Source organism: Bufo bufo, chromosome 4 (genome assembly GCF_905171765.1).
Source record: "Bufo bufo chromosome 4, aBufBuf1.1, whole genome shotgun sequence".
NCBI lineage: Eukaryota > Metazoa > Chordata > Amphibia > Anura > Bufonidae > Bufo > Bufo bufo.
Genome location: NC_053392.1, coordinates 432,413,215 through 432,701,572, shown reverse-complemented (window position 1 = coordinate 432,701,572; position 288,358 = coordinate 432,413,215). Strand labels below are relative to the sequence as shown.

At 43.8% G+C, this 288,358-nt stretch overlaps 1 protein-coding gene and 1 long non-coding RNA gene across 2 annotated transcripts; both read left to right on the top strand.

The window, feature by feature from the left end:
* The first annotated feature begins 24,178 nt into the window (after window positions 1–24,178).
* LOC121000034 lies at window positions 24,179–25,526 on the top strand. The gene is made up of 4 exons (XR_005778731.1): window positions 24,179–24,227; window positions 24,868–24,906; window positions 25,225–25,272; window positions 25,510–25,526. It is a non-coding gene; the product is annotated as an uncharacterized LOC121000034 (long non-coding RNA).
* A 19,778-nt stretch (window positions 25,527–45,304) lies between these two features.
* Window positions 45,305–279,249, top strand: TRIM67 (tripartite motif containing 67). Its single transcript, XM_040430107.1, has 10 exons — window positions 45,305–46,201; window positions 105,300–105,395; window positions 140,758–140,880; window positions 180,268–180,378; window positions 222,369–222,528; window positions 238,172–238,317; window positions 264,373–264,511; window positions 265,602–265,905; window positions 272,736–272,898; window positions 279,181–279,249. Exons 1-10 carry the CDS (start codon window positions 45,305–45,307, stop codon window positions 279,247–279,249), a joined length of 2,208 nt encoding a protein of 735 aa, XP_040286041.1.
* The last annotated feature ends 9,109 nt before the right edge of the window (window positions 279,250–288,358 follow it).

The window sequence follows — 288,358 nt, the reverse complement described above, 5'->3', positions numbered from 1 at the left end:
GATAAGGCTCAGGTCCTGAGGTGTGGGTACAAGTTGAGAATAGAAGCATAGAATGTGTCGGCAGATAAGAACCATTAGGCCCATCTAGTCTGCCCAATATACTGAATACTATGGATAGCCCCTGGCCCTATCTTATATGAAGGATGGCCTTATGCCTATCCCATGCATGCTTAAACTCCTTCACTGTATTTGCAGCTACCACTTCTGCAGGAAGGCTATTCCATGCATCTACTACTCTCTCAGTAAAGTAATACTTCCTGATATTACTTTTAAACCTTTGCCCCTCTAATTTAAAACCATGTCCTCTTGTATCAGTTTTTCTTCTTTTAAATATTCTCTCCTCTTTTACCTTGTTGATTCCCTTTATGTATTTAAAAGTTTCTATCATATCCCCTCTGTCTTGTCTTTCTTCCAAGCTATACATGTTAAGGTCCTTTAATCTTTCCTGGTAAGTTTTATCCTGCAATCCATGTACCAGTTTAGTAGCTCTTCTCTGAACTCTCTCCAAAGTATCAATATCCTTCTGGAGATATGGTCTCCAGTACTGCGCACAATACTCCAAATGAGGTCTCACTAGTACTCTGTAGAGCGGCATGAGCACCTCCCTCTTTCTACTGGTAATGCCTCTCCCTATACACCCAAGCATTCTGCTAGCATTTCCTGCTGCTCTATGACATTGTCTGCCTACCTTTAAGTCTTCTGAAATAATGACCCCTAAATCCCTTTCCTCAGATACTGAGGTTAGGACTGTATCACTGATTTTATATTCTGCTCTTCGGTTTTTACGCCCCAGGTGCATTATCTTGCACTTATCAACATTAAATTTTAGTTGCCAGATTTTTGACCATTCCTCTAGTTTTCCTAAATCCTTTTCCATTTGGTGTATCCCTCCAGGAACATCAACCCTGTTACAAATCTTTGTGTCATCCGCAAAAAGACACACCTTACCAACGAGGCCTTCTGCAATTTCGCTGATAAAGATATTAAACAATACGGGTCCCAGAACAGATCCCTGAGGTACCCCACTGGTAACAAGACCTTGGTCTGAATATACTCCATTGACTACAACCCTCTGTTGCCTGTCCCCCAGCCACTGACTAATCCATTCAACAATATGGGAGTCCAAGCCCAATGACTGCAATTTATTGATAAGCCTTCTATGTGGGACAGTATCAAAAGCCTTACTAAAGTCCAGATAAGCAATGTCTACTGCACCTCCTCCATCTATTATTTTAGTCACCCAATCAAAAAAATCAATAAGATTAGTTTGACATGATCTCCCTGAAGTAAGCCCATGCTGTTTTTCATCTTTCAATCCATGGGATTTTAGATGTTCCACAATCCTCTCCTTAAGTATGGTTTCCATTAATTTCCCCACTATTGATGTCAGGCTTACTGGCCTATAGTTGCCCCCAATTCCTCCCTACTACCTTTTTTGTGAATGGGCACAACATTTTCTAATTTCCAATCTTCTGGGACGACTCCTGTTGCCAGTGATTGGTTAAATAAATCTGTTAATGGTTTTGCTAGTTCACCGCTGTGCTCTTTTAATAGCTTTGGGTGTATCCCATCAGGCCCCTGTGACTTATCTGTATTAATTTTAGACAGCTGACTTAGAACCTCTTCCTCTGTAAAGACACATGCATCAAAAGTCTTCTTTTCTAACTGAGGTCCTTTTCCTTCATTTTCCTTTGTAAAAACTGAACAGAAGTATTCATTGAGGCAGTCAGCTAGTTCTTTATCTTCTTCCATATACCTTCCTTCTTTTGTTTTTAATTTGGTAATTCCTTGTTTTAGTTTCCTTTTTTCATTTATGTATCTGAAGAATGCCTTATCGCCTTTTTTCCCTGACTGAGCTAATTTCTCTTCTGCCTTTGCTTTAGAAGCTCTTATAACTTGTTTGGCCTCTCTCAGCCTAATCTTATAAATTTGCCAGTTTACATCTGGAAGATTGAAGTCTCCCATAATGATAACTTCCCCCTTCAATGTCATTTTAGCTATTTCCTCAACTAGTAGATCATCTAATTCTTTGACTTGGCTAGGTGGTCTATATATCACACCTACACGAGTTACCTTATGATTATCAAGCTGCAAGGTAACCCAAACTGACTCTAAATTGTTCTCGCTAACTTGTATCAAATTAGATTTTATGTTATCTTTCACATACAGGGCCACTCCTCCCCCCTTATTGCTTTCTCTGTCTTTCCTGTATAGAGAGAACCCTGTTATTGATATATCCCAGTCCTTACTCCCCTTGAACCATGTCTCAGTAACAGCCACTACATCTATATTCTCAGATGCCATTATACCCTCTGTTCATTGATCTTATTCCCTAAACTGCGAGCATTTGTAGACAAGAATCTGAGCTTGTTATTTCTTAACCTTTGTGCTACTGGCATCTTCTGGCATTGTTCCGGGGGGCAGTCGGACTGCTGGATTATCACTCTTTTGCCCCCCTTTCATAGTTTAAATGCTCCTTAGCAAATACTTGGAACTGTTCACCGAGGACATTCGTTCCCTTGAGAGAAAGATGCAAACCATCTTTCTTGTACAGTTCTTTTCCATTCCAAAAAGAGCTAACATGAGACACAAAGCCAAACCCTTGGTTCAGAGACCATTCACCAAGCCATACATTGAATTCCTTAATGCGCATCTTCCTGTCATGCTGAACGTTATGCACAGGCAAAACTGCAGAGAATGAAACAGTTAATGCAACCTCCCGTATATCCTTTCCAAGTGTGTGAAAAGCTTCTTTCACCTTTGAAACCTCATTGCAAGCCAGATTGTTTGTCCCAAGATGGACAATAACATCCACTTCCCTTTCCTGCTTTGCTTGCCTAACAATATTAAGGATCCGTCGTCTATCCCTGCTAGCGGTAGCCCCAGGGAGACATCTCACAACACCATTCTCCTCAAACTTCACACCTCTTATGATGGAATCGCCCACCAACAGCTGCTTACTATCAGTCCTCACCTTCTCCTTTTTATCTTTGGCTGCAGTCTTGCATACTTTAGGCATGGGAGATGATTGTTCCTCACCCACTGTGCTAGAGCCATCCTCCATGTTGCTCTTGCACTCTGAAAGTGCTGCAAATGAATTATGGAGAGCCACAGACTGTGGGACATGTCTTCTATCCACAACTCTCAGTCTACCAGAACCTACAGTAACCCATCTTCCATTTCTAGGGGGCCTCTGTGGCAGTGGCATTGCAATGTTCTCAGCCTGAGTTTGTTTAATGGTTAATTTGCAAATCTGGTATATGGGGCTTGTCCATTTACTTAATTCTACACAACTATTCATCATTTCTATATCTGTAGAGCACATAGAGTATGTCTTGGACTCTCACTGTCTTATCTACTCTTAGATTAATGGAAGTCAAGGAGGAGAAAAAGGAGGAGGAGGAGATTAATATTGAGGAGATTGAGAATATTAAGATTGAGGAGATGGAGGAGATTAACATCGATGTGGAGGTGGAGTACGGTAACATCAAGGAGGAGAATGAGAAGATTAACATCTTGGAGGGTATAACCATGGAGGGTGAGATGAAGGAGATTAACATCGAGGAGTTGCAGGAGATTAACAGTGAGGAGGAGTTGGAGCAGATTAACATCAAGGAAATCGTGCTGATAGCATTCTGATAGCATTCTTTAGAAATGTTGGACCATATTGATAGGATAGCATCTTGCAGTTGATGGAGATTTGAGGGATGCACATCCAGGGCACGAAGCTCCCGTTCCACCACATCCCAAAGATGCTCTATTGGGTTGAGATCTGGTGACTGTGGGGGCAATTTTAGTACAGTGAACTCATTGTCATGTTCAAGAAACCAATTTGAAATGATTCGAGCTTTGTGACATGGTGCATTATCCTGATGGAAGTAGCCATCAGAGGATGGATACATGTTCTCATTCTGTTTACGCCAAATTCGGTCTCTACCATTTGAATGTCTCAACAGAAATCGAGACTCATCAGACCAGGCAACATTTTTCCAGTCTTCAACAGTCCAATTTTGGTGAGCTCGTGCAAATTGTAGCCTCTTTTTCCTATTTGTAGTGGAGATGAGTGGTACCCGGTGGGGTCTTCTGCTGTTGTAGCCCATCCGCCTCAAGGTTGTGCATGTTGTGGCTTCACAAATGCTTTGCTGCATACCTCGGTTGTAACGAGTGGTTATTTCAGTCAACGTTGTTTTTCTATCAGCTTGAATCAGTCGGCCCATTCTCCTCTGACCTCTAGCATCCACAAGGCATTTTTGCCCACAGGACTGCCGCATACTGGATGTTTTTCCCTTTTCACACCATTCTTTGTAACCCTTAGAAATGGTTGTGCGTGAAAATCCCAGTAACTGAGCAGATTGTGAAATACTCAGACCGGCCCGTCTGGCACCAACAACCATGCCAGGCTCAAAATTGCTTAAATCACCTTTCTTTCCCATTCTGACATCCAGTTTGGAGTTCAGGAGATTGTCTTGACCAGGACCACACCCCTAAATGCATTGAAGCAACTGCCATGTGATTGGTTGACTAGATAATTGCATTAATAAGAAATAGAACAGGTGTTCCTAATAATTCTTTAGGTGAGTGTATATTGGGCAGTACCAGTAACCAGAGCTGTTTTCTATTATAGGATAAGAACAGTGAAGAAATTGGAGCCACCCTTTAAGATGGACACTATGTAAGTGTATAAATCAGGCAGGGAGGAACTGGCAATGCTGGAGCCTGGGGTGGGGGCACAAACCTTTTGTACCTGAAAACCAGTTCATAGAGCATCACACTGAGGATCATTGAGGCTTATCCCATTCTCTAATTCCCACCCGGTCTCCATCTAATCTCCTCCAATAATGGTGAGAACAAAGTCCTGATATAATGTATGTTCTATTCTAATAGCAAGGAGGAAACAGAACTGGAGGAAGAAGAGGAGAAGAAGAAGGTGGTGGAGGAGGAAAAGGTGGGAGAGGAGGAAGTGGAGAAGAATAAGGTGGGAGCGGAGAAAGTAGAGGAGAAAGAGACTGCAGAGGAGGAACGAGCTGAGAACACAGCAAGGTGAGTCCAGGGTCTATATATAATGAGGTGATAATATTTCTAGATATTATAGATATATATAATGATGTGATGAATGAGTCCTTACATTGTTGTCACAGCTGTGTTTTCCATGATAGACCGTTAGACATAGAGGTAATGCCGGCCCGAGCAACTGAGGAGACCACCCAGTAAGTTTATAGAATAAGTAAGACTGAATTTTAGGGGTCACATACTTTCCTGCTTTGAGCTCCGCCTTATTAAGTGTCCACAGGACATGACACAGGACAGTTTCCGTGTACAGAACTGTGTAGACTGATCCTGTCATCACATTGAGCTGATTTTATCTACTTTTATCTTTATTTTAGGAGAAGATGCAGGTGGTGGACACCAAATTGTCTGAGAAGACAAAACAAGAGCAGCAAGTAAGTGAAAATTTACCTTTAGTCTACCTGTAACTGCTATTTGAAGAAGCTCATTGCATAGGGGTTTATTCAGTGAACTCTATGATACATCAGTATGCAATGAGCTACCACTATTGGCCACAGAAATAATTTATTTAATGCATTAAATGTTTATGAACTAGTCAGAGCAGCAAGGTTGGTTTTGGGGCACTAGGACCCCACTGTGGCACTAGGACCCCACCAAATGCAGAAAATATTTTAGGGTCCCCCCGTCAGCATCCTCTCTATCATCCAGAGCAGAGAGGCATCACAGAGGGCCGCTCTCGCTATAGGGGACATTTCCAACCCTATGGTGAACACTTGGCTTTCCCTGAAGACTTCCCCAAATGTTTTCTCCAGTAATACCAGCTGATTGTGGGGGGACCCAGCAGCAGGACTCCCCGTAGTCAGCTTGTATCTCCAGGACCTACTACCCCTCTCCTCATCAGTCCCCATTGTCACCACCAGACCTGTCCACTCTGAGGATGCCTTCTGGTCTTATCTCCTGCAGATGCATTCATAATGACACCAGCGAATAAGAGGAATATGAGATGTCTGGTCTTCATGGCATCGTCAGTAATAACATAAACTTCACCTGAAGATCTCAGCAAAGAGGAGAGGAATATGAAGATGGCGCTGGTTCAGGAAAAGGAGGAAACTGCTGACGTAATAGGAAATCCCTGCAATAGAGGCGGCAAAAGGGCAGGCAGAGGACACACCAACCATGTCTTCCCGGCTTGTCTGTGTAAAGACCTTATGCAGTGGCGTACCATAGCAGTGGCTATGGGGCCCTACGCCACTAGGGGGCCCGTCCGACCGCATTCAAATTTTTTTTTTATTAACACACACAGACACTACACACAGGCAGCCAGGAGGTGGCGTAACTACCGGGGAAGCAGCTGCTTCGGGGCCCGACAGTTTATTTTCAAGTTAGTTAAATATCGATGTCTTACTGTTCAGGGCCCCTTCACAGCAGCGGTCTTAATGTTCCCTCGCTAATGTGCTCTAATCTTACTGTATATACTAAAGTCTCCTGATGTGTCTGGGATTCGAACCCACAACCTCCAATGTATCAGTGTATCAGAGGCAAAGCATTAACCCTCACAGCCATAAAGAAGGCATTGCAACTGACTGAAAAAATTTGACACTTCTACTGTTATAGCTGGCTAAGTGTACATCTATACACATGACAGCTGCCCCAACACACCCAGCACTGCTATATCTCTATATGACAGCTATCCCAGCACACTCAGCTCTGCTATATCTCTATATATGAGCAGCTATGTGTATAGATGTACACTTAGCCAGCTATAACAGTAGAAGTCTCATAATTTTTCAGTCAGCAGCAAGGCAGCTGTTATGGTCTTGAGGGTAGCTGCTCTGCCTCTGATACAGAAGGTCGTGGGTTCGAATCCCAGCAGAAACCTTTTCTGAAATACAAGCAGTGACTCCATATATGGACATACAGGGCGGGACACAATACAGGGAGGGACACAGGAAGAGGCTGCATCGCATCGCTGACATGGAGGTAAGTAGAAGTGTTTATTTTTTTTTTTTTTAATACCCGACTGTTACTGCCATGGGGGGAGCGGGGGGGGGGGGGGCACTTGATACTGGCACATGGGGGGAGGGGGGTTGGCACCTGACCTGATACTGGCACCTGGGGGGGGGGGGGGGGGGTTTGGCACCTGATACTGGCACATGGGGGGGGGGGGGAGAGAGAGGCACCTGATACTGTGGATGGCACTGTTCAGGGGAGGGGGATCTGTGTATGGCACTATTTAGGGGAGTGTGGATGGCACTATTTAGGGGAGGGGGGATCTGTGGATGGCACTATTTAGGGGAGGGGGGATCTGTGTATGGCACTATTTAGGGGAGGGGGATCTGTTGATGGCACTATTTAGGGGAGGGGGATCTGTGGATGGCACAGAGGGGGGGGGGGGCCCATAATTTTTTTTTGCTATGGGGCCCATGCATTTCTAGCTACGCCCCTGACCTTATGTGATGGCTGCCCTCAGTCCTCTATATATAGGACATACATCCTGCTGCCCAGACACATCCAGGAAGAAAAACATGTAATAAAAGATATCATGCAGAAATCTAATAACTGGAGTAAAATAGAAATATAAAAATAAAGGATAAAAAGTATAACAGTCAGTTATCTCTCGTGTAGAAAGAAGGAGAAAAGATTTGATGAACTACATAACTCCTTCTTACAGGCCCGAGGTCTTATCCCCTTCTACGGAAACACTACAGGCCTACTCCATGGTTGAACATCTTCTGGTCTCTTTTATATATATAGTCTCATTGTCAGGCGCAATTGACATAAAATAAATTCTATTGTTGGCACAATAAGGCCACTTGCAGACGAGCGTTTGTCACTCTGCGAGTCCGCAGCGCAGCTCCCGGCCTGACCTCCAAGCACTGACTGGGTCACATAGCATTATATTGATTTATGATGCTATGTAACCCTTACAGTTCTGGAATGTATTAGATGACACTGACATAATGCTGCCAGTGTTATCCAATACATTCCAGAACTGTAAGGGTTACATGGCATCATAAATCAATATAATGCTATGTGACCCCGTCAGTGCTGGGAGGTCAGGCCGGGAGCTGCGCTGCGGACTCGCAGAGTGACACACTCTCGTCTGCAAGGGGCCTAAGACGGATACATTATTGGCAGCTTTTACTAAATTTAGTCAACTTTATAAACCAGTCGTCCAGTTGCAGAACCCTCTGACTGGCACCGTTATTTCTAATCCTGTAAACAGCACCCTCTTGCTCTCCAGCTGTGGTGAAACTACGACTCTCAGCCTGCACAATTGCTTTTTCATTCGAAGATCTCCCACAGAAGTGAATGGAGCAAGCTGAGAGTTGTAGTTAAACAACAGCTGGGGTGCTGGATGTTGCTGATCCCTGCTGTAGACATTGCTCAAATATTCAGTGATTACAATGTAGACCTCTACAGGGAAGCAATGTACAATGTAGACCTCTCCTTCCCATTATTAAAGAGGTTATCCAAACTTTATCAGACCTCTTCAGAGTGGCCGGATCCGAGATGGGGTTCATACTTACCTCGGACCCGCCGCTGAGTTCTGACTCCATTGTTCCACAGCTGGCTCTGTAGTTCCTGGATCTCTGGGAATTACCATCTTGTTGACGGGGGCTGCACGTGACTCTTGTAGCCAATTAATGGGGGCATCGGTGATGTGTCAGCCATGTGGTAGGTCACTGGTTCATGTGCCGCATAGGTGACAAGTCAAATGCCATAACATCAATAGGATGTTGAGTCCCAGAGACCCAGGACCTGTGGAGGTGGTCGTGGAATGATGGAGCTGGAACCCATTGTTTGGTACAAGGTAAGAATGAATCCCACAGGTCAGGCCATTCTGAAGGAGTCTGATAAAAAAAGTTTAAAGTTGTATAACTCCTTTAGTTCTTTTCTAGACTCAGGTTATTTACCTTCTCTCAATACGAACCAAAGGGAATCATTGGATTCTGCTATCATGGAGGAGAAGGTGCGGCCAGTAATTTCTATAGCACTGAATAGTAAAACACTGGGTCCAGATGATCTTTCGGCAGAGAATTACAAAACATCCCATCCCCTGACAATACCTGTCTTAACTAGGCTATTTATCTTGCTTTTTACTCCTGTGACTCCTATTGACTGTGTCATTGACTCCTGGACAGTTCTTCCTGAACCTGGTAGAGATCCCCTGAAGGCTCAATCATTCCTTGACCACAATAATAAACTCTTGGTGAAAACATAGGCGAATCAGGTTGTCCTCTGCCTTCAATACATACGGTTCTCTCGTCTAATAATACTGACATACAGCGTCAGATAATATAATACCGCACAGTAGCCACTGCATTCATTCACATGGAGCACCACCTAAAGGTATACACTGCGTGCAGAATTATTAGGCAAATTAGTATTTTGACCACATCATCCTCTTTATACATGTCTTACTCCAAGCTGTATAGGCTCGAAAGCCTACTACCAATTAAGCATATTAGGTGATGTGCATCTCTGTAATGAGAAGGGGTGTGGTCTAATGACATCAACACCCTATATCAGGTGTGCATAATTATTAGGCAACTTCCTTTCCTTTGGCAAAATGGGTCAAAAGAAGGACTTGACAGGCTCAGAAAAGTCAAAAATAGTGAGATATCTTGCAGAGGGATGCAGCACTCTTAAAATTGCAAAGCTTCTGAAGCGTGATCATCGAACAATCAAGCGTTTCATTCAAAATAGTCAACAGGGTCGCAAGAAGCGTGTGGAAAAACCAAGGCGCAAAATAACTGCCCATGAACTGAGAAAAGTCAAGCGTGCAGCTGCCAAGATGCCACTTGCCACCAGTTTGGCCATATTTCAGAGCTGCAACATCACTGGAGTGCCCAAAAGCACAAGGTGTGCAATACTCAGAGACATGGCCAAGGTAAGAAAGGCTGAAAGACGACCACCACTGAACAAGACACACAAGCTGAAACGTCAAGACTGGGCCAAGAAAGATTTTTCTAAGGTTTTATGGACTGATGAAATGAGAGTGAGTCTTGATGGGCCAGATGGATGGGCCCGTGGCTGGATTGGTAAAGGGCAGAGAGCTCCAGTCCGACTCAGACGCCAGCAAGGTGGAGGTGGAGTACTGGTTTGGGCTGGTATCATCAAAGATGAGCTTGTGGGGCCTTTTCGGGTTGAGGATGGAGTCAAGCTCAACTCCCAGTCCTACTGCCAGTTTCTGGAAGACACCTTCTTCAAGCAGTGGTACAGGAAGAAGTCTGCATCCTTCAAGAAAAACATGATTTTCATGCAGGACAATGCTCCATCACACGCGTCCAAGTACTCCACAGCGTGGCTGGCAAGAAAGGGTATAAAAGAAGAAAATCTAATGACATGGCCTCCTTGTTCACCTGATCTGAACCCCATTGAGAACCTGTGGTCCATCATCAAATGTGAGATTTACAAGGAGGGAAAACAGTACACCTCTCTGAACAGTGTCTGGGAGGCTGTGGTTGCTGCTGCACGCAATGTTGATGGTGAACAGATCAAAACACTGACAGAATCCATGGATGGCAGGCTTTTGAGTGTCCTTGCAAAGAAAGGTGGCTATATTGGTCACTGATTTGTTTTTGTTTTGTTTTTGAATGTCAGAAATGTATATTTGTGAATGTTGAGATGTTATATTGGTTTCACTGGTAAAAATAAATAATTGAAATGGGTATATATTTGTTTTTTGTTAAGTTGCCTAATAATTATGCACAGTAATAGTCACCTGCACACACAGATATCCCCCTAAAATAGCTAAAACTAAAAACAAACTAAAAACTACTTCCAAAAATATTCAGCTTTGATATATATGAGTTTTTTGGGTTCATTGCGAACATGGTTGTTGTTCAATAATAAAATTAATCCTCAAAAATACAACTTGCCTAATAATTCTGCACTCCCTGTATTATGTATGGAATGCCCCCTGTATAATTACAGAAATATGATTTTTATTGAGCGATGCTTCTTGGTTTCTCTCAAGGAGGAAGAAGTGTTGTTTTCGGGTCGTTGGATATCCCTAAGTGCCCCCTGTATGCACTGTCTATATAATACTGCACCATGGTATATGTCTACACAGACACGGGGGGTACAGGTCATATGAGGGGGACAAATAGAGGCCACACCCCGGTTTTTGCTCTGGTTCCTGTTACCCAGGGTTACCATATGTTGATATACAGGGGTGTTACATCGAGATGATAGTCCCCTGGACCACCAGGGATATTACTGCAATGATTTCCCATGTTATGTGGGGTCTACACCCGAACTGCCCCTTCACCCTGTGGCCCCATCACTGACCCCATAGCAGCTGCATGCATTGTATATTAACCCTTTGTTAACATTACAGGTCTTCAATGTGCAGATGTTGTGGAACTAAAAGTCCCAGCATAGGCTGACAGTCTGCATTTCCCATGGCATGCTGGGAGTTATAGTTACACATTAGCAGGAGAACAGCAGGTTACACATCACTGGTTCAGGTATCAGTGACACAAAATAACGAATCAGGAGAAAATTGTATCATTGTTGAGAGTAATAGATACAATGACAATATATGGAGCGGGGATGGCGCCGACTCAGTGGCGGAAGAATACACTACTGACATCCCCCTGCTGGGGGACAACTCCCATCATGCATGGGGAAGACCCGCTTATGGGACGCTATGGTTATGTGCATATAGGCCCCAGTGTATTGTATCTGTGGAGAAATGAATAAAGTTTATTGGAAAAAAAATGACAAATATAAAAAAGTTTTCGGAGAAATAGCAGCAGGTCCAGAAACAAGCATCTATTATACAGTAGAATTATCTATAATGTCCTGTCTATATACTGCCAATAACATTTAATATATTATATACTGTCATCCATTGTACAGGGCTGAGGTGGGAAATTTACATACATTCCATGTAGATTACCCCTGATTGGCTCCCTCTTTTGGCCTCTTTTTAATGTCACGGAATACTGTGCTGTTGGCTCCTCCCCACACATTCTGATTGGCTGCCTCTTCTGACCTCTTTATGATGTCATCGAATGTTGTGCTGTTAGCGCCTCCTCCACACATTATGACATCACAAACTATATATAAGGGGCTGCAGCGCGGACACTCCCTGAGGGTTGTAGTTGGTGTTGTAGGTAAGTCCGCTGTGTCCTCAGCTCCTGTTGTGTCTGTCATTTTCTTCTATCATGTTTCCTCCTCTTCAGTAATGGACACTTGGTTCCTTTTCCTCTTCTGCAGCTTTGGTTGGTGAATTGCATAGTCAGGTAAGTCCATTTTTCCTGTAAGTGTACAATATGTCTGATTACTCTCAGGAGCTGAGTATAACTGCATGTAAAAGCTTCACAGATGGGCCCAGTAGACAGAATGCGGGTGGCAGTGAGGTACCTACTGCAGAGGGAGACTTGGTGACTGCTATGGGACAGGGGGTGCTGCACTCATTGGCTTTTTCTGCTTACTGTCTTGTTTTTTCCTGCAGTGGTCACTAGGGGGAGCTCACTGTATACAGCTCCCATGCCGTTTGATTGTTGTTATATAAATCCATATGCAGTGAGCTCCCCCTAGTGGTCGCTTTTAGCTGCTGTGTTAGGGAAGCAGGAGATTTGGAGGGGACACTGAGTTTTGCAATGTGGATCAGGGATATAACTGCTGGGTTTGCAGACATTTCAGTTGCTACGGGGTCAAACAGTTGAAGGCCAATTTCCAGTTAGATATAAGGTGCCGTTAATGATAAATATAGAGGATAGAAGGGGGGGTGAAAAATAGAATGTGGCCCCGTCCTCCGTGTTATTATAGAGCCCCATGGTCATCTCTGCAGTGTGCATCATTTCTGTGTTGGGACTTTATTAAATTTTTATCTATACAGAGAGGTCATAGTCTCTGTACATCACTGTGTTTATTATACCTGTGCTATGATATCACTGAATGGTCATGATGGATCACGATCCCATTGTTTTTGGTATGGGGCCCCATGGTTACTTATTACTCCTCTGATACAGTAGCTGCAAATAGTGACAGGTTACCCCAACTTCTGGGGGTCCCCATAAAAGTCAATAGAAACTGTGAGATAGAGGAGAGCATGTTATTCACATATAGGATTCTGCTATAAAATTGATATCATTCTGCTATGGATATCAGTGAGTGGGCCTTGGCTTGTAGGTACAGATGTGGGGGTGCAGATACAGGTTGGGTATTGGTAATAGTAAGTGGATCCTCAGGATTTTGGGTGCTGGGGAGGTCCTCGGTGGCTGCTATAGGTTAGGGTTTTGATGATCAGGTATGGGATAAAATGCAGGGACCAATAAGTGAAGACTCAGGTCCTGAGGTGTGGGTACAAGTTGAGGATAGAAACATAGAATGTGTCGGCAGATAAGAACCATTTGGCCCATCTAGTCTGCCCAATATACTGAATACTATGGATAGCCCCTGGCCCTATCTTATATGAAGGATGGCCTTATGCCTATCCCATGCATGCTTAAACTCCTTCACTGTATTTGCAGCTACCACTTCTGCAGGAAGGCTATTCCATGCATCTACTACTCTCTCAGTAAAGTAATACTTCCTGATATTACTTTTAAACCTTTGCCCCTCTAATTTAAAACTATGTCCTCTTGTATCAGTTTTTCTTCTTTTAAATATTCTCTCCTCTTTTACCTTGTTGATTCCCTTTATGTATTTAAACGTTTCTATCATATCCCCTCTGTCTTGTCTTTCTTCCAAGCTATACGTTAAGGTCCTTTAATCTTTCCTGGTAAGTTTTATCCTGCAATTTATGTACCAGTTTAGTAGCTCTTCTCTGAACTCTCTCCAAAGTATCAATATCCTTCTGGAGATATGGTCTCCAGTACTGCGCACAATACTCCAAATGAGGTCTCACTAGTACTCTGTAGAGCGGCATGAGCACCTCCCTCTTTCTACTGGTAATGCCTCTCCCTATACACCCAAGCATTCTGCTAGCATTTCCTGCTGCTCTATGACATTGTCTGCCTACCTTTAAGTCTTCTGAAATAATGACCCCTAAATCCCTTTCCTCAGATACTGAGGTTAGGACTGTATCACTGATTTTATATTCTGCTCTTGGGTTTTTACGCCCCAGGTGCATTATCTTGCACTTATCAACATTAAATTTTAGTTGCCAGACTTTTGACCATTCCTCTAGTTTTCCTAAATCCTTTTCCATTTGGTGTATCCCTCCAGGAACATCAACCCTGTTACAAATCTTTGTGTCATCCGCAAAAAGACACACCTTACCATCGAGGCCTTCTGCAATTTCGCTGATAAAGATATTAAACAATACGGGTCCCAGAACAGATCCCTGAGGTACCCCACTGGTAACAAAACCTTGGTCTGAATATACTCCATTGACTACAACCCTCTGTTGCCTGTCCCCCAGCCACTGACTAATCCATTCAACAATATGGGAGTCCAAGCCCAATGACTGCAATTTATTGATAAGCCTTCTATGTGGGACAGTATCAAAAGCCTTACTAAAGTCCAGATAAGCAATGTCTACTGCACCTCCTCCATCTATTATTTTAGTCACCCAATCAAAAAAATCAATAAGATTAGTTTGACATGATCTCCCTAAAGTAAACCCATGCTGTTTTTCATCTTTCAATCCATGGGATTTAAGATGTTCCACAATCCTCTCCTTAAGTATGGTTTCCATTAATTTCCCTCACTATTGATGTCAGGCTTACTGGCCTATAGTTGCCCGATTCCTCCCTACTACCTTTTTTGTGAATGGGCACAACATTTGCTAATATCCAATCTTCTGGGACGACTCCTGTTGCCAGTGATTGGTTAAATAAATCTGTTAATGGTTTTGCTAGTTCACCGCTGTGCTCTTTAACCGCTTTACGTCCGCCCATAGGATATAAACGTCCTATGGGTGGACCTCTTTTTCTGAAAGCACGTTTTAAAACGTCCTTTCAGAAATAGCAGCTGCACGCTAATCGTGCAGCTGCTCATCGGGTTGCCCGCTGTCAGTGACAGCAGGGCAACCCTTAGAGAAGGCAGGGACAGTTCCCAGGTGTCCCTGCCTTCTGGATCGCTGCAGACACAGCGCTCACTGTGTCTGCAGCGGATCGGAGCGTGCAGGAGCTGTGTGAGGTCTCTCAGAGACCTCGATCAGCCCTGCTCTGAGGCTGTACAGCGCTGGATTGCTGCTGTACAGCCTCTCTAGGGGTGTATTTGTCCTGTAACTGGGGCTACTATGTCAGCCCCAGTTACAGGAGTAATCAACAGTGAAAACAAAAAAAGAAAAAGTGAAGTAAATGTCCCCCAGAGGTCTTGTATGACCTTATGGGGGACGAAAAGTGTAAAATAAAAAAAATAAAAATAAAAGGTTGAAAATAAAAAAGTAAAAAAAAAGTTTCACATGTAAAAAAAAAAAGTCCCCAAGTAAGGAATGAAAAAAAAAATGTTAAAAATAGAAAAAATAAAATAAAATAGACATATTTGGTATTGCCACGTCCGTAAAAACCAGCTCTATAAAAATATCACATTACCTAACCCCTCGGGTGAACACCGTAAAAAAAAAACAAAAAAAACTGTGTCAAAACAAGCAATTTTTGTCACCTTGCATCACAAAAGGTGCAACATCAAGTTATCAAAAACGCGTATGTCCCACAAAATAGTACCAATAAAACCGTCACCTCATCCCGCAAAAAATGAGCCCCTACATAAGAAAATCTCTGAAAAAATAAAAAAACTATAGCTCTTAGAACATGGAGACACTAAAACATCATTTTTTTGGTTTCAAAAATGCTATTATTGTGTTAAAGTGAAACAAATAAAAAAAAGTATACATATTAGGTATTGCCGCGTCCGTAAAAACCAGCTCTATAAAAAAATAACATGACCTAACCCCTCGGGTGAACACCGTAAAAAAAAAAAACAGCTTTTTCAAAAATGCTATTATTGTGTAAAACTTTAATAAATGAGAAAAAGTATACATATTAGGTATCGCCACGTCCGTAACAATCTGCTCTATAAAAATGTCACTTGACTGAACCCCTCAGGTGAACGCTGTAAAAATAAATAAATAGAAACTGTGCTAAAACAACCAATTTTTTTGTCACCTTGCCCCATAAAGTATTATAATGAATGATCAAAATATCATATGTACCCAAAAATAGTACTAATAAAACTGGCACCTTATCCCCTAGTTTCCAAAATGGGGTCACTTCTTGGGAGTTTCTACTGTAAGGGTGCATCAGGGGGCTTCAAATGGGACATGGCATCTAAAAACCATGTGGAGTTCCTTTTCTTCTGCACCCTGCCGTGTGCCCGTACAGCAGTTTATGACCACATGTGGGGTGTTTCTGTAAACCGCAGAATCTGGGTAATAAATATTGAGTTTTGTTTAGCTGTTAACCATCGATGTGTTAAAGAAAAAAATTGATTAAAATGGAAAATCTGCCAAAAAAGTGAAATTTAAAAATTTGATCTCCATTTTCCTTTAATTCTTGTGAAACGCCTAAAGGGTTAACAAAGTTTGTAAAATCGGTTTTAAATACCTTGAGGTGTGTAGTTTCTACAATGGGGTCATTTATGGGGGTATCCACTATGTAGGCCCCACAAAGTGACTTCAGACCTGAACTGGTCCTTAAAAAGTGGGTTTTGGCAATTTTCTTAAAAATTTGAAGAATTGCTTCTAAACTTCTAAGCCTTCTGACGTCCTAAAAAAATAAAATGACATTTCCAAAATGATGCCAACATAAAGTAGACATATGGGGAATGTTAAATAATAAATATTTTATGAGGTATCACTTTCTGTTTTAAAAGCAGAGAAATTGAAATTTTGAAAATTGCAAATTTTTCTAATTTTTGGGTAAATTTAGGATTTTTTCATAAATAAAGGTGAAATATTTTGACTCAAATTTATGACTATCATGAAGTACAATGTGTCACGAGAAAACAATCTCTGAATGACTTGGATAAATAAAGGCGTTCCAAAGTTATTACCACATAAAGTGAGATATGTCAGTTTTGCAAAATTTGGCCTGGTCAGGAAGGGGGCGAATGGCCCAGATGGCAGGTGGTTAAATAGCTTTGGGTGTATCCCATCAGGCCCCTGTGACTTATTTGTATTAATTTTAGACAGTTGACTTAGAACCTCTTCCTCTGTAAAGACACATGCATCAAAAGATTCATTAGTCTTCTTTTCTAACTGAGGTCCTTTTCCTTAATTTTCCTTTGTAAAAACTGAACAGAAGTATTCATTGAGGCAGTCAGCTAGTTCTTTATCTTCTTCCATATACCTTCCTTCTTTTGTTTTTAATTTGGTAATTCCTTGATTTAGTTTCCTTTTTTCATTTATGTATCTGAAGAATGCCTTATCGCCTTTTTTCCCTGACTGAGCTAATTTCTCTTCTGCCTGTGCTTTAGAAGCTCTTATAACTTGTTTGGCCTCTCTCTGCCTAATCTTATAAATTATCCTCGTTTAGTTTTTTTTTTATAATTCCTAAATGCAATCTTTTTGTTTTTAATGATTTTGGCCACTTCTGCTGAGTACCACAGTGGTCTCTTCCTTTTTTTGCTTTTACTGACAAGCCTAATGCAATTTTCTGTTGCCTATAATAGTGCCACTTTTAAGTAGTCCCATTTCTCCTGGACTCCAATGAAACTGTTCCAATCTGATAGGGACTCGTATACCACTAATCTAATTTTAGAAAAGTCTGTTTTTCTAAAATCTAAAACTTTTGTTTTTGTGTGGTGTGACTCAGTCACTGTACTTATAGTAAACCACCCTGACTGGTGATCACTAGATCCCAAGCTTTCCCCTACAGTAATATCATATACCAAATTCCCATTTGTGAATACTAAATCTAAAATGGCCTCCTTCCGGGTTGGCTCCTCAACTACTTGCTGTAGAGATAATCCCAGTAGGGAATTTAGAATATCTGTACTCCTGGCAGAACTAGCTATTTTTGGTTTTCCAGTTTACATCTGGAAGATTGAAGTCTCCCATAATGATAACTTCCCCCTTCAATGTCATTTTAGCTATTTCCTCAACTAGTAGATCATCTAATTCTTTGACTTGGCTAGGTGGTCTATATATCACACCTACACGAGTTACCTTATGATTATCAAGCTGCAAGGTAACCCAAACTGACTCTAAATTGTTCTCGCTAACTTGTATCAAATTAGATTTTATGTTATCTTTCACATACAGGGCCACCCCTCTCCCCTTCTTGCTTTCTCTGTCTTTCCTGTATAGAGAGAACCCTGGTATTGATATATCCCAGTCATTACTCCCCTTGAACCATGTCTCAGTAACAGCCACTACATCTATATTCTCAGATGCCATTATAGCCTCAAGTTCATTGATCTTATTCCCTAAACTGCCAGCATTTGTAGACAAGAATCTGAGCTTGTCATTTCTTAACCTTTGTGCTACTGGCATCTTCTGGCATTGTTCCGGGGGGCAGTCAGACTGCTGGATTATCACTCTTTTGCCCCCTTTCCTAGTTTAAATGCTCCTAGCGCTCGGCGGAAGGAGATGGGCCTCCCATGAATACCACTCATGTTATTCAATATACTCTAGGGGGGTTAGTGTCTATGTTCATAGACAGGTAGACTATGAGCCGATAGAACAATTAATTGATCAAGAGGGACGGTTTATTTTTCTTCACTGTTACTGGCAAGGGCAAAGGAGAATTATTGCTTTTATATACATTTCACCCCCCTTCACGACAACGGTATTATGCAGACTGATGGATTACATTTCAGCACGAGAGGAGTGCCCGGTGCTGGTGATGGGCGACTTTAACTCGGTCATGGACATTAAAAAAGATAGGATCTCCACAATAACTAATTATGAATTAAACCCTGGTTCAAGCACTTTGCTATCCAGAATGTGTAAAGAAATGGCGTTGGTTGACATATGGCGATCGCTTTATGGAAATAAGCAAGTATACTCATGCTTCAGTAATACACATAGGTCCATGTCGCGAGTTGATCTGGCCCTCGCCAGCCCCGGGCTTATGAATAGGGTTAAAAAAATGAATTACGAACGCCATGGTGTTTCCGACCACAGCCCAGTTATGGTAATACTGGATAGCCACACTAAACCAAACCAAAATAGGATTTTTAAACTCAATCCCCATTGGATGACATTAATAAGGGTTTTGGATAAGATCAATGAGGAAATAAAGCTCTTTTGGAGTGACAATGTTAACTCAACACACATTCATATGGTCTGGGACGCGCTTAATGCATACCTTCGGGGTATATATTCACAACGAATCAGGAAACAGAAAAATGCCTTTGCTCAAACCCAAAAAGAAATAGAAGATTTACTTGGCCAGATAATGAATGAGATCATATATGCAAATACCCCAGAAAAACAACTTCAACTCCAAAAAGTGCAAGATGACTATAAACAATATCTATATAAAAAAGCACAGAATAAAATGTTCTTTTCAGGGTTGAGAACCTTTAGCGAGTCCGGCAAACCAAGTAGACTGTTATCCATGATAGTTAAAAATCAAAGGGGGAGTAATAACATTGCCGGCATTAGGACAGAGGCAGGAAATATTCTACGGGATTCTGGTGATATTTTAAGGGAATTTACCCGATATTTTTCATTACTATACAAAGCGGGGACTAAAAATCAAGGAGGACAAATAGATCAATATTTAGACAATATTAAGATCCCTGAATTTGACCAACAAGACATTGATTGGTTAAATAGACCTATCCAATTGATCGAGTTGCAAAATACGTTAAAATCTATTAAGGGTAATACATCCCCCGGGGTAGACGGTTTCCCATTTGAACTGTATCGGAAACACGAAGGAACTGTACTCCCCCTAATGCTAGAGGTATTAAACCAATCATGGATAACAGGTTCCCTACCCCCTTCATAGATGGAAGCCACCATTACATTAATCCCTAAAAAAGGGCATGACCCGCTGTTAGTTACATCTTACCGCCCCATCTCTCTGTTGAACACAGATTATAAAATTCTTGCTAAACTATTAGCGAATAGATTAAAAACAGTTATCCACAAAGTTGTCCATGCAGATCAAACTGGGTTTATCCCCAAAAGGAATATACAGGACAATGTGAGGAGGGCCTTCTTGAACGTCCAGGTAGGGGAGGGGGAGGACTGCTCCATCCTGTCCCTGGACGCCGCTAAGGCCTTTGACAAGTTGGAGTGGCCTTTCCTTTGGAGAGTAATGTCTCGGGTTAAAATTGGCGAATACTTTTCCAGATGGGTCCGTATTTTGTATCAAGGGCCGGTATCCAGGGTCCGAATTAATGGTGAATACTCAGTTCCCTTCCCCTTGACCCGAGGAACACGCCAGGGAAGCCCCCTCTCCCCCTTGCTCTTCTCGCTGTTTCTGGAGCCAATGGCATGTAAAATTAGAGAGGATAAGGAGATACTAGGCTTTGGGTGCGAGGGAGAGGTGGACAAAATAAGTCTCTATGCGGATGACATGCTACTGTTTTTGGGGAAAGGATACATGAACCTGCCTAGGGTCATGGATAGCCTGGACGAATTTGGATCCCTATCTGGATATGAGATAAACTGGGGAAAATCTAAATTTCTCCCATTAAGACGTCCGGTCCCGCCTGACTATAAATTTCAGGTTAGTATATTGACCCCAGGAGACTCCCTATCATATCTGGGTATCCAGATAGGGACCAAGTTGGAACACTATATGGAATTAAATATACTTCCAATAATAGATAGAGTTAAAGAAAAAATTTGAATATGGCTAAAACTCCCCTTGTCACAAATTAATTGTATAGCACTTATTAAAATGTCGCTACTTCCAATGTTATTATATATAATCAATGCCAGTCCAATAACGATAGAAGATAAGTTTTTCAATAAATTAGAGACTCTCTTCAATGAACTAATATGGGGGCGCAAACGAGTTAGAATCAAGATACAATATTTGTATAAAGATGAGGGTGGAATCTCTATCCCTTTTCTGAAAGGATACTATATAGCTGCCCAACTGAGATGGTGCGTGAGGAATCGAAAGAATAAATGCATTCGGCTTATTTTTGGGCGATGCTGTAGACCTTGGGAGGATCTTTTCCATATCCTTGAAGCCGGCATTATGGAGAAGAGAAGAACACAGAACCCATTCGGTAGAATGCTTGGGTACATTTGGCAACAAATCAGATTGATGGTTGGAGTCTCCCAAGCAGTCCAGTATACCCCACTATGGGGGAATGCACATCTTCCACAAGTTATGCAACTGGGTGATATGGATTATTGGGAAAAGTACGGGATTAATTTAATTGCACAGGTTTTTCATAAAGGACAGATGAAGCCCCTTAATGAAATCCTACCAGATATTACACTAGGATTTATGGATAAATTCCGATACGAACAATTACGACACGCCATACACTACACGGAGAATAAGAATTATTTGAATGTTGTACGGAATACTTTTTTAGATTTTTGTCAGGATATGACTTTTAACACATCTATATCGCACATCTACGCAAAGTTTAAACTTGAATACACTAAAAAAAATCACATTTAGAGGTGAGGTTAAATGGGAAAAGGACTTGCCAAATGGGGAATCTATTCCGTGGAATATTGTCTACAGGAATATTAAAAGATCGACGGTCTCTCCTGCTCATGCATGGATCCTTTTGAAAATCATACACCGTCTCTATTACACTCCGGTATTATTACACACCATTTACAATGACAGAAAACAGAATTGTTATAAATGTAGTAAAGACAGCGGAGACTATAAACATCTGCTGTGGGAATGCCCAGGGATAAAAGATTACTGGATTCAAATATTCCGGAAACTACGGGATAGCTCCCCTATGAAATATGCAGTGTGTATTGAATATGTTATTCTGGGCACTCTCCCAGAGACAGATAAAAACAAAATTGATCAGATACTTTGGCTCCGGGGCATAGCCTTGGCCAAAATAATAATAGTTAAATATTGGGGTTCCACGAAATACCCTAGTTTTCAGGAGTGGAGGGAATGGATGAACAGGGTTAAGCAATATGAATATATCCTTGCCCAAACAGCGGGGAAAAAGGTAGCCTGGTTGCGGACATGGGGCAATTGGGAATGATAATACTAGGTATAATGAAAAGGTAATGACGGTAGCTCCGCGGAAAGAAAAGGGGGTTGGAAGGTGGGACGGGGGGGTTAAAAATAAGAGGGAAATTATATATTATATGAGATGAGCATAAATGTCTTTTTCTATTTGTAATACTGAAATAGAAGACTGTACATCTTTGTATTTTTGAAAATAAAAAGATTTAAAAAAAAAAATACTTGGAACTGTTCACCGAGGACATTCGTTCCCTTGAGAGAAAGATGCAAACCATCTTTCTTGTACAGTTCTTTTCCATTCCAACAAGAGCTAACATGAGACACAAAGCCAAACCCTTGGTTCAGACACCATTCACCAAGCCATACATTGAATTCCTTAATGCTCATCTTTCTGTCATGCTGAACGTTATGCAAAGTCAAAACTGCAGAGAATGAAACAGTTGATGCAACCTCCCGTATATCCTTCCCAAGTGTGTGAAAAGCTTCTTTCTGTCACGACCGCTATCCCAGCAGCAGTCGTGTCGCACCAGACGGAGGGGAAGGGGGACCCTTATCTATGGATGGGAATAGTATGGCCACCCCTGACTAACCCTAAGCTGGCACCTGTCTGCCCTGATACCCTAGATGGGGTGTGAACCCGTGCGGCGAGCAGGATGCCTAAACCCTCAGTCACCCTAACAAGCCTAGAGTGGGGAAAGGCCGATGGGAGCACTAGTCACCATCACTCATGTCTAGGAGAACAGCAGGGGAAGACAGCAACAAACAAACTATAGCAGAGATAGACTTATCCAGTCACGAGCAGAGAAGGCGATCCCAATCACGACAGTCCACGCCGGACAAGAGCTCCACAGCAACACCATCAAACGATCTCCTTCAAAGGTCAGAATAGAACTGGAAGTAAGGACTATATCTGGCAATGACTGCAAGTGAAACTGAAACTAATATAGTAGCTGGGAGTGGCAGACAGGACTCATCTGAGAAGGATGCCTACAAACTCCCAGTCAGGACAAAAAGGTTCACAAGGCAAAACCCGGATGACATACCCTGAACCATGGAGCAAACTCACAAGCTATTGCGAGTAGCAAGTCGCTGCGACCTTCTCCTCCCAGACCTGTCTGGATCAGTCACAGTCGTGACACTTTCACCTTTGAAACCTCATTGCAAGCCAGATCGTTTGTCCCAAGATGGACAATAACATCCACTTCCCTTTCCTGCTTTGCTTGCCTAACAATATTAAGGATCCGTCGTCTATCCCTGCTAGTGGTAGCCCCAGGGAGACATCTCACAACACCATTCTCCTCAAACTTCACACCTCTTATGATGGAATCGCCCACCAACAGCTGCTTACTATCAGTCCTCACCTTCTTCTTTTTGTCTTTGGCTGCAGTCTTGCATACTTTAGGCATGGGAGATGATTGTTCCTCACCCACTGTGCTAGAGCCATAATCCATGTTGCTCTTGCACTCTGAAAGTGCTGCAAATGAATTATGGAGAGCTACAGACTGTGGGACATGTCTTCTATCCACAACTCTCAGTCTACCAGAACCTACAGTAACCCATCTTCCATTTCTAGGGGGCCTCTGTGGCAGTGGCATTGCAATGTTCTCAGCCTGAGTTTGTTTAATGGTTAATTTACAAATCTGGTATATGGGGCTTGTCCATTTACTTAGATCTACACAACTATTCATCATTTCTATATCTGTAGAGCACATAGAGTATGTCTTGGACTCTCACTGTCTTATCTACTCTTAGGTTAATGGAAGTCAAGGAGGAGAAAAAGGAGGAGGAGGAGATTAATATTGAGGAGATTGAGAATATTAAGATTGAGGAGAAGGAGATGGAGGAGATTAACATCGATGAGGAGGTGGTAATCGTGGAGGAGATTAAGATCGTGGAGGTGGAGGAGATCAAAAATATGGAGAATAAGATCGAGGACGTAGAGAAGGTTATGATCAGGAAGGAGCAAGAGATTAAGATTGAGGAGATAAACATCAAAAAGCAGCGGAAAGTGGTGGACAATACAATCAAGGAGGTGGAGGAGAAGAATATTAAAGAAGAGGAAGTAGTAAAAGTGAAGGTGGAAGTCATCAATATTGAGGAGGAGAATGAAGGTGTGATGGTAGAAGAGGAAGAGTCAGAAGAAGAAAGTGAGGAGGAGAAATATCAGGCTCTCATGTATGTACATCAATGTAAAGTTCTGTGTAATGAGTTAGGACAGTGATTGAATTGATTAATCAAGAATATGGCAAAGAACCTATGGAGCAGTTCTCCATAGCAGCTAATCAGGTCACATTTTACATTTTCCAACTGGCTTTCAGAGCTACTATCTGATTGGTCACAATGGATAACTGCTCCACCTTTGCTTTGCAGTAGTATGATAAATCTTCCACATTGTGTAGAAGAATTACCGATCCACAACATGCAACATTTAATGTCCTGAACATCACCCCACATTCTACCCATAGAAAAAGAACCCCAAAGTCAAGAGGTCATATATAATCTATAGTATTTCTATCTCTAGATCTGAATATTGATAATAAAAGTATTCTTCATCCACAGCTCCACCTTCATATATGAGACGTCCATTTTGGAAAGACCATAGTTTAAATCTCCATGTGTTGCAGAGTGCACAGAAAACACACATCAGGCAACCACAAAACATTTCATACAGTCTCACACATGAAAATGCGGAAAAATCAACACCGAGCTGATTGGCTTTTACTATGGAAATCTCAAATGATGTCATCTTGTATCTTGTCTATGAATGAGACCATTCCTAACCTGTAGATATAATCTCATTGTATTTCCCAAACAGGTGGTGGTGGACGGTGGAGGGCTCCGAGCTGCCAGTAAGGTGATTATATCATAGAATAATGGGGCGATATAGGAGTCTTCTATAGAAAGGACAATTCTCCTGTGTCATCTACAGGAAGGTAGAAGGAAAAGCTTCTGCATTTGATATCAGTCTTTTTATCTGACAGACTCGCTATATAGATGACATTCTTATCATAAAACATTCCAGATGCAAGGGGTTAATTATGTTGTGATGTTATGGATATTAATTATTACTAGTTAATGTGATAATGACCACTAGGGGCACCACTCTTGTCCCATCTTATATTTGGGTTGCATATTGGGCATTACCAGTAACCAGAGCTGTTTTCTATTATAGGATAAGAACAGTGAAGAAATTGGAGCCACCCTTTAAGATGGACACTATGTAAGTGTATAAATCAAGCAGGGAGGAACTGGCAATGCTGGAGCCTGGGGTGGGGGCACAAACCTTTTGTACCTGAAAACCAGTCCATAGAGCATCACACTGAGGATCATTGAGGCTTATCCCATTCTCTAAGAGGGAAAAATGTCGAACAACTAAATTCCCACCCGGTCTCCATCTAATCTCCTCCAATAATGGTGAGAACAAAGTCCTGATATAATGTATGTTCTATTCTAATAGCAAGGAGGAAATAGAACTAGAGGAAGAAGAGGAGAAGAAGAAGGTTGCGGAGGAGGAAAAGGTGGGAGAGGAGAAAGTGGAGAAGAAAAAGGTGGGAGCGGAGAAAGTAGAGGAGAAAGAGACTGCAGAGGAGGAACGAGCTGAGAACACAGCAAGGTGAGTCCAGGGTCTATATATAATGAGGTGATAATATTTCTAGATATTATAGATATATATAATGATGTGATGAATGAGTCCTTACATTGTTGTCACAGCTGTGTTTTCCATGATAGACCGTTAGACATAGAGGTAATGCCGGCCCGAGCAACTGAGGAGACCACCCAGTAAGATTATAGAATAAGTAAGACTGAATTTTAGGGGTCACATACTTTCCTGCTTTGAGCTCCGCCTCATTAAGTGTCCACAGGACATGACACAGGACAGTTTCCGTGTACAGAACTGTGTAGACTGAACCTGTCATCACATTGAGCTGATTTTATCTACTTTTATCTTTATTTTAGGAGAAGATGCAGGTGGTGGACACCAAATCGTCTGAGAAGACAAAACAAGAGCAGCAAGTAAGTGAAAATTTACCTTTAGTCTACCTGTAACTGCTATTTGAAGAAGCTCATTGCATAGTTGCATAGGGGTTTATTCAGTGAACTCTATGATACATCAGTATGCAATGAGCTCCCACTATTGGCCATAGAAATAATTTATTTAATGCATTAAATGTTTATGAACTAGTCAGAGCAGCAAGGTTGGTTTTGGAGCACTAGGACCCCACTGTGTTTGCCCATGCAGAGAATAAAAAAAAAATCTATTCTTACTTTTCCAAGCAGCATCAGAAAGAGCAGCAGGAGCAGACTAACAAGGTAAGTACACGCCTTTACATGACCCCCTTTACTACTTCTATGAGGGCAAATGCAGAAAATATTTTAGGGTCCCCCCGTCAGCATCCTCTCTATCATCCAGAGCAGAGAGGCATCACAAAAGGCCGCTCTCGCTATAGGGGACATTTCCAACCCTATGGGGAACACTTGGCTTTCCCTGAAGACTTCCCCAAATGTTCTCTCCAGTAATACCAGCTGATTGTGGGGGGACCCAGCAGCAGGACTCCCCGTAGTCAGCTTGTATCTCCAGGACCTACTACCCATCTCCTCATCAGTCCCCATTGTCACCACCAGACCTGTCCACTCTGATGATGCCTTCTGGTCTTATCTCCTGCAGATGCCTCAGGTTCTTCTTCTGCTGTATTCATAATGACACCAGCGAATAAGAGGAATATGAGATGTCTGGTCCTCATGGCATCGTCAGTAATAACATAAACTTCACCTGAAGATCTCAGCAAAGAGGAGAAGAATATGAAGATGGCGCTGGTTCAGGAAAAGGAGGAAACTGCTGACGTAATAGGAAATCCCTGCAATAGAGGCGGCAAAAGGGCAGGCAGAGGACATACCAACCATGTCTTCCCGGCTTGTCTGTGTAAAGACCTTATGTGATGGCTGCCCTCAGTCCTCTATATATAGGACATACATCCTGCTGCCCAGACACATCCAGGAAGAAAAACATGTAATAAAAGATATCATGTAGAAATCTAATAACTGGAGAAAAATTGAAATATAAAAATAAAGGATAAAAAGTATAACAGTCAGTTATCTCTCGTGTAGAAAGAAGGAGAAAAGATTTGATGAACTACATAACTCCTTCTTACAGGCCCGAGGTCTTATCCCCTTCTACGGAAACACTACAGGCCTACTCCATGGTTGAACATCTTCTGGTCTCTTTTATATATATAGTCTCATTGTCAGGTGCAATTGTCATAAAATAAATTCTATTGTTGGCACAATAAGGCCACTTGCAGACGAGCGTTTGTCACTCTGCGAGTCCGCAGCGCAGCTCCCGGCCTGACCTCCCAGCACTGACTGGGTCACATAGCATTATTTTGATTTATGATGCTATGTAACCCTTACAGTTCTGGAATGTATTAGATGACACTGACATAATGCTGCCAGTGTTATCCAATACATTCCAGAACTGTAAGGGTTGCATAGCATCATAAATCAATATAATGCTGGGAGGTCAGGCCAGGAGCTGCACTGCGAACTCACAGAGTGACACACTCTCATCTGCAAGGGGCCTAAGATGGATAAATTATTTGCAACTCTTACTAAATTTAGTCAACTTTATAAACCAGTCGTCAAGTTGCAGAACCCTCTGACTGGCACCGTTATTTCTAATCCTGTAAACAGCAACCTCTTGCTCTCCAGCTGTGGTGAAACTACGACTCTCAGCCTGCACATTTGCTTTTTCATTCTCAGACCTCCCACAAAAGTGAATGGAGGAAACTGAGAGTTGTAGTTAAACAACAGCTGGAGTGCTGGATGTTACTGATCCCTGCTGTAGACATTGCTCAAATATTCAGTGATTACTATGTAGACCTCTACAGGGAAGCCCCTGCTCTCTTTCCCATTATTAAAGACATTATCCAAACTTTATCAGACCTCTTCAGAGTGGCCGGACCCGAGATGGGGTTCATACTTACCTCGTACCCGCCGCTGAGTTCTGACTCCATTGTTCCACAGCTGGCTCTGTAGTTCCTGGATCTCTGGGAATTACCATCTTGTTGACGGGGGCTGCACGTGACTCTTGTAGCCAATTAATGGGCGCAGCGGTGATGTGTCAGCCATGTGGTAGGTCACTGGTTCATGTGCCACATAGGTGACAAGTCACATGCCATAATATCAATAGGATGTTGAGTCCCGGAGAGCAAGGACCTGTGGAGGTGGTGGTGGAATGATGGAGCTGGAACCCATTGTTTGGTACAAGGTAAGAATGAATCCCACAGGTCAGGCCATTCTGAAGGAGTCTGATAAAAAATTTAAAGTTGTATAACTCCTTTAGTTCTTTTCTAGACTCAGGTAATTTACCTTCTCTCAATACGAACCAAAGGGAATCATTGGATTCTCCTATTATGGAGGAGGAGGTGCGGCCTTTAATTTCTATGGCACTGAATAGTAAAACACTGGGTCCAGATGGTCTTTCGGCAGAGTATTACAAAACATCCCATCTCCTGACAATACCTGTTCTAACTAGGCTATTTTTCTTGCTTTTTACTCATTTGACATCTATTGACTGTGTTATTGACTCCTGGACAGTTCTACCTGAAACTGGTAGAGATCCCCTGAAGGCTCAATCATTCCTTGACCACAATTATAAACTCTTGGTGAAAACATTGGCGAATCGTTTCCAGCTAATACTCCCCAGTTTTCCCTGCGATGCTCAAACAGGCCTCACTTAGCAAAAGTAATCTCTAGCACACCTGAACCTTTTTTGTACCAGATGTCCACAGTTGTAGTTCGATTCCCGACCTTTTGTAATCCACAAAGTAAAATACTGTGTTGTTCTTAAAAGCTGTGCCGATCCTTTATTCTTCAGTACAGCAAGTACAAACAAATAATCACAGCACTCGACTGTAAATGCGTTTCGAACAAACTACATGTCCTTAATCATTACAAGCAGTGAGCTAGTACTGCCGGTCTATATAACTTGTGGAGCCAGGTACTTGTGGCAACATGTAAAACATGGATTCCAGACCAGCTGCACAAAGCAGTATAATACATAGTGAAAAGTACAAGACTAGCATGTTCACAAACTGCGGTAACGTTGCCTGTATCAACATTAATTCTGAATATGATATTACATTGGGGGCTGTAGTCATTTGTATGGTGTTTAAACAATTTGGTTTTGGGGGGAAAAACCTAACCCATATAAACAGAAAGAATCTCCTGGGTGAGCTGCGCTGTCACAATGATGCATATAGTAAGGACCATATATAAGCTTCAAAATGAGGACATGTATGGGGTGAAAAACATAAAAGGACTTTATTGAGAGGACATGGCCTCCATTGCCTTACTGACCGCGCAACAAAATCCAAGCGGGATTCAAAGTACATCGATGACCTCTTGTTTATTCATGAGAGAGATGGATCTGCCATACCGGTTTTCCTAGAATACCTCAATAATAATCCTGTAAACCTAAAATTTGCCTATCACTTTAATCCAGTCTCCATTACCTTCCTGGATCTTAAATTAACTGGTGTACCCCAACATTCAATTTATATAGAAACTTACCGAGAGGAGACCGCAGGGAACACAATTATCAATACCACCAGTCATCACTAGTGATGAGCAGCATAGGCAATATTCATTTTCGCAATATTTCGGGAATTTTTGGCCTAATATTTGCCATAAATTCACAAATTCTAGAATTCGTGATCTCTAGTCATTATTTTCCTGATTGCGAAAATCGGCAATGCAATATGCGAGTATTGCGCGCGCAATACAGGCGTGGCTCACTTTTGCTAAATTTTTCGAGCTGCTAGAAGTTTCCTGAGACTGGAGAAAATGCACGGTACAGTAATTCCTATCACACTACCAACACCCTGCACTGGAACCTATCAGCTACACTATATCACTATCTAACCTACACTGACTATCTCCCACTAACTGTCTGTATTATATATATGATAATATGAGCTAACTAACTATCTAATGTAATTGAATAAGGATCCAGATGACTCAGCAAAGCACAGAGCACAGCAATGACACTGTTCTCTCTTTCAGAACTGCAAAAAACTGCAGAAAATGGCTGCTGTGGAGTTTCTTATATAGTAAAGGGGTAGGCAACTTTCCTATTGGTTGCTAGGGATGTTGCTAAGCTCAGACAAAGATATTGCAGCCTTCTCATTGGCCCACAAGCAAGAAGCAGTGAGGGTACTGATGAAAAACAAATCTAGAATATTCGCAATTACGATTATGATGATATAGCACTATATTGTAGATCTTCGCAAATTCTCGAAGTGCCTATATTCATGATAAAAATTTGCTATTAGAATATTTGCGGTCAACACTAGTAGTGAGTAGTATTCCTGATGGAGGATGGCAACTGAAGACACTCTAAGCAGAAAAGTGCAACAGTCCCATCAACTAAACAATCTGGTGTGACCTGTAGATGTGGCCCTCTACAGGAAAGTGCCTGCAGCTCAGTGATTCTTCCGGCGGTTGAAATCACAACCAAAAAAAAGACTTTCCAAGAGAGAAACTTAAGGGATGCCTGTTGCAGAGGCTCAAATGGAAAGACTGAAATATAATGTCCCTGTAAGGGAACGATCTTTCACAGGGGGTCGGCAATTACAATCTTCTAAACAAACAGGGAGTTTTCAAGCTTAAACAGTGCTTTATTTGTCCCACAGCACATCACAGTTTGGCATCACTTGGCACAATGAAGTCGCAGCTTCACATCACGTGTTACATCTACACAAAACAACAAATCCTTGCCGAGCTAGGTGCTCACTATACAGAGGTTTTCCCTAACTCACCTCTAGGTCAGTGTTCACACTGTGGTATTAGGCTTCACTCAGCCATGTGGTCAGACAGCTTCCTAGCTGTGACCAATGCAACCCATTGGGGTCTCAGTCCACCAGTCCTCCTGACATTGACCAGGCAATACCTTGGGGGTATATGGTCCAACAGTCCTCCCAACCCTGACCGCGCGACACCTCTTTTCTTTAGACGTTGCTGGTCCCCCCAAAACTCAGGCTTCCTCAGCCTTGTGACCCCCCGGCTCCCTTTTCAAGTCCCTTTTCTCTCACACATTGAGGATTGATTTATCCCCCAGTGATTATCCCAGCTGGCCTCACCTCAGGCCAGGTAAATACCTGTAGTGGACTAGGTGCGTGGACTGAGACATAAACCCCTCCTTGCACTTCACCACAGTCCCATTGAGGGCAAAGTGGTCTATTTGGTGGAAAAAAATTTCTGAATCTTTTATCAACCGCCTCCTGAACAGTTTTTGGAACACCGTGAGAAAAACACTCTCCAGATTCAACCATGATAAGTAACATTAACTTGGCTTTTTGCAGCCACGAGTGTGTTGACAACTTTAGAGCAGAAAGTCTAGTTGTTCTAACAAACTCCCCTCAGCCTCCAGGCTGAAAGTTGAATAGATTTTTCTTAGGAAGGACGAGTTGTAATTCTCCCTCCCCCGGAACCCTTGTGTTGACTAAAGGACCCTTAGAAAGATCTTCCAGTCCTCTGTCTTTGCGTGTGAAAATTCAGAGATTTAAATTTCTTAAGGACTTGTGAAAAAGAATTCCCTTTCTCTTTACTCAGGTTTTTAAATATCTCTATAAGATCCTTCCCAAAGAGACTGGAAATAATAAATGGTCAATGAACAAAAATGCTGTTTAGAAGCTACATTCCCAGTCCATTGCTCATCTATAAGTCACAATGGTCTGAGCGTCAACAGGGAAGTCACAAGGAAAGTCACCAGCTAATTTTAATGTGGATATATCCTGAAAAAACCTTCATTCTGGAAACTCCATTCAAGATTTCTTGGCCCACCTGACTTAGTCATAATCTAACTGGCGACAGGCACAGTGGCAAAAGAGGATTTACATAAGGCAGCAGATATCTGGTAACTTCGGTGCAGCTTCCCTTTTGAATTTCTATCAAATGGATCCTTAAGCAGAGATGGCTCATTCATGGAGAAAAAATTTCTTTTTTGCCAACTTGACCACTGGAATGTAGGGGCCCTATATCATTGTGTAATACAATGAAGGAAAAACATGGTGGCGTGGTTCCGTTCATTGTATTAACCACTTGCCGCCACGCTAACGCCGAAAGGAGTCATCGCGGCGGCTCTCCCAGGTCACACTAACGCCGATTGGCGTCATCTCACGTGAGCCGAGATTTCCTGTGAACGCACGCACACAGGCGGCTCAGTAATATGTAGCACCAAACACCACTACACTACACCCCCCCCCGTCACTTATTAACCCCTTATTAACCCCTGATCACCCCTGATCACCCCATATAGACTCCCTGATCACCCCCCTGTCATTGATCACCCCCCTGTCATTGATCACCCCCTTGTAAGGCTCCATTCAGACGTCCGTATGATTTTTACGGATCCACTGATACATGGATCGGATCCGCAAAACACATACGGACATCTGAATGGAGCCTTACAGGGGGGTGATCAATGACGGGGGTGATCACCCCATATAGACTCCCTGATCACCCCCCTGTCATTGATCACCCCCCTGTCATTGATCATTCCCCTGTAAGGCTGCATTCAGATGTGCGTATGTTTTTTACGGATCCACGGATACATGGATCGGATCCACAAAACACATACAGACGTCTGAATGGAGCCTTACAGGGGGGTGATCACCCCATATAGACTCCCTGATCACCCCCCTGTCATTGATCACCCCCCTGTCATTGATCACCCCCCTGTAAGGCTGCATTCAGATGTCCGTATGTTTTTTACGGATCCACGGATACATGGATCGGATCCGCAAAACACATACGGACATCTGAATGGAGCCTTATAGGGGGGTGATCAATGACAGGGGGGTGATCACCCCATTTAGACTCCCTGATCCCCCTCTGTAAGGCTGCATTCAGATGTCCGTATGTTTTTTACGGATCCACGGATACATGGATCGGATCCGCAAAACACATACGGACATCTGAATGGAGCCTTATAGGGGGGTGATCAATGACAGGGGGGTGATCACCCCATATAGACTCCCTGTTTACCCCCCTGTCATTGATCACCCCCTGTAAGGCTGCATTCAGATGTGCGTATGTTTTTTACGGATCCACGGATACATGGATCGGATCCGCAAAACACATACGGACATCTGAATGGAGCCTTATAGGGGGGTGATCACCCCATATAGACTCCCTGATCACCCCCCTGTCATTGATCACCCCCCTGTCATTGATCACCCCCCTGTAAGGCTCCATTCAGATGTCCGTATGTTTTTTTACGGATCCACTGATACATGGATCGGATCCGCAAAACACATACGGACATCTGAATGGAGCCTTATAGGGGGGTGATCAATGACAGGGGGGTGATCACCCCATATAGACTCCCTGATCACCCCCCTGTAAGGCTGCATTCAGATGTCCGTATGTTTTTTACGGATCCACAGATACATGGATCGGATCCGCAAAACACATACGGACATCTGAATGGAGCCTTATAGGGGGGTGATCAATGACAGGGTGGTGATCACCCCATATAGACTCCCTGATCACCCCCCTGTCATTGATAACCCCCCTGTAAGGCTGCATTCAGATGTCCGTATGTTTTTTTACGGATCCAGGGATACATGGATCGGATCCGCAAAACACATACGGACATCTGAATGGAGACTTATAGGGGGGTGATCACCCCATATAGACTCCCTGATCACCCCCCTGTCATTGATCACCCCCCCTGTCATTGATCACCCCCCTGTAAGACTCCATTCAGATGTCCGTATGTTTTTTTACGGATCCACGGATACATGGATCGGATCCGCAAAACACATACGGACATCTGAATGGAGCCTTATAGGGGGGTGATCAATGACAGGGGGTGATCACCCCATATAGACTCTCTGATCACCCCCCTGTCATTGATCACCCCCCTGTAAGGCTCCATTCACACATTTTTTTGGCCCAAGTTAGCGGAAATTTATTTATTTTTAGACATTTATATTCCAGACTTCTTCTCACGCTTTAGGGCCCCTAGAATGCCAGGGCAGTATAAATACCCCACATGTGACCCCATTTCGGAAAGAAGACACCCCAAGGTATTCCGTGAGGGGCATATTGAGTCCATGAAAGATTGAAATTTTTGTCCCAAGTTAGCGGAAAGGGAGACTTTGTGAGAAAAAAAATATATATAAATTTCCGCTAACTTGTGCCAAAATAAAATAATTTCTATGAACTCGCCATGCCCCTCATTGAATACCTTGGGGTGTCTTCTTTCCAAAATGGGGTCACATGTGGGGTATTTATACTGCCCTGGCATTTTAGGGGCCCTAAAGCGTGAGAAGAAGTCTGGGATCCAAATGTCTAAAAATGCCCTCATAAAAGGAATGTGGGCCCCTTTGCGCATCTAGGCTGCAAAAAAGTGTCACACATGTGGTATCGCCGTACTCAGGAGAAGTTGGGCAATGTGTTTTGGGGTGTCATTTTACATATACCCATGCTGGGTGAGATAAATATCTTGGTCAAATGCCAACTTTGTATAAAAAATGGGAAAAGTTGTCTTTTGCCGAGATATTTCTCTCACCCAGCATGAGTATATGTAAAAAGACACCCCAAAACACATTGCCCAACTTCTCCTGAATACGGCGATACCACATGTGTGACACTTTTTTGCAGCCTAGGTGGGCAAAGGGGCCCACATTCCAAAGAGCACCTTTAGGATTTCACAGGTCATTTACCTACTTACCACACATTAGGGCCCCTAGAATGCCAGGGCAGTATAACTACCCCACAAGTGACCCCATTTTGGAAAGAAGACACCCCAAGGTATTCCGTGAGGGGCATGGCGAGTTCCTAGAATTTTTTATTTTTTGTCAAAAGTTAGCGGAAAATAAGGTTGTTTTTTTTTTTTTTTTTTTTCTTACAAAGTCTCATATTCCACTAATTTGTGACAAAAAATAAAAACTTCCATGAACTCACTATGCCCATCACGAAATACCTTGGGGTGTATTCTTTCCAAAATGGAGTCACTTGTGGGGTAGTTATACTGCCCTGGCATTTTAGGGGCCCGAATGCGTGAGAAGTAGTTTGAAATCAAAATCTGTAAAAAATGGCCGGTGAAATCCGAAAGGTGCTCTTTGGAATGTGGGCCCCTTTGCCCACCTAGGCTGCAAAAAAGTGTCACACATCTGGTATCACCGTACTCAGGAGAAGTTGGGCAATGTGTTTTGGGGTGTCTTTTTACATATACCCATGCTGGGTGAGAGAAATATCTTGGCAAAAGACAACTTTTCTCATTTTTTTATACAAAGTTGGCATTTGACCGAGATATTTATCTCACCCAGCATGGGTATATGTAAAATGACACCCCAAAACACATTGCCCAACTTCTCCTGAGTACGGCAATACCAGATGTGTGACACTTTTTTGCAGCCTAGGTGGGCAAAGGGGCCCACATTCCAAAGAGCACCTTTTGGATTTCACCGGCCATTTTTTACAGATTTTGATTTCAAACTACTTCTCACGCATTCGGGCCCCTAAAATGCCAGGGCAGTATAACTACCCCACAAGTGACCCCATTTTGGAAATAAGACACCCCCAGGTATTTCGTGATGGGCATAGTGAGTTCATGGAAGTTTTAATTTTTTGTCACAAGTTAGCGGAATATGAGACTTTGTAAGAAAAAAAAAAAATCATCATTTTCCGCTAACTTGTGACAAAAAATAAAAAGTTCTATTAACTCACTATGCCCATCAGCGAATACCTTAGGGTGTCTACTTTCCAAAATGGGGTCATTTGTGGGGTGTTTGTACTGTCTGGGCATTGTAGAACCTCAGGAAACATGACAGGTGCTCAGAAAGTCAGAGCTGCTTCAAAAAGCGGAAATTCACATTTTTGTACCATAGTTTGTAAATGCTATAACTTTTACCCAAACCATTTTTTTTTTTTACCCAAACATTTTTTTTTAATCAAAGACATGTAGAACAATAAATTTAGAGAAAAATTTATATATGGATGTCGTTTTTTTTGCAAAATTTTACAACTGAAAGTGAAAAATTAAATTTCTTTGCAAAAAAATCGTTAAATTTTGATTAATAACAAAAAATGTCAGCAGCAATGAAATACCACCAAATGAAAGCTCTATTAGTGAGAAGAAAAGGAGGTAAAATTCATTTGGGTGGTAAGTTGCATGACCGAGCAATAAACCGCTAAAGTTGTGGAGTGCCGATTTGGAAAAAAGGGCCTGGTCACTAGGGGGGTATAAACCTGTGGTCCTTAAGTGGTTAATGTTAATAAAGTTATCTTACGTGGTGATAGGTGTCATCCACGAGGATCAACTGGAGATTTGGTCCGTTATCTTCAGCTTCACTATTATTGGAAGGCAGCCTAACGATCAAGGCAGGAGGACACCTGTAAAATAAGAATTTAAATGTTAGATAGGCATTCACGGCGCAGAGAAGCAACTGTCCCTCCCACCCGATCAAATTTTGTTTAGTTGCGATGCTCATTATCGGGTAAGTCGCTCATATGTTTATGAGTGGACATGAGTTATTATTCTGTTTTAATTTATTGGATTGATAAGTTTAAAATGGTAAATAATAATCGAACATCGCGGCCTATATAATCCACAAATAAACTTGTTATACCATACTATAATAAATCACTTCAGTTAATATTATCTAATGTTTGGTGTCAATTATTGAAGGGAATCTCTGGAACCTAGGTCACCATGTCCACTCCAGATGGTAATTCTCACTCTACTGACTCCCTAGGATCAATTGTGTGTATGGCTTGGAAATGAGAACCAAAGTCAGGTTTCATGTTTAATATAGACTAACCATGCTCAAATATAATTTTTTAGTCTGGGTTGCTAGAAAGTAGCTTAGTCTTTTTTTGCTTGAAAAATAGAATACAGCGTCTTTATTACCGTAATAATGTCTTTGTGGGATGTTTCTTCTACCATAACTCCTTTGACAGCTCTAATAGGGTTGGAGGTTTTAGCCTTGTGGAGAAGATACAAATCTTCAAACACATCCAGTTTGGAATCATCTGACCTCCCTTCACCTTCGGACAGACCTTGCACAGATAAAGCATCAGAGCAGGAGGAGGACATCTGTTGCATTTAGAGTGTTTAAGATGCTTTTTAGCTTTCTTAGACTTTTTAGATCTTTTAGAGTGAGCCTTGTCAAAGGCTTTGGAGAGCTCCCCTTTAAAATACTTCAAGAAACTGCCAGCTTCAGTAGTGTAATTTTCATCTTGAGAAGCAGGGGTAGCAACATCTCAACCTAAGAAGCTGGTGCGGCACAAAGAGAACATTTATCATCAGAATGTTTATTTGGGAGAGGCTGCTCAAATAAAAAAAACACAAGTTCTATGTCTGAACTTCCTTTTGCAATTCATCTGAGAACTGCAGCTGATTATTGGAAACATATTATTACTACAGAATAAGTCCCTTATTTTAATTTGATGCATAAAGGTAGGCCCACTGTTTACAGGTCATACCCAGGGAACTGTATCATAAATACCTCAGATAAAAAATACTTTTACAAACTCATACAATGTAAATTATTGACCACAACACAAGCATAGTGTGCTCAAAAAGTGATTAGCTGCAAAATGAAAATGACCTATTGGTCAAATAGAAAATCGCTCTAGAGGATCCCAGAAGTAACCTGTGGCAAAAAGGGACAAAAATGATAATGTTTCCCAAAAGCAGCAGGGTAGTGGGGATCCTTCCTAGAAGTCCCGATGTGTTTCCCCAGTATTTTTGGTTCTTTAGAATGATCGATGCAAGGACAAAAACACATGCATGTCAATTGTGAGAGACAATACCGTATATAGCCCATTAGTCCATCTAATGAAGATATCTGGTATGGGTACTCCTCCAGAATAAAATGACCTAGATCTTGATTTGTTATGGCTCCATAAGAGCATATATGATAGTCAAGTCACATTATTATGACCACTTCCTACTTTCAACATCAGCAGCGTGTAGCTCACAAAGGAAGTCACATATTGTTAGCTGGATTGGTTGGTATATAAGGTGTGTGATAGGCTGTCTGCACACATATGCTTGTTGCTGGGGAAATTTATGAGAGTGGTAAAAAGGGATGAATATTGGCTTTAGGGCCAAGGATGGCGGTATTTCTGAAACTGCAGTTTGTGAACTGTTCATGTGCTGCTGTGGTAAAAGTGTATTGTGAGTGGACAAAAGGCACCATTGTGAATAAGCAACGTGGAAAATGCAGAGCACCAAGTGCCATGTATTGAAAAGGCTTTCATTTTTGCAGCAGTATTCAAACTGCACCTCCACTGATTGTCAAAGGATTGCCTTCTCCGATGAGTCACATTTTCTGCTTCATTGAACGGATGGATGTGTGTCAGATGAAAAATATCAGAGAACAAACACCCTGAAACATCTTATTAAATAATTATGCTTAATCAGGGGCTTCTCAGGCTGCTTTCATCCTTTTTCCCTTTACTCAGCCTTGTATCTCTATTAACACTCCATCTCCAGTCTTACACACAAGATTCTATGGAGAGATAATGGGGGACAAGAAGACTCCTTCCAGCAAGTAAGTGTTTTATTACCTCAAAATGAACATTGGTAGAGCCTTATCCTAACAGTTGTATAGTAGAGTTTGTGTTTCTCATCCAGAAGCCTCACCCCACCCCCTCCAGATGTCAATATTAAAAATTGAAAAAAAGCAGAGCAGCCTGATAAAAGTGTATAGAAGTGCGGCCAGAGGATACTTTCAGGAGGTAGGCAGAGCAGCAGTCATAGGACCTACAGTGCATATAAAAAGTCAACACACCCCTGTTAAAATGTCAGGTTTCTGTGATGTTAAAAAAATGAGACAAAGATAAATCATTTTAGAACTTTTTCCACCTATAAACTGTACCACTCAACTCAAAAACAGACTGAAATCTTTTAGGTGGAGGGAAGAAAACAAAAATAACTGGGGATGTAGCTGTGTTCAGAATTAAGCAATCACATTCAAAATCATGTTAAATAGGAGTCAGCATACACCTGCCATCATTTAAAGTGCCTCTGATTAACCCCAAATAAAGTTCAGCTGCTCTAGTTGGTCTTTCCTTAAATGTTCTTAGTCACATCCCACAGCAAAAGCCATGGTCCACAGAGACCTTCCAAAGCATCAACGGGATCTCATTGTTAAAAGGTATCAGTCAGGAGAAGGTTACAAAAGAATTTCCAAGGCATTAGATATACCATGGAACACAGTGAAGACAGTCATCATCAAGTGGAGAAAATATGGCACAACAGTGACATTACCAAGAACTGGACGTCCCTCCAAAATTGATGAAAAGACGAGAAGAAAACTGGTCTGGGAGGCTACCAAGAGGCCTACAGCAACATTAAAGGAGCTGCAGGAATATCTGGCAAGTACTGGCTGTGTGGTACATGTGACAACAATCTCCCATATTCTTCACATGTCTGGGCTATGGGGTAGAGTGGCAAGATGAAAGCCTTTTCTTACGAAGAAAAACATCCAAGCCAGGCTACATTTTGCAAAAACACATCTGAAGTCTCCCATAAAAGTGCAGGTAAGTACTGCCCTCACTGTAATGCCGTAGCCATGTTGGCTGCTGGCATTACAGTGATTGGCTGGCCGGAATGCGTCATCGCGTGCAGAAGAGGAGGAAGAGGATGAGGAGATTGAGAGTGATCTTCCTGATCACGACGGCGAAGTCTTGCCTGTTGGTACTCTGGCACACATGGCTGACTTCATGTTAGGCTGCCCTTCCTGCTATGCGCGCGTTATACGAATTTTAGACAACAAGGATTACTGGTTGTTTACCCTTCTCGACCCCCGCTACAAAGAGAACTTCTCATCTCTCATTCCTCTGGTGGAGAGGACGAGCAAAACGGTGCAATACCAGAAGATCCTTGTTGAAAAATTGCTACAAAAATTTCCATCTGACAACGCTGGCTGCAGAGTCCATACTTCCTTGGCCAACCGAGGAGAGGAGACAAGGGGAACACACAGCAATTCCAACAGAGGCAGGGCAACACTCTCCAAAGCCTGGGACAGTTTCATGACACCCCGCCAACACCCTCACCCTGATGCACGGCCTAGTGTCACAAGGAGGGAAAAATTTGGGAAGATAGTAAAGGAATACATAGCAGACCGTGTCAGCATCCTCAATGATCCCCTCAGTGCCTTACAACTACTGGGTGTCCAAGCTGGACATGTGGCACGAACTGGCGCTCTCCGTCTTGGAGGTGCTAGCCTGCCCTGCCGCCAGCATTTTGTCTGAGCGGGTATTTAGTGCTGCTGGTGGCATTATAACAGATAATCGTATCCGCCTGTCAACTGAAAATGCTGACAGGTTGACTCTTATAAAAATGAACAAGGCCTGGATTGACCATGACTTCTCGACTCCACCAAAGGAAAGCTGATGAACATAAAGGCACTTTAAATGTGTTGTTTATAATGTACTGAATACACTGTATTCCCATGCACCCCTTCCACCACAAACAAGGGTATATGGTTGAATCTTTCTTTTCTCGTCCTCCTTCTCCTCTTCCATCATATCAACATGCTTATTCGTCACATATACACTGCGTGCAGAATTATTAGGCAAATGAGTATTTTGACCACATCATCCTCTTTATGCATTTTGTCTTACTCCAAGCTGTATAGGCTCGAAAGCCTACTACCAATTAAGCATATTAGGTGATGTGCATCTCTGTAATGTGAAGGGGTGTGGTCTAATGACATCAACACCCTATATTAGGTGTGCATAATTATTAGGCAACTTCCTTTCCTTTGGCAAAATGGGTCAAAAGAAGGACTTGACAGGCTCAGAAAAGTCAAAAATAGTGAGATATCTTGCAGAGGGATGCAGCACTCTTAAAATTGCAAAGCTTCTGAAGCGTGATCATCGAACAATCAAGCGTTTCATTCAAAATAGTCAACAGGGTCGCAAGAAGCGTGTGGAAAAACCAAGGCGCAAAATAACTGCCCATGAACTGAGAAAAGTCAAGCGTGCAGCTGCCAAGATGCCACTTGCCACCAGTTTGGCCATATTTCAGAGCTGCAACATCACTGGAGTGCCCAAAAGCACAAGGTGTGCAATACTCAGAGACATGGCCAAGGTAAGAAAGGCTGAAAGACGACCACCACTGAACAAGACACACAAGCTGAAACGTCAAGACTGGGCCAAGAAATATCTCAAGACTGATTTTTCTAAGGTTTTATGGACTGATGAAATGAGAGTGAGTCTTGATGGGCCAGATGGATGGGCCCGTGGCTGGATTGGTAAAGGGCAGAGAGCTCCAGTCCGACTCAAACGCCAGCAAGGTGGAGGTGGAGTACTGGTTTGGGCTGGTATCATCAAAGATAAGCTTGTGGGGCCTTTTCGGGTTGAGGATGGAGTCAAGCTCAACTCCCAGTCCTACTGCCAGTTTCTGGAAGACACCTTCTTCAAGCAGTGGTACAGGAAGAAGTCTGCATCCTTCAAGAAAAACATGATTTTCATGCAGGACAATGCTCCATCACACGCGTCCAAGTATTTCACAGCGTGGCTGGCAAGAAAGGGTATAAAAGAAGAAAATCTAATGACATGGCCTCCTTGTTCACCTGATCTGAACCTCATTGAGAACCTGTGGTCCATCATCAAATGTGAGATTTACAAGGAGGGAAAACAGTACACCTCTCTGAACAGTGTCTGGGAGGCTGTGGTTGTTGCTGCACGCAATGTTGATGGTGAACAGATCAAAACACTGACAGAATCCATGGATGGCAGGCTTTTGAGTGTCCTTGCAAAGAAAGGTGGCTATATTGGTCACTGATTTGTTTTTGTTTTTGAATGTCAGAAATGTATATTTGTGAATGTTGAGATGTTATTTTGGTTTCACTGGTAAAAATAAATAATTGAAATGGGTATATATTAGTTTTTTGTTAAGTTGCCTAATAATTATGCACAGTAATAGTCACCTGCACACACAGATATCCCCCTAAAATAGCTAAAACTAAAAACAAACTAAAAACTACTTCCAAAAATATTCAGCTTTGATATTAATGAGTTTTTGGGGTTCATTGAGAACATGGTTGTTGTTCAATAATAAAATTAATCCTCAAAAATACAACTTGCCTAAGCATTCTGCACTCCCTGTATGCCCTTTGCATATAATGTTTTACAGGGTCAGCTCAGCTGGAGGCCCTTGTATATAATTTTTTAGCGGGTCAGCTCACCAGCAGGCCCTCACCTACAATGTTTTACAGGGTCAGCTCACCAGCAGGCCCTCGCATATAATTTTTTAGAGGGTCAGATCACCAGCAGGCCCTCGAATATAATTTTTTACAGGGTCAGCTCACCAGCATGCCTTCACCTACAATCTTTTACAGGGTCAGCTCACATGAAGGCCCTCGCATATAATTTTTTAGAGGGTCAGCTCACCTGTAGGCTCTATCCTACAACCTTTTAGAGGGTCAGCTCACCAGCAGGTCCTCACATAATTTTTTACAGGGTCATCTCACCAGCAGGCCCTCGCATATAAATGCTTACAGGGTCAGCTCACCAGCAGGCCTTCACCTACAATCTTTTACAGGGTCAGCTCACCTGAAGACCCTCGCATATAATTTTTTAGAGGGTCAGCTCACTTGTATCCCCGCACCTAAAATCTTTTACAGGGTCAGCTCACCTGCAGGCCCGCACCTAAAAAAAATCCGGGTCAGCTCACCTGAAGGCCCGCACATAAAATCTTTTACGGGGTCAGCTCACCTGCAGACCCTCACCTAATTATACCTAATAGGTCATTTGCGCGCATGCTGCCTTGCTTGGATGTGGTAGCTGTTTCTCAGGCTCCCTCTCCATAATCAAACACTGATTCACCGTTACCCGTGGTCACCATGGTTTGCGCTGAAAATAACAAGTTGATAGGGCAGACATCTGAATGGATCGTCACTGTCACAGGGACGTGCGATCGGCCCCAGGTTATCTAGAGTCACCAAAGCGGCAGCAGGCCCTCGCCCATAATGTTTTAGATGGTCAGATCAGCATGCCCTTGCTCAAAATGTTTTTGAGGGTCACCAGCAGGCCATCAATCATAATTTTTCAATGCTGTGTATGATGCCCTCCTTTATGTGTAACAAAGGGTGTATTGGAGTGCTGGTTCCTTGTAATTTTTGGCAGCCCTTTCACTTAGTGCATAGGCTTTATTAGTGTAGGAGTCCCACTACAGGAACAATTGTACCACAATGTGAATGAGGTCCTCCTTTATGTGATATACAGGTTGTATCGGAGTGCCTCTTCCTTGTAATTTTTGGCAGCACTTGCACTTTATATACAAGTAAATATACAGGAAAGAATGTTTCCTAACAATTTTTCCTCTAAAATCGATTTTATCTTCAGTTTTGTGCGTATTATTATCAGTCTGTAAAAGTGGCGTACTACTCGGACAACATCGTTCCCAGCAGCGACCTGGGAGTCCAAGATACATCCAGACATCCTCCCCATGCTGTTCCTGAACCATTTAAGTGGTGTTTCCATCAATTTCTGACCTTTTCCTATGAACCAGGCACCCTCCCCTCTTCAGAGTAGGGAGTGCCTGGTTTAATGCTTGGGTTCTCCCATTGACTTCCATTATCCCGATGTGTTCGGTCAGAGCACCCGAGCACTTTAGTGCTCGATCAGCACTAGTGATTTTAACTTTATAACACTATGCAGTACAGTACAATTTAGTGACAAATATTGTGCTATTTTCTAATCTCAAGCTAGAACATACAATGATTTTGTGGTAAGTATATTTTTCTGCATTATAGTACATATAAATGAAAATACTAGGTTTCCAGATTGTCAAACCATGAAATCATTCTGTGAGCTTAAAGCGTAGAATTAAACATGTTAAATAATCCTGCTCATGGCTTACATGAAATCTTTAAGCTCCCTGAGAGGAGGGGGTCTGTTTCTCTGTGTTTGTGAGTAAAGTGATGTCACCCTGCAAGTGAGCAAAGCACTTGATGGGCTTCTTACAGAAAGACCAATCAGAATGCATACACCATGGGAGGTTGGGCTGGCTTGTAAATGGATGAGTGGAGTAACAGCCACAATACTACGCCGCTGAACAAGATTTTCATTGGATAGGTTAATAAAGAAACCATTTTAGATGACGAAACTAGGACTTTCATTTTATGAGCTTCTCCAAACCCCTTGTGGGTCAGAGAGAACATCAATCTGCTTAAGGCAGACTGGCAAGGGATGGAAGGAGGAATCTGCTGGGATAGAAAACCTGATAACACTGTAATAATTGTATATACTTACCAAACATACAGTGTCATATGCTGTGGAGAACCTCACCCAGGTACACTTTATAGGAGATGGCCAAACCTTTCCAAGACTAGAACATAAATTCTGATAGGTTCATTGTCTTCCTCTGTTATTAGGCATAATGTATAGGGGTAAAACATGGATCCATGTGGAATATATGGATGTTAGATAAATAACAGGAAATATTTATTTGCAGAAATATTGATATTTATTCCTGTTTCCATTTTCTCCTTATGCATTGCCTAATTCCCTTTACATTGCTGTTGTAGCCAGAAAAATATTACCATATGGCACTGCACCCCCCATCATGCCCATGTAAGCTTGAGACTGATAAACCCTGCTATTTGTAATTGACTGGGCACAAATCCGTATTTCCTGCTTGATATTTGTAGCAAGCCCTGCATGTATTTGCTAGCAGCAATTCATTCTTGCTCCCCCTCCTCTTTATTTTTCTTCCCCAGCAAGATCCCTCCTCCTCCTCTCTCTCTCTCCTCCTTTCCTTTTCTCATCTGTCCTGCCAGCCAAACCACAACAGCTGTACTCCTCATTGCCTGGCTGGCTGGTTTTCTGAGCCCCTCCTGGCAGATCAGGGTGACAGGGCTTGACAGTGGGCAGCCCCTGGCATAGGCGAGGTGAGTGGAAGGCGCTGTCCGCTGGAGTGTGGTGCTGAAGCAGCGTCCATTCTGTCTGTGGAGGAGGCGTGTGGAGAAGAACAAGGGAGTCGCTGCCTGCACTGACTACATCCACCTTCCTTCAGCCTGTGCTCCTCACCCTGCCATGTCTGGATGCCAGGGCTCTTGAGGGGCTGCCCATGCTTCTTCTCCACCCTGCTTTCATTGTGCTGCTGTCATCCATATAGTGCTGTTTCTTCATTTCTTGGTCCCCTGATTCATCTAATCCTGTAAGGTCTCTCCTCCAACCTCCCATGACACGTCAGTGAATGTGAGAGGATAGAGAAGACCTGTACAATGGAGGAAGAGCTAAAATGCCCGGTGTGTGGGTCTTTCTTTCGGGAGCCACTGATCCTGCCCTGCTCACACAACATCTGCCTGCCTTGTGCCCGCACCATCGTGGTGCAGACCCCAGAAAGCGAGCACCTACCTCATGCTGCTCGCCCCATGTTGGTTATGGGGGCAGATTATGACTACCCGGATCACCTGGATAAGATGAGCCTTCACAGTGAGACTGACAGTGGCTATGGCTCCTACACCCCGAGCCTTAAGTCTCCCAATGGGGTGAGGGTATTACCTCCAGCGCCAGCTCCATCCTTAGGTGCGTCTTCTGGGGCAACCTCTCGAGGTCTTCACGGCAGCATCTGTAGTTCTTCCTCCATCACCTGTCCACAGTGCCACCGCAGTGCATCCCTGGATGAGAGGGGGCTGCGGGGCTTCCAACGCAACCGACTGCTGGAGACTATAGTGCAGAGATACCAGCAGGAGCGTGGCGCCCTACAAGAGGCACAAGACAGTGGTGCAGCAGAGGCTTCTGGAGGGTACCCTGCCAATGTCAGGTGCCAGCTTTGTGACACCAACCCATCAGAGGCCGCAGTTATGTGCGAGCAGTGCGATGTCCTCTATTGCTCTTCTTGTCAGAAGAAATGCCACCCTACTAGAGGCCCCTTTGCCAAGCACAGGCTCATACCACCGTCCCAGCTAGCTCCTTCCACCAGTACCAGCCAAAAACCTGCTGGGCCAGGGCCACCCACCTCAACACGCAAGTTCCCCACCTGTGCTGATCATGAACTTGAGAACTACAGCATGTACTGCTTGAACTGCCGTACCCCTGTGTGCTACCAGTGTCTGCAGGAGGGCAAGCATGCCAAGCACGAGATGAAGCCACTAGGAATCATGTGGAAGCAGCACAAGGTCAGAGTTTTCTTTAGTATTTTGTATGATCTGTTGTAGAAACTTTGGGCTTAGTCCTGTTTTACACTTTTTAAAACTAGCTAACCAGTTCAGTTCCTTGACTCTTGGGGTTACAGTAATATTTAAAATATTCCTCATATTTTAGTGTGAACCCAACTTTGTTAAAATAATATTTTCTAATTTGTAGTTGTATACCTTTGAAGAGAGAGAGAAATAAACCTGGCAGAATCTTCATCTGTTTATACAAATTTCTGACTGAGAAAATTCAAAAAGAGGAAGTTTTATGAGTTCAGAACAAGGAGGAGGTGCAAATAACTGGGGCACCTGGGTATACCAGGACCCAGACAGTAAAACATTGGGCACTAGGACAGAATCACTTACTTTTTGTACTAATATGTAAATTGGTTTTCCTTTTCACTTGTTTTTATTGAAATGTTATCAATTTACTTCCAAAAAAGAGTGCCCCAATTTTGGGGAAATGGGTAAACAAGAGGGAGCACATTAGGAGGTGGAGAACAAAATAAAGGGAAGTATGCAGTGTAATGGATACAATATGTATACATTATGTATATATATATATATATATATATATATATATATATATATATATATATATAGTAGTGTCAGATGTCTACAGCATTAAAGGACACCTGTTACCATACTAATACAATGCAAGCTACAAGCACCATGTTATAGAGCAGGGGGATCTGAGCAGACTGAGATACAGTTTTATGGGAAAAGATTCCTTAAAATATGTAATTTATATATTTATATCTGCTCATTTTGGGCTTTCACGTCAAGGAGGCGGTCCTATCAGTGGTTGACTAGCTCTGTATACACAGTCATAGAGAGATGGTTGTTAGTCACTGATAGGACCACCTCCTTGACTTCAAAGCCCGAAAGAGCAGATATAAATATATAAATTACAAATTTTACGGAATCTTTTCCCATAAAACTACAGGGAGTGCAGAATTATTAGGCAAGTTGTATTTTTGAGGATTAATTTTATTATTGAACAACAACCATGTTCTCAATGAACCCAAAAAACTCATTAATATCAAAGATGAATATTTTTGGAAGTAGTTTTTAGTTTGTTTTTAGTTTTAGCTATTTTAGGGGGATATCTGTGTGTGCAGGTGACTATTACTGTGCATAATTATTAGGCAACTTAACAAAAAACTAATATATACCCATTTCAATTATTTATTTTTACCAGTGAAACCAATATAACATCTCAACATTCACAAATATACATTTCTGACATTCAAAAACAAAACAAAAACAAATCAGTGACCAATATAGCCACCTTTCTTTGCAAGGACACTCAAAAGCCTGCCATCCATGGATTCTGTCAGTGTTTTGATCTTTTCACCATCAACATTGCGTGCAGCAGCAACCACAGCCTCCCAGACACTGTTCAGAGAGGTGTACTGTTTTCCCTCCTTGTAAATCTCACATTTGATGATGGACCACAGGTTCTCAATGGGGTTCAGATCAGGTGAACAAGGAGGCCATGTCATTAGATTTTCTTCTTTTATACCCTTTCTTGCCAGCCACGCTGTGGAGTACTTGGACGCGTGTGATGGAGCATTGTCCTGCATGAAAATCATGTTTTTCTTGAAGGATGCAGACTTCTTCCTGTACCACTGCTTGAAGAAGGTGTCTTCCAGAAACTGGCAGTAGGACTGGGAGTTGAGCTTGACTCCATCCTCAACCCGAAAAGGCCCCACAAGCTCATCTTTGATGATACCAGCCCAAACCAGTACTCCACCTCCACCTTGCTGGCGTCTGAGTCGGACTGGAGCTCTCTGCCCTTTACCAATCCAGCCATGGGCCCATCCATCTGGCCCATCAAGACTCACTCTCATTTCATCAGTCCATAAAACCTTAGAAAAATCAGTCTTGAGATATTTCTTGGCCCAGTCTTGACGTTTCAGCTTGTGTGTCTTGTTCAGTGGTGGTCGTCTTTCAGCCTTTCTTACCTTGGCCATGTCTCTGAGTATTGCACACCTTGTGCTTTTGGGCACTCCAGTGATGTTGCAGCTCTGAAATATGGCCAAACTGGTGGCAAGTGGCATCTTGGCAGCTGCACGCTTGACTTTTCTCAGTTCATGGGCAGTTATTTTGCGCCTTGGTTTTTCCACACGCTTCTTGCGACCCTGTTGACTATTTTGAATGAAACGCTTGATTGTTCGATGATCACGCTTCAGAAGCTTTGCAATTTTAAGAGTGCTGCATCCCTCTGCAAGATATCTCACTATTTTTGACTTTTCTGAGCCTGTCAAGTCCTTCTTTTGACCCATTTTGCCAAAGGAAAGGAAGTTGCCTAATAATTATGCACACCTAATATAGGGTGTTGATGTCATTAGACCACACCCCTTCTCATTACAGAGATGCACATCACCTAATATGCTTAATTGGTAGTAGGCTTTCGAGCCTATACAGCTTGGAGTAAGACAACATGCATAAAGAGGATGATGTGGTCAAAATACTCATTTGCCTAATAATTCTGCACTCCCTGTATATATCAGTCTGCTCAGCTCCTCCTGCTCCATAACATGCTGCCTGCATCTCAAACACCATGTTCAACATGACTGCATGAAATCTGAGTAATCGAGCGTTCTGTGATATTGCTAGGCCAACAGGAAATATTTCTGGTATAATTGCAGTTGTCATTATGTGTGAGCTTAGTAACTTAATAACTCTCTCCGTAAACAGCTTTGAAAATGCTATTATGTAGTGTCTATGTATGAACTATAACTATGCAACAACAAACAACTCTAGAATTTGCTTCTTTTTTTTTTACGAATGGCAAAAGCATATTACAAATTTGGGGAAACCATTTCTTAACTAAAATCTACTTGGGAATCATTTCCACATGTTTCAGTGGAATAATAAAGGGATTATCCCATAATTAATGTAAAAATGAAATCAGATATTATAAAGCTAGCACTGTACTTCATGTGGATCCAAAGAGTCTATAGCTATAATAATTCATCAACTGCAACATTTTAAAAAGTTCCAAAGAAAGGTGCAATCTCACTCAAGTAGGAGGTAGTGTACAAAAACTTGAGACATCTCTAGAAAAGGAAGAAGACATTTGATAAATGTGACACCAACTGACACCAACGTAGAAATGACACCAACGTAGACTCAAAGCAAGTTGTGTTTTTACTGCCTAATAAGAAAGGGATGCAAATTAGCTCTTAACAAGCAACTAAACAATTTACTGCCTAATAAAACAGCATTCAGTCCTTCAATAGTGCCCCACAATCCCTTTTTATTTTTATTATTTCACGATAAAACAACATATACTGTTTAAGTGGCGAACAAATATAAGTGAAACTTTTAGGATAAAATACATACAATACATTCCTGGTCCTGCATAATATCCTGCATCATACTTCCAGAGCTGCATTCACACTTCTACACAAAGCTCAGATATTGCAGGATATTGCACGTGCTCTGGTGATTTGCAAACTTCTTCATTATTCTGAATAACTAAAAGAATAACTGTGTATATAGCTTTTGACAATATTATATGCTGTAATGTAAAATGGTGTACAAATATGAGCATACCCTGTCTGTAATCTAAGTTCTTCCAGGAGTCCTCTGACTGGCTTCCAGAGAACCCCACTGTTCACTGTTATAGTGGCTGCTGTGTGCACTTGTTCCTTTGCACTTGGACCAGCCACTGTGACCACTCTGCTCCATCTCACAGGCTGCAGCCTACTTGCTGGCTAGGCCTCCCCTCCTGCACCTATAGGACATGCGTGTGCACGTCCTCTGGCTCTTAAAGGGCCAGCACACATCTATCCTAATATTTACCAGCCAATGTCTGGCAACTCTGGAGTACTTCAATCCAATCGGGAAGGTGCCTGAGCAATAGCTTATAGCAATAGCATTTAGCTTGCTATACTTTCCTGAGAAGGTGTGCTGTTCTGTTGTCTGCCCATGTACCAACCTCTGCCCGTTTAGCCCTGATACCATATTGAATGTATTTCTCACCTCCTGGGTCAGAAACTCATTTACCTGTATTGACCCTCTGCTGCCTGAACTGCACTGTGCCTGTTTACTTGTATTGAAACTTTGCTGTCTGCCCTGACCTTAGACCTGATACCATGCTGGATGTGTCTCTTACCCGCAGGGTCAGATGTTAACCACACTGAGCCTACTCCCAAGATGTAGAAGCCTGGCGTCTCCCCTGCAGCAAAGTCCAGATCCCTGTATAGGTATTAAACTGTGAAAACCAGGAGACTGCCAGAATAACACCCTTAGGAGTAGCTCAAAGCCAAATCTGTTGGTTAACTAAGTAGTTCTACACTCACTGCCGTAACATTAGTAAACTGTAGACTAGCTTCATGGAAACCCTTAACAAACCCTTAACAACCCAAAATGAGCCATGAACAGCTACTAGTCTCTAGTTGATGCTGCAACCAATTTATTCAATGTCTATGGGCAGCTCTATTCTGTATATGCCTGAACTCCAATGGGACATTCGCAGGAGGACTGGGTTTTGTAAATATTAAAAACCAGAATCAAATCCAGTTAACAAAGCAACAGATAGCATTCTAGCATGAGTGACCTGACTGATATTATGGCATTTATATTTGGTGTTCATCTATGATATTATGGCACACTGCATCTGGTATGTTGAACAGGACCTGTCACCTCTCCTGACATGTCTGTTTTAGAAAATACTTGCTTTCCTCATGCCATAACAATTCTGGAGCATCTTTTTTATGACACTATGTTGAGCCATCTATCTATGATTTCTAACTAGAAGATGATAAATGAATTGCCAGTTGCAGTCTGCAATAAAGTTCCAAATAGGTATTACCAGTTGGGGAACTGTTCCTGCAGAGTCTGATACCATCCAATCAGTGCTGCCAGAGTAAAACTCACACCCAAAATTGGTAACACCCAAATGGATCTTTCATGCAGACTGATAGCAATTCATTCACAAACTTCTAAAAGTTGTAATAAAGAAATGGCACAACATAAAGTGATAAGAATAGATGCTCCAGAATTGATAATACATGGATACTTCAAGTGTAGAGCGAATTTCAGGACAAAGTCGCTTAGCTGCGAAGCCGAATTTCCTAGTTTTTCATGGTAGTGAATCAAATTACCCTAAATTAGTGCAAAAAACAAACAAAAAAAAATCATACTTAACTGCTCCATTTACTCACGACATGCAAGCCGCCATATTGCTTGAAGATCTGGTTCGAAATCTCGTGTGGTCCATGATGACCTCATCACACCGGCTGGCGTGTCACCATGTGGTGCCATTTCTTTTTTACAACACCACGGGCATGTAAGCAGTGACAGAGGGAGCGGACTCCCTCTGTCTCCCATCAGCACCCCGCAAATGCGATTGCATGGTGCCGATGTGTGTATAGGCAGGCTGGGACCTGGTGTAGGCCCCAAGCCTGCCTTGAGTGTTCTCAGAATAGCAATGACATTAAAATGCATTGCACTATAGGGATAGTGCATTGTATTTTAGAATCAATCAAAAGATTGCCTGTTATAGTCCTCTTGTGGGACTATTAGGAGATTTAAAAAAGTAAAAAAAAAAAAATATTATAAAAAAAAATATTTCAATGAAAGAAATAGCAAAAATAAAATCTCCCACATGTTTGGTATTGCCATGTCCATAATGACCCACACTACACAAATATGTAGCTGAACGCAGTAAAAAAAATCCAGAATTGCTAAGTTACCTGGTCTCCTCCGCTGGGTTCAGTGTCTGACGCCCCTGGGTTGGCACTTCCTCTCTCTGCCACGCTGAGATCAACATCTGTCGACAGGGGGAAATGTGACTGCTGCAGCCAATCACAGGCCACAGCTGTGACCTGCTCCCCTTGCATCATGTGACAACTTTTTGTAATGCAAAGAGAGTAGGTCACTGCTGCGGCCTGTTATTGGCAGTCACCAGAATGACTTACACATTTGTTAGAGCAAAAGCTAGCTTTGGGTAATTCTATTAAAATTTTATTTTATTTTAACTAAACTACAGCCTTGTGCGCATGAACATATTTTTCATCCATGTGCACAGTGACCTATTCATTTCTATCAGGCCATGCACACATCTGTATTTTTTTGCGGATCCATGTGAAAACGTCCTATTCTGTGTATACAGCCCTTTCTTTTGATGGGAGGCAGAAATGCGCATAGAAATACAGACAAGATCATGTGCATGGCCCCTTATAGAGACATACTGACAGGGAACTTACCGTACATTGTGAGCTCCATTCGAGACAGCAAGCAATTATAATGCACAGCGCTGCAGAATATGTCAGGGCTATATAAGTGAGTAAAATAAATAAATAGCATTTCCATCCAGGCCCTTCTCCCATAGAAGAAGACGCCATGGAAGGTGGGGAAAACCAGGTTACGGATTTTGCATTGCGCCCAGGAGCTTCAAGTTATATAACCAGTCAGGTTGTATTTTATTTTGTCAGTGTAGCAAAAATGACAAAACCTGTAAGTAAAAATAATATAATTATTAATTGTCGGCTATAGCTCTGAAACCTGATTACTAATATCTGATTATTTTTATGGTTTAGCTGAATATCTTTTTTTAAGTGTGTTTAATATAGTGGCACGCTTATTGTCCTCCTGGTTAGGGGTAGACACATACAGCAGAGGCCCCTGTGCAAAGAATGTGCCTGGGCTGCCCCACCCCCCAAACCACACATACAGACATATACGTTCATGATCCTGGAACACCAGAGCATATAAGGACCAGGAGCACAGCCTCTGGCCCAGTAAGCAACATTTAATAAGTACAGTACCAATGACAAAAAGGGGGGGGGGGGGGGGGTATGAAAAATATATTAGATAACCCCTTTAAGGTTACACAGTGCTTTTGGCCAACAATGTGTCGTACAACCAAAAATTACAGCAACACAATGCTACGATGCAGTGAGTTAAAATGAATGGGTGCGCATTGTGACCTGGAGATTTCTTACAATTATAATCAGAAAGTCCAGCAGATTGGATTTTTTTCTGACTGTCGAGACATGAACCATTTATTTTTACTAGTTGTGATGTAATGTAACGTTGCTGCAATTTTTGGTCACATAAGGCGTGTTGCAGCCACAGCCACCTTCTAGTGCCAGCACAACACACATACTGGACTTTCATACATTCAGCCACTCTTTTTCACATAGCCTCACATATGCAAGGAGCTTGTACACATGCAGGCAATCTTACATACGCACACTGTCATACATTCAGGCATTCTTACATACGCACACTGTCATACATTCAGGCATTCTTACATACACACACTTGTACACAGGCAGTCACTCTTACATGCCCACACTGTCAGACATGCAGGCACTCTTACATACACACACTTACACATGCAAACACTCTTACATACACACACTGTCATACATGCAGGCACTCTTACATACACATGCTTGTACACATGCAGACACTCTTACATACACACGCTTGTACACATGCAGTCACTCTTACATGCACACACTGTCAGACATGTAGGCGCTCTTACATACACACACTTACACATGCAGACACTCTTACATACACACACTGTCATACATGCAGGCACTCTTACATACACATGCTTGTACACATGCAGGCACTCTTACATACACACACTGTCATACATGCAGGCACTCTTACATACACATGCTTGTACACATGCAGGCACTCTTACATACACACACTTCCATACATGCAGGCACTCATATACACACACTGTCATACATGCAGGCACTCTTACATACACACACTTGTACACATGCAGGCACTCTTACATACACACACTTGTACACATGCAGGCACTCTTACATACACACACTTCCATACATGCAGGCACTCATATACACACTTACACACATGTCGGCACTCTTACATACAGACTTCCACACATGCCGGCACTCTTACATACACACTTCCATACATGCAGAAATTTTTACATACACACTTCCATACATGCAGGCACTCTTACATACACACTTCCATACATGCAGAAATTTTTACATACACACTTCCATACATGTAGGCACTCTTATATACATTCCTGTACACATGCAGGCACTCTTACATACACAAACTTGTACATATGCAGGCACTCCTACATACACACTTGTACACATGCAGGCACTCTTACATACACACTTGTACACATGCAGGCACTCCTACATACACACTTGTACACATGCAGACACTCTTACATACACACTTGTACACATGCAGGCACTCTTACATACACACTTGTACACATGCAGGCACTCTTACATACACACTTGTACACATGCAGGCACTCTTTTATACCACATTACACTACATATAGATTCCTTCCTCACCGCATGGCCCTCTGTATTGCTGATTCTTGTGGCTGCAGCTTCTGCTTGTTGTCCCCGCGCTCCTCCCCCTCACAGCAGCAGGGCTCCAACTAAACACATGCAGCAGTATTTCCTTTCTTCCTTCTAGCAGTGCTGCCTCATTGGAGGAGAGCCTATCAGTGCTTTTGACTGACAGGTTTTAGTCCAATCAGCACTCCTGGTCAGTAACGCTGTGTCCACATGGTCTTTTTTTCCAGAAAATCGTGGCAAAATGCAATGTTTTTTTATTTTGTAAAAATCAGACTATGTGGACACAGCCTTACTGACCAGGAGTGCTGAAACCTGTCAGTCCTCCTATAAATCAGCGCTGGTAATCAGGAAGTATCGCCTATTCCAGCTGCTTGGAGCAGCTGCAGCAGGGCCCTTGAGCAGCCCATTATCTCTGAGTCCCTCTCAAGGTCAGGATGAGGGCCACTGCAGCCAGCCACTTTTTCTACTGTGTACGATTGCACAGGGGGCAGAGATTACGGCAACTAAGTTAAAAGCAAGGAAGCTCACTTGTTAGTTCGGGTTCCATTAAGGATTTCACTGGCTCACCTTTGGGCCAGACCGAGCTGAATGGGCCCCTGTGCAGCTGCACAGGCGGTATACCCGCCCCTGCTCCTGGTAATTGACTGTTGCATGTTCATGTACTTATGGCGGGGTAATTAGGCTGTAAATTGAAGCTCTTCTGTTTCAGCAGTATATATAAATACGTTTTCTGAATAACATTGCGCAACTTGCAAATGTAATCTGTTGTAGATGTTGCATCATGATGATGAACATGTTATTCAGTGAAGCTGTGCAAAGTATACCATACAAAATATATAAAGATTAGTAATGCTACCACATAGAAATAGTATGCACATATCTGTATTTCTTTATATCTGTGGTGACCACTCATGGATCATCATCCACTTGTAGATCACAGTAGGGACCTGACGATATTGCTAACATTTAACCAGTCACTGTTGTTTCAACAAATTTTGCATAAATCGGTAGTAGAGGTGAATTTAAGAAACTTTTATAAATCTTAACATAGAAAAAGCTTATTTAAAGAGACAGATATACTATATTACATAGATTCTTACATTAACCTGTACTATTTATTTATATAAAGTTTGTTAAATGTCAGTGACTACTGTATTTTTCACCCTCTAAGACGCTCCGGCCTATAAGACACACTTAGGTTTTAGAGGAGGACAATAAAAAAATAAAAATTTTCATTACACCTCAGGTCAGACCACCAAACAGACCACCTCAATGTTAATCAGACAATCAGACCTCCAATGTTAATAAGACCTCAGATCAGACCCCCAATCAGACTTTAGCTCAGACCCCAATGTAAATGACCCCCAATCAGACCTCAGATAAGAGCCCCATGCCTCTCATCAGCCCCCATATCAGCCCCTATGCCTCTCATCACCCCCATATCAGCCGCCATGCCTCTCATCAGCCTCCATATCAGCCCCTATGTCTCTAATCAGCCCCCATAATTAGCCCTTATGCCTCTCATGAGCCCCCATTATCATCCCTTATGCCTCTCATCAGCCCCCATTATCAGCCATTATGCCTCTCATCGCCCCCATTGCCTCAGATCAGCCTTCTTCCTCCTGCTGTCGGCTGTACTGTGAACTGGTGCGCACAGCGTGTGGTCACAGAGCGCCCTCATGCTGTGCGCAGCCACTCCACAGTCGACAGCCGAGGACCAGGAAGCAGTGATTACAGAGCCTTCATCGCTTCCTGGTAATCTGGTACTAATGAACGCTTCCATAATGGAAGCGCTTATTAGTATTCGCTCCATAAGAAAAAATGCGTCTTATGGGGCGGAAAATACGGTATTTAAGTTCAGAACTGCAGATGTATGTGTCTCAATGTTGAACAACTATACAACATGACACCACCAGACATCGCCAAATTCCTATTTATTAGAATAGGATCTGGTGCATGTTTGGCATAAATGCCAGCTTTACCGCTGCATGCAGCCAGCATTTATGCCGAAAACCTGGCAGATCCCATTATAGTGAATGAGAATCAGGCAGTGTCCATCTCTGCCGTATACAGTAACTCTGGTAGTCTGTTCCTCTGCCGGAACAGGCTATCAGATTTACAAAACTAAGATGTGAGCAAACCTTAAGAAAGTCTTTAGTATCAAGGTGTCACGGCCCATGGTGTGCGCTGTGACACTGTTGCCACACTTGCTGTGAGAGCATGCTGTGGCAGTGTCTCGGCCTTCTGGGTGATTGCCGGGACATGGTTGCCACGCATGCTGTTGCCGGTGGTAACATGTGGATTGGTATGCTTGTGTGTGCACTTCCCCTTTAAGTGGCTTCCTCCCCTTGTCTGGTGTTGGAAAGGTTAACTCCCTTCCTAGTGTTTTAACACTGGGTTTATGTGTATGGGTGTGGCTGCTTGGGCTATTTAGCCTCTGCTGGATGCCTGAAGCTGGGGGGTACTCCAGCCATGGTGTATGCTGGAGCTATGCTCCTGGTCTTTATATTCCATCTGTCCAGTGAGGGCCACCCTTGTGGTCATAGATGTTAAGATTATGTTCTTGTGGTGTCTCACGTTATTGCAGCTATGGTGTCCTGGGTCCCTGTGTGGTTTGTGGTGTGTGCTGTGTCCTTTTTATGTTGCTGTGGACACCAGCACTTGTGCACAGGTTCCAGTCAGTGTGTCTGTGGCAGGTAAGTGTGTTATTGGTTTCACTTACCTGCCATCTCCTTATGCTGTATGTGTTCCCCTCTCCTTGCAGCCTGGCCTCAGATTGAGACTCCTGTTCCTCCATTAGTGGGATGAACAGGTCGTCTCTTCCCTACTCCTTGGTGAGGGTTTACCAGGGCGACTTAGGGTCTTTAGGTATCCTGAGTATGAGTCGTCCTACCATCGGGGTCCGCTCATACGGTGAGGAGTCAGGGAGAGGATTAGGGATGCTGTAGGAGGTGACCTGCTCCCTTATTACTCCTTTTTGGCCTGGCTTATCCCCTTTACCCTCTGACACCGCACGGTGGGGGGTTTCCCCCCACTCCCCGTCGTGACACATGGTTTCCAGTTGTGTCTGTTAGCAATGGTCCCCCTGGTACAGTACATCTGTACCTAAATAGTGAGTAGACCAACAGATCTGCTTTTACAACACTTCTGAATCATTTATGCAACCTAGGCAGGGAGTCTTAATTGTTTACCTCAGGCCATAGGCGTGCGCAGCCTATTGCATTAGGGTGTGCACCCTAAAGCACAAACACAGACGCAGCACGCGCACGCGCATATATATTTATTATTTACACATACACACACACACATATAATATAAATACACAAATACACTCTGCATACATACATACAGACCCGCACTATCAATATAATGAAGGGAGAGGAAATCCTTTTTAAACTTACCGTATTTTTCACCCTATAAGATGCTCCGGCACCTAAAACGCACCTAGGTTTTAGAGAGGGACAATAATAAAAAAAAAAATGTCATTACACCTCAGGTCAGACCACCAATCAGACCCCCAATGTCAATAAGACCCCAATAAGACCTCAGATCAGACCCCAATGTGAATGACCCCCAATCAGACCTCAGATAAGAGCCCCATTGCCTCATATCAGCCCCCATGCCTCATATCAGCCCCCCGTGCCTTATATCAGCCCCCCGTGCCTCATATCAGCCCCCCGTGCCTCATATCAGCCCCCCGTGCCCCATATCAGCCCCAAATAAAATAAAATAAACACTTACCTTTCCTGCTCCGGACACCACCGCTCCTCACCGCCCTAGCTCGGTAATCTTCTTGTACAGTCTGCTGTGTGGGCGCGCACAGTGTGAGGTCATAGCGCGGCTTCACACTGTGCGCAGCCTTAACAGTGGAGCGCATGAGGATCAGGAAGAGGTGAGTATAGCGCTTTCAGTGCTTCCTGGCCCTCTCGTACTAAACAGCGCTTCCATAATAGAAGCGCTTGATTAGTATTTGCCCCATAAGATGCAGGGGCATTTTTCCCCCACTTTTGGGGGAAAAAATGCATCTTATGGGGTGAAAAAGTGCAGCATGGGGTTGACAGAACCAGTGTTCCCTCAAAGTCTTGGCAGCTGCTGAGCGGGATCGGCTCAGAGCTGGGCACAGCGCCATCAAAGGTGGGCGATAGGAAAACCTAAGATAATTGTCACATCAAAAAGCATACAAACCACTGCACCATCCCATACAATAAAACCCCTGCACCATCCTGTACAATATACAGTATAGTCCTCTCTGTTATCACTTGACATTGCTCTCCATATATAAACCATATGGGGGAAAAAAAATCTCATTGATCCAGAGAACTTACATAGAAAAACTAATAACCAAGAGGCTAAACAAAACCCTGTTTCTGACCCTTATTGTAATGGGGCACCGAAGGCGCACTCGGTCTCCCATCAGCCGCAGACCTGCTGCTTAGCTTCGGGAGCGAGGATCTGTGTTCGGCCTCATTCCCAGGGCGGCTTTGCTAGCTGGGAGGCTCCCTGCTCCTAGATCTGCTTTGAGCGCCGAGCTGATCACTTGGTGCTCGACTTGTCTGTCTGTCGGTCATGTGACGCTGGCCACGTCACATGACCCTCACTCCCCACTATAAATACAGGCAACCTGCTGGCTACAGGTTGCCTGTGATACTGGTCCATTGGTGATTCCTTGTTCCTTGGTTCTAGTCTGCGGCTGCTTGTTCTGATTGACCTCCTGACCTTGTGACCTCGGCTCGTTCTTTGACCTCGACTTCGTCTCATCCTTTGTACGTATTTGCTCTACTGGATTGACCTCGGCTCTGACTGTTAACATTATATTTGCCATTTGTACTCCCGCTTCTCCTAGTTCTGACCCTTGGCTTGTTGACCTTCCGTATCTTTCCTCTGTGCACTTACGTAAGTAAGGAACCGTCGCCCAGTTACGCCCTGTCGCCTAGGGCGGGTAGTGTAAGTAGGCAGGGACAGACGTTGAGGGTGGAGTCAGAGTGCCCCCCTTTTTCCTTCCTCTCTGATCCCTGACACTTATGTTAAAACATAACTTTCATTTGATTGCTCTAATACCTAAACACCTAAAGGAAAAAAATTATTTTTAAAAGCTGCCGTTTCTCTAGATGACCTAATGTTTATAGTAGTGGTAATAGAGTCTCAAGGGTCTATAAAAGCAGCTACACTATTTTTACAAACCTTTGAAACTCTATTAACACTACTATCAACATAATGTCATCTAGAGAAACTGCAGGTTTTTAAAAAAGAAAAAAATCCTTTTTTTTAAATTTTTTTTATTTCTTTATTCAGTTTTATAACACAAAATTACAAAAAAGAGATTTGACAGTGCCGAGTCCAAGTGCATCAGTACAGGTTCTGCCAACATGGCAGACATAATACATTATATGTCACATTATAGAGATAATGAAATAAGGGTCAATACACAATCTGTATTAATATAGGACATTCGCAAATCTTCCTGTTCCCTTCCGTATTGCATTGGACTCGTTCTCCCGCTGTCAATCCAGACTTATCACCCCTATCCCCCATCCCCCCCATGGTGGTTATCTCGGTGGTCGTCGCCAATGGTCACTCCAATCCCTCCCCCCACTCACCCCGCCCGCTCACCCAGCGGCAGAGTCAGTTATGCAGTACCTACTGCGTATTCCTCATATCTCTCAATCCTTGCCAGAAGATTTTTCCATTTCCTGATACTAGGTGCTGTTTTTGCTCCCCATTCTCTTGCGATAATAACTTTTGCCACCATACTGTAAGACCTCTTGTACAAATCCTTTTTTCCCCTTTTTTCCTAATTGATGATAAAGGAGACCCTAGGACAGCCACTTCCGGCTTATATGGGAGGGATAATAGAGATTCTGCACTTAGGGAGCTAAAGACACCTCGCTAATACAATTGCATGTTCGGACAGGACCATATCATATGGATATAGTCAGCGGGCTCTACACTACACCTCCAACATTTTGGTTCTCGTTCTTTGTAAATCTTACTTAATAATATTGGAATCAAATATATTCTGTGAATAATGTTAAAATAAATAATCCTAAAGTCACTAGATATCGTTGTCTTTTTTATATTTCTGTATATATTACCCCACTCAATTGTGTTTAATCCTTAATCCGTTGCCAATTTTTCTTGCCTATTAAACTTTTGTGTTTTCCCCAATCCCTTCCTTATTATCCTGTACACCTGAGAAATGGTCATCCTTGTTGTCGTGTGTTTGTTACAAAAATCTATAAATTCGTGATTTATTGTGATAAAATAATCCCTATTTTGTGAAGCTTCAAATGCGTGTTTTAATTGACTCATTAAATCTATGCTGATTCCAGGGCATAGTTCTTTTAGTGTTCTTTTTATGATACATGGATCGGATCCGCAAAACACATACGGACATCTGAATGGAGCCTTACAGGGGGGTGATCAATGACGGGGGTGATCACCCCATATAGACTCCCTGATCACCCCCCTGTCATTGCTCACCCCCCTGTAAGGCTGCATTCAGACGTCCGTATGATTTTTACGGATCCACTGATACATGGATCGGATCCGCAAAACACATACGGACATCTGAATGCAGCCTTACAGGGGGGTGATCAATGACAGGGGGGTGATCACCCCATATAGACTCCCTGATCACCCCCCTGTCATTGATCACCCCCCTGTCATTGCTCACCCCCCTGTAAGGCTGAATTCAGACATCCGTATGATTTTTACGGATCCACTGATACATGGATCGGATCCGCAAAACACATACGGACATCTGAAGGCAGCCTTACAGGGGGGTGATCAATGACAGGGGGGTGATCACCCCATATAGACTCCCTGATCACCCCCCTGTCATTGATCACTCCCCTGTCATTGCTCACCCCCCTGTAAGGCTGCATTCATACGTCCGTATGATTTTTACAGATCCACTGATACATGGATCGGATCCGCAAAACACATACGGACATCTGAATGCAGCCTTACAAGGGGGTGATCAATGACAGGGGGGTGATCACCCCATATAGACTCCCTGATCACCCCCCTGTCATTGATCACCCCCCTGTAAGGCTGCATTCAGACGTCCGTATGTTTTTTACGGATCCACGGATACATGGATCGGATCCGCAAAACACATATGGACATCTGAATGCAGCCTTACAGGGGGGTGATCACCCCATATAGACTCCCTGATCACCCCCCTGTCATTGATCACCCCCCTGTCATTGCTCACCCCCCTGTAAGGCTGCATTCAGATGTCCATATGTATTTTACGGATCCACGGATACATGGATCGGATCCGCAAAACACATACGGACATCTGAATGCAGCCTTACAGAGGGGTGATCAATGACAGGGGGGTGATCACCCCATATAGACTCCCTGATCACCCCCCTGTCATTGATCACCCCCCTGTAAGGCTCCATTCAGACATTTTTTTGGCCCAAGTTAGCGGAAATATATATATTTTTTCTTACAAAGTCTCATATTCCACTAACTTGTGTCAAAAAATAAAATCTCACATGAACTCACCATACCCCTCACGGAATCCAAATGCGTAAAAATGTTTAGACATTTATATTCCAGACTTCTTCTCACGCTTTAGGGCCCCTAGAATGCCAGGGCAGTATAAATACCCCACATGTGACCCCATTTCGGAAAGAAGACACCCCAAGGTATTCCGTGAGGGGCATATTGAGTCCATGAAAGATTGAAATTTTTGTCCCAAGTTAGCGGAAAGGGAGACTTTGTGAGAAAAAAAATCTATTTCCGCTAACTTGTGCCAAAAAAAAAAATTCGCCATGCCCCTCATTGAATACCTTGGGGTGTCTTCTTTCCAAAATGGGGTCACATGTGGGGTATTTATACTGCCCTGGCATTTTAGGGGCCCTAAAGCGTGAGAAGAAGTCTGGGATCCAAATGTCTAAAAATGCCCTCATAAAAGGAATGTGGGCCCCTTTGCGCATCTAGGCTGCAAAAAAGTGTCACACATCTGGTATCGACGTACTCAGGAGAAGTTGGGCAATGTGTTTTGTGGTGTCATTTTACACATACCCATGCTGGGTGAGAGAAATATCTTGGTCAAATGGCAACTTTGTATAAAAAATGGGAAAAGTTGTCTTTTGCCGAGATATTTGTCACGAGGGTATCGAGAACCACGCCTGACTCCGTTATACCCGGGGTCAGGAAGTCGCAGCGGTTGGCTGCACGCTCTATTTAAGATAGGGCTGTTTTCCTTATGGTAGCTTTCTGGGTTTGCTTTGCAAACCCTTTTGGCTCACTCAGGGATCCGTAGCTCCTTCTCCTCAGCTGTTCCTTGTCCAGCACTCCCAGACCTCCTTATATTCCTCTCTCACACTTCTCTGGTTGCCAGAGATAGAGCTTCCTGCCTGGACATCTATTCTGACCTTCTGGAGCTGTGTTGCTGCGTTCGCTGGTAGTTGGTCCAGAACGCTACCCTCCGGATCCCTGTTGGACCTTTTTGGTTTATTGTGGTCGCCCACCTGGGTGTATGTGTTTGTCTGTTTTGTCTGTCCTCTCCCTGGTGTTTCCCTCTTAGTGATAGTGGTGTGGACTAGCGATCCCACCGGCCTGTTCACTATCTAGGGCTCATATTAGGGAAAGCCAGGGTTTAGGCACGTGATCGCCGCACGGGTGAGGAACCCGTCTAGGGACGCCAGGGCAGTCAGGTGCCAGCCGCAAGGTGAGTTAGGGGTCACCACCTTTCCCTCTCCCTTGGGCAGGGCTTTCCCTGTTTTCCTCCCTGTGCGTGACGTCGGTCATTACATTATCTCTGGCCATTATTTTGTGTAGGTAAAAAAAAATAAAAAAATTTTTTTTACCTACTTAGAATCCAGTATGGGTCAAATTGCTGCTCTGTCCAAACAATTTCATAGCCTGTCTTTGGAGGTGGTAGGATTGAAGGCGTCGGTCCTCCAGCAACAGCAGCAATTACAACTGACTGCAAGCCCAGCGGTTGCTACTGGTAACCAGGTTGTTGCGGAACCCAAGGTCCCTCTCCCTGACAGATTTTCTGGGGGAAGGGACAAGTTTTTGACATTCCGTGAGGCCTGTAAGTTATATTTTAAACTGCGCCCTTACTCCTCTGGTAATGAAGATCAGCGGGTGGGGGTTGTTATTTCCCTGCTGCAGGGGGATCCGCAGTCCTGGGCGTTCTCTTTACCTACTGATTCCCAGGCTCTTCGGTCAGTGGATGAGTTTTTCGGGGCCTTGGGTCTCATATATGATGACCCTGACCGAGTCGCCCAGGCTAAATCAAGATTACGGAGACTCTTACAAGGAGAGCGGCCGGTAGAGGAGTATTGCTCTGAATTCCGTAGGTGGGCTACGGATACCCAATGGAACGACCCGGCTCTCAGGAGTCAGTTCTGCTCTGGGTTATCCGAAAGGGTTAAGGATGCGCTTGCATTATATGAGACCCCCTTTTCCCTTGATGCGGTTATGTCCCTTTCTATCCGAATAGATAGACGCCTTAGGGACAGGTTGAAAAAAACGGAGCAATTGGTAACCCCTCCCAAGCAGCAGTTAGTCTGTACGGACTTAGACGAGCCTATGCAGCTAGGAGGAACTACTCGTCAGGTCCGTCCTCCTGAGGCTCGCCGTAGGCGTGGAGTTTGTTTTTTTTGTGGGGAGAGGGGTCATTTCATTAATGTCTGTCCTTCTTTCCTCAGAAACAAAAGACCGTCGGAAAGACTACTAACCCCAGGCTGTGTGGAGGATGTCAGCCGGGGGGTATACGTTTCCTCCATACGTACATCGCAATTTGTGTTGCCAGCGGTTATTATTTTTGGTGATAAGGCGGAGACTATTTCTTTCTTTCTAGACAGTGGAGCAGGGGTAAATTTGATAGATGCCCATTTTGCCCGCACTTTGGGTTTGTCTCTCTGTACTTTACAGAGACCCATTCCCATATTCGCTATTGATTCTGCTCCCCTGTCTCAGAGAAACCTCACGCACATTGTTCATAATTTACACCTTCGGGTAGGGGACCACCATAACGAGATGCTTTCAGGTTATGTTCTGGAGGGGCTTCCCACTCCGGTAGTGCTGGGTCTTCCCTGGTTGGTAGCGCACAATCCAGTGGTGGATTGGCAGGCCAGGGAGATATTGGAGTGGAGTGAGCAGTGCAGAGAAAATTGCTTAAATAGCAATTGCTTAGTCGCCTCCATAACTACCCTACCTACATTTATTTCGGACTTTGAGGATGTTTTTTCTGAAAAGGGTTGTCAGAAGTTACCACCTCATCGTCCTTATGATTGCCCGGTTAACCTTATTCCCGGCGCAAAATTACCCAAGACCAGGTTATATAATCTTTCGGGTCCAGAGAGACAAGCCATGAAAGATTATATCTCCGAGAGCTTGGCTAAGGGACACATCAGACCCTCTTCTTCACCCGTGGCTGCAGGGTTTTTCTTCGTTAAAAAGAAAGATGGGGGCCTGCGTCCTTGCTTAGATTTTCGCGAATTAAATCAGATAACCATCCGAGACCTATACCCTCTTCCTCTCATTCCTGACCTGTTTAATCAGATTGCGGGTGCTAGGTGGTTCTCCAAACTTGATCTTAGGGGTGCCTACAATCTGATTCGTATTAAGGAGGGGGATGAGTGGAAGACAGCGTTTAACACCCCTGAGGGGTATTATGAAAATCTAGTTATGCCTTTCGGTCTGACCAATGCTCCTGCCGTCTTTCAACATTTCGTTAATGACATTTTTAGTCATCTAATCGGCAGGTTTGTGGTAATATACCTAGATGATATTTTAATTTATTCGTCTGATCTGAAAACACATGAGGTGCATGTCAGACAAGTACTGCAGGTCCTACGGACGAATAAATTATATGCTAAAATTGAAAAATGTGTCTTCGCCGTTCAGGAGATACAATTCCTGGGTTATTTCTTATCTGCGTCAGGTTTCCGTATGGATCCTAGGAAGGTCCAGGCAATTTTAGATTGGGATCTTCCTGAGAACCTCAAAGCACTACAACGGTTCTTGGGCTTCGCAAATTTCTATAGGAAATTCATTAAAAATTATTCACTTATTGTAAAACCGCTTACTGACATGACTAGGAAGGGGACTGATTTTTCTAAATGGTCTGACGCCGCTAAAGTTGCTTTTTCCTCTCTAAAAGAGAGGTTTACCTCAGCACCTGTACTAGTCCAACCTGATGTCTCTCAGCCTTTTATTGTTGAAGTCGATGCGTCAGAGGTGGGAGTGGGGGCGGTGCTGTCTCAGGGTCCGTCTCCTGGCAAATGGCGTCCTTGTGCTTTCTTTTCTAAAAAACTATCTGCAGCAGAAAAGAACTACGATATTGGCAATAGGGAACTATTAGCTATTAAACTTGCGTTTGAGGAGTGGCGTCATTTCTTAGAGGGGGCAGTCCACCCCGTCAATGTGATTACGGACCACAAAAATCTTCTGTACCTCGAATCAGCTAAGCGTCTCACCCCTAGACAGGCTAGGTGGTCGCTATTTTTTACCAGGTTTAACTTTGTGATTACCTATCGTCCTGGGGCAAAGAACACCAAGGCTGATGCACTATCTCGTTGTTTTCCTGGAGGGGGTAATGTGAGTGATCCGGTACCCATTCTTCAAAGAGGAGTGGTTGTTTCTGCGGTACACTCTGTTTTAGAGGGGAAGGTGTTAGAGGCCCAGGGGGACGCCCCGGTCTCTTGCCCCTCAGAGAAATTGTTTGTACCGTTGAACTTACGTTTCAAATTATTAAAGGAACATCATAATTCGGCACTTGCTGGGCACCCGGGTAGTAAAGCAACCTTGGAACTATTGTCTCGTCGTTTTTGGTGGCCAAGGTTGCGTCAGGATGTATTGGATTTTGTGTCTTCTTGTTCTACCTGTGCGCGCGCAAAAGTTTCACATACACGTCCTGCAGGGTCTCTATTACCACTCGTCATTCCCAATAGACCGTGGACACATCTGTCAATGGATTTTATCACTGACTTACCTTTGTCTGCAGGTAAAACAGTTATTTTGGTAGTAGTGGACAGGTTTAGCAAAATGGTACACTTCATTGCGTTACCCGCACTACCTAATGCTAAGACTCTTGCTCAGGTATTCGTCAGTGAAATCGTGAAGCTTCACGGGGTCCCCTCCGATGTTGTTTCGGATCGGGGTACCCAGTTTATTTCTAAATTTTGGAAAGCTTTTTGTTCCCGTTTGGGGGTACACTTGTCCTTTTCCTCAGCTTTCCATCCTCAGTCGAATGGACAGACTGAGCGTACCAACCAAAACCTTGAGACATATCTAAGATGTTTTGTGTCTGAAAACCAAGAGTTGTGGTCATCATATTTACCGTTAGCTGAGTTTGCCATAAATAATCGTCGTCAGGAATCCACTGGCAAGTCACCATTTCTTGGTGCATATGGTTTTCATCCCCAATTCTGTACTTTCAAAGAGGGGGGGTCTTCTGGGGTTCCCGAAGAGGAACGGTTTTCGTCATCTCTTTCATCGGTATGGCAGAAGGTGCAAGCTAACTTGAAAAATATGGGAGGTAAATACAAATGCATGGCTGATAAGAGACGGTCGCCAGGTCCGGACCTAGGAGTGAATGACTATGTGTGGTTGTCTACTAGGAATATTAAATTAAAGGTTCCCTCTTGGAAACTGGGTCCTAGGTTTATTGGCCCTTACAAAATTGTAGCCATCATCAACCCCGTGGCTTTTCGCCTGGAGTTACCTCAGACTTTTAAAATTCATAATGTTTTTCATAAGTCGTTACTCAAAAAATATGTTCCACCTCTAGAACCATCACCGCTGCCACCCCCTCCTGTTGTCGTGGATGGTAATCTAGAATTTCAGATATCCAAAATTGCTAATTCTCGTCGGGTCCGCCGCTCTCTTCAATATCTGATGCATTGGAGAGGTTACGGTCCCGAGGAAAGAATGTGGGTTCCTGCGTCTGAGGTAAACGCCGACAGGTTAGTTCGGGTTTTTCATGCCTCTCATCCTGAGAGACCTGGTCCTGAGTGTCCGGAGGCCCCTCGTAGAGAGGGGGGTACTGTCACGAGGGTATCGAGAACCACGCCTGACTCCGTTATACCCGGGGTCAGGAAGTCGCAGCGGTTGGCTGCACGCTCTATTTAAGATAGGGCTGTTTTCCTTATGGTAGCTTTCTGGGTTTGCTTTGCAAACCCTTTTGGCTCACTCAGGGATCCGTAGCTCCTTCTCCTCAGCTGTTCCTTGTCCAGCACTCCCAGACTTTCTTATATTCCTCTCTCACAAGTGACCCCATTTTGGAAAGAAGACACCCCCAGGTATTTCTTGATGGGCATAGTGAGTTCATGGAAGTTTTTCTTTTTTGTCACAAGTTAGTGGAATATGAGACTTTGTAAGAAAAAAATAAATAAAAAATAAATCATCATTTTCCGCTAACTTGTGACAAAAAATAAAAAATTCTAGGAACTCGCCATGCCCCTCACGAAATACCTTGGGGTGTCTTCTTTCCAAAATGGGGTCACTTGTGGGGTAGTTATACTGCCCTAGCATTCTAGGGGCCCGAATGTGTGGTAAGTAGTTTGAAATCAAAATCTGTAAAAAATGGCCGGTGAAATCCGAAAGGTGCTCTTTGGAATGTGGGCCCCTTTGCCCACCTAGGCTGCAAAAAAGTGTCACACATGTGGTATCGCCGTACTCAGGAGAAGTTGGGCAATGTGTTTTGGGGTGTCATTTTACATATACCCATGCTGGGTGAGAGAAATATCTTGGTCAAATGACAACTTTGTATAAAAAAATTGGAAAAGTTGTCTTTTGCCAAGATATTTCTCTCACCCAGCATGGGTATATGTAAAATGACACCCCAAAACACATTGCCCAACTTCTCCTGAGTACGGCAATACCATATGTGTGACACTTTTTTGCAGCCTAGGTGGGCAAAGGGGCCCACATTCCAAAGAGCACCTTTCGGATTTCACCGGCCATTTTTTACAGATTTTGATTTCAAACTACTTTGCACGCATTTGGGCCCCTAAAATGCCAGGGCAGTATAACTACCCCACAAGTGACCCCATTTTGGAAAGAAGACACCCCAAGGTATTTCGTGATGGGCATAGTGAGTTCATGGAAGTTTTTATTTTTTGTCACAAGTTAGTGGAATATGAGACTTTGTAAGAAAAAAATAAAATAAAAAATCATCATTTTCCGCTAACTTGTGACAAAAAATAAAAAGTTCTATGAACTCACTATGCCCATCAGCGAATACCTTAGGGTGTCTACTTTCCGAAATGGGGTCATTTGTGGGGTTTTCCTACTGTCTGGGCATTGTAGAACCTCAGGAAACATGACAGGTGCTCAGAAAGTCAGAGCTGCTTCAAAAAGCGGAAATTCACATTTTTGTACCATAGTTTGTAAACGCTATAACTTTTACCCAAACCATTTTTTTTTTACCCAAACATTTTTTTTTATCAAGGTCATGTAGAGCAAAAAATTTAGAGAAAAATTTATATATGGTTGTCGGTTTTTTTGCAAAATTTTACAACTGAAAGTGAAAAATGTCATTTTTTTGCAAAAAAATCGTTAAATTTCGATTAATAACAAAAAAAGTAAAAATGTCAGCAGAAATGAAATACCACCAAATGAAAGCTCTATTATTCAGAAGAAAAGGAGATAAAATTCATTTGGGTGGTAAGTTGCATGACCGAGCAATAAATGATGACAGTAGTGTAGGTCAGAAGTGTAAAAAGTGGCCTGGTCATTAAGGGTGTTTAAGCTAAGGGGGCTGAGGTGGTTAAGAGAGAGATCGGGCGATACGCACCAATCTCTCTCTCATCCTTCCCCTTTTTTAGAATAAGTGTAATTACTGGTTCGGATAGGGATGCGGGTAACTGACCTGTCTGATAGGTGTTGTTTAGGACCTGTAATAACATTGGCAGAATTACATCCCCATATTGACGGTAGATTTCGAACGGGAGCCTATCAGTCCCTGGGGAGGAGTTTCCCTGAATAGTCCCAAGAGCCTCGGATACTTCCTTTAGTTCTATAGGACGGTTTAATATTTTACACTCCTGGTCTGGAGGTTAATGTACTCCAGGAACTTGTCAACATCTCCATCCTGCTGGTTTTTATTATTAGTGTATAAGATATTGTAATACGAATTCTCGCTCAATATCCTCAGGGCACGTGATTATCTCTCCACTTCCACTTTTTATATTTTTTATTTTGTTCTTGTTTTTTTTATTTTGAATCAGGAGTGACAGGAGGTTTCCTGGTTTCCCTGCTTGGGAGAAGTATTTAGCTCCTGTAAAGAAGACCTTATGTTGTGCTTTTTCATATAGATAATTTTTATATTCTAATCTGGCTTCCTCAAAATGTGCTTGTGCAATGGTGTTGTTGTTGAATAGCTCTCCCTGTAGGTACTGGACCATTTTTTTAAGACCAAGTTCTTTTGCAGCATATTCTTTCTTTTTCCCGTTGATTTTGGCGATGTATACCCTACGCAAGAACGCTTTAAAGGAATCCCATACTATATGCATGGGTGCAGACGGAGCATTCAATACCTCAAACTCCCGGTTTCCTTTATTATACTTTCCTGGTCCTTAATTAACTTAATCCAATGAGGATTTAATCTGAAACTCCTTGTTTTCATTTTGACATTCCCCATTTTTATTACGCAGTCTAAAAGATCAGGATTAGCTAAAGCTAAATCTATTCTAGACATGACAGTATTTGCCTGACTAAAACAAGAAAATGCTTTTTTTTTCCCATATAGGTATCGCCAGATATCTGTCAATGCCATTTCCCGGGAGATCCTTCTTAATGGTGTTGGTTTGTCCTTATCTACTTTATAGGGATGATCCTTAGAGTACCTGTCTTCCTCCAAATCCATGACATCATTGAAGTCACCAGTTACCAAAACCAGACAGCGTGCTCTAGAGCCTATAAAGTCCGCCAAATGAGACATAATACACATGGAAAAGGGAGGAGGGACATATACAAATGCCAATATACAAGCCTTGCCGTCTAGATAACAATGCAGGAAAACAAATCTACCTTCTTTATCAATTCTATGGGCAATTGGAGTGTAATCCATAGATCCATGGACATAGACACTAACACCCTGGGAATACGCAGAACAGCAAGCATGGTAGTCATATTTTGCCCATTTCCTTTTCATGTAGCTAACATTCTCACCTATAAGATGTGTTTCCAAAAGGCATATTATTGCAGGAAGATGTCTCGCAACTACATCAAATATGACCACCCGCTTAGCCCTCTCGGCCATTCCACGTATATTCCATGTTAAGATTCTATTCATATACTTTCCTGCGCGGTAATACAGCCTTCAGGACCCGCCGCGGGGGCGGGTAGGGGGAAAAGAGGGAAAGCGACCACCGTGACCCCATCAACTCACCCACTCCCTCTCTACTTCCCATACCCCACCCCTCCTTGGTCAGACAACCCGACGGTTTGCTGACCTCTACACCTCGCCCCTCCCCCCCAAACAATCCACCCCCCATCCGTCTCCATTGGATGTTAAAGTGCCTATAGATCAGAGACCTATCCCCCTGCCATCCAGCCATTCCTGTAATTCATCTGGTTGGCTTAAGAAATGGGCTTGATCCTGGTATATCACTCTCATTTTCGTTGAATAGAAAAGTGCATGTTTGATCTTAGCTGCCTCCATTCTTTTCTTGGCCTCTCTAAATTCACAGCGTTTTGCCTGTGTAGCCATAGAATAGTCTGGATATATTTCTATTTCCCTCCCATTATATTCCAGTGGGGGGTATGAGTCTTTTGTTTTTCATAATGTTGTCCCTATCCCAAACATTTAACATTTTGGCCAGGATTGCTCTTGGAGGGCTTCCTACAGGTGGCTGTTTAGTTGGTGCCCGGTGGGCCCTCTCCACTGAAAACCCTATAGGCAATCTATCCGCTCCAAACACCTCTATCAGCCATTGTTGGATAAACCCTGTCGGGTCTTCTTTTTCAGACCCTTCAGGGAACCCAACCAGGCGTATATTTGGTCTGTGGGATCTGTCCTCCATTTCAGTAACTCTTTCCTGTAATAAACTCTTTTCGGTTTCTATCACCCCCAACCTATTCTTCATCCCATCTATTTCTCATTTTAATTCTTTTGTGACCACCTGAAGATCTTTCACTCTCTCACGTACTTTATTCATCTCGTCTTTAATTAGGGACAGATCAGTTTGAATTGTGGAGATTTTAGCAGACAGGTCTCCCAATGCTTGGTTTGATATTTGGACCGCATTCAGGATATCTATCCTCTCCTCTGTTACTACATGTTTATCACTCCTGCCCTCTTCTACCTCGCCGGTCTCCCCTGTATTTGATGGATTTATTACGTCAACTTTGTTCTCCCTATATCCCTTCTGGTTAGTTCTAGTCTTATATTGTGGTGACTTAAAAAATGTATCAATTTTGGGAACTGGACTACCTCCGCTTGCACCCAAAGACTTCCTACCTGGGACCTTTGCTGGCATTATCTTATAAAACATACAGCTTAAGCGACGTTAAAGGGATTCTGTCATGAGATTTGAGCCCTATAAGCTAAACATATGGCCAGGTCCGTACTAATAACATGAATCCTAAACTGCCCTTATTAAACCTGCTTGTGGCTCTATTAGCCCAAAAAACAGTTTTTTATAAGCTGTCACTCACCTACCTAAGGTGCCCAAGGGGTTTTACGTTAACCCAGAGTGCCCGCCCGCACCCCTCGCCGTCTGGTGCCCAGCGCCGCCTTCCTCACCTCAGCCCCGCCTCCGCAATCCTCCCGTCCCTCTGCTAGATCCGGCGCCTGCGCACTAGGCTCAGACTGATGCGCCGCGGACTCCTGGCAGGTTTTTGTTGCCTTTGTCTTGGCTGCTCCACATTGAGCTCCCACCCAGCAGTAGATAGAAGCCTGCAGGACACTTCACCTTGTCACATTACCTGGGCACATGGTGATGGCTCCATTCCTATGCTGTCCCTGGCACTTGATCAGCAGCAGGGGTGGCGCGCTTCCTGTTTTCATAATAACTGAAAAGGAAGCTACTGCTGCTGCTGTGTTCAGCTCCCGAGAGAAGGGGGTGTGAGAGGATCAGCCAATGGCACGGCAGCCAGCTAATACTGGCCAATCAGCAGCCTCCTCCCTAATAACAAAGCTCTGTAATGTACAGAGCTCTGTTATTGGAGATTTCAGGCATCAGCTGTATTCAGGCATCAGCTGTATTCAGGCATCGGCTTGATTAGGGTGTGCCCAGGCACACCTGGCACACCCCGTGCGCACGCTAATGCCTCAGGCACATAACCCCAAGACTAAAACTTGTGAAATTGAAAATAAATAATTTACTTCCCTAATATCTTGAACCTGACACATTATGACTGAGCCATGAAGGCCACTAAAAAATAGAATACTAAATTTGTTTAAAGGGAACCTGTCACCTCCAACAAACATCCCAAGCCGGCAGCAGTACCTGAGAGTAGCCAGCAGCATGTTTGTAACGATCATTTTCTTCCTGCAGGCAGATGAAGCAAAAGCTGTAAAAACGTTCTTTAATCCCCTGCCCGACGCGCTATTCTAGTCAGGTTTGAAGTCATGGTGGCAGCGGTCTCCTTGCTTCAAGTCACCGTAACCACACCCCCTCCCCTGCCCCTTCGCTGTGAGTGACAGCGCTTATGCACGACAGTTCGGCTGGCTTTGCCAACCTGCCAGCTGTCAGTCACAGCGAAGGGGCAGCAAAGGGGGCGGGGTTACCGTGATTGAAGCAAGGAGGCCGCTGCCTCCGTGACTTCAAACCTGACTAGAATAGCGCGTCGGGCAGGGGATTAAAGATAGTTTTTACAGCTTCTGCTTCTCTGCCTGCATGAAGAAAATGATCGTTACAAACATGCTGCTGGCTACTCTCAGGTACTGCTGCCGGCTTAGGATGTTTGTTGGAGGTGACAGGTTCCCTTTAATCATTTTGATAAATGTTGGAATTAGAGTAAAATACTGTATATGATATTGACACATGTCGTATAGTATTTAGTATTTTCAATTCCATTGCATTCTGTAGTTACATACTCTTTTTGGACTTGTTTGTTGTAACTATTTTATCTATTATGCAAGAGAAAGGACCAGTCAATTGTGAGATATATTAGGCCAAAAGTGAACAGTTGGCTCTCGATCTTGATGTCAGAATAATGATCAAAAGTAAGGATCTCAGTATGTTTCACAAGGATCAAATTGTCATAGCTAGACAACTGGGTCAGAGCATTTGCAGACTGGCAGGGTTTGCATGACATTTCCGGTATGCATTGGTTAGAAGTACCTACCAAAAGTGATCCAAGGAAGGAGAACTAATGAACCACTAACAGTCATTGATGCTCAGGGCTCATTCATGTGTATGGTGGGGAATCCTAGCTTTTCTGGTCCAAATCCACAGAACAGCCGCTGTAGAAGAAATGGCTGAAAAAGTTAATGCTGGCTATGACAGAAAGATGTCAGAACAAACAGTGTATCACAGTTTACCCATATTAAGTAGAGTAAACCACGGCACACAATTGTAGCATTGAGTCCCGTGGTTTACTCTACTTGATTTCGCCTATTATTAACCACTGAGCACCACCTATAGCAACAAGGAGTGCCGACCAACTCTCTCTTTATTGGATCAGCTTACCCATATTGACTGCAGTCCACTACATCAATAAGGTGCCTATAATGGGCATGTAAACATCAGATCTGGATTATGGAAGAAGGGGGTCCAGTCTGATGAATCACATCTTCTTTTACATCATGTGGATGTCCAGGTGCATGCACATCACTTACCTGTTGATTTCACCAGAATGCATTATAAGAAGAAGTGGCCTCTTTCAACTTTAACATGTTCCCTGCCACACAGAAGAAATTGTTCATTAGTGGCTTGAGCAACATGAAAAAGAGTTCAAGGTTTTGACTTGGACTCCAAATTCTTTCAATCTCCTTCTGGTCAAGCATTTATAAGATGTGCTAGAAAAATAAGTTCAATCCATAGAGGTGCCACTAGCAACTTAAAGCTAGCCTACTGAAAACATCTTGGTGCCACCTTCAAAGGTCTTGTGGAGTCCAGGACTTGACAGAGGGCATGAGGGGCACCTACACAATATTAGGCAGGTAGTTTTGATATTATTCAAATTAGGCTGCATTTCCTATATGGTTACCACAATAAAATCCCCAAACCCCAGTGTCTTGACAATATTTTGTTGTTTAAGTGCACCAAGCAAATCTGTCTTCACAAATCTGGAGTACTGTGTACAGTTCTGGGCTCCTGTAAACAAGGCAGACATAGCAGAGCTGGAGAGGGTCCAGAGGAGGGCAACTAAAATAATAACTGGAATGGGGCATCTACAGTACCCTGAAAGATGATCAAAATTAGGGTTATTCACTTTAGAAAAAAGACGACTGAGGGGAGATCTAATTAATATGTATAAATATATCAGGGGTCAGTACAGAGATCTATCCCATCATCTATTTATCCCCAGGACTATAACTGTGACGAGGGGACATCCTCTGCGTTTGGAGGAAAGAAGGTTTGTACACAAACATAGAAAAGGGTTCTTTACGGTAAGAGCAGTGAGACTATGGAACTCTCTGCCTGAGGAGGTGGTGATGGTGAGTACAATAAAGGAATTCAAGAGGGGCCTGGACGTATTTCTGGAGCTTAATAATATTACAGGCTATAGCTACTAGAGAGGGGTCGTTGATCCAGGGAGTTATTCTGATTGCCTGATTGGAGTCGGGAAGGAATTTTTTATTCCCCTAAAGTGGGAAAAATTGGCTTCTACCTCACAGGGTTTTTTTTTCCTTCCTCTGGATCAACTTGCAGGATAACAGGCCGAACTGGATGGACAAATGTCTTTTTTCGGCCTTATGTACTATGTTACTTAGGCACAGGCCAGCCCAGCACTAGGAGTGTAGAATGGGTCAGTGGTAACAGTCTTGTACCATACTCTGTCTCAGAAACAATGCTTGCTTCCACAAAGTTTTGAGAATGCAGCATAGGGAATTTATAATGTTACTAACCTTTTTATGGAAGCCAACTCTTCGTGTAATCTAGTGATGAACATATGCTTCAAGGTTAGGTCTTTTATAGGGCAGCAGGAGGAACACATTTATACACCCTCTTGTGGCAAGACCCTGTGTCTAATCATATACAGGTGCATCTAAATAAATTGGAATATCATCAAAAGGTTATTTTTTTCAGTAATTCAATTCAAAAAGTGAAACTCATATGGATTCATTACATACACAGTAATTTATTTCAAGTGTTTATTTCTTTTCATGTTGATAATTATGGCTTCCAGTTAATGAAAACCCAAAAGTCAGTGTCTCAGAAAATTTTAATATTGCGAAACCGTTCAATACCTATTGAAGACTCCTAAGCCCTTAAATGGTCCCCTTTATAGGGTAAAGTGGCAGTATAGGGGTACCCTTGTCAGGGTAGTTGCTAATATATGTTTCCCAAGAAGGGCATGATAAGGAGAGTTTGAGGGACAGCAACCTTACCCAAAGGAGCTATTTTTAATAATATACTCAGACGACCCATTTAAAAAGTAGAATACATGTTATGTTACTGGTTTAGTAAATTTGATGCAGGGAATATTATGTATTTCTGACTGGTGAACTGTAATTTCATCTATTGTGTAATATATTCCAGGAGTTAAATTAAGGGCAAATTTATGAAGAAGTTCCGATTCCATGATCTCATTCATTGCACATGTTGCAGTACAGCATAGTGGTAAATCAATATGCTATAAATTTGCTTAATTAAAAAAATCTTGTGTTGCCTATAGGAATGATAATAAACCTACTTAGTGAGCACTTAACGATGCATTACTGCTAAATCCACCGATTTATGAATGCTGCTAGTTTAAAGGGGTTGGCCACTCTCCATGTATTTTCTGCGTCTGTGTGGGAGGCAGGGAAAAAGGATATTTCCTAATATATGTATTTAAGTAGATATGCCTATTTTTTCAGCAATCTGAAGCTGCACGCGACATGGAGAAGCTCCGTCCATGCCTACTGTGTAAATGAGCATGCGCAGCGCATGCCCAGTCTGCCCCTGCCATAGCATGCCCAGCTTGCCACAGAGTGCACGGAGGGAAAGTTCTGATCTCCACAGTTCGTGACTGTGGAGATCAGAACCTTCTAAAATGTAGATATAATGTCCTTTCCCCCCCTGCAGCCTTCAATGTGCCCCCTCATTTTCTTTACTTAAGGGCGCGCGATTCCCCGATCCTCCCCCCTGCAGCCCTCAATGTGCCTCCATATTTTATAAGTGGGCGGGAAGACCGGGCCCACGGCACCGCCTCCTAGCTAATTTATTCACTTCACTTGCCTCTGTGTAATCTCGCACAGGCTCACTGGCAGAGGCATCGTAGAAGTGCGCATGCGCCGAGGAGAATCCCCGCCCCCGTCTATCTTCCGAACTGTCTCCCGTCTGCTAGCCCCGCCTCCCACCTCCTAGCCCCACCTCCCGCCTTCTAGCTCTGCCTCCCGCCTGCTAGCTCCACCACCCATGATTCCTCTGGATTGCCACAACCCCACCAGTAATGAAGTAAGTGACGTGAGGACAGTGCAGAGGTGTATGTGTGTGGAGGAGGGGGGGTCACTCAGCTTTCCCAGGCTATTCCTCTGCACATATGCCATTCAGAACAGGAGGATGATTCAGCTTTCTTGATGTCCTACATGACACAAGTGCAGAGGCATGAGAAGATATGAGGGTAGGTGGGAGTTGTGTTACTCAGCTTTCTCAGACTATTCTCATGTCTCTCCACATGTGCCATGCAGGACAGCAGAAAAGCTGGGTGCTATTATATCATGCAATGTCACTCAGATTTCCTGCAAGGCATAAATGCAGATAATAAGAACATGGAAAGGCAGGGGGAGGGGTTCACTCAGCTTTCCCAGAGACTCATGTCTCTGCACATGTGTCATGCAGGATAGCAAGTAATGTCACTGTCTCCCAGCTGTCCTGCATGACACAGAGGATGGGGGAAGGGGGGCACTCACTTCCTCACACTTTTCTCATGTCTCTACGCATGTGCCATGCTGGACAGCAGGAAAGTTGGGTGGCATTACATCATGTAATGCCCCATATTCTTGTCAAAATATGCTGAACACCGCCGGAACCTACCAGATCCCATTCACTATAATGGGTCTGTTGGGTTCCGGCATGAGTACTGCCATTTTGTAGAACAAAATACTGCTGCATGAGATGGGGCAGGTCGAGAAGTTAAGGAGGGAGACTAGGAACAGGCATGGGGGCCCAATCTAAATTCTTGCTATGGTGGGGCCCAATGATTTCTATGTACGCCCCTGCTTAGGGGGATCTGTGGTGGAGGACACTTATGGGGATCTGTGGATGACACTTATGGGGGATCTGTGGATGACACTGATGGGGATCTGTGGATGACACTGATGGGGATCTGTGGATGACACTGATGGGGATCTGTGGATGACACTGATGGGGATCTGTGGATGACATGGTATGTAGCTGGAGGGAGATAAACGTGGCCTTACCACAATGAAGGGTACAGTCTGTATAAATAGGTGGCTGACAAAAAAGGTGCGGGTCAAATGGTATGGTGTGGTCAAGGGGGGCGGAAAAATTAGCTTTTGCCTAGGGTGGCAAAAATCCTTGCACCAGTTCTACACGTGATTCCCCGATCCTCCCCCCTGCAGCCCTCAATGTGTCCCCTTATTTTATTTACTTAGCGGGCAATTTCCCAATCCTCCCCCTCCTCTCCGTCTCTAATTTTCAGGATGGCCGAGCCGTTTAACCCCTTCCATGCCGCGGTCCATAGGGACCGCGGTATGAAAGGGGTTAACAGTGAGGGAGCTCCCTTCCTCTCCCATCGGGTGCTGCTGTGCCTTTGCAGCCGCCCGATACTTGACAAGATCACAGAGGGAGGGCCCCTCCCTCCCTCACCCATCAGCGGCTGCTCTGTTATGGCAGCCGCGGATGGTTACCATGGCAACCTGGCGCCTTCACAGGCTTTCGGCTTGCCATGGTATAGCTAAGCTGGATCAGGCTTCTGCTAAAGGCAGCAGCAGCTTGCTCAGCCTGTGTGTAAAGTCACAGTACACTACAGCACACTATATAATGTACTGTAGTGTATTACATAGAGATCAGACCCACTGGATCTACAAGAACCAAGTGGGTCTGGGTAAAAAAAAAAAGAAAAAAAAAGTGATTAAAAGTAAAAAAAAAAAAAGAAAATAAATTCTTCTTATAGCCGCACATTTATCACCGATTATAAAAAAATAAAATACACTACACGTTTGTTGATATCACTGCGTCCGTAACGACCTGATGTCATGTTACTTTCCCAGAATGCCATAAAAAAAAAACACTATGATGAAATAAAAAGTTTGCCCACCTCACTTCCAAAAAAGGTAATAAAAGTGATCAAAAAAGTCATATGTACGCCAAAATGGTACCAATCAAACAGTCACCACATCCCGCAAAAAATGAGCCCTACATGAGACAATCACCCAAAAAATAAATAAAATATAGCTCTCAGACTATGGAGACACTAAAACTTTTTATTTTTTTATAAAAATGCTATTATTGTGTTAAAGTAAAAAAAAAACATATTAGACATATTAGGAATCGCCGCATCCGTAAGAACCTGCTCTATAAAAATATCACATGACCTAACCTCTCAGGTGAACACTGTAAAAGAAAAATGAAAACGGTGTAAAATAAGCCATTTTTTGTCATCTTACATCACAAAAAGTGTAATACCAAGCTATCAAAAAGGCGTATGCCCCCCAAAATAGTTCCAATTAAACTGCCATCTCATCCCGCAAAAAATGAGACCCTACATAAGACAATTGTTCAAAAAATAAAAAAGAGCCCTTACATAAAACAGTATCCCAAAAATTGAATTGATAGCTATGCGATAGATATGAGATAGATATATATGAAATAGATAGAAGATGGATAAATAGACAGACAGATGCTGACATGGTATCATAGTTGGCCAGGGATGTCATGTGGCTACTCCTCTGAAGATGCTTGCTGTGATGCATGCTGGGATTTTTACTTTCACTTTGCAGCTGCTCCGCCCACACAGCCTGTCATCTATGGGAGCATACTATGCTGAACACATTAGAAAAATTATACATACACAGTATACCTATCATTATACTAATATCTCTGGGCTTTAGATATTATCTGGGGCCATATATATTTTTTTATGCATAAGGTGGCCAACCCCTTTAACTGCTTCCCAACCGCCTAACGCACGGATGCGTCCTGGCAGAGGTCGATTCATTCCTCCTGGACGCATCCGTGCTTCATCTCGCGAGACGCGAGATTTCGGGCCGGCAAAAGTTAAAGGACAATTTTGTCACCAGCCTGCCAGCCAATGATCATCGCTGGCAGGCTGGCGATTTTCAAAAAAACGAATCACAAGCCATATTTATAGATATAAGGTGTTAAATGGCTTCTGTGCTCCTCTGCTGGTCCTTTTCGTCGGTTGGTCCCAGCAGAGGAGCACACATCACAGTGAGTAGCCACCAAACACTACACTTAGCCCCAGATCACCTGGGACAAAGTGCATAATGTACTTCGCCACATCTTTGGGCGATTTGCGCTTTGCACATTGTCCCATGGGGAAGGAGAGGTTTGTCCTATAAAGGTAAAAAAAAAAAAAATAATCACCGGTAAGCAAAAAAGTTAACGTTCTGTTCAAAAAGTTTAATAAAGTTTATATGTTCCGTTCAAATGTTATTATAAAGTTAATAAATTTATTGCGTTGCGGCCTGGTTTTTTCTTTTTTGTTATGTTTTTTTTACCTTCCAGTTGGACCAACCGAACGACTAGCTGCAGCACTGATGTGCATTCTGACAGAAGCATTGCGCTGCCGTCAGATTACACAAAAGTCGGTGTATGCGGCGCTGCAAGACGAGATTTCTCCTCTGCAGTAAAAGATACGTTTGCCGAGGCTTATGAGCTGAGGGGGCGGCGGTGTTCATATGCTTTGGCAAACACTTTGTATATAAAAAATAATAATAATAAATCCCGGCAATGATTTATTCATCCACATCGATTGATGTGAATGGAGAAATTGGGTTTGCCAGGGCATACGGGCTAAGTGGGTTTGGATGTTGGGCAGAGCTCCTATGTCCTGGCAGACGCCTTTCCCCTCCTTTTTTTTTTTTGGCAGAGATTTTTTCATCCACATTGATCGATGCGAATGAAGAAATCTGTGCCGTTCATTTTTTCTTTCAGCCCAATCTCATTACCCGTATGCTCAATATAAGGAGAATAGCAGAAACTCCTAATGCTGGCCATACATATAATGATTGCGGAGACCCTCAAATGCCAGGGCAGTACAAACACCCCACAAATGACCCCATTTTGGAAAGAAGACACCCCAAGGTATTTGCTGAGGGGCATATTGAGTCCATGAAAGATTGAAATTTTTGTCCCAAGTTAGCAGAAAGGGAGACTTTGTGAGAAAAAAATAAATATATCAATTTCCGCTAACTTGTGCCAAAAAAAAAATATTTCTATGAACTTACCATGCCCCTCATTGAATACCTTGGGGTGTCTTCTTTCCAAAATGGGGTCACTTGTGGGGTAGTTATACTGCCATGGCATTTTAGGGGCCCTAATGTGTGAGAAGTAGTTTGAAATCAAAATGTGTAAAAAATGACCTGTGAAATCCAAAAGGTGCTCTTTGGAATGTGGGCCCATTTGCCCACCTAGGCTGCAAAAAAGTGTCACACATCTGGTATCGCCGTACTCAGAAGAAGTAGGGCAATGTGTTTTGGGGTGTCTTTTTACATATACCCATGCTGGGTGAGAGAAATATCTCGGCAAAAGACAGCTTTTCCAATTTTTTTATACAAAGTTGGCATTTGACTGAGATATTTATCTCACCCAGCATGGGTATATGTAAAATGACACCCCAAAACACATTGTCCAACTTCTCCTGAGTATAACTACCCCACAAGTGACCCCATTTTGGAAAGAAGACACCCCAAGGTATTTCGTTATGGGCATAGTGAGTTCATGGAAGTTTTTATTTTTTGTCACAAGTTAGTGGAATATGAGACTTTGTAAGGAAAAAAAATTGAATTCACTATGCCCATCAGCGAATATCTTAGGGTGTCTACTTTCCGAAATGGGGTTATTTGTGGGGTTTTTCTACTGTCTGGGCATTGTAGAACCTCAGGAAACATGACAGGTGCTCAGAAAGTCAGAGCTGCTTCAAAAAGCGGAAATTCACATTTTTGTACCATAGTTTGTAAACGCTATAACTTTTACCCAAACCATATTTTTTTTACCCAAACATTTTTTTTTATCAAAGACATGTAGAACAGTAAATTTAGAGAAAAATTTATATATAGATGTAATTTTTTTAAAAAAAATTTACAACTGAAAGTGAAAAATGGCATTTTTTTGCAAAGATTTCGTAAAATTTCGATTAATAACAAAAAAAGTAAAAATTTCAGCAGCAATGAAATACCACCAAATGAAAGCTCTATTAGTGAAAAGAAAAGGAGGTAAAATTCATTTGGGTGGTAAATTGCATGACCGAGCAATAAACCGTGAAAGTAGTGTAGTGCAGAAGTGTAAAAAGTGGTCTGGTCATTAAGGGTGTTTGAGCTAGGGGAGCTGAGGTGGTTAAACAATAGTTTGTAAGAGCCAGCTAGGAATGGATGTGATTCTGCAGAGTCTGTGCATGAATCAAATAAGTATTCTGTATGTGCGTAAGTAGATGGAAAGTAGCAAATCAATGCCTGACCTGTTGGACATTAGCATACAGTCGGCAATTTGATTTGCTGAATTTGTGATTTTATTTTTATTTTTTTTAACTCGTTTTATTGAAAAAGAGTAACAAGGCATATACATGGTACAGTCTTATGGGCAAAATACAAAGACATATTACAGGTCAGATCACGCTGAGTGGTGGTGGTACATACATAAACAATTCGATGGAGAGAAGACACGGCATTTAATACAATAAACTGAGTTGTACGAGGTGGAGTGCAAGACTCGGCATGTGTTAGTCCTATCAAGGACCTAAAGAAACCGCTGACCTCTCCGAAGTCGTTAGATGTGACTCACACCATAGACCCCACACCTTCTGAAATTTATCAGGGCATTTTCTATTGACATATAACACCTTCTCAAAAGGAATCACTCGATTAACTAGCCTCTTCCATATCCCCAGAGTCGGTAAATCATCCGCCATCCATTTGAGAGCAATAACTTTGCGGGCTAAAAATAGAGATTTGCTTAAAAATATCTTATTATAGTGGGTGTGATTTTGTTTTTAGCTAACAGAATTGAAACAAACCTGCAAATTGTTTCAGCCACATCATTCTACTGTGGAATATGGAGACAGATATCACATTAAATTGTAAATTCTAAACAGTACTCAACATAAAGATGTGCACCTAATGAAAAATTGTAAGTCTGAGCTTTGATTTTGAACATAACTTATTTAAATGGGTTTTCTGGATGTTCTAAAGAAAAAGAAACCTGCATAACAGTTTTTTCCCCCTACCTACCACAGGTAGTAGAAGCAGTTAGTCTCTAACTTTTCAGTTTTCACTTTCCCCCTTGTTTTGGGCTGGCTGTTTTTATATACATTGTTTTGCTTCCTGCTGTGGGGTGTGTCTGTAGTTTTAGCCTGAGGCTGAAAACCTCTTATGCAGCTCACCAGGAGCGTACTTCAAGGCAACCACATATCACCAACTTTAGCCTAAAGGTGGCCATACACATTATAATTTTGCTGGCCAAACCTGCCGAGAACGGCGGGTTCAGCTGACACACTAATGTGTGTATGGAGGTCCAACTCTCCCAGAGAGATGATGTTGGGGGAGACAAAGATCGGGCAAAATTAATATTGTTCTCCTGGAAGAAGTGTCTGGCAGCAGATTTCTCCACTCTCCCCATAGCATGCACAGACATGTTCAGCTAAACGTATGTGTATGGGGAAGCCAGGAGGTAGACGGGAGAGATAGCTGTTGGCCAAATGATTGTTGGGCCGACAGTTATTGAATGTGTAATAACAGCTTAATAGACTTGTACCTCCATGCATGTACAATAAGCCTACTGCACTGAATAATGCCTTCTGTGCATGCATACGTTGCTAGACCCACTCCAGTAGATTTCCCAGTCCCCTATAGATTTCATGATTGTTGAGATTTCATACTTTGGGGGAGTGAAAAGCAAAAAAGCTTACCAAATGACTAGTATACAACAACAACAGTGGAAGAAGAACTATAAATTGTGCCAGGCTTTATGTGATTTGAGATAGTATCAAGGATTATCTTCTGCATCACTAATCCATAAATATTATGTTAATCGTTCATGTAGGGTTGGGAAAGATGACAAAAAACTAGGAAAGTCTCTTTAAATATTATCCCTACATTTAAAGCCAAAAGAAGGCAGAAAGATTGCACATCTGGCCAATTTTTCTTGAACCCTAGAAGAGATGATCAGTCACAGAACTGTGGATCAAGGCAACTAAATAACAATGACATGCTCTTTTCTATGTTAATAGGGATGAATTTTAGACATACAGTGCCTTGCAGAAGTATTCACCCCCCTTGACTTTTTCCGTGTTTTGGTGCCTCACAACCTAGAATTAACATGGATTGTTTGAGGATTTGCATCATTTAACTTACAGAACATGCCCACAACTTTGAAGATTTTTTTTTATTTTTTATTGTGAAGCAAACAACAAATAGGACAAAATAACAGAAAAAGTCACTGTGCATAACTATTGACCCCCCTCAAATCAATACTTTGTAAAGCCACCTTTTTTGCATATTCCTCCTTGTAAAACTGCTCCAGCTCCTTCAAGTTGGATGGTTTGCGCTTGTGAACAGCAATCTTTAAGTCTGACCACAGATTTTCTATTGGATTGAGATCTGGGCTTTGACTAGGCCATTCCAACACATTTACATGTTTCCCCTTAAACCACTCAAGTGTTGCTTTAGCAGTGTGTTTGGTGTCATTGTCCTGCTGGAAGGTAAACCTCTGTCCTAGCCTCAAATCACGCACAATGTGGTACAGGTTCTGCTCAAGAATATCCCTGTATTTAGCACCATCCATCTTTGCCTCAACTCTGACCAGTTTCCCTGTCCCAGCTGCTGAAAAAATTGTGTTCTTTGGGTGATGTGATGTGTTGGGTTTGAACCAGACATAGCGTTTTCTTTGATGGCCGAAAAGTCCAATTTTAGTCTCATCAGACCAGAGCACCTTCCTCCATACATTTTGGGAGTCTCCCACATGCTTTTTTGCAAACTCACAACATGCCTTTTTGTTTTTAGCTGAAAGTAATCGCTTTCTTCTGGCCACTCTGTCATAAAGCCCAACTCTATGGAGCGTACGGCTTAATGTCGTCCTATGTACAGATACTCCAGTCTCTGCTGTGGAACTCTGCAGCTCCTCCAGTCTCTGTGCTGCCTCTCTGATTAATGCCCTCTTTGCCTGGTCCGTGAGTTTTGGTGGGCAGCCGTCTCTTGGCAGGTTTGCTGTTGTGCCATGTTCTTTCCATTTGGTTATGATAGATTTGATGGTGCTCCTGGGGATCATCAAAGATTTGGATATTTTTTTATAAACTAACCCTGACTTGTACTTTTCAAAAACATTACTTGTTTGGAGAGTTCCTTGGTCTTCATGGCAGTGATTGGTTAGTGATGCCTCTTGCTTAAGTGTTGCAGTCTCTGGGGCCTTTAAAAAAAGGTGTGTATATGTAATGACAGATAATGTGACACTTAGATTGCACACAGGTGGATATCATTTCACTAATTATGTGACTTCTGAAGGTAATTGGTTGCACCAGAGCTTTTTATGGGCCTCCTAACAAAGGGGGTGAATACATACGCACATGCCAATTTTCTGTTTTCTATTTCTTTTTAAACATTTTCTTTTTATTATAATTATCTTCAATAAAAGCATAAAATCACATATACTTTTGCATATTTGGAAAAAGACAGGACCAGTGCAACTGGTCTAAATAGCAGTAAATCGCAAGTCACAAATATAACCTCAATCATATGACAACAGATGGTCTACAGACCTAACTTATCATGCATTGTGGCGTTGCAAGTTTTATACACTTAATATTCCCTACTATGTGGTTAAAAAAAATTATTCACAGACAAAAATTGGACATAAAACACAATCTTAAAACAAAACAAAAAAGTCGAGTTATTTTACTCCCTAAGCCTGCTCAGCAAGAATCTGAATTCTGTATACTAAGTAGTGTTAATCTTAAACACATCTATCTTCCACTTGATCTGATATTTTTAAGAATGAGTCACAAGTTAAGGTAAAGGACAACCCTTTGACCTCTGACCTGTTCCCACCCAGGGTTAACAAATATCTCCATTCTTTGATCACATTTCCAGATGGAGGGGTCTCAGAGTCACTGGTCTGATATGTTAGCACTTTCCTGTTGAGTTTCTATATGCAACAGCCAAGGTTGCCAAGTTTTCAGAAAACCTTGTCTGTTATGAGACTCCCAACTCGCCAATTCCTCCATTCTGCAAAGGTGATTCATTTTCTCATACCACATGGAGATACTAGGCGGATCTGTAGTTCTCCACAACGCTGGAACTAATAACTTGGCCGCCGTTATCATATGTGTCTGAAGATTATTTTTATGAGGAGTAAATTTGCCCTCGGGTTTCCACAGCAGTATTAGGGGGGCAGTAAGTGACAAGTGCCCTGTACAAATCTTATTCATGATACTCTCCACCGAATCCCAAAACTGCCTAATTTTATGGCAGTGCCACCATATGTGGGAGATGCTACCCACTCTCTCTAAACATCTCCAGCATTCACTTGAATTGATTAAGTGGATTTTGTGTAGGATTTCAGGTGTACAGTACCACCTGGTTAAAGTTTTAAGTGAATTCTCCTGCACTCTGACACATCTGGAGAACCCATGTGAATGTGACAGGATAAAGGATCTACTAGAGTCATCAAGATTTATATCTAATTCCCTTTCCCATTCTCTAAGGTAGGAGGGCGGTTTATCCCCTCTTTTTTCCAGGATCTGTCTGTATATTATAGATAAGCCTTTAGGTGGTAATTTTGGCAATAAGACCATGGTCTCTAACCAATGTAACACCAAAAAAGAGAAACAAGGCTAGCACAAATAATAATGGATGTAAACTTTATTATAGTCTCAACAAGAGACAAAAATGTATTAAAATGCACATAAAAGACAATACAATGGTAAGTGGGGAGCACTCAAGATAATGGAGCACCACTGGATAACAGAACATATCAAGGCTGGAGGAATTATACAAATATCCTACAATGTATACATATGGCGCAAAGCCAAATATCAAATATATAAAACCTAGCCAAGGCTAACAGGCCTAGATCAGAATGAAATACAATACATGCCAAGATATAAAGTGCATAGTGCAGAAAATGACAAAGTGCATAAGTATATCACATGAAAAGAGCCATAGAAAAGCTATACAGTAAATACCTGAGTGGTGAACCAACAGAGCCCCAACGCACGTTTCGCGTAAGCTTCTTCAGGGGGGGGGGGGGAGTGTGTCTAACCAAGAGGGGTCTACCCTTGGGTGATGTTTAGATGACTTAAACTTCTTACATGTGACTTCGAAATCCCATTTTTGTATATCTGAACCTACTCTCGGTGGTTCACCTCGGAGGGATTCATAGATATCGGAGGAGAGGGGCAGCTTTGAAAGATCTCCCACTCTGAACTCTGATACTGAATCCCATACTGGGTTGGTCTCTATAACTCTATCTGAAAGGACGTAAGGCAATGCATTAAGAGGAGTAATAGGGGATAGGCATCCTTTACTAAGGTTTAACGCTGATGACCTCTGGCACTCTTTAATAGTACTTTTGGTATAACACTTATAAGCCCCAGAGAGCTTAATGTTGGGGGTTTGTGCCAAAGCAAGTGCAAACTTTGCTTCCCTAATACTTCTCTTTCTAGGCGTACATGCAGGGGAGCATCCCCCGTTCTAGTTAAAGCTAACCATCTCTCCAAATGAATAGCCTGGACATAGGCAGAAATGTCTGGCAAAGAGATTCCCCCATGCATCTTCTTCCTTGTAAGTAGGGAGTAAGGTAATCTAGCTTTTTTATTACCCCATAAAATTTTTCCCATAATTGACCTCAATCTATCCAGAAATGTTCTAGGTATCACTATTGGAAGGGAACATATATAGTAATTGGGGAAGAATATATGAGGCTAATACATTTTTCCGGCCTAACCATGAAATCCTGGGTGTCAAGGATTTGTTCAGAAACGTTTGAACTTTTGTTATTAAGGGAGAGTAATTTAGATGAAACAGTTGGGCAGGATTGGCTGGTATCATAACCCCTAGATATTTAATCGCTGTGGAGGGCCACTTAAAAGGGGACATGCCTTTTATCTTTTTCAATTGGGCAGGAGTTAGAGAAACTCCAATGGCTTCGGACTTTTCCAAGTTGATTTTAAAATTGGAAATTTCTCCATAGGTTTTAAAGGTGTCTAATATTTGCTTCATTGCTACAGTAGGGTTGGTGACCCAACCCTACTGAAGCATTAGTAGCAAATCGTCAGCAAATGCTGCCATTTTATGTGTGTCTCCTCTAAATTGAAGTCCTCTAATACTAGGGTCCTGCCTGAACTTCAGCAGTAACGTTTCTAGAACTAATATGAACAGAGATGGGGAGAGGGGGCACCCCTGCCTAGTGCCATTCTTAATAATAAAGGGATCAGACAATGTACCGTTCACTAAAATACGGGCTGTGGGGGCTGAGTACAAGGAGAAAATCGCTCTAACGAATGTATCAGGGAATCCAAACGCCAGCAAAGTACTACGCATGAAAGGCCAACCAACTCTATCAAATGCCTTTTCAGCATCTGTCCCTAGCAATATTAAAGGCATGTTTTTCTTCTTAGCGTAACAGACCGCATTTACCACTCGACTAACGTTATGCCTGCCTTCTCTGCCAGGCACAAACCCTACCTGCTCCTCCCTCACCAACCCAGGCAGCAGACCAGCTATACGGTTACTTAGAAATTTAGCCCACCATTTTAAATCTGTGTTAAGGAGCGAGATTGGGCGATAGCTACCACACGCTTCAGGATCTTTCCCTTCCTTGGGAATAATAGTGATAGTCGCCTCCTGGGCCTGTGGAGGGAGAGCCGAACCGCCGAGGAGAGAGTTGCAGAGCTTAGTAAAATACGGAATCAGTGTGTCCGCAAATTTTATTATAATACACTATAGGGAGACCATCCGGTCCTGGGCTTTTCCCAGATGGGATGCTATGGAGAACTTTAGCAACTTCCTCCTCAGTAAACGGTTTTAGCAGATCTGTACTATCCCCGGCAGACAAGGCAGGCATATCAATAGACTTCAAGAAATCATCTATGCTATTTTGCAGAGATATATTATCCCTGGTTTCGGACCCCCCTTCTCCTTCTAAATTATATAGCGAAGTGTAAAACTTACAGAATTCTTTCGCTATTGCTCGGGTAGCAGTTAACCTGTGCCCTTCTTTAGATTTAACTACTTGAATGAAGGACTTATTCCTCTGGGTCTTTAACAGATTCAACATCAATTTGGAGCCCTTATCTCCATGCGAGTAGTATTTAAAACACAGAGCTTGAAGTATTTTAGCTGATTTAATGTTTAGTTTATCCTTTAGTTGAGACCTTAGGGATTTTAGTTGATTTAAGACCTCATCTGTCTGAGACATATGTAGCTTTTCCAGAGTGGATATTTGCAAGAGTAGAGAATTTATTATCTGTGTCCTTTGTCTTTTGACTTTGGAACCTAGGCTAATAAATTCCCCCCTTACTACTGCCTTGTGGGCCTCCCACAATATCGGGCTTGATATCTGAGGGGTTTCATTTAAACTAAAATAGTCTTTCAGTAACTTATTAACTCTTTCTTTGTGTTCATTCTCCTCCATAAGAGTTGAGTTGAGCCTCCATGACCAGAACTTCCCAGGTATGCCTTTTATCAATAGCTTCATGCTCACAGGGGCATGATCTGAAATCGTGATCGACACTATGGAAGCTTCCTTAATCATGGGAATAACATTGTTAGATAAAAATATTTAATCTAGGCGCTGGTAAGAACCATGAACCTTAGAGAAGAAGGTAAAATCCTTCACCTCAGGGTGGAGCAATCTCCACACATCAGATAGACCCACATCTGCCAAAGCTATCTGAAATCTACGTTTCTGCCTTCCTGATAACTGAGGTGTGGCAGATGTGGAGTCCATCCAATGATCCAGTGCGAGATTGAAATCCCCACCTAGTATCAGAATCCCTTCAGCAAAGATTTTCAAAGAATCTAATACCTGTATAAGCCATTTAATTTGTCCCTTGTTTGGGGCGTATATGGCAGCTAGGGTGACCATCGAGTTTAAGACTTTCCCCTTAATAAATAGGAACCTGCCATTGGGATCAATTAATTTCGCTGTTAACTGAAATGGGAGATTTTTACTGAAACCAATAGAGACACCTCTTGATGCCGAGGAATGGGTGGCGTGATGCCAGTCTGGAAAATGCTTACTAGTCATATTGGGAACATGGTCATGTCTGTAGTGCGTTTCTTGTAAAAACACAATATCAGGGTTTTCCTTCCTAAGTGTGTGGTAAACTTGGCTACGTTTCTGTGGAATGTTCATTCCATTCACATTAAGTGAATAAAGTGTAATATGCGTCATATCAAGAAGACTTAATATCTGAACCAACCGTCCAACTAATGGCAGTGAACCTAGTGATTCGACTCAGAAAAACGAAATAAAAAGACATTAAAACATATATAAACAGGGTGAGAGGACTTTCCAGTCCTATAGGCGCTGTACAGCGCAGTAGTGCAGTTACATATTGAGAATAAGAGATTGGGGGAGGGGTCATAGGCAGAGACTTCTAGAAAAATCTAGATGAACCACTCACCCGACCTCTTAGATAATAGCAGTTAAACTGACCAATAAACTTCCAGCCTTTTAACCCCTTAAAGGGTTTCTGTCACCCCACTAAAGTGATTTTTTTTTTTTGGGCTAGTTAAATTAGTTATATAGCGATATATTTAAATATAATAGTGTTCCTTACTTTGATCCAGCAGTTTAGTCAAAAAACGAAGTTTTATCATATGCAAATTCGGTCTCTACCAGCAAGTAGGGCGTCTACTTGCTGGTAGCTGCTGCAGAAATCCGCCCTCTCCTCTTGTTGATTGACAGGGCCAGCCGGGATCTCCTCCTCCGCCCAGCCCTGTCGGCATTTCAAAAATCGCGCGCCCGTGTTGAATCTGCGCAGGCGCTCTGAGATGAGGAGGCTCGTCTCCTCAGAACTCCCTCAGTGCGCCTGCGCCGATGACGTCTTCTATTTCGATGATGTCATCGGCGCAGGCGCACTGAGGGAGCTCTGAGGAGACGAGCCTCCTCATCTCAGAGCGCCTGCGCAGATTCAACACGGGCGCGCGATTTTTGAAATGCCGACAGGGCTGGCCGGAGGAGGAGATCCCGGCTGGCCCTGTCAATCAACAAGAGGAGGGGGCGGATTTCTGCAGCAGCTACCAGCAAGTAGACGCCCTACTTGCTGGTAGAGACCGAATTTGCATATGATAAAACTTCGTTTTTTGACTAAACTGCTGGATCAAAGTAAGGAACACTATTATATTTTAATATATCGCTATATAACTAATTTAACTAGCCCAAAAAAAAAAATCACTTTAGTGGGGTGACAGAAACCCTTTAAGGACTTAGGACGTATCGGTACGGCATGGGTCCCGAATCCTTAAGGACCCATGACGTACCGGTACGTCATGGCTTTAATTCGCGATTCCGGCGCTGCCGGGGTTAATCGTAACGGGATGCCGGCTGAAATCATTCAGCCGGCATCCCGTAACAACGCGGGGGGGGGGGTCATTTGACCCCCCGTATCGACGATCGCAGAAAACCGCAGGTCAATTCAGACCTGCGGTTTGCTGCGCTTTTAGCCGATTCTGATCCGCGGGAATCAAACTTTAAAATGCCCCAAATAAAGTTTTATTAACCCCCCCTGCACCCCTGAATGATATTATGTGGGCGGGAGGCGGGCGGTGCGGCAGGCGGGATCGCGATCCCCTGCCCGCCTCCCCTTGAATAATCGTTGGCGTCTAGTGGGTATACCAGGGTGCCAGCACATTGCTGACACCCTGGTATAAACGGCTGACATCGGTGATGCGATGTCAGCCGTTTAACCCTTTCCATACAGCGGTCCGTACGGACCGCTGTATGGAAAAGGTTAACAGCTCAGGGAGCTCCCTCCCTCTCCCATCAGGGGGCTGCTGTGCCTTTGCAGCCCCCCGATGGGAGAGGGAGAGAGCCCCCAGACAGCCCCCCGACAGCCCCCCGACAGCCCCGTCCTTACCCTTCCCCGTCTGCGAAGTTCTGACCAGTACTGAGCAGACGGGGAAGGTTCCCATGGCAACAGGACGCCGTCTCAGGCATCCTGCTGTCCATGGTGCTGAACAGATCTGTGCTAAAGGCAGAGATCTGTTCAGACAAAGTGTAAGTAAAATACAGTACAGTACAATATATATTGTACTGTACTGTATTATACAGACATCAGACCCACTGGATCTTCAAGAACCAAGTGGGTCTGGGTCCAAAAAATGTTAAAAAAGTGAAAAAAGTTAAGATAAAAAAAAAACACATTTATCACTGAATAAAAATAAATAAATACACTACACATATTAGGTATCGCCGTGTCCGTAACGACCTGATCTATAAAACGGTCACTTTCCCCGCACGGTGAACGCCATAAAAATAAAAAAATAAAAACTATGAGAAAATTGAAATTTTGCCCACCTTACTTCCCAAAAAAGGTAATAAAAGTGATCAAAAAAGTCGCATGTACGCCAAAATAGTACCAATCGAACCGTCATCTCATCCCGCAAAAATCATACCCTACCCAAGATAATCGTCCAAAAACTGAAAAAACTATGGAATAGACTATGGAAACACTAAAACACGATTTTTTTTGTTTCAAAAATGAAATCATTGTGTAAAACTTAAATAAATAAAAAAAGTATACATATTAGGTATCGCCGCATCCGTATAGACTGGCTATATAAAAATATCACATGACCTAACCCCTCAGGTGACCACCGTAAAATAATAAAAATAAAAACGGTGTAAAAAAAGCCATTTTTTGTCATCTTACGTCACAAAAAGTGTAATAGCAAGCGATAAAAAAGTCATATGCACCCCAAAATAGTGCCAATCAAACCGTCATTTCATCCCGCAAAAAATGAGACCCTACTTAAGATAATCGCCCAAAAACTGAAAAAACTATGGCTCTTAGACTATGGAGACACTAAAACATTTTTTTTGTTTTAATAATGAAATCATTGTGTAAAACTTACATAAATAAAAAAAATTGTATACATATTAGGTATCGCCGCGTCCGTGACAACCTGCTCTATAAAATTACCACATGATCTATTTCTTGTTACCTTGCCGCACAAAAAAGTGTAATATAGATCAACCAAAAATCATATGTACCCTAAACTAGTACCAACAAAACTGCCACCCTATCCCGTAGTTTCTAAAATGGGGTCACTTTTTTGGAGTTTCTACTCTGGGGGTGCATCAGGGGGGCTTCAAATGGGACATGGTGTAAAAAAAAACAGTCCAGCAAAATCTGCCTTCCAAAAACCGTATGACATTCCTTTCCTTCTGCACCCTGCCGCGTGCCCGTACAGCGGTTTACGACCACATATGGCGTGTTTCTGTAAACTACAGAATCAGGGCCATAAATAATAAGTTTTGTTTGGCTGTTAACCCTTGCTTTGTAACTGGAAAAAAATTATTAAAATGGAAAATCTGCCAAAAAAGTGAAATTTTGAAATTGTATCTCTATTTTCCATTAAATCTTGTGCATCACCTAAAGGGTTAACAAAGTTTGTAAAATCAGTTTTGAATACCTTGAGGGGTGTAGTTTCTTAGATGGGGTCACTTTTATGGAGTTTCTACTCTAGGGGTGCATCAGGGGGGCTTCAAATGGGACATGGTGTAAAAAAACCAGTCCAGCAAAATCTGGCTTCCAAAAACCATACGGCGCACCTTTCACTCTACTCCCTGCTGTGTGGCCGTACAGCAGTTTACGGCCACATATGGGGTGTTTCTGTAAACTACAGAATCAGGGCCATAAATAATGAGTTTTATTTGGCTGTTAACCCTTGCTTTGTAACTGGAAAAAAATTATTAAAATGGAAAATCTGCCAAAAAAGTGAAATTTTGAAATTGTATCTCTATTTTCCATTAAATCTTGTGCAACACCTAAAGGGTTAACAAAGTTTGTAAAATCAGTTTTGAATACATTGAGGGGTGTAGTTTATAGAATGGGGTCATTTTTGGGCGGTTTCTATTATGTAAGCCTCGAAAAAGGGACTTCAGACCTGTAGTGGTCCCTAAAAATTGGGTTTTTGTAAATTTCTGAAAAATTTCAAGATTTGCTTCTAAACTTCTAAGCCTTGTACCATCCCGAAAAAATAAAATATCATTCCCAAAATGCTACAAACATGAAGTAAACATATGGGGAATGTAAAGTCATCACAATTTTTGGGAGTATTACTATGTATTACAGAAGTAGAGAAACTGAAACTTTGAAATTTGCTAATTTTTCAAAATATTTGGTAAATATTGTATTTTTTTATGCAAAAAAATTTGCTTTTTTGACCCAATTTTAGCAGTGTCATGAAGTACAATATGTGACGAAAAAACAATCTCAGAACGGCATGGATAAGTCAAAGCGTTTTAAAGTTATCAGCACTTAAGTGACACTGGTCAGATTTGCAGATTTCACCTTAAGGTGAAATAGGGCTGAGTCCTTAAGGGGTTAAGAATCCAAATCGACATGCGGAATGTATAGACCGAGAAATTGCTATCTCACAACCCCTAAGGCATGTGGTGATATTAAAATAGCCAAACCTCTCTCTCAGTACCAAGGCAGATCAATCCACACATTTGATTAAAATGCTAGCAATAGCTGATCACAAACATTTCTTAACGGTGACAACTTTAAGTATCTATTACTAAAGAGCACACTTATAGTAAGTAGAAAACAATGGCTCTCGCTAGGGCAAAAGGCCGCAATGAGAGAAGCTAAACCTGAACTTCCAACTTCAGGAGAAAACAACTCAGTCCCCTGTCAGCGGTTTCCTCTTCGGATGCTTGTGCTTGGGCGTAGCTTTCCAGGATGACGGGGCAGAAAGCTTGGGTAACTTCTCCATGTTAGCAGAAGGGAGCCACGAAGGGATATCCAGTGGAGAGATCTCCAGACCCTCCCATATCTTGGAAAGTTCGTCCGGGTGGCGTATAACAATTTGTCGGCCGTTGATGGTGGTACTCAAACCAAATGGAAAAAGCCACCTCATGGGCAGCCTCCTCTCCCTCAATTCAGCCTTGAGGGGCTTCAACGCCTTTCTTTTAGCCAGGGTGCTTGCTGCCAAGTCCTGAAAATACAGGATTTTGTTCCCCTCAAAGGCGACCTCTTCTCTTGCTGCTTTGAGCACCGCAGCTGTATCAAGGTAATTCAAGAGGGCGCATATGATATCTCTAGGCGGTTCACTTGCAGCAGGCTTAGGCCTAAGCGCTCTATGCGCTCTTTCAATGGTCATATTTTCAGCCCGCTCTGCTCCCACAAGTATGGCAAATATCTGACTGACACTGTCCAGCAATTCTTCTGCCGCCACAGATTCTGGGATACCCCTTATCCTCACATTCTTTCTTCTCCCCCTATTCTCCTGATCTTCTCGGTGGAGGTAGATACTGTCAACTTGGGAACTGAGTGATCTCATATGGCTTTGGAGGCCCTTGCTGTGTTGTATCACAGCGGTTTGAAAATCCTCCAGCACATGAGTTACCTCCGTTCTGTAGGCCGCCAGCTCCGACAACACTGGAGACAAGGCTTGAGTTAGGGATTGTTGTAGAGAGTGCTGCAGAAAGGCTCTGGTGATCGGAGCAGGATCTGGTTCATCCGGCAGGTCTGAAGGAGCGCAGGAGCTTGCATCATCCGATTCTATGTCTAGGGCTGCAGCGTTGTCTTCAACCGCCGCCATCTTCCCCCTGACTGCCGGAGACGCCGTCTTCTTGTAGCGATATTTATCCAGGTCTCTGTGAGATTTCTTTGCTTAAGTCACTTGGGTGACCTCTCCACCTCTCTCCTTGTTGATTTTGCCCATATTTAGATCGGTCAGGGCTGTAAAGTAGCTTTAGATCGGGTGATATGGTGAGCTCAGAGCTCACACGTCTTCCACCATGCTCAGTTGCTCCGCCCCCTTCTGTTTTCTATTTCTAAACAATAGTTTTATTTATATATTTTTCTCATTTCACTTCACCAACTTAGACTATTGTGTTCTGATCCATCAAATAAAATTCAGATTAACAAAACATTGAATTTAAGGCTGTAATGTAAAATATGAAAAAAGTCAAGGGGGTGAATACTTTTTGCAAGGCACTGTACGTAGAATACCTCTGCTCCCATTTCTTTGTCGCTCTTTCATGGCACCACTTAGACTGCACCTTTACAGATTGGACTGTAGGGCTCACAGCATGATGACTGTTTATCTGTGCTGATGAAAGAGAAAGAAAAGACTCCTTATGACACTTACTGTAAATAATGCAACTTGGCTCTCCTTAAGTGTTAGGGCTCCTTTACACTGACCGATCATCGGCCAGATAATCACTAAACTCGTTAGCGATTATCTTCTGATGTAAAAGTGCCACTGATCACCCGATGAATGAGCAGAACTCTTTTTCATCAGGTAATGTGATCGTTTGTGTGGTCTGCTAAATTGTCATTTGCTGGCAGCAGATCGAGCAATGTAATCGGCAAACAATGATTCTGTATGGGGACAAGCTATAGCATTAGAAATTGCTCCTCCCCATACTGTGGAGGAGATCGTTGCATGTAAATGCAGCGGTCTCCTTCACTGAAGAGCAGGCACTTGCTGGGAATTGAAGATTCCTTTCCGACAATCATCTGCTATATCTATCAGTGTAAAGGGGTCTTAATTGCGGGTATGGTCCACTGTGCCACTGAGTGGATGTGACTTGGTTCTACTCCTGAGGACATTGTCTAAGTGATCTCCTCACCCTTTTACTGCTGTATCCGGACTTTACTGCAGGGGCCACCAGGCTTATTCCTCTTGGAGTAGTTTTCATTCACTGGCTGCTGACCCAGGAGGGTAAAGATTTATGGGTGCATGACACGAATGGGACAGGCAAAAGCATGATCAGTGGGCAAGCCGAGGTCAAGACAGAGAGTTTGTGCAACATGGCAAAACAGGCAATAGGTCAGTGCAGACACTTTTGGATAACTCTACACCAATTATTAGTTGGCTTGCTTTGGGATGGAATTTTATGGCAGAATTGTGGTGCATTTTTGCCTCAAAACATTTGAACATAGGCAACCCCCTTTCCTGTGAAGATACGCTCCTTACCGCTAAACCTGCACCCTTTTTAAGCAAGTTGGAAAAAAATATAGAAATCAAAGTTGCATCAGATTGCATCAAGTGCAACAGATTCTAAGCACTGGCACATTTGTAAATTTGAGCTACTGTCTCTCTACAGCCACCTATAAATAGCCACCCTGTAAGTTAATGTCCAACCCATTAAAGAGTATTAAAACAAGACTTTGGGATTTTTGCCAGGGCAGAGTCTCTTCCAAAAGGAAGAGACACCAATCTGAAGACAACTTTTTCAGGTTTACTGAAAATAGCTGTGTGTCAATCAGTCGTCAAATGCAAACATAAGATATACTGTACTGTGTTGCAATGCAGGCTTGACACAACAGTACAATAAATTTTACATGCATAATTTGCAGAATAAGAGCATAAAACATAATACAAGCAGGAAAACACTAACACAACATCAACATTCTGGTGAAGAAGCACACTTCATTCAATAAGCAACATAAATGGGACAGGGAAGAGAGGAGTGTGAAAAAAGCTGAAAGGGAGGGGAATCAGGGGCCCAAAGATGTATTGAAGGACAGACTCACCAGGGCAGATAGGGAAAGGCATAGTATCAATCGTCTTCTTTATTCACCTAAGCACAGTGCAGCAAGCTCAAGTGATTTCTTGACGCTCAAAAGACCTTGGTCTCCATGGAGTATCAAATATAATTTCAGGAGTAGGCATGTACTTCCTCAACCCCCCTTCCTGTCCTCCTGGCAAAAAACTGGACTAGCCCACTCCTACCAAGAGGGGAGGATCACGGTGGTTAGCCCTGTTCCTGCCAACCATGACCCCTCTGCTGGAATACAAAGCTAAAATATAAAAAATACATAACAATACCAGAACAATAAAACAATTGCAGATACCCTCAGGTTTCATACTGTCTTCCAGTTTATGACCAGGCATTTCCTGGAAAACACAAAGCATCCTTAACAGTTCATAATGTGCCAGTATTCTTGTAATGGTAAAAGTCCATAAACCATCAAGTGGTACAGTAGGCTGCTCCTGAGTCTCTTGTTTTCCAGGGCATCCAGCAGGGCATATACAAATAGGTCACCAAAAAAAAAACGTAGAGACACACATACGAAAAATATGAAACTTTATTAGGTAATTAATAATGACAAATAATTACAACACATGATTCAAGACAAATATCTAAAAAAGTAGAGCAGCAATGCAGGTGAGTGCTGCGAGAAGTAGCTCACCTGCTGACTAATAAGGTGTAAGATAACAACATCTAATCTTGCTCAACACATGGTCCAAAGAGCAAAAACAAAGTATACCAATAATCTCCTGGGAACTGTCTCCTAATCCCATATGCCTTGTGTGCAAAAATCCACATAAGGTACCATGAAGGAAACCATCTGTGGATGTAAAAACTACAGGCAGATGAAAGGGAAAAGGGACAGAAAGTACCTGGGAAATGGTACAATACAGGGATCCAACCTTCAGTCAGCTGTGAGCACACCCGACGCACGTTTCACTCCGCTTCTTCAAGCATATGGGAATAGGAGACAGTTCCCAGGAGATTATTGGTATACTTTGTTTTTGCTCTTTTGACCTTGTGTTGAGCAAGATTATATGTTGGGATCTTACACCTTGTTAGTCAGCAGGTGAGCTACTTCTCGCAGCACTCACCTGCATTGCTGCTCTACTTTTTTAGATATTTGTCTTGAATCATGTGTTGTTGTAATTATTTGTCATTATTAATTACCTAATAAAGTTTCATATTTTTCGTATGTGTGTCCATACGTTTTTCTTTTTGGTGTTCTATGTGATGTCATGCATCTTTCCAACATCTTGTTGGTTTAATAGGTTGTACAAATAGGTGTTTCATCAGCAAACAGACACTTCTGGCAGCACCTAGTGTTGCATAGTCCACAAGCATACATGAAAGATTTCAGAGAAAGAACATCTATGCCACGACTAGCTAAGAGCCATGCTCTTCCAAGCCATCTCAGCTGTATTAGAAGGGGGCCCTGGAACAGATTCCATTAAGTTATTTGGTTGGTTAAGCTTGTGTATACTAACAGGTTGAATTTGAATCCCTCCAGCTATTCACAAATATGAATACATCCTGATATTAACAGGGTATATTCCAGTTGTAGGGCTAGGAGATGTCCTAAATGAGCCTCCTCCAAAAAGGCATCAGAAAGAAGTGGGACATGGAGCAGCCTGCTGAGCGCTTTATAACTGAACTGGAAAAGAAGAGGGGACTGAGGACAGCTTTGTCTGAATCTAATGAGGACTAGGAAGGTGTCAGTCTTCCAGCCATTCACCAACACCATGCTGGAATGCTGGAAATATCAAGGTACATTAGGTTAAAGAGGTTGTCTCACTTTAGCAAGTGGCATTGATCATGTAGACAAAGTTAATACAAGGCACTTACTAATGTATTTTGATTTCCATATTTCCTCCTTTGCTGGCTTGATTCATTTTTCCATTGCATTATACACTGCTTGTATCCAGGGGTTACAACCACCCTGCAATCCAGCAACGGTGGCCATGCTTGCGCACTGTAGGAGAAAGTGACGGCCTCTCTGTTGTCCAGGAGTGCAGTAGTGTGCATAGAGTGCCGCTTTTTCCTATATTAACTTATTAACTTTACCTACATGAAAAATGGCATTTGCTAAAGTGAGACATCCCCTTTAACATAAGAATTTCCCCCAGCTTAAACTTTCTCTTGACCTTGATTGCAAATGATGTGAAGACTGTCTGTGATTTTGAGGCCAGGATCACCACTGTACCACGGGTCTGATAGCAGGCTTTAGCTGCTTGGTATGTACCTTGATAAGGATTTTGTTGTCTATATTTAATGCAAGTATACCTTAAGCCTTTGTGGTGGCTCTAACTGTAGTTCACAGAGTCCTGCAAGAATGTGCGTGTCACCATCATGATGGGCAGTTTAGAGGAAACATCCAAGACAGACCTTGGTCAGGTGCATCCATCTTCTTCAACAGAACAGTTAAAGACTCTGCCCAACACTATGTCTCCAAAGGTGACCAGCTGGGAATGCTGGATCTGGAAGAGCTCCAAATGCTCACTTCCAACAAATACAAAATTAGCTATTTGTGCATATATATATTTTCAGTAAAGGTCACAGGCTCAGGCTAAATAACAGTGTTTATTCGAGCACATGTACTAATTAGTGACAGTTCTTCCCAGAAAAAAACATAGTTTTCCTCTTTCAACCACCTCCTCAAAACCCAAATTGTTTTGTGTGTTGAAAACTACAATTCACATCTGAATCCTAAAAAGTTTTATTGTAACTAGCTAAAACAGATGAACAGTTTAGGATTTTGCTCTCATTATCACAGCCGTATATGGAGCTACGGTGTCTCAGTAGATATAGTAACAGGGTAAGGTATCAGGTAGATCTCTTGGATGTGACATATAGTAGCCATGTTGTGCACTGTTTCTGTCACTAAGGCACTCCATTAGACCGAACAGTACAGTGCCTGGAAAAAGTATTCATACCCCTTGAACTTTTCACATTACACCCACAAACTTAAATCTATTTTGTAGTCATTTTATGTGATAGACAAACACAAAGTAGTGGGAAGTGAAAAGAAAACATGTTTTTTAACATTTTGAATAAATAGAAATCTAAAGAAAAGTGTGGTGTGCATTTGTATTCAGCCCCCTATACTCTGATACCCTTAAATAAAGTGCGACCAATTGCCTTCAGAAGTCACCGAAGTCCACCTGTGTGTAATTAATTCTCAGTATAACTACAGCTGTTCTGTGAAGGCCTCAGAGGTTTGTTAGTGAACATTAGTGATCAAACAGCATTATGAAGACCAGGGAATACACCAGACAGGTCAGAGATAAAGTTGTGGAGAGGTGTAATGCAGGGTTAGGTTATAAAAAATAATAATATCCCAAGCTCTGGACATCTCACGGAGCACTGTTCAATCCATAATCTGAAAATGGAAGGAGTATGACCTACCAAGACCATAACTGTCAACCTAAACTCAGGCAAGGAGAGCACTAATTAGAGAAGCAGCCAAGAGGCCCTTAGTCACTCTGGAGGAGCTGCAGAGATCCACAGCCCAGGTGGGAGAATCTGTCCACAGGACAACTATTAGTCGTGTACTCCACTAATCTGTACTTTATGGAAGAGTGGCAAGAAGAAAGACATTTTTGAAATCAAGCCATAAGAAGTTCCATTTGCAGTTTGCCAGAAGCCATGTAGGGGACACAGCAAACATGTGGGAAGAAGGTGCTCTGGTCATATGAGACCAAAGTTGAACATTTGGCCTAAATGCAAAATGTGTGGCAGAAAAATAACACTGTACATCAGCCTGAACACACCATCCCCACCGTGAAACAGTATCATGCTTTTTTCAGCAGGGACAGGGAAGCTGGTCAGAGTTGATGGGAAGATGGATGGAGCTAAATAACGGGCAATCCTGGAGGAAAACCTGGTAGAGGCAACAAAAGACTTGAGACTGGGACGGAGGTTCACCTTCCAGCAGGACAACGACCTCAAACATACAGACAGAGCTACAATGAAAGGGTTTAGATCAAAGCATATTCATGTGATAGAATGGCCCATTCAAAGTCCAGCCATAAATCCCATTGAGAATCTGTGGCGAGACTTGAAAATTGCTGGTCACAGATGCTCTCTATCCAATCGGAGTTTGAGCCATTTTGCAAAGAAAAGTGGGCAAAAACATTCAGCATCTAGATGTGCAAAACAGGTAGAGACATACCCGGAAAGACTTGCAGCTGTAATTGCAGCAAAAAGTGGTCCTACAAAGTATTGACTCAGAGTGGCTGAATACAAATGCACACCATACTTTCCAGATTTTTATTTATTAAAATTTTTGAAAACAATGTATTAATTTTAAACTTTTCACTTACAACATAATTGCTATTGGGATATGTATTGTATCCCAATAAAATACATTTAAGGGCTCTTGCGCACAAACGTATTTTTTTTCTGTGTCCGATCAGTTTTTTTTTTTGCGTATACAGAACCATTCATTTCAGCGGGTCCGCAAAAAAATGGAAGGTACCCCGTGTGCATTCCGTTTCCGTATGTCCATATTTCCGTTCCACAAAAAAATAGAACATGTTCTATTATTGTCTGCATTACGGACAAGGATAGTACTGTTCTATTAGGGGACATCTGTTCCGTTCCACAAAATACGGAATGCACACAGACGTCATCCGTATTTTTTGCGGATCCGTTTTGTTGCGGACCGCAAAATACATACGGTCGTGTGCATGAGGCCTAAGTTTGTGGGTGTAACATGAACTATTGTGGAAAAGTTCAAGGAGTATGAATACTTTTTCAAGTCACTGTATATGCCATTATTTTCTGCTTGGGAGCAGTCCAACACTAGAGATTGAAGGGGCTGCAGTGTTGCTATAGTATAGTGCTTCATCCCCCTTCATGGTCTTCTTTCCTGCACTGTTTTGAATGAATCTGTGCTTTATACTCATGAAAGGTGAGGATCCCAACAGTTTCATCTCCATGATCAGAAAGTGATGTCATATTCTAATCTCTATTGATATGCTGTCATTTTTTGATGATGATAATAATCCTTTAACTAGTTAGAGAAAAAATCGTTACTGCAAAATTTGTTAGTACATTTCAATGGATCAGTTCCAATACTAGTAAAATATTCAGGAATTATTTGCAACCCCAGTTCCCCAAAAAAGTTGGGGCACTATGTAAAATGTAAACAAAAACAGAATGCAGTGATTTTCATATCTCATAGACCCATATTTTATCCTTAATAGAAGACACATTAAAACACATATTAGATGTTGAAAGTGAGACATTTAAAACTTGATAATCCAAATGTACTCTATGGTTATCAATAAAAAGAGATTTTAAAAGAAAAAAACTTGATGGCAGCAACGCATCGCCAAAAAGTTGGGACAGGGGCAACAAAAAGCTGGAAAAGTAAGTGGTACTAAAAAAAAAAAAACTGAGGTGCAATTTGCTACTAAGTCACATGTCTGGGGTCAATGAGCATGTTTGAGAGGCAAAGTCTTCTAGAAGCAAAGATTGGCAGAGTTTCACCAACCTATGAAAAACTGCATCTACAAATTGTGGAACAATTTCAGAAAAATGTCCCTCAATGTAAAATTGTGAAGACTTTGAATATCCCACCATCATAATGGTACATAATGTCATCAAAATATTCAGAGAATCTGGCGAAATCCATGTGTGCAAGGGACAAGGCCAACAGTCAATATTGGGTGCTCATGATCTACAGCCCCTCAGCGGCACTACATTAAGCAACAGGCATGATTCTGTACTGGAAATCACTGCATGGGAACAGGAACATTTCCAGAAATCATTGTCTGTAAACACACTTCAACATGCAATCCGCACATTAAGTTAAAGCGGGATCATGCAAAGAAGAAACCATACATCAACACAATCCAGAAACGCCGCCACCTTCTAAGGCTGAGTTCACACGAGCGTGTCCGGATAAGGTCCGGATGCATTGCGGCAAACCCGCGCGAGTAGGTACCCAATTGCAGTCAGTTTTGACTGCAATTGCGTTCCGTTGTTCAGTTTTTATTGCGCGGGTGCAATGCGTTTTGCACGCTCGTGATAAAAAACTAACTGTGGTACCCAGACCCGAACTTCTTCACAGAAGTTCAGGTTTGGGTTCGGTGTTGTGTAGATGTTATTATTTTCCCTTATAACATGGTTATAGCCGGCAGCTCATGATTAAAGAAGTAAGAAGAGACCGGCAGCTACGCGATCAAGAGGAGAAGGTGAGTTAATTATTTTTTCATTTTTTAACCCTCAATTGACCACCTACTAAGAATTCTGTATTAAAGAATGCTATTATTTTCCCTTATAACCATGTTATGAGGGAATATAATACAGTGAATAGACTGTCATCTTAGCAACCATGCGTGAAAATCGCACCGTATCCGCACTTGATTGCGGATGCTTGCGATTCTCACTCAGCCCCATTCACTTCTATGGGGCCTGCGTTGCGTAATAAATGCACAATATAGAGCATTTTCATGCAACGCATAAGTGATGCGTGAAAATCACAGCTCATGTGCACAGCTCCATAGAAATGAATGGGTCCAGATTCAGTGCGGGTGCAATGCGTTCGCCTCCCGCATTGCACCCGCGCGGAAATCTCACCCGTGTGAACTCAGCCTAAGGGATAAAGCTGATTTAAAAGGGAACCAGGCAAAATGGAAAATTATTGTGTCGTCAGATGAATCAAAATTTGAAATTCTTTTTGGAAACCACAGACGCTGTGTTTTGTGGACTTAAGAGGAGAGGGACCATCCAGCTTTTTATGTTCAAAAGCCTGCACCTCTGATAGTATAGGGTGGCATTAGTGCCTATGGCGTTTCTTTCAGGGAAGGCTTTTTATATTTCAGCAAGACAATGCTAAACCACATACTGCATCCATGACAACAGCTTGACTTCTTAGAAGAAGTGTCCTAGTGCTGAACAGATCTACCTGCAGTCCAAACCTTTGACAAATTGAAAATATTTGGCACATAATGAAACAACAAAGAGACCCAGGACTGTTGAGCAGCTAGAATCCTACATCAGGCAAGAATTGGACAATATTCCTCTCCCAAAACTCAAGCAATTGGCCTCCTCACTTCCCAGATGTTTACAGACTGCTGTTAAAAGAAGAAGGAATGCTACACAATGGTAGACATGGCCCTGTCGTAACTTTTTTGAGATGCCGTCAAGTTCTAAATTATTTTTTTTTTTCATTCTGTTTTTATTTTTATTTTTTTTCCATTTTACACAGCATCCTAACTTTTTTCGAAATTGGGGTCATACATAAAACCTTTTTCAATTTTGTTTGTCAATGGTGGGCCAAAAGTAATGATAACAAAATTAGTTCTTTCTCTAAGCAATATGCTTGCATACCTGAGAAGGTTGCTTTAGATGTTCAAGTTTGTTTTCTGCGAATGTATTGTTAATGAATTTCTTTGGGAACCTAGCTTAAAAAGAAACGTAAGCAATAACTATTAATAGGCTATTAGTTCCATAAGAACTATCCATAGCTGCAGAAGGCATTAACTAAACCCGTTAGATATACTTTGTCATTCTCTGTCTTCATTTCCCATAGGAATTCTCCTAGTTCTGAACTGTAGACAACCTGGTAGGGTTTGATTCCACTTAGGGTGAGCGGATGTATCTCCGTCTATGGAGGCAGTTACATTTTGTATGCTTAGAGCTGAGAATAGAGAATTGCATGCAAGGCAAAGCAATCAAGCCTTAACAGTTCCTTGAATACTAATAGATGGAAATGATGTTCACATCTGGTATCTTTTATTTTATCATTTTACACAGGCACAGCTTTCTCAGGCTTTGAGTGGCGTTTCTGATAAAGCAAAGGAAGCCAAAGAATTCTTGGTTCAGCTAAAGAACATACTGCAGCAAATCCAGGTATTATCCTTCTGTTCCTTATAAAACTGCACCAAGACAATGACATAATACACCAAGCAATGAGAAGTAAAATTGATCTCCCTCTGTTTTTTTTTTTCCCTGTTCACTTCTTGTGTAAGGCTGAATTTAAATGTACAATTATTGTGGCATTTTCTGCTATGTTTTTTTTGGTGTGCAAAAGATGCAGTGCAAAGTCTTGCCATAGCAGTGATTTGGTTTTCAAGAACTTACAGCAACACGTTGCAATAAGAAATATTTTCTGCAATTGTGAATGACACATAAATATGACTGCATCTTTACAAAAACACATAGCCAGTTAGAGCGAACTTGTGTGTCTTGGTGCATTTGGTAGATATGGCAGTCCAAACTAGTACTGGAGCATATGAACATATCCTTACTGTTGTATGCTACATACCTAGAGTTGTGCCTTAAATTAGTTTTTTTTTAATGAGATTTAAAGAGAACCAGTTTCTATGAAAATGATATCCAGTCTACTAGCAGCATGTTATGGTGCAGGATGAGCTAACCAGATCAATGCCAAGCATTGTGGGAAAACAATATAACACATAACTTTTTAGATAAAATCACTGCTGTTTCTCTGCTGAGGAGTCCAAAAGGTACTGCTACTCATAGCGGGAAGGGAGGCAATCACTAAGTAGTTCTGCCCACTTGACTCCTTAGTACAAAAAGAGCATAGATTTCACTCAAAAGGGTACAAGTTAGGCTACTTTCACACTAACGTTCGGGTGTCCGCTCGTGCGCACCGTTTGAAGGGGCTCACGAGCGGCCCCGAACGCATCCGTCTGGCCCCAATGCATTCTCAGTGGAGGCGGATCCACTGAGAATGCATCCGCCTGCCAGCGTTCAGCCTCCGCTCCGCTCAGTGAGCGGACACCTGAACGCTGCTTGCAGCGTTCGGGTGTCCGCCTGGCCGTGCGGAGGCGAGCGGATCCGTCCAGACTTACAATGTAAGTCAATGGGGACGGATCCGCTTGAAGATGACACAATATGGCTCAATCTTCAAGCGGATCCGTTCCCCATTGACTTTCAATGTAAAGTCTGAACGGATCCGCTCAGACAACTTTCACACTTAGAAAATTTTCTAAGTTTTAATGCAGACGCATCCGTTCTGAACGGATGCGAACGTCTGCATTATCGGAGCGGATCCGTCTGATGAAACATCAGACGGATCCGCTCCGAACGCTAGTGTGAAAGTAGCCTTATACAAAATTATTTCCCACAAAACAATATATCAGTCTACTGCTCATCCTGCTCTATAATATGATGCCTGTAGATTTAATAACATTTGCATTATTGCCTTTAATATGAAATTGAAATCTTAGTACCAACTGGAAATGTATATGGTTTCATTCAGGAATGGCCAACCTGCAGCCCTCCAGCTGTTGCAAAACTACAACTCCCAGCATGCCTAGACTGCTTACAGCTATCAGCCTACAGCAGGGCATGGTGGGAATTATAGTTTTACAACAGCTGGAGAGCCGCAGGTTGGCCAGCACTGGTTTAATTCAATAGTGTTATTATCACATAGGGGGTGTTGATATTATCTGAATTGCTCCATTTACTGGGAGTTTTGATTCATATACTTAAGATTATGCAATTATTTTGACACATTGAATAAAAACTATTTAGATTTAAAGCTATTCCAACGTTACAGAATGTTAACATTTTGGGAATGAAACTTTGAACAGCAAAAGTAAACGCATGCAAAAATTCACTTATCGGAGTGTGTTGTGAAGAGTCACAACACCTTCAAAAGCCTTGCTGGTAGATAAATCCGGCCAGCATCCGGGGGTGCCTTGCTGCAGCCTTGGTTCCAGGACGCACTTACGGGTTAAGTGCGTAGGCGATATGAGGTGAGTAAAAAGAAGAAAAAAAACTGGAACTCCTTTATCTCTTGTGGCGCTGCTAGGCTGGATACATCACGCAGGTAGTGTAGTAAAAGGTAAAACTTTATTTGTCTACGCAATTCGAGTGCGTAGGGCCCACTTCTTCAGGACAATCACACTATTTACAAGGTGCAAGACAATAGCAGTTTATTTATACACTGTTTTGGCGCCTCTTTTGGCTGCAAGGAGGCGTGACCATGGGCGGGGTTAATTTTGATGGCCAGATGTTTGGATGCAGTGGTTAGAATTGTGCCGACGCAGTGAGGTGCCTGCCGGTGCTCAAAAAAAGGGCACGCGCCTCACTGACGTCAAACCCACCGCAGGAGGAGAGGGAGTCCCCAGCTTCTATTCATATTGTATAGTGAGCGCTATAAAGCGCTCAGCAGTCAGAGCTGGTATTAGTATGACCCGCCCCCTAAGGAGACGTCATACACACTGATGTAAGAGAGGGAGTACCCGGGTTATATTCATGCTGTATGGTGAGCGCTGAAGAGCGCTCAACTGTGGGCTCTTGTGGGACACGCCCCCTTCTGACAGCGTCAGCTGGTGGGGCGGACACTCAGGGGATCTCGCTGTATGTTCTCTTCGCCGCTCTGGGTCTGAGGGGGAGATGGAGGTGAATGCCGTGAACTTCCAGAGGAGGAAGGGGGGTGTTTCGCAGCACTCCCAGACTACTAATCAATGCCAGTGAGCCAGTGAGTGGTATATACGTATATTACAAGAAAATTTTGACTAGAACCTTCAGAATCACAGGTGCATATCCAAGAAGCAAACATATTACAAAAAACAAAATGGCTGCACACCATTATAAAAGGTCATTCTAGATAAAAGTGGTACAATACCGACTATAAATGAAGCTCTTAGCGCACATACTTGTCGGGCCCATCTACCAGAGCCTCTGCCAAAACCTTCTGCCAGTCCCTGAACGAAACAGACTGGGGTATAACTCTCAGTCTCAACTTCAATAGAACAGAGATCGAATTCCTAGATATAATCATCCAGAGCCACAACAACACCATATCCACAAAAACGTACTTCAAACCGGTTGACAGCAACAGCGATATCCATTATGCCAGTGTTTATCATAAGAAATGGCTGCAGTTCAAACGAATAAGACGGAACTGCACACACAAAGAAGACTTCGTACAACAAACAGACACCATCCAAAAACGATTCTGTGCAAAAAATATCCAGCTAAACTGATAGAAAATGCTTTAAAAAAAAAGCTCCTGCGTATCCCAGGAGGAATGTCTAACCACAACCTCCAAAAAACAGGAGGAGCAAGACCGCCTCAATTTTATCACCCAGTATAGCACGTCAAATAGGTACATCAAGAAGATTCTAGCCAAACACTGGCACATATTACTTCAAGATCCATACCTCTCAAAATACTTATCCCCCAAACCAATGATTACATATAGACGAGCCCCAACCATAAAAAGCATCCTGGCCCCGAGCAAACCAAGACAACATAACAAACCACAAAACAATCCAAGGAAAACCACGGCACAAAACACTGGCAGCTACAAATGCCGGTCCAAGCGATGCCTATGCTGTAAAACAATCACCCACAATCAAACAACATTAATATCTTTCCCTATCAAACAACACATGACGTGCCACTCCTCTTATGTCATATACCTAATCGAGTGTAGTTGCGGCCTGCAATATGTGGGGCGCACGACACAGGAGCTACACTGTCGACTAAATCAACATAGATACAATATACAACGTTTATACCAGAAACACAGCCTGTCAAGACATTGTGCGTCTACCATAGAAAAACAAGAACACCCGATAAAAATCACCCCCATAGAACATATACCCGTAAACCCTATTAACCGTTTTAACACCCTACAAAAACGGGAGGTGTTCTGGATATATCAATTAGATATGCTAACACCTCACGGTCTCAATGAACTGAGCGAAACAGTACTTTAATAGCATATCAGTCACTACTATTTTATATTTACTAGTGTTATCTTATGCCATTTTATCTTGTTTTATCTCATTACATCCCTATTGGAATCCTTTGTGTCCTATACCCCCACACTAACTAATCTATATCTCATATATATTTTCCCTTTGTGTGTCATATCCCCCCCCCCCCCCATTATTCATGCCTATTTTCTTTCTATTCATTTTATTTGATTGCATCCCATTCCATATAATGGTTACTTATATCACTGATATATGCGTATATTTCTTTTATTTATTTATTTAAATATTTGTGATTATCCCTATGTTTTTATGTACCTACCTGTGTCCCACAACTGTATTGCGTGCTCCCCCTCCTGTTAATGTCATATACGTATATACCACCATTACCATCTCACCACCCTGCGTCGAGCTCACTGGCATTAATAAGTAGTCTGGGAGCGCTGCGAACCCCCCCCCCCTCCTCTGGAAGTCCACGGCATTCACCTCCATCTCCCCCTCGAACCCAGAGCGGCGAAGAGAACATACAGCGAGATCCCCTGAGTGTCCGCCCCACCAGCTGACGCTGTCAGAAGGGGGCGTGTCCCACAAGAGCCCACAGTTGAGCGCTCTTCAGCGCTCACCATACAGCATAAATATAGCCCGGGGACTCCCTCTCCTACATCAGTGTGTATGACGTCTCCTTAGGGGGCGGGTCATACTGATACCAGCTCTGACTGGTGAGCGCTTTACAGCGCTCACTATACAATATGAATAGAAGCCGGGGACTCCCTCTCCTCCTGTGGTGAGTTTGATGTCAGTGAGGCGCGTGCCCTTTTTTGAGCACCGGCAGGCACCTCACTGCGTCGGCACAATTCTAAACACTGCATCCGAACATCTGGCCATCAAAATTAACCCCGCCCATGGTCACGCCCCCTTGCAGCCAAAACAGTGTATAAATAAACTGCTATTGTTTTGCACCTTGTAAATAGTGTGATTGTCCTGAAGAAGTGGGCCCTAAGCACTCGAAACGCGTAGACAAATAAAGTTTTACCTTTTACTACACTACCTGCGTGATGTATCCAGCCTAACAGCGCCACAAGAGATAAAGGAGTTCCAGTTTTTTTTCTTCTTTTTACTCACCTTATATATTATACAGGAATATACAAAGCATATCCACTTTTTCTAAGTAACATAGTAACATAGTACATAAGGCCGAAAAAAAACATTTGTCCATCCAGTTCGGCCTGTCATCCTGCAAGTTGATCCAGAGGAATGCAGAAAAAAACCCTGTGAGGTAGAAGCCAATTTTCCCCACTTTAGGGGAATAAAAAACTCCTTCCCGACTCCAATCAGGCAATCAGAATAACTCCCTGGATCAACGACCCCTCTCAAGTAGCTATAGCCTGTAATATTATTACACTCCAGAAATACATCCAGGCCCCTCTTGAACTCTTTTAGTGAATTCACCATCACCACCTCCTCAGGCAGAGAGTTCCATAGTCTCACTGCTCTTACTGTAAAGAATCCTCTTCTATGTTTGTGTACAAACCTTCTTTCCTCTAGACGCAGAGGATGTCCCCTCGTCACAGTCAAAGTCCTGGGGATAAATAGATGATGGGATAGATCTCTGTACTGACCCCTGATATATTTATACATAGTAATTAGATCTCCCCTCAGTTGTCTTTTTTCTAAAGTGAATAACCCTAATTTTGCTAATCTTTCAGGGTACTGTAGTTGCCCCATTCCAGTTATTATTTTAGTTGCCCTCCTCTGGACCCTCTCCAGCTCTGCTATGTTGGCCTTGTTCACAGGAGCCCAGAACTGTACATAGTTCTCCATGTGTGGTCTGACTAGCGATTTGTAAAGTGGTAGGACTATTGTCACGGCCTTTGGTTTGCGCTGTGACACTGTTGCCACACTTGCGGTTGCCCGCGGCAACGTGTTGCTGTGAGAGCATGTGCTGGCAGTGTCTCGACCTTCTGGGTTACCATGCATGCTGTTGCCGGTGATAACGTGTGGTTTAGTATGCTTGTGTGTGCACTTCCCCTTTAGGTTGTAGCCTCCCTCTGTCTGGGGCTGTAAGGGTTAACTCCAGTGGCGGATCCAGGGGGGGGCAACGGGGAAATTGCCCCCCCCGAGCTGGCTGCGGCGGCGGGGCACAGGGAGATGAGCGTTTCCATTGTGGAACCGCTCATCTCCTTAGTCATCTGTATCGTCGTCCTCAGGACAGCGATACAGATGGCTGTGCTGAGGCAGGGGAGGGAGAGGCGTGTCCCTTTCCCTTCCTCTGATAGGCTGCAGGCTCTAGGCTGGCAGTCTATCAGAGGCTGCTCCAGGCGCGCCGCCTGAGCCGTACAGCGCGGGACACAGGCTGCATCGCATCGCTGACATGGAGGTAAATATGTGTTTTTTTTTACATCATTTTAACATTTTTGGCTCTACACACCACCACAATGAATTTGAAATCAAAACGAACAAGATGTGCTTTAACTGCAGACTGTCAGCTTTAATTTGAAGGTATTTACATCCAGATCAGGTGAATGGTGTAGGAATTACAACAGTTTGCATATGTGCCTCCCACTTGTTAAGGAACCAAAAGTAATGGGACAGAATAATAATCATAAATCAAACTTTCACTTTTTAATACTTGGTTGCAAATCCTTTGCAGTCAATTACAGCCTGAAGTCTGGAATGCATATACATCACCAGACGCTGGGTTTTATCCCTGGTGATGCTCTGTCAGGCCTCTACTGCAACGGTCTTTAGTTCCTGCTTGTTCTTGGGGCATTTTCCCTTCAGTTTTGTCTTCAGCAAGTGAAATGCATGCTCAATCGGATTCAGGTCAGGTGATTGACTTGGCCATTGCATAACATTCCACTTCTTTCCCTTCAAAAACTCTTTGGTTGCTTTTGCAGCATGCTTTGGGTCATTGTCCATCTGATCTGTGAAGCGCCGTCAAATGAGTTCTGAAGCATTTGGCTAAATATGAGCAGATAATATTGCCCGAAACACTTCAGAATTCATCCTGCTGCTTTTGCCAGCAGTCACATCATCAATAAATACAAGAGAACCAGTTCCATTGGCAGCCATACATGCCCATGCCATGACACTATCACCACCATGCTTCACTGATGAGGTGGTATGCTTAGGATCATGAGCAGTTCCTTTCCTTCTACATACTCTTCTCTTCCAATCACTCTGGTACAAGTTGATCTTGGTCTCATCTGTCCATAGGATGTTGTTCCAGAACTGTGAAGGCTTTTTTAGATGTCGTTTGGCAAACTCTTATCTGGTCTTCCTGTTTTTGAGGCTCACCAATGGTTTACATCTTGTGGTAAACCCTCTGTATTCACTCTGGTGAAGTCTTCTCTTGATTGTTGACTTTGACACACATACACCTACCTCCTTGAGAGTGTTCTTGATCTGGCCAACTGTTGTGAAGGGTGTTTTCTTCACCAGGGAAAGAATTGTTCGGTCATCCACCACAGTTGTTTTCCGTGGTCTTCCGGGTCTTTTGGTGTTGCTGAGCTCACCTAAGCGTTCCTTCTTTTTAAGAATATTGCAGTTGTTTTGGCCATGCCTAATGTTTTTGCTATCTCTCTGATTTTTTTTCAGCCTAATGATGGCTTGCTTCACTGATAGTGACAGCTCTTTGGATCTCATCTTGAGAGTTGACAGCAACAGATTCCAAATGCAAAAAGCACACTTGAAAAAAACTCTGGACCTTTCATCTGCTCATTGTAATTGGGATAATGAGGGAATAACACACACCTGGCCATGGAACAGCTGAGAAGCCAATTGTCCCATTACTTTTGGTCCCTTAACAAGTGGGAGGCACATATGCAAACTGTTGTAATTTCTACACCATTCACCTGATTTGGATGTAAATACCCTCAAATTAAAGCTGACAGTTTGCAGTTAAAGCACATCTTGTTCGTTTCATTTCAAATCCATTGTGGTGGTGTATAGAGCCAAAAATGTTAGAATTATGTCGATGTCCCAATATTTATGGTCCTGACTATATACATATATATAATGTTATTGCAGGCACATGGGGGGGGGCTGTTATTGCAGGCACATGGGGGGGGCCTGTTATTGCTGGCACATGGGAGGGCTGTTATTGCTGGCACATGGGGGGCTGTTATTAATGGCACATGGGGGGCTGTTATTACTGGCACATGGGGGGGCTGTTATTACTGGCACACGGGGGGCTGTTAGTACTGGCACATGGGGGGCTGTTATTACTGGCACATGGGGGGGTGTTATTACTGGCACATGGGGGGGCTGTTATTGTTGGCACATGGGGGGGCTATTACTGGCACATGGGGGGGCTGTTATTGCTGGCACATGGGGGGGCTATTACTGGCACATGGGGGGGCTGTTATTGCTGGCACATGGGGGGGCTGTTATTGCTGGCACATGGGGGGGCTGTTATTGCTGGCACATGGGGGGCTGTTATTGCTGGCACATGGGGGGGCTGTTGTTAATGGCACATGGGGGGGCTGTTATTACTGGCACATGGGGGGGCTGTTATTAATACTGGCACATGGGGGGGCTGTTATTAATACTGGCACATGGGGGGGCTGTTATTACTGGCACATGGGGGGGCTGTTATTACTGGCACATGGGGGGCTGTTATTACTGGCACATGGGGGGCTGTTATTACTGGCACATGGGGGGCTGTTATTACTGGCACATGGTGGGGGGCTGTTATTACTGGCACATGGGGGGGCTGTTATTACTGGCACATGGGGGGGCTGTTATTAGTGGCACATGGGGGCTGTTATTACTGGCACATGGGGGGGCTGTTATTACTGGCACATGGTGGGGGGCTGTTATTACTGGCACATGGTGGGGGGCTGTTATTACTGGCACATGGGGGGCTGTTATTACTGGCACATGGGGGGGGCTGTTATTACTGGCACATGAGGGGGCTGTTATTACTGGCACATGGGGGGCTGTTATTACTGGCACATGGGGCGCTGTTATTACTGGCACATTATTGGGGGCACTATAGGGGCATCTACTGAGGCCACAATAAGGGGGTATTTTATATGGGGCGCTCTGTACAGTACAATTTTATACTGTGACACATTATGCTGGGTACTATGGGGAAGGGGGGAGAGGAGTACTATGGGGTCATCTACGGGGGGCACTAAGAAGGGGTATTTTATACTTGCAAATTATGAGGGACACTGAGGGCATCTACTGGAGCATTTTATACTGGTACATTATGGGGGGCACTAGGAGGAAGGAGGGTGTGTTATTAATGGCACATGGGGGGCTGTTATTACTGGCACATGGGGGGGCTGTTATTACTGGCACACGGGGGGCTGTTAGTACTGGCACATGGGGGGCTGTTATTACTGGCACATGGGGGGGCTGTTATTGTTGGCACATGGGGGGGCTATTACTGGCACATGGGGGGGCTGTTATTGCTGGCACATGGGGGGGCTGTTATTGCTGGCACATGGGGGGCTGTTATTGCTGGCACATGGGGGGGGGGGTGTTGTTAATGGCACATGGGGGGGCTGTTATTACTGGCACATGGGGGGGCTGTTATTAATACTGGCACATGGGGGGGCTGTTATTAATACTGGCACATGGGGGGGCTGTTATTACTGGCACATGGGGGGGCTGTTATTACTGGCACATGGGGGGCTGTTATTACTGGCACATGGGGGGCTGTTATTACTGGCACATGGGGGGCTGTTATTACTGGCACATGGTGGGGGGCTGTTATTACTGGCACATGGGGGGGCTGTTATTACTGGCACATGGGGGGGGCTGTTATTAGTGGCACATGGGGGCTGTTATTACTGGCACATGGGGGGGCTGTTATTACTGGCACATGGTGGGGGGCTGTTATTACTGGCACATGGGGGGGCTGTTATTACTGGCACATGGGGGGGGCTGTTATTACTGGCACATGAGGGGGCTGTTATTACTGGCACATGGGGGGCTGTTATTACTGGCACATGGGGCGCTGTTATTACTGGCACATTATTGGGGGCACTATAGGGGCATCTACTGAGGCCACAATGAGGGGGCATTAGCTCACCTGGGGGCATTACAAGGGGGTATTTTTTGCACTGTCACATTATAAGGAGAATTATTTCTACTGGGGGTGCATTATGGTGGGCTTTATTACTCCCCCATGGTATGACCCCCTAGTAGCAGCACCAGCCTCTCCCTGCTCTGCTATCCCTCTGCCCCTCCAAATCCTTATTATGAAATCTTTCTCATTAACACATCAGCCCCCGGTCAAAGTGTTGAATTGGCGTCCGAGATCCCCAAGGGCCAAGCCAAGTAATTGTAAGTTTTCATGTGAAATATGTTTGTTATACACATATAGAATACACTGTGCCACACAATATACAGTATACCTCTACACTTTAGAGTCTGTTCTATAAGCACCATTGTTTTGTGGCGGCGGACAGAAAATAATCTGGAAGTGCCCCTCCCGAGACCAGGCTCTGGATCCGCCACTGGTTAACTCCCTGACTGGGTGTGGTCACTTGGCTTTTATCTTCTGTGGTTTCCTGACTGGAGTCAATTGTACTTCAGCTGTTGTTGGTGCTGGAGCTCTGCTCCAGTCCAGGGTGTTCCATCTGTCCAGTGAGGGCCACCCTTGTGGTCATCAATGTTATCCCGGTGTCTCCTTCCCTGTCCCTATTTGTATGGAGTTGGTTATGTTCAGGGAGTTGGTATGTCTTGTTTGGTGTTACATGTCTGGTGGTGTTTGGTGTCCAGCATGTTTTCTAGAGATTCCCCTGTCTCATGTTATTGCAGCTATGGTGTCCTGGGTTCCTGTGTGGTATGTGGTGTGTGCTGTGTCCTTTAATGTTGGTGTGGACAGCAGCACTTGTGCACGGGTTCCAGTCAGTGTGTCTGTGGCAGGTAAGTGTGTTATTGGTTTCGCTTACCTGCCATCTCCTTAAGCTGAATGTGTTTACCTTTCCCTGCTTCTAGGCCTTTAGAGACTCCTGTTCCTCCGTGTTGTGGATGAACAGGTCGTCTCTTCCCTGCTCCTAAGTGAGGGATTTCCAGGGCGATTCATAATATTAGATATCCAGGGTATAAGCCGTCCCACCATCAGGGTCCGCTCATACGGTTAGGAGTTAGGGAGACGATTAGGGATGCAATAGGAGGTGACCTGCTCCCTGATCCCGGCGTCCTGGCCTAGTTGCTACCATTATCCTTCTTACATTGTATGGTGGGAGGTTTCTCCCACTCCCCACCGTGAGAACTATGATGCAACCCATTATCTTATTGGCCTTGGCAGCAGCTGCCTGACACTGGTTTTTGCAGCTTAGTTTGCTGTTTATTAAAATTCCTAGATCCTTTTCCATGTCAGTGTTACCGAATGTTTTACCATTTAGTATGTACGGGTGACTTGCATTATTCCTTCCCATGTGCATAACTTTACATTTGTCAGTGTTAAACCTCATCTGTCACTTATCTGCCCAAGCCTCCAATCTATCCAGATCCCTCTGTAGTAGTATACTGTCCTCTTCAGTGTTAATTACTTTACACAGTTTAGTGTCATCTGCTAGAAATTTATATTTTACTATGCAAGCCTTCTACAAAATCATTAATAAATATATTGAAGAGAATAGGGCCCAATACTGACCATTAAGGTACCCCACTAGTGACAGTGACCCAATCTGAGTGTGTACCGTTCATAGCCATCCTCTGTTTTCTATCACTCAGCCAGTTACTTACCCACATACAGACATTTTCTCCCAGTCTGAGCATTCTCATTTTATATACTAACCTCTTATGTGGTACAGTGTCAAATGCTTTGGAGAAGTCCAGATATACGACATCCATTGATTTGCCGCTGTCAAGTCTAGAACTTACCTCCTCATAGAAACTGATTAAATTAGTTTGGCATGACCGATCCCTCATGAAGCCATGCTGATATGGCATTATTTGCTTATTTCCGTTGAGATGCTCTAATATAGCATCTCTTGGAAAACCTTCAAACAGTTAACCCACAACAGATGTTAAACTTACCGGCCTATAGTTTCCAGGCTCTGTTTTTGGACCCTTTTTGAATATTGACACCACATTTGCTATGCGCCAATCCTGTGGGACATTTCCTGTCAGTATAGAGTCTGCAAATATCAGAAATAAGGGTTTGACTATGACATTAATTAATTCCCTTAGGATACGGGGTGTATGCCATCCGGTCCTGGCGATTTGTCTATTTTAATCTTTTTAAGTCGCTGTTGTACTTCTTTCTGGGTCGACCGGACACTTTTAATGGGGAATTTATTTTTACATTCAGCATTTCATCTGACAGTTTATTTTTCTCAGTGAATACATTGGAGAAAAAAATATTTAACAGCTTTGCTTACTCCTCGTCGCTCTCTGCGACTCCCCCCTCATTACTCTTTAATGGGCCGACACCTTCAGATTGAAAAACATTTTAGGGTTAGTTTTACTCTCTTTGGCAATTAATCTCTCGGTCTCTAGTTTGGCCGCTTTTATTTGTTTTTTACATGTTCTATTTTGTTCCTTATAGTTTTTAAGGGCTTCCGTGCTACCCTACTATTTTAGTAATTTATATGCTTTCTTTTTGTCATTTATTGCTTTCTTTACAGTTCTATTTATCCACATTGGTTTCTTTTTGTTCCTTAACCTTTTATTCCTATACAGTATGTACCTCTCACAATGAGATTTTAGGATGCTTTTAAAGATATCCCATTTTGTGGCTGTATTTTTACTTTTGAGAACTTTGTCCCAGTTAGTTAGGCCTAGGTTAGTTGGCTAAATTTAGCTTTTTTGAAGTTTGGTATTTTTGTTCCTCCCTGTAGAAACGCTCTTTTGAAAGATAATTGGAAGGTTATTACTTTATGGTCACTATTTCCCAGGTGTCCCCCAACCTGCACGTCTGTTGTTCTGTCAGGCCTATTGGTTAATATTAAGTCCAGTATGGCCGTCCCTCTAGTCGGGTCCTGAACCAGTTGGGAGAGGTAATTGTCTTTGTCTTTATGCGATATACAAGTTTTAGTTTCCCAGTCTATATCTGGGTAGTTGAAGTCCCCCATAATAACCACCTGATTATAATTTGCCGCCTTGTCTATCTCGTTTAGAAGTAGATTTTCTGTGGACTCTGGTATATTAGGTGGTTTATAGTAAACTCCTATTAGTAATTTATTATTGTTTTTAGCTCCATGTATCTCTATCCACAGTGACTCCACATATTCATGTATCTCACTTATGTCTTCATGGAGTGTGGGCTTTAGACAGGACTTTACATAAAGGCAGACCCCTCCCCCTCTCCGGTTTTGACGATCCTTTCTAAACAGACTGTAACCTTGTACATTAACTGCCCAGTCATAGCTATCATCCAGCCATTTTCCGTTATTCCCACTATGTCATAGTCCTCCTCACACATCACTAATTCCAGTTCCCCAGTTTTATTAGTCAGGCTTCTGGCATTAGTATACATATATTTGAGAGGTTTATGTATATTTTTTACCCCACATTTTTCCTTTTGAGCTGTTCTAGTCCCTCCTTCCATTCCTCCCCCAGTCCCACTACCTTGCCCCGGTCTCTATCTGTACTATCTTCCCCTCCTATAATGTAATTTCCCTCCACCACAGTCCCTAGTTTAAACACTCCTCCAACCTTCTAGCCATCTTTCTCCCCAACACAGCTGCCCCTTCCCCATTGAGGTGCAGCCCAACCCTATGATAGAGCCTGTAGCCGATAGAGAAGTTGGCCCAGTTCTCCAGGAACCCAAACCCCTCCTTCCTACACTAGTTCTTGAGCCACTTGTTAATCTCCCTAATCTCCCGCTGCCTTTCTTGCGTGCCCCGTGGTACAGGCAGTATTTCGGAAAATACTACCTTTGAGGTCCTTGCCCTAAGCTTTTGACCTAAATCCCTGAAATAATTTTTTAAGGACTATCCACCTACCTCTAACTTTGTCATTGGTTCCGATATGGATCATGACCGCTGGATCTTCTCCAGCCCCTCCCAGTAATCTGTCAACCCGATCCGCGATATGCTGAACTCTAGCTCCAGGAAGACAGCACACTGTTCGGTAATCACGGTCTTTGTGACAGATTGCCCTATCTGTTCCCCTAATAATGGAGTCTCCCGCTACCAGCACCTGTCTGGCCTGCCCTGCTCTCCTGGTTCCCTGCTTACTGGACTGACATCCCCCTTATCTGCCAAACGTGCAACTTGTTGGGGTGTGTCAGATCATGGCTAGCCTCCCTGGCACTCTTCCCTCTACCCCGCTTTCTAACTGTTCCCCAGCTAGCTACCTCACTTTCCTCAGCATCCTCGCTTTCACCCTCCCCCTCATCTACCCCAAAGAGTGCTTGCTCGGTGAGAAGCAAACTCTTTTGCAAATTATCAATGCCTCTCAGTGTTGCAACTTGCCCACTTAGAGACTCGATTTGCGATTCCAAACGGGTAATTTGCTCACATCTTGAACAAAGATATACACCCTCGAACGGCTTTTCCAGGACTGCATAGATCATGCAAGATGTGCACTGGACTGCGTTGTCAATTGTGCAACACATACTAAATGGGGACAATAAGTATGACATTAAATACATGCTTACAAATCCATAACGATGCCCTGACAATCTTCCCTTGGCAGTCTCTCATGGGCAAACTGTAGCATTTTGGGGTCCTTCCTCAAGCTTAAAGAAGGGCGAGGACCCTCAAAACTTGTGTCTGGTGGTGTGAGAGAATGCTGAAGACAAGTTGCCTCAGGGTTGTTAGGGATTTATATCCATGAACTTTCAGAAAAAGTAGAAATGCATGGTATATATGCATAAGTGAAGAATTTAAAACTTGAAAATAAATAATATCTGCATGTGTTTCCATCTGCTGTTGGACTGTATGATAAGTGGGAACTTGAAATCGCTGATAACAATGCTAAATACTTAGTTTCAGAACTTAGAATGTTAAAAAGGCATTCAGTATTTTGCCAAGGAGGAACCCATCATTACACATTAATTCAATCACTGAATTTTTCCCCCCTAAAAATGAGATTCAGTACTGAAAGGAATGGTTATACAGATGTGTACTGTAGCTCAAATTTGGCTAAGGACTCCAGTTTCTATAAAAAAAAAATTCAATGCCGTATGTGTCACGGCCATGGCTATGACCGTGACTCCTGAACCGCATGCGGTTGTCAGCGGTTTTCTTTGGTTGTCAATCACAGGTGAGGGCTGTGGTATTTGCCTCACCTGTGGTTGCCGCTGGCAACAGTGTGTATGTGGCAGCGTAGCAGGCTGAGCTGTGCCATTGCAGCTCGCTACGTTGTGCATGCGGTTTTGAGTTATGTGTGTATGTGTGCACTTCCTTTTTATGTTATTGTGTGCACGTCTCCTTTAAGTGGTGTTTTCCCTTCCCTGGTGTTGGAAGGGTTAATCTCCTTCCTAGTGTGTGTGTGCACTGGGTGTGTCCGACTGTGGGGTGTGGCTTCTTGGCCTATAAAGCCTCATTCCCTTACGTCCTAACCAGTGGCACAAATGGGGTATTCTGCCCCTGTGGACTGGTTAGGACAGGTGGAATTTTAATGAAACAATCAAAAAAATACTGGCAGGCACACGCCCTCCCTGCCCCCAATAAAGAGGGGTGTGACCCTCCAACCCATGTGTTTTTTTCTGTCCTGCGGACAGGACGGGACGGGTGGTGCACTCCTCCATCCCTGCGGTGGAGAGAGTGTTTGTTTTTTCCCCCTTTTTTTGATCATCTCGGGGGTCTTATTTTGTTCCCTTGGGAGCGGCCTCCGCTCCCCCGGTGCGGCGGAGGATGTCCTCCGGTTTATGCCGCTCTTTGCCGCCCTTATTGATAGCCCTGCTTCTCCTACCTTCTCTGAGCTGGGTGCTGGAGCGGCGGTGGCGGCGTCCCGCATGTTCGGCCGGGCGCCGCCTTCCGGCGGAAGTGACGTCGGGTGACGTCACTTCCGGGTTTTCGCTCCGGCCGATTGTGTCGTCGGCCGGAGGTGTATTTTTACATTATGAGGCCGTGGGGGGCCTTTAAATGCTTCAGGGTCCCTCTTTGGATCCTAAATATAGAGTTTTGTCTTTTAGTTTTTTCTTTTAGTTAAGATTTAAACTCAGAGGTTTACCCCGCCCCTTTGTGGGCGGGGCTTCATTTTTTTGGCGCCAACAAACCCTATTTAAACTGGATGAAGCTCCAGGTTCAGTCTCCTGGAGCGCAGCTTGCTGTCAACCTTGAGTGTGGTTTGGTGCTAGAGTGTTGTTACCTCTGTGCTGAAAAACTTCTTTGTGTGCTGATTTATATAGAGCTTGCTAGGATCTTCTGGGTAAAGGTCCTAAAGCTTGCGATTAAGCACTGTTTTCTTGAATTTTGCTAAATTCATGTCTCGTTTTAATTTTCAGCCATGTCGTCTACCGGTGACGGTGAGCGAGAGCCCAGCAGGAAGTCCGCGGGCAAGAGGCGCCACCTGCAGTGCCATGACTGTCAGATTGTCCTGGAGGACTCTTATGATTTCTCCCGGTGCCCATCCTGCAGGGCCAAGACCCTCCCCCCGCTGGAGCCATCTGTCCACGACGTGGTCGATTGGGTGAAGGGGTACATGGAGTCCAACATGACCCAGGTCAACGCCTCCATTCAGGAATTGAAGAGTGCCCTGGTCTCCAAGCGTCATCGTCCCTCCTCCCCCCATCGTGCTATGGAGGTCTCGGGGGGTCAGGAGGCGAGAGAGGGTTCAGCCTCTTCCTCCTCGGATGAGGAGGATGGTTTTGCATATTTTTTTCCGCTGGAGAAGGCCCAGCGACTACTAAAATCCGTCCGGTCGGGGGACCAGGACGTTGATCCGGGGGAAGCCTCATCCTCTGCCTCTAGGGGGCCTAGGGCCTTTAAAGCGGATGATTCTCTCCTGTCTCTGATGAAAACAGAGTGGAGAAAGCCAGAGAAGGGTCCAGTGTTGACCAGAAGGTTCAAGGCGGTGTTCCCGGTTAAAGAGGATCAGGTATCGTCCTGGGGGCCTGTCCCCAAAGTGGACATGGCAATAGCAAAATTATCCAGAAGGACCCTGATCCCCTCAGACGACGGGTCAAGTTTGCTGGACCCGATGGACCGGAAGGCGGACTGCGCCCTTAGGCGCGCTTACTCCTCAGCCTCCGCTTCCGCCTCAGTCGCCATTTCCTCGTCCGAAGTGGCGAATTTTCTAAAGTCTAGATTTGCTCAAATCCAGTCTGACCTGGACCAAGGGGTCTCTAGGGATGACATTCTGGCCTCATGTAAGACGGCCAGCCTAGCCATTGACTTCTTGTGTGACGCAGCTCCACAACAACTGAAGCTGGCATCCAAGACCATGGCGCTTTCAACCGCGGGCAGGCGTCCGCTTTGGTTGAAGCCCTGGAAGGCCGATACGACCTCAAAGCATAACCTCTGTGCCATGGCATATGAACCCGGCAAACTTTTTGGTGCAGAGCTTGACCACATAATGGAGGGGCTGTCGGACAAGAAGGGCAAGTCCCTTCCCCAGCAGTCTTTTCGTGGTCGGGGCAGGGGGTATAGTTCCAGAGCGGAACCGCAACCCAGACCCCAGAGGAATTGGGGTTCCCGTAGAGGAGGAAGATCCTCTCGGGGTTCTAGACCCCCCAAGAAGTCCTCGACGCTCTGATTGCGGGCCTCCTCGAGGCTCTTGGTATTTAGCCGGTCTGACTGGAGATCTCGGGCTCCCTTCTCCCCACATTCCCGTAGGCGGCCGCCTACAACACTTTCTACCTTGTTGGCAGAATCATATCCAGGACAATTGGGTCCTGCGTGTAATTTCTCATGGCTACCTTGTAGACCTGAGCAGTTTGCCTCTGGACAAGTTTGTCCAGACAAGGCTTCTTCCCAGCAACAAGCAGAAGATTCTAGAAAGCTACGTGCTAGAATACTTCCAGAAGGGGGCCCTAGAGGAGGTTCCTCTCCAAGAGAGGGGAACAGGTATCTACTCCCCAGTTTTCCTGGTACCCAAGAGTACCGGTGGTTGGAGGATGATTATAGATCTGAGGTTCTTCAACCGTTTCATAAAACAGAAGAAGTTCCGTATGGAAACTATCCAGTCAGTGACCAATCTTCTTATGCCGGGAGATTTCTTGGCAACCTTAGACCTCAAGGATGCTTATCTCCATATTCCCATCCATCCTGGGTCCAGAAGATTCTTAAGGATCGCGGTAAATATCGGGGGGGTCCTAAAACATTTTCAGTTTGTGGCCCTCCCATTTGGGATTTCTTCAGCCCCACACACTTTCACCAAAGTAGTGGTCTCTGTGGTGGCCGCTCTAAGGCTTCAGGGCCTGAGCATAGTTCCATACCTGGACGACTGGCTCCTCAGAGCTCCTTCCCAAGCGATCCTGTCCCAACACATCCAACTGGCTGTTACATTCCTACATCAGTTAGGATGGATAATCAATTGGGACAAATCCCAACTTCAACCAGCCACCTCGGTAAGGTTCCTGGGGTTCATGGTGGATTCAATCAGGATGACAATTCATCTCACTCCCGAAAGAAGGCAATCCGTGCAACAAACAGCCCGTTCTCTCTCTGTACCAAGACAGGTAACGATTCGAACATGGATGAGAATGTTGGGACTAATGTCTTCAACCGCAGAGGCGGTACCTTGGGCATTATGGCACCTACGTCCGCTCCAGTCGGAGGTATTAGCCAAATGGAATCACAGTCCGGTGGGACTCAATTCCGTGCTCTCCCTGCCTTACAAAGTCCGATCCTCTCTGAGGTGGTGGTCCCACCTCACGGACGGCAAGTCCCTGATCCAACCCTCTTGGATCATACTTACTTCAGACGCATCCCTAGTAGGCTGGGGTGCGCATCTTCAGGACAAGACAGTCCAGGGAACTTGGACACCTCAGGAGAGGTTATTGTCATCGAATCTCCTGGAGATCAGAGCAATCAGACTAGCTCTTCTTCATTTTGCTCCCATCATTCGAGGGAAAGCAGTAAAGGTACAGTCAGACAGCATGACCGCTGTACTGTATATCAACAAGCAGGGAGGCACGAGGTCACAAAGTCTCCTGAGAGAGATAGGTGTGATTTTGGATTGGGCAGAACTGAACCTCACCCACTTATCAGCCGTTCACATTCGCGGAGTTCACAATGTGATTGCGGATCGTCTGAGCCGAGGTCTTCCAACCGGAGAATGGTCACTCCATCCAGAGGTCTTCAAGGAGATAACGCTCAGGTGGGGCATGCCAGAGATCGATCTCATGGCAACGAGGTTCAACACCAAGGTGGAGAAGTATTGCTCCCTTTACAGGGAGGACAACCCGGTGGCAATAGATGCACTGTCAATCCCATGGAGGTTCAGGCTGGCCTACATCTTCCCTCCAATTTCCTTGATACTAAGGGTCTTGATGAAGATCAGGCAGGACCAAGCGTCAGTTATCGCCATTATCCCATACTGGCCGAAAAGAGCTTGGTTTACCCAACTCTTACAGATGAGTCGGGGTCAATTTCTGAGGCTTCCCCCAGAGAGAGTACTGGTGTCGGGGGGCACCCAGGTCTCCTCAAATCTTCAAATGTTCAACCTGACGGCCTGGAGGTTGATCAGTCCCTTCCAGGGATAGAAGGGCTATCGGGGTCTGTCTTGAGAACCCTGGAGCACTCCAGATCAGAAGCTACTAATAAAGCCTACTCCAGAATCTGGAAGATCTTTTCATCCTGGTGTACAAGACATCAGCAAAGATCCGCTGAAGCTTCCATCCCGATGATCCTCCAATTTCTTCAGGACGGTCTGGACAGGGGGCTATCACCAGCTACCCTTAAAGTGCAGATTTCAGCTATCTCTGCTTGTCTCAACAGAGCTATTTCTCAAGACCCCCTTATCAAGAGATTCCTGAAGGGAGCCTCAAGATTAAAGCCTACAGTAATCAGACCTATCCCGGCCTGGGATTTGTCGGTCGTGCTCAGGGGGTTATCATCTCCCCCCTTTGAGCCCCTAGAGGAGGCGGGATTCAGGTTCCTGACCTGGAAAATCACCTTCTTGTTAGCTGTTACCTCTGCAAAGCGAGTTGGGGAACTCCAGGCTTTTTCTGCCTTTGAGCCATATACAAAGTTCCTACAGGATCGGGTACTTCTAAAATTTTTACCTACCTTCATCCCAAAGGTTCCTTCCTTTGACAATATCAATCAGGTGATCTCCCTACCAACTTTGGCTCCACCCCCCTCCTCTGAGGAAAGAGGGCTCCATACCCTCGATATTGCGAGATGTCTTAGGATTTACCTGGAACGCTCCAAGGTATTTAGGAAGGATGAAAACCTCCTTATCCTTTTTTCCGGTACCCATAAGGGGAGGAAAGCCTCTAAACCCTCCATCAGTCGTTGGATTAAAGAGGCAATTCGGGAGTCTTATATGTCTCAGGGTTCGGAGCCCCCTGAATTTGTAAGGGCCCACTCTACTCGAGCAGTGGCCACTTCTTTTGCAGAGAGAAGCTCGATCCCATTGGATGTGATCTGTAAGTCAGCTTCTTGGAGTTCTCACTCCACTTTTATCTCACACTATAGAGTGGATACCAGAATACATAGTTATTCCTCATTTGGCCGGACAGTGTTATCTTCCGCCAGGCATGAGGACCCTCCCATGGGGGTTTCTACTTGCTAAATCCCCATTTGTGCCACTGGTTAGGATGTAAGGGAATCGTTAATTTCTAACGATAATTTGTTTTCCCTTAGTCCTAACAGTGGCACACAAATTCCCCCCCTATGTTTATTAATTGAGATTGTGGTTGTCTACTTGTAATTACACATGGGTTGGAGGGTCACACCCCTCTTTATTGGGGGCAGGGAGGGCGTGTGCCTGCCAGTATTTTTTTGATTGTTTCATTAAAATTCCACCTGTCCTAACCAGTCCACAGGGGCAGAATACCCCATTTGTGCCACTGTTAGGACTAAGGGAAAACAAATTATCGTTAGAAATTAACGACTGCTTTTGCAGGCCTGCAGGTTGCTTCAGCCATGCTTAGCTGAGAGCAGCCTCATGTCTTTATTACCTGCCAGTAAGAGCCACCCCTGTGGTCATAACCATAATGTCGCTTTAAGTTATTTCTAGTTATGTGTGATGTCCGTGTGATGTTTTATATGTGATTTTGTGCAGCTATGGATCTGGGTCCCTGTGTGGAGATGCGTTTGTGATCTGCACCCTGCTAACACAGGGATCCAGTCAGCAAGGCTGTGGCAGGTAGGTGGAACTCTTTGTTCACCTGCCATATCCATAGAGCTGTTTATGTCTCCCCTTTTCCTGCAGCTTGGCCGTTGAGACTCCTGCTCCTCCGTGTCTAGGAGGAGTGGGCTTGTCTTACTCAGCTCCTAGGTGAGGGTCATCTTGAGGGCTAGCAGGGACTTTTAGGTTCCGGAGCATGGGCCCTCCTACCATCAAGGTTGGCTCATGTAGCTAGGAGCCAGGGTCAGGTTAGGGATGCGTTTAGGAGGTGACCTGCTCCCTAATCCTGTCTTCATGGCCAAGCAGCCGTAACATCACCGGGCTTCACACGGCTGAGGATTTCCCCCATCCTCAGCCGTGACAGTATCACAGGCATGGCCAACCTGTGGCTCTCCAGCTGTTGTAAAACTACAATTCCCACCATGCCCTGCTGTAGGCTGATAGCTGTTGGCAGTCTGGGCATGCTGGGAGTTGTAGTTTTGCAACATCTGGAGAGCCTCAGGTTGGCCATCCCTGCCGTATCACAACAGACTAGAGAAGCCCTTGACATGCTGAAATTTTCAATATAACTACTGGGTGGCCACACATAGACACATATAGGATAGACATCTCATAACACGGAGGGGGAGATAAAAGTCATTGTGCCTGGAAAGTGTCTTGATTTGCACCACAATTTGTGGTGCATGTTTGCTGCACCAAATATATGAATTGTATCCCTCACAGTTTTTTTTTCCATTTATGACATGCTATAGCACAAGTTTTTTTTTTGTTATTTTGGACAACTTTTGTGCCAATTTTTGTCTAGACCTATTTTGCACCTTGTTTTTTAATGGCTCTAAGATGGTATAAAGTATAAAGCCCTGTGGCACATTATGTTGCAAATAGGGATTTCTGTGGCACACTGTGTCCTATCTTCTCTTCACCACATTCTAAAGTAAATCATAAATTTATTGCAAACTAAGAATAGCACAGGCCCAATATTCAGGTACAAAGTAAACCTTATCATAAATAAATAATAATAAAAACAAATCTTAACCCCTTAAGGACCCTCGCCGTACATGTACGGCGCTTTTAAACGTGAACTGTGGGCTGATCGGGGGGATGTAGGAGCTGAGCCCGCCCGATCAGCGGCACGGATCCGGCAGTCACTGACAGCTGGGCCCTTGCTGCATTCGCCGGAATGGTGAAGACACCGATGCCATAGTATTAACCCCTTGTATGCCGCGGTAAAAGCTGTCCGTGGCATGCAGGGGGTTTGTGGCGGGTACGCGTGCCCTCCGCATCTCCATCGGGTCCCCGCACTGCAGTGGCAGGGACCCGATGGCAGAGGAGGCAAGCCCGATGCTTTCCACAGGCATCGGGGCTTGCCTTCTACGGAAGCCTGTGAGATCCAGCCCTTAGGCTGGGTCTCACAGGCAGGCTGTCAGCATAAAATCTGACAGCCAATGCATTACAATACAGGTTGTATTATAATGCTTTGCAGAGGGGATCAGATCGGTGAAGTCCCAGAGTGGGACAAAAATAAAAAGAAGTAAAAAAAAAAAGTGTTTTTCATAATAAAAAAATTAAGTTTCAAGTAAAAAAAAAAGCCCCTTTTCCAAAATAAAAATCACATAATATTGTAAAAAAAAAATTGAAAAAAAAATCAAAACAGACATATTGAGTATTGCCACGTCCGTAATGAACAGCTCTATAAAAATATTACATGATGCACCCCCTCACCTGAATTTTTGGTCACCTTACATCACAAAAAGTGCAACACCAAGCAATCAAAAAGGCATATGCCCCCCAAAATAGTACCAATACGCCCCTACATAAAACAATCGGGCAAAAAAAATAAAATAAACTATGGCTCTTTTTTTCAAAAATGCTTTATTATGTAAAACTGAAACAAACAACCTAAAAAAGTATTCATATTTGGTATTGTCGAGTCCGTAACAACCTGCTCTATAAAAATAGCACATTATCTAACCTGTCAGATGAACATTGTAAATAACAAAAAATTAAAACAGCTCCAAAACAGCTATTTTTTGTTACCTTGCCTCATAAAAAGTGTAATAAAGAGCACCCAAAAATCATATGTACCCTAAAATATAACCAACAAAACTGCCACCTTATACCGTAGTTTCCAAATTGGGGTCACTTTTTTGGAGTTCCTACTCTAGGGGTGCATCAGGGGGTCTTCAAATGTGACATGGCAACTTACAATTATTCCAGTGAAATCTGCCTTCCAAAAACCATATGGTGTTCCTTTCCTTCTGCACCCTGCCATGTGCCCATATAGCGGTTTACGATAATAAATTGTGTGTTTCTGTAAACTACAGAATCAGGCTAATAAATTTTGAGTTTTGTTTGGCTGTTAACCTTTGCTTTGTTAACGTAAAAAAAAATATTAAAATTGAAAATCTGCCAAAAAAGTGAAATTCTGAAATTTCATCTACATTTTCCTTTAATTCTTGTGGAACACCTAAAGGGTTAACAAAGTTTTTAAAATCAGTTTTTAAATACCTTGAGAGGTGCAGTTTCCAAAATGGGGTCATTTGTGGGTGGTTTCTATTATGTAAGTCTCACAAAGTGACTTCAGACCTGAACTGGTCCTTATAAAGTGGGTTTTAGAAATTTTCTGAAAAATTTCAAGATTTGCTTCTAAACTTCTAAGCCTTTTAATGTCTCAAAAAAAACTAAATGTAATTTACAAAATGATCCAAACATGAAGTAGACATATGGAAAATGTAAAGTAATAACTATTTTAGGAAGTATCACTATCTGTTTTAAAAGCCGAGCAATTAAAATTTTTAAAATTTTTCAACTTTTTTGGTAAATTTTTTATTTTTTTAATAATTTTTTTAAAAATATTTTGACTTAAATTTACAACTGTCATGAAGTACAATTTGTGACAAGAAAACAATCCCCGAATGGCCTGGATAAGCATTTTAAAGTTATCACCACATAAAGTGACACATGTCAGATTTGCAAAAAATGGCCTGGTCCTTAAGGTGAAAAATGGCAGGGTCCTTAAGGGGTTAAAGTGTAATTTTCTAATGCACCTTATTTAGAGAAATCTTACATTTATGCTAGAAAATTTGCCCAGAAATGTCCCTTAGCAGCTTTCTCTTTAATGAGTGTTGCTTATGCATGTAGGTCTTCCTAATACAGGACAGTGCAGTACTGACTGGGAAGATGGGCTGGGCTGCTGCCCTCACTGCTTCCCCATATAGTGGATAATATATTAATATCTATACCCTAAATATATATTTATCTCCCTGTTATTTATCACTGATCAGTGTGGCTAACGCTGTCGGAGAGTGACTCTGCTGTATAGCAGTTATATACCTAACTGTCCTTATATACAGTGGAGTAGCTTCCCCCTGCCTCCCTGCATTGACAATAGCAAGCGCTTACTGCTCGCTGACATATATGTCCAGGCGGCTGGTTAGTGCGCCAGGAATACAGCAGAAGCACTCACTGACAGCGCTGGCCAAACTGATCAGTCTGCAATAGCAAGGAAGATAAATATATATTTGGGGTACAGATATTAATTCATTGTCTGCTATATGAGGGGGCAGTGAGGGCAGCAGCCCAGCAGCATCTAGCCCAGCCCATCTTCCCAGTTAGTACTGCACTGTACTGTACTAGGGACATTTCTGGCCAAGTTTTCTAGTGTGAATGTACAAATTTTCTAATTAAGCTATATTAGAAAAATTTGCCCACACATTAGCAAAAAAAAAAAAAGAAAAGAAAGTGACAGACATGACAGTTACACTTTAATATATCCACCTCAGTATCGCAAAATCATATTTTTTTAGCTGTCTTACATTTAGACCATTTTCTACACCTAAAACAGGCGTAGAAAATGGAAAATGAGACGGGCCTGCCCGCCCATCCCCGTCCAGGGAGAGAGAAAAGTTGCAGATTGCGACATAAAGGACCTTTGTTCTGCAATCTGCACCAAAACTAACCCTAAATTAGGCGCATTTCTGTTTTATAAGAGACCCCCAAAGTGTACATGATTTGTTTTTTCTGCACAGGAATGTGTGCCGGAAAACCACACGTTTTTCACAACTTGTGCAGGTACCCTAAGAAAGTAGAACTGATGAAGCTGATCATGATCTTTAATGTCTGCTTGGATAGTCACAACATTAGAAGGCAAACTACACTCATTTACCTGCTGAAAAAAAAACAAAGCTAAGCTACTGAACAACATTTGTAACACCCCAGAGTGGTGTTGCCACTGCTGCACCTTGCTACTATCTTTTATGGTCTAACCTGTATGTCAACCTATGTATTTTGTTCCAGGTCCTCTCCATATTGTGCATTGATAATCTTGTTATGTAACTGTTTACATGTAATGTACCTGGTTCACCTGCAGGTGGCAACAAATATGGCAGAGCTATAGTTAGATAGAATGGAGCTCACCATTCCATCCTCCCCCTCTGGTCAGAAGTGGGCCAGTCCTGCTTGCTACCAGAAGGAGGTGTGGCAGTTCTAGATTGTTCCGGTTCAGACTCCATGTTGGAGCTGACAGGGCACTAACCTATTCCTTGGCTGAAACTAAGTCAGACTAAAGAGAGGAGTGCAGCCTAAATAAGGAATCAAAGTCATTAAGCTAGCTTATCATCACAGCAGAGAGAAAGAGATAAAGCAGAGTTGAGTTTGCCTGAGAGTTCATACTAAAGGCTGCTGGAACCAAGACAAAGCCTGAAACTGTTTGGAGAAACGTTTACTCAAATAAATCTGCCATTGAGCTTCATTTCAAGGTCTGGACTCAAGTTATTCTTTCAAACCCCTCAATTATTCTCCCTATTTATTGCTTCGGAGACAAAGCCTAGGGTCCAGACATATCCAGGTAGGAGCACCGTGACACACATAAAGAGACATTTAGGCCGCACTACACCACTCGGCATACCTACTAAACCTGGGACGCGATATAGAGCGCCCCTGGGGAGAGGTGCACGTTGCACATTCAGAGAACAATCAAGAAGGAAGAAGGATTGACATCACATAGTACTCTTTACCAACAAAAGCTTATTAATTCCCCTCATGGACACACGGTCCCCTCCAACAAAGCTATATGTATTATATAAGCATAATACCTTTTTTCCAAGGGTGTAGACAGGTGGTAGGAATCTCTATATAACTCTACATATGCCATATTAGAGCATGTGGGTGTCATAGGGCTGGACCCGCTCCCCTTCCCCATACACACACACACACACACACTATTATACATTTGTGTACAATTTCATTGAAAAGTATAGCTGACAGCTCTTTTCAATAGAGTCAAGGCTGTGGTACCTTGTAGTATACTGCTAGTGTATACGAGAGGAGATTCCTCTTCCTACAGAAAAGTAGAGAGTCCTGTTTAAAGTGGTTTTCACCAAAACCAAACATAGAGAGCATACTGATTGTTCATGTACAGTGAATGTTGAATGCTAGCTCCATTAATAATTTGTTTACCTGTAAGAATTGTTTTCAGGGAGACGTGAAGTGGAGCATGCTTTGTATGCTGCAGATAATTATTTGTATGTAATCTCTACCACAACTACAGGCTATGCTCCTACAGTGAAAGCCAAAGTGCGTCCATTAAAAACACCATCAGTATGCCCCATTAAAAGTGCTATTAGAGTGCCTCTTGACAAATCGTGCAAGTAGAGTGTTAAAGGGTTGGGCGATCTCACACGTTGGTGGCATATTGCTAGGATATGCCACTAATGTCAGATAGGTGTGGGTCCCTTTCAATTCCATGGAGGTTCCGGAAATAGCCGAGACAGTGATTGGATATTTTCAGCACTCCCATAGCAGCAAACGGGTGGGGGCTGCGCTTGCGCAGTGCGCCCTCATCCATTTTAGAGGCCCCGTTCTAGAAATAGATAAGGTTCCAGAGGTGGGACCCACGCCTATCTGATATTGGTGGCATATCCTACCAATATGCCACCAATGTGTGAAATGGGCCAACCCCTTTAACCCCTTCAAGACCAAGCTAGTTTTCACCATAAGGACCAAGCCACATTTTGCAAATCTGACATGTTTCACTTTATGTGGTAATAACTCTGGAACGCTTTTACTTATATAAGCGATTCTGAGATTGTTTTCTCGTGACATATTGTACTTCATGTTAGTGGTAAATTTGAGTCAATATGTTTCACCTTTATTTATAAAAAATTCCAAAATTACTTTTACCATATGTCTACTTCATGTTTGCATCATTTTGTAAATGTTTTTTTTTTTTTGGGATGTTAGAAGGCTTAGAAGTTTAGAAGCAAATTTTTAGATTTTTCAGAACATTTCCAAAACCCACTTTTTAAGGACCAGTTCATGTCTGAAGTCACTTTGTGAGGCTTATATAATAGAAACCACCCAAAAATTACCCAATTTTAGAAACTACACCCCTCAAGGTATTCAAAACTTATTTTACAAACGTTGTTAACTCTTTAAGTGTTCCACCGGAATTAATGGAAAATGTAGGTGAATTTTTAAAATTTCACTTATTTTGCAGATTTTTCCATTTAGATCCATTTCTCCTGCAATTCAGCATGAGTTAACAGCAAAATAAACCTTAATATTTGTTACCCTGATTCTTAAGTTTACAGAAACACCCCATATGTGGTCATAAAGTGCTATATGGGGGCACAGTGGGGCTCAGAATGAGAGGAACACTGTGTGGCTTTTGGAAGGCAGGTTTCGCTGGAATAATTTTCAGGCACCATGTCGCATTTGAAGACACCCTGAGGCACCCCAACAGTGAAAGAACCCCCAATGTGACCCCATTATAGAAAATACACCCCCCAAGGGATTTTTCAAGGGGTACACTGAGCACTTTGGCCCAATAGCCGTTTCATAGAATTTAGAAAGACTTGGCAGTGAAAATGAAAAATTTCATATTTTACAAGAATATCTCGCTTTAGGCCCAAATTTGTCATTTTAACAAGGGGTATCAGGAGAAAATGCACCCCATAATCTGTTACCCATTTTCTCCTGAATACGTCAACACCCCATATGTGGTTGTAAAGTGCTGTATGAGCACACAGCGGGGCTCAGAATGGGAGGAACACGTGTGGCTTTTGGAAGGCAGATTTCGCTGGAATAATTTTCAAGCACCATGTCGCATTTGAAGACACCCTGAGGCACCCCAACAGTGAAAGAACCCCCAATGTGACCCCATTATGGAAAATACACCCCCCAAGGGATTTTTCAAGGGGTACACTGAGCACTTTGGCCCAATAGCCGTTTCATAGAATTTAGAAAGACTTGGCAGTGAAAATGAAAAATTTCATATTTTACAAGAATATCTCGCTTTAGGCCCAAATTTGTCATTTTAACAAGGGGTATCAGGAGAAAATGCACCCCATAATCTGTTACCCATTTTCTCCTGAATACAACAACACCCCATATGTGGTTGTAAAGTGCTGTATGAGCACACAGCGGGGCACAGAATGGGAGGGACACCGTGTGGCTTTTGGAAGGCAGATTTTGCTGGAATAATTTTCAGGCACCATGTCGCATTTGAAGACACCCTGAGGCACCCCAACAGTTAAAAAACACCAAAAGTGACCCCCCATTATGGAAAATACACCCCCTAAGGAATTTTTCAAGGGGTGCACTGAGCACTTTGGCCCAATAGCCGTTTCATAGAATTTAGAAAGACTTGGCAGTGAAAATGAAAAATTTCATATTTTACAAGAATATCTCGCTTTAGGCCCAAATTTGTCATTTTAACAAGGTGTATCAGGAGAAAATGCACCCCATAATTTGTTACCCATTTTCTTCTGAGTACGTCAACACCCCATATGTGGTTGTAAAGTGCTGTATGAGCACACAGCGGGGCACAGAATGGGAGGAACACCGTGTGGCTTTTGGAAGGCAGATTTTGCTGGAATAATTTTCAGGCACCATGTCGGATTTGAAGACACTCACCCCAACAGTGAAAACCGCAAAATCGAGGCTCTAGGGGTGCCAGAACATAAAAGGAAATTGAAGAATTGCCTCATTTAATAAAATGACACCTTTCAGTGTATTCATCTAGGGGTATAATGGGAATTTTTAAGTTTTTATTTTTTTTATTTTTTTGGGGGGAGCTATTATTGGATTGCCAAATGGAAAAATGCTCAACAGAAAATGTCTTGCCATGGATTAATTAAGAAATGAGTGAAATGGACTTAATGGATATCAGTGGAGGTGTGATAAACTTGAAAGCACTCTCCAATGCAGAGGCCCGGTTTAGAGGGGCAGGTCTGAGAGTAGTGAGTGGTGTCTTTCCTAATCCCTTTAACCGAGCAAACTCGACACCTTTTTTGGGGTCGCCTTTTTTTTTCTGTGGGGGGAAGTACTCCAGGGAAATGCTGCTCACGTATTATTCTTGATACCCCAGAAGCACTGCTGGATGAAAAACTGCCCTCTCCTTCCTGAACGCCAAAAATCTATTTTTTAATAATTTTTTCCTGAAATTCCAAGAAGGTCCCCCCATGACCAGCTGTTCTGTGGATGACAAAGGCATTATATAGTGACACTTGGGTTAGGTACACAGCAAAAATTTTGTACCACACCTTAGATTTTCTTAAGGCACTGTAGGGCTGTAGTACCTGGTCTGAAAGATCCACTCCACCCATGAACTTGTAATCCTGGATACACACAGGCTTGATGTTCTGCTCTGTAGTTCCTCGGACTGGGACTGGGGTGGACTGATCTGCATGGAGAGTAGTCAACACAAGAACATCCCGTTTGTCCTTGTATTTTAGCAGCATCAAATTTTATGAGCAAACAGCCCTGCTTTCCCCGACGCACTGTCTGATCTATAAAGGATTTAGAGAGCCCTTTTGATTTCTTCTAATTGTGCCACATGTGCCTATGCCTCTGGCAGCAAGGCACTTCAGGAGAGGGACACTATTGTAAAAGTTGTCCAAATACAGATGGTATCTGTGGTCCAGCAGGGGGTGGACTAAATGCCATACTATCTTCCCACTTATACCCAGAACCGGGGGACAATCAGGTGGCTCAATTTTGGAATCTTTTCCCTCGTAAATACGAAAGCGCAGTGTATACCCAGATACACTTTCACAGGCCTTATACAACTTCACACCATACCTAGCCCTTTTATTGGGCAGGTACTGGTGGAAATGTAATCGGCCCTTGAAGTGGATCAATGATTCATCCACTGAGAGACATTTTTGGGGGGTATATACTTGACCAAATTTGGAATTGTAGTGGTCAACCACTGGCCTAATTTTAAAGAGTCTGTCATAACTAGGGTCGCTTGGGGGTTGGCATTCATTATTATTGCTGAAATGTAAGAATCTTAGAAGAGCTTCGAAACGGGCCCGGGGCATGGCAAGACAGTGAAGAGGGGTGTGATATAAAATATCTTTGTTCCAATACAAACGTATTGTTGTTTTTTTTTATAATGCCCATGCTTAGGAGAAGTCCCCAAAACCTTTGCATTTCAGTCGTGTTAGTAGGGGTCCATTTGCGGGGCCTTGAGAGATAACTGTCTGGATGGGAGGCAATAAATTGCTCTGCATATATATTTGTTTGTTCCACCATCAAGTTAATTAGATCATCTGTGGGGATCCATGAAGAGGGGCACTTGTACGGGGCTGCGACTGCACACTACCCCTAGGAACAGGGGCGTAACTAGAAGTGACTGGGCCCCACAGCAAATATTTGTAAGGGCCCCCTCCAGCGTGCTTCGCACCTCCCTCCTCCTGTGTAAACCCCACTCCTTTGGCACAGTGTAGCGGTATACTGTATATTGTGTGGCACAGTGTAGAGGTATACTGTATATTGTGTGGCACAGTGTAGAGGTATACTGTATATTGTGTGGCACAGTGTAGAGGTATACTGTATATTGTGTGGCACAGTGGATGCTATATGTGTATGACATAAACATATTTCATATGAAAACTTACAGTTACTTGACCCTTGGGGATCTCGGACACCACTTCAACACTTTGGCCGGGGGCTCGGTGGAGCTGATGTTGTGCTTTATCCTAATGAGAAAGATTTCATAATAAGGATTTGGAGAAGGGGCAGAGGGATAGCAGAGCAGGGAGAGGCTGGTGCTGCTACTAGGGGGTCATACCATGGGGGAGTAATAAAGCCCACTATAATGCCCCCCCCCCCCCCAGTAGTAATAATTCTCCTTATAATGTGACAGTGCAAAAATACCCCCTTGTAATGCCCCCAGTTGAGCTAATGTCCCCATAGTGCCCCCATAATGTCCCAGTATAAAATACCCCTATATGGTGCCCCCAGTAAATTCCCTCATAGTGCTCCTCTCCCCCTTCCTGCTAGTGCCCCCCATAATGTACCAGTATAAAATGCCCCATATATAGTGCCCCAGTAGATGCCCCTCAGTGTCCGGCCTCTGATAGGCTGCCGGCCTAGTGTCCCCCATAAAGCCCCCCAATAATGTGCCAGTAAGTGTCCCCATAGATGCCCCCATCATGTGTCAGTATCAAGTGCCTCTCTCCTTCCCACCCCCATGTGCCAGTATCATAGTGCCAAACCCCCCCATGTGCCAGTATCAAGTGCCTCTCTCTTCCCCCCCATGTCCCAGTATCATAGTGCCATCTCCCCCTCCAAAAAAGTGGCAGTATCAAGTGCCTCTCCCCCCATGTGCCAGTATCATAGTGCCAAACCCACCCATGTGCCAGTATCAAGTGCCAACCCCCCCCCCCACATGCCAGTATCAAGTGCCTCTCTCCTCCCCCCCATGTCCCAGTATCATAGTGCCATCTCCCCCCCATGTGTGCCAGTATCAGGTGCCAACCCCCCTCCCCCCAGGTGCCAGTATCAGGTGCCTCTCTCTCCCCCCCATGTGCCAGTATCAGGTGCCAACCCCCCCTCCCCCCAGGTGTTAGTATCAAGTGCCTCCCCCCCCCATGTGCCAGTATCAGGTGCCAACCCCCCATGTGCCAGTGCCTCTCTCCCCCCCATGTGCCAGTATCCGGTGCCAACCCCCCCTCCCCCCAGGTGTCAGTTTCAAGTGCCTCTCTCCTCCCCCCCCGTGTCCCAGTATCATAGTGCCATCTCCCCCCCCCACAAAAAAAGTGCCAGTATCAAGTGCCTCTCTCCCTACCCCCCCATGTGCCAGTATCAGGTGCCTCTCCCCCCCCATGTGCCAGTATCAGGTGCCAACCCCCCCCCCAGGTGCCAGTATCAGGTGCCAACCCCTCTCCCCCCCCCATGTGCCAGTATCAGGTGCCAGGTGCCTCTCTCCCCCCCATGTGCCAGTATCAGGTGCCAACCCCCCTCCCACCATGTGCCAGTATCAAGTGCCTCCCGCTCCCCCCATGGCAGTAACAGTCGGGTATTAAAAAAAATAATAAACACTTCTACTTACCTCCATGTCAGCGATGCGATGCAGCCTCTTCCTGTGTCCCGCCCTGTATGTCCATATATGGAGTCAGTGCTTGTATTTCAGAAAAATTTCTGCTGGGATTCGAACCCATGACCTTCTGTATCAGAGGCAAAGCACCTAACCACAAGACCATAAGAGGTGCCTTGCTGCTGACTGAAAAAAAATGAGACTTCTACTGTTATAGCTGGCTAAGTGTACATCTATACACATGACAGCTGCTCATATATAGAGATATAGCAGAGCTGAGTGTGCTGGGACAGATGTCATATAGAGATATAGCAGTGCTAGGTGTGTTGGGGCAGCTGTCATGTGTATAGATGTACACTTAGCCAGCTATAACAGTGGACGTCTCATATTTTTTCAATCAGTTGCAATGCAGCCTTTATGGCTGTGAGGGTAAATGCTTTGCCACTGATACATTGGAGGTTGTGGGTTCGAATCCCAGACACATCAGGAGAACTTTAGGAGACAGTAAGATTAGATCACATTAGTGAGGGGGCCTGGTCAGCCGCTGCTGCTGTGAAGGGGCCCTGAACATTAAGACAAGAATCGATATTTAACTAACTTGAAAATAAACTGTCACACACGCTGCCGGGGTGCCGGGCCCCGAAGCAGCTGCTTCCCCGGTAGTCACGCCACTGCCTAGGACGCCTACGAGGGGGTTCATAGTTATCTGTGGGGATCCATGAAGAGTCACTTGTACGGGGCTGCGACTGCACACTACCCCTAGGACGCCTATGAGGGGGTTCATCATTAGATGAATCATCTGAGGAAGATGAAACAAAAAATGTCACTTAATCTCCACTGTTGGAGTCAGTGTCCTCAAAAAGTACGGCATATGCCTCTTCGGCAGGTGACAGGTGTCACAGGTAGCACAGATGGCTGGTGATGAGCCAGGGGTCTAGTATGGGGCCAATATCCTTACTGGGGCAGAAAAGGGGTTAATTAATGTATTATTTTACAGTATTAGGTGGCACAAATCCACATGGGGTATAAGAGACTTATATTTTACAGAATGGTGCCACTCAAGCACAGGACACGAGTATCTACACACAGGAGGATGGCACACCTATTGACGGTTATTTTTTAAAAAATTTTATGTACCTTGGGAGTGTGTGACAGGTGACTTGAGGGACAGACAGGCAGGTGTCTTTATTGAACGGACAAACTGGAGTCACAGGTGTGTTGATGGACGGACAGATTTGACTGACAGGTGTCTTGATGGGCGGACAGGCTGGAGTAATAGGTGTCTTTATTGAACGGACAGACTGGACTGACAGGTGTCTTGATAGGCGGACAGGCTGGAGTGACAGGTGTCTTTATTGAACGGACAGACTGGACTGACAGGTGTCTTGATGGACGGATAGACTGGAGTCACAGGTGTCTTGATGGGCGGACAGGCTGGAGGAACAGGTGTCTTGATGGACAGACAGGCTAGTGTGACAGGTGTCTTTATTGAACAGACAAACTGGAGTCACGGGTGTCTTGACGGACGAACAGGCTGGACTGACAGGTGTCTTGATGGACGGACAGGCTGGAGTGACAGGTGTCTAAATGGACGGACAGGTGTCTTGATGGACGGACAGGCTGGAGTGACAGGTGTCTTGACAGGCAGACAGTTGTCTTAACGGACGGACAGTAGTGACAGGTGTCTGGATGAGGTGATGATGAGAGGACTGGACAGGACTAATCTGACTTACTGGGGCAAATCAGGCACAGAAGAGTGGCAAATCGGTACTGAAGGGGTTAATTAGGGGTTAATTATGTACGAAGCAGGGGATGAGGAACAGAACTGACTACAGATGACAGATAACAGGCTGTTGATGAGGCACAGAACTGATCTGTGTCACTGACTGGGGCACAGAAGCAGCTTTTCGGCACAAAAGGGGTTAATTTGATCTGGTAGGTATTAATGTACAGCAGCTTTTCACACTCTCTCCTTCTCTGATTGCTTCCCTGACAGGAATTGGGACGATCAGAGAAGGAGAAGCACATAGTCCCTCCCTAACCCCCCCTTACCTGCCCCGATGCGCTGCGATTGGTCCCTCTGCAGTATTGGACCAATCACAGCGATCGCGGGCGGGTCAGAGCTCCGATGCAGTTCCCGCCGGCGTCTCTGGTTGCCTAGCAACCCCAGCATGCCGGCTTCACTGAACCTTCAGCGCTTCGCTCCCTGCGCTGACAGAGAAAGCCGATCACGTACATGCACGTGGGGATGCGGTGAGGCACCACATTCCCCCACGTACATGTACGTGATGTTGCGTGAAGGGGTTAAAAGTGGGCAATGCCAACAGAGTGCCTATTTATTTGCTGAAAAAAATGCCAAACTCTCTAATGTTTCATTTTATGCATTTTTAGAGGTGATGAACCTCTGTCATACTGTACAATAACCTATGCTGTAGACTTGCCTGCTCTGCCAGAGATCTTAGATGTCTCCCTGAATTTTGCGAGACCCAAGATAATCCATGTGAGTAGACAAGTATGTAGTGCCAACTGTAACACACACGTACCACACCAAGACAACCTGGGGACTCCCATTCTTGTGATCAGTGGAGGACTCAGCAGTCCCCCCGGAGGCTATACAGTTATGACCCATCCTATGGATATGACATAAATGTTGTTAATTGGAAAACCCCTATAATGCATTGCAAGTGGTAGAAGTTTAATGACAGAAAGTTATAAACTGACATGCTAGATTATTAGTTATCTTTGATGGTTCTTAGCCCTATCTGGTCTAGTATCTGCCCAATAAGTATCTGCTCAAAATGTACTCTCGTTAACTCTTTATATTTCTCAGTATTTTTTAACTGATATATCTAGATAAGTGTCTTAATTAGTTTGATAATGAAGCTCAGTTGGGGGGCTTATAGCTCAGGAATTTTAAGTAGAGGGGTAATATTAATATTTAAAATGCACTTTTCATGCATACATTCAAATATAAACATATTTTAGATTTCATTTTGTTTCAACCTAGTTAACGCCTTACACATGATTGACTTCTTTTTAGGAAAATGGACTGGAGTATGAAGCATGCTTGGTTGCTCAATGTGATGCTCTAGTGGATGCATTAAATCGTCAAAAGGCAAAATTGCTCACCAAAGTCACAAAGGAACGAGAACATAAATTCAAGGTAAGGAGCAATATTCAAGCTTTGAATAAGGGCAAAGAAACAACAATTTGTAATAATCATTACAATAATAATAACTAATAATAAAAATAATTACAGTAATAAGTTTGATTTTATATATATATATATATATATATATATATATATTGTAAGCATCCAAGGGGTGAGGTTATTGATGGTAAGTATGTGTCACTGAGGCTGCTGCTCTCAGTGATGTAAATCCCGGAGGTAAATGGCAACCAGTGATGTTAGATTGCTGAGTTTGTGGTAGCTGGAATTTGGGTCCGGGATTTAGGAGTGACTAAAGAGTTTGGGTGGGAAGGTCACTCCCATACTCCATCTCCTGTGTTACCACCTCACCCAGCTGGAAGCTAATTTAAAAGACACACTGTCAGTGTGTGTTTGGTAACATAGTAACATAGTAACATAGTACATAAGGCCGAAAAAAGACATTTGTCCATCCAGTTCGGCCTGTCATCCTACAAGTTGATCCAGAGGAAGGCAAAAAAACCCTGTGAGGTAGAAGCCAATTTTCCTCACTTTAGGGGAATAAAAAATTCCTTCCCGACTCCAATCAGGCAATCAGAATAACTCCCTGGATCAACGACCCCTCTCTAGTAGCTATAGCCTGTAATATTATTACACTCCAGAAATACATCCAGGCCCCTCTTGAATTCCTTTATTGTACTCACCATCACCACCTCCTCAGGCAGAGAGTTCCATAGTCTCACTGCTCTTACCGTAAAGAACCCTTTTCTATGTTTGTGTACAAACCTTCTTTCCTCCAAACGCAGAGGATGTCCCCTCGTCACAGTCACAGTCCTGGGGATAAATAGATGATGGGATAGATCTCTGTACTGCCCCCTGATATATTTATACATAGTAATTAGATCTCCCCTCAGTCGTCTTTTTTCTAACGTGAATAACCCTAATTTTGATAATCTTTCAGGGTACTGTAGTTGCCCCATTCCAGTTATTACTTTAGTTGCCCTCCTCTGGACCCTCTCCAGCTCTGCTATGTCTGCCTTGTTTACAGGAGCCCAGAACTGTACACAGTACTCCATGTGTGGTCTGACCAGTGATTTGTAAAGTAGTAGGAATATGTTCTCATCACGGGCATCTATGCCCCTTTTGATGCAACCCATTATCTTATTGGCCTTGGCAGCCGCTGCCTGACACTGTTTTTTGCAGCTTAGTTTGCTGTTTATTAAAATTCCTAGATCCTTTTCCATGTCAGTGTTACCGAGTGTTTTACCATTTAGTATGTACGGGTGACTTGCATTATTCCTTCCCATGTGCATAACTTTACATTTCTCAGTGTTAAACCTCATCTGCCACTTATCTGCCCAAGCCTCCAATCTATCCAGATCCCTCTGTAGTAGTATACTGTCCTCTTCAGTGTTAATTACTTTACACAGTTTAGTGTCATCTGCGAAAATTGATATTTTACTATGCAAGCCTTCTACAAGATCATTAATAAATATATTGAAGAGAATAGGGCCCAATACTGACCCCTGAGGTACTCCACTAGTGACAGTGACCCAATCTGAGTATGTACCGTTAATAACCACCCTCTGTTTTCTATCATTGAGCCAGTTACTTACCCACTTACAGACGTTTTCTCCGAGTCCGAGCATTCTCATTTTATATACTAACCTTTTATGAGGTACAGTGTCAAATGCTTTGGAGAAGTCCAGATACACGACATCCATTGATTCGCCGCTGTCAAGTCTAGTACTTACCTCCTCATAGAAACTGATTAAATTAGTTTGACATGACCGATCCCTCACGAAGCCATGCTGATATGGCGTTATTTGCTTATTTCCCATAAGATGCTCTAACATAGCATCTCTCAGAAAACCTTCAAACAGTTTACCCACAACAGATGTTAAACTTACCGGCCTATAGTTTCCAGGCTCTGTTTTTGGACCCTTTTTGAATATTGGCACCACATTTGCCATGCGCCAATCCTGTGGGACATTCCCTGTCAGTACAGAGTCCGCAAATATCAGAAATAAGGGTCTGGCTATGACATTACTTAATTCCCTTAGGATACGGGGGTGTATGCCATCCGGTCCTGGCGATTTGTCTATTTTGATTTTTTTAAGTCGCTGTTGTACTTCTTCCTGGGTCAGACAGGACACTTTTAATGGCGAATTTATTTCAGCATTCAGCATTTCATCTGACAGTTTATTTTCCTCAGTGAATACACTGGAGAAAAAAATATTTAACAGCTTTGCTTTCTCCTCGTCGCTCTCTGCGACTCCCCCCTCATTACTCTTTAAAGGGCCGACACCTTCAGATTTATACTTTTTAACATTTATATAATTGAAGAACATTTTAGGGTTAGTTTTACTCTGTTTGGCAATTAATCTCTCGGTCTCTAGTTTGGCCACTTTTATTTGTTTTTTACATGTTCTGTTTTTTTCCTTATAGTTTTTCAGTGCTTCCGTGCTACCCTCCTGTTTTAGGGTTTTATATGCTTTCTTTTTGTCATTTATTGCTTTCTTTACAGTTCTGTTTATCCACATTGGTTTCTTTTTGTTCCTTAACCTTTTATTCCCATACGGTATGTACCTCTCACAATGAGATTTTAGGATGTTTTTAAAGATATCCCATTTTTTGGCTGTATTTTTATTTTTGAGGACTTTGTCCCAGTTAGTTAGGCCTATGGCCTCTCTTAGTTGGCTAAATTTAGCTTTTTTGAAGTTTGGTATTTTTGTTTCTCCCTGTAGAAACGCTCTTTTGAATGATAATTGGAAGGTTATTACTTTATGGTCACTATTTCCCAGGTGTCCCCCAACCTGCACGTCTGTTGTTCTGTCAGGTCTATTGGTTAATATTAAGTCCAGTATGGCCGTCCCTCTAGTCGGGTCCTGAACCAGTTGGGAGAGATAATGGTCTTTGGTTATTGCCAAGAATCTGTTTCCTTTATGAGATATACAAGTTTCAGTTTCCCAGTCTATATCTGGGTAGTTGAAGTCCCCCATAATAACCACCTCATTATGATTTGCCGCCTTGTCTATCTCGTTTAGTAGTAGATTTTCTGTGGACTCTAGTATATTAGGTGGTTTATAGTAGACTCCTATTAGTAATTTATTGTTGTTTTTAGCTCCATGTATCTCTACCCACAGTGACTCCACATGTTCATGTCCCTCACTTATATCTTCACGGAGTGTGGGCTTTAGACAAGATTTTACATAAAGGCAGACCCCTCCACCTCTCCGGTTTTGACGATCCTTTCTGAACAGACTGTAACCTTGTACATTAACTGCCCAGTCATAGCTATCATCCAGCCATGTCTCAGTTATTCCCACTATGTCATAGTCCTCCTCACACATCACTAATTCCAGTTCACCAGTTTTATTAGTCAGACTTCTGGCATTAGTATACATACATATGAGAGGTTTATGTATATTTTTTACCCTACACCTTTCCTTCTGAACTGTTCTTGTCCCTCCTTCCATTTCTCCCCCAGTCCCACTACCTTGCCCCCGGTCTCTATCTGCACTATCTTCCCCTTCTATAGTGTAATTACCCTCCCCCCCAGTCCCTAGTTTAAACACTCCTCCAACCTTCTAGCCATCTTCTTCCCCAACACAGCTGCTCCTTCCCCATTGAGGTGCAGCCCGTCCCTACGATAGAGGCTGTAGCCGACAGCGAAGTCGGCCCAGTTCTCCAGGAACCCAAACCCCTCCATCCTACACCAGTTCTTGAGCCACTTGTTAATTTCCCTAATCTCCCGCTGCCTTTCTTGTGTGGCCCGTGGTACCGGTAGTATTTCGGAAAATACTACCTTTGAGGTCCTTGCCCTAAGCTTTTGCCCTAAATCCCTGAAATCATTTTTAACCCCTTAAGGACCTAGGACGTACCGGTACGCCCTATTTCCCGAGTCCTTAAGGACCCAGGACGTACCGGTACGTCCTGACTTAAAATCTGTATTCCGGCGCCCCAGGGGTTAATTGGAACGGGATTTCGGCTGAAATCCTTCAGCCGGCATCCTGTGACAACGCCAGGGGGGGTCATTTGACCCCCCCGTATCGGCGATCGCAGCAAACCGCAGGTCAATTCAGACCTGCGGTTTGCTGCGCTTTTTGCAGTTTCTGATCGCCGCGGTCCCTGACCGCGGCGATCAGAAACTTTAGCGTGGCTAAAATAAATATTTTTCACCCCCCCCTGCACCCCTGCACGATTTTATGCCGGAGGGTGGTGCGGGGGGGGTGTCGCATGCGGTGGGGGCGGTGCGGGAGGCGGGCGGTGCGGCAGGCGGGATCGCGATCCGTACGGACCGCTGTATGGAAAAAGTTAACTGTCATCGGTCAGGGAGCTCCCTCCCTCTCCATCGGGGGGCTGCTGTGCCTTTGCAGCCCCCCGATGGAGAGGGAGAGAGCCCCCAGAGAGCCCCCCTCAGCCCTGTGCTTACCCTTCCCCGTCTGCGAAGTTCTGAGCAGACGGGGAGGGTTCCCATGGCAACAGGACGCCTGCTCAGGCGTCCTGCTGTCCATGGTGCTGAACAGATCTGTGCTGAAAGCATAGATCTGTTCAGTGTAAGTAAAATACAGTACAGAACAATATATATTGTTCTGTACTGTATTATACAGACACCAGACCCACTGGATCTTCAAGAACCAAGTGGGTCTGGGTCAAAAAAATGTAAAAAAAAGTGAAAAAAGTTAAGATAAAAAAAAAACATTTATCACTGAATAAAAATTAAAAAAATAAAATAAACTACACATATTAGGTATCGCCGCGTCCGTAACGACCTGATCTATAAAATGGTCATGTTACTTTCCCCGCACGGTGAACGCCATAAAAATAAAAAAATAAAAACTATGAGAAAATTGAAATTTTGCCCACCTTACTTTCCAAAAAAGGTAATAAAAGTGATCAAAAAAGTCGCATGTACGCCAAAATAGTACCAATCAAACCGTCATCTCATCCCGCAAAAAATGAGACCCTACTCAAGATAATCGCCCAAAAGCTGAAAAAACTATGGCTCTTAGACTATGGAGACACTAAAACATGATTTTTTTTTTTTCAAAAATGAACTCATTCTGTAAAACTTACATAAATAAAAAAAAAGTATACATATTAGGTATCGCCGCGTCCGTATCGACCGGCTCTATAAAAATATCACATGACCTAACCCCTCAGATGACCACCGTAAAAAAATAAAAATAAAAACAGTCTAAAAAAAGCCATTTTTTGCCATCTTACGTCACAAAAAGTGTAATAGCAAGCGATCAAAAAGTCATATGCACCCCAAAATAGTGCCAATCAAACCGTCATCTCATCCCGCAAAAAATGAGACCCTACTCAAGATAATCGCCCAAAAACTGAAAAAACTATGGCTCTTAGAATATGGAGACACTAAAACATTTTTTTGGTTTTAAAAATGAAGTTATTGTATAAAACTTACATAAATAAAAAATAATGTATACATATTAGGTATCGCCGCGTCCGTGACAACCTGCTCTATAAAATTACCCCATGATCTAACCTGTCAGATGAATGTTGTAAATAACAAAAAAAAAAAACGTGCCAAAAAAGCTATTTCTTGTTACCTTGCTGCACAAAAAGTGTAATATAGAGCAACCAAAAATCATATGTACCCTAAACTAGTACCAAGAATACTGCCACCCTATCCCGTAGTTTCTAAAATGGAGTCACTTTTTTGGAGTTTCTACTCTAGGGGTGCATCAGGGGGTCTTCAAATGGGACATGGTGTCAAAAAAAACAGTCCAGCAAAATCTGCCTTCCAGAAACCGTATGGCATTCCTTTCCTTCTGCACCCTGCCGTGTGCCCGTACAGCGGTTTACGACCACATATGGGGTGTTTCTGTAAACTACAGAATAAGGGCCATAAATATTGAGTTTTGTTTGGCTGTTAACCCTTGCTTTGTAACTGGAAAAAAAAATTAAAATGGAAAATCTGCCAAAAATGTGAAATTTTGAAATTGTGTCTCTATTTTCCATTAAATCTTGTGCAACACCTAAAGGGTTAACAAAGTTTGTAAAATCAGTTTTGAATACCTTGAGGGGTGTAGTTTCTTAGATGGGGTCACTTTTATGGAGTTTCTACTCTAGGGGTGCATCAGGGGGGCTTCAAATGGGACATGGTGTCAAAAAACCAGTCCAGCAAAATCTGGCTTCCAAAAACCAAACGGCGCACCTTTCACTCTACGCCCCGCTGTGTGGCCGTACAGTAGTTTACGGCCACATATGGGGTGTTTCTGTAAATGGCAGAGTCAGGGCAATAAAGATACAATCTTGTTTGGCTGTTAACCCTTGCTTTGTTAGTGGAAAAAATGGGTTAAAATTGAAAATTAGGCAAAAAAATGAAATTCTCAAATTTCATCCCCATTTGCCAATAACTCTTGTGCAACACCTAAAGGGTTAACGACGTATGTAAAATCAGTTTTGAATACCTTGAGGGGTGTAGTTTCTTAGATGGGGTCACTTTTAGGGAGTTTCTCCTCTAGGGGTGCATCAGGGGGCTTCAAATGGGACATGGTGTCAAAAAACCAGTTTATAAAAATCAGCCTTCCAAAAACCAAACGGCGCACCTTTCACTCTACGCCCCGCTGTGTGGCCGTACAGTAGTTTATGGCCACATATTGGGTGTTTCTGTAAACGGCAGAGTCAGGGCAATAAAGATACAATCTTGTTTGGCTGTTAACCCTTGCTTTGTTAGTGGAAAAAATGGGTTAAAATGAAAAATTTGACAAAAATATGAAATTCTCAAATTTCCTCCCCATTTGCCAATAACTCTTGTGCAACACCTAAAGGGTTAACAATGTATGAAAAATCAGTTTTGAATACCTTGAGGGGTGTAGTTTCTTAGATGGGGTCATTTTTGGGTGGTTTCTATTATGTAAGCCTCGCAAAGTGACTTCAGACCTGAACTGGTCGCTAAAAATTGAGTTTTTGTAAATTTCTGAAAAATTTCAAGATTTGCTTCTAAACTTCTAAGCCTTATAACATCCCCAAAAAATAAAATATCATTCCCAAAACAATTCAAACATGAAGTAGACATATGGGGAATGTAAAGTCATCACAATTTTTTGGGGTATTACTATGTATTACAGAAGTAGAGAAACTGAAACTTTGAAATTTGCTAATTTTTTTCAAATTTTTGGTAAATTAGGTATTTTTTTGTGCAAAAAAAAAAATTTTTTGACTTCATTTTACCAGTGTCATGAAGTACAATATGTGACGAAAAAACAATCTCAGAATGGCCTGGATAAGTCAAAGCGTTTTAAAGTTATGAGCACTTAAAGTGACACTGGTCAGATTTGCAAAAAATGGCCTGGTCCTTAAGGTGAAAATGAGCCCGGTCCTTAAGGGGTTAAGGACTCTCCACCTACCCCTAACTTTGTCATTGGTTCCGATATGGACCATGACCGCTGGATCTTCTCCAGCCCCTCCCAGTAATCTGTCAACCCGATCCGCGATATGTCGAACTCTAGCGCCAGGAAGACAGCACACTGTTCGGCGATCACGGTCTTTGTGACAGATTTCCCTATCTGTTCCCCTAATAATTGAGTCTCCCACTACCAGCACCTGTCTGGCCTGCCCTGCTCTCCTGGTCCCCTGCTTACCGGAGCTGACATTCCCCTGACTGGCAGAGGAAGTGTCCGGCTGCGGCAGTGCCGTCCCTGGACTGACATCCCCCTCATCTGCCAAACGTGCAAACTTGTTGGGGTGTGTCAGATCAGGGCTAGCCTCCCTGGCACTCTTCCCTCTACCCCGCTTTCTAAATGTTACCCAGCTAGCTACCTCACTTTCCTCAGCCTCCTCTCTGTCACCCTCTCCATCATCTACCCCAAAGAGTGCTTGCTCGGTGAGAAGCAAACTTTTTTGCAAATTGTCAATGCCTCTCAGTGTTGCAACTTGCCCATTTAGAGACTCGATTAGCGATTCCAAACGGGTAATTTGCTCACATCTTGAACAAAGAAATTCACCCTGGAACGGCTGTTCCAGGACTGCATACATCATGCAAGATGTGCACTGGACTGCGTTGTCAATTGTGCAACACATACTAAATGGGGATTACACCACAAAAGAAAAAAATACAATACAATGTAGTAATAATATACAGGCTAATTGCAGTCCCCCTCCGAAGTCCCTGAAATCAATCTTCCTGGTGTTGGTCTGCAGAGGACTTAGGAGCATTCCTCTCCACAGTGTTCCTGAGAAGGAAAAAGACAAGATTCTGCACAAAGGTGACTCCTGTATTTTTGCCTGTTTAAAAATTGAACTGTTATATGACACATGAGGGCTGAAGATAAGTGCTTTATGTGACTGAACTTTCATGGGCTGAAGCCAAGCCATCCGGTTGGAACAAATTTGGGTTGTGTTTTTTCCAATAAAACCCTTAACTAATCCTGCCGACTGCCTACCATTTGTACAGCTAATCTCCACATATGGTGTCGGATGCGGGCAAGTGGTTGCTAAGGGTAACGGCTGCATAATTATTATTTTTTGACTCTGTAACCTGCTTATGTCCTGGATAAAGGCTGCTACATTGTTGCCCAGTGAGACTCCTGCCATGGAGGAGCTGGTTAAGCAGTTTGTGCAGGTCAGTGCTGCCCAGCAGGAAACCAACCGTCTGTTGCTGGAACAGATCACAGTCCTGAGAGAGAGAGTGTCAGCTCAACCAAGGAATATAGAGGAGTTAGCTGGGACTGTGAATGAAAAAAAAGCAGTGCACTGCGCCTTGCAAAAAATGACCCCAGATGACGACATAGAGGCCTATCTGGCGGTGTTTGAAAGGATTGTGGAAAGGGAGAAACTCCCTGTGGCTGAATGGACTGAGGTTCTGGCGCCTTATTTGACTGGGGAGCCGCAAAAAGCATATTTTGATTTAACGGCCGAACAGGCCAAAGACTATGATATCCTTAAAGCAGAAATCAAGGCCCGGCTGGGAGTCACCTTATCTGTGCATGCTCGCAGAGTCCATGAATGGCGGTTTGAGAAAAAAACACCCCGCTCTCAAATGTTTGATTTGTTACACCTTGTGCGCAAGTGGCTACAACCCGAGACACTGAGTACAGCAGACATTGTCGAACGAATCGTGCTCGACCGGTATGTGAGTGGACTTCCTTGGGACATTCACCGCTGGGTTGCTCAAGGAGACCCCAAAACCCTGGATCAATTGGTTTCACTTGTGGAGCGGTTTACGACTACCGAGACCTGTCTGAGGCCTGAAGGTAAACCACAGCAGTTCGTGGGATCCTCTGGTGGTCGTCGACAGAGAGCAACCTCCACAGCCATTTCTACCTCTGAGCAGGAGGACCGAGCCCATGGGCGTAGGAAGCGGGGGGGATGGATCCCCCCCAGGAAATAATGCGGGGGGGACAGGTTTGGTCAAATCCCCCCCAGCGGCAGTGTGTGTGCGGCGGCGGCGGGGCAGGCACTGAGATGAGCGCTTCCATTGTGGAAGCGAAGTGCTCATCTCTATAGTGATCTGACTGTTTGTATCGCCGTCCTCAGGACAGCGATACAAACAGAAGGCTGCGGAGGACCAGGGCAGGGAGGTGTGTCCCTTTCCTGTTCCTCTGATAGGCTGCCGGTACTACTAGGCCAGCAGCCTATCAGAGGCCGGCGCAGGCGGCGCGATGACGTCATCGCGCCGCCTGAGCCGTACAGCGCTGGAGTCGGGACACAGGCCAGAAGAGTCCTGCATCGCATCGCTCCAAAGAGGTAAGTATAAGTGTTAATTATTTTTTTACTGACACATAATGGGGGGGCCCTATAACTGCCACATGATTTGGGGGGAGGCGACCTCTTATAACTGGCACATAATGGGGGGGCCTGGTTATTATTGGCACATAATGGGGGGGGCCTGGTTATTATTGGCACATAATGGGGGGCCTGGTCATTATTGGCACATAATGGGGGGCCTGGTTATTATTGGCACATAATGGGGGGGCCTGGTTATTACTGGCACATAATGGGGGGGCCTGGTTATTACTGGCACATAATGGGGGGCCTGGTTATTACTGGCACATAATGGGGGGCCTGGTTATTACTGGCACATAATAGGGGGGCCTGGTTATTACTGGCACATAATGGGGGGGCCTGGTTATTACTGGCACATAATGGGGGGTCTGGTTATTACTGGCACATAGTGGGGGGGGCCTGTTATTGCTGGCACATGATTGGGGGGGGGGGGCCCTGTTATTACTGGCACATAATGGGGGGGCCCTGTTATTGCTGGCACATGATTGGGGGGGGGGGCTGTTATTACTGGGACATGATTGGGGGGGGGCTGTTATTATTGGGACATGATTGGGGGGGCCCTGTTATTACTGGCACATGATTGGGGGGGCCCTGTTATTACTGGCACATGATTGGGGGGGGCCCTGTTATTACTGGCACATGATTGGGGGGGACCTGTTATTATTGGCTGATGAGAGGCGCTGGGGGGCTGATGAGAGGCACTGGGGGCTGCTGGAGAGGCACTGGGGGCTGCTATGAGGCATGGGGCTCTTATCTGAGGTCTGATTGGGGGTCATTCATATTGGGGTCTGAGCTGAGGTGTGATCTGAGGTCTTATTAACATTGGGGATCTTATTGGGGCTGTTAGCTGAGGTCTGATTAACATTGGGGGTCTGATTGGTGGTCTGACCTGAGGTGTAATGAAAAAATATTTTTTTCTTATTGTGCCCACTTCCAGCCCGGAGCCCAGAGCACTGATCCGGAGCAGCTTGGAGAAAAAGGCCTCACAGTCTCCCACACTCCTTCTGCCCGGCCAAGCCAGCACCCCTGAGTCTTCAGAACTGTAAGTTTAAACCCGGCGAGCAAAAATGCTGTCCCCCCCAGATTTTTGGGGGTTCCTACACCCATGACCGAGCCAACAGACAAAGCCTGGGTGGCTCACCCCGGGGAAAGACGTTTTTCATTCCAAGAAAGGTACCCTGGAGCCCCACTCGAAGGCCGACCTGAGGTCCGTTGTTGGAAGTGTCAGCAACCGGGGCATATTGCAGCACACTGTTCCCAGGGGGAGGAGCCAATGGAGTGTGGTGCCACCCGCCGCCTCTCCATGTTTGCTCATCCTGTTTGCAGTGCTACACCCCTGCAGGAACCAGGTCCCCAGGAGCGTCAACTCCAGGTAAACGGGGTTAGTGTTGTGGCCCTTTTGGACTCAGGTAGCCTGGTCACCCTCTTGTGTGCTGCCGTACCCCATGACCTGGTCATCCCTGAAAGGCGGGTGGGGGTGGTTTGTATCCATGGGGACACTAAGCATTATCCGCTGGCCAAAGTGACTGTAGGGACTGGCTGCGGGACAGTGACCCATGAAGTGGGTGTGGTACCAGACTTATTACATCCATTGATTGGGGGATGTGATTTTCCGTTGTTCTGGGAACTCTGGTCTCATTCCCACTGTAATGATATGCCTGTTGCATGTTCACCTTCTTTCAGCCCAATTCCTTTAGGGGAAGAAGCCCAAACAGATGCTGTAAGGGTGACCAATGAGGTATCAGACAGTTTTCCCCTTGCAGTATTGGCTAGGGATGAGGGTGAGGAGTCTAACCCTGAGCAGAATGTACCAGACTTGGAAGTGTCACGGGAGAACTTTGGGACTGCTCAGTTACGAGACTCCACCCTGAAACATGCATGGGAAAATGTAACTGTACTGAATGAGGTGCCTCAGGAGCCTAATGCTGATCAAAGGTTTCCTCATTTTGCTGTCAGTGATAATTTACTGTATCATGTTACTAAGATGCGTGATGAAATTGTGGAGCAATTGGTGGTACCCATACCTTATAGACGGATGGTCCTTGATATGGCCCACACCCATTTACTTGGGGGTCATCTGGGGACTGACAAAACAAAGGAAAGAATCCTGCAAAGGTTCTATTGGCCAGGTTGTTACCAAGAGGTTGAAAGGTTTTGTCGGTCCTGCCCAACCTGCCAAGTAACGGGTCCTGTGAGTCACTTTCGGAGCCCCTTGGTTCCCCTGCCAATAATTGAGATTCCATTTGACAGAATAGCTATGGATTTGGTGGGGCCATTAGTTAGGTCTGCCCGAGGCCACCAGTATATTTTGGTAGTGCTGGACTATGCCACCAGGTATCCTGAAGCCATTCCGTTGCGGAATACCTCCTCCAAGTGCATTGCTCGGGAGTTGGTTCATATATTTTCCAGAACTGGCCTACCAAAAGAAATACTGACTGACCAGGGTACACCTTTCATGTCCAAAGTTATGAAAGAGCTTTGCAACCTGCTGAAAATTAAGCAGCTAAGAACCTCTGTATATCATCCCCAAACAGATGGCCTTGTAGAGAGGTTCAATAAAACCTTAAAGGGGATGTTGAGAAGGGTGGTAGAAAAGGATGGGAGGGACTGGGATTGTCTGTTGCCATATCTCATGTTCTCCATCCGAGAGGTCCCCCAGTCCTCCATCGGCTTCTCTCCATTTGAGTTATTATATGGGAGACATCCCAGGGGATTGCTGGATATTGCCAAGGAGACTTGGGAGAGTGAGGCTACCACTTACAGAAGTGTGATAGAACACGTGGCCCAAATGCAAGATCGCATCAGCAGTATTATGCCCATCGTGAGGGAACACATGCAGAAGGCCCAAGAGTCCCAGAGCAGGGTGTACAATAGAGCGGCCCGGGTGAGGCAGTTCAACCCTGGGGACAGGGTACTAGTGCTGGTTCCCGCGGTAGAAAGCAAATTTCTGGCCAAGTGGCAGGGTCCTTTTGAAGTAGTAGAAAGGGTTGTCAATTATAAAATACATCAGCCTGGGAAAAAAAAGCCCATCCAACTCTATCACGTCAATTTAATCAAACTTTGGAAGGATAGAGAGTCCCTGGTAGCGGCCACAAAACCCCAAATGGATTGTCACACAGATATTGAAAAGGTTGCAATAGGTGACACCCTATTGTAACAGGGATATTTTTACGGGCCTGCCAGGCACTACAGATGTCATTCAGCATGATATAGTCACTGACCCTGAGGTAACGATAAACATTAAACCATACAGAATCCCTGAGGCTCGGAGACGAGCGGTCTCTGAGGAGATAAAGCGTATGTTAGATCTGCAGGTTATTGAGGAATCCAAAAGTGGGTGGTCCAGCCCCATTATATTAGTGCCTAAGCCAAATGGGACCTGGCGGTTCTGCAATGACTTCTGCCGTCTAAATGAAGTCTCTAAATGCGATTCCTATCCTATGCCCCGGGTGGATGAATTAATTGAAAGGTTGGGACCAGCTAGGTATATTACCACACTTGACCTCACCAAGGGGTACTGGCAGTTTCCCCTATTAGAGGAGGCAAAGGAAAAGACTGCCTTCTCCACCCCAGACGGGCTCTTTCAATTTACCAGGATGCCCTTTGGGTTACAAGGGGCACCCGCCACTTTCCAGAGAGCGATGGACAGGGTCTTGGGGCCCCATAAAAGGTACGCAGCAGCATACTTAGACAATATTGTGGTCTTTAGCACGGACTGGGAATCCCATCTAGGTAAGGTACAGGCCGTATTGGATTCCCTCAGGAAAGCTGGCTTTACTGCTAACCCGGAGAAGTGCGCTATTGGGTTGGAGGAGGCTCACTATCTGGGGTATATTGTAGGTAAGGGCACAATAAGACCACAGGTAAACAAAGTGGAGGCAATTCAGAAGTGGCCACAGCCTCGGACAAAAAAACAAGGGAAGGCATTCTTGGGGATTATTGGCTATTACCGCAGATTTGTCCTGAACTTTGCCTCCATTGCAGCACCATTAACAGACCTCACAAAAGGGAGAAAGTCAGTAATGCTCCAGTGGTCTCAAGAGACAGAAAAGGCGTTTCAGGACCTTAAAAAAAGCCCTATGCAGTCAGCCTGTGCTGATCGCACCAGACTTCTCAAAAGAGTTTATTGTCCAGACCGATGCCTCAGAGGTTGGTTTAGGGGCAGTAATGTCACAAGAGGTAAATGGGGAAGAACACCCCATCATATATTTGAGTAGAAAACTCACCTCCTGTGAGAGAAACTACTCAATAGTGGAGAGGGAGTGTTTGGCAATAAAGTGGGCCCTCGTGGCTTTATGGTTCTATTTGGCAGGTAGGAAGTTACGCTTGGTATCTGACCATGCCCCTTTAAAATGGATGTGCCGAAATAAAGGAAACAATGCAAGGGTAACACGGTGGTTCCTGGAGTTGCAGGACTTTAATTTTGTGGTAGAGCACAGGGCAGGGAAGCTTCATGTTAATGCTGATGCCTTGTCAAGGATGTACTGTCTATCAGGGTCAAGTGCCCAGTCCCCTGGCCTTGGGCAGAGGAAGGGGGATATGTAAGCATCCAAAGAGTGAGGTTATTGATGGTAAGTATGTGTCACTGAGGCTGCTGCTCTCAGTGATGTAAATCCCGGAGGTAAATGGCAACCAGTGATGTTAGATTGCTGAGTTTGTGGTAGCTGGAATTTGGGTCCAGGATTTAGGAGTGACTGAAAAGTTTGGGTGGGAAGGTCACTCCCATACTCCATCTCCTGTGTTACCACCTCACCCAGCTGGAAGCTAATTTAAAAAGACACTGTCAGTGTGTGTTTGGTGTTGGTCTGCAGAGGACTTAGGAGCATTCCTCTCCACAGTGTTCCTGAGAATGGAAAAGACAAGATTCTGCACAAAGGTGACTCCTGTATTTTTGCCTGTTTAAAAATTGAACTGTTATATGACACATGAGGGCTGAAGATAAGTGCTTTATGTGACTGAACTTTCATGGGCTGAAACCAAGCCAGCCGGTTGGAACAAACTTGAGTTGTGTTTTTTCCAATAAAACCCTTATGTTGCATCTAATCCTGCCAACTGCCTACCATTTGTACAGCTAATCTCCACAATATATAGGGAAAAAGTGGCAGTACCGTCTATTGAAAAGACAGGGATGCAGCTGGCCCAATTGGGATTAAGCAAACCCAATATATAAAAGTAGAAAAACAGGCAGCACTCCATAAAATAAAAAATAGAAAACTTTATTCACCCGGACAGGACATGCCCGCTTTAATTTGAGGGTATTTACATCCAAATCAGGTGAATGGTGTAGGAATTACGACAGTTTGCATATGTGCCTCACACTTGTTAAGCAACCAAAAGTAATGGGACAGAATAATAATTATAAATCAAACTTTCACTTTTTAATACTTGGTTGCAAATCCTTTGCAGTCAATTACAGCCTGAAGTCTGGAACGCATAGACATCACCAGACGCTGGGTTTTATCCCTGGTGATGCTCTGCCAGGCCTCTACTGCAACGGTCTTCAGTTCCTGCTTGTTCTTGGGGCATTTTCCCTTCAGTTTTGTCTTCAGCAAGTGAAATGCATGCTCAATCGGATTCAGGTCAGGTGATTGACTTGGTCATTGCATAACATTCCACTTCTTTCCCTTCAAAAACTCTTTGGTTGCTTTTGCAGTATGCTTTGGGTCATTGTCCATCTGCACTGTGAAGCGCCGTCCAATGAGTTCTGAAGCATTTGGCTGAATATAAGCAGATAATATTGCCCGAAACAGTTCAGAATTCATCCTGCTGCTTTTGTCAGCAGTCACATCATCAATAAATACAAGAGAACCAGTTCCATTAGCAGCCATACATGCCCACGCCATGACACTACCACCACCACCATGCTTCACTGATGAGGTGGTATGCTCAGAATCATGAGCAGTTCCTTTCTTTCTACATACACTTCTCTTCTCATCCCTCTGGTACAAGTTGATCTTGGTCTCATCTGTTCATAGGATGTTGTTCCAGAACTGTGAAGGCTTTTTTAGATGTCGTTTGGCAAACTCTAATCTGGTCTTCCTGTTTTTGAGGCTCACCAATGGTTTACATCTTGAGAGTGTTCTTGATCTGGCCAACTGTTGTGAAGGATGTTTTCTTCACCAGGGAAAGAATTGTTCGGTCATCCACCACAGTTGTTTTCCGTGGTCTTCCGGGTCTTTTGGTGTTGCTGAGCTCACTGATGCGTTTCTTCTTTTTAAGAATGTTTCAAACAGTTGTTTTGGCCATGCCTAATGTTTTTGCTATCTCTCTGATGTTTTTTTTGTTTTTTTTCAGCCTAATGATGGCTTGCTTCACTGATAGTGACAGCTCTTTGGATCTCATCTTGAGAGTTGACAGCAACAGATTCCAAATGCAAATAGCACACTTGAAAAAAACTCTGGACCTTTTATCTGCTCATTGTAATTGGGATGAGGGAATAACACACACCTGGCCATGGAACAGCTGAGAAGCCAATTGTCCCATTACTTTTGGTCCCTTAACAAGTGGGAGGCACATATGCAAACTGTTATAATTCCTACACCATTCACCTGATTTGGATGTAAATACCCTCAAATTAAAGCTGACAGTCTGCAGTTAAAGCACATATTGTTTCATTTCAAATCCATTGTGGTGGTGTATAGAGCCAAAAATGTTAGAATTATGTCGATGTCCCAATATTTATGGACCTGACTGTGTATGTGTGTGTGTGTGTGTGTGTGTGTGTGTATATATATATATATATATATATATATATATAAATCCAGAAAATGAACAGCTCATATTGTTTCATTTCATTTGGCACATATTGTTTCATTTCAAATCCATTGTGGTGGTGTATAGAGCCAAAAATGTTAGAATTATGTCGATGTCCCAATATTTATGGACCTGACTGTGTATGTGTGTGTGTGTGTGTGTGTGTGTGTGTATATATATATATATATATATATATATATATATATATAAATCCAGAAAATGAACAGCACTCCAGTTAGATGAAAAAAATTCGGTGATACCTTTATTCAACCATCTGGTGCAACGTTTCGGCTCTAAATGAGCCTCTTTCAAGCAGAGATACAATGTGAATGAGAACAAACTTTTATAAGTGAATCAATTAACAAAGACACACCCATCTCTGGGGGTGTCTACACGATTACAGAAAAAATGTGAACAAATCTTAAAGACACATCCCACACCGGGTGTGTTCACAAAACATATCAGTGTCATAATAACATATCCCACATATCTCAGTGCAGAACAATAAGTGCTGAAAATGAATAAAGGGAACATATGTGTCCCATAGTTGCATATTACAAGTGCATTTAAGATTTCCATACCTCATGTGGATCTAAAGACACGCCCATCGATCCGGTACCACGTGTATAGAGGGCGGAGCAGGGACATAACAATGTGGACATACCAGACATCAGCTGGAGACATATTCCATGTGGCTATTCGGCGTTGTATACGTTCCAATGCGCAGACGCGGCTTAACACCCATCACGGACTTACAACATCATCAAAGCTTGCCGACATCATTGCGTCATCAAGATGCCTTTCACTTATCGCGGCGCATGCCCAGTGTCGATCTACGTTACAGAGCACCTTCTTGGATACTGGAGAAATGCTCTTAACCTGTGTAACAGCATACTGAAGTATATTTAAGCATCAAACCTGTATGAGACCAGAGTGTAGCAGTCAAGACAGGTAGTGACAACATGGTAAACCAGTGTGTCAACATACCATACCCAAGTATCAACCCTGGACACACACGGAAACCGCAGTGTGAAGACAGGTACATACCATGGGTGTCATACCGCAACCTTAACTCAAGAGGGCTCTCCTCTCCAGGTATACAGATGCCACAGGGGGCAAATCCAACCAGCCAAGAAAGAAAAATCTGGGCTGCATCGCCGCAAGCTAGTATAGCCAAACATATATGTATATATATATATATATATATATATATATATATGTTCGCCGGTTCTGGTAATGTGAAAAAATATATATAAAAAGTACAATAAAAAAAAAAATATTATACACATAGCCTATGGAAATGAAGCTCCTGCACATGATGCTGTGTCCAATTCTTCCACTTGCTCCTGCCCAAAGAAGTGCTGAATGTGGTGAAGTACAAAAAAGTGATCTAGGAATAAAACAGAAAAGTATATAAATATATATCTTTCAGAAAAATCTTGAAACAGATGTTAATAATCTCATTTCCATTAGAGGCAAACCACCCCTCATACCACATCACCAAAATAAAACTCAATATTCAAGCCTTTGGGTTTTAGGCTGTCCAGTCTAGGGATCCAGCTCAGTTCCCGACGTTTAAGCATCTTGGACCTGTCGCCCCCACGTCTGGGCTGGGGTATGTGATCGAGAATCCAGCATCTCAGATCACTCTCCTTATGTTTGGCCTCAGAGAAATGCTTGGATACTGGTAAATCCAAACGTTTTTTCCTAATACTCAGACGGCGGTTGTTTAACCGTGTCTTGAGGTCTGTCGTCGTTTCACCCACATACAACAGGTTACACGGGCAAGATAAGACATAGATGACATAACTGGAGTTGCATGTGAGGTGAAACGGAATATCATATGATACACCTGTACTTGGATGCACAAAAGCCTTCCCTTTTCTGATGTATCTACAATTGACACAATCCAAGCAGGGGAAACAACCCAAGCCGGGTTGTGTCAAAGTAGTCTGTTTCAAGGACACCTTGGGACCTATGTCGGCTCTGACCAACTGGTCCCGTAAATTTCTTGAGCGCCGATAGAAGAAAAGTGGTGGACACTGGAACTCCGGGATACCCTTAAAACAAGAGCCCAAGAGGTCCCAATGTCTCCTAAGTACTCTATTGATCTGAGGGCTCAGTTCGCTGTATATAGACACAAACGGAATTCTGTCAGTTTTTTGAATATTTTCACGCTGTGACAGTAATTCATCACGGTTCAACACGCGAACCTTGTCCATGTGCTCATTCAATAATCGTTTCGGGTAACCCCTACTACGAAACCTATGGGCCATGGATTTAAGGGTCACATCAGACAAGTGGTCATCAGACACAATACGTTTCACCCTAAGAAACTGGGAGAATGGCAATGACTCAACCATTCTCGTAGGGTGAGAACTATTGTAGCACAAAAGAGTATTGGTATCGGTGGGCTTGACATATAACTCTGTATGTAACTCACCCCCACAGAGTGTGACCTTGGTGTCCAGAAATTGAATGTCCGTTTTCGAATGGACCAGAGTGAATTGCAGACTGGAGTCATGGCTATTTAAAAAGCCATGGAAATCAATCAACTGCTCCTCGCTGCCAGTCCATATGAGGAAGATGTCGTCAATGTATCGCCACCACCTCAGCACATGTCTGAAGTGGTGGGATAGAAAGACGACATCCTCCTCAAAACACTGCATGAAAATATTTGCATACGTGGGGGCCACGTGAGACCCCATGGCCACACCACGCAGCTGCAAATAAAATGCATCTTGGAAAAGAAAATAATTATGGGGAAGAACAATATCAAGTAAGGTGATAATGAACTCAGAAGCTAGAGGAGTATATGTTGATGTCAATAACATTTTCCTAACCGCCTGGATACCACTTTCATGTACTATGGATGTGTACAATGAAGTTACATCAAATGATGCTAATGTCAAGGAGGAATCATGCGACACATCAATATTCTGTAATTTGATAAGAAAATCTGTAGTGTCTTGTATATAGGAGGACCACCCAATGGAAAAATCCCGCAATATTTTGTCTAGAAAGATCGCTATGTTGCTAGAGATGGAATCAGACCCCGAGACAATCGGACGTCCCGGGGGATCGATGAGGGTCTTGTGAATCTTGGGCAGCACATAAATCACAGGAGTGACTGGATGTGCCACCTCAAGAAATTCACGCAGACCCCCATCGATAATGCCAGCAACCACAGCATCTCCCAGACACCTGCGTATGATAGCAGCTATTTTAAATCTGGGGTCAGAATCCAAGACTCTGTACACCTGTGGATCCCCAAGTTGCCGCATGATCTAATTGACATATTTGTAGGTGTCCATAACCACGACCGCCCCACCCTTGTCTGCTGGTTTCAGGACAAGGGAGGGATCAGATCTGAGTGCGTCTAGGGCCTCAACCTCAGCGCTAGTCAGATTAGGGCGTCTGAACTTCAAATCTCCCTGAACGGAAGACCGGAGCTCAGACAGTCCCCGTCGGACAGCACTGATGTAAGCTTCTATGGCTGGTTCATTGATGTTAGGTAAAAAATTGCTCCTCTGAAATAAATTAAGAGAGCCCAGAGTAAACTCACTGGTCTGGGGTCTCTCAACACCAATCCTGTTATGAAACCAAACTTTTAATTTGATGCGGCGGAAAAACGAAAACAGACTGGATTCTAATTCAAACCAGTTCACAGTGGAACTGGGACAAAATGAAAAACCTTTTGATAAAACACTCACTTGCAGGGGGTCAAGTCCTGGGAAGACAGATTGACAACAGTTACTTTTTCTTCACCAAATTGATTTTGGATATCGCAGGCCGAGCCTTGTTGCTGCGCAACCTGCCTGTGCCCTCTGTGTCTGCGACCACCTCTTCTGATGCGTCGCCGCGTCTCTCTGGTATCTGTGGGACCCTGTCTAAAAAAGAGACCTGTTCGCCACTGGAAGATGACTGTGTTACTTTCCTTTTCTTTCTGACCTCTCTCGATTGTGGGTTGAACTGTCTATCTGACTGCCAGTTGTAGATATTGCCCTTTTTGTAGTCTTCGGTGTCTCTACACCACTTGATTCTCTTATTATCCTCAGAATAGGTTTGAAAAAGCTTCATTTGTGTAGAAATGTCCTCCAAATATTTAGAAAAATCATCAGCAGACAAAAGGGACTGAAGATTGGTGTCAATATCACGTATTTCACTGTTTTAAATTGGTAAGTTCATGCTGCAAAAACTCAATGTTGAGTAAAATAAAATCAAGAGAATAACGATTGGACAATGCCTCAAATTTCTTACAAAATGTGGAATTGCTGTAAAACAAATTAGGCCGTATATTGGACCGCATCCCTCTTGGGATTTTTTGTGTCTTGTAATACTCCCCAAGTGTCATCATATGAAGACAAAGGGATACCATGCGCTTGGAAACATTTTCAAATTTACGTTTTAACTCTTTGGTGGAAGGGGTATTGAGGAAGGTGGCATCTCCTCCAATGTCACGCAGGATGCGCTCAGTGTCTTCAGCTGTGTACACACAACCGTTGGTTGAAATAGATTCAGTAGTAGACATGATAAAAGTGATAATAGGAAACAAACAAAGTCCAGAAAAAACTGTAAGCCGTGCTCAGCCAATAGGCCAAGATATGTAGAAGAAAAAATGGCGGCACTGGCTATAGATGAGTAAAATAGGGTGCACGTTCCTAGGGAATAGACTTCTTACCCCGCAATAAAATCCAGAAAATGGACAGCACTCCAGTTAGATGAAAAAAATTCGGTGATACCTTTATTCAACCATCCGGTGCAACGTTTCGGCTCTAAATGAGCCTTTTTCAAGCAGACATACAATGTGAATGAGAACAAACTTATAAGTGAATCAATTAACAAAGACACACCCATCTTTGGGTGTGTCTACACAATTACAGAAAAAATGTGAACAAATCTTAAAGACACATCCCACACCGGGTGTGTTCACAAAACATATCAGTGTCATAATAACATATCCCACATATCTCAGTGCAGAACAATAAGTGCTGAAAATGAATAAAGGGATCATATGTGTCCCATAGTTGCATATTACAAGTGCATTTAAGAATTCCATATCTCATGTGGATCTAAAGACACGCCCATCGATCGGGCACACAGGACTAATCGATGTGTGTGTCCGGTACCACATGTGTATAGAGGGCGGAGCAGGGACATAACAATGTGGACATACCAGACATCAGCTGGAGACATATTCCATGTGGCTATTCGGCGTTGTATACGTTCCAATGCGCAGACGCGGCGTAACACCCATCACGGACTTAGAACATCATCAAAGCTTGCCGACATCATTGCGTCATCAAGACGCCTTTCACTTATCGCGGCGCATGCCCAGTGTCGATCTACGTTACAGAGCACCATCTTGGATACTGGAGAAATGCTCTTAACCTGTGTAACAGCATACTGAAGTATATTTAAGCATCAAACCTGTATGAGACCAGAGTGTAGCAGTCAAGACAGGTAGTGACAACATGGTAAACCATACCATACCCAAGTATCAACCCTGGACACACACGGAAACCGCAGTGTGAAGACAGGTACATACCATGGGTGTCATACCGCAACCTTCACTCAAGAGGGCTCTCCTCTCCAGGTATACAGATGCCACAGGGGGCATATATATACAGACCAAAAGTTTGGACACACCTTCTCATTCAAAGAGTTTTCTTTATTTTCATGACTATGAAAATTCTAGATTCACACTGAAGGCATCAAAACTATAAATTAACACATGTGGAATTATATACATAACAAACAAGTGTGAAACAACTGAAAATATGTCATATTCTAGGTTCTTCAAAGTAGCCACCTTTTGCTTTGATTTCTGCTTTGCACACTCTTGGTATTCTCTTGATGAGCTTCAAGAGGTAGTCCCCTGAAATGGTCTTCCAACAGTCTTGAAGGAGTTCCCAGAGATGCTTAGCACTTGTTGGCCCTTTTGCCTTCACTCTGCGGTCCAGCTCACCCCAAACCATCTCGATTGGGTTCAGGTCCGGTGACTGTGGAGGCCAGGTCATCTGGCGCAGCACCCCATCACTCTCCTTCATGGTAAAATAGCCCTTACTTTCAAAGTTTTCCCAATTTTTCGGCTGACTGACTGACCTTCATTTCTTAAAGTAATGATGGCCACTCGTTTTTTCTTTACTTAGCTGCTTTTTTCTTGCCATAATACAAATTCTAACAGTCTATTCAGTAGGACTATCAGCTGTGTATCCACCTGACTTCTCCTCAATGCAACTGATGGTCCCAACCCCATTTATAAGGCAAGAAATCCCACTTATTAAACCTGACAGGGCACACCTGTGAAGTGAAAAACATTTCAGGGGACTACCTCTTGATGCTCATCAAGAGAATGCCAAGAGTGTGCAAAGCAGTAATCAAAGCAAAAGGTGGCTACTTTGAAGAACCTAGAACAATGACATATTTTCAGTTGTTTCACACTTGTTTGTTATGTATATAATTCCATATGTGTTAATTCATAGTTTTGATGCCTTCAGTGCGAATCTACAATTTTCATAGTCATGAAAATAAAGAAAACTCTTTGAATGAGAAGGTGTGTCCAAACTTTTGGTCTGTACTGTGTGTGTATATATATATATATATATATATATATATATATACACACACACATGCACCTAAAGAATTATTAGGAACCTGTTCTATTTCTCATTAATGCAATTATCTAGTCAACCAATCACATGGCAGTTGCTTCAATGCATTTAGGGGTGTGGTCCTGGTCAAGACAATCTCCTGAACTCCTGTGTGTCAGAATGGGAAAGAAAGGTGATTTATACCAGGGTGTCAGCACATTAATGACACCCTGGTATAAACGGCTGACATCTGTGCAGATGTCAGCCGTTTAACCCTTTCCATACCGCGGTCCGTACGGACCGCTGTATGGAAAAAGTTAACAGTAAGAGGGAGCTCCCTCCCTCTCCCATCGGGGGGGCTGCTGTGCCTTTGCAGCCCCCCGATGGAGAGGGAGAGAGCCCCCAGACAGCCCCCAGAGAGCCCCGTCCTTACCCTTCCCCAACAGGACGCCGTCTCAGGCATCCTGCTGCCCATGGTGCTGAACAGATCTGTGCTAAAGGCATAGATCTGTTCAGACAAAGTGTAAGTAAAATACAGTACAAAACACTATATGGTGTACTGTACTGTATTATACAGACATCAGACCCATTGGATCTTCAAGAACCAAGTGGGTCTGGGTCAAAAAAAAGTGAAAAAGAAGTAAAAATCAAAAAACACATTTATCACTGATTAAAAAGGAAAAAAAAAAAATTCCCTACACATGTTTGGTATCGCCGCGTCCGTAACGACCTGATCTCTAAAACGGTCATGTTACTTTCCCCGCACGGTGAATGCCATAAAAATAAAATAAAAACTATTAGGAAATTGAAATTTTGCCCACCTTACTTCCCTAAAAAAAAATTAATAAAAGTGATCAAAAAAGTCGCATGTACGCCAAAATAGTACCAATCAAACCGTCATCTCATCCCGCAAAAATCATACCCTACCCAAGATAATCGCCCAAAAACTGAAAAAACTATGGCTCTTAGACTATGGAAACACTAAAACATGATTTTTTTTGTTTCAAAAATGAAATCATTGTGTAAAACTTAAATAAATAAAAAAAAGTATACATATTAGGTATTGCCGCGTCCGTATTGACCGGCTCTATAAAAATATCACATGACCTAACCCCTCAGGTGACCACCGTAAAAAAAAAAAAAAAAACGGTGTAAAATAAGTATTTTTTTATGTCATCTTACGTCACAAAAATTGTAATAGCAAGCGATCAAAAAGTCATATGCACCCCAAAATAGTGACAATTAAACCATCATCTCATCCCGCAAAAAATGAGACCCTACTTAAGATAATCGCCCAAAAACTGAAAAAACTATGGCTCTTAGACTATGGATACACTAAAACATTGTTTACATAAATAAATAAAAAATGTATACATATTAGGTATCACCGCGTCCGTGACAACCTGATCTATAAAATGACCACATGATCTAACCTGTCAGATGAATGTTGTAAATAACAAAAAAGTGCCAAAAAATCAATTTCTTGTTACCTTGCCGCACAAAAAAGTGTAATATAGAGCAACCAAAAATCATATGTACCCTAAACTAGTACCAACAAAACTGCCACCCTATCCCGTAGTTTCTAAAATGGGGTCACTTTTTTGGAGTTTCTACTCTAGGGGTGCATCAGCGGGCTTCAAATGGGACATGGTGTCAAAAAAACCAGTCCAGCAAAATCTGCTTTCCAAAAACCGTATGGCATTCCTTTCTTTCTGCGCCCTGCCGTGTGCCCGTACAGCGGTTTATGACCACATATGGGGTGTTTCTATAAACCTACAGAATCAGGGCCATAAATATTGAGTTTTGTTTGGCTGTTAACCCTTGCTTTGTAACTGGAAAAAAAAAATTTAAATGGAAAATCTGCCAAAAAAGTGAAATTTTGAAATTGTATCTCTATTTTCCATTAAATCTTGTGCAACACCTAAAGGGTTAACAAAGTTTGTAAAAATCAGTTTTGAATACCTTGAGGGGTGTAGTTTCTTAGATGGGGTCACTTTTATAGAGTTTCTACTCCAGGGGTGCATCAGGGGGGCTTCAAATGGGACATGGTGTAAAAAAAACAGTCCAGCAAAATCTGGCTTCCAAAAACCATACGGCGCACCTTTCCCTCTACGCCCTACTGTGTGCCCGTACAGTAGTTTACGGCCACATATGGGGTGTTTCTGTAAATGGCAGAGTCAGGGCAATAAAGATACAGTCTTGTTTGGCTGTTAACCCTTGTTTTGTTAGTGGAAAAAATGGGTTAAAATGGAAAATTAGGCATAAAAAGGAAATTCTCAAATTTCATCCCCATTTGCCAATAACTCTTGTGCAACACCTAAAGGGTTAACGAAGTTTGTAAAATCAGTTTTGAATACCTTAAGGGGTTTAGTTTATAGAATGGGGTCATTTTTGGGTGGTTTCTATTATGTAAGCCTCGCAAAGTGACTTCAGACCTGTAGTGGTCCCTAAAAAGTGGGTTTTTGTAAATTTCGGAAAAATTTCAAGATTTGCTTCTAAACTTCTAAGCCTTGTAAAATCCCCAAAAAATAAAATATCATTCCCAAAATGCTACAAACATGAAGTAGACATATGGGGAATGTAAAGTCATCACAATTTTTGGGGGTATTACTACACTGCGTGCAGAATTATTAGGCAAATGAGTATTTTGACCACATCATCCTCTTTATGCATGTTGTCTTACTCCAAGCTGTATAGGCTCGAAAGCCTACTACCAATTAAGCATATTAGGTGATGTGCATCTCTGTAATGAGAAGGGGTGTGGTCTAATGACATCAACACCCTATATTAGGTGTGCATAATTATTAGGCAACTTCCTTTCCTTTGGCAAAATGGGTCAAAAGAAGGACTTGACAGGCTCAGAAAAGTCAAAAATAGTGAGATATCTTGCAGAGGGATGCAGCACTCTTAAAATTGCAAAGCTTCTGAAGCGTGATCATCGAACAATCAAGCGTTTCATTCAAAATAATCAACAGGGTCGCAAGAAGCGTGTGGAAAAACCAAGGCGCAAAATAACTGCCCATGAACTGAGAAAAGTCAAGCGTGCAGCTGCCAAGATGCCACTTGCCACCAGTTTGGCTATATTTCAGAGCTGCAACATCACTGGAGTGCCCAAAAGCACAAGGTGTGCAATACTCAGAGACATGGCCAAGGTAAGAAAGGCTGAAAGACGACCACCACTGAACAAGACACACAAGCTGAAACGTCAAGACTGGGCCAAGAAATATCTCAAGACTGATTTTTCGAAGGTTTTATGGACTGATGAAATGAGAGTGAGTCTTGATGGGCCAGATGGATGGGCCCGTGGCTGGATTGGTAAAGGGCAGAGAGCTCCAGTCCGACTCAGACGCCAGCAAGGTGGAGGTGGAGTACTGGTTTGGGCTGGTATCATCAAAGGTGAGCTTGTGGGGCCTTTTCGGGTTGAGGATGGAGTCAAGCTCAACTCCCAGTCCTACTGCCAGTTTCTGGAAGACACCTTCTTTAAGCAGTGGTACAGGAAGAAGTCTGCATCCTTCAAGAAAAACATGATTTTCATGCAGGACAATGCTCCATCACACGCGTCCAAGTACTCCACAGCGTGGCTGGCAAGAAAGGGTATAAAAGAAGAAAATCTAATGACATGGCCTCCTTGTTCACCTGATCTGAACCCCATTGAGAACCTGTGGTCCATCATCAAATGTGAGATTTACAAGGAGGGAAAACAGTACACCTCTCTGAACAGTGTCTGGGAGGCTGTGGTTGCTGCTGCACGCAATGTTGATGGTGAAAAGATCAAAACACTGACAGAATCCATGGATGGCAGGCTTTTGAGTGTTCTTGCAAAGAAAGGTGGCTATATTGGTCACTGATTTGTTTTTGTTTTGTTTTTGAATGTCAGAAATGTATATTTGTGAATGTTGAGATGTTATATTGGTTTCACTGGTAAAAATAAATAATTGAAATGGGTATATATTTGTTTTTTGTTAAGGTGCCTAATAATTATGCACAGTAATAGTCACCTGCACACACAGCCCCCTAAAATAGCTAAAACTAAAAACAAACTAAAAACTACTTCCAAAAATATTCAGCTTTGATATTAATGAGTTTTTTGGGTTCATTGAGAACATGGTTGTTGTTCAATAATAAAATTAATCCTCAAAAATATAACTTGCCTAATAATTCTGCACTCCCTGTATGTATTACAGAAGTATAGAAACTGAAACTTTGAAATTTTGCTAATTTTTTTAATTTTTTTTGGTAAATATGGTATTTTTTATGCAAAAAAATAAACTTTTTTGACCCAATTTTAGCAGTGTCATGAAGTACAATATGTGACGAAAAAACAATCTCAGAACGGCCTGGACCGTTTTAAAGTTATTAGCACTTAAAGTGACACTGGTCAGATTTGCAAAAAATGGCCAAGTCCTTAAGGTGAAATAGGGCTGAGTCCTTAAGGGGTTAAGCAATTTTGAGCGTGGCATGGTTCTTGGTGCCAGACGGGCCGGTCTGAGTATTTCACAATCTGCTCAGTTACTGGGATTTTCAAACACAACCATTTCTAGGGTTTACTATATAAACTCACCTAAATAATTATTAGGAACACCATACTAATACGGTGTTGGACCCCCTTTTGCCTTCAGAACTGCCTTAATGCTACGTGGCATTGATTCAACAAGGTGCTGATAGCATTCTTTAGAAATGTTGGCCCATATTGATAGGATAGCCTCTTGCAGTTGATGGAGATTTGAGGGATGCACATCCAGGGCACGAAGCTCCCGTTCCACCACATCCCAAAGATGCTCTATTGGGTTGAGATCTGGTGACTGTGGGGGCCATTTTAGTACAGTGAACTCATTGTCATGTTCAAGAAACCAATTTGAAATTATTCGAGCTTTGTGACATGGTGCATTATCCTGCTGGAAGTAGCCATCAGAGGATGGATACATGTTCTCATTCTGTTTACGCCAAATTCGGACTCTACCATTTGAATGTCTCAACAGAAATCGAGACTCATCAGACCAGGCAACATTTTTCTAGTCTTCAACAGTCCAATTTTGGTGAGCTCGTGCAAATTGTAGCCTCTTTTTCTTATTTGTAGTGGAGATGAGTGGTACCCGGTGGGGTCTTCTGCTGTTGTAGCCCATCCGCCTCAAGGTTGTGCGTGTTGTGGTTTCACAAATGCTTTGCTGCATACCTCGGTTGTAACGAGTGGTTATTTCAGTCAACGTTGCTCTTCTATCAGCTGGAATCAGTCGGCTTATTCTCCTCTGATCTCTAGCATCCGCAAGGCATTTTCGCCCACAGGACTGCCGCATACTGGATGTTTTTCCCTTTTCACACCATTCTTTGTAAACCCTAGAAATGGTTGTGTGTGAAAATCCCAGTAACTGAGCAGATTGTGAAATACTCAGACCGGCCCGTCTGGCACCAACAACCATGCCACGCTCAAAATTGCTTAAATCACCTTTCTTTCCCATTCTGACATTCAGTTTGGAGTTCAGGAGATTGTCTTGACCAGGACCACACCCCTAAATGCATTGAAGCAACTGCCATGTGATTGGTTGACTAGATAATTGCATTAATGAGAAATAGAACAGGTGTTCCTAATAATTCTTTAGGTGAGTATGTATGTATGTATGTATGTATGTGTGTGTGTGTATATATATATATATATATATATATATATATATATATAGTTCAGCATATGTACCTGATGATTTCTATACTCATTGTTGTCTTTGGCCCAATTATAGAGGAAAAGAAAACATCCACCATTTTTAAATCATATATATATATATATATATATATATATATATTTTTTTTTTTTTTCTTTAAAAGCCCCCATACACATTAGTGTATTGTTGGCCAAACCCACCAAGAATTATTGGTTTGTCCGACAGTTTAATGTGTATGGGAAGATCACAACTCTCCCCAGACAGATGATGTCGGTGAGAGAAGAATCGGGCGAAATTAATATTGTCACCTGATTCTTTTGTTTTACCAGGAGGTAAGCCGGCACCAGAAGTGTCTGTCAGTGGCATTCTCCTCTCCACCCATTAAATACACATACACGTTCGACCGACCTAAATGTGCATGTGTATGAGGGAGTTGGGAGAGATAGCTGATTGTTCAGCCCACAGCTATTGAATGTGTATTGCCAACCTAAACACTTTGGTCATGCCTGCAATCTTTGCAAAACTTGCTACTGCCCCAGCTGCCCATTCATGGAGGAAACACCTTTGCACCTGTTTTGGGAGTGCCCCTTTGCACAGAGTCTGTTGGATCTTATATCTCCCCTGCATTTCAGTCTTCCTTTTATTTCCCTTCATGAGCTGTCTAAAATACAAACTGTTGCCCATACCAACCAATCACAGCACAGCTTTCATGATGCAGCGTGCATTATATACACTAATGTAACTGTTGAGGCACTGCCTCTCATCTGTCCTGCATGTGCTTGCTAAAAGACAATACAGTATTGTAGACCTATATTTACCAATCTATAGCTCTTCAGCTGTTGAAAAACCACAGCCTGCAGCCATGAGTCACCGTGCCTCCCAAAAAAACACAATATCAAGTCATCAAAAAGTCTTACGTACCCCAAAATGGTACCGATAAAAAGTCCAGTCTGTCCTGCAAAAGGCAAGCCCTCAGACATCTATGTGGGCAGAAAAATAAAAATGTTATGGATGTTAGTATAGGGCAGTGTAGAATATAACATATTTTTTATAAAAAGTGATTTTATAAAAGTAGTAAAATATGAAAAAAATACATCATTTTGATATCGCCATAATCGCATAAACCTGCAGAATAAAGTTATATCATATAAACCACATGGTGAACCTCATAAAAAATAAAATAAAAACACTGACAGAATTTAAATTTTTTCCCATCTCATCTCCTAACAAATTAGATAAAAAGTGATCAGAAAGCCAAAAAGTACCCCAAAATGGTGGCAATAAAAACTACAACTGTCCCGCAAATAAATAAGCCCTCACACACCAAGGTATGGCTCATAAAAACCATTTCAGCAAGTTAGAAAATGCAGATGCCACTCCTTCCCTTCCGAGCCCTGGCATATCCCAAAACCGCAGTTTATGATCACAGATGTGGTGTTGTTGTATTTAAGAGAAAATTCTGGGGTGATAGTCTCCTGTTATCCCTTTTTAAAAGAAAAGTTTGGCCCTAAAGCACCATGTTCTTGTAAAAAAATAAGTGGTAGGCAATTAAGAGTGCAGTGTTTGTGTGAGGGGAGGCGGGGCTTTAATTATTTAAACCTGGCTCTCCTGCCCCCACTTGTCGGTTCGAATGCTTTCGAATCGGCTCGTGGGTTGGCTGTCCTTCCAGAGAGGTCGTGTGTCTCGTTGTTAGTTCGTGCTGTCGGCGTCGTCGGGCTCATCGCTGCGGAGAATAGGTAGGCCGGGTGGCTGCACACCTATCTCGTTATTTATGTCATGTCATGCTGCTGGGCGTGCCCGCCGGTCCCCAGCCGCACCTGTGACTGCCCGCACTTCCGATCCGCTCCAAGCACCCTGCTCCCACATGCAGCGTCCCCCAGGCTAAACTGTACAACAGCCTCCTCACCTGTGGCTCCGTTGCGGCGAGTCACACTCCCGCTCTCATACCATCGCGCGCAGCACATCGGTCACGCCGGCCATCGGCTCCACAGTGCGGCTCACTGCCCTTTGGCGCTCTAGCAGGTCCTGGTCTGAGAGAGGGCGACACCTACAGGCCATGCTGGTACTGCAGTCCAGTACTGGGCTCCTTGCTCAGCACCAGTGGCTAGGCACTAAGGCAGGCGTCAGTGGGAAAAAATAAAATAAAATGTTAAGTATTAAATAAAAGAGGGTTCAAGGAAGGGGGATGGCCACTACGCCTTGCGCACGCAGCCTGGCCGCCCATAGCCCATACGGTACGTCGGGAGTCAGTGGGTCGGTTTCGGGAGCAGCCGCGACAAGCCGGTGGTTAGCTAGGGAGCGGTTGCGTGGGTGAAGGGTCACTCAGCCGGGGTTCACTCACTCACATGTCTGTCCTTGTTTATTCAGGTCCACAGGTGGTTGGCTACTTTGCGATACTGTGGGGTTTGTGGCTGTTATGGCCGCCAGGTGAGTCAGGTGTGGTGCGCATGCGTGGGCCACCCCCCTTTTTTACTCCTGCGTGGGCTTGGGGGACTGGGTATGGTGGCCTATCAATGCTCAGACCACTGGCGCATGTCTTGCAGGGTGGCGCCTACAGCCTTTGGTGGGAAGTTGAAAATAAAAATAAAAAATAGATATAAATTTTGTTTTGCCAGGTCTGTCACGACTACAGACTCGTTATAAAGCCCTGCCACGACTGCAGGCATCAGTCTGTCACGACTACAGACTCGTTATAAAGTCCTGCCACGACTGCGGGCATCAGTCTGTCGCGACTACAGACCCGCTCTAAAGCCCTGCCACGACTGCAGGCATCAGTCTGTCACGACTACAGACCCGTTATAAAGTCCTGCCACGACTGCAGGCATCAGTCTGTCACGACCACAGACCCGTTATAAAGCCCTGCCACGACTGCAGGCATCAGTCTGTCACGACTACAGACCCGCTCTAAAGCCCTGCCACGACTGCAGGCACAAATCTGTTACGACTACAGACTCATTATATAGGCCTGCCACGACTGCAGGCATTAGTCTCATGTCAACAGACTCGTGAGGTAATACTACCACGTCTACAGGCGATGGTCCGTTACCGCTACTCTCTATGTAGGGTCCCCTCACGACTACAGGGGCTAGTCGGTCACATCCACAGACTCGGTCGCACTCCAGTTGACTACAGGTACTGGGTGGGCATCTACGGGTAGTTGCGTCACGACTACGCACGCGGGTCAGCCACGGCCTGGGAGGTTAGCCTTCACGGTCACAGGTAGGTCCGGTCAGGCTTCAGTCTCCCAGCTGGTTCCAGTCACAATAACCAGCCCCTAGGTGAGGGGGGGCACTCCCGCACCGGCGCACAATGCCAGGGAGCTGTGCGGCTCCTCACGCGGCACACGGTTCAAACCAGCGGGGGCCGGGGCCCACGGTAAAGGAAGGGCTCCCTCTGATCCGGTGCACATTGCCAGGGAGTGGCGCTGCTCCCCACGCGGTACGAGTGTCCAGCCGGCGTTGGGTCGGCCCTAGCTGAGGAGGGGGGCTCCCCCGCACTGGTGCATTCTGCCAGGGAGCAGCGTGACCTCCCCACGCGGCTGGGGGGTAAACGCTCCTTATCTTCAATAAAGTCTGGCACGGGCCGCCATGCCGTTAGGTAGGCAGGGATCAGGGGAAGGAGTACTAGGCTCGGTCAGGGGGAGCAGATCATAGGCGGTGGCTGGCTTCCTGCTGCCGGCCGTACATAAGGTTCCAAGGGGGTTATTTAGGCACAGGATGTTAGTTAGTCCGTGCAGGTGATCTGCGTTATACCATGCTCTTCATGCTCGTACTCAGAGCTGTGCCCATACGGGAGCTGCTTAAGTGGTTTATAGTTTAAAAAAAAGGTTACACATATGACTCCGCCATTAGAGTTTCTCACGCATGGCTTCTCCGTTTTAGGTTTACACATATGACTCAGCCATTAGAATCTCTCACGCATGGCTTCTCCGTTTTAGGTTACACATATGACTCCGCCATTAGAGTATCTCAAGCATGGCTTCTCCGTGTTAGTTTTACACATACGACTCCGCCATTAGTCTCTCACGCATGGCTCCGCCATTAGTCTCTCGCGCATGGCTTCTCCGCTTTAGGTTTACACACATGACTCCGCCATTAGAGTCTCTCACGCATTGAGAGAAAAAAAAAAAAAGATTCCTCACCAGGCCCAGCTGCGCTGGGACTAGTCTCTCATCTCACCATAGCTAAGAGACTAATGGACAATTCCTTGGCCAGTATTACTCTGAGGGCTTACAAGACAGCTTGGCGCCTGTTTCAGAGATATGAAAACACCTACCCGGCCGCTGGCCGGGGGCCTATCACTCACCTATTGGGCTTCGTCGGGGTTTTGCCACTCTCAATTAAACCTGTCCTATAGCATTGTTAACTATACATGGCAGGTATTCAGCACTATTGGTACATGCTACATCCTTTCTTACGTACATTCAGGTTTAGTTGACAGGTTCAGGGGTCGGTCCTCTCTGGATCACAGGACATTCCTTCCGCATGGGCGCGGCAGCTGCGGCGTCCATGCATAAGGTGCCAGTACATGTCATCAAACGGTTGGGTCGTCGCAGTTCCGCGTGTTCCATGCGTTATATCCCGGATCCTTATACGAAATATCACTGGCTTTCGAGTTTTGGTTTTGTAGTTTCTGTTATCAAGTTTTCAAACTCCTATGCATGGTTCTTTTGGCCCCTTTAGGCTACCCTTCAAAAAGCAGTTCCGGCATAACTCTGCTGCTTCTAGGTAGGAGGGGGAGTATAGGCTTAGGTAGGGGACCCTCTCATCATGAGCCAATCCGAGCACAAGTGGTAGGCAATTAAGAGTGCCGTGTTTGTGTGAGGGGAGGTGGGGCTTTCATTATTTAAACCTGGCTCTCCTGCCCCCACTTGTCGGTTCGAATGCTTTCGACCCACCCAGAAGCCCTCCCTTCTTCTCAGGACTCATCATTGGTGTGGCCCCCTTTAGGCTACCCTTCGATAAGCAGTTCCGGCATAACTCTGCTGCTTCTAGGTAGGGGGGGGGGGGAGTATAGGCTTAGGTAGGGGACCCTCTCATCATGAGCCGATCCGAGCACAAATCAAATTTTAAATTTTCACAGCCAAGTGTTTCTATAAAAAGCCTGTTGGGTCAAAGTGCACTCAGTACCATGGTAAAATCTGATACTGTGAAATCTGCAGATGACACCATGGGCATTGCTAGACTGCAATCTCTCAGGCACATTTTGCATGATACAGTATTTTATTAGAGACAAAACTGCATAGTAGAGGCAAAATTGTTATCAGACACAGGGCCATTTCTACCACTGGGAGGGGGAGCAGCGGGGTGCAACTGCCTCAGGTCCTGTTTATTTTAAAGAAAGAAAATATGCTTTGTGGAATTGTGTCGCTGACTATAACTTGCTGGTCAGGACTGACCTTGTCCTAACATTAGCACTGATAATTAAAACTGCCATAAACACGGTTTGGGTTGAGATCGTGGTGCAGGCATCCGTTTAACAGTTTAAGTGATGGCCCATTAACCTAGGAGCAAACTAAACAATTAGCAGTTTTCTCCTCTGACTGATCCTCCTCCTTAGAATAATCAAGGGAGCCCTCAGTGGTTAGTGCCCTCATTTGTAAGGGGTGGCCCTTGCTGAACAGATCCCTGTATATTATTATACCCTTGCCCCAAATGCCTCACTGTCCTTGTGTCCTTATTGCCAATAGCGGATTATCATAAGAGCTGTTTGGGCAGCCACACTATCACATAGCAGATAGGGGTTGGAAATGTTCCTATGGGGCTCTACAACCGAGAAAATGTGAAAGACTCTGTGTGTTCATGTAAAAGCTTATTGCTGAGTCTGCGTGTAAGTAAAAGGTAAAATTGAGGTATGCTTGTGCTCTTTTTTTTTTTTTTTTTTTAAGCAACTATTTTCAAATCCGCTTGAGAATTAGCATGTCACTTATTTCAAGTGTATTTTAGCTATGTATACTATTGAAGTCAATAAGGAAAGGCTGAGCTGCAATACCAAGCACAGACACTGTACTATATACAGTGCTGTGCTTGGAAATCTGCCGGGACCCGGCTGTGCTCCCCAGAGCTCCGTTGAGCGCAGCAGCTCCCTGAAACAGCTGATCGGCAGGGGTGTAGGAACTCGAACCCCCGCTGATCTGATAATGATGACCTAGTTCTTTAGAAGGTGAGATGTGTATTATAAGGTTCTATAGTACATGCGATGCATATTATGAAGTTCTTCAGCAGATAAAGTCTATAGTATGAGGTTCTGCAGCAGCTGAGGTGACACTTTACAGCAGATGATGCATTTATTAAGTTCTTTTGCAGGTAAGGTGTATATTATGAAGTTCTGAAGCAGATGAGGTGTATATTATAAAGTCCTGCTGTAGTTGATGTGTGTATTATGACATTCTGTAGTAGCTGTAATGTTTATTATGATGTTCCGCAGTAGTTGAAGTGTATATTATGATGTTCTGCGCATCTCAGTTTTACTATGCGGTCCTGCAATATCTAAGATGTGTATTATGAGGTTCTGCAGCATCTGAGGTGATTTGCATGTGTGTAAATCATAGAAAAAACATTTACTTGCATTTACCTTTTTAGACAGCTTTATTATTAACATTGTGTGCATGGGGGGGGGGGGGGTTACTATTTTGATACTCATCCTGTTGGCTAAATTTTCTAGAAACTGCCCTGATCAGATGTCATGATTACAGGTGAGAATTTACATGGAAAACTAGAGTATTCACTAGAGTTTGCCTACAAGCATTTATCTAATAAATGTCCCAGTAAATACTTCTTGAAGTGAAAAATGAGTTAAAGCATCACTAACATTTCATAAAAATTTTGATATCAAAAGTTTAGATCGGTTGGGGTCTAAGCACTCTCATCCCTGCACGAGACAGGTGCAGCGTACTCAAGTTGTGTGCAGTAGGTGTTTCTGGGTGATGTAGTGCAATATACACTAACCTGGTACGGCTGACTCTCTGCAAGGGCAGGTGATGGTATAAATTGTTCGTGACGCCAGTGCCAATTAGACGGTGGCACGCCGTTTGCGGATAGCAGGAACAAATTGAGGAACACGTGGTATTAAAACCAAACTCCAACTTTAGTAGTCATCATCCATACAGGGACATTAGTGGAATCACAGTTCCTTTGCATACAGTCGATCTTGCAATACGGTTGATGCAGGCAATTACAATTTTAGCAAGGTGATTACAGAGTGTTGAACACAGGACTTGCAGTACAGGAGCTTGCACTCTATTTCTGTCTGATCCTGGAATGTAGCATATCTTCACCAAGGCCCAATAACCTAGTTCTGGCTTTATATCCTTGGCTGTAGCTTTATCAAAGTACCTCCTCTGTTATTCTTAGTACCTCTTGCTGTCCTGATCTTTGCCTCGGTCCCTCTCAGCTTTCTCAGACTCTTTAGCTAAGATATTCCTGTTTCTGCATATGGGAATTCAGGAGGGAATCTTCTCCTGGACAGCAGGCTTCAGCCTGGACTGGTTTCTGACATTGTCTAATCTCCAACTGTAGATTACAGACACTAGACTCCGTCTGCCTTTCACTTCCCTGACTGGGCCTTATATAAACTAGGGTTCCCTAGCTCCCTCTATTGACTAGAAGCTGGAATGACACCCCTAGCAGGCCTGTACATGCAAGTTTCATAGTAACAGGGAAACACATAGCATTGCATTACATGACATTTTATAAAACTGACATGTACCAACTTCTCCATAACTAAGGAGGGACGACAGCACACCAAGTGACACTTTGGTAGTGACGGGTATTACAGTTCCCGTACACTACACAGGCTCTTTAGAAGTCTATAGGCCCATCTCGATATGGGGTCTCAGGACTCAGATCTCCACTGATCTAAAAGTTTTTTTTAAAGTTAGTGACTCTTTAAACTGATAGAGCAGTTCCTCAGAAGAGGTAACATCCCTCTAATATACTTTAGTTTTATATAAAGATGTGTTGCCACGTCTAATATTAAGTAGGAATAGTAATAGTTACAAAAAATCCTGTAAATGCCCAAGGTAAAGCATGAGTATAGAAACATATGATAACATATAATAAGGTTGTATTCCCAGCAGGGGCGTAGCTATAGGGGGTGCAGAGGTAGCAGTCGCTACCATGCCCAGGAGCCTGAGGGGGCCCAAAGACCCTTGTGCCACATAAGACACTGGCATTATAGAAAGTGCATGCTGGTCAATTTACACCTCTGGCTGGAGGGAAGGGGTTAGGTTAAGAATTTGGCATAAGGAGGTGTCCTTTCAATGTTTGCCTCAGGCAGCAGGAAGGATATGTGCTCCCCTGCCCCTTGACAACAAGCACTGAAGGAAGGGGGCCCAAGCTGAACTCTTGCACCAGGGCCCATGAGCTTTTAGCTACGCCCCTGATTCCCAGCATTGCTCAGTGGCAGAAGCCTCCTTGGTGGGTATTTGCATCCTCTGCTGCACTGAGAGTGATGTACCTGGTTAATCATATTAGTGATCATACTCTATACAGATAAAGTGAGCGACCGTCAAATTCTCTGGATGAACTGCTGCAACGGTCTGCTAAACATAAATGTTATTTCTACATGCCAGAGGGCAAAAGCTGAGAAGCCCTTCTTATATTGCAATGTCAACATGTCACTTAGACAATGAGAAGCAATGTGTCTTGTGCTAGGGGTATGAGCAGGCTCGGACTGGCCCACAGGGGTACAGGGGAATACCCCGGTGGGCCCCTGAGCAAGGTGGGCCCCTAGTCTCCCACCCCCTGCACAAGTGGCACATGACACATTAGACTTACTGCACTACATACATACACTGCTCAAAAAAATAAAGGGAACACAAAAATAACACATCCTAGATCTGAATTAATTAAATATTCTTCTGAAATACTTTGTTCTTTACATAGTTGAATGTGCTGACAACAAAATCGCACAAAAATAAAAAAAATGGAAATCAAATTTTTCAACCCATGGAGGTCTGGATTTGGAGTCACACTCAAAATTAAAGTGGAAAAACACACTACAGGCTGATCCAACTTTGATGTACTGTCCTTAAAACAAGTCAAAATGAGGCGCAGTTTTGTGTGTGGCCTCCACGTGCCTGTATGATCTCCCTACAACACCTGTGCATGCTCCTGATGAGGTGGCGGACGGTCTCCTGAGGGATCTCCTCCCAGACCTGGACTAAAGCATCTGCCAACTCCTGGACAGTCTGTGGTGCAATGTGACGTTGGTGGATAGAGCGAGACATGATGTCCCAGATGTGCTCAATTGGATTCAGGTCTGGGGAACAGGCGGGCCAGTCCATAGCATCAATGCCTTCGTCTTGCAGGAACTGCTGACACACTCCAGCCACATTAGGTCTAGCATTGTCTTGCATTAGGAGGAACCCAGGGCCAACCGCACCAGCATATGGTCTCACAAGGGTTCTGAGGATCTCATCTAGGTACCTAATGGCAGTCAGGCTACCTCTGGCGAGCACATGGAGGGCTGTGCGGCCCTCCAAAGAAATGCCACCCCACACCATTACTGACCCAATGCCAAACCGGTCATGCTGGAGGATGTTGCAGGCAGCAGAACGTTCTCCACGGCGTCTCAAGACTCTGTCACATGTGCTCAGTGTGAACCTGCTTTCATCTGTGAAGAGCACAGGGCGTCAGTGGCGAATTTGCCAATCTTGGTGTTCTCTGGCAAATGCCAAATGTCCTGCACGATGTTGGGCTGTAAGCACAACCCCCACCTGTGGACGTCGGGCCCTCATATCACCCTCATGGAGTCTGTTTCTGACCGTTTGAGCAGACACATGCACATTTGTGGCCTGCTGGAGGTAATTTTGCAGGGCTCTGGCAGTGCTCCTCCTGTTCCTCCTTGCACAAAGGCGGAGGTAGCTGTCCTGCTGCTGGGTTGTTGCCCTCCTACGGCCTCCTCCATGTCTCCTGATGTACTGGCCTGTCTCCTGGTAGCGCCTCCATGCTCTGGACACTACGCTGACAGACACAGCAAACCTTCTTGCCACAGCTCGCATTGATGTGCCATCCTGGATAAGCTGCACTACCTGAGCCACTTGTGTGGGTTGTAGACTCCGTCTCATGCTACCACTAGAGTGAAAGCACCGCCAGCATTCAAAAGTGACCAAAACATCAGCCAGGAAGCATAGGAACTGAGAAGTGGTCTGTGGTCACCACCTGCAGAACCACTCCTTTATTGGGGGTGTCTTGCTAATAGCCTATAATTTCCACCTGTTGTCTAACCCATTTGCACAACAGCATGTGAAATTGATTGTCACTCAGTGTTGCTTCCTAAGTGGACAGTTTGATTTCACAGAAGTGTGATTGACTTGGAGTTACATTGTGTTGTTTAAGTGTTCCCTTTATTTTTTTGAGCAGTGTATATTCAATGTACAGCACCTCAACCAGCCTATGTTCATATAAAAAAACTTGTTAGATTATTTACTATATTTGAATGTACCCATACGGTGGGCCCCCAAAATAAATTTTACTGGTGGGCCCTAGGTACCCCAGTCCGACACTGGGTATGAGGTGCATGTGAAGTCAGAAACCATGAATCGTTCAGTCACGTTTTTCCTAAGACAGCTGTATAGCCACATCCGAAAGATATCCTAATCCATACAAGCGCGGGTTACCTGAAATGTGCTGCTTTCTTTTCAGGTTGTCTGGGATCAGATAAATCACTGTACATTGAAACTGCGCCAGTCAACAGGGCTAATGGAATATTGCCTTGAAGTAATCAAAGAAAATGATCCCTCTGGCTTCTTACAGGTACAAGCAAGCAATCCATTACTTAAAAAATAAAGATGCATGTAACATTCAAAGTACTGCAATTATGGATATGTGATTGTGATTTCGCTACCATGCGGATATTATGCACATGCTTGGAATCTCACATACTCGTAAATAACTTTATGTTGTAATGAAGTTCATCAGTTTCAGGGTTTCCTATATTTAGATGCTAATAAACCCACTAAATGCATTGGGTCTATTACCATCAGGGCTCCTTCACACACACATTTCTTTTCAGCATTTTTAAACACTTGTTAAAACACCATGCATTTCAGGTATTTTCATGCCATTATTTTTTTTTTTTGAACAGTTAAAGGGGTTCTCCCAGCAGGCAGACATGTCACTCAGGGCAGCTCTTGTATTCACTCCCTTAGCAGTGTCATTATACAGCTGGGACTTGTAGTCCTACACATACAACATGCTGCAGAGTCTCCCAGCAGGCAGACATGTCACTCAGGGCAGCTCTTGTATCCACTCCCTTAGCAGTGTCATTATACAGTTGGGACTTGTAGTCCTACACATACAACATGCTGCAGAGTCTCCCAGCAGGCAGACATGTCACTCAGGGCAGCTCTTGTATCCACTCCCTTAGCAGTGTCATTATACAGCTGGGACTTGTAGTCCTACACATACAACAAGCTGCAGAGTCTCCCAGCAGGCAGACATGTCACTCAGGGCAGCTCTTGTATTCACTCCCTTAGCAGTGCAGGGGGAGGGGCAGAGATTGTTTTTATTGCATGTAAACAAAGGGCCAGAAAAGAACCAGGGAAATGAGGAAAAATATATATATATATTTTTTTTGCATAAAACTTGCTTAGCTTAGTTATATTTTGCTGCACATCAGATTTTCAGTGCTATATATATTTTTTTCATAACTCTGACAACCCCTTTAAACATGCATTTCCGTGGTGTTTTTCATATCCTATAGAGCAGTGTTTCCCAACCAGTGTGCCTCCAGCTGTTGCAAAACTACAACTCCCAGCATGCCCGGACAGCCTTTGGCTGTGCGGGCATGCTGGGAGTTGTAGTCTTGCAACAGCTGGAGGCACACTGGTTGGGAAACACTGCAGTATAGAGAAGTCTATGAGAAAAACGCTATACTGAGAGCATGATGTGCTTTGAAAAAACCACCACAAACAACAAAAAAGGCCACAACGGAAAAAAATAATAATTCATAGGTAGTGCATTTGATAGTTCACAATATACTGTGCAGTAAAATCTGGCCACAAAAGAACTGACTAAAATACCAATGAAAACTGCAAAAAAACACCACAAAACCATATGTGTAAATCAAGTCTTATAATGCTAAATCAACTAATACTCTGCTTACTATTACTGATAACTAAAAAGTCATAACATATTACACAATTTCTCTGGCAGGGTAAGGCTACTTTCACACCTGCGTTTAGGAGCGGATCCGTCTGGTATCTGCACAGACGGATCCGCACCTATAATGCAAACGCTGGTATCAGTTCAGAACGGATCCGTCTGCATTACGATGTCAAAAAAAGTCTAAGTGTAAGTCAAACGGATCCATCCTGAGTTACATTGAAAGTCAATGGGTGACGGATCCGTTTACAATTGCACCATATTGTGTCAATGTAAACTGATCCGTCCACATTGACTTACATTGTAAGTCAGGACTGTTTCGGTTTGGCTCCGCATCGCCAGGTGGACACCAAAACGCTGCAAGCAGCGTTTTGGTGTCCGCCTCCAGAGCGGAATGGAGGCGGAACGGAGCCAAACTGATGCATTCTGAACGGATCCTTATCCATTCAGAATGCATTGGGGCTGAACTGATCCGTTTTGGGCCGCTTGTGAGAGGGGAAGACTGGGTGCGGGGGGAAGCAACGATAAGGCAGAGCTGCCTGGGCACCTACGAGGTTGACGCCGCCCCTGGGCACTTGTGAGCCCTCATTTGCATATCCTACTAAGATGATTTTTGCCAGTTTTATAAGTCCACGATTGCTTATAAAGGTAACGTTTTTATCAACTGTAATGCTGCTAGAAAGCTATGGGAAGGGTTAAAAAGGTGAAACTGTGATGACAGACTCCCTTTAAGTTTTCCACATTTGAAATTTTATGAGTTACATCTAGACTATGACTAGGAAGTAAGCTCTACACTCCTTTCCAACCAGGGAGCAATTAGTTTCATTTCCTAATTTATAGCTAATTTCTTCTGCTAAACAAAAAGAAAAGCATACAGCACCCTTCAGTAAAGCCACAAAGCCATGTATATAGGAGCACCCCCTATAGGAGCTGTGTCCAAATGTCTCCTTAGTGGAACAAAATAAAGAAATGGAGCACCAATAAAGTAGTGGAGAAAAAAAAAAAATATTTTAATGCATGTTGTGGCAGTCCAAACACATGTTTTTAACCCCTTAATGACCTCCGCCATATATGTATGGCTGAAGTCCGGTCCCCAAACATGTCGCACGCTCGCACGTATTTTAAATAGCAGAGACCCACTGCACATGTATGCGATCAGAGACCCACTGCACAAATGTGACCACGGCCTTTTCGCAGTCCGGAAGCGGAAGTCGCGCGCTTCTGTTACGGTAACGGTGTTCCCCGACTGAGATCGGGAGCCTGTTATATCTATGAAATTGTCACGGCTGTATGTGAGCAACAAGAGCATACACAGTTAAAAGAGCTACTGACCGGAGCCAAACTAGGGAGGATAAAGGGTGACCCCTGTCAGACCCTCAAAGCTCTCCCTATGCTGCTAAAGCACATGCCCAGATCCAAATGGTGGAACGGGGCATGCCCACGTACCTAAGACTGATGACCACTGTAACCCCTACAATAGTGGAAGGGGCACGGCCACCGGTGCCCTGCTCAGTATATGGAGGGAACCGTGGCCGCCTCAGATCCAGTCAGAAAATAAACAGGTACACAACAATGTCTGCACACTTAGCTGAAGGGGCTGCAGCCGCAGAGAAGACGGATCCAAAGACAGCTGGCAATATCCGGAGTGCTTGCTGCAGCAGAACACAGGTCCAGTGAAATGAAAGCTAACAAGTGAAGATACTCAAGCAAGAGCTACAACTCAAATGAGAACTATAATCCACAGCCTAGAAAGGAGGAGGGGTGATTTAAAGGCAGGGAAATCAAACGCAGGAGGAACAGCCGGGAGGGCTCCTCCAAGCTCTAGTAGTGACATCATCACAGGGGTGGAGAAACAGAGCTGTGAGAACGTCTCAAAACTCTGGTAGTGACAGTACCCCCCCCTCTACGGGTGGACTCCGGACACCCAGGACCCACCTTCTCCAGGATGAGCCCTATGAGATGCCCTGATGAGGCGAGTGGCTTTAATGTCCGACAACGGAACCCACATCCTCTCCTCAGGACCATAACCCTTCCAATGAACGAGGTACTGAAGAGAACCACGGACAATGCGAGAGTCCACAATTCTGGAAACCTCAAACTCCAGATTGCCATCAACCAAAATCGGAGGAGGAGGCAAAGAGGAGGGTACCGTGGGCTGGACATATGGTTTTAAGAGAGATCTGTGAAATACATTATGTATCTTCCAAACCCGTGGAAGATCAAGACGGAAGGCAACAGGATTGATGACTGACAAGATTTTATAAGGCCCAATAAACTTGGGACCCAATTTCCAGGAGGGAACCTTCAGTTTAATATTTCTTGTAGACAACCACACCAGATCACCCACATTCAGGTCCGTACCAGGCACACGTCTCTTATCAGCCACACGCTTATACTTCTCACTCATCTTTCTAAGATTACTCTGAATCTTTTGCCAAATGGTAGACAAAGACGAGGAAAATCTCTCCTCCTCAGGTAAACCAGAAAGAGCCCCTCCCGAGAATGTCCCAAACTGCGGATGGAACCCATATGCACCAAAGAATGGTGACTTATCAGAAGATTCCTGACGACGGTTGTTCAGAGCAAACTCAGCAAGAGGGAGAAATGAACACCAATCCTCCTGGTTCTCTGCCACAAAACAGCGCAAATATGTCTCCAGATTCTGATTGAGGCGCTCAGTCTGACCATTCGACTGCGGGTGAAAAGCAGAAGAGAAGGACAGCCGAACCCCCAGGCGAGAACAGAAAGCCTTCCAGAATCTGGACACAAACTGCGTGCCTCTATCGGAAACAATATCAGAGGGAATGCCGTGCAATTTAACAATATGGTCGACAAAAGCTTGCGCCAACGTTTTAGCATTGGGTAAACCAGGGAAAGGTACGAAATGAGCCATCTTGCTAAAACGGTCCACCACCACCAGGATCACCGACTTCCCTGAGAAACGAGGAAGATCCGTGATAAAGTCCATGGACAGGTGTGTCCAAGGACGGGAAGGTATGGGTAACGGGAGAAGGGAACCTGAAGGCCGTGAACGAGGGACCTTACCGCGAGCGTACGTCTCACAAGCAGCCACAAAACCCTCCACAGACTTACGAAGAGCCGGCCACCAAAATCTCCGAGCAATGAGATCTACTGTGGCTCTACTCCCGGGGTGACCAGCAAGAACAGTATCATGATGCTCCTTGAAGAGTTTGTGACGTAGCTCAGGAGGCACAAACAACTTCCCAGAAGGACAACGGGCAGGTGCCTCAGTCTGGGCAGCCTGGACCTCGGCCTCCAAATCGGAATATAGAGCAGAAACAACTACCCCCTCCGCCAAAATGGGACCCGGGTCCTCGGAGTTTCCTCCTCCCGGAAAACAGCGAGAGAGAGCATCAGCCTTCACATTTTTGATCCCAGGGCGGAATGTAACGACAAAATTGAATCTGGAGAAGAACAGAGACCATCTGGCCTGTCTCGGATTCATACGCCTGGCCGACTCCAAGTATGCCAGATTCTTATGGTCGGTAAAAACGGTGATAGGGTGCCTGGCCCCCTCCAACCAATGGTGCCATTCCTCGAAAGCCAACTTGATGGCCAACAACTCCCTATCTCCCACATCATAGTTTCTCTCTGCCGGGGAGAGTTTTTTTTAGAGAAAAAGACACAGGGTCGCCATTTAGCAGGAGAAGGGCCCTGGGACAAAACCGCACCCACACCCACCTCGGAAGCATCCACCTCAACAATAAAAGGTAAGGAAACATCGGGATGCACCAAGACTGGAGCAGACGCAAAACTCTTTTTAATCTTAGAAAAAGCTGCAAGCGCCTCCTCCGACCAAGAGGAAAAATCCGCCCCCTTTTTTGTCATGTCAGTAAGGGGTTTGACAACAGAGGAATAATTCAAAATGAACTTTCTGTAATAGTTCGCAAAACCCAGAAAGCGCATCAATGCCTTCTGATTCTCAGGAAGCTCCCACTCAAGTACAGCACGGACCTTCTCCGGATCCATGCGAAAACCAGAAGCAGAGAGGAGAAAACCCAGAAATTGAATCTCCGATACCATAAAAAGACATTTCTCCAGCTTGGCGTGCAATTTATTTTCCCGCAGAATCTGCAGAACCTGAAAAAGATGATCCTGATGGGTCTGAACATCAGGGGAAAAAATCAAAATATCATCAAGATACACCAATACAAATTTCCCCATTAAATGGTAGAAAATACTATTAACAAAATGCTGAAAGACGGCCGGAGCATTCATCAGGCCGAAAGGCATAACGAGATTCTCGAAATGCCCGTTAGGAGTATTAAAGGCCGTTTTCCATTCATCCCCCTCTCTGACCCTGACTAGTGATGAGCGGCAGGTGCCATATTCGATTTAGACGAAATTCGCGAATATTCGATAGAATATTCGTTTTATATTTGTCGAAATCGAATATTCGTCATTATTCTTGTTATCGCAATTAATATGCGATTTAAATAATCGCGTATTGCGATTTTAACTTAAAGGCTACTCTCCTATTGAAATAGCAATGCGATTAATTCAAGTTATAATAATCGAATTTCGATTTTAACTTAGCACTGCTATATTCCATATTCGTTAATTCTAGCCTAATATGGAATATAGCAGTGCTAAGTTAAAATCGAAATTCGATTATTATAACTTGAATTTTTTATTTTTTTTTTATTTTTATTGTTATATTTTTTTTTTCCCACTTCCCTAAAGTAGTTCTTACCTGTCCTTTGGATTCCTGGCTTTCTGGCTGCTCCAGTCAGTGCCCGTTGCCGCTTCTGCCGACTTTCCTTGCTCATGGAGCGTCCCCATCACCATGGGAACGTCTCCATATACTAGAATGTACTGTCGGATTTGAGAATTACGTGAAAAATCGCAATTCGATTATTTCAAGTTATAATAATCGAATTTCGATTTTAACTTAGCACTGCTATATTCCATATTAGGCTAGAATTAAATATAGCAGTGCTAAGTTAAAATCGAAATTCGATTATTATAACTTGAATTAATCGAATTGCGATTTCAACTTGGACCTGGTTTACTATGGTTGGCTTGGTAGAATTAGCGAATATGACGAATGTATTCGTCATATTCCACAAAACGAAGATAACGAAGTATTCTCCATCTTCGTTTTAGCTACCTATTCATCAACTTCGCTAATTCTAGCAATCATATAGGAAAGTTTACTATAGAGACAGCTAAGTTTAATTCGCTATGCGATTATATTACTTTGCTTTTTTTTTTATAAATAGAATAATTATAATAATTATCAGGTATTATAATTATTCTATTTATTAAAAAAAAAAAGCAGTCATATAATCGCATAGCGAATTAAACTTAGCTGTCTCTATAGTAAACTTTCCTATATGATTGCTAGAATTAGCGAAGTTGATGAATAGGTAGCTAAGACGAAGAGGCAGAATACTTTGTTATCTTCGTTTTGTGGAATATGACGAATACATTCGTTATATTCATTTGTGGAATATGACGAATACATTCGTCATATTCGCTAATTCTACCAAGCCAACCATAGTAACCAAGCCAACCACAGGTCCAAGTTGAAATCGGAATTCGATTAATTCAAGTTATAATAATCAAATTTCGATTTTAACTTGGCACTGCTATATTCCATATTAGGCTAGAATTAAATATAGCAGTGCTAAGTTAAAATCGAAATTTGATTATTATAACTTGAAATAATCGAATTGCGATTTTTCACGTAATTCTCAAATCCGACAGTACATTCTAGTATATGGAGCCGTTCCCATGGTGATGGGGACGCTCCATGAGCACGGAAGTCGGCAGAAGCGGCAACGGGCACTGACTGGAGCAGCCAGGAATCCAAAGGACAGGTAAGAACAACTTTAGGGAAGTGGGAAAGAAAAAAATATAACAATAAAAAAAAATAAAAAAAACGAATATTCGAAATATCAAATTTATATCACTATATTCGAAATATTTGCGAATTAGCGAAGTGGCGATATTCGCGAAAAAAATTCGATATTCGAATATTCGCGCTCAACACTAACCCTGACTAGGTTGTACGCGCCTCTCAAATCCAATTTGGAAAAAACCTTGGCCCCAACAATTTGGTTGAAGAGGTCCGGGATCAGAGGAAGGGGATAGGGATCGCGAATCGTGATACGGTTCAGCTCCCTAAAATCTAGGCAAGGTCTCAGAGAGCAATCTTTCTTTTTAACAAAAAAAAAACCCGCGGCAACAGGTGATTTTGAGGGACGAATATGCCCCTTATCGAGACTCTCGGAGATATAGGTTCGCATTGCGATTCTTTCCGGTTGTGAGATTGTAGAGGCGTGCTTTTGGCAGCTTGGCGCCGGGAAAGAGGTTAATGGGACAGTCAAACTCCCGGTGAGGAGGTAGCTCCTGAACACCGCTCTCGGAAAACACGTCCGAGAAATCAGAGAGAAATGATGGCACAGTTTTAGTAGACACCTCTGCAAAAGTCGCTGTGAGACAATTTTCTCTACAAAAGTCACTCCACTCATTTATTTGCCTTCCTTGCCAATCAATAGTGGGGTTATGTCTAGTGAGCCAGGGCAACCCCAAAACTAGAGGAGAAGGCAATCCGTTAAGGACAAAACAAGATATATCCTCCACATGAGTGTCACCTACAGCTAGCCGGATATTGTGAACAATGCCCTTCAGGGATCTCTGTGAGAGTGGAGCAGAGTCAATAGCAAAAACAGGTATATCCTTTTCTAATGTGCAAACCTGAAAACCATGCATGGCTACAAATTGAGTGTCAATAAGATTGACGGCCGCTCCACTATCGACAAAAATCTCACAAGAAATGACTTTGCTCTCTAGCGCCACCCTGGCAGACAGGAGAAAACGGGAACTGCAGGTCAGAGGAAAAGCATCAATTCCTACATCAACTTTGCCCAAAGTAGCAGATGAAGCAGAATTTGATGATTTACCTTTTGAGGTTTTTCTCTTATTATAGCTCTTAGTACAGTTCAAGAATCTCCTAGACGGACAAACCATTTTCCAAATGACCTATGCCCCCACAACAAAAACACACCATACTCTGAGGACTAAATCCTCTTTTATCAGGGGCAAGTCGACCTAGCTGCATGGGCTCCTCCTCAGAGGGGAGCGAGACAGGATGAGGCCCCTGCACACTGAATGAGTCCGCACCACTGCCCCTAGCCTGACAATGGCTGGACAGAGAGGTCTCGTTTCTTTCTCTTAGACGCCTGTCAAGGCGTACCGCCAATGACATGGCAGACTCTAAGGACGTTGGTCTCTCATGGAAAGCAAACGCATCTTTCAATCTCTCTGAGAGACCATGACAGAACTGACTCCGGAGTGCAGCATCATTCCAACCTGAATCAGCTGCCCATCTCCGAAATTCAGAACAATAAAGCTCCGCAGACAGTTTGTTCTGGCATAAAACACGTAAGTTAGATTCGGCCAGAGCAACACGATCCGGGTCATCATATATCTGCCCCAGGGCCACAAAAAATCTTTCCACGGATCGAAGGGAGGGATCCCCTGATGGCAGCGAAAAAGCCCAAGTCTGAGCATTACCCCTGAGCAGGGAGATGAAAATCCTCACCCTCTGCTCCTCCTTACCAGAGGAGTGGGGACACAAGCAAAAATGGAGTTTGCATGCCTCTCTGAAGCGAACAAAATTCTCACTGCCCCCGGAGAACGTTTCCGGAAGTGAGACCTTTGGCTCGCAACAGACTCCATGAGCCGGAGCAGAGCCCAATGCTTGAAGCTGAGACATAGATTGACGGAGATCCGCTACTTCCAAAGAAAGACCCTGCATGCGGTCAACCAGGCCAGAAAGCGGATCCATGTCAAAAAGGACGGTTTTGGTGGATTATAATGTCACGGCTGTATGTGAGCCACAAGAGCATACACAGTTAAAAGAGCTACTGACCGGACCCAAACTAGGGAGGATAAAGGGTGACCCCTGTCAGACCCTCAAAGCTCTCCCTATGCTGCTAAAGCACATGCCCAGATCCAAATGGTGGAACGGGGCATGCCCACGTACCTAAGACTGATGACCACTGTAACCCCTACAATAGTGGAAGGGGCACGGCCACCGGTGCCCTGCTCAGTATATGGAGGGAACCGTGGCCGCCTCAGATCCAGTCAGAAAATAAACAGGTACACAACAATGTCTGCACACTTAGCTGAAGGGGCTGCAGCCGCAGAGAAGACGGATCCAAAGACAGCTGGCAATATCCGGAGTGCTTGCTGCAGCAGAACACAGGTCCAGTGAAATGAAAGCTAACAAGTGAAGATACTCAAGCAAGAGCTACAACTCAAATGAGAACTATAATCCACAGCCTAGAAAGGAGGAGGGGTGATTTAAAGGCAGGGAAATCAAACGCAGGAGGAACAGCTGGGAGGGCTCCTCCAAGCTCTAGTAGTGACATCATCACAGGGGTGGAGAAACAGAGCTGTGAGAACGTCTCAAAACTCTGGTAGTGACAGAAATAAGCTGAAGCCTCAAGCAGGCTTCGGAGCTTATTTCAGGACTATACCAATACAGGCCACTAGGTGGCAGCATTGTATTGTTATAGTGAAATGAAGTCTTCAATGATGGGTATATAGCCATCAATGAACACAATGGGCAATCTAATGATTGGCAGTTATTGTCACCCAAGGTGACTAAAAAAAGTTAAAAAAAATAAATTTGAAAAAAGTTTTTACAAATATAAAAAAATATTAAAAAAATTAAAAGTTCAAATCACCCCCCTTTTGTTAAAATAAAAATAAAAATACTTAACCAATAAAAAAAATTAAACATCATGGGCATCGCTGCGTGCGAAAATGCCCATACAATTAAAATATAACAATATTAATGGAATACAGCAAATGACGTAACAGGAAAATAAATAAAAACAGACAATTTTCCTATTTTTTTCACTTCAACTACCCAATAATTTTTTTTAGAAAAAGTGATCAAAAAGTCGCACACACTTCAAATTGGTATCACTAAAAAGAACAAATCGTCCCACAAAAAATTAGCCCTCACACAGCCCCTTACACACTACAAAAAGTTATAGGGGTCAGAATATGGTCATAAACTTTTTTTTTTTCAGTATTAAAACGCAAGAAAAATTATACAAGTGTGGTATCGTTGTAATCATACTGACCTGGAGAATGAAGATAACAGGTCAATTTTACCACATAGTGTACAGTGTAAAAATAAAAACATTTAGCAGAATTGTGTTTTTTCCCAATTCTACCCCATTTGGAATTATTTTTCCGCTTCCTACTGCATGGTATGCCACCATAAATGGTGCCATTAGAAAGTACAACTTGTTCTGCAAAAAATAAGCCCTCATTAGGCTATGTGAATGAAAAAATAAAAAAGTTAGGACTATGGGAAGGCAGGGACCTTAAGGGGTTAATCCTTTCTGTTAGTTGCAGATTTACTGTGCGTCAGTATTATTATTTATTATTAAAGCGTCATTCATTCCATGGCGCTGTACATATGATTAGGGGTATACATATATAATACAGACAATTACAATAAGCACGAACAAGACGAGTTACAGACTGATAAAGAAGAGAGGACCCAGCCCGTGAGGGCTTACAATCTACAAGATATTATAGGTCACTGTTACCATCCAGTCTAATTTATCGCCATGGAATGCCCCAAGATTCAAGTAGTGGCCCCATTACAGAGTAGTAGAGAGTAGCAGCAGCAACAGTGGCAGTACCAGTAACAATAGTGGCCCCATAACAGAGTGGGAGGGTGGCAGCAGTGGCAGTGACCGTAGTGGCCCTATAACCGAATGGGGAGGGTGGCAGCAGTGGCAGTACCAGTGACAGTAGTGGCCCCACGATAGGGTGGGAAGGGTGGCAGCAGTGGCATTTACAGTGACAGTAGTGGCCCCATAACAGAGTGGGAGGGTGGCAGCAGTGGCAGTGACAGTAGTGGCCCAATGATAGAGTGGGGAGGGTGGCAGCAGTAGTGGCAGTAACAGTGACAATAGTGGCCCTATGACAGAGTAGGGTGGGGGGACAGTAGCAGTGGCAGTAAGGCTGTTTATTTTTCCGTTCTTCTGATTCGCAGTGTGCACGTGCCATATCCTTTCTCCCTTCCTGTTCACCGCTGCTGTCTATGGCAAAGACGATAGACAGCAGCAGCGGACAGGTAGAGAGAAGTGAGACCGCACATGCACCTCCTCATACAGCTGATCGTCAGTTTGCAGGGTGTTGGACCCCTGCTGATCAGATATTGATGACCTATCTTGAGGATCGTTTATCAATAGTAAAAGCCTGGACAACCTATTTAACGTGTACATATCATTAGGCCAAGAAACCCCATTGTAGAAATGGAGGAGAGGCAACAGGCTGGTGGCAGCATTAGAATGGGGGCAGCAGCACGTTGCCAAAAGTAACGGCCCATTTTTCAGAATATTCTGGTGTGGCAGCACACTACAGTATGATCATTAAGCTCCATTCACACGTCTGCAATTGTGGTCTGCACGCAGAACGGGTTCGGACCCATTCATTTTCTATGGGGACAGAATGGATGCGGACAGCACACAGTGTGCTGTCCGCATCCGCATTTCCGGAGCGCTCTGCTGATCTTCCTGTCCGTGGCTCCGGAAAAAAAATACAATCAGGTCCATAAATATTGGGACATCGACACAATGCTAACATTTTTGGCTCTATACACCACCACAATGGATTTGAAATGAAACAAACTAGATGTGCTTTAACTACAGACTGTCAGCTTCAATTTGAGGGTATTTACATCCAAATCAGGTGAACGGTGTAGGAATTACAACAGTTTGCATATGTGCCTCCCACTTGTTAACCTCTTAAGGACACATGACGTACCGGTACGTCATGATGTCCTGGTACTTAAGGACACATGACGTACCGGTACATCATGTGTTGTTCCGATCACTGCCGCCCGGCCGGCGGTGATCGGAACAAGGTGCCTGCTCAAATCATTGAGCAGGCACCTAGGCTAAATGTGCGGGGGGGTCCCATGACCCCCCCCATGTCGGCGATCGCAGCAAACCGCAGGTCAATTCAGACCTGCGGTTTGCTGCGCTTTCTGCAGTTTCTGATCCCCCAGACAGCCCCCCTCCTTACCCTTCCCTGTCTGCGAAGTTGTGGCTACAACCGAGCAGACAGGGAAGGTTCCCATGGCAACAGGATGCCTTCTCAGGCATCCTGCTGTCCATGGTGCTGAACAGATCTGTGCTAAAGGCATAGATCTGTTCAGACAAAGTAAGTAAAATAGAGTGCAGTACCCGATATAGCGTACTGTACTGTATTATACAGACATCAGACCCACTGGATCTTCAAGAACCAAGTGGGTCTGTGTCCAAAAAAAAGTGAAAAAAGTAAAGTAAAAAAAAAAATTTATCACTGAATAAAAATAAAAAAATACACTACACATATTAGGTATCGCAGCGTCCGTAACGACCTGATCTATAAAACGGTCATGTTACTTTCCTCATAAAAATAAAAAAATAAAAACTATGAGGAAATTGAAATTTTACCCACCTTACTTCCCAAAAAAGGTAATAAAAGTGATCAAAAAAGTCGCATGTACGCCAAAATAGTACCAATCAAACCGGCATCTCATCCCGCAAAAATCATACCCTACCCAAGATAATCGCCCAAAAACTGAAAAAACTATGGCTCTTAGACTATGGAAACACTAAAACATGATTTTTTTGGTTTCAAAAATGAAATCATTGTGTAAAACTTACCTAATATGTATACTTTTTTTTATTTATGTATCGCCGTGTCTGTATCGACCGGCTCTATAAAAATATCACATGATCTAACCCCTCAGGTGACCACCGTAAAAAAATTAAAATAAAAACGGTGTAAAAAAAGCCATTTTTTGTCATCTTACGTCACAAAAAGTGTAATAGCAAGCGATCAAAAAGTCATATGCACCCCAAAATAGTGCCAATAAAACCGTCATCTCATCCCACAAAAAATGAGACCCTACCTAAGATAATCGCCCAAAAACTGAAAAAACTATGGCTCTCAAACTATGGAGACACTAAAACATGATTTTTTGGGTTTTAAAAATGAAATCATTGTGTAAAACGTACAAAAATAAAAAAAATTGTATACATATTAGGTATCGCCGCATACGTGACAACCTGCTCTATAAAAATACCACATGATCTAACCTGTCAGATGAATGTTGTAAATAACAAAAAAAAAACGGTGCCAAAAAAGCTATTTCTTGTTACCTTGCCTCAAAAAAAGTGTAATATAGAGCAACCAAAAATCATATGTACCCTAAACTAGTACCAGCAAAACTGTCACCCTATTCCGTAGTTTCTAAAATGGGGTCACTTTTTTGGAGTTTCTACTCTAGGGGTGCATCAGGGGCGCTTCAAATGGGACATGGTGTCAGAAAACAGTCCAGCAAAATCTGCCTTTCAAAAACTGTATGGCATTCCTTTCCTTCTGCGCCCTGCCGTGTGCCCGTACAGCAGTTTATGACCACATATGGGGTGTTTCTGTAAACTACAGAATCAGGGCCATAAATATTGAGTTTTGTTTGGCTGTTAACCCTTGCTTTGTAACTGGAAAAAAAATATTAAAATGGAAAATCTGCCAAAAAAGTGAAATTTTGAAATTGTATCTCTATTTTCCATTAAATCTTGTGCAACACCTAAAGGGTTAACAAAGTTTGTAAAATCAGTTTTGAATACCTTGAGGGGTGTAGTTTCTTAGATGAGGTCACTTTTATAGAGTTTCTACTCTAGGGGTGCATCAGGGGGGCTTCAAATGGGACATGGTGTAAATAAACCAGTCCAGCAAAATCTGCCTTCCAAAAACCAAACGGCGCACCTTCCACTCTACGCTCCGCTGTGTGGCCGTACAGTAGTTTACAGCCACATATGGGGTGTTTCTGTAAACCGCAGAGTCAGAGCAAAAAAAGATACAGTCTTGTTTGGCTGTTAATCCTTGCTTTGTTAGTGGAAAAAATGGGTTAAAATGGAAAATTAGGCAAAAAAATGAAATTCTCAAATTTCATCCCCATTTGCCAATAACTCTTGTGCAACACCTAAAGGGTTAACAAAGTTTGTAAAATCAGTTTTGAATACCTTGAGGAGTGTAGTTTATAGAATGGGGTCATTTTTGGGTGGTTTCTATTATGTAAGCCTCGCAAAGTGACTTCAGACCTGTAGTGGTGCCTAAAAATTGGGTTTTTGTAAATTTCTGAAAAATTTCAAGATTTACTTCTAAACTTCTAAGCCTTGTAACATCCCCAAAAAATCTCAGAATGGCCTGGATAAGTCAAAGCGTTTTAAAGTTATCAGCACTTAAAGTGACACTGGTCAGATTTGCAAAAAATGACCTGGTCCTTAAGGTGAAATAAGGCTGTGTCCCTAAGGGGTTAAGGGACCAAAAGTAATGGGACAGAATAATAATCATAAATCAAACTTTCACTTTTTAATACTTGGTTGCAAATCCTTTGCAGTCAATTACAGCCTGAAGTCTGGAACGCATAGACATCACCAGACGGTGGGTTTCATCCCTGGTGATGCTCTGCCAGGCCTCTACTGCAACTGTCTTCAGTTCCTGCTTTTTCTTGGGGCATTTTCCCTTCAGTTTGGTCTTCAGCAAGTGAAATGCATGCTCAATCGGATTCAGGTCAGAGGATTGACTTGGCCATTGCATAACATTCCACTTTTTTCCCTTAAAACTCTTTGGTTGCTTTTGCAGTATGCTTTGGGTCATTGTCCATCTGCACTGTGAAGCGCCGTCCAATGAGTTCTAAAGCATTTGGCTGAATATGAGCAGATAATATTGCCCAAAACACTTCAGAATTCATCCTGCTGCTTTTGTCAGCAGTCACATCATCAATAAATACAAGAGAACCAGTTCGATTGGCAGTCATACATGCCCACGCCATGACATTACCACCACCATGCTTCACTGATGAGGTGGTATGCTTAGGATCATGAGCAGTTCCTTTCCTTCTCCATACTCTTTTCTTCCCATCACTCTGGTACAAGTTGATCTTGGTCTCATCTGTCCATAGGATGTTGTTCCAGAAATGTGAAGGCTTTTTTAGATGTCGTTTGGCAAACTCTAATCTGGCCTTCCTGTTTTTGAGGCTCACCAATGGTTTACATCTTGTGGTGAACCCTCTGTATTAACTCTGGTGAAATCTTCTCTTGATTGTTGACTTTGACACACATAAACCTACCTTCTGGAGAGTGTTCTTGATCTGGCCAACTGTTGTGAAGGGTGTTTTTTTTCACCAGGGAAAGAATTCTTCGGTCATCCACCACAGTTGTTTTCCGTGTTCTTCTGGGTCTTTTGGTGTTGCTGAGCTCACCGATGAGTTCCTTGTTTTTTAGAATGTTCCAAACAGTTGTTTTGGCCACGCCTAATGTTTTTGCTCTCTCTCTTATGGGTTTGTTTTGTTTTTTCAGCCTAATGATGGCTTGCTTCACTGATAGTGACAGCTCTTTGGATCTCATCTTGAGAGTTGACAGCAACAGATTCCAAAGGCAAATAGCACACTTGAAATTAACTCTGGACCTTTTATCTGCTCATTGTAATTGGGATAATGAGGGAATAACACACACTTGGACATGGAACAGCTGAGAAACCAATTGTCCCATTAACCCCTTAAGGACACAGCCTTTTTTCACCTTAGGACCAGGCCATTTTTTGCAAATCTGACAAGTGTCACTTTAAGTGCTAATAACTCTAAAACGCTTTGACTTATCCAGGCCATTCTGAGATAGTTTTTTCGTCACATATTGTACTTCATGACACTGGTAAAATGAAGTAAAAAAAAATATTTTTTTGCACAAAAAAATACCTAATTTACAAAAAATTTGGAAAAATTAGCAAATTTCAAAGTTTCAGTTTCTCTACTTCTGTAATACATAGTAATACCCCCAAAAATTGTGATGACTTTACATTCCCCATATGTCTACTTCATGTTTGAATTATTTTGGGAATGATATTTAAATTTTTGGGGATGTTATAAGGCTTAGAAGTTTAGAAGCAAATCTTAAAATTTTTCTGAAATTTACAAAAACTAAATTTTTAGGGACCAGTTCAGGTCTCAAGTCACTTTGCGAGGCTTACATAATAGAAACCACCCAAAAATGACCCAATCTAAGAAACTACACCGCTCAAGGTATTCAAAACTGATTTTGAATACGTTGTTAACCCTTTAGGTGTTGCACAAGAGTTATTGGCAAATGGGGAGGAAATTTGAGAATTTCATTTTTTTGTCAAATTTTTCATTTTAACCCATTTTTTCCACTAACAAAGCAAGGGTAACAGCCAAACAAGACTGTATCTTTATTGCCCTGACTCTGCCGTTTACAGAAACACCCAATATGTGGCCGTAAACTACTGTACGGCCACACAGCGGGGCGTAGAGTGAAAGGTGCGCCGTTTGGTTTCTGGAGGGCTGATTTTGCTGGACAGTTTTTTTGACACCATGTCCCATTTGAAGCCCCCCTGATGCACCCCTAGATTATAAACTCCATAAAAGTGACCCCATCTAAGAAACTACACCCCTCAAGGTATTCAAAACTGATTTTACAAACTTTGTTAACCCTTTAGGTGTTGCACAAGATTTAATGGAAAATAGAGATACAATTTCAAAATTTCACTTTTTGGCAGATTTTCCATTTTAATATTTTTTTTCCAGTTACAAAGCAAAGGTTAACAGCCAAACAAAACTCATTATTTATGGCCCTGATTCTGTAGTTTACAGAAACACCCCATATGTGGTCGTAAACCGCTGTACAGGCACACGGCAGGGTGCAGAAGGAAAGGAATGCCATACGGTTTTTGGAAGGCAGCTTTTGCTGGACTGGTTTTTTGACACCATGTCCCATTGAAGCCCCCCTGATGCACCCCTAGAGTAGAAACTCCAAAAAAGTGACCCCATTTTAGAAACTACGGGATAGGGTGGCAGTTTTGTTGGTACTAGTTTAGGGTACATATGATTTTTGGTTGCTCTATATTACACTTTTTTGTGCGGCAAGGTAACAAGAAATAGATTTTTTGGCAAGTTTTTTTTTTGTTATTTACAACATTCATCTGACAGGTTAGATCATGTGGTAATTTTATAGAGCAGGTTGTCACGGATGCGGCGATACCTAATATGTATACAATTTTTTTTATTTATGTAAGTTTTACACAATGATTTCATTTTTAAAACAAAAAAAATGTTTTAGTGTCTCCATAGTCTAAGAGCCATAGTTTTTTCAGTTTTTGGGCGATTATCTTGAGTAGGGTCTCATTTTTTGCGGGATGAGATGACGGTTTGATTGGCACTATTTTGAGGTGCATATGACTTTTTGATCACTTACTATTACACTTTTTGTGATGTAAGATGACAAAAAATTGTTTTTTTGACACCGTTTTTTTTTTTTTTTTTTTACGGTGGTCATCTGAGGGGTTAGGTCATGTGATATTTTTATAGAGCCGGTCGATACGGACGCGGCAATACCTAATATGTATACTTTTTTTTTATTTATTTAAGTTTTACACAATGATTTCATTTTTGAATCAAAAAAAATCATGTTTTAGTGTTTCCATAGTCTAAGAGCCATAGTTTTTTCAGTTTTTGGGCGATTATCTTGGGTAGGGTATGATTTTTGCGGGATGAGATGACGGTTTGATTGGTACTATTTTGGCGTACATGCGACTTTTTTGATCACTTTTATTACCTTTTTTGGGAAGTAAGGTGGGCAAAATTTCAATTTCCTAATAGTTTTTATTTTTTTTTTTTTATGGCGTTCACCGTGCGGGGAAAGTAACATGACCGTTTTATGGATCAGGTCGTTACGGACACGGCGATACCAAACATGTGTAGGGAATTTAATTTTTTTCATTTTTAATCAGTGATAAATGTGTTTTTTGATTTTTTGATAAATGTGTTTTTTGATCTGTTCAGCACCATGGACAGCAGGATGCCTGAGAGGCGTCCTGTTGCCATGGGAACCTTCCCCGTCTGCTCAGTACTGCTCAGAACTTCGCAGACGGAAGGGTAAGGAGGGGATCTGTCGGGGGGGCTGTCTGGGGGCTCTCTCCCTCTCCATCGGGGGGCTGCAAAGGCACAGAAGCCCCCCGATGGGAGAGGGAGGGAGCTCCCTGAGCTGTTAACCTTTTCCATACAGCGGTCCATACGGACCGCTGTATGGAAAGGGTTAAACGGCTGACATCGCATCGCAGATGTCAGACGTTTATACCAGGGTGCCAGCAATGTGCTGGCACCCTGGTATACCCACTAGACGCCAACGATTATTCAAGGGGAGGCGGGCGGGGGATCGCGATCCCGCCTCCCGCACCGCCCGCAACCCTCCCCCTGCACCTCCCACCGGGCTAAAATCATGCAGGGGTGCAGGGGAGGGGGGATACAGATATATTTTAGAAATACTAAAGTTTCTGATCCCCGCCGTCAGGGACCGCGGGGATCAGAAACTGCAGAAATCGCAGCAAACCGCAGGTCTGAATTGACCTGCGGTTTGCCGCGATCGCTGACATGGGGGGGTCACGGGACCCCCCCCGCGCATTTAGCCTAGGTGCCTGCTCAATGATTTGAGCAGGCACCGGGTTCCGATCACTGCCGGCCGGCAGTGATCGGAACAACACATGACGTACCGGTACGTCATGTGTCCTTAAGGACTCGGGAAACATGCCGTACCGGTACATCATGTGTCCTTAAGGGGTTAATTTTGGTCCCTTAACAAGTGGGAGGCACATATGCAAACTGTTGTAATTCCTAAACCGTTCACCTGATTTGGATTTAAATACCCTCAAATTAAAGCTGACAGTCTGCAGTTAAAGCACATCTTGTTCATTTCAATTCAAACCCATTGTGGTGGTGTATAGAGCCAAAAATGTTAGATTTGTGTCGATGTCCCAATATTTATGGACCTGACTGTAGAACATGTCCTATTCTTGTCTGCAATTGCGGACAAGAATAGGAATTTCTATGGGGGTGCAGGCCGAGTGTATTGCTGATCCGCAATACACTACAGATGTGTGAATGGACCCTAAGTGGCAGAATGATCTGTTGCATCTGGCAAAAATGTAATTTTTCCTAAACTTCGGATCAGATTCCACATTAGATGCTTTGATTCGCTCAACAGTAATAGATACACCTAAAGAATTATTAGGAACACCTGTTCTATTTCTCATTAATGCAATTATCTAGTCAACCAATCACATGGCAGTTGTTTCAATGCATTTAGGGGTGTGGTCCTGGTCAAGACAATCTCCTGAACTCCAAACTGAATGTCAGAATGGGAAAGAAAGGTGATTTATGCAATTTTGAGCGTGGCATGGTTGTTAGTGCCAGACGGGCCGGTCTGAGTATTTCACAATCTGCTCAGTTACTGGGATTTTCACGCACAACCATTTCTAGGGTTTACAAAGAATGGTGTGAAAAGGGAAAAACATCCAGTATGCGGCAGTCCTGTGGGCGAAAATGCCTTGTGGATGCTAGAGGTCAGAGGAGAATGGGCCGACTGATTCAAGCTGATAGAAGAGCAACGTTGACTGAAATAACCACTCATTACAACCAAGGTATGCAGCAAAGCATTTGTGAAGCCACAACACGCACAACCTTGAGGCGGATGGGCTACAACAGCAGAAGACCCCACTGGGTACCACTCATCTCCACTACAAATAGGAAAAAGAGGCTACAATTTGCACGAGCTCACCAAAATTGGACTGTTGAAAACTGGAAAAATGTTGCTTGGTCTGAGTCTCGATTTCTGTTGAGACATTCAAATGGTAGAGTCCGAATTTGGCGTAAACAGAATGAGAACATGTATCCATCCTCTGATGGCTACTTCCAGCAGGATAATGCACCATGTCACAAAGCTCGAATCATTTCAAATTGGTTTCTTGAACATGACAATGAGTTCACTGTACTAAAATGGCCCCCACAGTCACCAGATCTCAACCCAATAGAGCATCTTTGGGATGTGGTGGAACGGGAGCTTCGTGCCCTGCATGTGCATCCCTCAAATCTCCATCAACTGCAAGATGCTATCCTATCAATATGGGCCAACATTTCTAAAGAATGCTATCAGCACCTTGTTGAATCAATGCCACGTAGAATTAAGGCAGTTCTGAAGGCAAAAGGGGGTCCAACACCGTATTAGTATGGTGTTCCTAATAACTCTAGGTGAGTGTATATCCGCGTTATAGCATGAAGGGGTTAAGGAACTGATTTATTAGCAGCTGATTAATATAACTTTACAGATATATTCAATATTCCTGTATTCCAGTTTTATGTAAGCAGCTATCAATCTACAATAATCTAGAAATATCTTTAATTAGTTTAATACTAGAGTTAAGCGAATTGAATCCCATAAAGTGGAATTAGATCCGAATTTCAGGATAAATTCAATTCGCCTAGAAGCCAAATTTCCTCGTGCTTCATGTCAGCGAATCTATTTAACCTGAAATAGTATAAAAAACGAAAAAAATTTAACTTACCTCTTCCATTTGCTCGCAACGGGCCACCAGCCTCCATCTTGCATTAAGATCTCGGCTGAAATCCCGTGCGACGCAAGATTACATGATGATGTAATCTCGCGCCAAATGGGATTTCGGCCAAGATCTTCAAGCAAGATGGCGGCAGCCGGCCCGTCGCGAGCAAATGAAAGCGTTAAAGTTTTAAATTAGAAAGTTTGAATTATTGTTAATTTTACATTCAGATGCTGCGATCATGTATGAACGCGGCATCTGAGGGGTACAATGACGGGGGCGGCACTATCGCAGCTTCCTGTCATTGCACCCGCTAATTACAAAAAAATGCGCTTTGTGACGAAGTAATTCGTCACAAAGCAAATTTTTTTGTAAGATTCGACAAAGCAGCCGAATCGAATTGTCGGTAAATTCGCTCATCTCTAATTAATACCGTGATGATCTTCCCATGATTTACACTGAAGCACATTATATTTTTGTGCAATGTTTAACACAAAAGTTTTGGGGGAAAAAGAATTTAAAAGTGCAGAACACTACACCTTTCCATGGCATTCATTTAAAGTATACTTCATTAGTTAAATATGGGATAAAATTTTGATGTGAACACAGCCTTAGGCCTCATGCACACGACCGTATGTATTTTGCGGTCCGCAAAAAACAGATCCTCAAAAAATACAGATGACGTCTGTGTGCATTCCGTATTTTGCAGAACGAAACACATGGCCCCTAATAGAACAGTCCTATCGTTGTCCGTAATGTGGACAATAATAGAACATGTTCTATTTTTTTTGCGGAATGGAAATACGGACATACGGTAACGGAATGCACACGGAGTAACTTCTGGTTTGTTTTTTGCGGACCCATTGAAATGAATGGTTCCATATACGGTCCGCAAAAAAACGGAACAGACACGGAAAGAAAATGCATTTGTGTGCATGAGACCTTATCTATATGTCTTAACCCCTTCCCGACCAGCGCCGTAATAGTACGGCGCTGCGGGAAGTATTATGGCACGCTGATCGGGTGGGTGTAGGAGCTGCGCCCGCCCAAGCAGCTGCAGGGGACCGGCTGTTCCCGTTAGCCGAACCCCTCCTGTATGCGCCGGCATTGGTGAAAACACAGATGCCGGCGCATTAACCCTCACTATGCTGCGGTCAGCGCTGACTGCGGCATCTGCGGGGTGTGTGGAGGGAGGAAGCTCCCTCCCCTTCCCTATCGGGTCCCCACGCTGCTGTGACGGGGACCCGATGGCATGGAAGGCAGCCTGAGGCCTTCCTTAGGCATCGGGGCTGCCTTCCATGTAAGCCTGTGAGATCCAGCCCCCTGGATCTCACAGGCAGGCAGGCAGGCTGTAAGTATATTACACACTGTATATTGAAGTATTATAATGCATTGTACACGGGATCAGACCCCCAAAAGTTGTGGGGGAAAAAATAATAATAATTTAAAAAAAAAGTTAAAATAAAGTTTTGCATAATAAAAATAAAAAAAGTTTCAAGTAAAAAAAAAAATAGCGTTCTTTTCCCATAATTAAGTAATAAAAATTGTAAAAAAAAATTAAAAAGGAAAAAAAGAAAAGTATACATATTAGGTATTGCTGTGTCCGTATCGACTGGCTCTATAAAAATATCACATGATCCACCCTGTCAGGTGAATGCAGAAAAAAAAAAAAAAAAAGTGTTTTGGTCAAATTCCGTCAGTGTAATACCAAGCGATCAAACAGGCGTGTTTAGCCCAAAATAGTACCAATCAAACCATCATCTCATCCCGAAAGAAATGAGACCCTACCTAAGACAATCACTCAAAATTTTTAAAAAAATATGGCTCTCAGAAATTGGCAACACAAAAACAAGATTTAGTCTTACCGGTAAATGGTTTTCCAGGAGTCCGACAGGACAGCACCCACTGGAGGATGTCCTATTGGTCTCTGTAAAGACAGGAAGCGAGAGAGATTAAAAGGCCCCTTCCCACAGCCACTCTCCAGTGTTTTCCAAATTACTACACCGGATAGGATCTAACTTATTTATTTGCACTCACAATGTTTAAACATCACATTGATACATAAAGTCAGATCAACCAAACAAAGAAAAAAGGGGGGGGGGGTAAAACAGGGTGCTGTCATGTCGGACTCCTGGAAAACCATTTACCGGTAAGACTAAATCATAGTTTCCAGGACGTCCCTCCATGACAGCACCCACTGGAGAACTACCAACTTAGACAGAAACTAGGGTGGGGCCATTGCCTGGAGGACCTTTCGTCCGAATGCCAGGTCTTGGTTGGCCAGAGCATCTAGCCTGTAGTGTTTAGCAAAAGTCAGGAAACTAGACCACGTAGCTGCCTTGCAAATTTGATCAACCGAGGCCTCTGCTTTCTCTGCCCACATTGCTGCTATGGCTCTGGTTGAGTGGGCTCTTATAGTTAAAGGGCAGACTATTAGTGATGAGAGGCAGGGGCAATATTCGAATTCGTGATATTTTGTGAATATTTTGCAGAATATTCGTCATATACTCGAGAATTCGAGATTATATTCTTGAAACTGGAGTTTCCTGAAACTGGAGAAAATGGTTGGCACGGCAGAACATTAGAATAGCTTTATATGCATATAGAGTACTCCAATATATTTGCGCTTGCTAATTTTCAGCAATAGTAAGGGGTAGGCAACTTTTCTATTGGTTGCTAGGGATGTTGCTAAGCTGTGACAAAGCCTTCTCATTGGCCCACAAGCTAGAAGAAGGGAGGGATTATCACCTGATGTGTACTGTGTTAAAAAAAACTAAAAACTACCGAAAATTTGTTTTTCCGAATATACAGTGCTATATTCTAAATATTTGCGAATTCTCGAAGTGAATTCGCGATTAAAATTCGCTATTCGAATATTCGCGCTCAACACTACAGACTATATCCTGGAACCTATAGGTTTCTCTGATAGTCTCTTTTATCCATCGTGCTAAGCTCTGTTTTGAGTCTTGTTGTCTCTTTTTCTCCCACCGAACTGGATGAAAAGATTAGTCAATTGTCTTCAGGGTTTTGTCCTTTGAAGGTAAGCCAGAATTGTTCTTCTAACATCCAGACAATGGAACCGTTCCTCCTGTACCTTTTTGGGAGGCACAAAAGGAGGGAAGCATTATTTCCTGTTCCCTATGAAAGGGCGAAATTACCTTAGGTAGAAAGGACGGATCCAGCTTCAGTATTATACGATCATCTAGAATCTTTAAATATGGTTCCATCATTGAAAGGGCTTGAATCTCCCCTATTCTACGAGCCATAGTTATTGCCACCAAGAACACAGCTTTGAGGGACAAAAATGTATCCGATATTTGAACTATTGGTTCAAAAGGGGGACTACAAAGGCCATTTAAGACTATGTTTAAATCCCAAGCAAGAATCGTCTGTCTAAATGTAGGTCTCATCCTGGACACTGCCCTTCCAAACCTTTTTATCCATCTATGATCTGCCTACGGGGTGTCTAGAAAACAACCTATTGCAGAAATCTGGACTTTTAGGGTACTGGGTTTTAGTCCCATATCAAAACCCATCTGAAGAAAATCCAGAATGCAACCTATTGAAGGTGAAGCGTTATCTGGATGAGTAAGAGACAACCAGCAAGTAAACTTCTTCCATATTTTGTTATATATGGCTGAAATTACAGGTTTGCGACAATTCTGTAATGTCGATATTACCTTGTCTGAGAGGCCTTTCTTTTTTAGTGTCGGCCTCTCAGGATCCAGGCTGTCAAATTCAACTTCTCGAGATCCGGATTTCTTAGAGGACCTTGTAGAAGAAAATCTTGTCTCTTTGGAAGGGATATTGGATGCGCAATAGACATCTCCTTCAGAATTGGAAACCAGCATGTCTTGGGCCAGGCTGGTGCTATCAAGATTAGAGTTGTTGAACTCGCTCTTAATTTTTTTAAGACCGCAGAAATCAGTGGTAAAGGTGGGAATGCATATCCCAGTGTCACGGATGATATAGCAGATAGCTGGAAGTTATGGATAAACATCTGACTGGCTTGACCCCAAACTAAGGAGCATAACGGTGACCCCTGTAAAACCCTAAGAGCTCACCCTGACTGCTAAGCACATACAAAGGGTCTCAGAGGTAGACGATTGCATGCCCTCGTACCTAGACTGTGTGACACCTGAAAACCCTATAATAGTGAGGGGACACGACCACCGGCTCCCTGCACTTAATACGGAGGGAGTCAGGGTCACCTAGAATCAAGCCAGCAAAGAAACACAATACAAGAAAGGACTTATCTGAACAAGCAGTAACAGAAGTCTCCAGCAGTGATCACTTCAATCCAGGAAGTAGTATATACCGCAAAGTGAGGCAGTATGGGAGGGAATATAAAGGAAAGAGGATTAGTCTAAATAGGTGACACCTGGGAGAAGAAAATGAGATGAGAAAGTGAAACCAAAACAAAGAACATCATGCAAGAAGTAGAGAAGGACGTCTGTCAGACCTTCTCAGAAAGCTGTCGGTGACACCCAGATCCAAAATCCACTCCTGAGCTAAAGCATCTATTCTCATCGGATTGTCTCTTGGATTTAGTGAATTTTCTTTTGATGCAAAGAGGTCTATTTTTGGACAGCCCCGCCTGTGACAAATCAGCTGGAATACCTCCAACATTTCTTCCCTAGAAGTTTTTAGTTTGAGATGATTATCCAGTTGTTCGAGCCACAGAATCATTGCTCTGGCCACAGATGTGGCAGCAATATTATTGTGATAGGACACAGCCGAAGACTCCCATGCTTTCTTTAATAATATTGACTTTAGGGATCTCTTCCCATAATTTTGTCTCTTCCAGATCAAATAGCAGTCTGCTTTTAAATTCACGCGGTACATATAGTTTATTTTCTGCTTCTTCCCATTCGTCCTTTATTATTTCCTTCAGAATTAAATTCACTGGGAAAAGCTTCTTCTTTTTTGCTCTGGTTTGGGCCTGCTCCTCCTCTTCCACCGCCATAGTCTGTCTTATCGCTGTTAGGAGGGGATCTAAGTCCTCCCTAGAAAAAACGTACCTTCCTGGTTCATCTGTAAGAGAGGAAGGGAGATGTTGATTATCTTCCTCCATTTCTTCTGAGTAATATAAATCCTCAGAATCAGAATCAGAATCATCTGAACCCTGAATCTCTTGGAGGGTGTGGAGAGGGGACAGGGGTAGGGACTTGATTTGATCCCGCCACCTGGACTTCTCTTATTATAGCCCTCAATTCTGACATAAAGGAAGGTTGTTCCTCTTTAAGAATTTTAGAAAGGCAGTCTGGGCACAGAGATTTCTTATGCGACTCCAGTAGTCTTTTAGGACATGTCACACATTTTTGGTATTTCTTTTTTTAATCTCTGTGGGACTTGTGTCCTGTCTCTTTCTCAGCCTAAGGAGGAAGAGAGAGAGAGATTCATATAGAACTCTCTATATTAACAGACAAATAGGGCAGGGAGTGTAACTTACATGACCCTGGACGGGGGGATCTGTACTAGCCTCCTGCTTTCCAGATACCTGGACCTCCATGATGTACAACTGACCCTTCAGCCATCATCCCTTAAATGGACTTACCCCATTTGGTCTGCCCCCCTCCGCCACTGCACCGCTTCGCCTCCTCTTCCCGGGGGACTCATTTCAAGGAAGAGTCAACCCCCATGAGAGGCCTCAGATTACCAAGGCCTACAGCATGCAATGATATACGCTGCCATCTTCTTCCGGCGTCACGCGGTATGATTGGCAATCATGCACCGGGCCACGCTTACAGGGGAGTGAAGGAGTCACAGCTGAGCCCAGAGCTCCCACAGGAGAAGCGGCATCAGCATTCCCGATACTGTGGTGATGCAGACAGTAGAAGGTGCTTTGTATCCAGCCTTCTAAAAAGCTGAGAGAAGAGGCATAACCCCCAACCCAGCCTCAGCCTCTTTCCTGAAAACATCTTCTCTCTTCATTGCCGAGCAGGGACTCCTCTCTGCTCCTATCCCCGTAGGGACAGGAAGAACACTGGAGAGTGGGGGTGGGGAGGGGCCTTTTAATCTCTCTCACTTCCTGTCCCTGCAGAGACCAATAGCACATCCTCCAGTGGGTGCTGTCATGGAGGGATGTCCTGGAAAAACAACATTTCATTTTGTTCAAAAATGCATTTACTATGTAAAACTTAACAAAAATAAAAATAATAGACATATTGGGTATCGCCGCATCCGTAACAACCTGCTCTATAAAAAAAAAATCACATTATATTCCCCCTCAGGTGAATACTGTAAAAATAAAAGTAAAACCTTTGCCAAAACTGCCTTTTTTTCACCTTGCCTCATAAAAAGTGTAATACCAAGCGATCAAAAATTCTTATGTACCGTAAAATGGTCACCTCATCCTGCAAAAAATTAGCCCCCACATAAGACAATCACTCAAATAATAAAAACCAATGGCGCCCATAAACAAATCCATCAAAATCTCCGCTGCAAAAGCCATATGGCACTCCCTCAGTTCTAAGTCCTGCCATGTGCCCCCACAGCAGTTTACTACCACATATGGAGTGTTGCCGTATTCAAGAGAAAATGGGTAACAAATTATGGGGTGCTTTTTCTCCTGTTTCCCCTTGTGAAAATGAAAAATTTGGGGCTAAAGCAACATTTTATTGGAAGAAATAAAACTTCATTTTCACAGCCAAGTGTTTTCAAATTCCGTAAAACGCTTAGGGGGTCAAAGTGCTCAGTACCCCCCTTAATATATTCTTTGAAGGGTGCAGTTTCCAAAATGGGGTCACTTTTTGAGGGTTTCCACTGTAGGGGCACGTCAGGGTCTCTTCAAATACAAAATGGTGGCCAAAAACCATTCTAGCAAAATCTGCCTCCAAAATCCATATGGCGCTCCTTTCCTTCTGACCACTGCCACATGCCCATAGAGCAGTTTACCACCACATATGGGGTATTTCTGTAAACTGCAGAATCCGAGTAATGTATATTGAGGTTTAGTTTGCTGTTGACCCTTGCTATGTTGCAAGAAAAAATGGATTAACATGAAAAATCTGCATAATAAATGAAATTTCGCCTCCATTTTCCTTTAATTCTTGTGGAACACCTAAAGGGTTAATAATTTGAGGGGTGTAGTTTCTAAAATGGGGTCATTTATGGGTGGTTTCCGTTATGTAATCCCCTCAAAATCACTTTATAACTGAATTGGTGCTTAAAAAAATGGTTTTGCAAATTGTGTTGAAAATTTGAAAAATGGCTTCTAAACTTCTAAGCCTTCTAACGTCCTAAAAAAATAAAATGACATTTACAAAATGATGCCAACATAAAGCAGACATACCGGGAATGATGACTGATAACTATTTTATGAGGCATTACTATCGGTCTTAAAAGTAGAGAAATTCAAATTTGGTATTTTTTTTATGAATAAAGGAAAAGTATATATTGACTCAAATTTAGCACTGTCGGGGAAATCTCGCGCCTGCGCTGTCCCGTTCAGTATTCGGCGCCGGCACAGTGAGGGAAGGACGCTCGCCGGCATCCTCACTGCGCCTGCGCCAAATATGTTGCAGTGAGGAAGCCGGCAGACGGTGAGTGTCCTTCCCTCACTGCGCCTGCGCCGAAAATTGAACAGGACGGCGCAGGTGCGAGGAGACCAACGCTGGCCTGGCCCTGTCAATCAAGAGCAGAAGGGAGTGGAAAGAGGTGGGCGAACGGAGCCTCTAGGAGCAGGTGCAACGCCCCCCCCCCCCCTACTCCTAGAGGCTAATTAGCATATAATAAAAGTTATAATTGCACAAAAACGGGGGCACACTGAAAAAATGTAATAGCAGAGTTAAATTCAGGTGAATATTTGCACATGTATAATGTCAGCCTGTTTAATAGTGAAAAGTGTGGTGACAGAAACCCTTTAATGGTTGGATATTGATGCACTGGTTAATAACATCCAATAGGTGGCACTAGAGAGACAGTTTTTCTTCTGAAAGAGAGCTGATTTGCATACCTTTTCCAAAGGAGCATTGTTCAAGTAAGACTCCTTACACCAGCTAGTATTCTCTGCAAGGAGAATCGGTACCCCCGAGATCCTCATTTCCGACACTTACCATCAGGGGACAGTCTGAACTCCCTAATACACATTAGAATGTTGGCAGATCCTACTGATATTATTCTAATTATATTCAATCATATGAATACTCTTCTGGGGTATGAGCCAATCATTTTATTACTTTACTCACCTTGCACTGCATCTTGTCAATTTATGTTGAAGACATATCCAGTCATTCCTTTAATATTCTGCTGGCTTTCAGTTTTCTCTCTAGTTGTATGATCTCATTTAATTGTATGATCTCATCATCTTCTTCCATCAGTTCCTTGGCTGGTTCATCATCTCTGCAGAGTCTGTACTGCATGCCAAGTAGAATCTATTCTCTTGCTCCTGTATTAAGTATAGGAATTCAGGATAAGGACTTCAGGGACTTGTTGCAATGCTCCAAATGATTGTAATAGACAAGACGAGACGAGACCTCATGCACTGAATTAAAGAATAACACTGAGATGTAGCTGCAGAGATATTAAATGGGTTCCTGGATAGGTGACAAGTGTCTGATGGTGTGAGTCCGGCTGCTTGGGCTTCATCCCAAGATCACAAGAACTGAGGCCTGTGCTTCCCGTTTGAATGGAGCTGTGGTCACACGGGTACACTGACACCACATTTAGCGCTATGGGGCTCCTGGAGATAGCCAATCGCTTGTATTCAGCTATTTTCACATGTCCCATGGAGCTGGATGGATCAGCAGACACAAATGTGTGTCTCCTTCCCTTTTCAAATGGGAAGCTTGGGCCCCTATTCAAATGATCGGCAGAGGTCCAACCACTCTGACCCCCACCAATTGGACGCTTATACCCTATCCTGGGGTTAAGGGATACGTTGTCTTGTGGAACAACCTAAATAGATTAGGTTCCTTTCACATCTGCAGTGATAATTCTTATGTTCTGCGTATAGGAGCAGAACAACAAAAATAATGGGGATGCCGGATCTGTCAAATTACTGGTACAAATGGTGCCCCATGGGCCCATTGACTCGGGTTCCTTCATGGAACCTGGCATTTTACCAGACAAAATAGCTTAGCATGCTGCATGCGACAGAAGCTCCTAACAAAGCCTCAAATGCTGATGTGAACATTGTCTTATGTATCAGGTTCATTACATCATCTCAATTTCATAAGCCTGAGACACACAATTAGGGCAAGTCAGGTCATACTGTTTGAAATAAAGCCAAGGATTTGTAAGACAATGGAGGCCAAGTGGATTGATTCTGTCAATCCAATTAATTTTTTTGAAGCAACTTAAGACTAGTTGACAAGATAAAACTAAACACTTGTTGTGTTGTGTAAAGGTCCCTTTACATAGGATGATTGAACATTTGTAGGGGTGCTTGTTCCCGATAAGTTGCCAGGTAAAGATATCGCTGATCACCCGATGAGCTACCAAATGCTCATTCATCAGGTAAAAGCATTATATTTGATTCATCATTTCTGGGAAGGAGATTGTGCTACATAAACATCAATCTTCTGCCCAGAAACAATAAATCTGTATGGGTACAAGCAAACACAGCAGTGATCATGCAGTGGCCAAGTTTGGGGTGGCCCCAATGCTAAATGCTTGGTGACCTGGACACAGTCGAGGTGTCAGATGTTGCTGCTGTCACGATGCACCGAACACTGATGGGAAGCGAGAATAGAGACTAGGCCAGGACACCTGGGAATGGGAGCAGGGAAACTCCTACTGCATCCCTAAACCTCACCCTGACTTGTATGAGCGAACCCAGATGGTAGGAGGGCTCAAACACAGTAACCTCGGGCCCTACTAACCCTAAAGATCCCTGGAAATTAAGGTCAGGAACTAGAGACGACCTGTTCCTCCTCCAGAGTTATGGATAGGAGACATGTCCCACAGTCTGTGGCTCTCCATAATTCATTTGCAGCACTTTCAGAGTGCAAGAGCAACATGGCGGATGGCTCAAGCACAGTGGGTGAGAAACAATCATCTCCCATGCCTAAAGTATGCAAGACTGCAGCCAAAGACAAAAAGGAGAAGGTGAGGACTGATAGTAAGAAGCTGTTGGTGGGCGATTCCATCATAAGAGGTGTGAAGTTTGAGGAGAATGGTGTGAAGTTTGAGGAGAATGGTGTGTCTCCCTGGTGCTACCGCTAGCAGGGATAGATGACGGATCCTTAATATTGTTAATCAAGCAAAGCAGGAAAGGGAAGTGGATGTTATTGTCCATCTTGGGACAAACGATCTGGCTTGCAATGAGGTTTCAAAGGTGAAAGAAGCTTTTCACACACTTGGAAAGGATATACGGGAGGTTGCATCAACTGTTTCATTCTCTGCAGTTTTGCCTGTGCATAACGTTCAGCATGACAGGAAGATGCGCATTAAGGAATTCAATGTATGGCTTGGTGAAGGGTGTCGGAACCAAGGGTTTGGCTTTGTGTCTCATGTTAGCTCTTGTTGGAATGGAAAAGAACTGTACAAGAAAGATGGTTTGCATCTTTCTCTCAAAGGAACGAATGTCCTCGGTGAACAGTTCCAAGTATTTGCTAAGGAGCATTTAAACTAGGAAAGGGGGGCAAAAGAGTGATAATCCAGCAGTCCGACTGCCCCCCGGAACAATGCCAGAAGACGCCAGTAGCACAAAGGTTAAGAAATGACAAGCTCAGATTCTTATCTACAAATGCTCGCAGTTTAGAGAATAAGATCAATGAACTTGAGGCTATAATGGCATCTGAGAATATAGATGTAGTGGCTGTTACTCAGATGTGGTTCAAGGGGAGTAATGACTGGGATATATCAATACCAGGGTTCTCTCTATACAGGAAAGACAGAGAAGGCAAGAAGGGGGAGGGGTGGCCCTGTATGTGAAAGACAGCATAAAATCTAATTTGATACAAGTTAGCGAGAACAATTTAGGGTCAGTTTGGGTTACCTTGCAGCTTGATAATCATAAGGTAACTCGTGTAGGTGTGATATATAGACCACCTAGTCAAGTCAAAGAATTAGATGATCTACTAGTTGAGGAAATAGCTAAAATGACATTGAAGGGGGAAGTTATCATTATGGGAGACTTTAATCTTCCAGATGTAAACTGGAAAACCAAAATGGCTAGTTCTGCCAGGAGTACAGATATTCTAAATTCCCTACGGGGATTATCTCTACAGCAAGTAGTTGAGGAGCCAACCCGGAAGGAGGCCATTTTAGATTTAGTATTCACAAATGGGAATTTGGTATATGATATTACTGTAGGGGAAAGCTTGGGATCTAGTGATCACCAGTCAGTGTGGTTTACTATAAGTACAGTGACTGAGTCACACCACACAAAAACAAAAGTTTTAGATTTTAGAAAAACTGACTTTTCTAAAATTAGATTAGTGGTATACGAGTCCCTATCAGATTGGAACAGTTTCATTGGAGTCCAGGAGAAGTGGGACTACTTAAAAGAGGCACTATTGAAGGCAACAGAAAATTGCATTAGGCTTGTCAGTAAAAGCAAAAAAAGGAAGAGACCACTGTGGTACTCAGCAGAAGTGGCCAAAATAATTAAAAACAAAAAGATAGCATTTAGGAATTATAAAAGAAAGAGGATGACAGGCAAATTTATAAGATTAGGCAGAGAGAGGCCAAACAAGTTATAAGAGCTTCTAAAGCACAGGCAGAAGAGAAATTAGCTCAGTCAGGGAAAAAAGGCGATAAGGCATTCTTCAGATACATAAATGAAAAAAGGAAACTAAAACAAGGAATTACAAGATTAAAAACAAAAGAAGGAAGGTATATGGAAGAAGATAAAGAACTAGCTGACTGCCTCAATGAATACTTCTGTTCAGTCTTTACAAAGGAAAATGAAGGAAAAGGACCTCAGTTAGAAAAGAAGACTAATGAATCTTTTGATGCATGTGTCTTTACAGAGGAAGATGTTCTAAGTCAGCTGTCTAAAATCAATACAAATAAGTCACAGGGGCCTGATGGGATACACCCAAAGCTATTAAAAGAGCTCAGCGGTGAACTAGCAAAACCATTAACAGATTTATTTAACCAATCACTGGCAACAGGAGTCGTCCCAGAAGATTGGAAATGAGCAAATGTTGTGCCCATTCACAAGAAAGGTAGTAGGGAGGAATCGGGCAACTATAGGCCAGTAAGCCTGACATCAATAGTGGGGAAATTAATGGAAACCATACTTAAGGAGAGGATTGTGGAACATCTAAAATCCCATGGATTGAAAGATGAAAAACAGCATGGGTTTACTTCAGGGAGTTCATGTCAAACTAATCTTATTGATTTTTTTTTATTGGGTGACTAAAATAATAGATGGAGGAGGTGCAGTAGACATCGCTTATCTAGACTTCAGTAAGGCTTTTGATACTGTCCCACACAGAAGGCTTATCAATAAATTGCAGTCTTTGGGCTTGGACTCCCATATTGTTGAATGTATTAGGCAGTGGCTGAGGAACAGGCAACAGAGGGTTGTAGTCAATGGAGTATATTCAGACCAAGGTCTTGTTACCAGTGGGGTACCTCAGGGATCTGTTCTGGGACCCATATTGTTTAATACCTTTATCAGCGAAATTGCAGAAGGCCTCGATGGTAAGGTGTGTCTTTTTGCTGATGACACAAAGATTTGTAACAGGGTTGATGTTCCTGGAGGGATACACCAAATGGAAAAGGATTTAGGAAAACTAGAGGAATGGTCAAAAATCTGGCAACTAAAATTTAATGTTGATAAGTGCAAGATAATGCACCTGGGGCGTAAAAACCCAAGAGCAGAATATAAAATCAGTGATACAGTCCTAACCTCAGTATCTGAGGAAAAGGATTTAGGGGTCATTATTTCAGAAGACTTAAAGGTAGGCAGACAATGTCATAGAGCAGCAGGAAATGCTAGCAGAATGCTTGGGTGTATAGGGAGAGGAATTACCAGTAGAAAGAGGGAGGTGCTCATGCCGCTCTACAGAGCACTAGTGAGACCTCATTTGGAGTATTGTGCTCAGTACTGGAGACCATATCTCTAGAAGGATATTGATACTTTGGAGAGAGTTCAGAGAAGAGCTACTAAACTGGTACATGGATTGCAGGATAAAACTTACCAGGAAAGATTAAAGGACCTTAACATGTATAGCTTGGAAGAAAGACGAGACAGAGGGGATATGATAGAAACTTTTAAATACATAAAGGGAATCCACAAGGTAAAAGAGGAGAGAATATTTAAAAGAAGAAAAACTGCTACAAGAGGACATAGTTTTAAATTAGAGGGGCAAAGGTTTAAAAGTAATATCAGGAAGTATTACTTTACTGAGAGAGTAGTGGATGCATGGAATAGCCTACCTGCAGAAGTGGTAGCTGCAAATACAGTGAAGGAGTTTAAGCATGCATGGGATAGGCATAAGGCCATCCTTCATATAAGATGGGGCCAGGGGCTATCCATAGTACTCAGTATATTGGGCCGACTAGATGGGCCAAATGGTTCTTATCTGCGACACATTCTATGTTTCTATGTTTCTATAACACGGATGAACAGGAGTCTCCACAGGCCTAGCAGCAAAGATAGGGGAAGACAGTGAACAGCAATGGGATCGGCAGGTAAGAACCCAGTGATACAACAACAAACCGGAACAACAAGCACTTACCTGCCGCAGCAACAGGGTGGAACACCAACACCAAAAACTACCTGGACCCCCATGCGAACAAGATGCATGGCGGCACCAGGCAGAGCTGCTCACTGACTTGTAGTTCCCCCTCCGGGGAACCAAGGAACCCTCTCACCGAAGGCCCAGACAGACACGGAAAATGTCTAGCAACCATGCTGGACTACAAACACCAAATAGAACAGACATGGAACACCAAACTAGACATAACACACCCAGAACATAAACCACACCAAACAAAACAGGTGAGGATGGGTAAAGGACATAGAAACACGAGGAAGAAATAGGAGAGACATTGATGTCTAACTAGGTGGCCCTCACACTGGACAGATGGAATATCCAGACAGGAGAAAAGCTCCATCACCAACAAAGGCAGGAAAACCAATGACCTCAGGCTCACAGCACCAGAATAAGTAGAGCCATGAGGCCACACCCAGAACACACCTAGATCCACATCTTAACCCCATAACCACCAGACTGGGGAGAGACCAGGAAACAGGAGCAGTGCACACACATGCAGAAACAACATGTTGCCCCAGGCTACTGCATGCACAGCAGACGTGTCACGGCAAACTACACCAGGACCGAGACACAACCGTGACAGCTGCTCTCCAGAAGGGATGGTAAGGCATGGTGCTCCCCAATGGGAAATAAGTCCAGAGAGTCAGGGTCTGTAGTAAACCAGCATGCTTCTTTACTAGAGGAAGTCAGGTGCAAAACAATACAGGTGGGATTTCTCCAATCTCCTCTCTCTCAGAAGGCTGGTACCCTGGCCAAAGGCTGGAAACCCAGTGTCTGTGGCAGAGTATCCCTGTCTCAGCATCATCTTCTGGTCACTCAGGTAGTCTGGCAGAGTATCCCCCTCCAAACACAGTTCAATACCTGCAGAACACTGGTGGCTCTGACTGCTCTCCTTATATACCATTTCTAGCAGAACTAGACCATTCTAGTGGGAGGGGTGAAGTGAAGAAACTCAGCACAAACAAGTCCTGTCTCTCATAGACTTCCATTAGAGCTTCAATGATACTCAGTGGCAATGACACAGCAGCTTTTTCAGACAAAAACAGGTTTTAAGACATGACAACATATCAGGACCTGACATTCAAAAGGTCAAGCTGTCTGGTTCCAGCTGTCTGGTTTTGGTGATAACCAACAGTGACGGTTCAGTCCGTCACTCCAACGTCTCGCTTTTCCCTGCCAAAGCATGCTCTTCTTCAAGCCTTATAGTAGCTTTGAAAAATTACCAGTCCCAAAAGTCTCTCATTGTCCATTAACTTTCCCACAGTGCTGTGCAAATGAACAGGGTATATATTACACCAAACATATGAAATGCAGTTACACAGTATTAAACAGTATAAGTCCGTGCAAGTTAACCCTTTAAAGTAAAATAAAGTAAGAAGTTTATAACTTTGCATAGGAGAAATGTAAGCAAATGTCCACAAATGTCCAGAGTACCCCTGCTCCAGGGCATTACAATCGCTTGTAGCCATACAGCGGACATGATTGTTGCATCCAAATGCAGCTTTATTCTTCTCTGATTATCAGGAGCGAACAGTTTATTTCTGAGAAATATGTCACCAGAGACCTCCCAATCCCACTGTCTGCATAGACACATACAGTCAGCTCCATAAATATTAGGACATCGACACAATTCTAACATTTTTGGCTCTATACACAACCACAATGGATTTAAAATGAAACTAACAAGATGTGCTTTAACTGCAGACTGTCAGCTTTAATTTGAGGGTATTTACATCCAAATCAGGTGAACGGTGTAGGAATTACAACAGTTTGCATATGTGCCTCCCACTTGTTAAGGGACCAAAAGTAATGGGACAATTGGCTTCTCAGCTGTTCCATGGCCAGGTGTGTGTTATTCCCTCATTATCGAATTACAATGAGCAGATAAAAGGTCCAGAGATCATTTCAAGTGTGTTATTTGCATTTGGAATCTGTTGCTGTCCACTCTCAAGATGAGATCCAAAGAGCTGTCACTATCAGTGAAGCAAGCCATCATTAGGCTGAAAAAACAAAACAAACCCTTTAGAGAGGTAGCAAAAACATTAGGCGTGGCCAAAACAACTGTTTGGAACATTCTTAAAAAGAAGGAACGCATTGGTGAGCTCAGCAACACCAAAAGACCTGGAAGACCACAGAAAACAACTGTGGTGGATGACCGAAGAATTCTTTCCCTGGTGAAGAAAACATCCTTCACAACAATTAGCCAGATCAAGAACATTCTCCAGGAGGTAGGTGTATTTGTGTCAAAGTCAACAATCAAGAAAATACTTCACCAGAGGGAATACAGAGGGTTCCCTACAAGATGTAAACCATTGGTGAGCCTCAAAAACAGGAAGGCCAGATTAGAGTTTGCCAAACGACATCTAAAAAAGCCTTCACAGTTCTTGAACAACATCCTTTGGACAGATGAGACCAAGATCAACTTGTACCAGAGTGTTGGGAAGAGAAGAGTATGGAGAAGGAAAGGAACTGCTCATGATCCTAAGCATATCACCTTATGAGTGAAGCATAGTGGTGGTAGTGTCATGGTGTGGGCATGTATGGCTGCCAATGGAACTGGTTCTCCTGTATTTATTGATGATGTGACTGCTGACAAAAGCAGCAGGATGAATTCTGAAGTGTTTCGGGCAATATTATCTGCTAATATTCAGCCAAATGCTTCAGAACTCATTGGACGGCGCTTCACAATGCAGATGGACAATGACCCAAAGCATACTGCAAAAGCAACCAAAGAGTTTTTTAAGGGAAATAAGTGGACTGTTATGCAATGGCCAAGTCAATCACCTGACCTGAATCCGATTGGGCATGCATTTCACTTGCTGAAGACAAAACTGAAGAGAGAATGCCCCAAGAACAAGCAGGAACTGAAGACAGTTGCAGTAGAGGCCTGGCAGAGCATCACCAGGGATGAAATCCAGCTCCTGGTGATGTCTATGCGTTCCAGACTTCAGGCTGTAATTGACTGCAAAGGATTTGCAACCAAGTATTAAAAAGTGGAAGTTTGATTCATGATTATTATGTCCCATTACTTTTGGTCCCTTAACAAGTGGGAGGCATTTATGCAAACTGTTGTAATTCCTACACCGTTCACCTGATTTCGATGTAAATACCCTCAAATTAAAGCTGACAGTCTGCGGTTAAATCACATCTTGTTTGTTTCTTTTCAAATCCATTGTCGTGGTGTATAGAGCCAAAAATGTTAGAATTGTGTCTGTGTCCCAATATTTATGGACCTGACTGTAGCTGTGGATCAGCTGATAAAAATCTGTTTTTCATTTCTTGATCTGAGGCTCCGTTCCCAAGTTATAAAAACTTTTTCATAATATGCAACTCATTTCTGTGGCCAGCCTCTCCATGGCTAGTTTGATTGATTGGGCCAGACAGGGTCAAATCAGTGAGGAAGGGTGCAACAAAAGCAATGGTGATGCCCTCTTTGCACCAAAAGCCTAATTTGCATATTAGGAAAAAGTATAATTATTCAGGAAAGGAGCCTCAGATTAAGGGTCCATTCACACGTCCGTTTTATCTTTCTGATCTGTTCCGTTTTTTCTGGAACAGATCTGGACCAGATCTGGACCCATTCATTTTCAATGGGTCCTGGAAAAAAACGGACAGCACAATGTGTGCTGTCCGTTTCCGTTGTTCCGTTCCGCATGTCCGTTTAAATATAAAACATGTCCTATTCTTTTCCTGAAAAATCGGATCCTGGTACAATACAAAGTCAATGGATCCGCAAAAAACGGATGACATACGGATGTCATTCCGTATGTCATCCGTTTTATACGGAATCCGTTCCTGGAAATTACATTTTAATTTTTATTTTATTTTTTTTAAAGAAATCCAAACAACTTTATTTGCTTATTGAAATTTATACATGTTTCCGTTTTTTGCGGATCCGCAAAAAACAGATGACATACGGAAACATTTTCAGGAACAACGGATCCGCAAAAAACGGACAGAAAATCGGATTATAGAAAAATACTGACGTGTGAATGTAGCCTAAAGAAAAACAGTGTTCTAACCAGGTGAACCATAGCTATGTGTCTATGCAAACAGTTGGATAGGGAGGTCGCTGGTGACAAATTCCCTTTAAGATGTGGCAGATTTGTTGGTGATTAAAATCTGAGTAAATTACAGTAGAATTCTAGTTATAATTTTAATTTTTTTTCAAAACCACATTCAGTAGCATACCTTTTAGGATAACTGCACACAATGCAGGTTATGTGTGGATTGTTGTGCTGAAAAACCACAGCATGATACAGTTCAAGCAAAGTGGATGAAATTTGCCAGATCTCATGTACACTTTGTATATTTCTTACATGAAGAAACTGACCTGCCATGCGGATTTTAAAATCGATTGCGATTCCTTATGTATAGTGGTTTTTACCATAGACTTCAATGGCTTCTTAACATAAGCAGAAAAAAAACATACCAAAACTGCAAAAAATAGTACAGATTTCTGTGTAGTTTTGGTGCATATTTTTGCAATGCGTGTTGGTAGCTTTATGTTTCAGATTTGTTGTGGATTTTACACCTTGCAATAATGCCACATATGTTATTTTTAGTTCAGATTATACATTAAGCACATTTTTTTTCTCATTCATTATAGTTTAAAGTTAATAATGTTTAATTTATCCTAGGTTACGGCCACAGGTTTAGTGTTTTTAATACAATTTTTGAATCCAAAATCAGGTGTGGATCATAAAAGGAGGGAAAGTATCAAAGGTGTTATCCAGGAATAAATAATTTTTCCCTGATGCCCGCAGCCTGCTAGGAAAAGAGTCATACTTGACTGCCCCACGCTCGGAGTCTTGCACGTTGGCTCCTGTGTATCCATTTTCTGGTCCTCAGCTTGTTTACTTCCTTCTCGGCAAGAGGCATAGTAATCAGGTACACAGATGGTATGGTGAACCAAACTTTGCTTTACTGAAAACAGTTCAACTTTATACAGTTGGATGTCAATTCAGTTCCACATATCAGATACACTTCACAAGCAGGCTTTCACAATTATGGCAGGTAAACTGTTTCCTTGCAAGATACTCAGAGGGTAAACAAAAACACACTCAGAATCAGGCTGTACCTTCTCTTCAGAAATAGTGTACACTGTTCCTTAGAACTCCCTGTCTGGTTTTTATCCCAAGGCCCGGATACCTCAATGCTGGCTTTTATCCTTGGTAAACAATCTTCCTCAGGTATTCATCCTTGTTTTACATTACTACTTCTTCTTCTGCCCTTCAGCTTACTTGTACTAGCTGGTAACACTGGCTCTGCTTAGCTTGTGGGAACTGCAGGTTTTCTCCCAGGAGGTAACTCTTCTCATGGGGTAAATCTTCTGAGATAACTGAGGCTCATTATCCACAGGTAGGCTACGATCCTTCACTAGCCTCCTGGTAGCAGCTAGAAGCCTGGACCATCTAGCTGCATGTCAGGAGGAGGCCCTCAGCATATCTCTGGCTGGTGCCCTCTCACTTCTGTCTCCACAGACTCCTGACTACCGACTAACTCCTCCCTGTCTGGGCCTGAACATTTATACTAGAGGCTCCCTATCTCCCTCTAGTGTCTAGGATGCCTAACTACACCCTAATAGGCCTGCTGTACATATCACAGGGGAACAATACATATAAAAACATATAGAAACTACATTACAATGGACGGTTAAATATACTGCCCCTGTCCCTCAGGAGTAGGAGTACCACGTGGCCCAATTGACCCTTGTGTAGTGCCCACATTCACCTAGTGGGACACTACACATCCAATGACAGGCTTCAGTAATCACGTGTCTTAAACTTCAGTGCACTAGAGTGCAATGTGCCAAATTTATTAAGAAGCACAGGCCTCTTAATAAATTTAGTAAGTAAAGGTTGGGGTCCGCACCCTTGAGGTTGTTAGGTGCTAGCGAAGAACTGGGCAGTCATATATAGTATAAAAATTTATTCGCTGCACTCTTAATAAATTTGGAGCATATTTTTGCTGTTCCTTCGCCAGATAAGAAATTCTATGCCTGCTGTGAGCAGGTGTGGATTCGTGTCATAGTTTGCGACAATTTCTGCTTTAAGTTCTGCTAAATTTGTAAATCTGTGGAGGCCATGGCCTTCCAACTAATTCTCACTCTCTTTTGCTCATTACTTTTGAATAGCAGCGGGGGAAACACAAAACAACAAAAAGTTGCTAATTTTAAAACAAATGTGAGGTGCGCCAAAATTTGTGCATTTTAATGCTAAAGTATCAATCAGTATAAATTGGTTAGTGAATTCCAACCTGTCTGTAATGCCTGTACGTAGGGACAGACAAGGACAGTGTACCCTAACCTAGAACACATCCTGCTTTTCCTACTTATTTGCAGTATAAACCCTACTTGGCAGAACTGCAACTGGACGATGGTCCCTACTCTAAATAATCGCAGAGACGGACAAACACCAACAGACAAACAAACACCAAAGCAGAGACGTACGGAAATGGGTCAGAACCAGACTGGCTACAAACTACCATACGAGAGACAGAGGGTGGTCAGAAGACAAGCCGAGGCCAGAAGCACAGAGGAATCAGTACGCAAATGCAGGAACAGGGAACAAGGAACCTAGCTAGTGAGCATAACAAGGCTATCACTGACAATGGTGTATGGCCAGGAAGGGATTTTAATAGAGTACCGAGTCTCTGGATCAGAACCTGATAGGTTCATTGACATTAGTCAGAAACATTAGTACACAGTAATAGAGCAGCTATCTCTCCCAGCACATGTCCACTGCAGGGAGAAACAGAGCACTGCATCCTGTTACTAAAGATGCGGTCGAGTCATCAAGGAGTGTAGCTCAGTAGCGGGTCTCTCCTGAAGTGGCCGCGCCGAGGATCGCACTGTTGGGGCCCGGACAGGTAAGTTTATTACACTGTCAGTTTGTAAATATGCAGTAGAGATGAGCAAATCAGTGAAGATTCACTTTCTGTTTATTTCACCAACGGAAAAACTTCATTACATGTTTCTGAATATCTGATTTGAAAATGATTCCTTGTTTAAAGCCTCTTTCACACAACCGTTTTTCTTTTTTTCGTTTACGGGCCATTTTTTCCGTTCCGTATATGGTCCTAATACGGAACCATTCATTTCGATGGTTCCGCAAAAGAAAAGGAATGTACTCCACATGCATTCCGTTTCCGTATTTCCGTTCCATTGAAAGATAGAACATGTCCTATTATTGCCCGAAAATCACGTTCCGTGGCTCCATTCAAGTCAATGGGTCCGCAAACAAATTGGAACACATACAGAAATGCATCCGTATGTCTTCGGTATCCGTTCCGTTTTTGTGGAACCATCTATTGAAAATGTTATGCCCAGCCCAATTTTTTCTATGTAATTACTGTATACTGTATATGACGAACGGAAAAACGGAACAGAAACACAACGGAAAAAAAAATGGAACAACGGATCCGTGAAAAATGGACTGCAAAACACTGAAAAAGCCAAACGGTCGTGTGAAAGAGGCCTTATTCTGCTGCTTTTCTGCTGTTTTCCTAAAGATTTCAGATGCTTTGATAAAGCGCGTTCAAAGCTCCCAGGAGCAGTGGGTGAAAGGAGCACTGGAACCAAAGGTCTCTCCTGAATTTGACCTCACACTGGACAACGACCCCTTGCTGCAGGCTATTCACCAGCTGGATTTTATTCAGATGAAATGTAAGGGTGAGCTCCCAGTTCTTATCTGTTTTGTGCTTTTCACTGTACACGAGTGAAATGAAAATGTGGAAACCTGTGGTGAGATACTAATTTCTCTCATGTAATGAACACAGGTGCATGACTGAGGAGATGTTTGCGTGAAGTGAAGATATTGAATGACTGATGTGTTAAATGGAGCTTTACTGACATTTTACTATATATAGATCTTGTGTGAACTGATATTTTCTCCTTGTTAACTTCAAATGTTACTATCTTCAAAAAATAGAAAGGTTTTCTCTTCCGAAGGACTGGAATCTTAACTTTTGACTGGCAAAGCAAATCTGGCAGGATTTCTGTCCTGCTGACAGTGACAGTGGATTTCTGTCCTGCTGACAGTGACAGTGGATTTCTGTCCTGCTGACAGTGACAGTGGATTTCTGTCCTGCTGACAGTGACAGTGGATTTCTGTCCTGCTGACAGTGACAGTGGATTTCTGTCCTGCTGACAGTGACAGTGGATTTCTGTCCTGCTGACAGTGACAGTGGATTTCTGTCCTGCTGACAGTGACAGTGGATTTTTGTCCTGCTGACAGTGACAGTGGATTTCTGTCCTGCCTACAGTGGTTTCTGATGTTACTTGAGCTCCACCTTTGACTAACATTATCTATAAAGTCAGCAAATCTAAAATGTTGTTCATGTCTTTTTTGTTTTCTGTTATTTAGATTGTTTCTCTCTGTTAATGTAGAAAACATCTACTGCTACTTAGAAACAATAAGGGTATATGCATAAGGTGAATATTAAAGGGGTTGGACACTTTCTGGCTCCTGTAGACCCAAGTGTATATAAGATGACTATATGCCACTTACTATTATAGTTTTTGTTTAAATTCTGTGCTATTTGCTATATTTCATAAGCCATGTCCCCTTGTTATGCAAATCTTCTGTGCTGTCCGCATGAAGGTCCTGTCCATAAGGGTCATGTGACCCGGCACATCACTCAGCCTCCTCCATTCTGACGCACTGCACCTACACTAAACTCCAAACAGCACAAGTGCATATTAGTGATGGCCCGAATAGTTCGCCGGCGAATAGTTCCCGGCGAACATAGCTTGTTCGCGTTCGCCGCGGTGGGCGAACATATGCGATGTTCAGTCCGCCCCCTATACATCATCATTGAGTAAACTTTGACCCTGTACCTCACAGTCAGCAGACACAGTCCAGCCAATCAGCAGCAGACCCTCCCACCTCCTGGACAGCATCATTTTTAGATTCATTCGGAATCTGCATTCTCAGTGAGAGGAGGGACAGTGCTGCTGCTGCTGATTCAATAGAGAAAGCGTTAGCTAGGGCAGTGTTCTGTGTCCACAGACTCATCTGCTGTAAGGACAGCGTCCTGACAGCACCCCATCAGTCATCAGTCTGCTTTTTTTTTATTTTTATATATATATATATATATATATATATATAAAAGAAAAAGAAAGAAAGCAGCACACAAAAAAGGAACGGGTGCAAAAAAATCCTCCCAGGAGACCTGCGACCAAGATCCCAAATGTAGATAATGTGGTAAAAGAAGGCAGCACTCCAGATTGCAGTAAAAAAGTGGACGGTTTATTCACTCATCAGCTGATGAGTGAATAAACCGTCCACTTTTTTACTGCAATCTGGAGTGCTGCCTTCTTTTACCACATTATATATATATATATATATATATATATATTGCAGTTGCCTGCCCGTGTGTGAGAGGCTGCAGGCTCAGTCACAGACAGTACTGTGTGCACACCATTCATACAGGGTGTGACAGAAAATACCTCGCAGATAAAAAAAAATTATATTTAATCTTTTTCTGTGATCTAATCACAGTTGCAAGCCAGTGTGTGTCAGGCCCACACAGACTGTATTGTGGCCACTGGCTAGGCCTCCACTTATACCGTTACAGGGTGTCACTCACTCAAATACCTTTCAGATAAAAAAAATTATATTTAATATTTTTCTGGGATATAATCACATTTGCAAGCCCGTGTGTGTCAGGCCCACACAGACTGTATTGTGGCCACTGGCTAGTGGCTAGGCCTCCACTTATACCGTTACAGGGTGTAACTCACAAATACCTCGCAGATAAAAAAAAATTCTATTTAATATTTTTCTGTGATCTAATCACATTTGCAAGCCCGTGTGTGTCAGGCCCACACAGACTGTATTGTGGCCACTGGCTAGGCCTCCACTTATACCGTTACAGGGTGTCACTCACTCACAAATACCTCGCAGATAAAAAAAAATTATATTTAATATTTTTCTGTGATCTAATCACATTTGCAAGCCCGTGTGTGTCAGGCCCACACAGACTGTATTGTGGCCACTGGCTAGGCCTCCACTTATACCGTTACAGGGTGTCACTCACTCACAAATACCTCGCAGATAAAAAAAAATTATATTTAATATTTTTCTGTGATCTAATCACATTTGCAAGCCCGTGTGTGTCAGGCCCACACAGACTGTATTGTGGCCATTGGCTAGTGGCTAGGCCTCCACTTATACCGTTACAGGGTGTAACTCACTCAAATACCTCACAGATAAAAAAATATATATATTTAATATTTTTCTGTGATATAATCACATTTGCAAGCCCGTGTGTGTCAGGCTCACACAGACTGTATTGTGGCCACTGGCTAGGCCTCCACTTATACCGTTACAGGGTGTCACTCACTCAAATACCTTTCAGATAAAAAAAATTCTATTTAATATTTTTCTGTGATCTAATCACATTTGCAAGCCAGTGTGTGTCAGGCCCACACAGACTGTATTGTGGCCACTGGCTAGTGGCTAGGCCTCCACTTATACCGTTACAGGGTGTCACTCACTCACAAATACCTTGCAGATAATTCTATTTAAAGGGACACTGACAGGCCAAAACAGCATATATAGTTAGATATATCACATTACAGGTCTTATACAGTCTTTTAAAAGCATATAAGTATCCCCCCTGTCCACCTTATAAAGAGCGAAATATAAAGTTTTATAACCTGCTTCTCCTGTCAGCAATCTGCCCAAGGGGCGGCGTTTCATGTGAAAATGCGCCCAGCCAGCCTTCCCAACTGCCGTTTGAAGCCCCGCCCAGCTCATCAATATTCACTTCGCTGGGCGGCGGCTAGAACTCTCCCCAGTCCCGATCCTGCGCCTGCGCAATTCAATCCTCCGGGCATCGTTCATGCCCAATCTTCTGCGCCTGCGCCCCGCCGTGCCCTTAGATCGCGCCTGCGTCCACACACCAGCCTGCGTCTTCGAGGCAGCTGCAGCCTCAGCCATGCACTGTTCAGAGCAGCCCGGAGGATTGAATTGCGCAGGCGCAGGATCGGGACTGGGGAGAGTTCTAGCCGCCGCCCAGCGAAGTGAATATTGATGAGCTGGGCGGGGCTTCAAACGGCAGTTGGGAAGGCTGGCTGGGCGCATTTTCACATGAAACGCCGCCCCTTGGGCAGATTGCTGACAGGAGAAGCAGGTTATAAAACTTTATATTTCGCTCTTTATAAGGCTACTTTCACACTAGCGTTCGGGGCTCCGCTTGTGAGTTCCGTTTGAAGGCTCTCACAAGCGGCCCCGAACGGAGCCGTACAGCCCCAATGCATTCTGAGTGGATGCGGATCCGCTCAGAATGCATCAGTTTGGCACCGTTTGGCCTCCGCTCCGCTCAGCAGGCGGACACCCGAACGCAGCTTGCAGCGTTTTCGTGTCCGCCTGGCCGTGCGGAGCCAAATGTATCCGTCCAGACTTACAATGCAAGTCAATGGGGACTGATCCGTTTGACATTGACACAATATGGTGCAATTTCAAACGGATCCGTCCCCCATTGACTTTCAATGTAAAGTCAGGATTATACCATCAGATCGGAGTTTTCTCCAATCCGATGGTATATTTTAACTTGAAGCGTCCCCATCACCATGGGAACACCTCTATGTTAGAATATACCATCGGATTTGAGTTACATCGTGAAACTCAAATCCGACAGTATATTCTAACACAGAGGCGTTCCCATGGTGATGGGGACGCTTCAAGTTAGAATATACTGAGAACTGTGTACATGACTGCCCCCTGCTGCCTGGCAGGTGCTGCCAGGCAGCAGGGGGCAGACCCCCCCCCCCCCTCCTGTATTTAACTTATTGGTGGCCAGTGCGGGCCCCAGTATTAATTGTAACCAGTGCGGCCCCCCTCCCTCTATATTCATCGGTGGCCAGTGCGGATAATAAATATGAGCAGTGCGGTCTCCCCCTCCCTCCCTCCCCAGTATTAAATATGAGCAGTGCGGTCTCCCCCTCCCTCCCTCCCCAGTATTAAATATGAGCAGTGCGGCCTCCCCCTCCCTCTATTCATTGGTGGCCAGTGCGGATTCAAAGTATTGTGATCAGTGCGGCCTCTCCTCTCGACCCCCCCCCCCCCCCCCACCATCATTGGTGGCAGCGGAGAGTACCGATCGGAGTCCCAGTTTAAATCGCTGGGGCTCCAATCGGTTACCATGGCAGCCAAGACGCTATTGCAGTCTTGGCTGCCATGGTTACTTAGCAACAAATAGCAGCATTATACTTACCTGAAGAGCTGCGATCTATGTGACCGGCCGGGAGCTCCTCCTACTGGTCAGTGACAGGTCTATAGTCAATGCGCCGCACAGACCTGTCACTTTACCAGTAGGAGGAGCTCCCGGCCGGTCACATAGATCGCAGCTCTTCAGGTAAGTATAATGATTCTATTTGTTGCTAAGTAACCATGGCAGCCAAGACTGCAATAGCGTCTTGGCTGCCATGGTAACCGATCGGAGCCCCAGCGATTTAAACTGGGACTCCGATCGGTACTCTCCGCTGCCACCAATGATGGGGGGGGGAGAGAGGAGAGGCCACACTGATCACAATACTTTGAATCCGCACTGGCCACCAATGAATAGAGGGAGGGGGAGGCCGCACTGCTCATATTTAATACTGGGGAGGGAGGGAGGGGGAGACCGCACTGCTCATATTTAATACTGGGGAGGGAGGGAGGGGGAGACCGCACTGCTCATATTTAATACTGGGGAGGGAGGGAGGGGGAGACCGCACTGCTCATATTTAATACTGGGGAGGGAGGGAGGGGGAGACCGCACTGCTCATATTTAATACTGGGGAGGGAGGGGGAGACCGCACTGCTCATATTTAATATCCGCACTGGCCACCGATGAATATAGAGGGAGGGGGGCCGCACTGGTTACAATTAATACTGGGGAGGGAGGGGGGGCCGCACTGGCCACCAATAAGTTAAATACAGGAGGGGGGGGGGTCTGCCCCCTGCTGCCTGGCAGCATCTGCCAGGCAGCAGGGGGCAGTCATGTACACAGTTCTCAGTATATTCTAACTTGAAGCGTCCCCATCACCATGGGAATGCTTCTGTGTTTAGAATATACTGTCGGATCTGAGTTTTCCGAAGTGAAAAATCAGATCTGAAATAAACAGTTATGCAAACGGATCCGTTCTGAACGGATGCAAGCGTTTGCATTATAAGAGCGGATCCGTCTGATGAAACATCAGACGGACCCGCTCCGAACGCTAGTGTGAAAGTAGCCTAAGGTGGACAGGGGGGATACTTATATGCTTTTAAAAGACTGTATAAGACCTGTAATGTGATATATCTAACTATATATGCTGTTTTGGCCTGTCAGTGTCCCTTTAATATTTTTCTGTGATACAATCACAGTTGCAAGCCCGTGTGTGCCAGGCCCACACAGACTGTATTGTGGCCACTGGCTAGGCCTCCACTTATACCGTTACAGGGTGTCACTCACTTATGATGCGCAACCATTATTGCCAGAGGAAGGAGATAACAGGGATATGTCTCAGTCAGGCAGCATTACACACATGGACGTACAGTGTGATGATGATGATGATGATGTTGTACCCACTGCTGCTTCCTTTGCTGAGGTGTCAGATACAAGTGAAGTGGTTGATGATGACGATGTGTCCGTGGATGCCACGTGGGTGCCTGCTCGAAGAGAAGAAGAAGAGGGGGAAGTTCAGAAGGGGAGACAGAGAGAAGGAGGAGACGAGTTGGAAGCAGGGGGAGGTCGTCGCAAGGAGCTAGTGGCACAGTCAGACAGCATGTATCGGCACCCGGGGTCAGCCAGACAGCACGCCAATCAACACATGCTGTTGCCACCACCAGAATGCCGTCATTGCAAAGCTCAGCAGTGTGTCATTTTTTTTGTGTGTCTGCCTCTGACAACAGCGATGCCATTTGCAACCTGCCCCAAAAGAAACTGAGTCATGGGAAATCTAACACCCACCTAGGTACAACTGCTTTGCGAAGGCACATGATCGCACATCACAAACGCCTATGGGATCAACACATGATGACGAGTAGAAGCAGCACACAAGCTCAAAGCCACCATCCTCCTCCTGGTCCAGCATCTTCAGCCACGTCAACCACTGCTGTTGTCCTTGCCCCCTCTCAACCACCCGCCACTCCGCCTCTCACCTTCAGCAGTTCCATCTCATCTGCCCACAGTCAGGTGTCTGTAAAGGAAATGTTTGAGCGTAGGAAGCCATGTCACAGAGTCACCCCCTTGCCCGGCGTCTGACAGCTGGCTTGACGGAACTCTTAGCCCGACAGCTTTTACCATACCAGCTGGTGGAGTCTGAGGCCTTAAAAAAATTTGTCGCTATTGGGACACCACAGTGGAAGGTACCCGGACAAATTTTTTTTTCAAAAAAGGCAATCCCAAACCTCTACTCTAGTGATTGAAAAGGAAGTCATGGCATCTCTGGCATACAGTGTTGGGGCAAGGGTCCATCTGACCACTGATACCTGGTCTGCAAAGCACGGTCAGGGCAGGTATATCACCTACACTGCGCATTGGGTCAACCTGCTGACGGCTGACAAGCATGGAATGCATGGCTCCGCAGCGGAGTTGGTGACACCGCCACGACTGGCAGGCAGGCGTACTGCCACCTCTACTCCTCCTACTCCATCCTCTTCCATAACCTCCTCGGCTGAGTCCTCTTCTGCTGCGGTGTCTGGCTGCACATCAACTGAATCCCCCCAGCTCCCCAGGGGCTATTCCACATCCCGGATACGACAGTGTCACGCTGTCTTGGGGTTGACTTGCCTGAGAGCAGAGAGCCACACCGGACCAGCACTCCTGTCCGCCCTGAACGCACAGGTGGATCAGTGGCTGACCCCGCACCAACTGGAGATCGGCAAAGTGGTGTGTGACAATGGAAGCAATTTGTTGGCAGCATTGAATTTGGGCAAGTTGTCACATGTGCTGTGCATGGCACATGTGTTGAATCTCATCGTACAACGCTTTGTGTCTAAGTACCCAGGCTTACAGGACGTGCTCAAGCAGGCTAGGAAGGTGTGTGGCCATTTCAGGCGTTCCTACACGGCCATGGCGCACTTTTCAGACATTCAGCACCGAAACAACATGCCAGTGAGGCGCTTGATTTGCGACAGCCCGACACGTTGGAATTCAACACTCCTAATGTTCGACCGCCTGCTCCAACAAGAAAAAGCCGTCAACGAGTATTTGTATGACCGGGGTGCTAGGACAGCCACTGCGGAGCTGGGAATTTTTTTGTCACGTTACTGGATGCTCATGCGCAATGCCTGTAGGCTCATGCGTCCTTTTGAGGAGGTGACAAACCTAGTCAGTCGCACCGAAGGCACCATCAGCGACCTCATCCCATTTGTTTTCTTCCTGGAGCGTGCCCTGCGAAGAGTGCTGGATCAGGCTGTAGATGAGCGTGAAGAGGAAGAGTTGTGGTCACCACCAGAAACAGCCTTGTCATCATCGCTTGCCGGACCTGCGGCAACGCTGCAAGAGGAGTATGAGGAAGAGGAGTCAGAGGAGAAATGTGGCTTTGAGGAGGAGGAAGACCAACCACGGCAGGCATCCCAGGGTGCTCGTTGTTGTCACCTATCTGGGACCCGTGGTGTTGTACGTGGCTGGGGTGAAGAACAGACCGTCAATGACATCAGTGAGGATGAGGAACGGAAAATGAGTAGCTCGGCATCCAACCTTGTGCAAATGGGGTCTTTCATGCAGTCATGTCTGTTGAGGGACCATCGTATAAAAAGCATGAAGGAGAATGACCTGTACTGGGTGGCCACGCTACTAGACCCCCGGTATAAGCAGAAAGTGGCGGAAATGTTACCAACTTACCGAAAGTCAGAAAGGATGCAGCAGTTCAAAACAAAACAAAAAAATATGCTTTACACAGCTTATAAGGGTGATGTCACAGCACAACAGGAATCTAACAGGGGAAGAGGTGAAAGTAATCCTCCTCCTACCACGACCACGGCGGCAAGGACAGGACGCTTTACAGATGTGTTGTTGATGGAGGACATGCAGAGCTTTTTCAGTCCTACACATCGCCACAGCCCTTCGGGATCCAGCCTTAGAGAACGACTCGACCGACAGGTAGCAGACTACCTCGCCTTAACTGCAGATATCGACACTCTGAGGAGCGATGAACCCCTTGACTAATGGGTGTGCAGGCTTGACCTGTGGCCTGAGCTATCCCAGTTTGTGATAGAACTTCTGGCCTGCCCCGCTTCAAGTGTCCCGTCAGAAAGGACCTTAAGTGCAGCAGGAGGCATTGTCATTGACAAAAGAAGTCGCCTCGGTCAAAAAAGTGTTGATTACCTCACCTTCATTAAGATGAATGAGGCATGGATCCCGAAGGGACTGACAGTGGGGGATACGTTTGACTAACAAAAGGCCTGATGACATGCCTTGGCCTCAAAATGGTCCCCACGCTGCTGTATTTAATGTCTGCATACCGGATGACTTTCGTGAATTCTCCGCCACCAACTAGGTTTCAAGCCGCAATGTTTTAGTCACCTTTCTGCCTTGAAAACATCAATTTTTCCGGCCGCTGCTACAACAGCGACTGCAACAATAACATTGTTTTTCAGGCATGTGTACATGCCTAATTTTTCTGGCCTCTGGTGCTGCACTGTGGCTGTAAAAACAAAACAAAAAAAAAAGGCACATGCAAGTGTCAATTCCCCTTCGTGATCGTTACCTTGTTGTGGTGAAGGGGCTTGCGTATCACAATGAAGTGATCATCACCTCTATGAGTGTGTTGGCAATGTTGCCACACCCCAGATAAGGACGTTGCTTCATTATGATCAGACCAAAAGCGATTGGCTGGATAATTTTTCATAGAAAAAACTAAAAAAAAATTATACATTTTTTTTAGTTGTATGGGTGGGTTTTTAATACATAAAATAAAAAAATCATAATAAAGTCTCTTAATAGTTTATTAGAAATAATGCAGACAATTTAAAAAATCCCCATCAATTCCCATATAAAGCAAGTACAAAGCTCAGAACTAAATTATTCCAGGATGTCGTAATGGTTTGTTAATTCGACAATGGTTAATCAATTCGACACACGTCCCCGGATTGGGGACGTAACAGGGATTAAACTGATAGGAATAGTACTAGTTAAGACACCACTCATATAGGATGTCACAGCACATTGCTTCGTGCACGCGCAGTGCCCCAACTTGGGAGTAAGAGGACCGATCAAGCTGCTTTTTCCATCTCCCGGTTCCTAAAATCAATTCAGTTTGGTGTATCAGAGTTTGGTCTGTCACTGTGAAGGCAGTCAAAGGTACCCGGCCTAAAAATTTTTTCACAAAAGGCAATCCCACCCTGATATGGGACGTAGCAGGGATTAAACTGATGAGAATAGTACTACAGAAAATAGCCCTCATATCAGGTGTGACAGTAAATTGCACGGCGTAGACGCAGTGGCCGTGGCGTGGATTCAAACAAAGGGGAGGGAGCCAGCGTTTTTTTAACCATCTCCCCGTTCAAAAAATCTATTTAATAAATGGACCCCAGATTGGGGACGTAACAGGGATTAAACTGATGAGAAGAGAGAACTACAGAAAATACCACTCATATCGGGTGTGACAGTAAATTGCACGGCGCAGACGCAGTGACCGTGGCGTGGATTCAAACAAAGGGGAGGGAGCCAGCGTTTTTTTTAACCATCTCCCCGTTCAAAAAATCAATTTAATAAATGGACCCCAGATTGGGGACGTAACAGGGATTAAACTGATGAGAAGAGAGAACTACAGAAAATACCACTCATATCGGGTGTGACAGTAAATTGCACGGCGCAGACGCAGTGACCATGGCGTGGATTCAAACAAAGGGGAGGGAGCCAGCGTTTTTTTAACCATCTCCCCGTTCAAAAAATGAATTTAATAAATGGACCCCAGATTGGGGACGTAACAGGGATTAAACTGATGAGAAGAGAGAACTACAGAAAATACCACTCATATCGGATGGGACAGTAAATTGCATGGCACAGACGCAGTGACCGTGGATTCAAACAAAGGGGATGGAGCCAGGTTTTTTTTAACCATCTCCCCGTTCGAAAAAATCAATTCAATTCACCTTTCCGGGACCCTTGGTGTTGTACGTGGCTGGGTGGAGGAAGAAACCTTCAATGACATCAACGGGACATGGCTAGCTTGGTATCCAACCTTGTACAAATGGGGAGTTTGCGGTTGGGCAAATGGACTGTTTGCGGTGCATTAAAAGGGGAGTTTGGTCTGTCAATGTCTGTGAAGCGGGCGTAACCCTTACACTACCTGATCGATACAACATCATACCTGATTGTATACACACACTGGATGTTTTAAACCATGTTGTTCAAAAAAAAATTGGATTGTTAGGTGATTTATGCCCTTTATGGATTAAAATCCAACTCTGCGTCAACTATGTAATTTTCCATGGGAGTTTTGCCATGGATCCCCCTCCGGCATGCCACAGTCCAGGTGTTAGTCCCCTGGAAACAATTTTTCCATCACTACTGTGGCTAGAAAGAGTCCCTGTGGGCTTTTAAATTCGCCTGCCTATTGAAGTCTATGGCGGTTCGCCCGGTTCGCCCGTTCGCGAACATTTGCAGAAATTCGCATTCGCCGTTCGCGAATGGAAAATTTTATGTTCGTGACATCTCTAGTGCATATGGCAGATTCAGAGAGGAGACTGAGTGATCTGCCTGGCCACACCATTTGAAATGTATTTCCTGCTTCCCACTACATTGTTTGCCATATTAAATGGTGGAATTATAAAGTACAACTTGTCCCTCAAAAAACAAGTACTCATATGGCTATGTGAATGGAAAAATAAAAAAGTTATGGCTCCAGGAAAACAGAAGAAAAATTAAAACGCCAAAATGAAAAAATTTCCAGTATTCAAGGGGTTAAAGGGAATCTGTCACTAGCATATTAGCAAAAAAAAATTTTCAGGAATCCATGTGTAATAAAGTACCTTATTTCCATATGTCTTGTTCTTTTTATTGTGAGTCTTGTCATTTCTTCAAAAAAACACTTCTTATGATATGCAAATGAAGCTGTAAGGAGCCCAGAGGGGCGTTATTCTTTCTCCATGGTGCCCAGGAACGCCCCCTCTGAAGTGCCGTGCCCGCCGAAATTTGAAAACTAAGAACTCCTCCAAGTTCTGCTAAATCGCCTCCCAGAGGTGCGGTTAAGTGCTCACCCGTCCTCCCCCCCAGCGCCGCGCTCTGCGGCAAACACCCCCGATCCTCCTCTCGCCTGCATCCGAAATCCCGCACAGGCGCAGTGCCGGCGATTTAGCTGGCTGAGGAAACAGCAAACACGTCACTGGGATCGGCGCATGCTCAATGACGCTGTTGCCCTCAGTCGTCTTATCGCGCAGGCAATCGCCGGCACTGCGCCTGCGCGGGATTTCGGATGCGGGCAAGAGGAGGATCGGGCTGTTTGCCGCAGAGCGCGGCGCTGGGGGGGAGGGGGGGTGAGCACTTAGCCGCGCCTCTGGGAGGCGATTTAGCTGAACTTGGAGGAGTTCTTAGTTTTCAAATTTCGGCGGGCACGGCACTTCAGAGGGGCGTTCCTGGGCACCGTGGAGAGAGAATAATGCCCCTCTGGGCTCCTTACAGCTTCATTTCCATATCATAAGAAGCGTTTTTTTGAAGAAATGACAAGACTCACAATAAAAAGAACAAGACATATGGAAATAAGGTACTTTATTACACATGGATTCATTAAAAAAAAATGATAATATGCTAGTGACAGATTCCCTTTAAGGGCAGATTTTCGTGCAGAAAATCCACAGGGTAATACAGAACCAGCTAAATAGATAAGATTTTCAAAACTTTATGTACATGGTGCAGAAATATTACACATGGAAATTGACCTGTGGTGCGTATTTTGAAATCCACAGCATTTCAATTGTTTATGCAGAATTCAGTGCAGATTTCACCCTTCGCAATACAAAGGTTGAGATCTGGGACAAATGTGTATCAAAATCTGCAACAAAATCCACAACCCGCTGTTAGAGCTGGCTCGAATCCCCCATACACACACATGCTTGGCTCAGTTGAGCATGTACAGTCAGGTCCATAAATATTGGGCCATCGACACAATTCTAACATTGTATCTATACACCACCACAATGGATTTGAAATAAAAAGATGTGCTTTAACTGCAGACTGTCAACTTTAATTTGAGGGTATTTACATCCAAATCAGGTGAACGGTGTAGGAGTTACAACAGTTTGCATATGTGCCTCCCTCTTGTTAAGGGACCAAAAGTAATGGGACAATTGGCTTCTCAGCTGCTCCATGGCCAGGTGTGTGTTATTTCCTCATTATCCCAATTACAATGAGCAGATAAAAGGTCCAGAGTTTATTTCAAGTGTTCTAATTGCCTTTGGAATCTGTTGCTGTCAACGCTCAAGATGAGATCCGAAGAGCTGTCACTATCAGTGAAGCAAGCCATCATTAGGCTGCAAAAACAAAACAAACCCATCAGAGAGATAGCAAAAACATTAGGCATGGCCAAAACAACTGTTTGGAACATTCTTAAAAAGAAGGAATGCATCGGTGAGCTCAGCAACACCAAAAGACCCGGAAGACCACAGAAGAATTTTTTTCCCTGGTGAAGTAAACACCCTTCACAACAGTTAGCCAGATCAAGAAAACTCTCCAGAAGGTAGGTGTATGTGTGTCAAAGTCAACAATCAAGAGAAGACTTCCCCAGAGTGAATACAGAGGGTTCACCACAAGATGTAAACCATTGGTGAGCCTCAAAAACAGGAAGGCCAGATTAGAGTTTGCCAAACGACATCTAAAAAAGCCTTCACAGTTCTGGAACAACATCCTATGGACAGATGAGACCAAGATCAACTTGTACCAGAGTGATGGGAAGAGAAGAGTATGGAGAAGGAAAGGAACTGCTGATGATTCTAAGCATACCACCTTATCAGTGAAGCATGATGGTGGTAGTGTCATGGCGTGGGCATGTATGACTGCCAATGGAACTGGTTCTCTTGTATTTATTGATGATGTGACTGCTGAAAAAAGCAGCAGGATGAATTCTAAAGTGGTTCGGGCAATATTATCTGCTCATATTCAGCCAAATGCTTCAGAACTCATTGGACTGCGCTTCACAGTGCAGATCGACAATGACCCAACGCATACTGCAAAAGCAACAAGAGAGTTTTTTAAGGGAAAGAAGTGGAATGTTATGCAATGGCCAAGTCAATCACCTGACCTGAATCCTATTGAGCATGCATTTCACTTGCTGAAGACAATACTGAAGGGAAAATGCCCCAAGAACAAGCAGGAACTGAAGACAGTTGCAGTAGAGGCCTGACAGAGCATCACCAGGGATGAAACCCAGCGTCTGGTGATGTCTATGTGTTCCAGACTTCATGCTGTAATTGACTGCAAAGGATTTGCAACCAAGTATTAAAAAGTGAAAGTTTGATTTATGATTATTATTCTGTCCCATTACTTTTGGCCCCTTAACAAGTGGGAGGCACATATACAAACTGTTGTAATTCCTACACCGTTCACCTGATTTGGATGTAAATACCCTCAAATTAAATCTGACAGTCTACAGTTAAAGCACATCTTGTTCGTTTAATTTAAAATCCATTGTGGTGTATAGAGCCAAAAATGTTAGAATTGTGTCGATGTCCTAATATTTATGGACCTGACTGTATATGTTTTCAGTGGGGAGAGAGAAAAAAGCCACTGATGGACATTTATCTCCGAGAACAGAATCGGATGTTGAAAGTCAACATACTTCTTCCTTATGCCCCCCAACATCACCTGTCAGAAAAAAAATGGTACAGTCCGTTTTAGTCCTGTAAAATTCATCTGTAGCAGAGCTATAGGACTAAACATGGCGTCAGTCATGTGAGTCGTAAAAGTATCATGTGACCTGACGTTCAGTTAACTGCCCAGGTCTCTAACAGATTACTAGTAGTGTGTTGAGGAGCAGAATGTATTCACTATGTATACAGAACTACTACTCCACTACCTGAAGCAGCACCTGTCAGTGTCGGTGCAGAAGGAGATCTCTGTGCTGTTTGCTTTTTTTTTTTTTTTTTTACACTAACTTTTATTAACAACATGGCCACATCACTTAGAGGCAGGCAGCCATTTTACAAGTCCCTACAGGTACATGAGTGTGCTGTGTGCTGACCCAGCACATGTATGTCATGTAACACAGCTTACTGAATGTCAGGGTGTCCACACTGTCACACGCCTGATGCTATGTTTCAGTTAGACCATAAATACATTACATAGGGCTGATACATGAACTATACCCTTCTTCTGCATATAGCGGTCAACTGCCTGATATAGAAAAGGTATGTATGCAGAAATTTAAATGCGTGTATATTAGAAAGTTGTATAATTTCCTATTATATAAACAAATTTTTAAATGAAATGGAATATTCCTTTAACTGTTGTCCATCAGTCAATGGCATGTAGATAATCAGAATCCCAGGATCGTATTTAAAAATACTATTTGGCTGAGTTCTCTTCTTAATTCTTCCCTCAAATGTCAATTTCTGGACACATTCACATTTCAATGGGGCCACAAAAGATGTGGACAGCACACTGTGTGCTATCCGCATCCATATGTCCATTACCTGGCCCTATAAAAAAAATAGAACATATCCTATTCTTGCCCATTTTACGGACAAGAATAGGCATTTCTAACATAGGGCGGGTCATGCAGAAGGGTAGTATGCAGGATGCCCACGGCTGGTATCTATGTTTTGCAGATCCGCAAATATGCAGACCGCAAAACAGATACTGCCATGGGCATGAGGCCTTAACTGGATGCCAAGACCCATCATGTCACTAAATTCTACTGAAATCAAACCTGAATGTCAGTCAGTGTTATAAAAAAGTACCTCCGGAAGTATGCCAATATATATATATATATATATATATATATATATATATATATATATATATATATATATGACCCTGTGCTGTATGACAATCCCACCATGTTGCTGTGCAGATAATCCAGTTCCATAGTACAGTATATTATGTACAGTACATCCAGATGGTAGAACCGAGAACATGACTACTTCTGCATTGATACAGAGATAGAACCGATGCTGTGACAAAAATACCAGGTTGTAATGAAAACTGCTGTATGTGTGTATACAATGAAATATTTTTTTACTGAATATGTACAATGATCACAAGTTACACAGTCCTGTTCTGCAGAAAAGTCCATCAATGACATTCTTCTCTCTCTCCATGCTAGCCAAGCTAATATATCCTCAGACAACTGTTGTAAGAGGAAGGGCAGAGTTGCACTAATCTGTAATCAGTTCCTCTTACAGTGCCCCCTGTACCACTGCTGCAGCTAGAGAAATGCTGCACGCGAAATAATAGCGTTACTCTGGCTTGGAGAATGCCACCTTTTGCCCACAATCCTGTGGAAGGATACATACTGGAACTAGACGATGGAGATGGTGGTCCATTTAGGGTAAGGAAGGAAATATTTTGTGGCTATTGTACATATAATACTATGTATATTGTGTTTAATATGTAGCACAATTTGCATGATAAGTAGTTAGCATTTCATAATAGTAGTTAGCATGCATTGGTCCATCTTAATCTATACACCAAAGAAATCACACCCTTTCCCACTAGGCTATGCCTCCACAAAATACATCAGAGTTTTTTTTTATTTTTTATTAATTCAGCCAGAATTCAGGCGCGTTTAGCTTGGTAAATCTCCTTAAAAGGAATCTGTCACCAGAGAACTCCCGATCCAACTGTTTGCATAGACAAATAGCTGTGGTTCACCTGATTGAAAAGTTGTTTTTCTTTTGTTGATCCGAGGCTGTGCTCCCGAGTCATGATACTTTTACATAATATGCAAAGTAGGCTTTGGTGCAATGAGGGTGTCACCATTGTTCTTGTTGCATCCAAGCTCTGCTCCTTTCTGTGGTCAGCCCCTCCCTTGCTACCTTGCCACTGTTTTGCCCCGTCAATCAAGGATGCAGATTGCTCAAATGTGCAGTATGAATACTTGCTCGTCTTTTAAGGTGATATTTACATGTACTGCTTCCTGGGTAGTTTGCCCAATGGTGTATTTTACCGTAGACACTAGATTTTTACAATGTAGTGAATGATATTTTTAAAATAATTTCACATTTGAAGTAATGTGGCCTTTACGGCATGGAATATATTTCCTTCAATTTCAGCAAACTTTATATATTTTATTTATTTATTTATTTTATGTTATTTCCTGTGTATCAGAAAACACTGTATAAAAATAACACAATACTGTGGTTATAGAACATTTTCTACAACTGTTTCTTTAAACGGTGGCCCACATAGCCCATTCTCAATTAATAAGACAGCCTAATAATTACAACTAGAGATAAGCGAATTTAAAAAAAATTCGATTCGCCGGTTCGCCAAATTTTTTGGGAAAAATTAGGTTCGTTCCAAATAAATTTGCGGCGAATTACGTTAAAAAACTTCTATTTCCTGGCTGCAGAAAGTCTTTATAGTGGTGTAGAACACTGTGGCGAAACCAACCTCGCCACTGGGTTTTGGAGAGGCCTGTTTATCAGCCTCTTGCCTCAGGATTATGGCCCATACTAACTTTTAAACCCCTGAACCTATTCAAGTGAATTTTGGATAGGTTTGTCCCCAAGTTATACTGTTTAAATTGATGTAAGTTATATGTATGGCCAATGTAAACTCACAAAGTTGGAACAATTTATAATAAGTGTAACTTGTCAGCTTGGGAGGAATATGCTGGGTGTGTTTCTATTGTGCCATTGTCCCATTGTGTTTTTAAATGGTGATGTCTGTCCTGTATATCCGCATGTGTATTGGTGACTTCTCTTTGTCTTGAGAGATAATTGGATTACGCCTCGGGTGTCTCCAGGGCAGAGAGGAGGAAACCATGATGCATTGTGGGGATGTATTGTCTCTGTGTATCCTACAGTGCTGCATATCTGTTCTATGTCACAAGTCTTCATTCTGGTCCCCTAGGGGCGTGTACACCAGATGGGCTTGGTTGCTTTATACCTCCCTGTGGGCGGACCTGTATTTGCAAACAACTGTAATAAAAACCAGGCTGGGTGTGCCAGCACCTCAGACCACTGCTTGACCCTCAACACGGAGCCTTGTCTCGTTATTGGGGGGATCCGCTGTATGCTGTTAGAGACTGATTGCCAGGAGTGTAAGCTGATTCCTGTTCGTCTGCTAGCAGCTATTCGTGAGGTTCCAGTTTGGAGTGCTACTTTGTATCCAGTTCGGGACGTTGGTGTTCTGCAGTAGCTGGGCCTGTCTCTCAGAAAGGGGCACATCGCCTAAACGGATTTTAACCCCTTGTCTGCTGAAACGGTCCGTTACATTGGTGGCAAGCAGCGGGATCGTTCCTACAGCCAGAAGGACAGCTACAGGAGACACCATTTCTTTGGATTTTACAACTTAAGGGCAACGCATGTCTCAGTACAGCAACCCTAAAAGCACCAGGATGGAACCAGCAGTGGAGTACAGATACTCTGTGGAGGAATTTGACCGTATGATGTGGTTGCGGCTGAACTTCTTCGGAACCAATCCAGCTGAGAAATACGTTAAGTTCGTGAGGAGTCTAGTGTTCAAGACCCTACTATACCAGGCAGAAGGTGACGGTCAGCTGCCACGTTGGGTGGACCTCCACCGGAAGTTACAGTTGCGGGACAGAGAGAGCTCAGTCTCCCCTCCCCAGCGGCAGAGTGTCCAGCAGGGAATCGGGAGCCCAGTCTCCATTCCCCAGCGGCAGTGTGAATTGCAGGGAATTGGGAGCCCAGTCTCCATTTCCCAGCGGCAGTGTGAAGTGCAGGGAGAGGAGAGCAGCGTCCTCCCTCCCCAGCGGCAGGCTGAGTTACAGGGGGCAGAGGTAGTTGTTCCTGCCCCCCAGCAGCAGAGTGATATGCCGGGAAGGCAGTGTGAAATGCAGGGAGAGGAGAGCAGTGTCCTCCCTCCCCAGCGGCAGGCTGAGTTACAGGGGGCAGAGGTAGTTGTTCCTGCCCCCCAGCAGCAGAGTGATATGCCGGGAAGGCAGTGTGAAATGCAGGGAGAGGAGAGCAGCGTCCTCCCTCCCCAGCGGCAGGCTGAGTTACAGGGGGCAGAGGTAGTTGTTCCTGCCCCCAGCAGCAGAGTGATATGCCGCGAAGGCAGTGTGAAATTCAGGGAGAGGAGAGCAGCGTCCTCCCTCCCCAGCGGCAGGCTGAGTTACAGGGGGCAGAGGTAGTTGTTCCTGCCCCCCAGCAGCAGAGTGATATGCTGGGAAGGCAGTGTGAAATGCAGGGAGAGGAGAGCAGCGTCCTCCCTCCCCAGCGGCAGGCTGAGTTACAGGGGGCAGAGGTAGTTGTTCCTGCCCCCCAGCAGCAGAGTGATTTTTTGGGAATTGGGAGCCCAGTCTCCATTCCCCAGCGGCAGAGTGTCCAGCAGGGAATAGAGAGCCCAGTCTCCTTTCCCCAGCAGCAGGACACTGTATTGGGAGCGGAGACGGTCGGTCGCCCTCCCCAGCAGCTGGAAGTATGTATGGGAGAGGAGCTCGTTACCCCCTCTCCCTAGCGGCAGCTTAACGCACCAGGGGGAGACAGTAACCCCCACAACAGTGCAGATGGGACCGTGGTCTCTGCACCTACAGCACAGGGGGTAGAGACAGTCGGTCTCCCCCTCCAACAACCAGACTCTAAGCCAGGGAGCAACACAGAGACCGGGAGTACCAGCTTCCAACATAACCTTGGTGGACTCACTGGACAGAGACAGGCTACCAAATGCAACAGGTCCAGTATTGGGTTGTGGGTGGGCTGCCAGACTAACTCAGGTACCGACCGGCGTGAGGTCAGGTATCTGGTTAGTCTTCCCTGGGGGGGGGGAGATGTGTGGCGAAACCACTGGGTTTTGGAGAGGCCTGTTTATCAGCCTCTTGCCTCAGGATTATGGCCCATACTAACTTTTAAACCCCTGAACCTATTCAAGTGAATTTTGGATAGGTTTGTCCCCAAGTTATACTGTTTAAATTGATGTAAGTTATATGTATGGCCAATGTAAACTCACAAAGTTGTAACAATTTATAATAAGTGTAACTTGTCAGCTTGGGAGGAATATGCTGGGTGTGTTTCTATTGTGCCATTGTCCCATTGTGTGTTTAAATGGTGATGTCTGTCCTGTATATCCGCATGTGTATTGGCGACTTCTCTTTGTCTTGAGAGATAATTGGATTACGCCTCGGGTGTCTCCAGGGCAGAGAGGAGGAAACCATGATGCATTGTGGGGATGTATTGTCTCTGTGTATCCTACAGTGCTGCATATCTGTCCTATGTCACAAGTCTTCATTCTGGTCCCCTAGGGGCGTGTACACCAGATGGGCTTGGTTGTTTTATACCTCCCTGTGGGCGGACCTGTATTTGCAAACAACTGTAATAAAAACCAGGCTGGGTGTGCCAGCACCTCAGACCACTGCTTGACCCTCAACACGGAGCCTTGTCTCGTTATTGGGGGGATCCGCTGTATGCTGTTAGAGACTGATTGCCAGGAGTGTAAGCTGATTCCTGTTCGTCTGATAGCAGCTATTCGTGAGGTTCCAGTTTGGAGTGCTACTTTGTACCCACTCCTGCTTTTGGCTACCAAATCATAAGCCAATTCTGAAGGGACCATACAGGCCTTACAGCTGCTACACAGACAGGATCCGTTGTGCGTCTAATTTTTCCTTCCTTCTGACAGATCAGAAGAAAGGTCAAATAAATGATGTCAGCCAGGCCGAAAGCCAAAATAGTGGACCAGTCATGAAGTGGGCAGGGTGGGAACAGCATGAGTCCACAGATTGGACCTATGACATAGTGGTGAGGTGGAAGCACAATGAGGAGACCACAGAGTGGCTAGGTGACATAGTGTGGAGATGGCAGCAGATGAGGACACCACAGAGTGGCAAGGTGACATAGTGTGGAGATGGCAGGAGCATGAGGAGACCACAGAGTGGCAAGGTGACATAGTTTGGATATGGCAGCAGTATGAGGACACCACAGAGTGGCAAGGTGACATAGTGTGGATTTGGCAGCAGCAGGAGGAGACCACAGAGTGGCAAGGTGACATAATGTGACTATGGCAGCAGCATGAGGAGACCATAGAGTGGCAAGGTGACATAATGTGGAGATGGCAGCAGGATACCACAGAGTGGCAAGATGACTTAGTATGAAGATGGCAGCAGCAGGAGAAGACCACAGAGTGGCAAGGTGACATAGTGTGGAGATGGCAGCAGCAGCATCCGGAGACCAAAGAGTGGCAAGGTGACAAAGGGTGGAGATGGCAGCAGCATGAGGAGGACACCACAGAGCGGCAAGGTGACATAGTGTGGAGATGGCAGAAGCATGAGGAGACCACAGAGTGGCAAGGTGACATAGTGTGGAGATGGCAGCAGCATGAGGATGTAGTGGGCCTCCACATGTGCCATGGAGACCATGGTCAGCTCAGTATGGTGCCCTACGCCTGGCTTCACCAGGATTACATTGCCAGCTCAGTCCCTGTACGCTGGGGGGGAGGGGGCACATTCCTGTCCCGTGACAAAGGGGCGTGTCAAAGGGTGTGGTCAATGGGCGGAATCAAGGGTGCGGCAAAATTAGCTTTTGCCTAGGGTGGCAAAAATCCTTGCACCAGTCCTGGATATGGCAAGATGACTTAGTGTGAAGATGGCAGCAGCATGAGGACACCACAGAGTGGCAAGGTGACATAATGTGGATATGGCAGCAGCAAGAGGACACCACAGAGTGGCAAGGTGACAGTGTGGAGATGGCAGCAGCAGGGGGAGACCACAGAGTGGCAAGGTGACATAATGTGGAGATGGCAGCATCATCATCCGGAGACCACAGAGTGACAAGCTGACATAGTGTGGAGATGGCAGCAGCATGAGGACACCACAGAGTAGCAAGCTGACACAGTGTGGATATGACAGCAGCAGGAGGATACCACAGAGTGGCAAGGTGACATAATGTGGATATGGCAGCAGCAAGAGGAGACCAGAGTGGCAAGGTGACATAGTGTGGAGATGGCAGAAGCATGAGGAGACCACAGAGTTGCAAGGTGACATAGTGTGGAGATGGCAGCAGCAGGAGGAGACCACAGAGTGGCAAGGTGACATAATGTGGAGATGGCAGCAGCAGCATCCGTAGACCAAAGAGTGGCAAGGTGACATAGGGTGGAGATGGCAGCAGAATGAGGACACCACAGAGTGGCAAGCTGACACAGTGTGGATATGACAGCAGCAGGAGGATACCACAGAGTGGCAAGGTGACAAAATGTGGATATGGCAGCAGCAAGAGGAGACTACAGAGTGGCAAGGTGACATAGTGTGGAGATGGCAGCAGCAGGGGGAGACCACAGAGTGGCAAGGTGACATAATGTGGAGATGGCAGCATCATCCGGAGACCAAAGAGTGACAAGGTGACATAGTGTGGAGATGGCAGCAGCATTAGGACACCACAGAGTAGCAAGCTGACACAGTGTGGATATGACAGCAGCAGGAGGATACCACAGAGTGGCAAGGTGACATAATGTGGATATGGCAGCAGCAAGAGGAGACCACAGAAAGGCAAGGTGACATAGTGTGGATTTGGCAGAAGCAGGAGGAGACCAGAGTGGCAAGGTGACATAATGTGAATATAGCAGCAGCATGAGGAGACCATAGAGTGGCAAGGTCACATAATGTGGAGATGGCAGCAGCAGGATACCACAGAGTGGAAGGTAACATAGTGTGGAGATGGCAGCAGCAGGAGGAGACCAAAGAGTGGCAAGGTGACATGTGGAGATGGCAGCAGCAGCATCCGGAGACCAAAGAGTGGCAAGGTGATATAGGGTGGAGATGGCAGCAGCATGAGGACACCACAGAGTGGCAAGGTGACATAGTGTCGAGATGGAAGCAGCAGGAGGAGACCACAGAGTGGCAAGATGACATAATGTGGAGATGGTGGCAGCAGCAGGATACCACAGAGTGGCATGGTGACATAGTGTGGATATGGCCAGGGCCGGTGCCACCCATAAGCAAAGTAGGCCACCACGTAGAGCGCACTCTCTTGCTTGGGGCGCCCTCGGTGGCCTACTTTGCTTATGGGTGGCGCTGGCCCTGCCCGCCGCTCACCCCCTGCAACCTGTGGCATCCCCGTCTCTATGAAGTATGGACTGCTGGCTGCGCTGAACAAGTATCTCCGACTCCTCACACACAGCAGAAAGAGCGGGCTGCGGGCAGATAGGCATGTATAGTGCAACACGAGAAGAAACAGTGACCTCTACTGGACAAAGCCCAAACAGGGAAGTCGTCTCCTAGGTGCAGTATGGGCTTTGTCCAGTAGAGGTCACTGTTTCTTCTCGTGTCGCACTATACATGCCTATCTGCTCGCAGCCCGCTCTCTCTGCTGTGTGTGAGGAGTCGGAGATACTTTTGCAGCGCAGCCAGCAGTCCATACCCCATAGAGACGGGGATGCCACAGGTTGCAGGGGGTTAGCGACGGGCACCATGGCAGGGGAGAGCACCAGAGCGCTCATGTCAGGGTTCGTGTTTGGCGCCCTCGCCTTTCAGCATGTGAGCTCTGGCTTAGACACGATAAGTAAGCCAGCAGGCTCCTGTGACAGGGGGAATAGGAGAGGACCCCTACTACTGTTTGTGGATGTAGTGTGCCTCCACATGTGCCATGGAGACCATGGTCAGTTCTTCTATGTGCAGCTCAGTATGGTGCCCTACGCCTGGCTTCACCAGGATTACATTGCCAGCTCAGTCCCTGTACGCTGGGGGGGAGCGGGCACATTCCTGTCCCGTGAAAAATGGGCGGGTCAAAGGGTGTGGTCAATGGGCGGAATCAAGGGTGCGGCAAAATTAGCTTTTGCCTAGGGTGGCAAAAATCCTTGCACCAGTCCTGGATATGGCAGCAGCATGAGGACACCACAGAGTGGCAAGGTGACATAGTGTGGATACGGAAGCAGCAGGAGGAGACCACAGAGTGGCAAGGTGACAATGTGGAGATGGCAGCAAAAGGATACCACAGAGTGGCAAGGTGACAGTGTGGAGATGGCAGCAGCAGGGGGAGACCACAGAGTGGCACAGTGACATAATGTGAAGATGGCAGCATCATCATCCGGAGACCACAGAGTGACAAGGTGACACAGTGTGGAAATGGCAGCAGCATGAGGACACCACAGAGTGGCAAGGTGACATAATGTGGAGATGGCAGTAGCAGCAGCAGCATCAGGCGGACACCACAGAGTGGCAAGATGACATAGTCTGGAGATGGCAGCAGCAGCTCTGCATCAGGAGACCACAAAGTGACCCGGTAACAGAGTGGGGCAGTGGGTGGCAATACCAGTACCCGCTGACAAAGGTGGGTGAAAGAACGAGCACTTGGCATCAGATGTGTGGCATCAGGCGGGTTGCAGCATCAAAGTAGTAGCTGAGGCAGGTAATAAGAAGAAACCAGTCTCTTGACATAGTGTGGAGATGGCAGCAGCATGAGGACACCACAGAGTAGCAAGCTGACACAGTGTGGATATGACAGCAGCAGGAGGATACCACAGAGTGGCAAGGTGACTTAATGTGGATATGGCAGCAGCAAAAGGACACCACAGAGTGGCAAGGTGACAGTGTGGAGATGGCAGCAGCAGGGGGAGACCACAGAGTGGCAAGGTGACATAATGTGGAGATGGCAGCATCATCATCCGGAGACCACAGAGTGACAAGGTGACATAGTGTGGATTTGGCAGCAGCAGGAGGAGACCACAGAGTGGCAAGGTGACATAATGTGAATATAGCAGCAGCATGAGGAGACCATAGAGTGGCAAGGTCACGTAATGTGGAGATGGCAGCAGCAGCAGCAGGATACCACAGAGTGGAAGGTGACATAGTGTGGAGATGGAAGCAGCAGGAGGAGACCAAAGAGTGGCAAGGTGACATGTGGAGATGGCAGCAGCAGCATCCGGAGACCAAAGAGTGGCAAGGTGATAAAGGGTGGAGATGGCAGCAGCATGAGGACACCAAAGAGTGGAAGGTGACATAGTGTGGAGATGGCAGCAGCAGGGGGAGACCACAGAGTGGCAAGGTGACACAATGTGGAGATGGCAGCAGCAACAGGATACCAAAGAGTGGCAAGGTGACATAGTGTGGAGATGGAAGCAGCAGGAGGAGACCACAGAGTGGCAAGATGACATAGTGTGGATATGGCAGCAGCATGAGGATGCCACAGAGTGGCAAGGTGACATAGTGTGGATTTGGCAGCAGCAGGAGGAGACCACAGAGTGGCAAGGTGACATAATGTGGAGATGGCAGCAGCAGGATACCAAAGAGTGGCAAGGTGACATAGTGTGGAGATGGCAGCAGCATGAGGACACCACAGAGTGGCAAGGTGACATAGTGTCTAGATGGAAGCAGCAGGAGGAGACCACAGAGTGGCAAGATGACATAATGTGGAGATGGTGGCAGCAGAGGGATTCCACAGAGTGGCATGGTGACATAGTGTGGATATGGCCAGGGCCGGTGCCACCCATAAGCAAAGTAGGCCACCACGTAGAGCGCACTCTCTTGCTTGGGGCGCCCTCGGTGGCCTACTTTGCTTATGGGTGGCGCTGGCCCTGCCCGCCGCTCACCCCCTGCAACCTGTGGCATCCCCGTCTCTATGAAGTACGGACTGCTGGCTGCGCTGAAAAAGTATCTCCGACTCCTCACACACAGCAGAAAAAGCGGGCTGCGGGCAGATAGGCATGTATAGTGCAACACGAGAAGAAACAGTGACCTCTACTGGACAAATCCCAAACAGGGAAGTCGTCTCCTAGGTGCAGTATGGGCTTTGTCCAGTAGAGGTCACTGTTTCTTCTCGTGTCGCACTATACATGCCTATCTGCTCGCAGCCCGCTCTCTCTGCTGTGTGTGAGGAGTCGGAGATACTTTTGCAGCGCAGCCAGCAGTCCATACCCCATAGGAACGGGGATGCCACAGGTTGCAGGGGGTTAGCGACGGGCACCATGGCAGGGGAGAGCACCAGAGCGCTCATGTCAGGGTTCGTGTTTGGCGCCCTCGCCTTTCAGCATGTGAGCTCTGGCTTAGACACGATAAGTAAGGCAGCAAGCTCCTGTGACAGGGGGAATAGGAGAGGACCACTACTACTGTTTGTGGATGTAGTGTGCCTCCACATGTGCCATGGAGACCATGGTCAGTTCTTCTATGTGCAGCTCAGTATGGTGCCCTACGCCTGGCTTCACCAGGATTACATTGCCAGCTCAGTCCCTGTACACTGGGGGAGAGGGGGCACATTCCTGTCCTGTGAAAAAGGGGCGGGTCAAAGGGTGTGGTCATTGGGCGGAATCAAGGGTGCAGCAAAATTAGCTTTTGCCTAGGGTGGCAAAAATCCTTGCACCAGTCCTGGATATGGCAGCAGCATGAGGACACCACAGAGTGGCAAGGTGACATAGTGTGGATACGGAAGCAGCAGGAGGAGACCACAGAGTGGCAAGGTGACATAATGTGGAGATGGCAGCAACAGGATACCACAGAGTGGCAAGGTGACATAGTGTGGATATGGCAGCAGCATGTGAACACCACAGAGTGGCAAGGTGACATAAAGTGGAGATGGCAGCAGCAGCATCCGGAGACCACAGAGTGGCAAGGTGACATAGTGTGGAGATGGCAGCAGCATGAGGACACCACAGAGTGGCAAGGTGACATAATGTGGAGATGGCAGTAGCAGCAGCAGCATCAGGCGGACACCACAGAGTGGCAAGGTGACATAGTCTGGAGATGGCAGCAGCAGCTCTGCATCAGGAGACCACAAAGTGACCCGGTAACAGAGTGGGGCAGTGGGTGGCAATACCAGTACCCGCTGACAAAGGTGGGTGAAAGAACGAGCACTTGGCATCAGATGTGTGGCATCAGGCGGGTTGCAGCATCAAAGTAGTAGCTGAGGCAGGTAATGAGAAGAAACCAGTCTCTTGTATCAAAGTGTTGGTGTGGCACCATGGATGATCTAGTCTGATGCATCAGGAATTGGTGGTTGGAAATCGTGGCTTATCCACGCCTGATTTATCTTGAGAAAGGTCAGTCTCTCCACATTTTGGGTAGACAGGTGAGTTCTCCTTGGGGTAACTATGGCCCCTGCCGCACTAAACACCTGCTCTGATGCCACACTACTGGCTGGGCAGGACAGCTTTTCCAGGACAAACTCTGCTAGTTGCGGCCACAAATCCAGTTTGGCTACCCAGTAGTCCAGCGGATCTTCAATGTGGGGTGGCAGGGTGCTGTCCAAGTATGCCACCACCTGCTGGTTCAGGTCCTACTCCAGGTCTACTGGTGAGTAGTTTCTTCACTATGCGGGTAAAGAAAGCTACTCATCAGCGGCTGTAGACTCAGGATGCTGCTGATGGAGTTGGTACTGCTCCTTCCACCCCACCTCCCCAGCAGCCATGGTAGTGGAACGTGAGCGCAGATGGCCCCCCCGGTCAGACCTGCGAGAGGATGGACGATGGCGCAGGTAGGCAGCGGCCAACTGAGTACATAGGATGTCTCTGTAGTAGTTCAGTTTGTCCGCCCTCTCGGTGGGTGTAAAAAAGGCCCCCATTCTGGACTGGTAGCGAGGAACCACATTCACCCAGTGGGCCGTAAAGGACATGTATTGTCCCTGACCGTAGTTACATCTCCACACGTCGGCGCTGCCGTGCACTTTGGCAGACACCGACAGGCTCAAGGACTGGCCCACCTTCTGTTCTACATGTGTGTGCAGGGCTGGTACTGCCTTTTTCGCAAAGAAATTACGGCTTGGGACTCTCCACCTCGGCTCAGCACAAGCCATCAGTTCTCTGAAAGGTGCAGAGTCCACCACTTGGAAAGGGAGGGACTGAAGCACCAGCCACTTGGACAGCAGTACTTTCAGTTTCTGGCCCGTTGGATGCGTGCACACATACTGTTGTCTCTTGGCAATCGCTTCGGTGATCGACTGCTGACGGAATGACTGATGAGGAGTAGGAGCAGGAGCATCTGGACCAGCAGAAGATGGGATTGACAGAGAGCTCCCTTCGGCTGAGGTGGTGGAGCCTTGACTGGCTGAAACTGGGTGCGTGCCACTGGGTGATGTAGCGGACCACCACATTGGAGCCATGGTTCTCCCAGGCCACTTTATAGTGACACTGCATATGCTGCCCACGCTTCACCTTCTGCCCACATATTCTATGTATGGTCATGTTGACCTCCTCCGGCGGCTTCACAAAAAAACTGCCACACCGCCGAGTACCTGATTTTCCCCCCAACACTACTCACTGGCTGACTGCTACCACCGCTGCTTCCGTGAACTCGTGCACCACTCCTTTCCCGGCAGGTAGGCTGCTGCAAAGCGGGTGGTCTACCCGGTGCCCTTTTGGCTTCCGTCTTCCACTGCTGCCACCCTGCTGACTCCCGGCCATGCTAGCGACTTGCTGGCTCAGCCGCTGCCTGACGGGCAAGCTGCCACCCTCTTCTCCTGATGACGACGAAGCCCCTTCTTCACCCGGCTCCCAAGTGCGATCGGCTTCATCATCATCGAGTAGTGTCTGCATATCACTGATGTCCTCCTCAACGGTCTATGGGTCAGGAGCCTGACCACTCGCAACACAAGCTCCCGTGCCACTCTCCTCATCACTACTTGCCCGCCTAGTGAAGAAAGCGGCGGATGTCTCCTCCACATCTTGGGTGGGCAGTAGCTTCTGACTGTCCTCTAGTAGCTCATCCTCACTGAAAAGTGAAGCAGAGCCCGGTGCATGTAGTACCTCTTATAATGATGGAACAGAAAAGACCAGAGGCAGGTCGTGGACAGGTGAGGGCACAGGGCCTGCTCCCGGGCCATGCCAACTAAGGGTTGTGTCTGACGAACCCACCGACTGTTGGCTGGGGGTGTCTGATGTCACTTGGGATGACGTGGATGACCAAATTAACCAATCAATAACCGCAGGGTTGCTGGTCAAGACACGACAGCTAGATGACACCGGGAGCTCAGGCCTCTCGCTGCGACTACTGCTGCCACGACCCCTTACTCTGCTGTGACCTCTGCTTATGCCAGAAACATTCAGGCCTCTGCCACTCCTCTGTGCATGGCCTGGCACTTCTCTGCCTGACATACTTGTAGCTGAACTAAACCAATGAAACAGAAATTAAAATACACCTAAAAGCAACCAATTTTTTTAAATTTTTGTACTGAAATAGGCCACTAATTAACTGCGGAAATGCGCTGAGAATATATTTTTCTTGTTAAACTGAAATACAACCCTGTATATAAGAGACTGGCACTCACTATGTGGGTCACAACATCGGCATTTATTAGTATACAATAACAAGAATTATAGCGACATAATAAAACATCTCTCTAAAAACAAGAGTTAATACATAAAATATCCCCCTAAAAAGTATGAGTAAAATGAAATCAGCGATCCACTGGTCTATAAGTCCTGGATATATAGTGCAACCTGTCCTAATAACTGGATATAGTTGCAATGTCCGCTTATAGAATTTGCCAATTTGGGACAATCCCAAGTAAGGAATAAAAAAAAAAATTAAAAATAGAAAAAATAAAATAAAATAGACATATTTAGTATTGCCGCGTCCGTAAAAACCAGCTCTATAAAAATATCACATGACCTAACCCCTCGGGTGAACACCGTAAAAAAATAATAAAAAAAACTGTGTCAAAACAAGCAATTTTTGTCACCTTGCATCACAAAAGGTGCAACACCAAGTGATCAAAAATGCGTATGTCCCACAAAATAGTACCAATAAAACCGTCACCTCATCCCGCAAAAAATGAGCCCCTACATAAGAAAATCTCTCAAAAAATAAAAAAACTATAGCTCTCAGAACATGGACACATTAAAACATAATTTTTTGGTTTCAAAAATGCTATTATTGTGTAAAACTTTAATAAATGAGAAAAAGTATACATATTAGGTATCGCCACGTCCGTAACAATCTGCTCTATAAAAATGTCACTTGACTGAACCCCTCAGGTGAACGCTGTAAAAATAAATAAATAGAAACTGTGCTAAAACAACCAATTTTTTGGTCACCTTGCCCCATAAAGTGTTATAATGAATGATCAAAAAATCATATGTACCCAAAAATAGTACTAATAAAACTGGCACCTTATCCCCTAGTTTCCAAAATGGGGTCACTTCTTGGGAGTTTCTACTGTAAGGGTGCATCAGGGGGCTTCAAATGGGACATGGCATCTAAAAACCATGTGGAGTTCCTTATCTTCTGCGCCCTGCAGTGTGCCCATACAGCAGTTTACGACCACATGTGGGGTGTTTCTGTAAACCGCAGAATCTGGGTAATAAATATTGAGTTTTGTTTGGCTGTTAACCATCGATGTGTTAAAGAAAAAAATTGATTAAAATTGAAAATCTGCCAAAAAAGTGAAATTTAAAAATTTGATCTCCATTTTCCTTTAATTCTTGTGGAACGCCTAAAGGGTTAACAAAGTTTGTAAAATCGGTTTTGAATACCTTGAGGGGTGTAGTTTCTACAATGGGGTCATTTATGGGGGTATCCACTATGTAGGCCCCACAAAGTGACTTCAGACCTGAACTGGTCCTTATAAAGTGGGTTTTGGCAATTTTCTTAAAAATTTGAAGAATTGCTTCTAAACTTCTAAGCCTTCTAACGTCCTAAAAAAATAAAATGACATTTCCAAAATGATGCCAACATAAAGTAGACATATGGGGAATGTTAAATAATAAATATTTTATGAGGTATCACTTTCTGTTTTAAAAGCAGAGAAATTGAAATTTAGAAAATTGCGAATTTTTCAAATTTTTGGGTAAATTTGGGATTTTTTCATAAATAAAGGTGAAATATTTTGACTCAAATTTATGACTATCATGAAGTACAATGTGTCACGAGAAAACAATCTCTGAATGACTTGGATAAATAAAGGCGTTCCAAAGTTATTAACACATAAAGTGAGATATGTCAGTTTTGCAAAATTTGGCCTGGTCAGGAAGGGGGCAAAGGGCCCAGATGGGAAGTGGTTAATGGTCAAATAGCCCTTACTTTCAAAGTTTTCGAAATTTTTCGGCTGACTGACTGACCTTCATTTCTTAAAGTAATGATGGCCACTCGTTTTTCTTTACTTAGCTGCTTTTTTCTAGCCATAATACAAATTCTAACAGTCTATTCAGTAGGACTATCAGCTGTGTATCCACCTGACTTCTCCTCAACGCCACTAATGGTCCCAACCCCATTTATAAGGCAAGAAATCCCACTTATTAAGGCCTCATGCACACGACCGTATTTTTTCACGGTCCGCAAAACGGGGTTCCGTTGGTCCGTGATCCGTGACCGTTTTTTCGTCCGTGGGTCTTCCTTGATTTTTGGAGGATCCACGGACATGAAAAAAAAGTCGTTTTGGTGTCCGCCTGGCCGTTCGGAGCCAAACGAATCCGTCCTGAATTACAATGCAAGTCAATGGGGACGGATCCGTTTGACGTTGACACAATATGGTGCAATTTCAAACGGATCCGTCCCCCATTGACTTTCAATGTAAAGTCAGGAGTTAATATACCATAGGATCTGAGTTTTCTCCAATCCGATGGTATATTTTAACTTGAAGCGTTCCCATCACCATGGGAACGCCTCTATGTTAGAATATACCATCGGATTTGAGTTACATCGTGAAACTCAGATCCGACAGTATATTCTAACACAGAGGCGTTACCATAGTGATGGGGACGCTTCTAGTTAGAATATACTACTAACTGTGTACATGACTGCCTCCTGCTGCCTGGCAGCACCCGATCTTTTACAGGGGGCTGTGATCAGCACAATTAACCCTTCAGGTGCCGTACCTGAAGGGGTTAATTGTGCGTATCATAGCCCCCTGTAAGAGATCAGGGGCTGCCAGGCAGCAGGGGGCAGTCATGTACACAGTTCGTAGTATATTCTAACTAGAAGCGTCCCCATCTGAAAAAGCTTTTATGCAGACGGATCTTCGGATCCGTCTGTATGAAAGTAACCTACGGCCACGGATCACGGACGCGGGTGCCAATCTTGTGTGCATCCGTGTTCTTTGACGGACCCATTGACTTGAATGGGTCCGTGAACCGTTGTCCGTCAAAAAAATAGGACAGGTCATATTTTTTGGACGGACAGGATAAACAACAGGCAGATGAACAACGGTGCATTTTCCAAGTTTTCCACGGACCCATTGAAAGTCAATGGGTCCGCGAAAAAAAAACGGAAAACGGCACAACGACCACGGATGCACACAACGGTCGTGTGCATGAGGCATAAACCTGACAGGGCACACCTGTGAAGTGAAAAATATTTCAGGGGACTACCTCTTGAAGCTCATCAAGAGAATGCCAAGAGTGTGCAAAGCAGTAATCAAAGCAAAAGGTGGCTACTTTGAAGAACCTAGAATATGACATATTTTCAGTTGTTTCACACTTGTTTGTTATGTATATAATTCCACATGTGTTAATTCATAGTTTTGATGCCTTCAGTGTGAATCTACAATTTTCATAGTCATGAAAATAAAGAAAACTCTTTGAATGAGAAGGTGTGTCCAAACTTTTGGTCTGTACTGTATATAATGCACTGAGTTCGAGCAGCTCTGGTTTCTACAGCTTACAGAATTATCTATCACATTTGTATGTGACATACAGTAAGGGTTTGTCCAATGGGGAAGTCCCTTTAAGAAACAGCTGCAGCAAAAAAATAAAAAATTAAGCCTATGTTTCAAAATTTTGCTATTATTTTTCTGTGAACATCCCAGTAGTGGTGGATGAAGGGGAAGCAAGAATAGGGACACCCTCTGCACTAAATCATTTGTTCAGAGTGGTTCATTTTTCTGCCACCCATAGAAGTGAGGGGAAATGCTAGTCTTCAGTACCAAGTTGCTTATAAGGAGAAGTATGGTATATTAACCCTCTCAATACTGCTTATTGCAAAAGCAAGGGCGATTGACATGAATTATAAAATATAGAATACTATTCTGATACTATGGTTTCATTTTGCAGTTTGGGAAGTCTAGCCAATCTGATAAGAGTCACTTCATTCTTAGAACTGCAGTGCGGTCTGCAGGCAACTTGTTGTGGAGCAAGAGTAGCTGAACAGATTGATATATATATTTTGGTGGGAAAAGATTCAATAAAACTTGTAAATGTATACATTTAAGTCTGCTTTTTCTGAGTTCAGTTGTACACGGGGGCCATTTTTTTATCAGTGACTGACAGTTATCTCTGTATACATACTTACACAGAGATTGTGTCTTGAGCTCAGAAAGAGCAGAGACCTCAATGTATACAATTACAAGTTTAACTTAATCTTTTCCCATAAAACTAAATATTAATCAGCTTCTCCTGCTCTATAACATGCTGCCTGCAGACTGCACTGCATTTCGTGGTGCCAGGTCCCTGTTGCTTGGGTGTCCTGTTTTCATGTCAGTCTTTCATCTCTTATCTGGCATCAGATCGGCAGTGTTTCAGAACATTTGAATTGATGGCACCATCACCTGCTGGTGATATGTAGGTCTACAGAGAGCATAAAGCCTGAACATGTATAGGCTGCTGTATATCAAACCACAGGGCTCCTTAGGTTTTTAATTAACTTAGGAACTCAGTTTTTTTCTAAGGCTTCCCTTTAAACAAGTAAGCCTATACAATGAAGTGGTAACTGCCGTAATATCTGTATCAATAAACTTTATTCCAAGAGCCTTTAAAATCCAATTAGGATTATACTAACACTTTTCCTGAGAATGAGCGTTTGTAAATCACAAATAAGGTTTCTCTCTGAAGCAGCAGCCAAGTAACAATCACTAATCCAGATCGGGACAAGTGACAGGGATTTATTCTTCAACTCTACATTCTCAAAAAAAAAAGGTTTTCAAATTGTTTTCAGCTAAGCTTTTCCTATCACAAAGCCTTTAAATAATGATGGGATTAGTAATATGGAATGTAGTTCAGATAATTAGGTCAGTCCCTCCAGCATCGCAAGTGCCGAAAATACTGACTGTTTTTATCTATTTTTATTACAGTGGAAAGAGTCCTGAATTTTAACTTTTTCCTTAAATGCCAGCATTTCCAGATGAATATGAATAGATACCCAGTCCATAACTAATGAACCTCCAGTGTCTTTATTACTTTATAACCTTAAAATATACCACATTTCTTAAAACAAGTAAACTTTTGCATTCAAATCTAGTGTCAGCATTTGCAGGTTAATTACTACAAATGATGTTCTTACACTATTAACATACTGTACATTAATATGACTACAATATTCATGTTAGATGCAGTCAACACAGTATTAAAATACAGTTAAATATGCACTAATTCCCTTCAAAATGTAGGCAAACAGCTAAAGCCAGGGTTTGTTTGACAACTACCCAAACATAGCTTATGTATAATAAGTGTAAAAACAGAATAGTTATGTACATGCAAATACCATATAAATGTCTAAGTATATTTCCAAAATAGACATGAGCACTAAAGTGAAGTAAATACCTATAAATCCTATAAATAGTGAACCTCATTCTCATAAATCTTATTTTTTCAAATACATTAAGCACAGGCCTCCCATTACCACAGCAGAGCTGCACTGTGGGTAGTGAGAGACCTGTTTTGGTGGTGTTGGGTGAAATCTTCTGTGATGACGCGTGCTTCATTGATCATAAATGAGAACGATCTCCACTTTGCTCCTGAACAGAAGAAATCACAGTTCCAACAAAAAAAATTAAGTTACATTAGAATGAAGCTCACCATTGTTTTCCAGTTAAATTCCCTACCAGTTTGGTGTGTCACACATCTATAATAGCTTTCCAAAAATTTTAGTTGAATCCAAGATGGCGACATTCCAGGTGGCTGCCCTGTTGGTGACATGGCCTTACAGATTCCCCCCTTTCCCCACAGACAATTGATCGCCATCTGCTAAACCATTTCCATTGTATATGGGTTTTTCCTTAGTACACCTTGTGTGTGTCTGTGTGTGTATATGTGTGTATATATATATATATATATATATATATATATATACACTGCTCAAAAAAATAAAGGGAACACTTAAACAACACAATGTAACTCCAAGTCAATCACACTTCTGTGAAATCAAACTGTCCACTTAGGAAGCAACACTGAGTGACAATCAATTTCACATGCTGTTGTGCAAATGGGATAGACAACAGGTGGAAATTATAGGCAATTAGCAAGACACCCCCAATAAAGGAGTGGTTCTGCAGGTGGTGATCACAGACCACTTCTCAGTTCCTATGCTTCCTGGCTGATGTTTTGGTCACTTTTGAATGCTGGCGGTGCTTTCACTCTAGTGGTAGCATGAGACGGAGTCTACAACCCACACAAGTGGCTCAGGTAGTGCAGCTTATCCAGGATGGCACATCAATGCGAGCTGTGGCAAGAAGGTTTGCTGTGTCTGTCAGCGTAGTGTCCAGAGCATGGAGGCGCTACCAGGAGACAGGCCAGTACATCAGGAGACGTGGAGGAGGCCGTAGGAGGGCAACAACCCAGCAGCAGGACCGCTACCTCCGCCTTTGTGCAAGGAGGAACAGGAGGAGCACTGCCAGAGCCCTGCAAAATGACCTCCAGCAGACCACAAATGTGCATGTGTCTGCTCAAACGGTCAGAAACAGACTCCATGAGGGTGATATGAGGGCCCGACGTCCACAGGTGGGGGTTGTGCTTACAGCCCAACACCGTGCAGGACGTTTGGCATTTGCCAGAGAACACCAAAATTGGCAAATTCGCCATTGGCGCCCTGTGCTCTTCACAGATGAAAACAGGTTCACACTGAGCACATGTGACAGACGTGACAGAGTCTGGAGACGCCATGGAGAACGTTCTGCTGCCTGCAACATCCTCCAGCATGACCGGTTTGGCATTGGGTCAGTAATGGTGTGGGGTGGCATTTCTTTGGAGGGCCGCACAGCCCTCCATGTGCTCGCCAGAGGTAGCCTGACTGCCATTAGGTACCGAGATGAGATCCTCAGACCCCTTGTGAGACCATATGCTGGTGTGGTTGGCCCTGGGTTCCTCCTAATGCAAGACAATGCTAGACCTCATGTGGCTGGAGTGTGTCAGCAGTTCCTGCAAGACGAAGGCATTGATGCTATGGACTGGCCCGCCCGTTCCCCAGACCTGAATCCAATTGAGCACATCTGGGACATCATGTCTCGCTCTATCCACCAACGTCATGTTGCACCACAGACTGTCCAGGAGTTGGCAGATGCTTTAGTCCAGGTCTGGGAGGAGATCCCTCAGGAGACCGTCCGCCACCTCATCAGGAGCATGCACAGGCGTTGTAGAGAGGTCATACAGGCACATGGAGGCCACACACACTAATGAGCCTCATTTTGACTTGTTTTAAGGACATTACATCAAAGTTGGATCAGCCTGTAGTGTGTTTTTCCACTTTAATTTTGAGTGTGACTCCAAATCCAGACCTCCATGGGTTGAAAAATTTGATTTCCATTTTTTAATTTTTGTGTGATTTTGTTGTCAGCACATTCAACTATGTAAAGAACAAAGTATTTCAGAAGAATATTTAATTAACTCAGATCTAGGATGTGTTATTTTTGTGTTCCCTTTATTTTTATACACAGACATATACAATATATACACATACACACATATACAATATAAACCATAGAATGTTGTATTTTACTCAGATGCAGAAAAGCATAAGTGTAACGGGGTTCCGAAGGTGCACTCAGTCCCCCATTGCCCGCAGAACTGTTGCTTAGCTTTGGGAATGAGGATCTGTGTTTGACCTCATTCCCAGGGCGGCTTTACTGCTGGGTGGCTCCCTGCTCCTAAGTCTGCCTTGAGCGCCGAGCTGATCACTCGGCGCTCAACTGGTTGGTCTGTCGGTCATGTGACGCTGGCCACGTCACATGACCCTCACTATAAATACAGGCAGCCTGCTAGCCACAGGTTGCCTGTTAATTTCTAGGTAATTTGTTGGACTACTGAATACTCACCTGATTCCGTTCCCTGACGATCCTTTTGTCTGCTCCTCCTGTACTGCGCATCCGTCCTGGTATTGTGACCTCGGCTCCCACCTGACTACTCTCTTAGGACTCCTCTTGTACTTCTCTACTCTCCTGGTATTTGACCCCGGCTTCTCCTGACCATTCTTTGCTTAACCCTTTGTACTGCGTAGCTCTCTTGGTTCTGACCCGGTCCGTTCATGTTCCGTATTTTGTCTTGTCTGTCTTCCCTGCACGTATCCTATGCACGTATCCTAAGTTAGGGACTGTCGTCCAGTTGTCCCCTGTCATCAGGACTTGTGAGGCAAGCAGGCAGGGCCAGGGGTGGGGGTGGAGCGCAGTGGTCACTATCCTTCCCCCTGTGTGTGTGTGGACGTGACCGTTACAGAGTAACAGGCCCAATAACCACTGTATCATGAATCCTCTTACTACCCTGACTGACCATGTCTCTAACTTGACACAGAGGGTGCAGGAGCTAAGAGAGAAACTCCGTTCTTGTGAATTAGGGCAAGGTTCTTCCACTCCTCTGTCCTCCAGTCCACATTTTGAACCCCAGATCAAGCTCCCAGAACCCTTTTCTGGAGACCGGAAGAGGTTTCTCTCCTTTAAGGAGAATTGCAAACTCTACTTCCATTTGCGCCCCGTGTCCTCCGGTCCCGAGAGCCAACGCGTGGGGATTATCATTTCTCTACTACAGGGTGATCCCCAGGACTGGGCATTTTCGTTACCTCCTGGGGCCAGCTGTCTAACTTCTGTGGAGGTTTTTTTCAGGCCCTGGGTACCCTCTATGACGAACCAGACAGGGCCCTGGTAGCCGAGACGGCTCTTAGGGCACTGGTTCAGGGCCATCTCCCTGCGGAGGAATATTGCACCCAATTCAGACGGTGGTGTGTCCCCTCAGGATGGAATGAACCAGCCCTGAAGAGTCATTTTAGGTCTGGTCTATCTGATAATTTAAAAGATCTATTAGTCAATTACCAAATTCCTGAGACCTTAGAGGAGATGATGACCCTAGTTGTCCGACTTGACAGACGAGTTAGAGAGAGACGACAAGAACGACAGTTCTGTTCACAGATGGTGGTCCAGCCAGAGGCCTTTTCCAGGGACAACACTGAGGTCTCCACCGAGGAACCCATGCAGGTTGGCAGGACCCGGGGTAATCTTCGTCGCAGACGCGGAGAGTGCTTCTACTGTGGAGATCCTGGCCATTGGATCAACAAGTGTCCTAAGAGGGTCCTCTCTGACAAGTCTCCTAAGGCAAGACAACCTAAAGACCAGGTACACCCTGATTTTTCTAAAGGTAAGCTTTTGGTACCCATAACAATTTCTCTGGGGGTTAATAAGTGGCCGGGTAAGGCCTTTATTGACTCCGGTGCAGCGGCCAGCTTTATTGACTTTGAGTTTGCTTGTAAATTGGGTATTCCAATGTTTGCTTTACCTACACCTATCCATGTCATGGCTATTGATGCTACTCCCCTGATTGGTGGTACGGTGAGGTCATGTACCTCTGAAATTTCTCTGTCCGTGGGTGTGTGCCACTCTGAGAGATGTTCTCTTCTTGTCCTGGAGAACTTACTGGTTCAGGTGGTACTAGGGTTGCCTTGGCTCCGTTTACATAACCCCACAATTGATTGGTCCAAAGGAGAGTTGGTGAAATGGGGACCTAAGTGTGACTCATGCTTGTCCGTGGTCCAGGCTGGGGTTTCAGTAAGGTCTAATACATTACTCTCTGTTATTAAGGAATATTCTGATGTGTTCTCGTCCCTTACTCCAGAGGTTCTACCCCCCCCCATAGACCTTATGATTGCGCCATAGAGCTAATTGAGGGTGCCGAATTTCCTAAAGGTCGAATTTATAATCTTTCAGGGCCCGAACGCAAGGCTATGGAAGATTATATTAAGGAGAGCCTTGCTAAAGGGCATATTAGACCTTCAGTCTCTCCTATGGGAGCAGGGTTTTTCTTTGTTAAAAAGAAGGATGGTGGTCTTAGGCCTTGTATTGATTACCAGAGATTAAATAAAATCACTGTCCAAAATAGATACTCTCTCCCATTGATTCCGGATTTATTCAACCAGGTTTTGGGGGCAACCTGGTTTTCCAAGATTGACCTGAAAGGGGCATACAATCTAATCCGAATCAAGGAGGGAGACGAATGGAAGACAGCGTTCAATACTCCGATAGGACACTTTGAATATCAGGTGATGCATTTTGGACTCAGCAATGCCCCAGCTGTGTTCCAAAACTTAATGAACGATATTCTTAGGGAGTTCTTAGGTAAATTTATTATTGTCTATCTTGACGACATTTTGATATTCTCTCCTGATTTCAAATCTCATGTGTCCCATGTCAAACAAGTATTAGAGGTGTTGAGGGAGAACCAGCTATCCGCTAAGCAAGAGAAATGTGTCTTTGGTGTACAGGAGATACTGTTTCTAGGGCATGTTTTGACTCCTCACGCCTTTAAGATCGATCCTGGTAAGGTTTCAGCAATTAAGGAATGGGTAAGGCCTTCATCCTTAAAGACTTTACAAAGTTTTTTGGGTTTCGCTAATTACTACCCTAAATTTATCATGAATTTTTCCGTAATTGCTAAGCCATTGACCGACCTTACTAAGAAAGGGGCGGATTTGGAGAATTGGTCTACCAAGGCCATTTCTTCATTTGAAACATTAAAAAAGGCATTTAGTAGCGCTCCCATTCTGATCCAGCCTGATCAGGAGAGACCCTTTATTGTGGAGGTGGATGCGTCCGAGGATGGCGCAGGAGCAGTCCTTTCACAAGGTCCTGCTAGCCTCACTAACCTGAGACCATGTGCCTTCTTCTCTAGGAAATTCTCTCCCACGGAGAGAAGCTACGACATAGGGAATAGGGAGCTGCTGGCTATTAAATGGGCATTTGAGGAGTGGAGACATTTTTTGGAGGGGGCAAGGCATCGAGTAACTGTTGTCACTAATCATAAAAACCTAATGTTTCTCGAGTCCGCTAAGAGGTTGAATCCCCAACACGCCCGATGGGCTCTGTTTTTTACCCGTTTTGATCTCTCCATTACGTTCAGGCCGGGAAGTAAAAATGTGAAGGCAGACGCATTATCTCGGAGCTTTCATGCTTTTCAACCCACTGAGACGCCGGCTGAATCCATCCTACCAGCAAACATCTTCTTAGCGGCTCTAACCCAGGATATCTCGGCTCGCATTAAGGCTGAACAACATCTGGCACCGGCATCCACCCCAACAAATAAGTTGTTTGTTCCCGTACAATTTCGTCTCCAGCTGTTGGGTGAGTGTCACGATTCTGCCTTTTGTGGACATCCGGGTGTTGAGGGCACTAAGGATCTGGTTTCTAGATCTTATTGGTGGCCCACTCTGACCAGGGATGTCAAGTCCTACGTGTCAGCCTGTGAGGTTTGTGCCAGGTCTAAGACACCTAGGACTCGCCCGGCTGGTAACCTACGACCCCTACCCATTCCCAGTAGACCCTGGTCCCATATCTCGATGGACTTTATAACTGACCTACCGCTGGCGGAGGGTAAGACTGTGGTTTGGGTAGTGGTCGATAGGTTTAGCAAGATGGTTCATTTCATTCCCCTGTCTAAACTTCCAAATGCTAAAACCCTGGCGTCTATTTTTGTGAGAGAGATTGTTCGTTTACATGGCATCCCGGAAAATATTGTTTCGGACAGGGGTGTGCAGTTTGTGTCCAAATTCTGGAGGGCCTTCTGTCAAAGATGTAAAATTTTGTTGTCTTTTTCTTCCGCCTACCATCCTGAGAGTAATGGGCAGACTAAACGCCTTAATCAGTCTGTGGAACAATTCCTGAGGTTGTATGTTGCTGAGGACCAGTAATTATGGGTCAAATTCCTTCCATTGGCTGAATTTGCTTTGAATAACCTTGTCAATTCTTCTGCTGGGGTCTCCCCTTTCTTTTGTAACCATGGTTTTCATCCCCGTTTTCATTCTGGGTCGTCCGTCTCCTCCTCTAACCCTGAAGCTAATAAACTCTCCTCCGAACTGTGCACAATTTGGGCCCGGGTTCAATCGAACCTAGAAAAGGCTCAAAGTTCTCAAAAACTCAAGGCCGATAGGAGACGTTCAAGGGGGGTGAACTTTCAGGTTGGGGATAAAGTATGGTTGTCCTCCAAGAATCTATCTCTCAAGGTAGCTTCTAGAAAATGTGCTCCACGTTTTATTGGACCATATAAGATCACGGAGGTGATTAACCCGGTATCATTTAGGTTGGAGCTGCCCGAGTCATTCCACATTCATAATGTGTTCCATAAATCTCTACTTAAAAAATATTTTGAACCGGTAGTACCATCAAAAGCCTCGCCTCCGCCGGTTCTTGTTAATGATGCTGTCGAGTATGTCGTGTCTAAAATAGTGGATGTCAGGAAGGTGCGTAACTCCTTGCAGTACCTGATTCATTAGAAGGGGTATGGACTTAAAGAGAGATCTTGGGTACCAGGGAGGTTCATGCTCCTAGACTGGTTCGTAAATTTCATTTAGAACACCCTGAAAAGCCATCGCCTGAAGTCTTGGGTCCGGTGGCCCCTCGTAAAAGGGGAGGTACTGTAACGAGGTTCCGAAGGTGCACTCGGTCCCCCATTGCCCGCAGAACTGTTGCTTAGCTTTGGGAATGAGGATCTGTGTTTGACCTCATTCCCAGTGCGGCTTTACTGCTGGGTGGCTCCCTGCTCCTAAGTCTGCCTTGAGCGCCGAGCTGATCACTCGGTGCTCAACTGGTTGGTCTGTCGGTCATGTGACTCTGGCCAGGTCACATGACCCTCACTCCCCACTATAAATACAGGCAGCCTGCTAGCCACAGGTTGCCTGTTAATTTCTAGGTTCTTGGCTATTTGTTGGACTACTGAATACTCACCTGATTCCGTTCCCTGACGATCCTTTTGCCTGCTCCTCCTGTACTGCGCATCCGTCCTGGTATTGTGACCTCGGCTCCCACCTGACTACTCTCTTAGGACTCCTCTTGTACTTCTCTACTCTCCTGGTATTTGACCCCGGCTTCTCCTGACCATTCTTTGCTTAACCCTTTGTACTGCGTAGCTCTCTTGGTTCTGACCCGGTCCGTTCATATTCCGTATTTTGTCTTGTCTGTCTTCCCTGCACGTATCCTAAGTTAGGGACTGTCGTCCAGTTGTCCCCTGTCATCAGGACTCGTGAGGCAAGCAGGCAGGGCCAGGGGTGAGGGTGGAGCGCAGTGGTCACTATCCTTCCCCCTGTGTGTGTGTGGACGTGACCGTTACAATAAGCCGACCTACTTCCAATGTAAAATTACCCATAGCACAAAAGTGAACACTTTAGCCTCTCTTAAATTATAACTTTTATTTATTGATTTGTACATCATACTTTCAATGTAGTTTTACTCCCAGAAGCAATAATTACACTTACAAAGTATATGCCATGTAATTTGGTGTCAGTGACCCAAGGAGTCGTTTAGTTTACGCCTATTAAAACCTCCTTTCTTTACTTTGATCTATGTGTCTGAAGGAGACGGCGCATCCATCTGTCTTTCTATCATTTTAGGAAGTTTATGTGGGAAAAGAGACTTTATGCACCATTGATGGTCTTCACTTCAATAGCACATACAATGCAAGAGTCAAAGCATTCAATTCAACGGGCCTTGGACCTTACAGCAAAACTGTAGTGCTCCAGACATCGGATGGTGTGTACAGAATATAATTTTCAAATATGTATTTTATGCACCAATATTATTCATATGCATATCCAAGAATTTATATCTTAACAAAATACTTCTGTATCCTTGCTTGAAATTAAACATAATTTTCTACACCATGTTTATTAGAATGTGTTGAAATGAATGTAATCAGAATTACCACCCTGTCATTTTCTGGTCCAACATTTCATGCTGGTTTATTTCTTAGACGTATTTCTCACATGCAGCAGAGCAATCCAGCAGACTGTTCTGGCAGAGTTCTTCAGATCCGGCATAGCCAGATAGTAGAAAGGAAAGTTTGATCCAGAGAGTAAAATTAAGACCTAAACTGGTCGAAACGCGTCAGAAATATTGAAGGAGGGCTACTGTATTTATTTAAATGATATGAAAAAATAAAGACATTGCTGATTTTACTCGCTGGATCAAACTTTCCTTTTTATGGTTTATCAAGGGTGTGAACACATTCCAGATCCGTGCTAAAGTTGGTCAACTGACCTTCCACCTGAGAGCTGGATGCTACAACCACAATAGCCAGATAATACCACGTGACCGCCAGACCCCATTGACTATAATGGTGTCTGGGGAAAATCCAGCCAAACCAAGGCATTTATGCGCGTGGGTGTTTTTGTCGATCCAAATCCCGGAATAAATGCTGGGTAGCAGCTGGATCCCCGTCGGTTTCTATTACAGTCAATGGGCTCTTGAGGTGAGCAGCATTATCCAGCTCTGCCAGAACAGCCTGCTGGGTTACTCTGCCGCATGTGTGAAACTAGCTGTAATATATATTTATAATGGTAGGAGATCTGTTTTTCCAAAACTAGTAATTGCGCAGGGCACATCTTTAAGAATGTATATTTGTAATATGCCTTTAAAAAGGCACAATTGATTGAGATGATGACCCATTTATGGGCAATAGGGTGACATCATTAGCAAATTTTAAACAGAACCATTATGCACCAATAAAAAGTAGACTTGCAAATTTCTTTTGAACCTAATAAATGTATTGCTGTATAATCAGCATTTTGTTTAATTTTCCTCCAAATGATGATGACAGATTCTTTTATCTGTTTCCTTTCAGTGGCCTTTTTCACATTTGATTCCAACACTGCTCATCGGGATATTGTTTTATCCAATGATAACATGACAGCGTCTTGCAGCAGTTATGATGACAGAGTGGTATTGGGCACAGCTGCATTCTCAAAAGGAGTTCACTATTGGGAGGTACAAGTTGACAGATATGACAACCACCCTGATCCAGCTTTTGGTGTTGCCAGAATTAATGTAGTGAAGGATATGATGCTGGGGAAAGATGATAAGGCCTGGGCCATGTATGTGGACAACAACCGTAGCTGGTTCATGCACTGTAACTCTCATACCAACAGGTAAGTCATATAACATACAGATATTATGATGTTTTTAAAGGTGTTGTCTTTTTAAAGACAACCCCTTTCAGCATGTGGCTCCCACAGCAATCATCTAATCAATGCAGCTTCCTCACTCAGCAGTCCAATCAGCTGATATTGTCAGGGGAAGCCATAGCCAGCCAGAAATTAAGTTTTAGAAAGAGCCCATTCAGATGAATGGCTGCTCGTGTAATACAAAGATAGCTCAGGTCCTTCAGAATGCACAGTCACTTACTGTTCTGGCTCATAAAGGGGGGGGGGGATGGCCCCCCTCTATAATATCCATATGCTACAGTATATGGTCGAGGGTTGTTTTCATGTGACAACATACTTAAGTCTCCGTTACATTAACAGCATATACTGACTGCACAAAGCGGTCCTTCACCATACCTTCCAACATTTCAATCCCAAATCACAGTACTGTACATTTTAAGCCCCACCCCACCTCCATCCAGAAACACATCACAAGGGCATAGTAACATATAAGTGGTGTGAGACAGTGACAGGTCTCACGCAGGGTAGAGGCAAGTAAGGGGTGGATAGTTCGGTCCACACCCTTATTCCACCACAGGCGAGACCAGCTGGAAGTAATCAGGCTGGCATAAAGCACCTGCCAGGGTGTCAGAAAGGGGGGAGTGTGTTACCTGTGGACAGAGGCCTGGAGGCTCTGCCAGTGTGGTCCAAGCCAGGAGGGCTGAGAGACCACGATTCCCCAAGAGACACTGGACTGGAGACAGTGGGCGTACTGTGCTCTGTACAGCCAGGAGGCTGTGGGACATTGGCTCAGAAAGCCGCATGTGTTCACAGGGTGTGAACAGGGACTTAGGTGAGTCAGGGATCTGTATGTTTAGTTAGAGCCCAGCCGGGCGAGTGTTTATTATTTTGTATTATTGTTTATGTTTATGCGGATGTGCCGCAATAAAGCACAGTGTTTGGATCTTAAACTTGGTGTCCTGAAAGATATCTGTGAGAATGACCACCGAAAGAGAGCTGATCCCCTACAATTGGTGTCGGATGCGGGCAAGTTATCCATGAGAGAAGGGCAACGACGAGAAAGAGCAGATGCTGCTGAATCCTGCTGTGCTGGAGTTAAAAGGCCGGAAGCCTGTTTGTTCGGTGGAGCAGGTGCTGCTCATGCTTTTGTGGACTATTTTGCTGTAGTGCAAGTAAAACTGCAGTGAATTAAAGGGCCAGTAGCCCAGCAAAAGTGGACTCGTGGCTGAAAGTTTTTCCTGCTACGAGACGGTTTGTTGCCATGGGTCTCAGGGAAGAATACGTCCGACGGACGTGGGAGATTAAACGCAGGAAAAACTGGTCAAACAGATGGGTTGTGCCCCAAGTGAGTTGGCGAAATTTGATGCTGAGCGAGAGGCTCTGGAGGCGCAGCTGCAGCTAGCCCTGAATAGAGGGCCCTCAACGCTGTATGGACCCTGCACAAAGTTCCAAGAGGTCGGCAGTGTACAGGGAACGCCGGAGAAAAAACAAAGATATGCCGTTGCCAAGGGCAACCGTCGGGAAGATAAAGAGGGGGAGAGTGGTTCAGCTCCCAGGAAGTCGAGTGTTCCCTACCAGTGGAGACAGTCCTAGAAAGCATGTGCCGAGGATCTGCGAGGCGGTTGCTAAGGGCGACCAACCACAACAGCGTGCGGCTGTCCAGCAGTTATGGAGCGGAGCAAGTGGCTCATATTCTGCGGCTGGAGTATCCTTGGCTCCCGGGACTGCTAAACCCGTGACATCGCTGGGTAAGATTGTTCCTGTTATTGATTATGTGGCAGACCCAGTGACAGTAAGCCGGCGGCAGTTGATACCTGTCGGGCCGGTAGGTGATATGTCGCGGAGGCAAGAAACTATTGCGAAAATGTGTGATAACATGGAAATACCAGTGTCTGAACAGGCGGGTAAGCTTGTTGTGATTGCTCCCTCGCAGGAATCTGCAGGGGAGAATGTTCTTGTGTTACCCAAAATGCCCGGAATCAAGGCTAGACATGGGATGACAAGGACCTGGGATCCTATGCTAGCCCGGGTAAGAGGCAGCACAATATTGAAACCTGAGACTTGTAAAATAATAAAGGTGCTGGACAGTCGTGCGGATAAGGACTATCCGCTGATTTTCACTGAGAGTGAGATTCCAATGACAACGGGGACTTATGAACTTGATGTTACAGATACGCTCATGCATGAGGGAGTGTTGGGGTGTAATTTTCCCTTATGCTGGGAGTTGTGGAGTAATGGAGACACTTCTGCAGAGTGCAAAAACTCCTGCAGAACTTGTACCTGTCCCTTTAAGTGAACGTGTAAGGGAAAGGACCATTGAAAACAGTGATGTAGTTGAAATGAAAAATGAAAATGTGAGGTCATGTGAAGTATATGATGATGACATGCCTTTTCCCTTTCAGGATGTAATCAGGAGAGAAGTGCCCCCTCCTGATAAAAATATATGTGATACAAAAATGCTGGTTAATGTTGTGAGCCCAGAGGGTGTACCACACGTATCAGAGGTGGATATGCAGTACCCACAGGGTTTTATGGTTGCTGGGGAAGTGTCCAATGTGGGGATTAGCGCATCGGTGCCCCTAGAGGTCAGAACTGATAATGATGACACAAGTAATATAAGTGACGCATGTGCCGTGGCCGATAGCAACTTAGAGAGGCTGCCATGTCGAGGTCTTGCCAAATTGACGTAGTTACGGGTAGCAACCAGACGATAATTGTACCTGACGTGACTATAGTTGAGTGGGAAGACGCAAGCCTAGTGTTTCAGACCCATATTCAGGCAGCGGTAGATGACCTGACCTATCAGTACAGCTGCAATCAGGAAGATGATTTGTCTCTCTCCACACGGTCCCTAGATACAATAGAGAAGGAACAGAAGTTTGGCCAGCTCCTGGCTGAAGAGAAATACATATCGGCTCGGTATGCCGAAGAACATGACCGAGCGGAGGCTGATGCTCAGGGGAAAGAGTCCAAGGCCCTCTCCTTGGCTAGAGCCCTTGAAGAAGCACTTGAGGAGCATGCTGAATTTGAGAGGCTGAAAAAGCAACTCAGAGCTGAGATAGATGATCTTGTGAGCTCAAAGGATGACGTCGGGAAGAACGTCTATGATTTGGAGAAGACTAAGTTAGAGCCTATTAAGAATGGGTCTGGAGATGGTGGCACTGCGGTGCTGGCTGTGGCAGAGAAGATGGAAGATGCTTCTGCTGAACCAGTTGATGGGGCTGATGTGGATGCCGAAGACCACAGACCCGTGGTAGAGTGTAGCCCAGGCCGGGAAGACGTCCCCTCTGCCTACAAGGCCTTCCAAATAGCCAGCAGCCTGCTGGGGAAGAAGTATGAGGAAATGAACGATCCGTTTTTGGATCCGGGCTATTACGGTGGGCTGTCTCTCCTGACTCCTGCCCAAAAGGAGACCAGTGTCCTGGGTGAGCCTCTGGAGAAAACGCTAGAAGACGAGGAGTATGCTGAAAATCCCGGTGCCTCCTGCCTCGATGAGAAAGAGGGGGAGGGGTTAAGAGGGCAAGCGTATTGTGCCATGTCTGAGAAGGCTCTCAAATAAACTGGAGACTCCGAGAAGACAAAGGCTGAAGAAGTTAAGGCCGATGTGTTGGTTGACATGAAGTCCCCAGGTGCTGCAGAGACCAAAGTTAAGACAAAGGGAGCGGCAGCCGAAGTGGAAAAAGCCACTAAAAAAGCAGAGGTCTCTGAAACTGCCACCATAGCTGGGGTAACTGCTGCTGGAAAGAAGGAAGAAGTGACCCAGATGCACGTAAAAGAAGCGAGCAGGGGCAGGCATGCTCTGCTGAAGGAGCCCTGCAAAGCAAAGGAGAAAGTGTCGGGACAGGACCATGACTGGGAACAGTTCAGTCAAGAGCTGCAGCAGTCCAAGAAAGGCCATGAGGAGCATGTGCGGGAGCCAGAGGATCAAAAAAGAGAGAGAGATCAAAGAGTGCGAGAGCGCATCATTATCACCTGTGAAAGAGTAGAAAAAGAGTACCTGGCCATGAGATGGGCACATGAGGCCTTTAGGCAGTTTAGATTGGGCAAGATGTTAGTTTTGGTGATAAACCAAGCTCTGCTGGCATGGGTCTGGCAGAACAAAGGGAAGGTACATGTCACCAAGGTTCCTGGCCTTGGTGAAATAAGAACCGGTAATTTTCTGTGTCAGCGGTAGCTAGTGCTCGCTGACACTGTGTTACTTAGTGTGGCTGTAAAGCCAATCTAGGCCGGTTCTTATTGGGAGCAGCCAAAGAGCAGGGTGGGTGGCTGTTCCCCACGTCCAGGCCAGGTGGATGCCCTCTCACCAGCCTCCCGTGGTTATGCAGGTGTTCACCCTCATGGGCTTGAACAAAGGGGGGGGGTGGTGGTGGTATGTGAGACAGTGACAGGTCTCACGCAGGGTAGAGGCAAGGAAGGGGTGGATAGTTCGGTCCACACCCCTATTCCACCACAGGCAAGACCAGCTGGAAGTAATCAGGCTGGCACAAAGCACCTCCCAGGATGTCAGCAAGGGGGGAGTATGTTACCCGTGGACAGAGGCCTGGAGGCTCTGTCAGTGTGGTTCAAGCCAGGAGGGCTGAGAGACCCCGATTCCCCAAGAGACACTGGACTGGAGACAGTGGGCGTACTGTGCTCTGTACAGCCAGGAGGCTGTGGGACATTGGCTCAGAAAGCCGCATGTGTTCACAGGGTGTGAACAGGGACTTAGGTGAGTCAGGGACCTGTTTGTTTAGTTAGAGCCCAGTCGGACGAGTGTTTATTATTTTGTATTATTGTTTATGTTTATGCGGCTGTGCCGCAATAAAGCACCGTGTTTGGATCTTAAACTTGGTGTCCTGAAAGATATCTGTGAGAATGACCCCCGAAAGAGAGCTGATCCCCTACAGTGGATACGTTCCACATTTTTTGACCAGGTTCAGGAGTGACAAGTGATTTAGTTTTAGTTTTACCTGTCATATGTAATCTCACGTATTACTACTCTGCAGGGTTGGACTGGCCTACCAAAATATCAGAGAACCCTATAGTGGGCTCCAGAGGTCCATGAGATAAATCTCATATGGAACTGCCTTTGGAGCCAGTCACTTGTCACTAGGGTCGATTTCTTTGATTTAAAACCTATTAGATTTTATAGATGATTCAAGAGTAGGGGCCCGAGAACAATTTCTTGTGGTGGGCCCAAGAAATCCCAGTTCAACATTGCTACTCTGTTTTGACCAAAAAATAGCAGAATTCTGTTTTTGATTTCAAACATACCCTACACAAAGTTGCAGTTCTTTGGCATTTCAAAATGTAATATTTGGGTGCTCTGGCTTATTTGGCCTTCCGAATAGCCAACTATAGTGTAGCACAGGGTATATAGCAATAAAGCTGACACTCCCATGAGAGTGCCAGTTTTATTTCTATATAAATAAAGTATTTTGTACTCAAATTACTCAAAACTTTATGTGGATTTTAACAAATAGTCACCAATTATTTATGTTTATTCATAACTAGTTTATGATATGATCTTTTACTTTTTGGTGTCTCTTTGGAACAATTTTCAGTAATTATGACATTGCAGTGACTGAGTCTAAAGTGTTGACTTGTGTGTGAAGTAGTCTAAAGACTGGAGCTGCAGATAATTGTAGCTCAACAGAGCATGCAAGGTCTCGTGATTACCAATTAGGTGTTAAATCTTGTATTCTGATCAATACTGGGGCCCCTAATAAATACTCATCAGTAGCCATTTTTTAAGATGCATATGTAAATTGCAGGACAACTGCAAGGTTAGGTTCTGGAAGAGAATCACAAGCATATAGAGCAGAATTTATCATGTGATTCCACTGTATAGAGGCTGCTCCGAACACATGAATAACACTATTTCAGTGACAGATGCTCTTTAACTATATGCAGCTTATGTGCAAAATTATTATTATCTTAAAGGGGTTCTCCAGGAAGTAAGAAAATAAAATCACTGAAAATACGTAAATATTAATTTATTATACAGTAGATATATTCTTAAATACCTTTAATTAGCTATAATGGTTCAGTTTGTCTGGGGACCAATCATTAGGAGAAATAAAATGGCCGCTGTCCTATTAGTGCACACAGAACCTGTCCTAATCATACAGGAGGACAAATTACTTCAGGACAGAGCTGCCTCATCCTTCTCTCCTACTTGTCATGGATTATGATTTTAACTTTAGCCGAATCTCTGTGGGAATGGAGTTCATGAGGAGACAAGAGGACGGACAGGACAGACTGTGGTAATGTGGGACTGTGGTGATGGAGACTTAATACAAGTGCTGCTCATCAGCCACATCCCCACCTCCCTCTGTACTTCCTTTCTCCTCATGAACTCCGTTCCTACAGAGATTCAGATGAAGATCATATTAAACTGTATTCAGGATAATAATCCCTGAAAAGTAGGGCAGAGAGGAGGATGAGGCAGCTCTTTACCTCAGTATTCTGAAGTAACTTTTCCTCCTGTGTGATTAGGACAGGTTTTGTGTGTACTAATAGGATGGCGGCCATTTTATTTCTCCTAATGATTGCTCCCCTGAGAAAACGATCCTTTATTACTTATGAAAGGTATTTGAGAATATGTTTATAATAAATTAATATTTAGGTATTTTCATTTTCTTAATTCTTGGAGAACCCCTTTAAAAAAGTTTAATTAGATTCCCTTTAATATGATTGGCATTGCCCATGGCCAAGAGTTGGCCTGAGATCAGTGGTGCTAGTATAAACATTTTCTATTTAATAGATTAATGTAGTGCCTGCCAATATATAATTGGTCACTTACATGTACTCTTTTCTCATTGCTACATTTACAGAACAGAAGGCGGTGTGAGTAAAGGGACCGTAGTTGGCATACTCTTGGACCTTAACAAGCGCATACTAATATTCCATATTAATGGAAAGCAGCAGGGACCTGTAGCATTTGAGAACATTGATGGTGTGTTCATGCCAGCAATAAGTCTCAATCGAAATGTACAAGTAAGTAATTCTACACAGATCTTATCTACTGTATATTGTCATGTCACTATGATCAGGGGAGCACCCAGGAATTTTGTCTAGGGAAGCCTGAAAAGAAAAAAGCGGCATGCTATGCGTGCTGTGCAAAATTTTTGACCCCGCCCATCCTACAAATAAAAATGTGGCGAGCATAGCACACCATGCAAATAAATTGGACCCGCCCATTGTTATAAGCCCCTCCTATATACAATAGGCCACTCCCAACAAACACTGTACTGCTGAAATTATATTGTTGAGGATGAAGGTAAGAGTCTCACCCTCAACCTACATAGACGCACTGTACTCAATACTCAGGGCCCCGACACAAAGCTCGTTTACTCACACTCACACTGCCCCCCACATAGCTTCATGGAGGAGAGCTGTGCGAAAGTGTGTAGGTCCGGGTGGAGGCCCGGCTCTACACCTCATACAGAGAGGGGAGAGCCTGTCCTGGCTGCACTGCCTGCTTCACATTATACAATAGACAACAGCAGGCTACAGCCAGGAAGCTCCTCCACTCTCCTTCCTCCCCAGATCCTGCTCAAGGCCTGTGGTTCCCCCCCATCTGCCACCCGCCCATGGCTGTCCTCACCCAGCTCTGAATCCTTCTTCTGCAAATGGTAGGGGGAGGAACCGGAGCATCTCCTCTCCTACATAGCGCCACATACCTCTTACATCCAGTGATGTCACCTTTGATGTAGATGTTCTCTTTCCTCATCTTCTCCATTCAGACCAGACTGCCATGATGATTTTTCAGCCATCTCTCGTCTCTGCAGAGATTGACAAACAGATATTAGTTTGCTGCTTTTCCATCATCTTCACATCTTCTGAACACCCCATCCTGTCACCCCCAATACTGTGCCCGCTGTGCTCCCCAATACTATACTGCAGAAACTGTCCCCTTAAAAATACTAGTACCACACAGATAGTGCCCCCTTCAACAATTATTGGCACACAGTGTTCTAAAAAAAATAACTGCGCCCAGTAAATAGTATCCCGGACACTAATAGTATAAACATAATGTCCCCAAAAATAATTGTGCTAAGCTGATACTGTGCCAGGGTGCTCACCAAAGTAACAGTGCTCCCAAAAATCCCACCAATAGAAATAGTTCTCTGCCAGAGCACACTTAGTAGTAATATTGCCCACATAGTGCCCATACTAGCAATCATGTTTCCCATAGCCCCCCAGTAGTAGTAAAGCTCACCATAATGCCCCCTAGTAGTAATAATTATCCTTATAATATGACAGTACAAGAAATATCCCCGCTCAGTGCCCGCAGTTGAGCTAATGTCCCCATAATATATGTCAGTATAAAATACCCCTATATAGTGCCCCAGTAAATGCCACCATAATGCTCCCCTCCCCCCCTTCCCCATAGTGCCCCCCATAAAATGCCAATAAAAAAGGCTCCTTTAGAGCCCCCAAATGCCTCCAGATGAATATGGAGATGAGCGCTTCCACAATGGAAGTGCTTATCTCCTACTGCCCACCGCCACCCGTTATTCCTCAGGGCAATCGGCGGTGCGGCCCTGAGGAATAACAAAAATATATACACAAATGGTTCTAGGGGGGTCTAGACCCGTTGGACCCCCCCCTGTCGGTGTGCCCCTGACTATGATAATCATATATAGGCCTCATGCACAACCGTTTCTGTAAAGAGGTCCACAAATCACAGATCCACAAAATATGGACACCTTCCTTGTGCACTTTGCATTTTCATCACTAGAAATGATCATTTTCCCTCGCACTACGGACAAAAATAGGACACATTCTATAATTTGTGGAAAGGACATATGGGTGACGTGTGTGTGATGTCCATGTGCAATCCCCAAAAGATGCAGATCAGATGCAGATGCAAAATACGGTCATGTGCATGAGCCCATGGGATGATCAAAAAAGAACAGGACATAATATGCTTTTCAAACAAATGTAGCCAGATTTGAATTGAATAAAAGTGACAGTTTCTATTATACATTTCATTTTCTTTTTTTCTCAATCTCCTAACCGCTGCAGTAACTTAAAGGGCATCTGTCAGCAGATTTGTACCTATAAAACTGGCTGACCTGTTACTTGTGCATCTCTGTTGATCCCATGTTCATATGTGCCCACATTGCTGAGAAAAAAAATGTTTAAATATATGCAAATGAGCCTTAAGGAGCAACGGGGGCGTTGCAGTTACTCCTAGAGGCTCAGCTCTCTCTGTGACTGTCACACCCTCTTCACTTTCATTGAGAGGGCTAGGTGTCATGACATTTACACTGCCTGGCCCTGTCAATAAAGAGCAGAGGCCACGGCAGTTGTAGAGAGAGCTGAGAATCTAGGTGTAACAGCAATGCTGCTGTGTTTCTCAGCAATGTGGACACATATGAACATGCAACCAACACAGATGCCTTCAGCTGACAAGCGCACATGCAACAGGTCAGCAAGTTTCATAGGTACAAATCTGCTGACAGATGCCCTTTAAAAGTAGTGCAGATTAGATTTACTAAGGTTGGTCTAAACTTTTCGCACACTGGGACAGATTTTGGGCTCAGAGATGCATTGCCACTGGGTATGTGGACAAATTTTCCGAAAATCTGTAGTGTAAACTAGGCAAGAGGGTCTAAAGATGCACCAAATGTATGATTATCCGCCACTATGATAAATTTGGTCCATTTTCAGACTGTGTGTCTGTTTACTCTGCAAATTAGACAGGATTAGTATATGTAGTATAGTGTATCGACAAGATACAGAAAAAAAAATAATAGAATATGCTTAGGCTACTTTCACACTAGCATTAATATTTTCCGGTATTGAGATCCGTCATAGGGTCTCAATACCGCAAAAAAACCGCTTCCGTTATGCCCCCATTAATTGTCAATGGGGACAAAACGTAACTGAACAGAACGAAATGCATTCCGTTCCGTTCTCATACCGGAAAGCAAACCGCAGCATGCTGTGGTTTGCCTTCCGTCCTGGGATTCGGAGCAAGACGTCATGACCCACAATGCAAGTCAATGGGGACGGATCCGTTTTCTCTGACACAATAGAAAACAAATCTGTCCCCCATTGACTTCAAGTGGAGTTCATGACGGACCAGTCTTGGGTATGTTAAATATAATACAACTGGATCCGTTCATAACGAATGCAGATGATTGTATTATTAGTAACGGAAGCATTTTTGCTGAACCCTGCCGGATCCAGCAAAAACGCTAGTGTGAAAGTAGCCTTAGCCTCCGTGTTGCCTCATCTGGATGGAGCTAGAATCGAGAGTAGCTTGCACAGTTCCAAATGGGTTCAACTTTCTTTGTAATAAAAACATACTTTTGATGACCCTTTGGAACATATTTACTAAGGCCTCTTTCACACGAGCGTGTCCGGATAAGGTCCGGATGCGTTGCGGCAAACCCGCACGAGTAGGTACGCAATTGCAGTCAGTTTCGACTGCGATTGCGTTCCGTTGTTCAGTTTTTATCGCGCGGGTGCAATGTGTTTTGCACGCGCGTGATAAAAAACTGAATGGTGATGGATCATGTGATGGCCCATGTGATTAGCGTAGTGATGTCATCAAAGGTCCTATTCCTCACAGATGAAGACAGAAGAGATGCCGGCTGCGCGAACAAGTGGATTAAGGTGAGTTTAATTATTTTTTTATTTTTTTTTTAACCCCTCTAGCCTATTTTACTTAGCATTCTGTATTCAGAATGCTATTATTTTCCCTTATAACCATGTTATAAGGGAAAATAATAATGATCGGGTCCCCATCCCGATCGTCTTCTAGCAACCGTGCGTGAAAATCGCACCGCATCCACACTTGCTTGCGGATGCTTGCGATTTTCACGCAGCCCCATTCACTTCTATGGGGCCTGCGTTGCATGAAAAATGCACAAAATAGAGCTTGCCCGTGTGAAAGGGGCCTAATAGTGTCTTACTTTGCATTGTCTTAGAATACAAATCAAAGACTTAATATTAGACAAATATACTATTCTGGTCGATGGACCTTTTATAAATTTGTAGTATTGTAAATCTTGTGCAAGGTTTATGTAGCAGTCCACCTTTACACAAAAGAATTTGCACCAGAATTCGGTCCATGAGCGAGTCCATAAAAACTGTCTAGTCTAAGTTTACGCCACTTTTAAGTTGACATAGCTTTGCGCAGTGAGGTGCATTTAGGTCACGCCCTTTTCCCACAAAATCATGACCTGTGTAAAACAGTTGTCAAACAGTTGTCAAACATGATGCAAGGCATGCATGCCAGTTTTTTGGCATAAAAAACTGTAGCATTTTCAATAGTATATCTGACCCAAACGTTTGTGTTCTTCCTATAACCAACGAGGCATTATATAGCGATTCACTTATCAGTTGTAAAGGACTATCCATGTCAATGATCTTTCATTCTCAGGAATGTCTTGAGAATATAATTAATTGAATGGTTTAGAACTACAAAGAAACCCTTCAGGTACTGATCTATGGTGTGGCTGGTCACAAGGTCATGAGCTCCCAAGGTTTAAAGGATAACTGTCATATTATTTTTTATTTGCTAGTTTATTAGAGCTAGGCATGTATACCTGAGTTAGTCTGTCAATGATTGCCAAAAGATCTGTAATTACCTTATAATAACAGCTTTTATTAATGTCTCCTGTCCCTTACCACTGCTCCCTTAAAGGGAGTCTGTCACCTCCATATGGCCATATACAGTGCTTAAATGGCTCTGCAGCACACCTATACAGGATTGTAACGGTACCTTTTGTTCTTTTCTTTAGACTTGCACCAGTAGGAAAAACAAAGTTTAATTCATATGCAAATGAGCACTCACAAGTGCCCAGGGGTGGCGTTCAGTGTGTAGGTGCCCAGGCTGCTCTGCCTTCTTTTCACTTTACTCCTCCCCAGTCTCTGCCTTTGCCCGCCCTCCAAGGCCTCATCGATAGGTCCGGACTTGGAGGGCGGGCAAAGGCAGAGACTGGGGAGGAGTAAAGTGAAATGAAGATAGAGCAGCCTGGGCACCTACACACTGAACGCCACCCCTGGGCACTTGCGAGTGCTCATTTGCATATGAATTAAACTTCGTTTTTCCTGCTGGTGAAAGTCTAAAGAAAAGAACAAAGGTACCGTTACAATCCTGTATTGGTGTGCTACAGAGCCATGTAAGCACTGTATATGGCCATATGGAGATGACAGACTCCCTTTAAAAGACCGTTGCTATGGCTCATCTGTCTCCGGCTAGGAAGACAGAGGGGCGGTCCTTCACACTGCATGCCTGCATTAGGCTTCAGAGTGAGGAGGCATGTCTCTCAGTAATCCAATCTGATTGGCTGGCAGGAAGCTGCTGGCTACAGCAAGTTTGTATGTGACCTGAGGGAATGCAGTTTTGGCCTCAGAGAACTGGCAGAGGAGCCATCTTGAGAAGATTCTCATAATGTAGGATTCAAAACAGCCGTAACTAAGGGGGAAACCCAAGGAAAACAGTGGTAAGTGAAGAAACTAAAGATTGCTTTATGCATAATGCTGCTGCAGTAGTAACATATGCTAAAATTTATTTTCTGATGAAAATATGAGTTATTCTTTAATGATGCATGTAGAGAGCAGTTCCACAAAAGAGCTGCTTTTGCACAAGTTTCTGAAATGTCTAATGCTACATCCGAAGTCGCTTCATTCAAATCTTCAGATTAATACTGTACAGAGATCCATCTCGATACAGTATTATAAGCTGAAGTTAGCTATTCGCGATGTCATTCAAATCTTCTGAATAATACTGTATGGAGAACCGTCTCTGTACAGTATTAAAATGTATGGGCTCCGATGAGCTGAAGTTAGTTATTTGCGAAGTCGCACATGACTTAGTTGAATAACTTTGGTAGTTGATTTTTAAAATGGAAAAGCACTTTAAACTTTGAAAACCGAACTGGGCTTCGGTTCTGACTGGTACCTCAGAACCGAAGTCTAGTTTGGTTTCAAGTTTTAAAGTGCTTTTCTGCTTTAAAAATCAACTACCGAGGTTATTTAACAAAGTCATGTGCGACTTCGCAAATACCTTACGTTGGTTTATCGGAGCCCATCACTTCGCTCATCACTACTGGCTATGAAAGGTGTCAGAAGGTGCAGTGCATTGCAGATTGCTGCACATGAGGGTGCATAACATTAGGTAGTTATGGCTGATCAGACTATGCTCAACATCCAAACTATTAGTTTTGAGAACACATGACAAGATGTGTTGTAAGTGAACTGTAATATACTTGTCAGTGTGGTGAAAGGCAATCTCATCCTGATGATCTGTCTCCACAGGTTACTCTTCACACAGGCCTGGAGGTGCCGACGATCTTCAGGCAGATGAAGGCAGTAACTAACCTATAAATACTGGTGCACCATTTCATAGGCTGCTCTTTTATAACTGGAAGTTACCATTACATAACAGTCAAAATTGCAAATAAATAAAGTCATGAACTACATAGCAATTATTTCCTTTCTCTAGAAAAATAGAATAACAAGTGCTGTTCTAGTCTACATGAAATCAAACATCAAAATCTGAGTGTTTACTTGCTATTGAATCATGTTCAGACAGGGATTGAAACCTTGGGAATGTGTGTCCTGGGAAAAAAGTGTGTGCTTATTTCTGCCTTGGGATCACACTACATAGCAGTAGTTCTTCTTCACTTACTCTTTGTTTAGCTCTATGTTTTTTTTGTAACCTTATAATTGTTTTTATATTTAGCATGATTGTTTTGCCCTTTTTTTTTTACTACAGATTCTTCAACTCTTATGTACATTAATAGACTTTTGATCCTGTCTTAAAGGAAATCTGTCATCAAATACATCCTATTAAAACCGGCTTATACAGTCAGGTCCATAAATATTGGGACATCGACACAATTCTAACATTTTTGGCTCTATACACCACCACAATGGATTTTAAATGAAACAAATAAGATTTGCTTTAATTGCAGACTGTCAGCTTTAATTTGAGGGTATTTACATCCAAATCAGGTGAACGGTGTAGGAATTACAACAGTTTGCATATGCCTCCCACTTGTTAAGGAACCAGAAGTAATGGGACAATTGGCTTCTCAGCTGTTCCATGGCCAGGTGTGTGTTATTCCCACATTATCCCAATTACAATGAGCAGATAAAAGGTCCGGAGTTTATTTCAAGTCTGCTATTTGCATTTGGAATCTGTTGCTGTTAACTCTCAAGATGAGATCCAAAGAGCTGTCACTATCTGTGAAGCAAGCCATCATTAGGCTGAAAAAAACAAAACAACCCCATCAGAGAGATAGCAAAAACATTAGGCGTGGCCAAAACAACTGTTTGGAACATTCTTAAAAAGAACGAATGCATCGGTGAGCTCAGCAACACCAAAAGACCCGGAAGACCATGGAAAACAACTGTGGTGGATGACCGAACAATTCTTTCCCTGGTGAAGAAAACACCCTTCACAACAGTTGGCCAGATCAAGAACACTCTCCAGGATGTAGGTGTATGTGTGTCAAAGTCAACAATCAAGAGAAGACTTCACCAGAGTTAATACAGAGGGTTCACCACAAGATGTAAACCATTGGTGAGCCTCAAAAACAGCAAGGCCAGATTAGAGTTTGCCAAACGACATCTAAAAAAGCCTCCACAGTTCTGGAACAACATCCTATGGACAGATGAGACCAAGATCAACTTGTACCAGAGGGATAGGAAGAAAAGAGTATGGATAAGGAATGGAACTGCTCATGATCCTAAGCATACCACCTCATCAGTGAAGCATGGTGGTGGTAGTGTCATGATGTGACTGCTGACAAAAGCAGCAGGATGAATTCTGAAGTGTTTCGGACAATATTATCTGCTCATATTCAGCCAAATGCTTCAGAACTCATTGGACGGCGCTTCACAGTGCAGATGGACAATGACCCAAAGCATACTGCAAAAGCAACCAAAGAGTTTTTTAAGGGAAAGAAGTGGAATGTTATGCAATGGCCAAGTCAATCACCTGACCTGAGTCCGATTGAGCATGCATTTCACTTGCTGAAGACAAAACTGAAGGGAAAATGCCCCAAGAACAAACAGGAACTGAAGACAGTTGCAGTAGAGGCCTGGCAGAGCATCACCAGGGATGAAACCCAGCGTCTGGTGATGTCTATGCGTTCTAGACTTCAAGCTGTAATTGACTACAAAGGATTTGCAACCAAGTATTAAAAAGTGAAAGTTTGATTTATGATTATTATTCTGTCCCATTACTTTTGGTTCCTTAACAAGTAGAAGGCACATATGCAAACTGTTGTAATTCCTACACCGTTCACCTGATTTGGATGTAAATACCCTCAAATTAAAGCTGACAGTCTGCAGTGGTGGTGTATAGAGCCAAAAATGTTAGAATTGTGTCGATGTCCCAATATTTATGGACCTTACTGTCAGATGAGCCATTGCCAGCTGAAGCTCCCATGTTGCTCCACGGCCTTATTACCTAGGTGCAACGAGGGCATTGCTGTTGCACCTCCTTGACCATTCACTCTCTACATGCTGCGTCCCCACCTCTTTGACTGACACTCTCTACATGCCATGCCCCCACCTCTTTGACTGACGGTCAGGCATGTAGACTTATTCACACCTGGCCCTGAAGTCTCACGGCAGCACGATCACCACTGTGTTTGGAGAACTTGCGGTGCAAGGGATGAAGCTCGCCTGGAGCCTGATTAATAAGCTGTTCCCTCTGCAATAAAGCCACAGAGCGACATGGGAGCAAGAAAATTTGATTCAGCCGCAAAGGCTCATCAGACATGTAAGATGGTTTTAATAGGATGGACTTGACAGATTTCCTTTAATTATTTTCCAGTTCCTGAATGATCATGTTGTAAATGGTTAATTGTAATCAAGATATATAAAAGAGCAGCATTTGTTGGGTAAAACAAATGGTTTGTGTGGTTTGTGATATGTATTGTATATGTGTATTAAAATGCAGCCTTTGGTGCTAAACTGTACTATGAGAGTTCATGTGCTACGGTTTATCTTTTGCCTGAAAGAGGAAGAATGATTCCAGGACATGGAGGAGCTGTACTGTCTTACAGGCATCGCTGGATACAGGGTGATTTACTAGTATAAAGCTGGCCATAGACTTTAGAGTTTTGTTAGACCTCTCATTTGAATATATGGCCATTAAGTAGAATGCCATGAACAAAAAATATGGCTGTTGAGGTGCACTGAAGCCTGCCATTGGTGCAATACTTATATGGCTGCCTCCATAAAAGTAGTTGTCAAAAGTGCATTCGCTTATTTTAATGGCTGGTCATCATCAGCCAGCAAGCTCAAGAACAGCCAATGCTGTATTATAAATCCAATCCAATGTATTTTTCTGTAGAACTATGTTGGGTGAGGGACTCTTTAGTGTAAAATATTTCAGGTTGGCATCATTTGCTTCAGCCAGTTTAAATATAATGTCTATGGCCAGTTTAAGTCTTTCAGGGTTAATGAAACCTTTTCATGAACAATTTAAAGCAGTGAGTTGGGTTCATTAATGCAAGGACTGTCTAAGTGCTAATAACATAGGGTCTGTAAATATATACAGTATTTTACTATGCTTTTTGACTAAATCTGTGGACAGTTTCATGTGTTATAAACATTAACCAATTACTGTGTGCCCGCCAAGGTTAATGTCAAGTTCATTTCATATACATTTGCTTATATTAAAAGCACCAGATTTTTACTATTTTGCCTTTTACTGAATGGAAATGTTGCATTCATCTATAGACGGTATACTGTGCATCCTGCTCTAGAAAAACATTAAAATCCTAATCAAATTACTAAATAAAAAATAAGATCTGTCTAGTACTGCAGTTCAGCCCTATTCTCTAGATAGCAACAGCCAGATCTCATAGGGCCCTATAGCAAAACTTAGTATTGGCCCCTGCCCCACTCACTTTTGTAGTATGAGTGTGTCAAACACTCATAGGCAACATGCTATGCAAAGCGAGACTCCCCAGACTTCCGAGGAATTTATGATTTTTTGTTAAGTGTAAGAAATTTTTAATTTAAAGAAATTCACCCACTTTACCAGACTTCTGTGTTAGAAAAAGTGGACAGGTGCTTCATGAATATGACGCTTATTCTGAACAACATTTCCTAATATATTTATACAAAACAATTGTAGGAATTTATACAGTTACCATTGATTTCAATGGAAACTGTAAATAAGTTCCCCCTAGTGGTAGCTGATGGACATTGTAGTAAATATATGTCAGAAACAGAAGCTGTTCATTGCTGGGCCTCCCTGCCCCTTGGCCACATAGCAGTAGCACAATCTGCCTCTATGGTAGGTATACCACTGGCCACAGCTTCTTTATTTTGATAATAACAGGGGTAAAACCCCCATTGGTCAAATATTAAGGGCATAGTTTTTGTTCCGGAAACCCCTTTAATGATTTTATATCTGCTGTAGCCTAGCAAGGTTTTCCAAAGCCTGGGCAATTCAAAAATGAGAGTAATATAGAGCACCTTAAAGGGAACCTGTCATCAACTTTATGCTGACCGTACTGAGGGCAGTATAAATTAGTGACAGAAATGCTGACAGCGGTGTGTCACTCATCAGCTAAAAGTAAGTGGTTGCTGAGAACCAACATCATAGTCATTGCAGCCCAGGACTTGAAAAGAGTCACAGCCACCTGAGAAGAGTCCTGGTTATTCATAATCTCCTGCTCTCTCATCCATCTGCTGATGATTGGCAGTTCTCTCCAAGAGAGAAAGGGAGAAAACTAGGTAGAAGAGTGTCAGTCATCAGCAGGTGGGCAGGGAGAGCAGGAATTCATGAATAACCAGGACTCTTCTCTGGTGACCGTGACTCTTTTCAAGGCCTGGGCTGCAATGATTATGGATGCTGGTTCTCGGCAACCACTTACTTTTAACTTTAAATGACAGACCGCTGAAATCAGCATTTCTGTTACTACTTTATACTGCCCTCAGTACGGTCAGCATAAAGTTGATGACCGGTTCCCTTTAAGTCTGTTAGCGGAGATTTAGATGAGAATTCCCTCATGTTATATGTAAAGTCTCCCGTTTTATTTCTATGCTGAGATATCAGTAGCTGAAGGCTGCCTATGTAATCATTTTTAAATTAATGGCCTGCAACAACACAGTGGTTCAGTGTTGTCATAGGGACATTTTAAGCTCACCCAGTGGACCTGTGTAAGTGCCTCTACATGTGTGCATGAGGCCTAACAGTTACTAATTCACCCAGCTATAAGATTAAATTTCTTTCTTCTAAAGATCACAAACAAATTATATTATTAAGCAGACAGTCCACTGGGATATGAAAGTATATTAAAAGAATTGTAACGGTTATTACCAACCTTAATACAATCTTGTTAACTGTAATGAAATGATCAGTGATACAAAATAGACTTGTTAAAGGAAACAGGAGTTCGGGCAGTTTATATACTTTTTTTTAACAGTAATGCAACAGTTTTAGAATTTGAATGCTCAATTAAAAATATGCATCTTTATTATTATTTTTTTTAGCAAGTGAAGTTTTACCTATTAGTACTATCTAATTATTAAATGTAAAACTCACATATTTTTCTATATAGAAAGAAAAACTCCTGTTGCTATTTGCAGGCTGTCCACTTTTGATAGATCTTATTATAGATTTATTTATTTTTTCTAATTAAGGCAACTCATATGATTACCTGACAATAAGGAAATAATAAGTAAAATAAATATAATAATAAGGAAAATCCTAATTATATGATCGACATACAAATTAATGTAAGAAGATCCACATTGTCTTAATATTCATTAAGTAGTCATGTGTTAATAAGCTGATCCACAGAGGATATTGAGGTGTGAATGACACAATCACACCCTCAGTCCATTCACAACATTTGCACAATAAGAATAACATCTGCCAACAGCAGCGTGCCAGCTGTTTCCAAATAGCAAGGGTAGAAGCCTTTGTACTGCACAAACTTAGACAGGGTACTGGCTGTCCTTAAAGAGACCAGCCCTGTATAGAGACTTATTGGCAAGGCTCCATGGAAAAGCAATATCAAAAGAAGTATCTCCTGAGAAAAGACAACCATCTCGCTAGTGCCTCCTTATGGATGGAAATTGCAGCGAGTGAGATGGTTTTCTTGTCATGGAACATTGACAATACGTCTCCACTCAGGGCTGGTCACTTTAAGGAAATTCAGCACCCTGCCTAAGCTGCATCCAAGGCATTGCACCCAGCCAGCTAGAATCCTAATTTGTACTGATGAGTGGCAAGCACCCCAAAACAGCTGTCTAAAGACAGCATTGGACTGTCCCACTAGAGTACCAGAGGATCTTCGGATGAGCCCAGGCTGTGATCACATAGTGAGCCCCAAAGGTCCAGGACAAAAAAACATTTGGAGCTGCCTTTGGAGACAACGAGCTTCCACTAGGGTCAATTTCTTTGAATCATAACCTATTAGACTTTATTGATGATATGGAAGTTAAGCTCTGAGAATAATTTCCTCTGGTGCGCCAAAAGAACCGCAGACCGACCCTATCTATGGATGGATCTCTGGTCTGCCTATTTTCTCTTGTCATGTCCCAAGGCTTGTTAAAAAGTCAGATTGTGACTTATAGGGAGCCACTTGCACAAGGTGGAACTAATTAGATGGTTCTCTATTCTCAGGAGATACCTCTTTGCATACTGCACAAACTGAACAATAGGTGAGAACAGCAAAATTGTAATGATGATAAATAACAACCTGAATGGATTTCACAATTCAGGTTTATTGTCAAAAGTTAACAAAAAAAGAAGCTTTACTTTAGCGGTCAAAATCAATATCGAAGGAAAACTCAAGTCCAAGGAGCCTATAGAGTTTATTTATAGAAAATGTTCATAGTGATTGTTTTTTTTTTAATTATAATATGTGCACTACATGTTAAGAACCTTAAAGGAAAATCTGTGATGATGGTCATGATAATATAAAATTATAAGCATAAGTGGATTTGAACTGTTTTTCAACGTATATGAAATCTAGCTTTTCCCAATTTACCTGTCAAAATTCCTCTGCCAGGCAGCCAAGGAGGAGATGGAATAAAAGGGGTTACCTCATAAAAACAACCAATTATCTAAAGACGACCTCTTTTGATAAGCTGATCGATTCATGTCCAGCTCCTGGAACCCCAATGTTATCACCAGGGGAAGCTTCATCTGGCCATACATTACATGTTGGCCATTCAAATGCTTACATAGCAGCTCCCAGGTATAGAGAGTGAGGTCCTCAGCATGGTAGTCCCGTATGATGGCCAAATGCCCTAAAAGGGAATACGGACGGGGAGTTGTCTTTACACATGTAACACATGCCTTTAAAGGAGGAGGCAGAGAAGAGCTATGAATCTATTGATTTAAGGGAAAATGTATCAAGCCCTGCACTCCGGAATTCTGGCTCCTGTATTTTTTGGTTTATTTGCACAAAAATATTGCAACATCTTGGGAAGTTTGCATGATTAGCTACACCATATGTTTACTCCAGACTTATCACCGAGACTTTTCAAAAAGTCACAAAAAGAAAGTGGAGTAACATACAGACAGCAGTGTTAGACTTAACAGTGCACCAAACTTGTTAAACATTGTGCAACATTTGATTAATTTGGCCCAAAAATACAGCAATGCATACTCCTGCAAAACTGGCTTCAAAAATTCCCAAGTGATAAATTGCTCGTTACTTTCCTGTTTTATTATTTTTAATACTAGTTTTAAGAATGTGCTTAAATATGGATTAAACAAACAAAATATGAGGTTGCAGACCCTTGTAAACATTGAATGCATTTAAATGATAATTTCTTTATATTTTATCCAGTAATGTACATACATTTTAACTAATCAAATGTTGCAAGTCCTTCTTAGTTTTAATAACCCTTCTAGGAAAATGAAGTAATTATATATTAATCAGTCAGTAAGGTGCATTATAATATGCACATAGACAGAAACAAACTAAAATCTGGATATTTTAATACTAATAAAAATGTATCTACTCATGTGATGGAGCACATTTATTGCATTAGGATAATGTATCATCCTCATTTTTTCATTTGGTTTTGTATATATGCAGCACTTCTGAGGTGTCCTCACTATGAGAACAGATATGGCTTTTACCACTGTGAGATATAGTTCCAGGGACATAGTCTGTCATACTATAAAATCATTCCACTTTATGTCTGACTTACAACTCAAAGAGGCCGCTCTGTGATTATTTTACTACTGCATGGATAGTGGCTTTTTTTGCAAAGATCCAAACAAAAGTGTATTTCTTTTATTTTAATCAAATTGATTTTTTTTACAATTGGTGAGGCACCACAAAAAAAGAGGACTGATATTTTTTGTACATGCATGAGGACCCTCTCCCATTGAAGTGGGACCCATCTCCGTCAATGCCTTACCATTAAACCTCTTGGAGCGAACCTTTCCTTTAGCCTTTTGTAAATGTAAAGCCAGTAGTTTATGTGAGATATCTTGTGTCGCTGTTTTTAACTACATTGTACATATTTAACATGTTTTCTTGTCCCAATATGGCCGAGTCATGATGCCAAGTGACAAATGAAAATGCCATGTTAATTAAAGACGTCCTGTCATACTTGTATTTCCCATGAAATAATAATTTTAGAGCATCTTTCAAACTCTTTGCCATTCCTCTTCAATTCTTTTGGAAATGTATTAATAAATTGATAACTGTCCCTATGAACAGAAACCTTAACCGTTATTGGACAGTGTCAGTGTGTAGCATCACAAACATTTACAGGAAGAATGAGAAGAAAGGCAGTATGCAACATTTTAAGAACAAATGTGCCTGAACTGGAATTCAAGTAAGGCCTGTTTCACATTGCCGTTATGAGTTCCAGCAGGCTTTCTCAACACAGAGTTTTTTGTCCAGCCGAATCCCAGCATATTTGCCGGATAGTTACTGGATCTCTGCCGGAGCCCATTATAGTCAATGGGTCTGGAAGGCATTCCGGTAACATCTGGCAAAGCCGGATTCAGAGAGCTCCTGCAGGTTGTTTTCTGCCGGGAACTCATAACGGCAGTGTGAAACAGGTCTAAGGTGACAGGTCCTCTTTAACTATGCAATTAACTTGACACCTGTTTCGATTCTCGGAGAAAATAGGGATCACATAGTAGATTCATATGCATGTTCTAGTGCTGTTTTTAATTTATAAGTGAATATAAAGCATGGAAGATGGTCAATAATTGTTGGCAAGATATAAAAAAGGATGTTATTTAATATTGTGGTCATCCCTTAAAGACAACATTTACTCTTTAAGGGTGCTTGTTTCTTAGTTCCCATGCTATCTGGAGTTGAAACACAACACATACAGTATATCCAGCACTGCACCTTTGTGGCTTAAAGGCCTTTCTGGGTGAATTTTTTAAAGGGGTGAATGGTGTTAAACTATACTTGATGCTGCCATGCCAATGCTTCTCTGGTCCCTGCCCAAGGATTCAACACACAACAAATGGCTTGGC

Excerpts from the sequence above, each read along its gene's own strand:
- TRIM67 (XM_040430107.1), top strand. The coding sequence starts at position 45,305 with ATGGAGGAAGAGCTAAAATGCCCGGTGTGTGGGTCTTTCTTTCGGGAG. Across the intron at positions 46,202-105,299 it reads TCATGTGGAAGCAGCACAAG|GCACAGCTTTCTCAGGCTTT; the intron begins GTCAGAGTTTTC and ends CATTTTACACAG. Across the intron at positions 265,906-272,735 it reads TGTAACTCTCATACCAACAG|AACAGAAGGCGGTGTGAGTA; the intron begins GTAAGTCATATA and ends CTACATTTACAG.